We start from the raw sequence: 284,602 nt of genomic DNA on the forward strand, positions 1-284,602 counted from the left end.
TTTAATAGGTTTGCGGCGGTGGACAGAGTTTGTAAAAAATGAAGACAAGGTAGAAAAAGATTATTTTTCATTTTTTACTATTAGATTATTTTCAAAGTGATCATTTCAGTGAAATATGATTGACAAAAAATAAGATCTATAATTGAATCATTATAGAAAATAGAATAATATTGATAATAAAGAAATAAAAATCAATTATAGAATAACATATAATAATAATAATAATAATAATAATAACAACAACAACAACAACAACAACAACGACAACGACAACGACAACGACAACAACAACAACAGCAAAACCAACGACATCGACAACAACAACAACAACAACAAAAACGACAATGTGGATAGACTTTATGTTTACTTTTATATGTATAATGATACTGTTTGATCCTTGAATTAAAGTTAAGATTAACGTTGCGATTATGATTATCCTTTGTCTGACTAAATATATTTGAAGTATCAATTACAGTAGAATTTTTGAAAGATTCTTGGCTGTTAAACAAAAAACTGGTTCCTTTATATTTCGCTCAATTATCATAGAATCGTGAAACTGACTTTCACTTCAAATTTTGTCTGTTTCAGGAGTAACAAGTACCTGCAAAAATCATCCATCAGCCGGATATGTGCTGTCGGAGGGTTTTTCATTAGCATTCCCGTCTTTCTAACTGGTAAGAACCAATTCCTTCAATTCTGTCAACTTTAACCTTTTGAAAGATACTAGTACATAAGTTATACGTTTAATTTTTCTTGAATTCAGGCATGAATCTAAAAGATACTGTGAACTATCTCTGAGTGTATGAAATCAGTTTAGAAATCCAATGGAAATAAAGTTAATTTTAACGCCGAATAGTCATTATTTTTCTTAGAAAAATAAAAAATGATCGTCTTTTAGAGAAGTTTTAACAGATTAATTTATAAAGAGCTGAAACAGAATATTCATGTCATGCATGAATACGGCTGGTGGATGGATCGAGATCTAATCTAAAGTTTACGTTGTGTCATGCTAGTTTACACAGCTATCATTCGCTCGATCGATCGTTAAGCTGTTGAACTCGATTCAAGACGGACATTTTGACTCTGTTCAGAAGAAAACTGCGTTTTAATAAATTTGACGGAATAGAAATTATGATAGACTACAATGTTTTTTTAATTATATCATAAAATTTATTTATTTTTTTTTAATGTCATGTTAGAAACTTCAAATACTGTCCAAAACTTCGAACGTAATCGTTTTAGAAATTTGTAAATTACTTAACGACCAAAAATATTGAATTCTCTATTGTCTGAAGATAGATTCTCTATAATTTAAGTAATTTATTCGTCGAGAATTGATATATAAAGACTTAAATAATAAATTAATTGAAAAATAATTTGCAACTAGTATTGAAAATTTCAATTAAAAGCATATGTATATAGTTTACGCTTCGAGAATTATATGTATTGAGAATATGTATTTGCGCTGATTCTTTGTCCCGCTTGTTATGGCATACGTGTTATAATGATCCTCTAACAATGCTTTCAGGTATGATATTGTATACATTCATCCAGTTTCATTCGACGCCGGCAATCGTTACGTCGGTTTTCATAGGCCTTGGCATCGTGTTTTGTGGATGCGCAATGGTCCATAACGTCTTCGTGTGGCAGAGGGTAAGAACATATCGCTATTAAAAAAGAAAACGAACACCTTCAAACACGTCTAAATCATCTTTTATGTGTATTTTACCCGGAAATCATTTTATCGTGAAATTTTGTTTTTCAGAGTTACCATAATTTATCTGGTAGAGTTCATAAAAATTTTTCTGAAATCAATTGCAAGCTTTTAGGAAACCAGGATTTTTCACATTTTTAAGAAGCGTTATAATTATATTGCGGATCTTTATACGTTCGTGCGAAATTGAAAAGTACGCAAATGGCGCAAAATGCATAAAATGCGCTAAAATATACGTATATAAGAAAACAAATCTCTATTAAAATTTTATTTCTTTGATTATGTTCGTAAAACTACAAACTTGTATAAAAATACGCATTCTAGTTATAAGTGTTAAAACATTCGATCTAGTCCTTATCACATTCATGAAAACCTCCATTTAACCATTCGTTGTATCAACAAACATTCATATGCAAAACTTACCACCTACCACATCCTCCGCGTATTAATATAATCCCCTTTTATAAATTATACACTTTAGAATGGACTGGTTGGGTCAGAGTCATATAAGCTTACAAGTTCTCGAGGAGTTCTACCGAAGTTACATTTACGTTTGCATAATTTCACCGAAAAAGATACTCTGTAGAATGACAGGTTCGTTTGTTTATGTGATCCGCGATCGCAACTATTTCAAGGGGATTTTATAAATAACCATACACACGATATTCAGTGTATTTTCGTATTCTCGTTTATTTTGGGGAGATTTGTAAAACTGTTGAACAAAATAATTGAGTAACGATTATATTTGCTGAGAAAAAGTCTTTTTCTCTGTACCCCTCCTTCTACTTCAAGCATGTAGTATAATAAGACAATAAGATTGACAATGGCTGAAAGTAATCCAAAAGAGTTTTCACCATGGTTATCGGTAACGAAAAAGATTTGAATCATCTTTAATACTTATTCGTAACTAGAATCATTTCAACTAAAATGTAAATTCTTATATTATAACTTTTTTAATTTGTTATGGCCCCTGACTACAACCTAACCTATCATTCTTATTTCGTAGGAGAAGACGAATGCCGTGAAGGCGTTAGCGCGCGAACAGTGCGAAGCGGCGGTACAGCTGCAGCGTCAGCAGCAGCTGCAACAGCACCAGAACCAGCCCCAGCTACAACAGCAACAACAACTACGTGGCCCGTTAACCATCCACCATGCTGGCTGCCCAACGAAAGTCGGGCCCGTGACGAACCAACTAAATACCAGCCACGCAACGCACGGCCGAGCTGCACAGTACCAACACTATCATCACCATCATCATCATCGACACGTGTCAATGTCCCCACCGCCCTTGTTGCTCTCATCGCCAGCTCCGATCGCGGCGACGCACAATCATCTGAACGTGAGCGGACACAGAAACGTGGTTACGCCACCGGATACACCAGCAGATAGATCGCCACCGAGTCCTGGAAATAAGCTAAATAGATCGCAGCATTTGCCACGGGAAGCAACCGGCAGCGTCAGTCCTGGTCTTCCGGCTGCCACATTGGATCTAAGTAGCGCAGCAACCACCAATAGTCCGCATGAATTGTCCACGTTAGTTTAGAAATTTGGTCCGAACATTATATCTTCACATAGGATTGGAGATTAATAGTTGATAGTTAATTTACACATCGATCTTTTTATTTGTAAATTGGGTCGTGGTTTAGAGTTGGTTTGTAAAAATTCGGTCCTAATTGTTAAATGATGAATATTGATTAAGAATAATAGGCATTGATGTACCAATCTTTTTTTAACTTATATACTTGAGCACACGCATTGGAGATTTCACTTTTATTCAGTGAAACAGCAACTTCATTACTCGCTTATTCAATACGGCAATTGCATATATTTCATGGACATTTTAACAATGTTTTGAATAATTTCTAACGGTACAATTGTGATGAAGTGAAAAAAATCGTGATAAGAAACAGAGAGAAAAGTTGCTCGTTAATGAATATTGACCAGAAATAAAGTAATTTCTAAAGAATATCCCGAAGACGTCGTAGATATTACGAAAGGAATGATTAATTTATACCCGCGTGTATCTTGCCATTACCATACTATTATTATTATTATTATTATTAATATTGTTAGTAGTACTCGATTACATTATTATTAATATTAATATTATTGCCTTATTATTATTAATGTTATGGAACCTCTAGTCCTAGGTTACTTTCGCTGCCACGAAAGGATAAGATTTTCGAATTTTTTACTATTACGTGTAATTCAAGTTTTCCTGTTGCGCATGCGCAGTAGAAAGAAAGTTAGCGGAACTCAAATCTCGAACTATAGAGAGTTGAAAAGTAGTAAAAGTAAAAAAGCACGAAGAACATTTGTATTTGTGCTGGATTAAGTTTGATAATTGAAAATTGAGTTTGATGATAACATTTTTTTCGTATTCGCTTTGGTAAATATTAGTTTTATTTAAAATTGAACAAAGCATTTTATGTTTTTCAAATACGGTACATAATCGTAATATCGAATTTTGTAAACTGATAGTAAGAAACTCTATAATTCGAGACTGGAACTTTGATCAAGTTCACATTGAACGTAAACTGACTTAATTTTGTTATTTAAGCGTGTATACTATACGTGTTTGTTCCTTCTTCTCTTGTGCGCAGGCTATAGCTTAATTACTTCCAATAAACGCAGTTATATCGAATCAATGACCGATACAAATTTAGATATTAGGATTATTTAAACAAGAGATTAAAAACTAAAAAGTATTGTTTTTATACTGCATATGTACATATGCAATATGAACGACAGTTTGTGTAATAATATGTACCCCTCTTCTTAGTTTACTTTTGTATATTTTGCGACATTTGATATTAATTTTATGAGCAACGTACTTACACTTTATCTTTGTAATTAAATGTGAAATGAAAGAAAAGAAATGACATGAGAAAAGGAAATTCGATGTACGAGTATATACGAATTGACGGAATTAAAATTTAACGCTATATTTAAATAGAAGACGTGAAATATCTTGTCATCTTAAAATAACTTCCTAATAATCATTCCTATTCTTTTACATAAAAACATTTTTCGACTGTAACTTAAGAAAAATGTCTGCTAACGTGAAACGTGCCAGAAAAAATTAACAACTTCCATTAAATTGGCAAATTTCTCATTAATATCGTAAAACTCGCGTTTACAAAGATCAGATCAGTGTACATAATATACAAAACAAATGCAGAATATATAAATATAGCACATACGTTCTGAATTATATTCGAATTGGGCAGGGTAACCAAGTGAAAATATGTAAATTTCACGATGTGTAATGTACACTTTATCGAACTTGTAAGTAGTGTAGAAATAGAATATTTTACACGTAACAAAATATACAAACGACAATACACAAGTTAAATTATTTGTTAGATCCATGTATAACAAGCATAGTACAAAAGTGTTTTAGCTTTATGTACTGGTAATTATGAGAAATACCAACTTAATAGATGTATTTGGTATGTACCTAGTTAAGAAAACAATAAATTATTCTGAACAGATAAAGCGTTTAGTAGCTTGTAAAGTATGAATTTTCGAAAACGTAAGTATTTTATATCTAAGTAGTTAAGAAACGCGAGCAAGGGAAATCAAACAAAGGAACAAAGTTTTTTTGTTTAAAAATATTTAATTTGTTGTTCTATTATCCGAGGTTAGAAGCGATAATGTACAAAATCTGAATAAATAAGATTCCTCAATATTATTGAATTTTAATTCTAGGGTAAAGTAATATATCCGCATATTTTATTTATATACAATATGTATAAATAATGATGTGATTTGACTAATTTTGTTGAAAGAATATTTGTACTTTTTACGTAAAACTTCAGTCTTTTACAAACTTTCTTGTAATTAATAAACCAGTAAAAACAATATTAATAAAATCTATTAAAATTATAAACAAACTCATAAGTTTTAATTTTAGTCCTTAAAGGTTGAAATATTTTGCCCCAATGTCGAGACACTTGTTTCAATCCAAAACATTACTATACTGAATCGATAATGTTGCATGTGCCACGAAAATGATGATAGTGTCAGATAACTTGTTGTGAAACGAAAAAGCATTGCATGTACATTTCTGTTGTTTTGTTGACCATGAGTTTGATGATCTTTTAAACTTGCCCACAGCTAAGAAATCAAACAGTATATCTAAACGAAATTAATTTCAAATTATTTTTTAGGTTCTAAGCTTTTATCTAATCTTTCAGAAGTTGCAAAATTTATTCCACAAGAGTCTTTTTTATCATAACCAAGTACACATCTTAAAACCATTTAAGTCTTCCTTAGTAATTTCTTCTTATCTCTAATAGTAACGAAAATAATTTAGATGAACGTTTTAAAATTGACACCCTGTATATTAAAAATAAAAGATATATTTTCTTCATAATTGGATAGGCTTTTTACAATGGCAATGTACAAATATCAAAATTGCAATTATACTATATAACATATGTATATATATAAGCTTCACATTTAAACACAAGATTCTTTATTATATTTTTTTAATACCAATATTTTAATAATTATAGCAAGGGTTTTTTAACAAGAGATGTATAACATTGTATACAAATTTTCAAAAACCTATAGATAATTTCAGTTATGCTCTTGCATCATTAATTGTTGATGGAACTCTTACCTCAATTCCATCTAGTTCCTTAGACATTACTATTTGACAGCCTAGCCGTGACCTAAAATTAAATATTATATAACTGAATATGTCAATAAATATATTTATTGCTATACAAATTAATACTAATACACAATAAGATTTCTATTTATCCATTTGAAAATCAACATTGTAAATATGCTAATTCCAACATAGATTCGTAATGATTATAGGGTCATAAATAAAAAACTATGAAAATTTATTATAATTTCAGTTTCGTAGTATTCAGAGATAGCGATTTGAAATTCTACATTGAGATGCAGATTTCGAAATACCCAATACTAACCTGTTTTTACATAAATTTACAAAGAAAAATTCACTTTATAAAATATTAAAAGGTAATAGAATTAATAATGTGAATGATTTGATACTGATTATTATGAACTCACGTATCTGTTAATTCATATGCTAAATCCAACATGTCTAATTCTTCATCTGTTGGTTTGTCAGGAAGTGCATCATAAACTTCTTTCGAAAATATTAAATGGCACGTACTACAAGTTAATGTTCCTTCACAAGCACCTATATCAATTATATTTTAATATTACAACATACTTATATAATAAAGTATCAAAAGTTAAAAATAATAAGAATATTAAACTCGATAAAAATGAAAATTTTCAAATATTTTCTACCTCAAAATTATTTATTTTAAATTAAGTAAATTATGCTTCTTTAAAACATACCATATCCATCTAAATCAATTTCATTATTTACTACTATGCCTAATATAGTATCTCCAACTTTCCCTTTTGCTTTGATTCTCTCTCTACTTGCTTTAACAAACGTTATATTTACTCTGAAAATAATATTTATGAAAGATAAAAATTATCTCAATATAATTATTTTCTTTATTTTTTGTGTTTCTTCAATTAATCTTCTCTTAATTATACCTTAATTATATGTATCACTTATGATAATAGAAATAATTTAAAAATAAGATATACTTGTCTTAATAATACATAAATAAAATTCGTATATCATATATTTATAACAGTGTTATATTTTTAGTTGTTCACTGTCAATGTTGTTCTTATTAATACTATGTTATTTTTCTAGATGTTATACTCCTACAAAGAGAAAAATTTCTTAGACATTATTATTAGCATTATTATTTTGACACCAATTTTATATTGGAAGGTAAGTACTGAAATTCTATTAAAAAAAGAAGGAAAGCACAAGAAAATTTGTATCACTTACTCTTGTTTTTCTGAAAGTGGTTGCGTGGTCGATATTCCTCTTGTTGCCTGCAAAAAGGGTAACGTTGTGTTGCTTGTATATTTTGAATAATTTGATGCAATACCGAGAATTGATCTCGAAAATTTTTGTAATTGATTTACTAACGCCATTCCACTGTCATAAATATCATGAGTATGGGACACCCTGACCGAACACCAGATAAGTATTGCGGAAAATATCAATTGTAGATCAATTGTACTTTGTACAGAAACTTTCACGGCATTCTTCGGCTGCTATACTGGGACGTTCCTTTACTGTGATAGGTTATAAAACGGTTCCTAACACAAGTGACGTATCTCTACCGGACACGTGCTCTTCGGGCCACACGTTTTATGATACAAGACCAGCAAAATGATCAATGTGTAATTTTACATATCTTACATTTTTTCCAAATGAAATATTGTTTTTATCAAACGTTTAAAACCTCAGGCAACATTTATTTCATCTGATTTCAGTTTTACAAATATATATCTATAATACATATCTGTATAAATTACGGTCTGGTTATATCAAACAGGGACCGACACTCGCTAGGGAAAACTGCCCAAAAATTGAATCGTAAAAACCAATATGAAAGACAATAAATTTCTCGTTCTGCGGAACAAATAGAAATGAGCAGAGTATCTTTATCTTTATCTGAGACATTCAAAGCGTATCACGCATACGCTAAACCTGAAGAAAACTTTCTTGTCTTCCATGTTCATTTTTCCCTTTCCATTTCCATATAGAAGAAACCATATAGAGGTTTCTTCTATATTTATTTATATGTTCGTGATTGATGCTATTGACAACATACAACTAAGGGGAAATACGAATAGTAATAAATAGATGTATAATTCATTATGCAATTTTATAGAATTAAATCTTATTTATCTTCAGATATAAAAACTATATTTACCAGCTGAAACACTAACGCATATGCAGTATAATATAATCTACTTAACAATCTCGTTTTAGTTATAATATGTGATTAATTCTTTTGCTATTTCGCTATAAACAGTTTTTTGTGCATACAATATTTTTTTATAGTATTCTAATATATTGTTAGATATTGTAAAGAAAGTAAAATACAGTTATTGAAGTCTGGGAACATTCAATGTTAACCTTGCTTCAAAAAATAATCTTTCGAATGAATGGGGAATAGATTTTTAGTATTATAGTTGGTATAATGTCATCATTGTTTACAATGTGTTAGAGTTAAAGAAATGAGACAAATTAATATTTCAGAAGCAAATTCAATATTTAAATGATGTTATTTTAAAATGGCAGATGATATGAATGTTCTTTTTATACGAGGAAATGGAAACGTATGTATGGTAATGGAAACGTAATGGTTTTAACATTATTTTAGTACAAGATCTTAGCATAATAGTAATTAACAGTATCCATTACCTTTTAGTCAATTTTTGAAAAATGACATATATGATAATTTGCAATAGTTTGATAATAAAATACTTGTATCGATATTAATAACGTATAATTTGCTATCTCAAAAGGATACAGACACAGCCAATGATAATGTTTGGGACGATAGTGCATTAATAGAAGCATATGATAAAGCAATAAATTTAGCAAAGGAAGAAGTTATCAAGCGAATGGGAATGGATGTTGGAAATTCTCAACCGAAAGAAAACCTACAAAATCTTAAGCAGCCTAAACACGCAAGTAAATTACACAAGGTTGTGATTTTGATAGAATATTACAAATTTGATACAGAATATTATTAAATATATTGATTAAGAAGCAAATTATTTTATTTTGCTATTTACTTATATTTATTTGTATACACATCTTTTCTCTATAGAAATGGATCATAGGAGCACCTTGTCGTGCAATATACTCAGAGGATGGAGAAATTTATGAAGCTATAATATCAAAAATTTACGAAAACAATGGCACGTGTGTTGTAAAATTTGTAGGTAATACCTTTAGCATGATGGTTATGTCAATTAAGAAATGTACTAAAAATACATATATATATGAAGTAAAGGCTTTCGCATAGTCTATCACAGTGTCATTCAGCAGGTTCTTAACTGGGCAGGAGTACCTGTCAATGTCTATGGGGAGACCCGTGGGATATAGGGTCATGAACCATAAACATGCATGTTACTTATTGTTCATTATTAGCTGCTTGGAATATAATTCTCCTCATTAGACGAGTGATTATTACTACATATATCAAGGCAAACATTTATACATATACATTTATGCACGGGAAATTCTAATACATTGCCTGTAAGGACAGTAACTGAATGTCACTCAGCCATTCTATTAAATGACAAAAATTTCTTTTACTCTGTGTTTAGGCTATGGTAATACAGAGAAAGTCGAGTTGAGTTCTCTTTTAGAATCAGAAGGTTTGCAAAGTCAAATAGCACAACAAAAGAAAGCTTTGGAAGAGAAATTCAATGAAGAGAACGACGAGACTTGTGAGACTAATTTTTCTACAAATGTAAATTCGAAAAAATATAATGTAGAAAAAATGGATTGTGAACATCACTTCATACCGGGACCATCTTTCAATTCGATGACTGATATAATGCCACCTGCACCTCCTTTACCACCACAATTAATGGCCAAGTAAGTACAATTTAAAAATTCTAATGGAATGCTGAATACTTCTAATATTAATAAGTAATTTGGAATAAGTTTAACATTTTATTTGGAAAAAAAAATACGAAATTTTAATAAAATGTACTAGATTACCAGATAATGATACAGACGCACTTTCAAGTATGTTGATGTCATGGTATATTAGTGGTTTTCACACAGGTAATTATTTCATATAAGTATTTTATTGTATATTAAATTTTCAATGGACTATGTTATTTCTTTTGTAGGTTATTATCATGGTTTGAAACAAGCAAGAAACAATCAAGAGAACAGGAAGAACTGTTGATTATATCAATTTTTTCAATAACAATATAACGATAATATAAGATATAATAAAATATAAAACTCATTGTATTTATTTACTTCAATTATTTGAAATAAAGAACAGCTTTATTTTCATATAAGACTTTATTTTTTTAAAAATAATTACTAAGATAAGAAAAACTAAAAAACATATTTTTGATAAAATACACTCACATATATATGTCGGGTTATCATTAGGATTTAAGGCGCGTAATGATCCTTCGTTTGAATTAGCCATTGTTTTACGAAACAGAGAATATATTTACGCGAATAAACAAGATTTTACAAAATATTATGAATAATGAGTTTAATAAATAATAAGATTAACAAACGATAAGTTTAACTAATAATTAGATTAAAGATTAATAAGTTTAACGAACAATAAGAGGAACGAATAATATGTCTTACGAATAATGAATTTAACGTATAATGAGATTAACGATCGATAGGTTTCACGAATAATGAATTTAATTAACGCTATTAACAATGTTCCGGGGTTCAAACGAATCCACGGTCAACGGGATAACTTTTTACTATGTGTAGAATAATTTTAAACACAGAATACAATTGCTGAGACACTCGGTAAATTGCTCGATGTATCACTTTCCAAGGCGATCACACGAATGAATATCTGATGAAAATCTTTTTCGCTATCCGACTGCATTTGTTTGTTATATGCTCGCTGGAAACATCGAGAAGGTTCCAATCGTTGTTGCTAGGCAATTTCTGTCAAAAGTTTGTTGTATACTCTTTGGAAACATCGAGAAAGATTCAAACGCCGTTACTAGGCAGTTTCTGTCTGGAGATTGATTCCTAATACAACGTGTGTCCCATTATATCGACATCTCTAAAGTACAATTCTATGTGATTTCTAGGGAGAACAATACAACCGATCCACACCTTCGTCAGGCAAAACGTTTATCCCGTGACCGTGGCTACGTTCGGCGACCAGTTGTCACCTCGAACTCACTTTCGCTTTCACAAATATCAAACAATTACAAATGACAATTGCTTAATTACAGTTATGATAAAATCTAGGCTAAAGCATTAGAAGGCTTCCTCAAAATTGCAAAGGGAAGGCTCCGGTTTTCCTTTCATCTCCGACATATATAATACAAGGATATAATACAACCGAACATTTTAAACTTAGCCTATAGCGTGTGCGCGCACACACACGCACACACACATGACACACACGACACACATGCACACACATGCGAATGATTTCTCGAACGATAATCCATTTATTTATATTTTTCAATATCTGTCATTACGATTGCGTATTTATTTGTTCCGCGTATCATATTTATCTATTTGCATAACTGTAGGTGACATTTTTTTTAACAATTTTGCTAATATTTCATAACTTTTTAATTCATATTTCAAAGTGGTAACAGGTGTTTCTTTCTTTTCAAGTCTCCTCCATATCGGGCTTATTTCTAGTAGCCACGCTTGCTTACAAAGCAATTTTATATCTGCACAAGAATATCTTTCAGTACATTTTACTATGTGGTTTACAATATCTGTATTTTCTAATAAGTGGTTGCTAAGGTATAATTTGAATATACCAAGTCGAGCAACTTCATTGGGTAATGATACGTATATTTGCTTTTCGAGACGCCTGAGTAAAGCTGCATCAATGCCCCTAATAACATATTTACAATAAATATTATCGTTCTATTATACTAATAATAATGAAGGAATACTTCAAACAACACAATAACATATTTGGAATTTGGAGAAATATTACGATATTTTCTACTTAGAAAACATTGAAATAACGTGATATACGTACCAAGGGGAATTAGTTGTAGCCAGAAGAACTACATTAGAATTCTCATTAGACACTAATCCATCCAATCTAGAAAGAAGTTCTGATCTGAATCTCTTTGCAGGTTCAGACAATATACAGTCTCCTTTATTTGTGGCGATCCAGTCAATCTCGTCGATAAAAATAATTGTAGGCGAATGACTATAGGCAAGTTCAAATAAAACCTGTTCAGTTTAACAAATGTATTATTCATTAAATATTATATTCGAAATTCCTTAAATTCATTGCCTCATCGCGAATATGATATCATTTCGTTTTCCAAACAACTATTCTATTTATATATAAATGACGAAAAATAAAAATTTTATACCTAGAATCTCTCCTTCATAGACAAAGGAACAAAGAAACTTACATAGACAAAGCAACTTACACGTATATACTTCTCGGAATCGCCTCTCCATTTGCTGACCAATCAGCTGGCAGTTATGTTAAAAAAGGTGCAATGGCATTCTGTCGCGACTGCCTTCGCTAACATCGTTTTCCCTGTTTTGTATATTTCTTGTAAACACGTACAGAAATGAAAAGAATACGAGTATCTTACCTGTACCAGGTGGGCCGTACAGCAAAATATCTTTCCATGGGGAAAACGGGCCATCAAAAGAGATAGGATACTTAAGGGGATACACAACGGCCTCCTTAACAGCGGTTTTACATTCTTCTAGGCCTATAACGTCATCCCAATGTACATTTAATTTGTTTACTACGATCTCCTGTGACGATACAAAGATATACAAAGATAAAATGGCGTCTTCTCTATATTAAGTAAGCGTTACGTAATTTGATATTTGAAGCGTTACCGAAATCACGTCATCGTCGATATACGTTGGACGATTTATCGACGGGAATTTTATCGTTTAAAAGCTTTACGATACGTATATTAATCGAAAATAACTTACGCATGAGACGTCCTCAGCAATCTTTCGTAATTCCGGATTATCTGAATAAAGCTTTTCAATGCATTTCAATATCTTCGATTGCATGGATTGTTCCATTGGGACGTTAAATAGCTCTTCTGATGAACGTCCATCACTCTCATTGGGGAATATTGACGTCACTGTCATTGCGAGATTAATATGATTCGTATTGTCATCAGTTATCTTCTGCTGTAGATTCGTCTCTTTCACAGGCTCACTTCTCGCTTGTTTACTAAAAGATTTGGCTTTTGTCTCAATACTTCTACAAACACTGGATCATATTGTAATACGATACGTTGAATTTGATACGTTGAATAGGATACGTTGAATACCGTTTAATATCGTTAAATAATTTAAATTCTTACGTTTTGCTTGCATTTGTCACTTCCCTCGTCATTTCCCTTCCAGTTATTTTCTTACACAATATGGGATATTTTTGAAATTTCATCTTGTAATAATTTTCATACTCTGCAACGATAATTTCCAAATCGATGTTGTCGCAGACCCGATGTTCGGGAGACAGACGAGCTTCCCGGAATAATACATCGCTAATGTCTATATACCTAAAAAAATGTAGTTTTTAATTAATTATAGTTTTTAACTGATTAAAAATATTTTTCGCAATGACTGAACACTATAAGATAACCATCAAACAACTGTTTTATCTCTAGGTAAGACGGGCAAAAGAATGTATTTACTATATAAATCCTCGAAGATAATTTCTTGTCTTCTGCTCTTTAATTTCCAATTTTTAGATGGATAAGAATAATTTGAATTTATATTTCATATATTTGTTTATAACTAGTTAATCTACATTATCGATTGAGTTATTCTTAACTACTGAATTACCAATGTCGAATTTTCAAATTTGGTTTCGCCTTCTCTTTCCACGATGTCCACTGATTTCTATTTCGATTGGTCATTGACACTATTCAAGAGAATTGGATCTAGGAATATATTTTAATTATAATATACTCACCCATTGTGTTCCAAATAATCACATACAAGGTATAATATGTTGCGATGACGTTCCGAAATACGACTCTCCTCCTAATATAATTATTTTTTCATTACAATAATATAAGTTTTTTCATGTAATTTTTTGTTACATTTGCGAATTCAACGAGTTACACATGATTTTTCATGAAACACGAACGTTAAAAATATTTGATACAGCCTAATTATAAAAATTGTTAGAAGCAAAAGTCATAGATACTATGTGCGAGTATCGCATGAAACGAACAGCTATTGAGAGAACTGCAGCAATATTACAAATCAAATAACAAAACACACACGTCTGTGACGTGGAAATTCTAAAATCTAAAATCTAAAATCTAAAATCTAAAATCTAAAATCTAAAATCTAAAATCTAAAATCTAAAATCTAAAATCTAAAATCTAAAATCTAAAATCTAAAATCTAAAATCTAAAATCTAAAATCTAAAATCTAAAATCTAAAATCTAAAATCTAAAATCTAAAATCTAAAATCTAAAATCTAAAATCTAAAATCTAAAATCTAAAATCTAAAATCTAAAATCTAGAATATTCCTTACCTTTTTTCGCAGATTATAAAATATCTTATTCATACTACCTTGCATCGATAAATCACCGTTCATAGTGACACTTTCAAATCGCCTATCGTTTCTCAATGGATACGAGAATTTCCGTTTATTACTTTAAAAACAACCCGTCCATTACGTTTCTCTTAAAAAATTCTTTCAACTCCGTTGAAAACCGTGCATCAAACAAGAGACAAACGATTTGTTGCCATGGAAATGTTTGGTTCACACATAAGCAACGCACAAATATAATGATAGAATAGCTGAGTGTGTGTACTGTATAGTAAGATGGATGCAACATGGAAATAGAAAGAGAACACCATGTATAGATACTTCCTGTCCTTGTTTAATCAGGCATGCACACTAGTGGACACTGACGCTGCTCGTATACCGCTGTTACATATTTCCTGTACAAGTGCGCGTCATTAGACAAGGACGGAACATCCTCTCTCTACTTCTCTATCGCGTTTTTAGTTCGCTCACGCGCTCTGTACTTATATCTATTACATTTCCACCATAAGCAGCGGCCGTGCAGTGACTTACAAAAGTTCCGAACGGTTCCATCCTGGGCGGACGGTTAATTGCGTTCGGTACTTCGAGACAGGAAGGTGAGTACAGAATCGCTCCTCTTAGTACTCTTATTAGAAGTGTTATCATCGAATATAAGTTTTTTCAATAAATTCTTATCGTTTTACAATCTTTCTAGAATACAATGACGTCAGCAATCGATCATTTTCGCGAATTTATTGTAAATTAATTGGGGGAATATCTGGAGTTCTTTATCGGTTTCGACTGTAAAATCAGCAACTATTCGAATTTTTCATTCATAATTGTGACGTTTTCGACTCTTCCGTTGCCAAGACCCCCTTGAGAGATTTTTGGCACGTTCCATCACCCTTGTTAAACGAGTGCACATTGGTGGATATATTGATTTTAAAAACCAATACGTGAACGAGGTTTATTATCTCACTGGAACAAAGAAATCCGTTTTATTCGCGAATTTTCCGTGTTTCTTCTTAATTTTCGTGAGTGTCTGGCGCGGAGCATTATTTGAATGAACTTTTCATCGTTCAGATTATATTTCGTTTAAAAAGATTGAAATTGATGTCGAGAAGAAATGAAACAAGGTGCTCGGGCATTCCATCGTTTCCCGGGGAAAGAGAAATATGAAAAAAACGGTCGTTCTTCCTTCTGCCATTTTCGTCCATTACCAAAATGGTATGACCCAAATGTCCCGGGCCGTGAATCAATCAAGCGAATTTTGAATAATTTTTGAATAATATCCAGTTAATAATTTGTGAAACAAATTAATTTCATTTTATTGTTGGAAACAAATTAGTTGGATTTTTCTTTCTTTAGCAGTTTTCGCCGGAGTTGACCTGACGTGCTACTTCAGTTTCCATCTTCGCTTCTCGAAACTTCCAACGTCCTTGGTGTTGGAGTCTCCTTGCCCAGGTGAGTACATAGCTTCTAGATACTCGTCGCTGTTCATCCTTACGAGCCTCTCGAGCTTTAGTTGTCAATTGTTATCGTTAAAGGAAGAGAAGCTCGCGACAGATGTTATCGAACAAATCGTTTCTTCTCGAAAAGTTCGAACTTGTTCGTTGCGTTTGAATATATATGGACGGACGCCATTTTTCATGACATCTTCATGATTTGTCATGTCGTGAGTATAGCTTCTGACTACCACATGTTTGTGATTTAACCACTTGTGAAATTTGACCACTATACCGTGATAGAAAAATATTTCCAATGAATTATAAATATTTTACATTGTGAATTATAAATATTTGTTACAAATTATATCGTACTTGAGGTGAAAATGAACCATATATCTGCTTATGGAATACGAGGTAGTAAATCATTCGAAACATAATAACGATTAATTAAGCACATATACAATAACGTTTACGAATGAATATTGCGAATTATTGTATGGCTTTAATGCGGTATTTAATGTTTTGATTGCGGTCTTTGAAATGGTATCATAGGTGCTGATATAATATCGCGCGAAAAAGGAAAGACCAGTGGTTAATATTGCAGGTGCACCAGTGCGTTGCGCTCGTCGGGGGTGGTTTTGACGCCGGTGCCGAGGAGAGACGCAGAACGTGTTCGATCGACCCGCGAACGTAGCCCGTGCTCATACTGCGACAGAGTTCGTTTCAGTTAGGCTCAGTCGCTGTTTGTCCGTCGACAGCGTATAGTCGCGTCGGCCTACGATTCCTTTTTTCTTCTTGTTTCTTGCGAACTCTCTCGCAACAGCCGTTCTATACGTACGCCGCCAGTATATCGCGTGATCATCGTTCCCGTTGCTTCCCTTACCCTCTCACGTCCTTCGAAGAAGACCACCCTTTGGTTTTTCCTTGTTTGGAGGGAATTCATCGCTCGGACACATGGACTGCGAAGCACGAGGGTTGATCGAGGCATCAGCGTGATGTACTTTTCAGGTTTCATATTTTCTCTATGATACTTTCTAAGGAGAATTTGAAAGATATACATTTTTAGGAAATAAAGGTTTTTATGGAGTCATCGATAGGTTAGAATTTAATTAACTCTCTTATAACAGGTATTCCAATTTTTTAATATATAAATTTAGTTTCCTCTATGGTGTTAGAGAACACAATGCGGGCATTTTATGATATAACGAATATATTCGTATATATTTTAGTTTATTCATTCGTCAAATTTCCCTAGTAGGCCGGCCTGCAGCTCACATGCAGCACTTAGTAAAAATTTGTTTTGTTAGAGGTTGGCCATTCTTCTTGCTATAAGAATATCGTGAAGTCATATCATATGATAAAGCACCTTCTGAAAGCTAGATGCTCGATAACGAGCCTAATGATTCTCGGTAGTTTGTAATGTCAAGCTTTGAATTGGCGAGATCGCTCTGCTGTCAAACGGCCGTCCAGCGGCGACCACATTCTTTAACCACGTTCAAGGGGTATATCACGCTACAGAAACCATCAAAGGGTTTGCAAGTTAGTTGCCTTTTAGAAGTGGGGCAGTTGGTTGTTACATGTAATCCGTAGTTGCTGGCTGTTCTCCTTAGTCGCCATACATCATAGAGACGACAGTTATAGTCGCCAGTTGTCCTTGCTAATGGTTGCTTGTTGTCGCTAGTTAGTTCTCGTTATCGTTATGTATTCCATCAATCACGCGAAATTTAACGTATGGGAATTTATTCTTCTTTATTCTTTCTGTAGGGAGATTTTTTAAGACGAGGAAAATATAGAATATTTTAAGACGACGGTAAGGTTTGAATTTAAGTAACTGTTTTATGATACAACAAAGTGGAAAGACGATTTAATTTTATAAAGTTTAGGGTAATTTTTTAAAAAACTTCGAATTTAAAAGATTCAAATAGATATCTTAAACGTAATTAAACCCTCCATATCGTAAGAAATTAAATGAAACTGCGCAACAAAGTTGATACATTTAATGTATTATTTTAAACATTTATTTAAAAACATTTATTTAAAATTTAAGTGTAGGCGTCGACGCGCGCGCGCCATTCGAAGCATTTGTCAGTTCGTTACATCTGCGGTAAAAGTTGTAACTACGAAGAAGCTTAACATATGGTGCGTCTCAAGACGACAGTAAAAAGTATTAAGAGATTTTTCGAGATTTTTTCTTTTAAGTTTCCAAGTACTTTTTCTATTTAACTTCTTTTTTTTTTTTGTTGCATTTTCTAACAATATTCGATAAATAGAGACGAAATATGACAGTTCTTAGTTCGGGGATTTATTGGTTCGAAAGTTACTTGAAAAGTGTTTCTGGAGTTCGTGCGGTTAATACTTTTAAACTTTTACCGAGTACGACTTATTCCGTATGGCTGGACAAATCTTTGTTGATACTGTAAGCGTAACTGTAAGCGTCCGGATATTGTCTTGTGGAGATAGAAAAATACACGAAGTATTGATTGAACTACATATTTTTTTAATTCTTTTTTAATTCTTTTAGTTCTTCATATATTGATAATAAAACGATATTCCGCTACTTTGAGCACAATATAGTAATGTTTAAATAAATAATAAAATTTACGCATTTCGTCTTCATGCGTCGATAAGAAAATGCAAAAAAAGTTAAAGAAAGATGATGCGCAGACGCGAAGTTTAGTCAGCAATAATATTTAAAACCTCTAAAATATATTGTACACATTTATTTGCAAATAAGCTCAATGAAATTGAACTGTAACTGTGTTTCCAATAATGTCTTCGATGTATTGCTCGCCATTATGTCGGATTAACAGCTCTAAGTGATCGACCTTAATCACTAAATGTCGGCCGTGATTCAGTGGTATAGCTTTACATATGACGGACATCGCAGGCGCTTGTAAGACGTCCATTGTGAAACGTTTCCAATAGCACCGTTTATGCACCGTTTATGTGATGGTGAAATCTGAATATATATATCGCTGAAATATATATCGCTTATCACTTGAGTCTGACACGATCGTTTTTAAATAGAATCACAATTTTTTATTCTTTACAAAATCAGTCTTTAAAGATTATGTGCAAATAAAATAGATAAATAGATAAATGGTTGTAGAAACTTATAAAACAGATATTACAAGTATATCTAAATAAATGATATATTTATAAATTGTAATATTTGATCTAAAGTTTAAATAAATAAAAGAGATACTCGTGACTTACAATAAACGTATTTTTTTTTTCAATTTTTAAACAAAGCAAAAGTGGATAACAATTTTTCAAAATGTAAAAATCAACACAATGGTTGGTTTCTTTAATTAATCAATAACGTTTAAAGTTAATTAATGTCCAGAGTGGTTTGTACATTTTGTATTTCGCCGTATTTCAACGTTCGATGTGTAAATAGAACTTGATGCCTGAAATATCGAAAAAATAATTAAATCCGATCGTTCCGTCGAATTTGCAAATTGTATACTCGTGTAAAATCGAGTGCGCTTGTGTATGCTGATACGAAAAGTGGTAGTATATTTTCGATTATCGTTATCACTTTTTGTGTGGAAAAATTAATTCCGTGAAATGGAAGTGCAATCAATACGGCTTATCACGAAATAATAGCACAACGACGGTACATATTGGTATTGACGTCAGCTTCACAAAATTTCTCGAGTATCGCGGTCGACTATTTGGGTTAAGAATTCATTTTCAAGGTTCTACAAGCACGAGTATCTTATGGATATGAAATTTTCAGTGTACATTTTAATAACCATATTCCATATTGCATGCTGCGGTCCAAGAAAAATCCGCAGTTAATATTCTGCTAATCCCTGCTGCTTTTAAAGACCATAAGTAGTCGTCCGTAAGGTTTAAAAGATTTCGAGTAGATTTGTATTACGTATTTTATCTTCTAATTTTTAAAGAGAGGATCGTGTTTAATTAATTGAAAATGACGAAACTGTAATGGGACATTATTATCAAATATTAAACGTGGTTCCATTGGGTACTTTTATGGTCTTTGCGAGATATATATGCATTATACGTTGCTATTGGCAACGCGTAGCGATGAACGATGGAGAGCAATACCTTCGTTATCTCGTCTCGGTTGTGTACATATCAGTAATGCACAGTACTCGTACTAAATATCTTACAAATTCCATACAGATTTTCAGATTAGTTTCGAATAATACCAACACGACCATGATAGTCACAGTACAGTATTAAATGGTGCCACTATGCATAATACACTCCTAAAATGTTTCTACAAATATATTTGTCCGAATATTTTTGTCAGCTACTATATCCTAACCACGATTTATTAAACAATATATAGATTTAAAAAAGAATATATAACGACATTACTTGTTTAGGCTAGATTGGTTTAACTTGTATAGTTTTAGTAACTGTGTAAGATCAAACAAGAACTTATCGTTAGTTTGGCGAGATTTGATTACACGAAGCAACATAATTGCTTTGAAACTCAGGACAGAAAACAATGTCAACCGGTAGACGCGTTTGTCTGGTGAACGTGTAACGCGTGAATAATAGATAGCGACAATCACGCGAACGCTAGTTACAGCTGACTTGGCTTACATTGTAGCATTCAAATTAGAGTATACGAGCCGTAAGCACTATTGAAAGTTCAAAGGCCGACTAGTGAGCTTCATCCTATCTCATTTTTTAATCAGGCGATGGATCGACGAATCGTATTGATTTCGAGGATTATTATAGTTCTGTGGAAATTTTAAAGCGCGGTTTGTCTAATCTTGTCTCGTTAGCTACAGACTCTTTGGCGAGCAGCCTGAAACTTGATCCAGTTTCGAGAAAATGAAAAATTCGTTTCTTCTCTTTGCTTCCCTGTTCCTTCTTTCCTCCTTTTTCCCTTTTTACATCGCGTTAAGACCCGTTAAATAATATTGACTGCCGTGGACGCTGGCTGAGAAGTGCACTTTATAACTAGCTTTAAAATCACTGACGTCGATGAGGACAAAGGTAAGTTAGAGGGTCATTTATCTGAGCTGGTGTTATTCGACCTGAACTCTGCAGCTTTTCACAGTTTCTTTCGTTTTTCTTTTAAGAGCAGAGATGTTAACTGGTCTCTTGTTACGTGTAAGAAAGTACGTGTATGTACTAAAGCTTATTTATCACCAATTGGTTGCTCAAAGTCGAGATATACATACCTATATTATATTAATACGTTACAGAAGATTACGCGTTAGTTAGCTTATGAGAATTTATAGTGTGTCACAGATCACAAAAGCAGAATGACTACTTTTTCATAAACGATATATGTATATGAATTGAAAGTTTAACTATTACGTCACATACTTCTCTCGATAAACGTCGTCGAGTGCATATTGTTAAAGAATATTAGCCATTTGAATTCAATAGTTTCGAAGATACTAATGCTTCTGTGAAGTTTTTGCAGGCTGTTAATTTTTTATTCAGATACTACAAATTTTAAATAACTTCGATTAGAAATAAAAATCACATTACATTAACGCGTAGAATGTAACGTAACGTAGATAATGTAAATATAAATTATATTACAAGGAAACAATACGGTAATTGTAGGTAATGTGAAACATTCTGGTTAAAATTGCATCCTTTGAAGGCTAGGACACACAGTACTTACGAAGTAGATTAAGTAGCAAATGGGGTACTTAAGAAAATTCATGTTGTCATTGTTTAATAAACATCTTCAGCTAATAGCTTTCTGCAAAAGCTGGTTTAAGTTATGCTAGCTTATTCCTTATTAATTGCAATTATATTGTTCGTATCTCCTAGAGGATTAACAATCCATTTTTATAATGGATAATAAAAGTAAATTCCTATTAGGTTGTCCCAAGTTTCTTTCGCTTTATAAAGAAATGACAGTTATGTTATTCTATATTATTTTATATTAAATTGGAAAAGTGCTAAAATATTTGATAAAAATGTTAAGAAATTCTGATATTGATTTAAGCGTATCGATTTATCTGCTCTTCATATTTGATCAAACAGAAATTGTTAATTATGATTTCCACTTAAAAGCGGATTGCATATTATGAGGATAAATTATCAAATTCATCTCTAATATACACATTAGAGAATCATTCATAGCCGTAATCCTGTTTACCGCTAACATTCCTGGTACTCAATCATTCATTAGGAGACTGCTCTAGCCGCACAGAATACACCTGTAAATAATTAATCGCCATTAATATTCCATCGACTTTTGAAAATCCCTCATGTGATCTATTTCATGCGATGAGAATATGTATAAATTGAGATTGCGATCGACCATCCTCAGTCGGATAAATCGAGTGATTCAAATTATAACACAAAAAAAAGTTAAAACTAGTTACATTATCTTTTTCAATTTTTATGTATTATTTGGCGGAAGAAACTTTGGTAATTAGTAAGTAAAGTTCACCTCCTTAATGTTAATGATTTTAATATGTTATTAAGCTCAAAGTTCTAAGGAATTTTCTATATATATATACATATACATAACTGTGTGCGTATATATATAATATACGTATAACAGCCAAAGTTCAGCTCTCAAGTGTACGCAAAACTTTTATGTTCATTTTACGCTATACCAGTATGTTTCATGAATTTGTTTGCTAACAGTATCGAAACAAATAACAAGCAGAGGACGAGCTATTCATGAATTGTTTTGCCAGCGTGTACGCTCCCAATATTTTCTATTTGAGAAAACATACTTGTTGCTATTGCAACTACAAATATTTTTACAGTCGACGCTTTTGCCGTGAATCATTGGCTAACATGTAAAATCGAGAAAAAACATGGTTTATTGTGATGGAAATGTGGAAAACCGCAAAACCGATATAGAAGGGAAAATAAAGGAAAGGAAGGTAGGGATAAGTAGAAGCTTGGGGCCAAGTTTAATTCACTGAAACCGAGCTGCTTGTATTATCACAAAACAAAATTGCCAGTACGTCATTTCCGTACTCTCGTCCTCGCGAAAATGGTTTTGCTCGTGAAGAAAAAAACGAAGAGACAGGGAAGAGAGGAAAAAGCAAACGGAGAGCGCTTTTAAAAAGCTGGCGAACCGTGTGTTACCACAACGAGACACGCGGTGCTATTTGTCGCTTTAAATTGTGTCGCAACTCGTTTTTGAGATCTTTGCCAGGGACGCGTTAAAACACGCTGCAAATATATTTCTGGCTTTTCTGGGGTTTAACTGAAATATGACAAATAACGTTGTAAAACATATGTACTTATGACTTACAGAGTAATTGAGTGTACAAAATATAATAGCCAGCGATTTAGGGCTTTAAAAGATCAAAAGAAAAGAAAAGAAAAGAAAAGAAAAGAAAAGAAAAGAAAAGAAAAGAAAAGAAAAGAAGAAAGATAATATGTTGCGGCAGTTTAAGTCGATCTAAGAAAATAGATAACGGGAGGGGGGGGGGGGGAGGGCAAAGCTAGTTAATCTGGAAAGAATCCAAGCGTCAATTTCAAGCATTTACAGAGAATCAAGCGGGCTGGTTAAGGTCGTGAGTTGAGCAATTATCCCGCGTTAGGTTCAATCAGGTTAGTCCCACGCGAAATTGATCCAACCATGCGAAAACGAGTGTATTCTGATTTCTGTTGCAGATACTTCTGGATTGGGGTTAGGTTGTTTCCGCTTGTCATCGAAATTTTTTACCAACAATGAACATGTACGTGAAAGCAATCATAATTGCGGCAATCATAATAGTGTCGGTTCTTCTTTATATTTTTCAGTTTGTAAAGATTGGTAAGTTGATACTGATTAATTATGCGATCGAAATCCTATATAATGGCTACAAAAAATATTTGCATCATTATTCTCGTTTCCTAATGAATCGCTGTTTTAATCAAGTTTTATATTGCATCAAATTTCTGTAGTTACACGAAAGTACTAAATTATAGAAAACTTGATATACACGGATTTAATTAATTGATAAATTAGCCAATATATAGGCATTATTATTTATTATATTATATATTATAGGCATTATATATTAGTAATGTATATATACACTTTTGAATTTTAGCCTTCTTAGCCTTCTATTCTTATATCCTTTAAACGTCATTTCAAGCTACAAGCTACTTTAACTCAAATAGCTCGATTTCAAGTTCTAACGTATACTGTAAAGCACACTTGCGAAGTGAAACAGTAAACACGATATGAAAACTCTCTCCCCAGTAAGAAATCGAATATCCAATTTCAATCGTGCTTCATCGATGAAGCATCAATGCTACGTAAAAGCATCGTGGCAGCCGCAATGCGGATCCGTTGAACAAAAATTTCCTGGCACGATCGTTTTCGTAACGCTATTAGCCGTTTCAGTATCAGGGATGTTTTAAAAATCCGTATCGGATTGTACCATGAAGCGCAATAGCGCTTCGTTTATTTATTTACGAGAAGTGCCGATCAACTCGATTGCACTGCTTTTTTTTTTTGTCGAAACATACCGTTCAACGCGTTCACGCTTCACTTCATCAGCTATATCAGAAACGTTACACTAAAGAGTCAAAAGGTTGCCAAATATTCGTGCTTTACCTTTTGTTTGTGTGACGTTCTGTAATTGGTTTTCCAATTCAAGAGGTAATTTATACATTAGTTTTTTCTTTATTTGGTTTACGATTATTTGAAAGAAAAGTAATTACGAGAGGAAACTCTGATAGACTAGCGGCAAGCTACGTTCGGAACCGAGCGCGTTGTGAATTGACAATCGTAACCAAACATCGCGACACAGTTCACCACACTACGCGTACAGCATGATCACGCTGAGTGGCGTTGAAACGGTTAACGTAACTGCGCGTACGACCGTCGAATGGCAAAGATATTCAAGCTGAGAATCGTTTTCAGATGCTACAAACAACAGCTGTGTTAACTTTCAAGGAGAAACCATTCGACATAATCTTACGTTTGAGCCGGGACTTTCGATTTGCAGTTTCTGCATCTGCTATAATTCGAGGCTGAGGTGGTGCCACTTGATCGTATGCGACCCGCCCGTAGTGAGTATATGCTCATTACTTAAACACTTAACACAACCAGAGAGAAACTAAGGCACACCGTTAACGCTTGCACGCTGGTCGTTAAAGCACATGCTACGCGAACAGGGTACACAGCGATTCATCTAACTTGCCTTGAATTACTTTTACAAAGAGAAACATGGACAGAAATAATTTTTTGTTACGAGTCGTTTAATTTATTCGTTCGTTAGAACGATTGGTCTGACAAATTCAAAGTCTTGTTCCGTATAAATATTTTTAAACAAGCACGTCATAAGCTTTGTATATTTTTTTTATCGCAACGAAACTGTTCAGAGAAATGTTGAAATTATTAATTACAAAAGAAGGCATTTACGTTGTAAAAATGTTAGCGAAAACATTTGTGAAAAAGTTACTTTGTTATAAATTCTACAAAAAGAAATATTGAAAATCACGCGCCATTTATTCAGTTGCACGTATGAAAAGTATTTTGCATTCGCGCAAAAAAGTCCCTTAAGGATACATATTTTATAATAATTGGAGTGTCAAAGTTATTACGCGGATTGGCGTACACGTGCCTTTTAATGAAACTAGGTTATTCATTTGTTATTCGTTCCTAACTTTCAACTTTATGATTTTTGCGGAATAAAATTTTATATTCCGGTTCAGTTTATAAATGATTCATTTTGAATTTAATAAAATTAGAGTTACAGCAGTGCAATTTAATAAAGAACAAACAATCATTTGTACTTTATTAAAATGTTCTTTTAGCGTCTCGTTTTAATATTTCTCTAATAATATTTTGTTAACCGTTATATTTAAATGAAGGTTTTCAAAGCAGAGACGTACTTTAACGTAGGAAATGGACGTACATTTATAATGAGAATTCAGAAGCAAAAATATTTCATACAAAAATAAATATTCCCCATGTAAATAGGTGTAAATAGCTACGTTATGACTTTTATATGTATCTAACGTTTTTCCATGCAAGCTAACGTATATTTGCTTCTTCGCTTCTTCGCTTCTGAGTAGTAAAACCTGGCATTCATGCGGCTGATAGGTAGTTACGCGCTGACAACGAAAAACATAAAATGAATAAAAAGCATGAGCCATCCTATAAAAAAAATAAAGCTGCTTTTATCTTTCATTATATATTCGTCAGAATATTGTTAATAAATATTTAAGTTCAGATTTCAGCTTAAATAAATGCATAGGATTGGACATTTATTTATATATGTATCTGTGAACGCTTTTTGACATAACATTTTTATAACGACTAAAATGACATATTCCGATATTAAATTAATTTGATGAGAATAAAAACTGAATTTTTTAAACGAGATTTTGTATGAAGTTACATTTATTGGGAAAAATTCATTCTTTTATAATATGATAAAACGAGACTCATAGTCTGTATAAATCATTTCATGGAATATTATGTGTATGTACATGTGTTCTACGCTTTTATTATAAAAATGCTAAATGAACATAACGATCAAATGCATCGACAAATGCATTGAACATATCGATTGTTATTTTGAAAAATTGATTATCTTTTATTTGTTTCGAACTACAAATTGATTGAGACGAATCCCTTGCGAGCATGTAAATATAGCGTCGAATTAACAGGTCAATTACTTGAGGTTGGAACTGAAAGAAAGAGAAAGATGGAGGAGGTCTTGCCTTTGAATGCTGGACACTTCTAAAGCCCACAGTTCGCTGAAATTGCCAGAGAATTCAATTAAATGGCAAATTAAACCATTGAACTGAATCTGTTTCCAATCGTGAGCTTGGAGGTTCTACCCTTTGAATTTTTAAACCAGTCACCCTTCTTTTGTACGTATGGTAACGAATATAATTCATAAACTAATGAAGTGTGTAATTCAATTGAAAGCTCTTTTCACTGAATCCAGTTTAGACTAAGAAAAATGATATAATAACGAAATTATCAATTTACAATTTATAGAGCGTATACTTTATTCGAAAGTGAAGTTTATTACTGCAAATATTAGTTGGCTATTTATAGCCTGTTTGAAAAGGTGATTTAATTTCGATTGATTTTCGATAAGTTTTTGTTGGTTTACTCAGGTTAATTAATCTCCAATAAAATAGAAATACCAATCCGGTAGTATAATTGCTTTCTTGCTTATTACCTTTTTACTAATTAGCGATGCACGATTCCAGACCAGTAAATATTTTTCCATCGGGAGAAGTCAGGTCGAGAGATGCAAGATTTATACGCTCGTTCTGTCAGTTATCCCAGTGTCTGTTACGCGATAGAAAATGAACGAACTGAATAATAAATGCATTATCGGCATGAAGATTGCTTGATGTAGGCCACCGCTTTTTTTTCTATCCTTCCGATACCATTTTTCTTTTTTTTCTTTTTTTTTTCTTTTTTTCTTTTTTTTTCTTTTTTTTCTTTTTTTTTTTTTTTTTTTTTGCGAAACACTTTGCTAGTCGTGAGAAGCAGCAATTCGGTAATACGAGCGGTAATACGAGCGGTAATACGAGACAAAGCGATTCAGAACTCGAATTCATTTGTTGGAACGACGCCATGGGCAAAAGTAGATAATGGAAAACTTTCTTCCAAAGACCATTTGATAGCGCCGACGTAATCAAGAGTGTGACGATATTGCCAGAGACGTTTCTGCAAATAGAAGACTAACTTATTTACGAATTGCCGTAACACGATTGCCGCTGGTAGTATGGTTAGTAATCGCTTTATTGAATTTTCGCTTGATGTGACATCGTCGAGAGTTTCTAGCGAAATTCTTCTCCCTGTAAAACTATGTTTCTACAGCAATGGCTGTAATTTTCGAGTTACCGTTTGCGAAGAAATCTTTTTCTTTGTTACGTGTAATAGATTATTTTTAAGTTTTAAGTTTTAAATTACATTGGTAACCTTCTATAATTTATTACTCGAAGGTGGTAATTTTTTCTTAAATAGTTTGTTTTTCCTATAATTTATTATAATATATTTTACTACAGAATCCTCAAAAACATGATGTATGTATATATATCCTGAAATATTATCAGTCTATTGTCAAGTTATAGAACATTATGGAAATTGCCAATTAAAGTCATAAAAAACAAAAAATAAGGAAGTTCGTTAAAATATGTGATTTTCCAATCAAGATATAGAATTTATTCGAGTAATATAGATTACGGTAGAGATGGTGACGGTAACAATGAGTGGACTGATTCTTCGTGCGAAAACAAATTGGAAGCGCAGAGCGATGTATTGTTTCAGCGAATATCGATTTTAAAGCACGGTTTTAAAGTACGTGTGCGTTTGACTAGGTGTGTTAATTAATATTGCTGTCTGATTTTCGATATGTAAATACAATATCTACATATCTTTAAACTTATGATAATTGAACTAACAATTATTTTAAATTTAAATTAAACATGATAATTGAACTAACAATTTTTTTAAATTTAAATTAATATTTATCCTTTTAAATGCAACAATTTTTTTTAATAATAACTTCACGCGTAAGTCAGCTGCGCACATATTTGATCGTTCTTTAAAGCTTGAATCTCTGCGAAGAGAAAAAATCTTTCAACCAACAAGAACTGGTTCTACGTTTTCTATCCATTTCCTTCCAGATAAATCTCTCTATCTAAAATCCTTATTTCCGTATTTCCTTGAAAAGGTTAAAGTCGTTTTGTATAAAATCCAACGTAGAGAAGAAGGAAGATCCGCAAAAGATTCTTTCAGCTTTCCCTATGTTTGAGCTCGAATCAAAGCAATCCTATTCCCAATAGGGTGACTATGCGTTTAACTTCTCATAGAATCTCTCTGATTCCGTGTGATACCTTCGGTGTTTTTGAAGTATGTAATTGATGTCGTAACGTCGACGCTTTGCAGTGCGAATTCAATTTTGAGTTGCAATTTCCCTGTTTGCGTGGCAAAAGCATAAAATCGATAAACACGTTTTCTTTGCTGATGGCGCACTGTAAATATAAATATTTGAATAAATATCGCGAATTTCATGTTGCTAAAAGATTTATACTATTTATTCGTAAATAACTGTTGGATATGTTTAAGTTGAAACCACTGCATTAGGTCTTTTTTCTTGTTTAAAATTATTTGTATTGGTAAATTGAATGAAAGTTCTAACATGTAATTTGTTCTTCTTTTATAAATAGTTTACAGAGGATAAAGCGTGGGTAACTCACGACTGTCGCGATCATGACACTATACATACCTATGTATAGCACGTATACTAAGCTAACTAAAATAGCAAGTCAGAGAAATGGAAACTTAGGAAAATCTAAAGGAAGATAAAACGTTCGAGCCTTGCCAGGAATATAAGATGCTAAGTAATCTTCCTAAGTAATCTCCTCCAGCTTTTTCTAGTTTGATCAATAATTATTAGTACATGTTAGGAAAATAAATAGAATTTTTGTTCTCAAGCGAGGTATAATTTAAATTTTGTATGTACACAAAAATGTTAAATGTCTGTAATAAACATGGTATAATCAATTTTTTTACATAAAATTATATTGTATAGGCTATTGTTATTTAAACATTTTAAATTGGATGAAGGAAAAAAATGACGCAAATAAAACGTAGGACATTTTAATTAAAGAGATTAATATAGAGATTTATCTACTTAACTGTGATTAAATCATCTCCACTTAACGCTCTACCTCTTCTATTAATTATGCTTCGTTAAACTATGATTACAGAGGATGGGTTTTTTGATAAAATGACATTCTGACAAATATATATAGATCGATATATATATAGATATAGATAGACAAATATATAGATTCTTACAACAGTAGTTATGAATGAACAGTAGTTATTGTATCAATTCCGTTCTTCAGAAGCTTCATTTGTGAAAAGACAATTCGCCAGAATATGGATTCACTGTAGTTATAGCTATAGGATTTCAATCTAGTTGACAGACTTGCTTTACGTAGAGAATATCTGTCTCTTGTTCTACCTTATCGCGATTCTCTCCTCATCTTATACGCTTTGTCGAGCAAAGTAATATTGGCATATATCTCGGCTCTGGTTACAATCATTAGTTTCCGCCTAAACGGTTAGAATCACATAGCTCGCGCTCTACTCTCGTTTATTCAACATTCAGGCCATATGGTCGCATGCGACGAGTTTTATGTTAATTCCGACCGATTACAATACCTTTCTTTCGTTTACAAGGAACGACGAGACTGGCAGTTGCGTGATTTCCAATGCAAAGGCCGCGATATCTGCACGATAACCTAACCTCAACCGATTTTGTTGTACTATTCTTATGTGGACTTCGTTTGTACCACTTTCGTAACAAAAATAGAATACGTAGAACATAGCATTCCGTTATGCGATATTGTCGATTCCTAACATCCGAAAAATCAGAGATAATTTTTTCCCTACAGTTGTACATTTGTGTGAAAAATTACGAACGTAAAGTTGTTTGGTGCATGCACAGTCCTCCCCTCCCCTGCATTTGCGTGGACATGCTAGAAAGATTCACTTTTCCACGGTGAAACTGTATGAAATGTATTATAATTTCATTTTTACAAAGGTCGAACATCCTACTATGCATAAATTTAATATTAATATAAGCAGGTTTCGTGTTAAGTATTACATCTGACGTATAAGCACACGTGTGTACGAGCCTTGGTTTTAAATGTCTTATAGTAGACACCGAAAAGATTATTCAGTTGGATATCTGACTCAACATCAATATTTTACTAGGAGATAACATGTTAAGAACACGTTGGTGGATGGCATGGGAGATGATGAATGAAGACATACTTCTGTGAGATACATAAAATAGTAGTCAGAACGTATTTTGGCGCTTGGGGACAGCAACAGCTGGTGATACTGTCATACACCTCCATTTATAAACTTTCGAAAATCGATGTGACCTTCAAACTTTAGTGTATTCTGTTTCACAGCACAAAATGTTTCCGAAACGTACGTTTATTGTTACAATGAACTTGACTAATGGCTCTGAAATACTATCCTTGAAAAAACAATGGGGGAATTGGAGCAAAAAAAAGAAGGAAATAAACAAAGACCTTGTTGGTTCGTAAAAATAAAATATGCTACAGGAAAAACTTTTTCCAACGGATTGAGATGCGACGAGCTTTAAAAGCTATGACGCGAATCGAGCGTTTGTTTACAAGAGCGCATTTTCGGTGGATATATAGATATACATGTATATGTGACGAAATATACTAAAGCAATATTGACCCTTTGTCGCTGAAAGTATCAAACTACAAAACTTCCTTTCAAATTTTCAGAATAAGGAAATCAGGATCATGATAAATAATTGGAACATAATTAAAAATAATATATCTTCTCTATAAGATAATGAATACATTGGTTCATTTAATTTTTATGGATATTCAAACGCTTCTGTGAAATAAAACGTCAAGATTATAGAGTATAAAATTCATAGCTATGAAATAACTAAAACTCTGATGTATTATTAAAAATATACGTTAGGTTGTATGTAGTGATACATACAAAGATTACATGTACAAACCCATAATTAACACAATGCTACCGCAACCATTCTGCAATCTACCTTGCCCAAAACACTCTTCCAGTCACCTCCAAACTCTTCAATTCTCTCCACCTAATCACCCACAAACCATTCACAAACATGCAATTCTCGACAAAAGAAGAACTTATCGTCAGTTGTCCTTAACATCTCGTTCATTCATTTGGTCCCTATCCCCCTATTTCCTCCCACCGTGATGATCGCACTACATTTTTCCACATTTTCTACATTTTTCTCTATTCTATTCTCTGGATGACCTGAATTCTCGAGCAGTCGAGTGACGATTGATCTGTACAATTGATCGATTTCTTTTTACTACAGCCATGCAGAATATTTCGTCTTGGAAAAGAATGTTGTGATTTCGAATGCCTGGATCACATAAAGAACATTACCGGAAGTGGTAAAATTTATGTCCTTGATTATGATGAATCCTCCAGCTCCTCGACTCAGCGACAAACGCTACTCTGGGTGATGAGCGTAATGGTGCTATTGCGGCTAGTTTAATTTTTCAACAAGGATCCAGATGGCGCCGTTGACGGAATTCTTTCGCTATAAACGTCAACGATCAACATCAGCCATCAGGCAATTTCATATTTGTGACTTATTTCTTCTGTGTTATTTCTTCTAATTTTATTGTTAGTTCTTCAATTTGTATTCCAAAAGATTGAACTCTTTTTACGTGCGTGTGTGTTTTTCTTTTTTTTGTAGCTCGTCGAGTTGCAATTCTAATTTTTGCACTTCCTCCTTCATGTCCTCTATGTGTTTCTCGAACTCTTGTGTCGTCCTGTCTTTGTCGGAACATTCTACTTGAAGATCAGCGAGTTGATGCTCGGGATCGTAATTCAATTTTTGGTCGTTAGCAGTAATAAGCTCACGTAACTTCACTTTTGAACTTGATCTTGTTTGGTCTTGATTGTGTTTTCGTGGTGCTTGTGGTGTTCTAAAAGTAATCGTCACGTTACTTGCATTTTTAGTGCACATTGATACACTGCACTCTGCAGTTCTCCTATTTTCAAACTTGCTTCATTTAAGGTAACTTTATGAATTTCCGATTGATGCTTTAACATTTGATGTAAGCCTTCTATTGCTGTTTCACGTTCTTTCAACTGTTCATTAAATTCGTTGTTTAGCATATCCACTCGAGAAATTCCGAGTTCTTGAGCATCGTTTCTTCTTTTAGAAATTTGGCTTATTTTCTCTCGCCTGCTGCTACATGTTGCTGTCATTTTATCAACTTCTTTCTTCTTTTTTTTTCTTTTTTTTTTTTTCTTGAACTTAAAATCTTGATTTAAGGTTTGTGTTTCACTATATGATTTATTATTATTAACTAGTTCAACATTATTTTCAGTAGATTTTTTTTTCGCGTGATTTTTATACTTATTTAAATAGTTTTACACGAGCAAATGCATCGTACGTCAGATATACCATTTTTAATAAATTGTCGCCTTTACAACTCGAGTTACCTCTGAACGAGTCGCATGATTGATCAATAAGCCATGAGTAATTATGCAAATTCAGTTTTTTTTTCATCTATCTATCTGAATATTATAACAAAGACTTTACATTGAATATTTTATTAAAATTGTAAGTTTTTCATAAACGCTTCAAAATCCACAGTCTATTGATCAACTCCTCTATCCTTTCTCTTTCTCCTCACTAAAATAGATAAATTCCTAATGTAGTTTGTGGATAATATTTTTTTTTTTTTTTTTTTTTTTTTTTTCTAAAGCAAATCACATTTATCATCTGATATATTTTTTGAAATAATTTCTGTCTGTACATTTTCTTCTTTTCCCTTACTCCTCTTTCTCTTTCTAATGAATTCTTTTTATTCCGTAAAATAGTTTTTGTATATTCAATTTTGTTAAGTGCAATCCTTATTTCTGATAACTTACTTTTATTAGATAATTCTTGTGAATCTTCTACTACATCTTCCATATCATTTTGAGTGCGGCTTCTACCTTCAGTAAATTTAATATCTTGAACCGTATCATTAATTTCAATAGCTCTTTCGGTATCAAGTTTTTTTTTTTTTTTTTTTTATTTATTTGTTGAAATTACAATCAATTCTCGCGTTGGGAATTTTCAGTAATTTTTCTGGCGTGGCGCAGTGACATGGCTGTTTATTTACAATAAGTTAATACTTATTATAGATAGGTATAATTTATAAGTATTATAAGTTCGGTATCAAGTAAATCGCACTTATTATTTAATATACCTTTTGAATTGACTTCTGTCTCTGTAGTTTCTTCTTCTGTATCTTCTTCGAGTTTTCTTCGTTCTTCTAATCCACCCTTCTCATTTTCTAGGATCTTCCTTGTTGTTACGCCGCCTAAAACATCTGCACGCCAGCCCGCGCCAGCTCGCACCACCGGACAACAACCAGCCTGCGTAACGTCACTTCGACTCTCAATAAACCTAAGGACCCACCATAACTTTCACTTCCCTGTAGTGTTTCGCCATGTGTCTTCAATCCGTTTGTCTTGAAGAATTTCTAAAGCTTAAAAATATTCTCGAAACACAGTCGGTTTTTAGAGAGGTCCTTGGGTTTATTAGACGTACTTAAAACACGGAGAAAGCGGGTATGCACCCATTAGGAAAATCCGAATAGCCCTCTAATAAAACAAGCTATGTTTTCCTCACGCACACAGTCATCTATCCACCACGATGGTAGGAGACTTCCTACTCATCCCTTCGAGCAGTAGTGCAGGTCATGACCAATCGACACCGCGGTTCGTTACCCTCACTTTTCCTAACGAAAGTGGGGACAACGAATCCGCGTTCTTTAGGCACAGGGGCACACCCACACCGAACTTTTCTTCTGTATTAGAAAAAGAGCGACAGTCAGTCTAAAAACTAACGCCTAACGCGGCAGTCTGCACATAGCGCGAGAGTCGCATACTTTACGAAAATCTTTTGTCGGTTCTCGGTGTTGTCGAACATACATCTTCTCTCCTAAATATATTATAGTGCTAAGTACATTAATACATTAATCTCCATTATAAGAGCCCTGCTCTAGCGTACATATCTATCACATCTTCGTGCGACAAGTTGTTAACTATTTATTTCTCTACGTCAGTGTAATCTGTAAAGTGTTGGAAATATATAATTTATAATTCAGTGAATCACAGTGTTATACAAACTCAATCACCCCTATTATCTCAACGGAAATCAGGGGATCGATCAATTCGTGGTGTCGATTGATATAATCGTACGACCCCCGTTGACGTCTCTCCTCGCGGTTACGTCTCCCCGCAATTGGTCGGAATTTACACTTGTATTTTCATCTTCTTTAACTTCGACTTTATCCGATCTCCTAGGTCTGCCTCTATGTTTCGCTTCATCAGTTGCTATTACACCCGTTACTGCATTATCATTTTCTACAGATTTATACCTATCGCTATCACTAGCTGTGTTCGTTAAAAGAACTTGCCTTCGTTGACAAACTTATCAGTTGTTTCGTTTTCACTATCTGAAATTGATTTTTGTTTAACACCTCTTTTTTCTTCTTTGGCAAATTTATTTTCTACATTTTCCGATGCCTTTTGTTTATTAATTATTTCAGACTTGTCTTCGATTAATTTCGTCTTTAAAGCGCTTCGCAAAATTTTATTTGTGTTTGATTGTCTGGTTTGATTATAAACAATTTCTTCAAATTTTGGCGAAGTAGCAGGCTTTGCAGCAACATTATAACGACTGCTCCGTTTACTACTATCTAACATAGATGGAGATGGATTCTTGTCATCTTTATTCTCTAAAGACTTCTCTTGTGTATTAGCATCTAAATTTCTCGACATAAGATCTGCTGAAGTTTTTTATTCTGTAGTGTCACACGCATTTTTCGCTGTCATCATTTGGTCTTCTTCTATAAGCAAATGTTCATTATTGTAAGCATTATCTCTTGCTTTTTGTATGGATTCTAATGATATATTTTGTTCAACGTTGTCTATTGATTTTGTATCATTTTCAGCAGTTGATTTACTAACTGCTTCTAATTCCTTCGTTTCAATTTGGTTTTCTTTATTTGTATCGCCGTCCAAAATATTTCTCATTGAAATATTATCCTTCTTGTTATGATCTTTTTCTGCTTCTCCTAAACTTTTACTTTTTTTGTCGAACCGTTCTTGTAAATTTTGAGTATCTTGTGACGAAGATGGTGACAAATCATTATACAATACTGCAATATCTTCTTTCCTTCGTTTCACAGACTCTTTCTGGTATTCTGTTGAGCTATTGACATCAAACATTAAGTCTGTTTTAATGAAAATATAATCCTGTGAAGCGGTGTCAATTGATACTTTCTTTTCATAAGAATTTTCTACATTAGACTGCAATTCTTTTGAAAATTCTTTCAAAACCATTTCTTCATTTCCTACAGTAACGTCTGTTTTCTCCAAGCTTTTGTTCAAATTATTAGAAACTAAACTACCCTGATAACTCCGACTAGTCGCTGCTTTAATAGTCTCCTTTAACAGTTTTCTTAACTTGATTTCGTTCTGCTTCTGCATAGCGTCTAGTATGGCCCGAATACTTGGATCCACACCAGTAGCCATAGCCAAGCCGGTGAAAATTATCCTTTGTTCCGTGGTATATATAGGGTAAAACGAATGGTAGACCGCAGCATAGTGGTTTCCAACGATCCACACTTGTTCTAATTCCTCACTCAACGTCTTTCGTGTCCATTGACGTAGAAAAAAGTAAGTTATTGTAATATCGGAATATATTAAAGGTGTAATTTTGTCCGATTAATTATAATTTATTAATAATGGATTGAAAATACAGATATTACAGACAGAAAATACAGACAGAGAAACGATGTTTGATTAACAGGAAAACTAAATGCAACGCTCGTATTTACATCAAATAACTTGACAACTATTTGGTAACTCTCTCTCTCTCACTAGCAACTCTAACACTCGACAACACTCGCAACTCAATTCTAACGACTCTATGCTTCGACGTCTCGATCAACTCTGAACCTCGCCAATGCATTCCTGCTCGGTCCTGCACGCACACACACGCACACACACACGCACACGCACGCACGCACGCACACACGCATACACACACACACACGCATACACACACACACACACGCACACACACACGCGCGCGCGCGCGCGCACACACACACACACACACACTTTTCGGCTCACATACTCTGGCCTCTCGATTGCCACTCCTTGAAATATGAAACCGTACTTCTGTTTTGACGCTGCTTATCTTTTCTCGCGTCACTGTTACTAGGCGCTCTTGGATGTAAACAAACCACAAAAAGACGGCGTACACGGTGTTTTCTAATTTCAGCCGATCTCCAATCAAAGCTATTCTACGATATTACATTATCGTATAATAATAAGCTTTTAATCGTTTAATAATAACTCGTCAAGTAGAAATTCCACACGAAGCATTGTGAAGAATAATACTTGAAGAAGATCTATGTTCTTACGAGATTGGCTGTCTACAAGAACTTTGTTGGATAGATTGTATCGTTTGACGAAAATTTTATTGTTGAAAGTTAAGAAAGTTGGAAAGAAAACCCACGCTGTCTCGAAGATGTCTTGTTTTTCAGATGCTGTAAATTGACAAATAACTAGATATTAGTATTGACATTATTTGATGTCATATCTGACCTTAAAGTATAAATAAAATCAATCTAGGAATTAATGAAATTTCAAACATTTTTTCTAAGAAAACAGAAGTTTCGTTCCTCCTAATGAGTATCACATGATGCAATAGAAAAATAATTTGACATTGAAAATCGTGTCAAGATCAATTTCGAAGCTATAAAATCGTCTTAAAAAAACGCTGTGATAAAAAATTTTTTGACACCTTGTACAAAGGTGTATATCAACGTAAGTGTACCTGTATGTCTATATTCGAGATTATTTATCTATTCAAGATAGCAAAGTAAAAATACTATATAGAGGATTTAATTAATGTGTGGATCAACGTATGTATCACTATATGTAACAATAATATTGACTGTATATGTACGTGTGTAATAAAAGATTTCCGGTTTACAATGTTTACGATACTGATATAAAAATACCATATAGAGGATTTAATTAACGTGTATATCTACGTATATATCATTATATGTAACAGTAACATTATGTGCATATGCGTATAATATTGGTTAAATGTTAAATGTTAAATGTTAATATTGGTTAAATGCGTTAAAGTGAAATGTTATTTACCTATTCAAGATAGCAAAGTAAACATACCATATAGAGGATTTACTACTGTTAACACTCGGTATTCTCGTATTCAAAGTATTTAACCAAATAATTTGGGAATCCAGCGGACGAGCTTGTATTTAATATGATTATATTTAATATAACAACTTTACTCAATATACGCGTAGCATTTTAAATGTCATGAGGGTTGCAGCGGACTCAATTTTAATGTACCTCGATATCTTAGCTTCTTATAATATCCTAATAAAATGTTATTTATCGATTACAATTGTCCTGTCGTATTTTATAGTGTTTGCTTTATAAATGTGAACTTTATTCAAAAAGAGTTCATCGATGATTATCCATTACAGGTTGTTAATAAACCTGAATTATGCACAAAGGAATTGCCGTTAATAACTTAAGATTCTCTGCCCGTCGTACAGGGTACATATAGTAATTATTCTCGACGATCGTAACGTTTAAGTCCAATTCGAGCTTATAGTCCCATGCGAGTTAAACAACGACAATAGTTTGAATTTCTATTTGTTCGTTTGTCGTCTGTTTATACCCGGAGCACCTGCTGTAAACCAATACAAAATTTATTAGATCTATAAATAACACATATAAAACTTATTAATTTATAATTAATATAAAATAGGAGAGCACGAAACTTCCTATTTTATGGATATGTTAAATCTTTGTAAAAAATACCATATCATTAGTATCATTTTAATCGTTCTAAAGGATTTAGCCGCATAAAGCTGTGACCCTTGGAAGAATCGATGTTCACGCGTGACAAATTGAAATTGTGCGAAGGTTCCGGTACGAACATCACAAGCCGAACATCGATACCAGGGGCACAGGCACATGTTCTGGGTTCATTATATATTTATAAAGGGCTGACGATTCAGTGGATGGTCCGGGTAAATTTAAATTGTAAATGAACGCATTGCTGGTTTCAAGTAAAAGCCTGGATAAGAGCGGATATGGTATGAGAGTCTGTCGTGGAAAGGGGAACAGGCCGCTTTTATTTGTAAAGTTTGAATCTCCTCGATATTGAAGATGTTGAAGCTGCAAGTATGTATTTCATTTTAATCCATTCGAGACCGAGATTTAATTGTAAAACGATACCTAGGTGTCGGTACGATCTGAATGTTTAGTTAGAATGATTCTGTGTTTTACTCTCTCCAGGGTATCCTTTTCATACTTTGATTTTAAATCGATGACAATCTTAAATAGTATGCCTCATATTTTTAAAATATAAAATTATATACTATGTTATTCTATAATGTATTATGTACAGTTATATATATATATATATATATATATATATATATATTATATTATATTATATTATATTATTTATTATATATATATTATATTATTATATATATATAATAATTCTATATTGAAAAAAATATGAAATTAACATGATATATACATTACTACATAAGTTATATATAAAATATGTATATTATACCCTTGCCTACTGACTGATATGAATTTCTTTCGGTCTCGAATGCGTTAAAAGAGAGCGCAAAGAAGTCGAAATTACTTATTGTAATTAGTAAAACGACCTGAGAGGCAGACAGATACAAGAAAGAAGGAATATTATATTAGCGGCATTATCATGTTTTTGCTCTCTTTAAGTCTTTCATCGAGACAGACAATCTACAGGTATTAATCGACCAATTTCTCCAAGCTGATAACTTCGAATTGATGTTTATATATAAGAAGTGTTATGTGTTAATCTGTCTAAATGTTTAAAAGGTGTTATAAATTAAATGTTGTTAAACGATACGTAATTGCCTTTTGATCGTAAATTTTACTATCAAGGGGTCTTTTATGTATGCGTAATCATTGTGAATTATAACAATTTATGTGATCGATATTAAAGGTGTTTAAAAGCATATTATTATTATATATTATTATTCTATTCTCCTATATTATTATCCTATATTATTATAGCATTCCTATATTATTATAATATCCAATTACATGTTGATACACAAGATATACAGATTATTATTTATAACGTTTTGGTTTTCTTAATTGAGTCATTCATTTAGTACAAATGATAAGAAATTAGTAATAATTCACAAAAAAAGGATATTGTAGTAGAAATATTATAAAAAAACATTTTCTGTTTTAGTGTAGAGTTACTCCTTCTTACAGACAGTGTCGTACAAATCTGTACGTCTCTGAGAAAATGTAGGTATCTGAGCCCTTACTTCCTCAACAACTTTTAGATCTGTTAGAAAAAAGAAACATACGAAGTAATAAGTAATGCTTACTAATAAATTCAACAAATACAGAGGAAGATGGCTAAATCGATAAATTAACGAGACTAAAAATTAATTACATCATGGATCTCTCGCTTTTAATTTTAAGCTGTAAATTACCGATATCGGTGACTGCCATATTCTCTTGAGTTTCCAAATCGTAAAGAATCTCTCCCCAGGGATTGGTCAACTGTGTATGCCCCCATGCGACGTAACTTGCTGAAGGAACACGAGCCGGTGATATGCAAGCAACGTATAATTGATTATCATTCGCTCTGGAACGCTGAAGTAATGACCAGTGCAGTGGTCCAGTGGTCATATTGAATGCCGCTGGATATATCAGCATTTGGCAACCTAACCCAGAGAAGCAGGAAATATGAAGCCACCGAATACCAATTAACTTCGTAGTTGCACGGTTCACATTCCATCATTTCTGAATATGCGAGGACAGTCCTCTTATTGTGCTTTTAATTCTTTTATTTGTTTCATTTTCAGCAAATATACTGGTTTTTTAAATTAAGCTTCTTTTTATACAGATATTTAATTTTTTGCTAGTTAAGTATTGATCGATTAAGTTACTGTACCTTTGTTCCGATAAATGCGTGCCATTTCCTCGAATCTAATATCATAGCATATGCCAATACCTATTTTGCAGCCCTTCACATCGAACGTCGTTAGGGAGTTACCAGGACTGAGTGAATCACTCTCTCGAAAAGTAATCTTATTAGGAATGTCGATGTCGAATAGATGTACCTAATAACATAAAAATGTAGTCGCTAATTCTATTGCTGCAACTTTTGTAATTTAATATCAAAGTTACCAACTCCTAAACTTTAATTATTTTTTATTTAATAACTGACAGCGTTTTTATCACTTTCTTTTATTAAAAAATCTTATCATTTAATAATGTTTAAAAAGGAGAAAAAATAAGTATTTTCGTATGTGAAAAATTTATATTACACATTACAACAAAAATGGGCGTTTTCCGTATCATAACGTATTTTATAGTCACTTTCTTCACCCCAATATTTTCAAATTCAAAGCCATAAAGGAATATATTACTTACCTTTCGGTGTTTTGCTATCAAAGTTCCATCGGGACCCCAAATAGTACAGGTATTGTACAATTTATCGCCCTCTATTTCAGGCATCGTACCACCAACTACATAGATGTTGTTTTCTTTAGCTGCATTCGATAAAGCAACGCTCGTTTCACCATCAGGAATACTCTCGGCGTATTTTGGAAAGTACTCTGCATTGCAATATTTCAATTAATGAAAAATAACTGTCTTTTGTTCCAACCATAAATTAAATTGAAATTTTTGTCAGTTTTTTATTTTTTAAATTATTAAAATAACTAAGTTTTATATTTCGACTTAATTAAATATGCAATTACTTAGCTAATAGTGTATATAATAAATTGTTTCTACAGGTTCAAAATGAAAAATGAATATTTGGAAATATTTAATTACGACAATGCTATTTGTGTTAGCATCAGTGGCTTGTTACTCAACGACTTTGCTAGTACTTTTTGAAACATAAAGTTAGTTTTCAATTAACACTTATACTAGAGGCGGAATTATAAATGCAAAATAATTGATAATACCAATTTATAAGTACCTAATTATTAGTATCTTAAAAAATATATTTATACAAAAATCACGATAATCATGAAAATGGGGAAATCCTATATTCTCGACTCAATTCACAATCTTTATGGAAGTATAAACGGTAAGGTAATTTGTCTACTTTTACTTTTTTCTATATAGTTGTTACACACATGGTAAATTATTGAAAAAAAAACAAATTATTACGTATTCCATATGGTGAATTAAAGCATTCAGGAAGAGCTATAATATCAGCATTGTGCTCTTTTGCGCTAGAAATGTAGGAAACTGCCCGCTCTACATTTTTGCGTTTTACTTCATTTACTTCAAGTTGTACCAACGCCAAGCGAAATGCTAAAATGTTGGAAAAGTTAAATACATTCGGTTATATATTACCCATACTTTTTATCTATAAATACTTTTTACATAGTGAATACTTACTCGACATCGTTCGCACTACTTGTTTAGCGATGTTTGTAAGTATCATAATGTTGAGGTTATGTATGGTACTGAGTTCGCTGTGGAGTGCCGAAGCGTGCAGACGTGTCTCTAGTGCCCAGCGTAGTTCGAAAACAACACGTGTTGCCCAACTGTCGAAAGAGAACGCAGCTAAGTGTCCCTTACCCTCTAGGGAGAAGAAAATCCCACGCACCTAACCCCAACCCGAATACTAGCCTCACAGCCTCACGACTAGTTGTTCATTCCGAATTAACTAGCTCGATGATGGCCCAGCAACCGCGACCAGGCTCTCCGGAGCAGACTCGCAGCTACCCCGCGCTACCCCCCCACCCCCGTGGCAGAAGTGTAGCAGAACTCTCCGCACTAACGACGCTAACACTACAAAGAAAAGGAAAATTGAACCAGCAACGCAAATAAACACACACAACAGGTTCGCCGTACTGGAATCCTCAAACGACGCCATGGAAATCGCAGAACCGCCACCAAACCAACATTCACAGAGAATCCCCCCTCCCCCACCAATATTTGTAGACGACGTCATTGACATACAGACAATGACCAAGTCCCTAGAGAGAGATATCAGCAAGGAGGAATATAACCTTAAGATAAGCAACAACAAGGTGAAAATACTACCGACGAACCCAGAAGCTTACAGAAAACTCACCAAGACACTCAGGACCCTGAACGCCAACTTCCACACCTACCAACTCAAACAGGAAAGGCCTTTCCGGGTGGTCCTACGAAACATACACCACTCAGCAGACATAGACGAACTAAAATACGAACTCTCAAAACTTGGCCACGAAGTCATCAACGTAAGTAACATAAGGCATAGAGTCTCGAAAGATCCGTTATCCTTATTCTTCCTAGACATTAAACAAAAACCGAATAATAAGGAAATATACAGCGTCAGTCGCCTAATGAACGCGATAGTAAAGATCGAGCCACCGCTCGTGAAAAAAGAAATAGTGCAGTGCAAAAGGTGCCAAAGGTACGGTCATACGCAGAAATACTGCAACCATACCTTCCGCTGCGTTAAATGCGCAGGCTCTCACTCCACTGACCAGTGCGCCAAATCACCGGAAACCCCAGCGAAATGCATCCACTGCCAAGGGGACCACCCTGCCAACTACAAAGGCTGCCCAGCATATAAAACACTATACACGAACAGGTACCCTAAGCTCAGAGCAAAAGAGGTATCCAACCAAACAACCAGCCCGCCGAAATTCTCGACTACCCCAACCCCCTCAACCAACCAAACACCCAGTCCTACCAATTTCATCTCCACCTCAACCTCCTATGCCCAAGCATTACAAGGCATCCAAAATAACCCGAACAGCCAAAGGAACCTTCCCCAAAACAGTGTCCCCAACCCACCAAACGCAGACAACTCCTCAAGGCTCGAAAAGCTAATAGAGAAACAATCGGAGCAAATAAATCACTTGCTATCGCTACTAACACTCATCGTGGAAAAATTAGCACGCCCCGACTCAAAATAAAACCAAGGCGCATAGCTCTCTGGAACGCCAACGGTCTAGCGCAACACAAACGTGAACTAGAACTCTTCTTAAAACACCAGCAAATCGACGTAATGCTCGTATCGGAAACCCACTTCACCGACAAGAGCTACCTGAAAATAAATGGTTACAAATTCTACCATACTCAACACCCCAGCGGAAAGGCCCACGGTGGCACCGGAATAATAATCAAAGCAAGTATTAAGCACTACGAACTCCCACCATTCCAGAAAGACTACCTCCAAGCAACAAACGTAGCAATAGAAGACTGTCATGGCTCAATCACCACCTCAGCAGTATACTGCCCTCCCAGACACTCCATCGCCAAAGAAGACTTTGATAACTTCCTGGACACCCTGGGCAACAGATTCATAGTTGGAGGAGACTATAACGCCAAGCACATCCAATGGGGCAGCAGACTGGTTACAGCAAGAGGCAAAAACCTCTTAAACAGCATAATAAACAACAACCTCAACTACCTCACCACATACGAACCCACATACTGGCCCACTGACACCAACAAAATACCCGACCTTCTCGACTTCTTCATAGCTAAAAATATCCCATCAAGACACGTCCAGATCAACTCCTCGGCTGATCTCTCCTCTGATCATTCTCCCGTGATAGCAACAGTCAGTTCAACAATCATCGAGAATACACCTAATGGCTCCATTCACAACCAACACACCAACTGGCAGCTCTTCAGAGAAGTCTTTACTCACTCAACCTCAGCCTTCACCCCACTAAAAACAAAGGAAGATATCGAAGCAGCCACGGAATACTTAAACACGAGCATAATAAACGCAATCCGCCTCTCCACACCGACAAAGCCAACCAACAGCAAACAAGAATATCCACAATTCATATTAAAAAAAATAGCAGAAAAACGTAGACTAAGAAGAGTATGGCAGACCCACAGAACACCGGAGGACAAACGAAAACTTAACAACGCAACTAGAAAGCTAACCAGAACCTTAACAAACTATAAAAACGACTGCTTCCATAAATACCTCGCCAGCTTATCGCCCACAGCCGACACCAACTACTCACTATGGAAGGCCTCCAGGAAACTCACACGCCCCCCACAAATAATCCCACCTATCCGCCGTCCGCAAGGTGGATGGGCGCGAAGCCCTATCGAAAAAGCCGACCTGTTTGCAAAACACTTGACAAAAGTATTCAAACCCCATTCCCCCCAAGCCGCCGCGGACGTTACTGAATACCTACACACCCCCTTCCAAATGTCCCCTCCTATCGAACCCTTCTCCTCTGCTGAGACTATAGAAACAATCAGTCGCCTAAACCCCAAGAAAGCAGCAGGACACGACCTAATAGGCAATAGAGCAATCAAGGAACTTCCCACAAAAGGGATAGCACTCATCACATCGATTTTTAATGCTATCCTTCGCCTGGAACACTATCCTAAGGCTTGGAAAATCTCATTGATTACCCTCATCCCTAAACCCGGTAAACCGATACACGAAACCTGCTCCTATCGCCCAATCAGTCTTTTACCTACCCTGTCCAAACTATTCGAGAAGATGCTCACGAACCGACTCCTTCCAATCCTAGAGAACTTGAAAACACTCCCAGATCACCAATTCGGCTTCCGAAAACATCATTCTACAGTAGAGCAAATCCACCGCTTAACTCATACGATCAGCCAAACACTTGAAAAGAAAGAATATTGCTCAGCGGTTTTCCTAGACATCCAACAGGCATTCGATAAAGTATGGCATGAAGGGCTACTATACAAACTTAAAAAGATCCTACCCCACCCCTACTTCTCCATCCTAAAATCATACCTAACCAATAGACAATTCATGGTTAAATACCTAGACGCCACTTCCGCAACATTCCCAATAGAAGCCGGCATACCCCAAGGTAGTGTCCTCGGTCCCCTACTGTACTCCATCTACACTGCCGACCTACCTATATCAGACGATATAACAATAGCGACATTTGCAGACGACACAGCGCTATTAGCTTCCCACGCAGACCCGGTAATAGCCTCATCCACTCTCCAGCGAAGTCTCGACTCCATGGAAAAGTGGTTTCACAAATGGGGCTTCAAAGTCAACGAAAAGAAATCCTCACATGTAACCTTCACGCTCCGAAAACAAACCTGCCCCCAGGTCACCATCAACAATGCAACAGTTCCTAGCAGGGACACAGTCCGATACCTGGGCATGACCCTGGACAGGAGACTAACGTGGAAGACACACATCACAGATAAAAGGAAGCAACTAAAGGACAAACTAAAAAAACTCTATTGGCTCACGGGCCGACGCTCCAAACTAAATTTACAGAATAAAATTACCCTTTACAAGACCGTAATAAAACCTGTCTGGACCTACGGAATCCAACTATGGGGAACAGCAAGTAACTCCAACATCGAAATACTGCAACGCTTCCAATCGAAAACGCTAAGATCCCTAATTGACGCACCTTGGTATGTAACCAATGAAACAATACACCGCGACCTCAAGATACCCACCGTCAAAGAGGAAATAGCAAAATATAGCAACAGATACAGCAAAAGAATCAACAAACACCGAAACCCCCTAATCACTGGACTACTCGATACGACGGACCAGATTCGCAGGCTGAAGAGGCACTACCCGCTAGACCTAAACGTTAGATTCATTTAATTATCCAAATCAAGCATATGCACTTACTTATAATACTTATTGATCATAAATTATAACTATCTATAATAAGTATTAACTTATTGTAAATAAACAGCCATGTCACTGCGCCACGCCAGAAAAATTATTGAAAATTCTCAACGCGAGAATTGATTGTAATTTCAACAAATAAATAAAAAAAAAAAAAAAAAAAAAAAAAAAAAATGTATGGTACTACTCAATATCAACATTACGTAAGCAATACGCAGGGATTTTTAATAATTCTTGGTAAAGTTTAGGACATTAATTTTGATGTAATTGTAAACATTATTTGTTCACAATTTGTTCATTTACTTTGCAACAAAAAGAACGCATCTGCAAGCGTGTTAATCGGATAACGACGAACTTCATTTCGCAAACACCGACACGTGAAACATTTTGAAGTTACGTGGACGCGAGAGTAATTGGTTCCCTTAAATTACTCAATTTCCATTTCTTTCGCCATGTATATTCGAGTATTGCATTTGAATTGCAGAGCAGTCGAAAGTAGAGGAGCACCTCGCCGATATATAGACAGGAACATGAATTTTTTTTCATAGGGCGAATATTTTTTCCATTGAATTATTAAACCGAGTCAAATTTTCAAACTCAACCACTTAATTTAATCGTTTTACATAAAACATTTCAATCTTTTTTCTTCTAAATACTTTACCTATATTTCATCTGGCTGAATATTCCATATTTTTAAAGCTTGTTGATAATTACAAATACGTAATTATCATTCTGAAGCTAGAAATTTGAAATAAAATTGCTCTGCACTTAAGGAAATAATTCAACGTTTTATGTATAGCTGTTAAAATGATATAATAAGTTTCAGTAAAATAGCTTCACTAAAATTTGTGGTTTTTTTCCTTTTCTATTTCTTTTTTTTTTTTTTGGTTTTATGTGTTCAAGGGCGAACGTTCCCTCTCATTTCTTGTATTTTTATGAGGAATTTAGCCTTTTTACACCACGAGAGCCTCAACGTTTTCATTTTCACGCCTTCGCTACGCTCGTTAAACACGTTCTAATGAGATCATGTGCTGATATTGCGAGTTTTATTATTTTCGCACAATAATTTATCATTTTAGATTTCAAATATTACATTCATACATTTTTTGTTGTAAATTTCTTCCTCTATTTAAACAATTTACCATTGTTGCTACAATAAATCAATTAATTAAATTAATTGATCAGTTTAAACTTAAAATATCATTTCATAAGTTTTCGTCACTTGAATCTAAAAACAACAGAAAACGGATCATATTCAACGATCACAAAACGATAATAGGACATTGTGTTTCTTCTGAAGGGCATGAAATTGTCAGGAGATTATGCCATAAATGAAATTGGAAGCTGGCTGGTCAAAGGGATTAAACTCGGTTAAACTCAATTGTGCTATATTGCACAAAGACTTGAGAACTGCTACCAAATATCTACTAGCTTAAAGGTGTGCTGATTACACCTTACAAATTGTAATTATATTTCAAATACAATCTCCTAAGTAATAAGTAAATTAAATTAATACTTTACCTAGAATCTGTGATACATTAATATAACAAAAATACATTTCTTAAATTATTCATTAATTTGCAATGTAATTAGAATATTATCTTTATTTTCTGGTGTCTTTATTATTCTTAAAAGATACGCTGCTTGTTTGCAAATTTAACACTACGTATGCTATTAATAAATCATTTTATATTTAATTTTGCAACCTTCAATCATTGTTAAAATTGATTGATAATACCGTTGGTTAATAGAAATTTGAAAATGCTCTCGTTTCCACTCGATTAAAAGGTAATTGCACAAACTGTCACAGTGTTGACTACAAATCACGTGTGTCGTTCTATTAAATTTATACACAATAGTATTTATTCTCGTTTTAATTTAAAATGAAATGTGTTATTGTATTTTCTTTTTTTTATTTATTTGTTGAGATTACAATCAATTCTCGCGTTGAGAATTTTCAGTAATTTTTCTGGCGTGGCGCAGTGACATGGCTGTTTATTTACAATAAGTTAATACTTATTATAGATAGGTATAATTTATAAGTAATATAAGTAAGTGCATATGCTTAATTTGGATAATTAAATGAATCTAACGTTTAGGTCTAGCGGGTAGTGCCTCTTCAGCCTGCGAATCTGGTCCGTCGTATCGAGTAGTCCAGTGATTAGGGGGTTTCGGTGTTTGTTGATTCTTTTGCTATATCTGTCGCTATATTTTGCTATTTCCTCTTTGACGGTGGGTATCTTGAGGTCGCGGTGTATTGTTTCATTGGTTACATACCAAGGTGCGTCAATTAGGGATCTTAGAGTTTTCGATTGAAAGCGTTGGAGTATTTCAATGTTGGAGTTACTTGCTGTTCCCCATAGTTGGATTCCGTAGGTCCAGACAGGTTTTATTACGGTCTTGTAGAGGGTAATTTTATTCTGTATATTTAGTTTGGAGCGTCGGCCCGTGAGCCAATAGAGTTTTTTTAGTTTGTCCTTTAGTTGCTTCCTTTTATCTGAGATGTGTGTCTTCCACGTTAGTCTCCTGTCCAGGGTCATGCCCAGGTATCGGACTGTGTCCCTGCTAGGAACTGTTGCATTGTTGATGGTGACCTGGGGGCAGGTTTGTTTTCGGAGCGTGAAGGTTACATGTGAGGATTTCTTTTCGTTGACTTTGAAGCCCCATTTGTGAAACCACTTTTCCATGGAGTCGAGACTTCGCTGGAGAGTGGATGAGGCTATTACCGGGTCTGCGTGGGTAGCCAATAGCGCTGTGTCGTCTGCAAATGTCGCTATTGTTGTATCGTTTGATATAGGTAGGTCGGCAGTATAGATGGAGTACAGTAGGGGTCCGAGGACACTACCTTGGGGTATGCCGGCTTCTATTAGGAATGTTGCGGAAGTGGCGTCTAGGCATTTAACCATGAATTGTCTATTGGTTAGGTAAGATTTTAGGATGGAGTAGTAGGGGTGGGGTAGGATCTTTTTAAGTTTGTATAGTAGCCCTTCATGCCATACTTTATCGAATGCCTGTTGGATGTCTGGGAAAACCGCTGAGCAATATTTTTTCTTTTCGAGTGTTTGGCTGATCGTATGAGTTAAGCGGTGGATTTGCTCTACTGTAGAATGATGTTTTCGGAAGCCGAATTGGTGATCTGGGAGTGTTTTCAAGTTCTCTAGGATTGGAAGGAGTCGGTTCGTGAGCATCTTCTCGAATAGTTTGGACAGGGTAGGTAAAAGACTGATTGGGCGATAGGAGCAGGTTTCGTGTATCGGTTTACCGGGTTTAGGGATGAGGGTAATCAATGAGATTTTCCAAGCCTTAGGATAGTGTTCCAGGCGAAGGATAGCATTAAAAATCGATGTGATGAGTGCTATCCCTTTTGTGGGAAGTTCCTTGATTGCTCTATTGCCTATTAGGTCGTGTCCTGCTGCTTTCTTGGGGTTTAGGCGACTGATTGTTTCTATAGTCTCTGCAGAGGAGAAGGGTTCGATAGGAGGGGACATTTGGAAGGGGGTGTGCAGGTATTCAGTAACGTCCGCGGCGGCTTGGGGGGAATGGGGTTTGAATACTTTTGACAAGTGTTTTGCAAACAGGTCGGCTTTTTCTATAGGGCTTCGCGCCCATCCACCTTGCGGACGGCGGATAGGTGGGATTATTTGTGGGGGGCGTGTGAGTTTCCTGGAGGCCTTCCATAGTGAGTAGTTGGCGTCGGCTGTGGGGGATAAGCTGGCGAGGTATTTATGGAAACAGTCGTTTTTATAGTTTCTTAAGGTTCTGGATAGCTTTCTAGTTGCGTTGTTAAGTTTGCGTTTGTCCTCCGGTGTTCTATGGGTCTGCCATACTCTTCTTAGTCTACGTTTTTCTGCTATTTTTTTTTTAGTATGTATTGGGGATATTCTTGTTTGCTGTTAGATGGCTTTGTCGGTGTGGAGAGGCGGATTGCGTTTATTATGCTCGTGTTTAAGTATTCCGTGGCTGCTTCGATATCTTCCTTTGTTTTTAGTGGGGTGAAGGCTCTGAGGTCGAGTGTGTAAAGACTTCTCTGAAGAGCTGCCAGTTGGTGTGTTGGTTGTGAATGGAGCCATTAGGTGTATTCTCGATGATTGTTGAACTGACTGTTGCTATCACGGGAGAATGATCAGAGGAGAGATCAGCCGAGGAGTTGATCTGGACGTGTCTTGATGGGATATTTTTAGTTATGAAGAAGTCGAGAAGGTCGGGTATTTTGTTGGTGTCAGTGGGCCAGTATGTGGGTTCGTATGTGGTGAGGTAGTTGAGGTTGTTGTTTATTATGCTGTTTAAGAGGTTTTTGCCTCTTGCTGTAACCAGTCTGCTGCCCCATTGGATGTGCTTGGCGTTATAGTCTCCTCCAACTATGAATCTATTGCCCAGGGTGTCCAGGAAGTTATCAAAGTCTTCTTTGGCGATGGAGTGTCTGGGAGGGCAGTATACTGCTGAGGTGGTGATTGAGCCATGACAGTCTTCTATTGCTACGTTTGTTGCTTGGAGGTAGTCTTTCTGGATTGATGGAAGTTCGTAGTGCTTAATACTTGCTTTGATTATTATTCCGGTGCCACCCTGGGCCTTTCCGCTGGGGTGTTGGGTATGGTAGAATTTGTAACCATTTATTTTCAGGTAGCTCTCGTCGGTGAAGTGGGTTTCCGATACGAGCATTACGTCGATTTGCTGGTGTTTTAAGAAGAGTTCTAGTTCAAGTTTGTGTTGCGCTAGACCGTTGGCGTTCCAAAGAGCTATGCGCCTTGGTTTTATTTTGCGTCGGGGCGTATTAATTTATCCATGATGAGTGTTAGTAGCGATAGCAAATTATTTATTTGCTCTGATTGTTTCTCTATTAGCTTTTCAAGCCTAGAGGAGTTGTCTGTGTTAGGTGAGTTGGGGACACTGTTTTGGGGAAGATTCCTTTGGCTCTTCGGGTTATTTTGGATGTCTTGTACTGCTTGGGCATAGGAGGTTGAGGTGGAGATGAATTTGGTAGGACTGGGTGTTTGGTTGGTTGAGGGGATTGGGGTAGTCGTGAATTTCGGCGGGCTGGGTGTTTGGTTGGTTACCCCTTTTGCTCTGAGCTTAGGGTATGTACGTTTAAAAAGATATCGTATCCTGCAACCGTGAAAACATCAAACAAGACGCAAACATTTTTTAATTTATTTGGAAGGAAAACAAACTGTGTTCTTTATATCGTTGTATATAGTACGTTGTATATTTTACCGTGGTTCTGTAGGAGAGTAAAAGATTTCTATGTAGTCATGGCGGTTGAACCAAGCGAGTGTCACAGAGCCATAAATTTGCGATAGGAAATCCAAGGGGATCTAACGAACATCCCGCAGACCATCGAAACGACAACGTAGAGAGTGTTCCAGTGTCAGAAAACAGTAACAGCATGGCGATCTCTGACCTGGGCTTGGGCGACACCCCCGGCGACACCCCCTCTATAAGAGCCAAACCTATAGTATATAAACCTTGCTAAAATCAGCTCTCGACAGTCTCTGTTTTAACACTCTGAACCGGCACTCTGTTGGATTCGTACAATAAATTTTACTACTGTGTCTAAAGTTCAATTCGTTACCTTATTTGTGAAACGGTCGAACTGCGACGCAAGGAATCACCGGTGATCTGTCAGTTTCGTGATTTCTTGTGTCTCCTACGTGACAAGAGCGCCATCTGACCACTATCTTGAATATACAAAGCGGGACATTTAAATGGCAACCATACAGTACCTCTATCATTTTTGATTTTATAGAAAAAATTTTCCGTATAAAGTTAATTGCAATAATTAAAAGTATATTATAATATAGATATACATATTTACATAATTATTCTGTGTGTATCAAAACTATTTTATTTATATATGTCTGGTTATCGTTAGAATTTAGGGCGCGTAACAGATCTTCTTTTGAATTAGACATCGTTTTGTACAACAAAGATTATATTTACAGGTACAAAAATGACTTTTACAAAGTTTAACGAACAACCGTGGTGTTTAAACACGCAAGATGCAATTGATAATGTTCTTGGGTTCGATAACGAATCCACGGTCAAGGATAACTCTTTACTAAGCGTAGAATACTTTTAAGCACAAAATACTATTGCTGGGACGCTCGGTATAAACTGCTCGATGTGTAACTTTCCAAGGCGATCGCACGAATCGCACGCCAGACTGATGAAAACTTTCCACTCTTTACAATTGCGTTCGTTTGTTTTATACTCATTAGAAGCATCGAGAAAGTTCCAATCGCCGTTGCTAGGCAGTTTATGCCTGGAGTTTCATTATTAATAAAACGTGTGTCCCATTATATTGGCACCTCCGAGGTAAAATCACACGTGGCTAGGCCCGTTCTTGAGGCCGTATGTCAGCACAACCACATTTCCAGGGAGAACCATACAACCAATCCACACCTCCGTCAGGTAAAACGTCCATCTCCTGACCGTGGCTACGTTCGGCGATCAGTTGTGTCGCCTCGAGCCCAATCTCACTATCACAAACCTCGAACAATTACAATCAGATTGAATGACAACAATTGCTTAATTACTGCTGATAGAATCTAGGCTAAAGTATTAGAGGATTTTCCCAAAATTTCAAAGGAAAGGCTCCGGTTTCCTTTCATCTCCGACATATAAATAGTTAGATATATCATGTGTAATGTTAGTAAGTTTGTCATTGAGTGTTTTTCTCTTTTCCTAAAAATAAGGAAATCGCTTTCAGATGGATGGAAGCCTAAAATAAAAAAATTAACATTCAAAATGGTATTCGCGGTCATAATATATGAGTATTTGTTTGTTCTATGTATTTGTAATGGTTCAATTAATTACATTTCTGTAGCTCGTATAAGCTCTATACATTTCTCCATGCTGAAAATACAAAGAAAAATCAGCTTATTTAGCAAATTGTCAATTATTGATATTAATATATGCTACTAGTACTATTGTATATTATATAATATAATATATTCACTCTATCTAAAATTTCTTTTTCACCAGTGAAAACAGTCCCAATACAATTACAACTAATGTAATTAACACATCGATAGAAAGTGATGCAGATACATCTTCTGAGCAATCTAGCCCAGAATCACAAAAATTTACTCTAATTAATTTTGTGTAATGTGTAGTAAAGTATCTACTTTAAATAAATAAAGATATTTATTCTAAAGAAATTAGGGCGTTATAAAATTTGACATTTTCACAACGTTTTCATACTATTATAACCTATCAATAAACAGAAAAAAAAAGTTTTCTTAATAATTTGTATTTTTTTCAAATGTCAAACGAAAGATACAAACGATTTAAACGAATAACTGAAGAAAAGGAGTAAAGAAAACAAAACGCTGAAATAAAATTAAATCGATTAGAAAGAGGAACATCTCAAATTACAAAACATAATCAAAGAAAATGTACGTAATATTTTGAAAAGGATATTCATTCAAAAACAAATAGATGTTCTAATAGATTTTTTTTTATTTATTTGTTAAAATTACAATCAATTCTCGCATTGAGAGTTTTCAGTAATGTTCTAATAAATGATAAAAAAAAAAGAGTCAAGTAGAGTGTGGCAACCATGTGTACTGCCATAATATTGAGCACCGTGAGTCCAGAAGCCTATCACGTTTTGAGAAAGAATCATTATCCATTTCCAGCTTTATCAACGCTTAGAAAATGGGCTATTCAGATGATAGTTCACCAAGGCATTCTATCCAACGTTTTATTTCTCATGAAACGAAAAGCATCAGTTGTTTCAGCCACGTATACATTTCTCAGAGGATGGAAATACACAAAAGGAACACACAAATTCGCAAAACTGTGAGACTTGTTATTCTCGGAGGTCTGTTAGATAATTAAAAGATAATTATTTTCTATCATTACGATAAATTTCTGGTCAAGGATAGAGTAAACGACGTCATATTTCAATTGTACAAAGCATTGCTGCATTGTTGTCGCATTTACCTGTGATTTGCACCAACTAATAGTAAAGTTTTAAATGAATCAGTGCCTGGGCAGAGAAATTCCAAAAGCCTTGTTCCGTACATTCATCTGGTAACGATGTATAATTGTTACGCCACAGGCTGTATTTCTAACCGTCGCTCGCGGTCCTACAGAGTCGCAGGCAGATCGTCTTATCTGCCCTACGGAACATATACAATGTATCTACGAGCGCATAGTTGTCACCAAGCAGCGAGATCTATAAACGTCAATTTTGGTCCGTTACTTTTCCACATAAGAAGGTGGCATACGTGATCATAGGCGCGAACGGTGGCGTGACTCGAACGTAGTGGGTGTCACGTAATTTTTAGGGTTGGTTGGTGAAAATAAAATATAGTTAAGTCGTAACACAACTATTAACTTTGTTTTAATCAACCTTTATTGTGAATTCAGCAATCACAATGTAACACGCACTGAATTAACATAAATCACAATTCACTCCAACCACGTTATGTAAGACTTAGTTACAACAATACATTAAGTACGCGACTTATAAGGGTAGAGACCGATATAGATATGTTGACTATTCTAAGGATACAGAATAAGTGAAGTTTTACTGACGATACTGTGTCTGAGGAAAGCGAGGGGTGGGTGTGTCTAAGGACACGGGACTATCGGATTTGTTGATGACAATTTTGGTTAAGGAAGTGAGGGCAGTAGACACCGTCTCCGATTGGATAATAAGACGATTGGTGGACCAGGAAGGGTTTTAGCCGCCCTCGCGAGAAAGTTGCTAACGGAACATACCAGATGTGGAGAAAACCAACTTTCTAAGCTAACACGTGGTAGACAATAAACGTAAAGGGAAATCTAAGACAGGAAATACTCGCTTGGTTCGAAGGACCTTAACTATGAAAATGCCAAGGCCCCTGGTGGGCACTTAAGACTATTGAGGGTGCGCGCCAAGGATATGCAGACATCTGGGTGCCATCCTGTCCGTGGTGTATGGCCTGGTCTCTGATATGAATTGACGTTACATACCCCCCTTCTTAGATTGATTTTGGTCCTCCAAAATCTCAGTGTTTCTGCGGATTATGTCTAGGTCAATTGGCTTTTCTGGTAAGATTGCTGTTTGCGTGTTGGCTAAGTATATTATAGTTATGAAGGCCGTATTAGGTTGTTGGGCGAAACCATTTTGAATCGCTCTGGGCGGTGTGGACGTGAAATTTGCTACTGGTCGTGGTCGATTATCGGGGCGAATGGTCCGTTGCTTGCGGGTTCTGTACTCATGAAAGTATCTTTCGATTTCGATGGCGCGTTTCTCGGCTTCAATAAAATTCTGCGGCGGAGTGGTCAGTAGCATTTGTGCTATTTCTTATTTTAATCCGCGAACAAAGTCCGTTATCGAGTCTTTCAAGATTCTGTCGCTCACGGCGCGTCTGTTCATTTCATCTGGGTATTCATTAGTAATGCTGTGCTGTAACTCATTGTATGCTTGTCTAAACCGAGTAATATAGCTCTGTACGCCTTCATTAAACCCTTGTCTAGTGTCTCGTAATTGATCCTGGTTTTCACGGACCGAGGTTCGAGTCGCTAAGTTCTGTCGTAGTGCTTGGTATAAATGTGCGTATTCTGAGATGTGCACACTACGTATTGCCATAGCTGCTTTTCCCGAAATTCTCTCAGTCTTAATCATTCTTAGCAGTAAGTACTGTTCGCTACACATTACCCTCATCTCTTCGACTTCTCTAACGAATTCTTCCACTCCTATATCATTTTCGCCGTTAAGTTGTGATATACATCTTATTACATCTGCAGCTTTAAGCTCTGGTTGCGTAGAACGTTGAAGGAACGCTCTGCCCTCGGGTGATTGGGGTGGCTGAGGCATTGGAGGGGGTTCTCGGAAGACTGATTGATCCGTAGTGGTGGGGTTTATTTCATCTATAGTTATCAGGGAGCTGGCTTCTGATCCATTTCTCATTTGCATGCTTGCTAACTTATCGTTTATTCGTGCGATCTCTGCTTCGAGTCGGTTAAATCTTTGCGTGGAAGTCTCGCGTTCCTTCTGCCATGCGTCTAACATAGCCCTAACCGTTGGGTCTATCCCACTACTAGTTGAAGCGGCGTCGACCATTTCGGTATTACTTTCTTGTGGCGTTGCCATTGTTATACTACTTGTACTGTCTGTGCTATTTGGCAAAAGAGTTCAGCGTTCGCTCACCTTGATCGTTTAGCCCGTAGGAAAGGTTCCGTTGCGGTGTTCCTTTGTCGAAACGTCAGAGGTGTCTGCTCTGTTGCAGTGGTCCGTTGATCCTCAATCTTCGAAGTTGACCGTAGCCCGAAATGCGTAATTTCGTTTTCTCGAAGCTGATGGATCCTGGCACGGATCGCCAAAATGTCACGTAATTTTTAGGGGTGGTTGGTGAAAATAAAATATAGTTGAGTCGTAACACAACTATTAACTTTGTTTTAATCAACCTTTATTATGAATTCAGCAATCACAATGTAACACGCACTGAATTAACATAAATCACAATTCACTCCAATCACGTTATGTAAGACTTAGTTACAACAATACATTAAGTACGCGACTTATAAGGGTAGAGACCGATATAGATATGTTGACTATTCTAAGGATACAGAATAAGTGAAGTCTTACTGACGATACTGTGTCTGAGGAAAGCTAGGGGTGGGGGTGTCTAAGGACACGGGACGAAATTTACGACAGGAAATACTCGCTTGGTCCGAAGGACCTTAACTATAAAAATGCCAAGGCCCCTGGTAGGCACTTAAGACTATTGAGGGTGCGCGCCAAGGATATGCAGACATCTGGGTGCCATCCTGTCCGTGGTGTATGGCCTGGTCTCTGATATGAATTGACGTTACACTGCCGTCGTCCTACTTTAATTAGTGTCGAGTGGTGGTATTTGTTGTCGAGTGCCGCCACACGCTTATAGGCGGCGTCCGCGAGATGGCCTGTGGGTACGAGCGTCGTTTATTGGCAACATCCACGAAATTAGCAGGGTCTCAGTCCGATACCTGGGCACGATCCTGGACGGGAGACTAACGTGGAAGAAACACATCTCAGATAAAACGAAGCAACTAAAGGACAAACTAAAAAAATTCTATTGGCTCACGGGCCGACGCTCCAAACTAAACATACAGAATAAAATTACCCTCTACAAGACAGTAATAAAACCTGTCTGGACCTACGGAATCCAACTATGGGGAACAGCAAGTAACTCCAACATCGAAATACTACAACGATTCCAATCGAAAACGCTAAGATCCCTAATTGACACACCTTGGTATGTTACCAACGAAACCATCCATCGCGACCTCAAGATACCTACAGTCAAAGAGGAAACAGCAAAATACAGCGACAGATATAGCAAAAGAGTCAACAAACACCGAAACCCCCTAATCACTGGACTACTTGACACGACGGACCAGATTCGCAGGCTAAAGAGGCACTACCCGCTAGACCTAAACGCTAGATTCATTTAGTTATCCAAATTAAGCATATGCACTTACTTATAATACTTATAAGTTATACTTATCTATAATAAGCATTAACTTATTATAAATAAACAGCCATGTCACTGCGCCACGCCAGAAAAATTACTGAAAATTCTCAACGCGAGAATTGATTGTAATTTCAACAAATAAATAAAAAAAAAAAAAACATTCAAGAAATGACCTGTGGGTACGAGCGCTGCATATAGATAGCGACCACGCGACGAATCCTAGGCTCGACGCCCCATATATCGGGCATACACCAATGCCATCTGTAGTGTCGTTATCGGCAGAACATTCTCTGTTGATTTTATTTGTCGTGTCAAATACCGAGTCTGGGTCCGAGTCGTCCTCGTTGCGGGGGCTTGGGACAGGTAAGGATTCCTCACTGAAGCTATCCATATTTTCTTTTACACTGAAGTTATTTTTATTGACACACACGAAATTGTTACAGAGTTGACACAAACTCACAATGACCACACACTCGCGATGCTAGTGACAATGGTCTTAGGTTCGATAACGAGTCAGCGGACAACGGGACGGTAATCGTACGCACTCGCAAAAATCTAAGTCGGATTCTGTATTGATATTCACTGGCCGTAAGGCGTTAGTCTCTTTTTGTCGGTGAGGTCGCAAGAGAGAATGTCTTTCCGTCCCGGTGATACCCCAGAGGAAAACTATGACGGGGTGTGTCTAAGGACACGAGATCATCGGATTCGTCGGGGATATCACACGTTCGGAAAGTAAGGGAAATTGACGTTGCTGCTAATTGGCCAATCTCCATATCGGTAGTTAGAAAAGGATGCTAGCCGCCCTTGAGAGAGGGTTGCTAGTGGGAGACGTCGTTCGTGGAAAAACAGGTCTCTCCTGTCTTCCTGTAACTGGGACAAAGACTGTGTATCTGTTGAGGGATTCTAGGTAACTAGATATTAGTGTTTATAACGGTCCTCGGGCTAGCCGATCACGTACTGCAGAGAGGCGTTGACATCTGGTAAACATCCTGCCCGGAGAATAGGATCTGCGTGTGGCGAGCTACGGGACAGAAACCGTTGGAATGTTTACTGCCACGTGCCGCTACAAATCTTTCTTTTAAGGAGAGCTATAGGGTTACTCAATGCCTTTGTTAGACGGAGAGTTCGTCCCGTTGACCGCGGCTACGTTCGGCGACTAATTGTCGCCTTGAGCCCAAGCTCATTGTCACAAGTTTCAAACAAATACAATTGGGTAGAATGACGGCAAATCGTTTAATTACAACTGTAGATTTTAATTACAATGTTTTTATGGATTTTCCTGAGGTTTCAGAGGGAAGGCACCGGTGTCCTCTTATCTCCGACATATATATTTACGCGGAGGAAATTCGCACGGACACCAGGCCGCTTCTGGGGAAAGCGGCGTGGTAGTGTCGGACTCCAACCGACTAAAACCTTCACGATGACCGTCCCGGCTGTGATCGAGAGAGGCCCGGGAACCGGTGCGAGCGACACAACAGCCCCCCCGCCCCCCGCGCTCGCTGATGGATCGGTATGTGGCCATATCACATTGCGCCTCCTCGCCGGAGCAACCGTGCCCGGTTCCCCTATCAGACTGCTTGGCGGCCCCGAGGCGCTGAGCTGCCAGCTCCAAAGCCCGAACCTCACCGGGGAGCGCGGCGAGCCCGGCGCGCTTCGCCAACGCCACATGGAGTTCCCAGGCGATCACCCATCCAAATCTCGGTAATATCTGACATTCGGTCATGTTACACTAGCTAGAAAAATTTACCGATTGTCCAGCTGGACAAATTGTAAAATACAAATTATGATTTAATAACGATTATGTGAATATGAAAAGTAGATTCTTTTTCTTTCCTGGAGATCTCCTTCCTTCTGTGGCGGCACGGGCCACGGAACTTTTCAACGGCTCCGGAGGCAAAGCGCGACGCCGCCAAAGCGCAACACCGACGTGCCCAATGTACCATCGATATCTTCACACTCTTTCCGCCGAATTCTCGGAAGAGCATACACGTGCCAGCACTGGCGGCACATCTAATGAATGCACGCTAGTGGGGGATATCGATGGGCTACGAAGGGAAGAATCCGCGCGATCCGAAACAAAAAGCAGAGTCAGTCTGTCTCGCGCCATTAAATGTGTAACTTCTCGGGACCTTTTGCATAGCAACGCGTCGAACGAACTCGCGGTGTCTATCGTTATTTGTTAGTTGTTACCTGTCGTCTGTTAAGTGTAATTGTTAGTTGTTAATTGTTAACTCTGATTGTTGATTAGTTCTAATAAAACTATTGTTCGTTAAAAACACCAAGAGTAGTTCCTTACGCACCTATCACCAAACTCCTCACTTCTTTCATTTCGGGATTCATGCGCGACTCACGTTCAAAACATATCAATGATATGCTATATATGTATATACTTTAAACAAAAGCGAAAGAGGAAATAAGCAACTAGCTAACTAAAGCGAAAAGATAGGAAAAGCGAAACATCTTCGAAAAAGCTGAATTTTGCGTTGAATTTGAACGTCCAACGAGGACTGGGAAAATGTTGCATTGGTCAACGTATTATTAATTTTCTTTATTACCTTTATTCGCAAAGAACTTAAATTATAAGATCAATATGACAATGATTGAAATACCACAGTAAAAATTAAATATTGTTATGGATCCAATATTGGTTGTTATTTTTGAACATCTGCTGATTATGATTTTCATCATTTTTAAATAGGCAAATATGAAGATTATAATACATCTTCCACTTACAGAAACTGTTCTAAATTTCTCTAACCATCCTTAAGTTTCATTGTTCTGTGAATTTTTATACGTCATCAAGAACGGTCTTTCCGGAGCAGGACACAGAAATTTTTTAAATAGCGAAGTGAAAGCGCCACTCTTGTTACCAACTGGTTCCAACAAATTGTTCCACAGAGTATTCGCATCTTGGGAAACACAAAACATTTCTGATTATCAACGTAACAATCATTAAATAATTGTATAGTTTCATCTGTTATACTCACATAATGCATGTAGTTTTTGACTCCAATGAAAGCAATCAGCGTTAAGATATGAGAGGTCGGTAAATCCATCCTCGGCAAGAGGTATTTTTGCATCTTCCAGAGTCGGTAAAATTACTACGGTGAAGTCATTTCTATGAAATTCTGGACAATTAGCGACTTCTTCGTCAATTTCTTGCCACCTAAAAAAATGAAACAAACTAGCATATCCTTCATATGCATATTAAAATATATATCAAACGGTACTTGAAATGTGTTAGGGAAATAATATCGCATAAACGTGAAATAATAAAAATAAGCTGATTGCGGTGCGAAATGTCGCACCTTTGCTAGTTACCAAGATTTCGCATTTTTTCAGTATCTGTATATCACATTTTGGCTTCGTAACTACACTGCGTGATCATTTGGATTATCATAGTAACTAAAATTTCGTAATTTTTTACAAATTATGTGGAATAATCCATTGCCAAAATTAACGATTTCCGATACACGATATGGTAATGGAAAGATGTAACACTTTTTCAAGATAATTAGGGTAAATGCCGCATTCCTAATCGGGATAGACGCCATTGATTTAGTAAAGGCTAGAGATGAATTTAAACTGTTTCGCACTGAAGGAGAATTGTCGATGATTCATTTACGGAGAAAAAGAAGGAGGAAAGTTGGGGTATTTACACCATATCGATAATTTTCCGATAATTTTTGAGTTCACGCGTCATTCGAGTGAGGGTCTCGCCGATTTTTGTGATAAGAGAAACGAAATGTTAGAGGTTCTGCGTAACACCAAGCTTCCGGTTGATCAGTGGGGGGACCTTGTCATGTTTATTGCTACGCGTAAACTCGATCGGCAAACTCGCGCGGGTCACGAGATCTCACTAGGCGCGTCCTGCGCGTATTTCATTCTGTCTACTCGAAAATTTAATGAGACGATTTTCGAGTTGCTGTTATGGATTTGAATGAGTAAGCAGATTTGATGTCTAACCTATGATTTTATTACAAGGATGCCATAATCTTCTTCTCTACGACTTGTACGAGGTAAGTTGCGGATCTACATTCGTTCGTGTAAAAAACAAAGCGCAATTCTTTTGCTCTCGATTTTCATCTTATTTTAGCTTTAATAATCTGTACCGAAACTTACCTGCGGTATCAGACGAGTATCGATACGTTTATGGTGTTTCAAGTACAGAAACTAATACCTTTACCTTACAAACAATACCTAAACAATAAAAAACCTAACAATAACTAATACCTTTGCCTTTGATATTAATCGATAACAGGTTGAAATTCATAGATCGCTGACGATAACATCGATACCGCATCGATCACATCACTACATATGTGTTATAGAAATACGAACTCGTCGTCTGAATACACACTCATAATATACACTATAAATATACTTATCAGTGTTTTTTCATCCAAAGTCGAGCCCGACATTGCCCGAGTCGTCAATAAGATCTTAATGTGAATTGAATTCAAAGATGATCAATCTATACCGTTCTCTAATAACTCTTTTCAATAAAGTTATTCACCAACATATAACGAGAATGAAATACGCTTAAATATAAAATAAAAGTTAAGGTAATTGGGCACAAAAGCGGCTGCTCCTCCGATTTTGATGATATTTAACTATAATGTAAAACTCATCATTCAAAACAACATTATGCTATAAACATTATACCATTACCCGACTTTAGTTTCCGAGATATTTGCAAAAATCTGCGGCTAATGCTACATTAAATCTTATCTATACATGCACGTCCATGGCAACGTATGCGTCAGAGTGGTGCGATCGCTTATCCACTGTTTCTATAAACACATCATAGCTGGTGTGAAACGATCTGTATAGCGGATGAACTCCTGGAAAAGCGAAAAAGTTTGACAAAATACAGGACGAAGGCAATGCTAGTCCATGTCGACGGCTAATAGCCTCACGCGTTCTGCGGTTCCATTATACTGAGCGACAGGTGAGACACTGGGTAACACTGAGTACCATTGCCGTCACCGCGTGTTTTGTCAAACTTCTTCGCATTTACATTAAAAACAAAACATGATTTTCTGGCTTTATTGAAGCTGTCCTTAGCAAAAATGTTTGTTCTATCGCGTGCTAGTGTTAGATTCTCTTGTAGACCTTTAATTTTTGAAATAAGTTGGAAAATCTAAGCAAAAAAATGACACGTTCTAAGCGTTCTTCTCGCTTTAATCATTATTTACACATATTTAAATGTCTATAATACAATAACAGTACATATCATTTTATTCAAGAGAGCCCACAGTATTTTTTGTCCAAAACACATCTCGATAGCTACTAATGTAAAAAAACAAAGCAATCGCGAAGTTGCGAATTTGAATTTTTCTTACATTTTTTCTCAAAATTGAGTTTTTCAAAAACTGTGCGTTCTAGTAAAAAATGGTTGACCAATTCGTATTTGCTCAAAAGTGTGTACATGAATCACTTGTTGAAGGTTGCAAAACTAAATGCGTGTTCAAGAGCGCAATCCGTATTGAATGTAGATCGGTCTTTCAATTAGACCGTCGTTAAAGTCTGATGGCAGTCAGCCTCCTCACGGTGCGACGACTGGATTGCTCAGTATTGATACTTTTCTATAATAGGGTTCGGCTTTGTATAATTTTTGACAACCGCTGATATATGTAAGACTTGTGCGTTCAAAATGTTTTTTTACGTTTTCGAGGTAGTTAGAATAGTAGTTAGGTAAGATAAGTATTAAACAGTTCGCCCGTTATAGAGATTATTTGCAGGTCGCAGCGATGTGTTTATAGACACACAACAGTAAATGTGTGGTCACACCATGCCTTATAAGTCAGATTCAACATAGTAGTAGCAGCAGCTTTCTCTAAATATTTCGGAAACTAAGTGAGTTTACCCCCTATAGGAAAAATGTTGAGTTTCACAACATACTCAAGCTTCATTAAAATGGGAATAGTAGCCCCTTTTATGTATAATTACTAAGATTAAATATAAAGTATGATATAACAAAATCCTTATAAATTGCATATGTAAATACAAAATATCTAAAATGCTTCATAAATTCAGTAAATTATACAAACCTCTCCATTATTTTATAATATTCCGGTCTTTGATTTCGAAATTGTAAAGCAAACAAACATGAGCATTCAATCATGGATGACAAATAGCACAGGAATGGCTCTCTTCCTTGGTGTGCAGCAACCAGTTCCTTTAAGTGAGGTGGTGGTATAAGAGCAACAAAAGTTCTTGGTAAATTGTCTCTTAATATTCTAAGAGTATGAATTAAATCTATTTTGTGATCATTTAACATAGACCATGGAGATGTTGCACACGTATTAATGCAAAAATCATTACTTCCAATCATCAACGAAATCAACTGGAAAACATAAAAATGTAGATACTATTGCTTAAACGATTAAATATTAAATGAAATTATAAATTTTGATTAAAGAAAGAAAAAATTTGTCCAATTTCATACTGGCATTTATATATATGTATATAATTATTTTGTCTACGAACATACGAACCTTCCAATGTTTGTTGATATCTATCCTCGGGTCATCTTTTATTTTATTGACCAGATATGTCGCCATGAAAGTCATATCTTTAGACATAGCTCCAGCTTCGGCGACGTTTAACTGCGCAGCTGGATCAGTACTTATAGCGTCCCCAAGTGAATATCCTATTAATTTAGGATTGAATTCCTGCATATAGAAAAATCGGACTATGAAAGATTTCAGTATTCGCATTTATGGCGATAACACAAATCATGTGCGTAAACAATGCAGATGTAAAAAAAGAACATACTTTAAGAATATTAGGGAGAGTCAGGTACTCTCGCCAAGTTCCTTGACCGCCGATACTACCCACTATGCCTCTATTTTCAATGTTCACTTCGAACGTATAAATCGAAGTAACTCCAGCGCCGATTGTCAAGGAATCACCCATTGCAGCAATGACATCTATGTCTCCTGGTTTTAAATGGTGAACCGACTCGGGAACTTTTGGAGACCTGCCGGCTAAACAAATTAAAGTAAATACATTAGAATACATATGAACTTCAAAAGATAAGCATCAATTTTACTATTCTTAAACTACAGTGTGGTGAGGAACTTGTAATGTTACATATGTATCTTAAAAAATGATATTAATAGGACAAAACTATGAATGAACTCAAAATCACATTGAAATTCTTGTATCCACTACAAGTTGTAGTTTGCTGCCACAGAAATTTACTGATTGTCTCTAGGATAAATTGTAAAAATTATTGGAAATAAAAGAAATCTGCGATTTAAAATGAATAATGATTTTAAGGAATAAATACGACGATGTGATATTTACAAGTGATACCATGAAGTATTTGATAACAATAATCATAAATTTGGTTAACTACCTGTAACGTTGCAAGGAAAAGGGACGTGTATTGGAATTTCCTTTTGAAAATTATTTTTATTCCGTAGTTGAGACATTCGATCCTCATTTGTTGTGCCTACAAAATAGTCATTTTAAAACAACTTACAAAAATACTTCATCTGTGATGTAACGTTACACGCGATATGTTAAAACTCCGATCAAGTAATTACAACGAATGATTTCAAAACTTCTACAAACGTTATCGGATTCGTTCTAAATTTTAGATATACAGATGTGTAATCTTGGTACTTGTACCTTATAGTAATAAGAGCATTGTTTTCATTTCTTAAATTTAACGTGCATATTTTAATTGTCTAGAGTTTTAATAGTATGTGAAAACTTTCGTGAGCTACTGTATATTTTCAAGATTTATGCTATAAAGTAAAGGCGTTCAGTGGCGAGGTATCAACTTTTCCCGCGCACCCCGTCCCTAACCTAACTAAAACCCAATTTGCATCTGAAATCACAATCAGGTTGCTGCCTCTTATACTTGTATAACAAGGCCGACCAGTATTTTAAGAACAAATGGAAATGGTATACGGACACCTTTTGATTTCACTTGTACCTAACAGCTCGTCACTTTTAATACACTTCAGGACTGCTGTTTAGTTTCGTTACGAATTTCGAAATAAGTACTGTTTGCAAAATTCTTCATCTCAAGAACCAGAAGAGGGTACCACAGAATTCATAGCGCATGTTACTTGAAAATATAATCTCTAGAATATTTATATGTTAAAAGAAAAATTATCCGTGCTGTGCAAGCTTTTGTCTACTTTTACCGAAAAAAATTTCGTCAACTTATCATTTTATCGCGAAAATATATATATTCACAATGAAACATTAGTCTATGAAAAATAAGATTCACAATAATTCAATTTTCCTCCAAAAAGCATCTCTCTAACCAAAAGAAAATGATATTACTGCATAAAGACGTAACACGAAATAAACTAAAACAGACGTACCGTAGGATTGCGTTAACCAATTACGATATCCACGGTAGATGAAATTAAGAATCGACGTATCCAAGGCAGTTCTTTGCGACATGGTCAGCACGCATAATTCCAATACAAAGTACAGATACAGCTTCTTCATCGTAAGTTTTGTTGCACAATCAAATGGTCACTTTTAAGTTTCCACAGTGATATTTTATTTTTGTTGATTACAAAGACAAAAAAATATAAATTCTTGTGATGACTGCTAACTGTTGCGCGTATTATCGAGGGCCTCGATAGCGTCGCATCCAGTCTTAGCTGTTGCTAGTTAGCGATCGTTACAAACACTGTTCGCACTCGTAAAAGATTTGAATCTGTTATGTTACATGATCATAATGTGAGATAAAATATATACTTTAATTCAGATACTCCTATCTCAATTATTTTTCTTGCTTATGTATTTGCATTTACGTTGTCAACAAGGTCAGGAAAATTAATAAGTACGGATAGGCAAAGCCTGGGCAAATTTATTTACATATTATATAACATGTATAGACTACCGTTATTTCTTATTGTACTTTAAGCATACTATAAAAATTGTATAACAAAAAAAAAGATTTGAAAGAAAAATTTTTCTCAAGAAAAATGTTACAGATGTTGCTTTCCTTGACTGCATACGTTAAATATGATAAATTCAAGTTAAAATATCTGCTAAATTAATATAGTTTTGGATAAAAATAGGTTAATACTCTTTTATAGAGAATGCCGAACTGGATTAACGTATTAAAAGGCATATGATTTTATTTGAAAAACCAAAACTGACTTTTGCATTTTCTCTAAATCTTATTACCACATTTTTTAGTCCTTTAAATCCTAGAATCCTTATGCGAAACATTTTCCCGTATTCTCTGAAAGGAAAATAATTAAATGAACGGAGTTAATACGGAAGATGTTAGTTTTTAGTTCGTTACTGGTTGCTAATTACATGTTTATTCGTTGATTGCTTTGCCGAGAATTTTTTTATTTTTTTAACGTAACTTATTTTCTAAAAGGGAACGTCATCATTAGACTAATTTATAATAGAAAAATATAATTTTATCATCAATCATTACAGGGTATGGTTTTACGTGAAAAATAATCATTTACGTACACTATTCGCATATAACAAATATTACAAATATAATTATTACTAAAATTGACTTATGTGCAGCGATTTTCCATGGACTCCAAATCTCTACAGGACAATTACGGACACAGTATTACTCTAAATCAAACATCAAGCATACCATTCGTTATGAGCTAACAATTTATGTCTATTTAACAAGTCAATGGAAAGAATAAGATATCATAAAAGTCATTGCATCTACAAAGAGTCTACAGCTCTGCTTTCTGCCGAAAATAGCATCTACGTGATCCAATTTCAACGCTTAATTTTCTATTTAAATATTCTCAATATTCTCTACCTATACCATGAGTTTGCACTGCTTGCGATTTAATTATTTAATGTAATTGTATTTTAAATGTGTTTTAGAGGCATTAAATGTTTTGTTAAACTGGTTAGTTAAATTAATACAAAGTGTCTAAAATTCATTTACATGTTTATTTATCGTTACAATTTCGTGTCATTTATTTTCATTTAATGCAAAAATTAGGAATATTCATTAATCTTTAATACAATTTATCATCGGTACGCGACTAATTAATTTTATCACGGTTACAGAAAAGAGTATCCTCGTATATACAGACACTCTTATAAAATTCAAATTATACTTAATAAAATTTGCAATTCAGATAGTTCACGCGACAGCGCTCGACGTGGCCTAGACCTTCGTAATTTAGACATAGACGAGGTTATGTCATGACGAAACCGCAAAAACCCATCTCGACGTAATAGGTAAACGTGCCAAGGTAAACTATACAAATGAGGATTGAGAACACAGACTGTAAGAATTCAAAACCAGCGAAGAAATATGTCGCATAAATGTACTTGTATTTGGTGACATCATATAGCTATCCCCGGTAAAAGAACGTTGTTGTTTTGTACAACTACAGTGGCGTGATTATTACAATCACATTGCAGATATTAATTCTTGGTACCAATTTTCAATCTCCGAACTCGTCACGAATATAGGGCAGAAGGACGATACAGAGTTTATCGACCTATTAAATAATTTACGATTTGGCGACATAGCAATTCCTCAATAAGAAATACTATGCGAGCGAAGCAGAATTCCTCTATTCTGAGAGTTTGTAGTTGGTGCAGCATTAAGAATATTCCCGACAGCAAAATTAATGGACGAAAATGATACAAAAATGAGATAGCATAATCACATTGTATATACATTACTTAGTAAGACGAGTTTCGCTAGGTATGGAAAAAAATCATCCAAGAATGTTACTTCTGCAAATGTAAATAAATGCAGCGGAATCTTGCATACAATAGCATTAACTGAGAGATTACGAATTATGTTACGACGAAACATGTCAATTCTGGTGGTTTGATGAACGGCGCAACGGGAATGGTAAAAAAATTTACATCGTCAACACTTTGAAGAAATGAGCTGGAAGACGGGGATTTCCCGGACTGAGTGCTTATAAAATTTAACGACGAATCCATTGAAAGCAAATTCAAAGACATCGATGGCTAGATTCCGATATCTCTAATAGTGCAACATTTCAGGCGATGAAAGGTTATGAAATTAACGTTAAACGCAGAATGTTATCCCTTATCCTAAGCTGTAGTGACTGTACATAAATTACGAGAAACTACACCAAACAGGGCTGTAATTGGTGTTGGCAAAAAGAATTTTTCAAACGACCAAATCTACTTTGCTCTAAGTCGTGTTAAAACGTTAGACGGCCTAGCTACATCTGATTTAAAGCCTAAGACATTTATTAATGAATCCTATGACGAAAAGGTATTTGCAGAAATGCAAAGATTATCAGGACTTTCTTCGCCAAAAAAACAGCTGAAGCCTACTTTCTACGACCAATATGTCAAGAAACGACCCAAATATCTTTGAAACGAGGAGTTAGTAATAAAATATACGAAACAAGTCAGCATTGAATGGCAAACCTATATTTAGAACCGGGCGATGTACTCTCCCAATGAAAATTTTGTAAAACAACCGCCCAATTTCATCACTTCCAGCAACTAGTTTGTGAGAAACGGTGGGATACAACCGAATGAAACGACGAATAAGACAGTTCATTTGCAATAACGATAAGAATAAAGAAATTGAACAAATTTCACAAGAGAGACCAATCATTAGACTATCTCTACAAGATGCAGGATGTTTTATCCCAACAGGTTGATCCTGCACAGAGCGATCGATACGCATATATAAAAATGGTCATGACTGCTTGACTGACTACTTGACAATAATCATGCGTGAAAAATTCTTTAATGGGATCAACGGAAGACATACCCTACGCGAAGCATCTTAATATCAGTTCAACGATTGCAGAGCAATCACTGAAAAATTAACGCAAAAAGATTATATCACGAGACCAACAGGAGAATATGCTCTATGAGATGCAACAGGAACCGTTTTGGTTCATCAAGCCGTTCCATGGAAATCGATAGACATACACGAAATCGGTATATCATTCATCGGTGAAATTAATGTTTTAAAACAGAACATAGTTTAGAATAAACAAATCGGAAAAGTTTTCTTAACAAGATTAACGAAAGAGTATATCCTACAAGATGCACGAAAAAAAAGGAAAGAAAAAGATATACTCACTGAATTAGAAGTCCCCTCTCTCGAAGTCGATATAATATAAATATCACTTAATCGGATAAAGGTTTATCCCAATTAAAATATTTGTAATTGTTATATTTATATATTATAACTATATTATAATTATATCATGTTGCAGATAAAGGAACATGTTTAATATACTGAATATAAAGTATTTTTTTCACACTTTCTTGTACACTTCTTTTTATATTGGCCTTTACAATGAACTTTCTTTCAAACGTTAAATATAAAATTTTGTTATTCTTTGGTAATTTTATCATTAACGCATAACTGAACAATCTCTCCACGGATACAGAAGAAGACATTGGTGTGTTATATCAAAGAAAATATACGTCGAATCAATGGATAATCCTTTAACATATGCAAATCACGACTTTCGTGGAAGAAAATTTTGTGATTTCTAATTCTGTATTAATAGAAACTCAATTATAGATTTCAGATTGTGACGATCCAAAGTCGAAAAGGTCATCATGTGTGGTATCAATATCCTCTGACGGTCCCTAAGGAACATAAAAAGGAGAAGACAAGTTACGTAAAAAATAATACTGCATACGTTATCGCAATAATAATAAGGAAATTATTTTATCTATACGTACTTGTCAGCAACAACCGTTTCAAGTTCTGCATGTAATTGTGGATGGTGACTCGTTTCGATGTAATTCGGCCATCGAGATTTGAATTATAAAAACGAGAACGCTATAACTGCAGTTTACTTAGCCTCAATCGTGGCAAAATAAAGAGATGATACCAATCTTGTATAGGAACTCTTCAATAATCCTTTAACTAATGGCGTACAGAACTTGTATTACCTTTTATTAATGTTTCTAACCTTTTTCTAAACACAAAACCGAAAACGCAATGCCATAATGTGGCCCTTTTTCTCTCTGGATGACATCTAAAACTTTTACTAGTGGTGTTTGCAACGAGATCGCATAGGAAATTCCATCTTGCTATTCCCGTTCTGTTCAAAGTATAACTTTATGTATTTTGCATAATTTCGGCAAATTTAGGACGTGCGGTACATTTCCGTAATGCATTGCATTTGGACATAACGTTGTTGTTAATTAAGTTGTTAATCACATTTTTCACACATTACCGTCACGCAATCAATTGTAGTACATAGACTTAAAGACATGTGTGCATGTGTAAAATGTTGTGATAAACACGGTCTGATATCCAAGGTGAAAGATGCATCGTCTTCAACATCAGTTAGATAATTTTCATCTTCATGATTCCTGATGCAGATGTTGCCGATAATCTCTCAATGTATTTATCACATTGAAAAGTATCTACACCAATGCTAAATGATATGCTAAACAAACGAAATGCATTTACGGAGCTACCAGCATTGTCTATAATTACTGTCTGTATCATACTAGAACAGTGGCAACACTTGGCAACATTGTATACCGCTGAAGCAAAGTGCCTAATGAACCATCTATATCCCAGCGGTCCTTCCGCCGAACGTTGGAGAAGAACGCGCGGCAACGGTCTCGAACGCCTAACAAACGCGTGGATAGTGGGGATATTGAGGGGCGACAAAAAGAAAAGATTCGAATCCGATCGACGGTTAGGTCTGAACCAGGAAGTGAAAAGGTCGCGTTGTAACCACGCAGCGAGACTGAGTAGCGAAACCGAGAGCGATACGCGACGCGATCAAAAGAAGACACTTGTTAATAAATATGTCGGAGATGAAAGAACACCGGAGCCTTTGGAATTTTGGATAATCCCGCAACATTGTAACCTAGAGTCTACTATAGCTGTAATTGAACAATTGTAGTTATTCAATCCGATTGTAATTGTTCGAGAGTTGTGATAATGAGCTTGGGCTCGAGGCGACAGTCAGTCGCCGAACGTAGCCGCGGTCACGGGATGAACGCTTTGTCTAACAAAGGTATGGAGTAATTCTATAGCTCTCCTTAAAAGAAATATTCGTGGCGACACGCGACAGTAAATATTCCAACGGTTTCTGTCCCGTGGCTCGCCACACGCAGACCCTATTCTTCGAGTAAGATGATTGTCAGATGTCGATGCGTCTCCGCAGTACATGTTCGGCTAGCCCGAGGGCCCGTTATAAATCTTAAGGTTTAGTTAACTAAAGTCCTTCAAACAGACAAACAGTCTTTGTCCCAACTACGGGAAGATAGGGGAGACATATTTTTCAACGAGCGGCGTCTCCCACTAGCAACTTTCCCTCGAGGGCGGCTAGCATCTTTTTCTAACCACCGATATGGAGATTGACCAATTAGCAGCAACGCCAATTTCCCTTACTTTCTGAACGAAGGCTTTTCTCGACGAATCCGATGATCTCGTGTCCTTAGACACACCCCATTATAGTTTTCCTCTGTGGCATGATCGGGACGGGAAAGGCATTCTCGCTCGCGATCTCATTGATGAAAGGAGTAATTCTTTACGATCAGTGAATATTACGCGTCCGACTTAGATTTTGTGAGTACGTTCATCTATCATCTCGTCGACCGCGGATTCGTTATTGAACCTAGGATCATTGTCATTAGTTTCTCGAGTACCTAACTACCGCGGTTACTTGTCCGGTTCTATAATAATCGTATTTGCACTAGTCAATGTCTTCTCTATTGCATAACGACAACGTGTAACCCAAACGAAGATTCGTTTCACGCTCCTAACCCTAATTCTAATGTAAACCCGACATCAGAAGTGGGATCAGTGCCGGTTATAACAGTGCAAGAGCTTACGACCATCGTGCGCGAGTTAATTCCGTCGCTAGTGCAAAAATCGAGTGTGGAACCTAACAATTTTTCGACTCCGCTGCCTGGTGCGCAGCTACCAATCTGATTATGGAGAAAGATCCTTTACAAAGCAGTGCCCTGAATATAATTTCAATACCGAGTGTCGAATTGACTTCTACGTAGTGGAGGCGCTAACTGGTGGATCAAGCCATCCGGGTGAGTCGTTTCCATTTTACCCCGATTTCGGAGCCGAGTGTTCGCTAATTAAAGAATCCGTAGTCTTGAGAATTTCTGGCAAAAGAACGATTGATATAGTAATAATGCGAGGAATAAGAAATATTGGTACTAAACGTATCGCTCAAATCTTGTCCGTTGCAGGTGTCGGTGGTTAGAGATAAACCTTTCATGTTCTCGCTGATAGTTATTTAACAATACGATATCGCGATTACTCGTTAAATTTTAAGCCAAGATTTTGACGTAATATTACACAAAATAGCCTCGCTATGTGTAAAACAAAAATAATTAATGCCTGTAATAAAACCGCTGAAAACGAGATCGATGTTAATGAAGTTGACAATGAGGTACGTGGTAGCGATAAAAGTCGATTAATCTTTCTTTTCGAAAATTCAGAGATTCATCCGTTACGGGTTCCCTACGTACTCGTACAAAAAATACAGGCCAGTTAGAAGTACAATTAATTGATCCTAACATCGCCGTACAAGGAGTCCTAATAGACTTCGCGAGCGCAGAATAGTACGTGATAGAACAAGCGACTTAATTACAGCCAAAAATCATAAAGCCTAGTAATTCACCGTTCGCGAGCCCTGTGTTACTCGTAAAGACGAACAATGGTTCAGATAGATGATAGGTAGATTTTCGAGAACTAAATAAATATACGGTCGCGGATCGGTATCCTTTACCCCTCATTGCGGATCAAGTCGCGAGATTGCAAAAGCGAGATATTTTATTATTCTGGACATGGCCGGTGGGTTTCTCCAAATCCCAATTCATCCTAATTCTAGGAAGTATACAGCATTGATTACTCTCGATGAACAATTTGGATAATAAGTTGTTGTTTTCTTCGAATTCTTTTGTGCCTTTGTTCGATCCATTCGATGTCCTTTATTTGCATAACATAAGTGCGTGCGCGTTTAATGTTTCTTCCGGAAGTCATTTTCGGGACGGCGATACTATGCTGACCCCGTCGAAAATGGGGATTCTTATACTTTCGGACAACCCTAATAATTGTGCAGCTCATACTTGCCTAAATATTCTAATATTTGTGTTCTTCCTTGCTACAATTTTGTAAACCATTAAAGCGTTTAGTACGGAAATCCTCAGGAGTAGTCGCGTGCCAAGTCTTCTGTAGCATTTGACCCTTTTTAATTGCGGTGACATAAGAAATCATTTGGTCGGAGTGATCTGTACTACACTTTCCTTCGTTCCATTCAGCAGCGGCTGCTGATTTCGAGGTTGCGAACAAACGAAACGAGAGATCATTCTTGAGATTCCTTTGAAAACACGTATAACAGCCAACATGCCATTCTTACGTTGTCGTCTATTTGGATGATCCCCTAATTATTGCCGACTCGATAGATCAAGCTCTAAAAGTATTGCACACCGTACTAGATACCCTTGTAAAAGCCGGATTCTCCTTTAACTTTTCAAAATGTTCTTTTCTAAAGGCATCGGTACTCTATTTGGAATATGTAATTTACGACGGAGAAGTTCGTTCCAATCCGGGTAAAATGCACGCCTTGAGTTCTTTACCTGCGTCAACGACCGTCACACAGCTCAGGCAGTTCATAGGTTTAGCCCTTTATTTCCGAAAATTCGTCCCTAAATTTTCACGGGTAATGAAACCCTTGTATGCGCTTACTTCCGATAATAAAAACATGACTTGGACAGATAGGCATGGAAAAATAAGGCAAAAGGTAATTTCCGCCCTGACCGACGCGCCGGTGTTAATGGTATTTGACCCGAACTATCCGATAGAACTTCGTATCGACGCTAGTTCGGATGGATATGAGGTTATTTTAATGCACAAGATTGAAGGTAAAAAGTAGAGTAATAGAATATTACAGTATAAGAAGTAACCCTGCGGAATCTAGGTATCATTCCTACGAACTAGAAACGTTAGCAGTTGTGAACGCCGTCAAGCATTTCCGTCATTATCTCCACGGACGAGAATTTCTTGTCGTCTCCGATTGTAATCCTTTAAAGGCATCCAGTAGTAAGGTAAATTTAAATGACAGGGTTTACAGGTGGTGGGCTTACTTACAAACTTTTAATTTGACATTCTGTACCGGGAAGGTAAACGAATGGCCCACGTAAATTTTGTCTCGCGAAATCCCGTAGACTTGGATCACCTTACGATCAACGAAGTCATAGAGAAGGAAATCAATCTGACCGAAATCTCCGAAGACTAGCTATTAGTGGAATAACGTCGCGACTCCCAAATTTCTGGGATCGTCAATAAATTACAGAACGAAGAGCTCGCGGAAGACGTCGCGAATACGTATGAGTTACGGTCCGGTACCCTTCATCGTAAAATACAGAGAAAAGGCAGAACTCTCTGCTTGTCCATTGTCCCCAGAGGTTTTAGATGATCTGTTATTAACCATGTGCAACAGTCAATTATGCACTTAGGTTGGGATAAAACGCTTGAGAAACTGTGCGAGTGTTACTGGTTCGAAGGAATGGCGGAGTATGTTCGCCAATTCGTAGAGAACTGTCACGCTTGTCAAGTTTCGAAGGCCAGTTCAGGTAAAATACAAGCTGAATTACATCCTATACCTAAGACCAGCATACCTTGGCATACAGTTCACGTGGACATAACGGGCAAACTAAGCGGTAAAAGTGGTTCGAAAGAGTATGTCATTGTTTTGGTCGACGTCTTCACTAAATTCGCATATCTGCATCATACTCGTAAAGTAGATTTCCTTAGTACCGTTAAAGCACTTAAGTACTATATTTTTATTCGGCAGTCCCTGCCGGATAATAGCTGATCAGGGAAGATGTTTTACGGGCAAAGAATTTCCAGACTTTTGTCAAGATAAATACATTAAACTCCATTTAATTGCGACCGGAGCTAGTAGGGCCAACGGACAGGTAGAGCGTATTATGAGTACGCTAAAAAAACGCAACAATAGAAACCAACTGGCTGTCCTGGCAAGACGCCATCGGGGAAATACAACTGGCCTTAAATTGTACCACCAACCGCGTGACTAAGTCAAGCCCGTTGGAACTACTAATCGGTAAAACAGCGAGACCCTACGGCTTATCCCTACCCGACAATATCGAAGAAAGAGAAGTAAATATCTCCCATATAAGACAGCAGGCGATAAAGAATATAGAAGCAAGCGCCAAATACGATAAGGACAGGTTCGACAAAAACAAAGCTAAAATAGTTAGGTTCAACCTTGGCGATTTCGTGTTACGTAAAAACGAGGAAAGAAACCAGACGAAGTTAGATCCGAAATTCAGGGGTCCATTCGTAATAGCCGAGATTTTGGAAGGAGATAGATATACCCTAAAAACCTTAGACGGCAAACGATCATATAAGGACAGACACGACAGACTGAGAAAAATGCCAGAAGGTTGCGTCCCTGCTGAGTTAGACGTCTGCGGTGATGACAACGGCGGTGATAATAACGATGCAAGTACACTGACCTCAGAGGATCATTAACACTGCGTTGTGGTCATAGTAATACACCGAGTGGTTTTATGTGCTTTTTGTTGTAACCCGTTGAGTAGGTTGATGTGCTTTTGTTGTAACCCGTTCAGTGGGTTGATATGCTTTTTGTTGTAACCCGTTGAGTGGGTTGATGTGCTTTTTGTTGTAACCCGTTGAGTGGGTTGATATGCTTTTTGTTGTAACCCGTTGAGTGGGTTGATGTGCTTTTGGTTGTAACCCGTTGAGTGGGTTGATATGCTTTTTGTTGTAACCCGTTGAGTGGGTTGATATGCTTTTTGTTGTAACCCGTTGAGTGGGGTTACGTGCTTTTTGTTGTAACCCGCTGAGTGGGTTTATGTGCTTTCTGGGTGTAATGCACCCAACGTGGCAATATGATCCAACAAACTGAGGTTCACCAGTGTACGAAATCGAAAATGATCTGTTGTGTCATTACGGTCTGACTGGCGACTCACAGAACGCACCTAACACTTTGAATACAAATTATAACATTACAAATTCCTATTCTCTTTTATTTTTCTGTTGTCAAACCTCCGAACGAAACTTTGTTGTTGCACTGGACCCTTGACTTACTTGGACATTTAGTTAAATCGTAAATAATGTCAGTTGAATCTAATGTAAGAAAACACGATATTTTAGTTACACACAAGGACGTGTGATAGTCAGGAAGGCCGTGTCGGAGATGAAAGAACACCGGAGCCTTTGGAATTTTGGATAATCCCGCAACATTGTAACCTAGAGTCTACTATAGCTATAATTGAACAATTGTAGTTATTCAATCCGATTGTAATTGTTCGAGAGTTGTGATAATGAGCTTGGGCTCGAGGCGACAGTCAGTCGCAGAACGTAGCCGTGGTCACGGGATGAACGCTTTGTCTAACAAAGGCGGAGTAATTCTATAGCTCTCCTTAAAAGAAATATTCGTGGCGACACGCGACAGTAAACATTCCAACGGTTTCTGTCCCGTGGCTCGCCACACGCAGACCCTATTCTTCGAGTAAGATGATTGTCAGATGTCGATGCGTCTCCGCAGTACATGTTCGGCTAGCCCGAGGGCCCGTTATAAATCTTAAGGTTTAGTTAACTAAAGTCCTTCAAACAGACAAACAGTCTTTGTCCCAACTACGGGAAGATAGGGGAGACATATTTTTCAACGAGCGGCGTCTCCCACTAGCAACTTTCCCTCGAGGGCGGCTAGCATCTTTTTCTAACCACCGATATGGAGATTGACCAATTAGCAGCAACGCCGATTTCCCTTACTTTCTGAACGAAGGCTTTTCTCGACGAATCCGATGATCTCGTGTCCTTAGACACACCCCATTATAGTTTTCCTCTGTGGCATCATCGGGACGGGAAAGGCATTCTCGCTCGCGATCTCATTGATGAAAGGAGTAATTCTTTACGATCAGTGAATATTACGCGTCCGACTTAGATTTTGTGAGTACGTTCATCTATCATCCCGTCGACCGCGGATTCGTTATTGAACCTAGGATCATTGTCATTAGTTTCTCGAGTACCTAACTACCGCGGTTACTTGTCCGGTTCTATAATAATCGTATTTGCACTAGTCAATGTCTTCTCTATTGCATAACGACAACGTGTAACCCAAACGAAGATTCGTTTCACGCCCCTAACCCTAATTCTAATGTAAACCCGACAAATATATTGTTGATCTAAACACCAAGTGATTATTTGACGCGCTACACCCAATATCATCTCAGAACTTTAATCGAATTCTAAGTGAATTTGACGAAGAATATCAGCAATCTTATTAAAACTGTGTACGCCTTTGAACTTCATACATGCCAAAGCTGCTGGCTGCCGCTCGAATGCAATTCAACCTAAGCAACGTACAATGACACCGAGGAAACTCCTTCTTCTATTAGACCACGCATTGGCTGTAATGCATACATACCGTATTTCATGTAATTGTTGCTTTAACTGAGTAACCGTGTTCAGATACATCTCACTTCGTTCGACCATTCGCGAAGAGACGCGATCGCGAGGAAGCGCGCCAACGGGAATCGTAAATTCCCGTTTCGATTATGGAATCGATGCCATGAAATGATCGATCCTCTATTTCGGTCAGGATGATGGAGGTGGTTGAATTGATTATAACACTAAGGTAACAGGTTACAATTCAAGGCTTTATTCCAACAACTTGTAGACATAGGCAGTGACGCTCGTATGTGCGTATAGATATAAGTTAAACAGATGACTGATTTAAAGATGCAAAACCTGTGCTGAGATGTTGACTGATCTAACGATGAGAAACCAGTGCTGATGTGTTGACCGATCTGTAGATGATAAACCAGTGAAGTTCGGTGACGATGCTGTCGCAAAGGAAAACTCTTGCTGGGTGTTGGTCGCCCCACCACTGGTCGCTTATGGGTAAAAATCTCGGGAAAAATGGGAAAGCCCCGTTTCCCTACTTTTTTACCTGATGGAGCAATAACCATGAGGAACCTCTTGACTTGAAGGTGTTTTATACCAATTAACGGGCTTAAGCGTAAAATCGAAAAGCTTAGATTTATGACAGTTCCTTATGATTATTGCGGTCCGACTAATTATATTTGCGCAGCTAGTGGCCGCATCGACCGAGGAATGGATTCCGTGTTACGCAAAGAGTCATCGGACTTAACAGTAGCATATCGCTGTATTTGGTCTTATTTTGATCAAAATTTCACAAGTACGTTAGTGAAAATTTAATTTCAAAAAATTCTAAACAGTAAAAAGATTTCTCTGTTTCATTAGTATTGTCTCGTCCAATGTCTTGATGATTCTTGACTGAAATTCGTGATCTAAATTCCGCAATTAGATAGTAAACTAGAAGTAGAAACGATTCTATTCCTAAAGCTAGTGACAATGAAGTGTTACACGTGGCGAACGTAGAAAAGAATAATGCGATTGAAAAGGAAAGAGAAACAGGGACTGAGAGTCGAAGTATTCGGCGACGTATAAAATATGAAGCTGCGTAATAAGCTGAGACCTTCTTCAGCTGAAAAATCAAATTTTCTTATTTTTAATATCCAATGAATAGAACTTTTACCAACTGTTTGTTAGATGTTTCCGATTAAAATGGCAAAAAGCATGATACAATCCGTAGCATATTTGCTTATGCTGAATGTTATTAAATGCATATTGGTAAATCAATATAATTCGTATTGCACTGTGTTTAGTCTCATTTTAATCAAAAAGATTTTACAAATACGTTGGTAGAAGCTTAATTTAGAAAAAATTGAAAAGAAAACATACGTTATCTCGATAATATCTGACATGAAGTAAAATGCTACAACTGCAATGGAAAGCACCCAGCTAGCTACAAGGGCTGTGTAGTCAGAAAACAATTGCAACGTAAGCTGTTTCCGCCGCTTCGAAACAGGACGCACAACAACTTTTACGGGCAACAGGATAGCACAGAAACTGAGACAACAACAAATTTACAGCATGTAATGAATAATAACCACAGTAACACCAACACCGTTGGTAGCCGAAGCTACGCGGAAGTAGTCAACCAATCGCCACTCTTAGACAACCAAAATCAGAACAATAACAACAACGACACTACAGAAATCAAGGAACTGCTGAAATAATCCATAAAAAACACGGAAATGCTAACAAAAATGATAAGCGAACAAAACAAAGTCATGTTACAACATCTTAGAGACATGCTAAGCAAAAATGAAACACGGACACGATGAAAATAGCAGCCTGGAACTTAAACGGCCTACATCAACGGGCCCTAGAAACTAAAACATTCCTGTATAACAACAATATAGACATATTACTTGTTTCAGAAACACACTTCACTCCAAAAAGCTACATAAAAATACCATACTACACCCCTGGTACTATGATACCAAACACCCCTCAGGAAAAGCACACGGAGAAAAGAATTAAAGAATTAAGAACTATTCTCAGGAAAAGAATTAAATACAAAAAAAAAAAGATGTGCGGAAGAGACCCATAGGAGCAGAACTAGAGCCATACAAAAGATTAACGGACAATATGAAAATTTATGCTACTTGAATCGCGAACACAAGATTTACATTACTGTACCTAGAACGTGACTGTATGTAGATTCATCTAAGACGTATAAAGCAACATTAGATGTATCACTATAGCGTGTTACGCTTCTTTTAAAAAATCTATTTAAAAATGATGTGTTCGTTTTATTTAATACTATTTAAAATTGGAGTAAATAGTCTGGATGGTGCAAAAGCAATCGCAAAGCTTAGAATCTTGCTGCGACTGTAAAACTATGTCATACAGAAAATATAATTCTAAGGAACTACGTACAAGAAGGAAGAAATGTAAAAAAGCAACTTTCCTTTCATTCGTTATACAGAAATATACTGTATTGATACACACAAATTGCTCGTTCCTTTAACTGAATGACAAGGCTATAATACATCTTCCACTTACAGAAATTGTTCAAAATTTCTCTAACCATCCTTAAGTTTCGTTGTTCTGTGAATTTTCATACGTCATCAAGAACGGTCTTTCCGAAGTAGGACACAGAAATTTTTCAAATAACGGAGTGAGAACCCTACTCTTGTTCCCAACTGGTTCCAACAAATTGTTCCACAAATTATTCGCATCTTGGGAAATACAAAACATTTCTGATTATCAACGTAACACTCATTAAATAATTATATAGTTTCATCTGTTATACTCACATAGTGCATTTAATTTTTGACTCCAATGAAAGCAATCAACATTGAGATATGACAAATCGGAAAATCCATCCTCGGCAAGAGGTAATTTTGCATGTTCCAAAGTCGGTAAAATTACTACGGTGAAGTCATTTCTATGAAATTCTGGATAATTAGCGACTTCTTCGTCAATCTCTTGCCACCTAAAAAATGAAACAAATTTGCATATTCTTCATATGCATTTTAAAATAGATATCAAACGGTACTTGAAATGTGTTAGGGAAATAATATCGCATAAACGTGAAATAATAAAAATAAGCTGATTGCGGTGCGAAATGTCGCACCTTTGCTAGTTACCAAGATTTCGCATTTTTTCAGTATCTGTATATCACATTTTGGCTTCGTAACTACACTGCGTGATCATTTGGATTATCATAGTAACTAAAATTTCGTAATTTTTTACAAATTATGTGGAATAATCCACTGCCAAAATTAACGATTTCCGATACACGGTATGGTAATGGAAAGGTGTAACACTTTTTCAAGATAATTAGGGTAAATGCCGCATTCCTAATAGGGATAGACGCCATATTGATTTAGTAAAGGCTAGAGGTGAATTTAAACTGTTTCGCACTGAAGGAGAATTGTCGATGATTCATTTACGGAAAAAAAGAAGGAGGAAAGTTGGGGTATTTACACCATATGGATAATTTTCCAATAATTTTTGTGTTCACGCGTCATTCGAGTGAGGGTCTCGCCGATTTTTGTGATAAGAGAAACGAAATGTTAGAGGTTCTGCGTAACACCAAGCTTCCGGTTGATCAGTGGGGGGACCTTGTCATGTTTATTGCTACGCGTAAACTCGATCGGCAAACTCGCGCGGGTCACGAGATCTCACTAGGCGCATCCTGCGCGTATTTCATTCTGTCTACTCGAAAATTTAATGAGACGATTTTCGAGTTGCTGTTATGGATTTGAATGAGTAAGCAGATTTGATGTCTAACCTATGATTTTATTACAAGGATGCCATAATCTTCTTCTCTACGACTTGTACGAGGTAAGTTGCGGATCTACATTCGTTCGTGTAAAAAACAAAGCGCAATTCTTTTGCTCTCGATTTTCATCTTATTTTAGCTTTAATAATCTGTACCGAAACTTACCTGCGGTATCAGACGAGTATCGATACGTTTATGGTGTTTCAAGTACAGAAACTAATACCTTTACCTTACAAACAATACCTAAACAATAAAAAACCTAACAATAACTAATACCTTTGCCTTTGATATTAATCGATAACAGGTTGAAATTCATAGATCGCTGACGATAACATCGATACCGCATCGATCACATCACTACATATGTGTTATAGAAATACGAACTCGTCGTCTGAATACACACTCATAATATACACTATAAATATACTTATCAGTGTTTTTTCATCCAAAGTCGAGCCCGACATTGCCCGAGTCGTCAATAAGATCTTAATGTGAATTGAATTCAAAGATGATCAATCTATACCGTTCTCTAATAACTCTTTTCAATAAAGTTATTCACCAACATATAACGAGAATGAAATACGCTTAAATATAAAATAAAAGTTAAGGTAATTGGGCACAAAAGCGGCTGCTCCTCCGATTTTGATGATATTTAACTATAATGTAAAACTCATCATTCAAAACAACATTATGCTATAAACATTATACCATTACCCGACTTTAGTTTCCGAGATATTTGCAAAAATCTGCGGCTAATGCTACATTAAATCTTATCTATACATGCACGTCCATGGCAACGTATGCGTCAGAGTGGTGCGATCGCTTATCCACTGTTTCTATAAACACATCATAGCTGGTGTGAAACGATCTGTATAGCGGATGAACTCCTGGAAAAGCGAAAAAGTTTGACAAAATACAGGACGAAGGCAATGCTAGTCCATGTCGACGGCTAATAGCCTCACGCGTTCTGCGGTTCCATTATACTGAGCGACAGGTGAGACACTGGGTAACACTGAGTACCATTGCCGTCACCGCGTGTTTTGTCAAACTTCTTCGCATTTACATTAAAAACAAAACATGATTTTCTGGCTTTATTGAAGCTGTCCTTAGCAAAAATGTTTGTTCTATCGCGTGCTAGTGTTAGATTCTCTTGTAGACCTTTAATTTTTGAAATAAGTTGGAAAATCTAAGCAAAAAAATGACACGTTCTAAGCGTTCTTCTCGCTTTAATCATTATTTACACATATTTAAATGTCTATAATACAATAACAGTACATATCATTTTATTCAAGAGAGCCCACAGTATTTTTTGTCCAAAACACATCTCGATAGCTACTAATGTAAAAAAACAAAGCAATCGCGAAGTTGCGAATTTGAATTTTTCTTACATTTTTTCTCAAAATTGAGTTTTTCAAAAACTGTGCGTTCTAGTAAAAAATGGTTGACCAATTCGTATTTGCTCAAAAGTGTGTACATGAATCACTTGTTGAAGGTTGCAAAACTAAATGCGTGTTCAAGAGCGCAATCCGTATTGAATGTAGATCGGTCTTTCAATTAGACCGTCGTTAAAGTCTGATGGCAGTCAGCCTCCTCACGGTGCGACGACTGGATTGCTCAGTATTGATACTTTTCTATAATAGGGTTCGGCTTTGTATAATTTTTGACAACCGCTGATATATGTAAGACTTGTGCGTTCAAAATGTTTTTTTACGTTTTCGAGGTAGTTAGAATAGTAGTTAGGTAGGATAAGTATTAAACAGTTCGCCCGTTATAGAGATTATTTGCAGGTCGCAGCGATGTGTTTATAGACACACAACAGTAAATGTGTGGTCACACCATGCCTTATAAGTCAGATTCAACATAGTAGTAGCAGCAGCTTTCTCTAAATATTTCGGAAACTAAGTGAGTTTACCCCCTATAGGAAAAATGTTGAGTTTCACAACATACTCAAGCTTCATTAAAATGGGAATAGTAGCCCCTTTTATGTATAATTACTAAGATTAAATATAAAGTATGATATAACAAAATCCTTATAAATTGCATATGTAAATACAAAATATCTAAAATGCTTCATAAATTCAGTAAATTATACAAACCTCTCCATTATTTTATAATATTCCAGTCTTTGATTTCTAAATTGTAAAGCAAACAAACATGGGCATCCAACTATGGATGACACATAGCACCGCAATGACTCTCTTCCTTTGTGTGCAGTAACCAGTTCCTTTAAGTGAGGTGGTGGTATAAGAGCAACAAAAGTTCTTGGTAAGTTGTCTCTTAATATTCTAAGAGTATTAATTAAATCCATTTTGTGATCATTTAACATAGTCCATGGAGAAGTTACACACGTATTAGAGCAAAAATCATTACTTCCAATCATCAACGAAATCAACTGTAAAACATAAAAATGTAGATACTATTGCGTAAACGATTAAATATTAAATGCAATTATAATTTTTAATTAAAGAAAGAAAAAGTTGTCCAATTTCATACTGGCATCTAATCTTTTTAATTGCAGTTATAATTTTTAATTACATTTGAAGTGTGTTTTTAGTAAATAAAAGGTAATGTAATTAACTCTTAAAAATAGCTCACCAGAACTGCATAGAAATACTTTTCTAATTATAATGTCAATAATTTCATTATGACCTTTCTTCCTTAGTAATGAATATATAAAGGCCTTGAGTAATTTCTATTTGAATATTTGAATACAAATAGTAAATGTAACATTGCTAATAATAGTAGATTATATTTAGTAACGCAAGAAATAACGTTGCTAATAATTTAGATTTTATGTTAATTTATAATCTACTAATCGGTTGTTAATTTCAATGATCATATGCATATGAAAACACCACTTCCCATATAGTAAATATGTATTGTATATAATTACTTTGTCTACCAACATACGAACCTTCCAATGTTTGTTTATATCTACTTTCGGGTCATGTTTTATTTTATTGACCAGATATGTCGCCATGAAAGTTATATCATTAGACATAGCTCCGCCTTCAGCGACGTTTAACTGCGCAGCTGGATTAGTGCTTATAGCGTCCCCAAGTGAATAACCTACTAATTTAGGATTGAATTCCTGCGTATAGAAAGATCGGACTATGAAAGATTTCAGTATTCGCATTTGTGGTATGCGTAAACAATGCAGATGTAAGAAATGAACAAACTTTAAGAATATTGGGGAGAGTCAGGTACTGTCGCCAAGTTCCTTGACCGCCGATACTGCCTGCTATGCCTCTATCTTCAATGTTCGCTTCCGCTATAGTAAACGAAGTAACTCCAGCGCCGATTGTCAAAGAATCGCCCATTGCAGCAATGACATCTATGTCTCCTGGTCTTAAATGGTGAACCGACTCGGGAACTTTCGAAGACCTGCCAGCTAAACAAATTAAAGTAAAGACATTAGAATACATATGAACTTCAAAAAATAAGCATCAATTTTAATATTCTTAAATTACAGTAGGGTGAAGAGCCTGTAATGTTACATATCTATCTTAAAAAATGATATTAATAGGACAAGACTATGAATGAACTCAAAATCACATTGAAATTCTTGTAGCCACTACAAATTGTGAAGAACAGCGTTCTTCACTGTAGTTTGCTGCCACAGAAATTTACCAATTGTTCCCTAAGACAAATTGTAAAAATTACAGGAAATAAAAAAAATCTGTGGTTTAAATTGAGTAATAATTTTAAAGAATAAATATCATAATATAATATTTACGAGTGATTTCATAAAATATTTGACAACAATAACCATAAATTTTGTTAACTACCTGTTACGCTGCAAGGAAAAGAGACGTCTATTGAAACTTCATCTTGAAATTTATTTTTATTCCGTAATTTAGACACTCGTTCCTCATTTCTTGTACCTGCAATATAGTCCTTTTAAAATATTTTACAAAAATACTTCATCTGTGATATAACGTTGCACGCGATATGTCAAAATTCCGATCAAATAATGCAAAAGGTATATCGAAATCTCAACCGCTCGCCTATCAGAGAAAGTTCAATCCATGTGAATTAGTGTCAGCGTCAGGGTAACCATTTCTAATATTGTGTAAATTAGAAAGAAAAATAAATGGGTTATGGGTTGGGTCAGAGTAGTGGAATAATGCTATCGTGAAATAATTTTCGGCGAATCTATTGCTATACGAAATGTTGCACTATGTCTCACCTGTCTGTTCGTCATGTACATACTTGATAGCGACAATGCACCTTCTCACCGTTACAAATACAGATAGCCCGCCGCTATTTAGTCTTACGATAATTTCTGACTGGACCGAAGACTCTGTAAGAACCTCGGTAGGGTGCTTGAGCTAATATTTGGACAGCCGATGCTAGGCGAATCGAAGTAACTGAACTATGAGGTATCGATGGCAAGACTGTTTCGGGAAATATGTAAAACAGTTTGACGAAGGATAAGTTGATAGACAAATAAATCAATGGCAAGCGATCCGACACTGTATTGTCAAAGAATAAAGAATAGAGCGCAGGGATATTGTTTAAAGGATCTGGCCACTGTGTGGGAAAGGCAGTGATGCTTTTTGCTAAGCGGATTGTCAGAAACCGGACGGCACTTAACTCAGAATTTTGTAGTCACAAAGTACTGATAAATCGAATTCGCGATACGTTTACAAAATCGTATGAAAGAAAAATTAAGTCATGCCTAATATTAGGATATTAATCCAATCCAATCTATAACCCACTGATTTTTACAGATTTTTATTTATGTTAAAGACGATTAACGTCAATGAGATAAATTTAGGTTGAGTTTGTGGCGACACTCGGCAACAATGTATATCGCCTAATGAGTCATCAATGTCCCAACAGTCCTTTCGCCGAATGTTGGAGAAGAAGGCGTGCGTGGCAAAGGTCGCGGACGCCTAACAAACGCGTGGATAGTGGGGATATTGAGGGGCGACAATTCATAACAATTCATGAAATCAAATTTTAATTATTTCTGCATTAATCAAATTTATTCCAATTTATTTTTTCTCATCCATAATCTATTTTACTCCAAAATTTATTATTATGCTATTTAAAAATAATACATTTATTGCTTTATACACAAACTTAAATTTTTCTATTAAAAATTATTTGGATGTTCATCAATTTTTAACTCATTATTTTCCATTTTCATTTTACATACAAATAAAAATTTATTTATTCTATTAATATTTATTTATTTATTTATATTTTCAACCAATATATTTTTTTGAATTTTTTAATGTAAGTGATCCAAATTTTAGAAATTTTTCATCATATTCATATTATTTAATAATTATTTTATTATTTATATATTCATCGTTCCCATTATATACAGCATTTATATTTAAACGAGAATTTATTTATAATTTAAACTTAAACTTTAGAAATAATTTAATTATTTTATTATTATTATCAAGAATAATTATATTATGAAACTATTTTATTCTACTTAAATACCTTATCTTAAAATTTAAATTGAATAAAGTGATAACAAATATTGAAATTTTTTATATAAGAACTTTTATTTCAATTATAACTCTTTTTTATTCTTTTATATTTATATTATTTAATTTAATTTAATATAAATTTTATACTTAATCTTTAAATTTGCAATTTAATATTTTATTTTAAACTATATTATTAAATTAAATTTAATTATAAATTAATAGTGTTAAAAAATTTTTAATTTTCATTGATAAATTTACAATTTATTTCTTTTTCAGACATAATACTTGTTTTATTTTAAATTCATTAATTTATTTAATTATGTGAATTACATTATTTAATACAATTTAATTCATAATAATAATAATAATAATAAATTCAATATATTTATATATATATGTCGGAGATGAAGGGACACCGGAGCCTCTCCCCCCTGAAACCTCAGGAAAATCCGTACAATTGTAATTAAAATTTACAGTGGTAATTAAACAATTTGCCGTCATTCTACCCAATCATACTTGTTTGCGATTTGCGATAATAAACTTGGGCTCAAGGCGACCATCCGTCGCCGAACGTAGCCACGGTCAACGGGACGGGCGCTCCGTCTAACAAAGGTGTGGAGTGATGTTATGACCCTCATTAAGAGAAATACCCATAGAGGTACCTGACAGTAAAACATGCCAACGGTTCCTTCGGACAATGAATACCTGATGTTGAGGCACGTACACAGCACAAGTCCAGTTAGCCCGAGGACCCGCTATAAAACCTGGATTTTTTCGGCAATTAAGATTTTTGCAAACGGACAGGCAGCCTTTGTCCGAAATTGATCAATCGACAGCGACGTCAATCCGAGGATCTTTCCTCGGTGGCGTCGTTGGGACGAAAATTCATTCTTTACTGAGATCTCATCGAAGAAGGAAGTAGCGCCTTAGATCAGTACACGTTTGAGTTAGAGCAAGTCTATCTATCTTCCCGTTGACCGTGGATTCGTTATCGAGCCTAAGACCAACGTCACGAGTTTCGCGAGTGCCCAACCACCGCTGTTGATTGTCGCGTCGGTAGTGTTCATTCTCGTGTTAGTAGACCGTACACGTGTGACACCGCAACGATGGCCAATTTCAAGGAAGATCTACCAAACGCCCACAATCCTCCTTGTGATCCTTCTCCGACATATAAATATTAAGATTTTAAGTTAATTAAAAACTACTAATCTTCCAAATTAAATATATAATATCAAATTTATAAATCTTAATAAAAAGATGATTAATATCTACTAATGATAAAAATATTGGAATAATATACCTTATTTTTGCTATATGATCAGGAATAATTGGGTCATCAATAAGATTATTAATTCGAATAGAATTATGTCATCCTGGTATATGAATTAATAATGATCAAATTTATAATTCATTAGTTACAAGTCATGCATTGTTAATAATTTTTATTATAGTTATACCATTCATAATTGGAGGATTTGGTAATTACTTAATTCTTTTAATACTAGGATCACCTGATATAGCTTTTCCACGAATAAATAATATTAGATTTTGACTACTTCCTCCATCTCTTCTAATATTACTTTTAAGAAATTTATTTACACCAAATGTTAGTACAGGATGAACTGTATATCCTCCTCTATCATCTTATACAGGGTGATTGGTAAGTGGTGGTACAAGCGGAAAGGGGGTGATTCTACGCGAAAAAAGAAGTCGAAAATATAGAATAAAATTTAAAAAAAATTTCTTTTTTAATTTTTTCATCGAGACAACGATCTGCAGTGAGATCCGTTATAACGTACCGCACGCGTACCGAGCGAAAATTCAAAGTCAATTTTCTCTAAAATAAAGCCTCAAACGAAAAATTTTTATTCTATATTTTCGACTTCTTTTTTCGCGTAGAATCACCCCCTTTCCGCTTGTACCACCAGTTACCAACCACCCTGTATATATAAACTTTAAATTTATTTTTTTTTTTAATATTTAAAAATTGATTTAATTTCCCTAATATTTTCAATATTATGCTCTAAACTGTAAGCCATTTAAATTAAATAAATTTATTTAATATTTTATTTATAAATTTATTTTATTTATTTATTTATTTAATTATAAATAATATATATATAAATACAACTATAATTAAATCATTATTATTAATATCAATAAATAAATATATATTAACAATAAATAAGAAATTTTATATCGGTAATGTGTTTCTAATAAATAACAAATCATGAAATCAAATAACATCGAGTCCTAACTGGACAGCGAGATTGATAAACGAAACCGAGAGCGATACGCGACGCGATCAAAAGAAGACACTGGTTAATAAATATATTGTTGACCTAAGCACCGAGTGATTATTTAATACACTACACCCAATATCACCTCAAGTTACATAAAGATACCGCAATAAATTAAGCCAGAACGAGCAGTAGTGGGAAATGAATTTAATTAAAATTCCTTCCTAATATCTCGGGAACGAAGGCCGTGCGGTGGCTACATGACTATAGGAGAAAGTTGATCAGAAAGTTGACCTTGACAACATATTCCAAATTTATTGAAAGATGTGCCCTTCTCAATGTAATGACCGAAGAGCTTTAAACAAACAAACGATAGATTGCATCTGTTCAACAGTTACAATCGAAACCTGCCCTCAGGTCACCATCAACAATGCAACAGTTCCTAGCAGGGACTCAGACCGATACCTGGGCATGACCCTGGACAGGAGACTAACGTGGAAAAAACACATCTCAGATAAAACGAAGCAACTAAAGGACAAACTAAAAAAATTCTATTGGCTCACGGGCCGACGCTCCAAACTAAACATACAGAATAAAATTACCCTCTACAAGACCGTAATAAAACCTGTCTGGACCTACGGAATCCAACTATGGGGAACAGCAAGTAACTCCAACATTGAAATACTCCAACGCTTCCAATCGAAAACGCTAAGATCCTTAATAGACGCGCCTTGGTATGTTACCAACGAAACAATCCATCGCGACCTCAAGATACCCACAGTCAAAGAGGAAGTAGCAAAATATAGCGACAGATATAGCAAAAGAGTCAACAAACACCGAAACCCCCTAATCACTGGATTACTTGATACGACGGACCAGATTCGCAGGCTGAAGAGGCACTACCCGCTAGACCTAAACGCTAGATTCATTTAGTTATCCAAATTAGGCATATTCACTTACTTATAATACCTATAAATTATACTTATCTATAATAAGAATCAACTTATTATAAATAAACAGCCATGTCACTGCGCCACGCCAGAAAAATTACTGAAAATTCTCAACGCGAGAATTGATTGTAATTTCAACAAATAAATAAAAAAAAAAAAGAAAAAAGGTTGCATCTGTTTCTTTTTTTCTTCGTCACCCCTCAATATCCCCACTATCCGCGACCGTTGCCACACGCGCCTTCTTCTAGAACATTCGGCGAAAGGACCGTTGGGATATCGATGACTCATTAGGCACTTCGACAATATACATTGTCGCCGAGTGCCGCCACATCTTTATCTCCATCATCAGTCCATCGGGCTTGAAGTGTGCCGGTCGTGACAAGCACGTGTTGTCACAATCGCACATAAAAAATTGGATATATGTATTGATTTTTTATTAATACACAAATTATATGTTCATAACCGGTGAAAATATGGCGATGCGTGTGGTTCGCGATAAAAATAATACTAATAAAATTTATGTTTATTTGCTATAGATGATGTACTGATCTACAATATTGATTCTGTAATATTTCGTTATCAAATTATTACTGAAGCATAGAAAATAAATTAAAAATATACAAAACAAAATAAAAATATCCAATTGAATGGCACGCACATAATACAAACAAGGCAAGCTAAATACCTAGGTCTCCACTTAGACACACAACTTACATGGAAACAACATACTAAATCAATTATAGGCAAAATACGAATAAAAAGAAGACAGATAAACTGGATAATTAGTCGAAACTCCAAACTTGAGCATGGAAAATAAACTAAAAAACGATAATAAAACCAATCTGGACGTATGGAATACCACTATGGGGGACAGCGGCAATGAGTTATATAAACAAAATAGAAACAAAATGGAACAATAGTAAACGTCCCATGGTACGTTAGAAACGAGGACATACCTGGGAATACCAACGGTCAAAGAGGAAATTAGCAGATACGCAGAATAATCACACCCAAACCGGCTAGCTGAGGAAACGATCAACACCTCAAACATGGAAAGAAGACTGAAAAGGAAACTCCCAGCAGACCTCACAAAGGACACAATTTAACAAACACGAAGATGGTATCCCGCTGGGGATAGCCATTCACATGATAATCAAACAGCTAAAAAATTCTACCAAATGTCCAAATTGGACAAATTGTGAATGAAATGAATTAAATAAAAAAAAAAAAAACAAAATTACTACTGATGGCCGGTAAGAACGATACTAATGTACAGGAATAATTAAGGTTTTGTAAGCTACACAAAAAGTTATGTAACCTGTCTTAATTGAATTCATACATAATGATAAATATGTCTGTATAAAAAAAAGTTATAAATTGTAAAGAAAAATTCATGAAATATTCACATTAAAGTTGTGTTATTTATTATACCGACTTTGGAAAAAAAGGAGGTGTCTTAATTTAAGTAAATAATTGCAATATAATATAGCATAATGGATATGAAAATAAGCAATAAAGTTTATGAAGGGTGATGTTGATGAAACCGGTAAGAATTATTCTTTCTTCCGTGGTATATATCGACAATAGGTAAGATTTAATAGAAATGTCATCGTCCCTTAATCACAGTTTTAAATTTAATGATAATTGTTTGCTAGTTCGATTTCTACTGTTATTTAACGAGCAGAGGAACTAGAATTTCATTCAACCGTTTGTCACAAGATTAGATCCCGCAGAATATTTAATTATTTTATGTAGTTTTCACACTTTTTGATGAAATGTTCAATTTTACTATCATCTAATATTTTTCTACCGTACATGGTATTATTTGCGAACAGATCAATAAATCTTATGAAGTTTAGAAGAATCAACAATATGACGGCAGACAAATGAAACCAAACTATGTTCTTATCAGGTGTGTATTACTATAGTAACGTCACTACCGATCAATTGTATTAAACATTATATCGCTCTGACGACTTGACAGGCTGTTGCTAATAAATTTCTGTTTTATAGTTGCATAAATAGTTACTATTATTCGATCGTTCGGCAAAAGGGTAAAAGTTGATAAAAACACTTAAAAAAGCACGGACCGTTTTTTTTTTTTTGGCATATATCTTAGGCGATTTATTTTTAAGTAGGAAACGTTTTCAACTTTGATGTTATCTCTTGTGATTCTTGAAATACGCGATTTTGAAGTATTATAAACATAGTTTTCTTAGAAAGAGAAATTTAATCTCGATGACCTTAACCTTGGCATGCGGTAGTTCACGAAAGAATTCGAATTAAAATGTACACGTTAAAGATAAGATCTGAAAATGATATTATAACTACCATAAGATACAAGTATCAGGACTTTATATCTAAAGTTTCGTTCGAATCTGGTAACGTTTGTAAAAGTTATGAAACGTTCATAGAAATGAATAGGCAGAATGATACATAAATAGTACTGCAACAAAATTCCACATAAACATTCTTACTGACGCACTTGGCAATTGTTTGTGTGACTTTTTATTTCACTCATTAAATTACAATAATTTGTCCTTCTCTACTAATTAGTTTCCTTGGTCTGCCTGTTGGATGTGTCTGTGACTGTTTCTTCGATTTCTGACTTTGTGATAATATAACATATCATAGGTAACATATCTATCTCAGATTCTAGCGATCTGCTGTTATAATTTTCATCTTTATGTCCTTTTCATATCAATTTCCTTTCGAATATCTATATTTCTGATTATTTGGCACTTATTATCATTACAGAGATTAATATTATTCACAGCGAAGCACAAAACTCACTGCGCAATTTAATTCTACATCAACTGTGTCTGCCAACGTTTTCTTGCCACTTTGTATACGAAAGTATTGTTTAACATCGCTTAACATCTAAACGTTCGATTACTTTTGCGACCCTGTTTCTGTACATCCTTGCAATGAAAGATTTCATAATTTCTACAAACGTTATCGGATTTGTTCCAAATTTTAAATATACAGATAATCTTGGTACTTGTATCTTATAGTAACAAGAGCATTGTTTTCACTTCTTAAATTTAACGTGCGTATTTTAATTGTCTAGAGTTTTAATAGTACGTGAAAACTTTCATGAGCTACTGTATATTTTCAAGATTTTTATTATAAAGTAAATACGTTCGGCGACGGGGGGTAACAACACCACCCCTTGCAACCCGTCGCTAATCTAACTAAAACCCAATTTCCATCTGAAATCACAATCAGGTTGCTGCCTCTTATACTCGTAGAACAAGACTGACCAGTATTTTAAGAACAAATGGAAATGCTATACAGACATCTTTAGATTTCACATTTACCTAACAGTTCGTCACTTTTAATACACTTCAGGACTGCTGTTTAGTTTCGTTACGAATTTCGAAATAAGTACTGTTTACAAAATTCCCCATCTCAAGAACCAGAAGAGGGTGCCACAGAATTCATAGCGCATGTTACTTGAAAATATAATCTCTACAATATTTATATGTTAAAAGAAAAATGATCCGTGCTGTGCAAGTTTTTGTCTACTTTTACCGAAAAGAATTTCGACAACTTATCATTTTATCACAAAAATATATATATTCGCAATAAAACATTAGTATATGAAAAATAAGATACACAATATTTCAATTCCTCCAAAAAGCATCTCTCTAACCAAAAGAAAGTGATATTATTGCATAAAGACGTAACACGAAATAAACTAAAACAGACGTACCGTAGGATTGCGTTAACCAATTACGATATCCACGGTAGATGAAATTAAGAATCGACGTATCCAAGGCAGTTCTTTGCGACATGGTCAGCACGCATAATTCCAATACAAAGTACAGATACAGCTTCTTCATCGTAAGTTTTGTTGCACAATCAAATGGTCACTTTTAAGTTTCCACAGTGATATTTTATTTTTGTTGATTACAAAGACAAAAAAATATAAATTCTTGTGATGACTGCTAACTGTTGCGCGTATTATCGAGGGCCTCGATAGCGTCGCATCCAGTCTTAGCTGTTGCTAGTTAGCGATCGTTACAAACACTGTTCGCACTCGTAAAAGATTTGAAACTGCTGTGATACATGATCATAATAAGAGACAAAATATATACTTTGATTCAGATACTTCCATCTCAATTATCATTTTTTACATATTTATTAGCATTTACATGGTCAACAAGGTCAAGAAAACTAATGAATACGAATAGGCAACGCTTACGCAATGTATTCTCGACCAATCGCGGGGAGACACAATCGCGAGGAGAGACCTCAACGGGAGTCGTAAATTCCTGTTACGATTATAATAATCGACACCACGAATTGATCGATCCCCTGATTTTGGTTAAGATAATAGGGGCGATTCAGTTAGTATAACACTGTGATTCACGGAATTATAAATTATATATTTCCAACACTTAAGTTACACTGTTGAGTAGATATAAATCGTAGATAACAACTTGTCGCACGAATATAAGATAGATATACACAATAGAGCAAGGCTCTTATAATTGAACTTAGTATGTTAGTGGACGTAGCACTAGAGGATACTTAATAGAGGAGGTGAATGTTCGACAATACCGAGAACCGACTTAGTTGATGTGAGTTATACTCCTCTAGCGTTATGCTTAGACTTAGACGTTAGGCGTTAAATTGTGTACTTAGTTGTTGACTTTTCTAGCGGTGTAGAAGAAGTAAAGTAGAGTGACGGTGCTGTGTCGGAGGAAAGCTATCGATGGGTGTGTCTAGCGCACGGGACCATCGGATTTGTTCATGACATTTTTGGTCAGGAAAGTGAGGGCAGTATACATTGCTTCTGATTGGATAAACGAAGGTTGGTGGACTAGGACTTTCCCGTGTCAAGCCGTAGTAGATAATACTCTTAAAAGAAGCGATTTAGAAAAAAGATGTTTGTTGGGTCTGAAGGACCTTAGCTAGAAAATTTCCTAGATTTACGATGGGTCCTTAAGACTATTGAGGGTACGCAGCAAGGATGAGCGGAAATCTGGTTCCCGTCTGGCCCGCGGTGTATGGCCTGGTCTAGGTAGAGGGTCGCCCGACGTAACACGCAATATGATTTACATATTGTATAATGTGTATATACTACTGTTATTTCTAATTGTACTTTAAGCATACTATAGAAATTGTATAACAAGAAAAATATCTGAAAAAATTTTTTCCCAAGAAAAATATTACCGACTTTCAAATGCGTTCAAAATTGAAAAATAACTTTTATTGTATTTACACAAATTAAGTGCGCTAAAGATATGAAATAACTTCTATTTTCAGAAAAAAAGGAAGCACCTTAATTTGACATGTATTTTTCCTTTTCCCTTATGCATGTCCGCCGATTTCTTTGAAATGACTTGACTAAACGGAACTTTATTCATCGTATAGGGAATGTTCTCCCTTTGGTCCAGTTAGAAAATTTTTTTGCATTTGTGTTTTGTAAATTATTTTTCTTTGTAAAAATTCAATTTTTACGTATCTTTGTCGGTTACTAAAGAATAAATTAAGCTATCGGAATAAAATCTTATGCATCTTCTGGGACTACTATTCTTATCGCAAAGTTCATTGTTAACTATTACAATTGTAATTTGTTTTTACCAATTTCATTTACATATGTTTAGTAATTGCTCCGCAATTATTAGACGGATATCGAGGTGACACCAAAACAGCAGCCTGACCTATAACGAAAAATGATTGCCTAAGAAATATCAGGTGAACCATAAACAATGTTGCGAGAAAGCCTAATTGCCGACAGGCCAAAAGGGTCTGGAAACTTCAACGGGCCGAGCGGCCCATCCCATGTCCTTGATCCGCCAGTCGAATAGTTATATGAAAGAAGGCCATGGCCACAGACGGTTATGAAACACGTACGTGGTGGGGCTATGAGAAAAGATAAAAAGATGCAAATTTTGTCATTACCACTTAATCAATCAGTAGTTAGCCAACCCAATATTTGTCGATCGCTTCGATTCTCAGTTCCTCCTTCCCTTTTACTCGCATTGTCGATATCGACGAGGCAACAATGCAACAATAAAACTTTTTGTTAAAGTAATAATATATAACGTTTTATTAAATACAAAATTTATATATAACAGAATAACTGTTTTATATGTAAGATAATAGCTTAAAATATTAATGAACACCGCTATATTCTCTTATACATCTCAAACAAGAATGAATTAGTTTTATTACATATTCATACTGTACAGCCTTCTTCATGGAAATTGAGAAAGCATTTGACAAAGTGAATCATGAAAGCCTCTTGCAAACAATCAAAAGATACTTCCCGGAACAAATTTACCACTTACTCAAATCATACCTGGGCAATAGAACCTTTGTAGTAAAAATAAAGAATGTATATTCTAAAGTAAAAGACATCAAGACAGGGGTACTACAAGAAAGCGTCTCAGGCCCAATATTATACACATTATACACGGCCGACATACCAACCTCTACCAACAGCAAAATACTGACATTCGCGGACGACACAGCTGTACTAATCAGACACACTAATCCAGAAACAGCAGCCACATTACTACAAGAGCACATCACAAAAATTTGAGGTGTTGTTGGATGCAAGTGCCCAAGAAATACCCTCGAAGTTCAACAATAAAGTTTATTTAACAATTAACAGTCAACAATCAACAATCAATAATCATGCTTCTCGAATGCATTTGCTTTGCTGTTACACTAGACCCTTCGCACTTCACTGTTCGAAACGGAATGGATCTTCTGTTCAAAACCTGACGAATTATTTCTTTGTTACCCCCCGATATCCCCACTACGCACGCGCTTGTTAGACGTCCGCGACCGTTGCCGCGAATGCATTCTTCTGAATATTCGACGCTAGGACTGTAGGGATATGGATGGTACATTAGGAATATCGGCCTTACACTTTGATGGTATAGCGCTTTGTGTCGCGAAGCCGTCGGAAAGTTCCGTCGTCGAATGCCGCCATAAATAGAAAAATGACTACAAGATAAAGAAATAAAAGCAAAGCTCAATAAATGCAACCATATTACATTTACATTAAGAAAACGGAAACCATCAAATATCCAATTGAATGGCACATAATACAAACAAGGCAAACTAAATATCTAGGACTCCACTTAGACACACAACTTACATGGAAACAACATACTAAATCAATTATAGGCAAAATACGAATAAAAAGAAGACAGATGAACTAGCTAATTAGTCGAAACTCCAAACTTGAGCATGGAAAATAAACTAAAAAAAGGTAATAAAACCAATTTGGACGTACGGAATACCGCTATGGTGGATAGCAGCAATGAGCCACATAAATAAACTAGAGTCGCTAGAATCGAAGATACTGAGAACAATAGCCAACGCCCCATGGTATGTCAGAAACGAGGATATACGCAAAGACTTAAGGGGGGGGGGGGGGGGGGGGGGGGTAAGGTTTAAAAATTTTTTTTGGCATTTTCTTTTATTTTTTTTAATTGAATGCATAACATCTTACGAATATTGTGTCAAAATTTCAAGTCGATTGAAGCAAAATTGACGAAGTTACGAATATTTTTATACATGTCGAATGATATTACCTACCCGACCCGAGCGTGCTATTGTTACATCGCAGACAATTTTTTTTCTATATAATACCTAATCTTACCCCCAGATCTATTTATAGTACTTAACGACTTAAGTACAAACCTCCTTATACCTGTACTGTATATTTTGTCAGTGTAGAGTAAAAAATTTAGTGTAGGAGTAAATATTCCATTTTCATTAAGTTTTGTGTTAAATTATTACTAAAATGCCTAAAAAAGTTACTAGATCTGATAGACAATCAACTGGTTCGAGATTATATCGACCTAGAAAAATTGTACCTCCGCATAAACGTAAATACGAAGGCACTTCAACAAGTAGCGCGTCAACGAAAAAAATAAAAATGACCGTTGAAGATCAAGTTACGAAGGATCGTGAAAAATATTGTAGGATAATTTACTTTTTATTAGTTTTTTCAACAATTGCTACGCTAGTGAAGAGGTAAGCCGATAAAATTTGCTTATGAACGTTGTATACCAAATTTTTTAGTGTTCAAAACTTTAAAGCGTTTTCCCCACAACTCACGTTTTCAAAGTCGGTGCCCCCGATTACTTCAAAACTACTCCACTGATCCTTTTGAAATTTTGAAGACTATTTCTGTACATAATTGTTTTTATTTTAAAATAACAAATTAGCCGCAAATTTTCGCACAAAATCGCGTTTTTCCCTTCAAAGTGTTCCAAAAAAGTGGAAAATCGAAATTTCGAAAAAACCTTCGCAGCGTTACCTGGGAAAAACTGTTACCTAACGAATGAACTTGAACTGTTTGATTTCTGATGATCCAGCACCAAGTTCTGAGGGGCACCGCAATTATACTTTTTTCCGAGACACGTCCGAATAATTGCTGCCATTGCCGTATTTTTTAATATTTCTCCGTGAAAATTTTATACAATATTCTTCGAATGTCATACTTTAATGTACTATTGGTTTTAAAAAAGAAATTTTAATTGTATCGTCAGAAAAAATTCACAAAAACATGTCTTTTTTTGTACGAATTAACCTTACCCCTCCCTTAAACACACCAATGATCAAAGAAGAGATCGGCAGGTACGCAGAAAAATCTATAGGATGACCGAGGTGCTCACAGGACATGGCGTGTTCGGCGAGTACCTAAGGAAAATCGAACGGGTGACGACGGACATCTACCACCACTGCGGGGAGTGCAGGGACACGGCGCAGCACACTCTGGAGCTTTGTTCGGCGTGGAAGCTGTCCTGCTATACCCTGCAGCATGTCATAGGCGAAAGATTGTCCCCTTCGGCGATTGTAGAAGCGATGTTGAGCGAGCCACAGGAATACGAAGCTGTCCGCCTCTTCTGCGAGCGAGTTATGCTTGCAAAGGAACGAACAGAAAGGGAGAGAAAGACAAACTCTCACCGTTGTAGGATAAGACGATGGAGGAGGATGGCAGTCAGGCGGCCTAGAGCCGCTTCATCACCGTCCCAACGGACCACGACTAGAAGGGGGGAGGAGGATAGCGCTAGAGGCAATGGCCCCCCCTAACGCCAAATTCAACAGTCAGAGAATTATTAGGACTGGCTCGAACAACAGGACGCGGGAAGAGGGTGCAACAGAAGATAATTCATAAGAGGTACCTGGAGCACTCCTGTCAAACGCGTAGGATGGTCATCGTGGAGTTTTAGTCGGTAGGAGTCCGACTCCTCCACTACTCTGCTGTTACCGATTATTAGCAGCAGCGGAGTGTCCATGAGGATTTCTCCACGTGCGAAAAAGAAGGGTACGGAGAAAAATACAAGGAAAGAACGGCAATACATCCAAACCAGCTGGCTGCTGAAGCGAGCAAAACTCTCATAGAAAGTAGACCAAAAAGAAAACACCCCACTGAAAGAAATAAAATAGTCAAATTCGAAGATGGTATCCCGCTGAGGGTAGGCATCCACATGTTATGAGGTGGTTGTTGATGAAGGTGCCCACAAGAAATACTCTTGATGTTCAACAAAAAAGGTTATTAAACTATTAACCATCAGCAGTCAACAAACCGTAGGGATATACATTAGACATATCGGCCTTACGCTTTGAAGGTATAGCGCTTTGTGTCGCGAAGCCGTTGCAACGTTCCGTGGTCGAGTGCCGCCACAGTTATTTAGCAATTAAGTTAGAAAAATTTATCGCCTGGGTCTCCGTGTGGCGTTGGCGAAACGCGCTGGGCCCGCCGCCTCCCTCCCCCCCTTCCCCCCCTGTGGGGTTCGAGCTTGGGCGCTTGGCGGCCCAGCGCCTCGGGGCCGCCAAGTAGTCCGGTAGGGGAACCGGACTGCCTGGCACGGCGGCTCCGGCGACGAGGCGCGGTGTGACAATGGTCACACACAGCTCCAACAGCGGTGGTATTAGGCGCGTGGGGGAGGCCCCGTGCGACGCTCACAGCGGTTCCCGGGCCTCTCGATCGCAGCCGGGAGGGTTATCGTGGAGGTTTTAGTCGGTTGGAGTCCGACACTACCACGCCGCTTTTCTCAGAAGCGGCCTGGCGTCCGTGCGGATTTCCTCCACGTAAAATATAAAAAAAAAGTTAGAAAAGTTTACCAAATGTCCAGCTGGACAAACTGTAAAATGCAAATTAAATAATAGAAAAGGAAAAAAATTCTAGCGGTGGTTTCCCGCTGGTTCCGTCAGAGTTCGACGGTTCAAGGTCATAGTAACAGCTCGCCGCATTGTCAAGACAATCAACGACGATCGGTTATTATTTTTCGTCTCGCAGCCACCGTTGGCATTTTCAAATTCGAACACCGAGGTAGTTTCAGCCGCTAAATTTTCAAAAATCTAGTTTCTTCAATGAGATGAGATGACAGTAGGCAGTGCTATAAATTGATGAGCCGCTGTCAGCTCGCGCACTTACAATCGCGAGGTCGCTGTGTACATACAAACCTGCCGTTAAGTACTATCTTTGGTGCGATGACGTAAATCTAGCCTAAAAACTTTTTAATTGTATGCGCTCGGCTTTTAATTAGCATAGGTTATTTTTAAATGAACTCTGGTCCCACATGCTGGACCGCGCGCCTATATTTTACCAAGTGTATTGTATAGCGATTACCTGCTTTGTATATTCTTTTCATCGGTTGTTATCTGTTCTTTGTGTCCATTTTCCTGTAATGTCTGTTTCTTTATTTCTAATCCCTGTGAACTCTGTGTAGGGCATTAATCTTGAGTGATGATTGCTTCGAAAATTCTGCTATTACGATTAAATTTTAATTTTGGTAGCTAAATGCATTAAAGATAGTTATGCGTAAAAGAGGCTAAGCGTTCAACGTCGATCAAATTTAAATATGTTGTGAAAATCATTATGAAGAACACTTTTTTTATGCACACGTCGCTCGACCTTAGTTTCCGAGATATAGGAAACGTAGAAAAACAGAGACTGAATATCGAAACATTCAGTAAATATTAATTAAATGCCCGCGATAACCTGAGTTCTTTAATTAAAAGATCAAACTTTCTTATTTTTTATTCGTGATGGTTGAAACTTTTACCAATATATATTTTTCCTCCTTATATTTTTATGATTAAAATGACACCAAAGACGATATAATTTGAAACATATTAGCTTACATAATAAATAATAATTAAATACATATCAATAAGTAACTATAATTCAAATTATATCATGTTTGGTCTCATATTAATCAGAAATGTCACACAAATACGTTAGTAGGAGTTTCATTTTTAAAAAGTCAACAATAAAAAAAAGTTTTGCTTTTGTATTAGTACTTCAGTACATTGTGACATCTGTCATTAACATCAGTATCTGACATTGGAGCATGTTACGCTACTCGATCGCGGCGGGATTTCGAGTTTTCCTGTGCGTCATAGAGCTAGCCCCCCCCCTCCCTCGGAATGCAGATAATAACACAGCAATTACCAAATGTCTCCTGTACTTGCAACAAATTACTACTACTGATACTATATCGAATCCTGTCTATACTTGCACGTTCATGGCAACGTTTGCGTCGGCATAGTGCAACCGCTTATCTATTGTTTCTATAAACACATCGCGATCGCCGGAAAACTGTCTGTATAACAAGTTAATTCGTCCACAAGGTACTTCAAAAAGATAGACTAGAAATACTTTTTAAAGGGCAATGATTGCAGTTAGGAATAAGAAGTTATCAAATGTGGATTAGTTCAAAAGTCGTGGAGAGATACTTTGTTTGAATACGCAAAGCTCATGTTACGTAGGAGACACAAGAAATCGCGAAATTAACAGATCACCGGTGATCTGCTCGCGTCTTAGTTCGAACGTTTCACAAGTAAGGTAAAAAATTTGAACTTCAGATATGGTAGTAAAATTTATTGCACGAATACAACAGAGTGACGGTTCAGAGTGTTATAACAAAAAAAGTGCTGAGTGCTGATTTGGGAGGGTTCTTATACTAAGGTTTGGTCCCTCTGAAGGAATTATCGTCGGGTGTATATCAGACACGGCTATTCTGTTACTATTTGGTTATTGTTTCGATGGTGTGGCATGCAGGATGTTTTGTCTGCCCTGTTACTGTTTCTGAGCGTGTGACACTCACAGAGGTTGACGCCCGCTATTTCAATCTACATAAGCCTAAACCTTGTTACAAGAAAATGAAAATATTTATTATCTGTATTGGATATGGATTATTTTTTTTACAATTCGACTGTCTTAGTGAACAAAATGATATTAATGTCCGGTGATAGCCAACTTCCTCACGACAGCCGGATTGGTCAGTATTTTTCATTTTTCTTTTGTTTACCATTTAATAGCGGCTGTCAACACATGTCAGATCTATGCGTCTAAAAGATCCTTTTTCCATTTTCAAAGTAGTTTCAGGTTAGTAAAAGAAAGAAAAAAATATTGAAATGTTTGTGCGCTATAGGAGTTGTTTGCAGGCTGCAGCGATGTGTTTTTAGAAGCAATAGTTAAGTAGACGTAGAATGCGAACACGTACGTTGCCATGGGCATGCATATATGGGCAAGGTTCAATGTGATAGTAGCAACAATCTTTTGCAAATATCTCGAAAACTAAGGCCGAGCGACGGTTATGTATAGGGAACAGTTCAGAATGTTGAACTTTTCAACAAATTTAGATTTCACTAAAATCTGACGTACAGCCTCATTTATGAATAATTACAGAATATCATTGTATCCTAAAAATTCTTCTAATTAATTTGCGTAAGCAATACCATACGTCATTCTTCATTTTATATTTCATTATTTATTATATGTTATTATTTATTATAATTCAACAATATCAAAAATATATTCTCAGCCGGGGAACCATTTCCATACTTTACTTTACTACGTATCGCATAATAATTGTGGCATAAATTATCGATACTTATACCAATTTATACTTACAGGTATAGGATAAATTATTCCGTTCTAGACTCAATTATGTTTTTGTCTTCCTTATTAACATCATAAATGTTAGTAATGAAAGAAGGTAATATAGATATTTATATCATTAATTTGCGCATACACATATCATGTAGCTAACATTAGATCACATTTATATTTATACATGTATTACTTTTTATATTTTATCAATTACATTGCAATTTACATTTATGTCATAGAAGTATAGTAGCATTCCGTGTAGAAATCTAAGTACTAAGTAAGTTTGTGTTACAATAGAATTAAATTCTAATTTTATTAAAGGACACATACATTGTACTTGCAACGCTTTGAGATGGATGCAAGCCTAGAATGAAAAAATTAACTTTCAAAATGGTATTCACGGTCATAATATATGAGTGTTTATTTGTTCTATGTATAAGTATTAGTAATGGTTCAATTAATTACATTCCTGTAGCTCGTGTAGGCTCTATACATTTCTCCATGCTGAAAATACAAAGAAAAATCATTTTATTTAGCAAATTTGTCAATTATTGATATTAATTATTGAATTATTGCTACTAGTACTGCATTCATTCTATCTAAAATTTCTTTTTTCACCAGTGAAAACAGTCCCAATACAATTACAACTAATGTAATTAACACATCGATAGAAAGTGAGTGATACATCTTCTGAGCAATCTACCCGAGAATCACAAAGGTTTATTCTAATAAGGTGTAACAGGTGTAACTCTTGGGGGGGGGGGGGGGGGGGGGGTAAGGTTAATTCATACAAAAAAAGACATGTTTTTGTGAATTTTTTCTGACGATACAATTAAAATTTCTTTTTTAAAACCAATAGTACATTAAAGTATGACATTAGAAGAATATTGTATAAAATTTTCACGGAGAAATATTAAAAAATACAGCAATGGCAGCAATTATTTGGACGTGTCTCGGAAAAAAGTATAATTGCGGTGCCCCTCAGAACTTGGTGCTGGATCATCAGAAATCAAAAAGTTCAAGTTCATTCGTTAGGCAATAGTTTTCCCCTATTAAACTACTACTGTAGTATCGGGTGAAGGGCCTAGGAAACGTCGAGCTAACTACAGACAATGTCGGGAGAGCCGAGGCGCTGTCGGCTCCATCAATGCATTACCGGGTCCTTCAGGTAAATAGCTTTACCGAAAAGACCTACGTGACCCTGGCTACGAGCGTCTGTAGAACACGTGTGCGGTGGGCCCAGGAAAAGACAATAGAGTGCTAAAACGGCCAGAGAGTCAGTCGAGGAGCAGAGTGCGAGTCGAGGAGCCGAGTGCGAGTTGAGCGGAAGCAGAGTTTGCGAGTGGCGTTGCCGAGAGAGTGTTGATTGCGTTTTGTAAAAGTCGAGTCGTTATCCAGTTATTTAGTTGCGCTGTTTTCTGTACGTTTGGTGTGAATAGTTCAGGTTGAACAACAATCGTCTTTTTCTGTCCGATTAACATCTCTAGTGTCCATTCCTTCTAAATACATTATATCACGATATTACACTACTGTACTACTTCTGTACATAAACTACTTCTGTACATAATTTGCGAGGTAACGCTGCGAAGGTTTTTTCGAAATTTCGATTTTCCACTTTTTTGGAACACTTTGAAGGGAAAAAACGCGATTTTGTGCGAAAATTTGTTATCTTAAAATAAAAATAATTAACAAATTTGAAAAAACTCTACAGCGTTACCTCGCAAATTATGTACAGAAGTAGTTTTCAAAATTTCAAAAGGATCGGTGCAGTAGTTTTGAAGTAATTGGGGGCATTGTGAATTGTGGGGAAAACGCTTTAAAGTTTTGAACACTAAAAAATCTGGTATACAACGTTCATAAGCAAATTTTATCGGCTTACCTCTTCACTAGCGTAGCAATTGTTGAAAAAACTAATAAAAAGTAAATTATCCTACAATATTTTTCACGATCCTTCGTAACTTGATCTTCAACGGTCATTTTTATTTTCTTCGTTGACGCGCTACTTGTTGAAGTGCCTTCGTATTTACGTTTATGCGGAGGTACAATTTTTCTAGGTCGATATAATCTCGAACCAGTTGATTGTCTATCAGATCTAGTAACTTTTTTAGGCATTTTAGTAATAATTTAACACAAAACTTAATGAAAATGGAATATTTACTCCTACACTAAATTTTTTACTCTACACTGACAAAATATACAGTACAGGTATAAGGAGGTTTGTACTTAAGTCGTTAAGTACTATAAATAGATCTGGGGGTAAGATTAGGTATTATATAGAAAAAAAAATTGTCTGCGATGTAACAATAGCACGCTCGGGTCGGGTAGGTAATATCATCCGACATGTATAAAAATATTCGTAACTTCGTCAATTTTGCTTCAATCGACTTGAAATTTTGACACAATATTCGTAAGATGTTATGCATTCAATTAAAAAAAATAAAAAAAAATGCCAAAAAAATTTTAAAACCTTACCCCCCCCCCCCTTAAGCTACTGCTGCTTTCTTCTCATTTATGAGCCATGGAAAAAAAATAGAACTACGGGCGCCGGGATTCGAACCCGGGTCACGAACGTTCGTAACCTAAGGTACTACCCACTGCACCTGTTATTCTCAGATAATTGTCTCAGATGAAAAGAAAAAATAAAATATAAAAAAATAAGTCTCAGATAAGTCTGTTAGATAATTGAAAGCTAATTACTTTCTATCATTGCAACAAATCTCTCATCAAGGATAAAGTAAATGTAAAACGTGATATTCCAATTGTACGAGGCATTGCTACATTGCTGTTGCATTCACCTGCGACTTAGACCAACTATCATAGACCAAATATTTGGTATTGTACCAAAGCTATCCGATAGCTAAACGAACCGATATTTATCCCGTTGAATAGCTCTTTGAAGTTTTTGCTAAAATTAGGAAATGCTGGCCAATGCAGGGAGGATACATTTTTCTTATTAGATTACAAATAAATCACGTTTTGTTATGTAAAATTAGAAGATATAAATAGACGAGCAACGACAAGAAAACGAAAGAATTGATTGCAATTCTTGTATTATCTATTACTATCTTAGTATTGACTAAGCTCAATATCCGGATGTATTTCTTAAAAGCGCAAAAAGTGTAATGGTTTGAATCTTTTCTCAATTTGTAATTAGTTAATAAGATAGAGTTACTTGTTTGGAAATTTATTTCGTTAAAATTTAAGGTAATATTGGGTGTAGTTCGTTAAATAATCACTCGGTGTTTAGGTCCACAATATATTTATTAATAAGTGCCTTCTTTTCACCGCGTATCGCTCTCGGTTTCGCTAGTCAATCTCGCTGCGCGGTTACAACACGACTTTCTCACTTCCTGGTTCGAACTCGACTGTCGATCAGATTCGATTCCTTTCTTTCTCTCGCCCTTCAATATCCCCACTATCCACGCGTTTGTTGCCACTGTCACGTCCGGCACACTTCAAGCCCGATGGAATGATGATGGAGATAAAGATGTGGCGGCACTCGGCGAAAATGTACATCGTCGAAGTGCCTAATGAGTCATCGATATCCCAACGGTCCTTCCGCCGAATGTTCTGGAAGAAGGCGTGCGTGGCAACGGTCGCGGATAGTGGGGATATTGAGGGGTGACGAAGAAAAAAAGAAACAGATGCAATCGAAAGTCAAATTGTAAGAGCTTCATCTTGGAAAGTCACGACTGAAGTTCAGAGCCAAATCGTAATTAGCGTAAACCAAGTGTTTAAAAATAAATTCTCTTTTTATTTTTTTATATTTTATTTTTTCTTTTCATCTGAGATTTTCTTTTTTTTTTATTTTACGTGACACCACGCACGCCTTCTTCTCGAACATTCGACGGAAAGACCGTTGGGATATTGATGGCTCATTAGGCATTTTGCTTCGGCGATATACATTGTTGTCGAGTGTCGCCACAAGTTTGTGTTCATTTGTAAATTATTCGTTGGTTATCAAGTTTGTTTAATGTAAATTTACAAGCACGAGCACAGTGTTTCATTATTTCACGGCAGTGTTGGTCAGAAGTTTATTTACATACGAAATAATAAATAAGTATACAATTTCACTTATAATAAGGGTAAAATTTTGTGTTTAAATAAAAGTCATTTAAACGATTGCAGAAATACATTGTTTCTTATTCTTCCCCATTTGCAAATTTTCTATTATTTGGGTTAAATTGGCAGACAAATAATAAACTTTCTTCTTGATTTTTAAAAACGAACAGTAAGCCTAAGGAATGCTTTAAGGAACACTTGTAATAAAAGATATTTGTTTAGTCTGAAGGACCTTAACTATGAAAATGTCAAGATTAGTCTATCCTTAAGACTATTGAGGCTACAAAGTAAAGGTTTTTTTTTTTTTTTTAATTATTTACATTTTACAATTTGTCCAGTAGGACATACAAAGTAAAGGTGTGTGGACATCTGGTGGCAATCTTAGCCGTTGAAAGGGGTCTAGGTAGAAAATCACCGAACGTAACATAATAAATAGACAGAAATAAATTGTTAATAACTACAAAAACAATTTTACTGTTTAGTTGGCTCTGTAATATTGATCGCTTCACGAACAAATGTGAAATAAAAGATTTTTTGTCAAGAAAGTATGACCGATTTGAAAGCGCCAAAAATTATGAAATAATTTTCATCCTATTTGCATTTTATTTAGGCACGTATGCAATAAAGTTTATATTAACCATTTATTTACGAAATAACATACTAAACACATCGCAACTTTCTCCAAAGTGGTGCAAAATTAAAAATACTACAAATATATTGCCTATTTCCATTTCTAATTTAATATTAATAACTGTAACGATTGTAGCGTGAGTTAACGACAATCTTGCTGCTATCGCCGGCCACTTAATAGCATTTTGTATATTATGGCTTGCAGCAGAAATGAAAAAATTAATTCAAGCGCAATACAGACGCACAATTGCAATTATAATTTACTGGAGTGGCGAAGACATTTTTTTCTGAATATCTGAATAGCCAGAAAATTAATTACGGATAAAAAACACCTATCTAACGCTTTTTCTTATTACTAGGTCTTTCAGGGTCGTTGTTAGGCAACACAGAGATTGTACAGGTTCTACGGGAAGATGTATCCGAGGTCACTCGTTTGGGACGTTGATAGCCTTGTTCTCCTTGGCCAGTTCCATCAGCTTCTCCAGAGAAAACTGGCGCGCTCTACCTCCTTGTATTTCACCGTTTGCTAACATCTTAAAAAGAAAATAATGCTTCACTAAGAATTGGATGGATGGAGAATTGATTGATGGAAATAGAGATCACGATCCATCAGTTAAGAATTCCGATTTTAGAAATTACAATTAAAAGTGGCTCAGTTATTTGCTTACGTCTGGTATTTTCACCATCTGGTCTATCCGATGTTCTGAACACCGTCGAATTAGCATAAGGATCACAGTCGATCAGAGAAAATATCGTCAAGATCTCATCTCACGCAAAATGTAGTCTACCGACACGGCCAGTGCCTCCAGGTTCACCAGTTTCACGATTTGGTCCAGCGATTTCTTCACTTTACACTCCAAAGATACGATAGTCCTTGATTGCTTCATTTTCGTGTCTCGTGTTTGCCATTTGAACAGCGGCATCGTGTCCTATAAAATTCTAATATTTCTTGGATTAAATTGAATATGTATATGTATATATCAATATGCTTACTTGCTCAATGGCACGCCACGTGCTTTCATAATTCATCGTGATGAATTACATCGTGTTCCAAGGTACATCTAATAGAAAGTTTGGAATTTTCTTCGTCCATTCACGCGGATGTATCAGCGGTTACCTGCCCAGTCAATTTTTTTACACTAGTGTAGAAAAATGATATAGAGCTAGTAGGTTTGATAACGGTATGATTGTTACAATATCGTTTGAAGCTCCGTCAATCTATGTTTATGCAATCACTATTTGTCACTAACTGACTTCGTTACAACGGTTCTTTTTTTAAATACGCTGAAAATACTCTATGACAACGTTGACAACACACACCCGATATCCCCCAAACAATCCGTCCACTATACTACACTATATTCCTACACTAGTTACGTATTGTGGCTATTGCATGATTCCATTTGATCGACGACTATCAGTATGAGGATAGACGGAATTTTGTTATAGCTACCTGAAAGAAAATCGTCGTCTACGTGGCAGAATACTCCTAATCTATATATTAGCTTGTCCGAAAAATGTCTTTCTTTCGAAAACATGCTTTTTTACAACAATGCACCTTCATACAGACGTGAAGCCAAGTCTGTGAAATGTCACGTTACGTACGTCGTACGTAATTCGACAAAATAATATAAAGCAAAAAACACTGTACGTCTATCTTCTCCTCATAAAACGAAAGAAACTTAACCTAATATTAGGTTGCCCGGAAAATGTCTTTCTTTCGCAAACGTGTTGTCTACGACAATGCACATTCATACAGACGTGAAGCCTAACAATAAGGAAATCTACAATATCAGTCGCCTAATGAACGCGATAGTAAAATTCGAACCACCGCTTGTGAAAAAGAAATAGTGCAATGCAAGAGATGCCAAAGGTACGGTCATACGCAGAAATACTACAACCATACTTTCCGCTGCGTTAAATGTGCAGGCACTCACTCCACTGACCAGTGCGCTAAATCATCGGGATCCCCAGCGAAATGCATCCACTGTCAAGGTGACCATCCTGCCAACTATAAAGGCTGATCAGCCTATAAAACTCTATACACAAACAGGTACCCTAAACTCAGAGCAAAAGAGGTAACCAACCAAACACCCAGCCCGCCGAAATTCACGACTACCCCAATCCCCTCAACCAACCAAACACCCAGTCCTACCAAATTCATTACCACCTCAACCTCCTATGCCCAAGCAGTACAAGGCATCCAAAATAATCCGAATAGCCAAAGGGATCTTTCTAAAAATAGCGTCCCCAATTCACCTAACACAGACAACGTCTCTAGGCGTGAAAAGCTAATAGAGAAACGAATCGGAGCAAATAAATAATTTACTATCGCTACTAACACTCATCATGGATAAATTAATACGCCCCGACGCAAAATAAAAATAAGGCGCATAGCTCTTTGGAATGCCAACGGTCTAGCGCAACACAAATTTGAACTCTTCCTAAAACACCAGCAAATCAACGTAATGCTGGTATCGGAAACCCACTTCACCGACAAAAACGAGTTCTGCTCGAGCAGTCGAGCTATGCGGACGTGAAATCTAGTGACTCCGACATTGTGCGACAAGAGTAGAGCAACAGAACCAATCAAGGATGGAAAAAATACCATCGATAGGAATACTAAACAAAGGAGAAACATACGCTATAAACAGGGCAGTAGACCAACAGAGCCCAAATAAAACGACAAGTGAAGTACAGGACTGCTCAAATACAAAAGAAACAGAGATGGAAATAATACAAAAAGACGACGTAAAGAGCAATACCAACAAGGATCTACCACAACATAACGAAAGCTGGAAGACTGTAACTCCCAGCAAAAAAAGAAAAATAAACACAAACACAAACGATAGGAGGACCACAGAAACAGAAAGACAACAATGGCTACAAGAAATTCCTACACAAAACTCCTTCAGCTCACTGACAGAAGAGATGGACACAGACCCTACAGAAAAACCAAGAACACACACTCCCAAGCCACCACCAATCTACATAGACGCTAAAATAATAGACCCCCTCATTGATCTGCTAAACAGCACGGCAGGAAAAGAAAACTATACTATCAAACAGCTCAAACTGGATCAGGTGAAAATACAAACTAATAACCCAGAAATCCACAGGAAAGTAACAAAAGCGCTAAAGGGAAAAAACGCTGGGTATCACACTTACCAACCCAAATCCGACAAAAGCTACAAAGCAGTAATCAGAGGTCTACACCCTAAAACAAATACAAACAAAATATGCGAGGAATTGGCCAAGATCGGACATCAGGTAAGAACGATCAACAATATAACCAGATTTGACACTAAGCAACCACTACCGCTATTCCTAATAGAGCTAGAACCTAAAAGTAACAACAAAGAAATATTTGCAATTAAAAAAATCTCAAAACAATAATCACAGTTGAGCCACCCAGACATAAAAAAGACATACCACAATGCTTGCGGTGTCAACAATATGGACACACAAAAAACTACTGCAACAGAAACCCGGCGTGGGTCAAATGCGCAGGAAAGCACCTAACAGTAAACTGCCCACACACGGGGAAAATAAATGACGTAAAATGTCACAATTGCGGTGGAAATCACCCAGCCGGCTACAAAGGCTGCGTAGTCAGAAAACAACTACAAAGCAAACTTTTCCCGCCGATTCGAAACAGGACACGCAACAATTTCCACACGCAACAGGACAACACAGAATCTATGTCAACACCAAATACACAGCATGTAATGAACAATAACCACACTAACATCAACACCGTTAGAAATCGAAGCTACGCGCAAGTAGTCAACCGGTCGTCACCCTTAGACAGTCAAGAACAGAACAACCACAGCAACGGTACAGAAATCAAAGAGTTAATAAAACATTCCATAAAAAACACCGAAATACTCATAAAAATTATAAGCGAACAAAACGAACTCCTCAGACAGCAAACAGCAGATAACAGTCGTGTTACAATTACTTACTAACATGATGGGCAAAAAATAAAAATAGACACGCTTAAAATAGCAGCCTGGAACTCTAATGGCCTACAACAAAGGACCCTAGAAACTAAAACATTCCTGTATCGCAATAACATCGATATACTACTCGTTTCAGAAACACACCTCACAATAAAAAGCTATATAAAAATACCGCACTACACCATATACGACACCAAGCATCCCTCAGGGAAAGCACATGGAGGGACGGCAGTAGTAATAAAAAACGACATTAAACATCGCCTACACAGCCAGGTCAGTAAGGAACATATACAAGCACCCACCGTTACTGTACAGACTAGCAGCAACCAACTGCAGTTGTCAGCAGTATACGTACCGCCGCGACACAAAATTACATCGCAAATGTGGGAAGAGTACTTTCCACACTTAGGTGACAAGTGCAGCTGGAGACTATAACTCAAAGCACACACTATGGGCATCAAGAATCATCACACCTCGAGGCAGAACCTTGGAAAAATACATTAGAAATAATAACCTCAATATATTATCCACAGGAAGACCGACATACTGGCCGACAGACCTGAGCAAAATACCTGACCTGCTAGATTTTGCAGTTACAAAGGGACTAAACGCAAATAAACTAAACATAGCACCCAGCCTCGAGCTTACCTCCGACCATACGCTCATAATAATTACATACGGAAACAAACCATTACAGCAGCACAGAGACGCGATGCAATAAAACCACTAAATGGCAAATATTCAAAGAAATAATAGAGAGCAAAATCAGCTGCAACATCTCACTGAAAACACCTGAAAACATCGATCAAGCAGTAACAACATTCACAGAAACTATCCAAGAAGCAGCAAGGGCAACCACTATACCTGAAACAACCAACAGACAAACAAAAACAGTTCCACTAGACATCCTCAAAAGAATTAGAGAAAAAAGAAAAGCGAAAGCAAAATGGCAAAGACACAGAACAAAAGAAAACAAAAAACACCTAAACAAACTCGCAAAAGAAATAAAAAAACAAAATAAAAGAGCACAACAACAACGAGTTCACAAAGTTCATCGAGTCACTATCTCCTCACGAAAACTACAACTACTCCCTATGGAAAGCCACATAAAAAATAAAGAAGACAATAAAAATGGTACCAGCAATCAGAAGAGCAGATAACACATGGGCAAGAAGCAACGAAGAGCAAGCTGAAGAATTTTCCAACCACCTATGCAACACATTTACCCCACATAACATCAACAACAGCAACCACAATAGTCATACGGACGAGGATGCGCTAACCACTAGTACACCAACTGACAATCACTACACCATACCCGAAGTAACAGCACAAGAAATCAGAAACATAATTGAGAAAACAAAAAATAATAAAGCACCAGGAATCAGCTTAATTAACGGCAAAATCTTGAAAAACCTTCCGCCAAAAGCGATAAGACAAATCACAATAATAGTTAACGCAATACTAAGAATACAATACTTTCCAAAAACTTGGAAACTGGCACAAATCATAATGATACCCAAACCAGGCAAGGACCTACACGAGATCAAATCCTACCGACCAATCTCATTACTTCCGGTGTTCTCTAAGATACTAGAGAAAGTAATTTACGACCGAATAAAATCTATAACACAAACGAATCAACTAATACCGGATCACCAATTCGGATTCAGAAACAAACACTCCATAACAGAACAAACGCACAGACTCGTCAATGAAATCATACAGGAGCTGCAAACAAAACAATACTGCACGGCACTCTTTATGGACATCGAAAAAGCATTCGATAAAATAAACCACACTAGCCTACTCCAATCAATCAGGAAACAGTTCCCGGAGCAGATATACCAATTAATCAAATCATACTTAAGCAGCAGCACCTTCATAGTAAAAATCAAAGACATATACTCTGAAGTTAAAGAAATCAAGGCAGGAGTTCCGCAAGGAAGCGTCCTAGAATAAAAAGAAGACTAAAAAGGAAACACCCAACAGATCTCACAAAGGACATAACCTAACAAACACGTACTATCAGAGATGATTAAAGAAATAAATCAATCAAATTCGAAGATGGTATCCCACAGGGGGTAGCCACCCACATGTTATAATACTATATCACTAAGCTATAATATTTTACCAAATGTCCCACTGGACAAATTGTAAAATCAAAATAAATAAATAAAAAAAAAAAAAAAAGAAAAAAACCTTCTTTGCCAACGAAGATATAATTAAAACAGAAATTAAAGCGGAGCTGGTTAAAATCTGATAAGTTTTGATTCACGTTGAGGCACGCTAATTTTCTGAAGGAAACCTTGGTTCTTTCATACCAGGAAGTTCGGTTTCATATTTTTATACAGCGTTGATAAACGATAGCTTCTCGTATAAGAGCGACGAGGATAGACGATAATTTTTTCTTTGCTTCGCTGTTGACACTTACAAATTACAGACGATAGTAATTGGTCAATGAATGTTGGGAAATTCTGTGAAGATGAAATACTCAAATTATACTTATATGGAGAAAGGTGCAGCAAAATGGCGCCTATATAACTCAAGAAACACATGTAAGAAACGAACATAAAATGAAATATTAATCGAAACGAGCTGTTCAATTCAATTCCTGAATTGAGACAATTCAGATCCTGTTGTTGTTTTGCTTCGGAGTATCAAGACCGTTAGGTCACAAGTATTGCAAGGAGTAACGAACTCCGAGTAAAACAATGTCGCCGCTACTTACAGCCGTCAAACGCAGTCGAGTTATAAATAAACAGTAGAAATAAACAGACGCAATCACGAGCGATGGAGTTCATCGAACAGAGTCGAAGCATTTTGACGCATAAACAAGCATCGCAGTGATCTACGAAGTTTCTCTGAGTGTCTAACGAGCATTTATTCCGTGGCTTAAAATTGTACCAGCGGACTCGCAATTTATCCGTAATTAATTATTCAATTGAAAATATATTTAACGGATTGTCTTCGTTATTTCGCTACATCAGAAACAGACTTATCCTCCACAGAACTTACCAGGCGACCCAGTATACCGTCTGTTTGTGAAGAGCTGTCGATTTCGAATAGGACAGAATTTTTGATAAGATATATTCGAAGGATGTGTTGGAAGGAGACGTCAATTTCTCCCTTGAAAATATGGAGAATAAAAGCCACGAGGAGATTAGAATTTAGCTCGAGAATAAATCAAATCGCAGCTTAGCTTGTAATACAAATAATTGTTCACAGCAGCGGCTGAATGCCTTTTGTACTTTAAATTTGAATAGAAATGAAATAAAATAAAAAAAGGTATTTCAATACTTAACGACCTCATAACGAGATTGCAACGTAAAAATTGTTGGTGGCAGAAAGTAGAATTCCCACATCTCACGAGAATTCTCTGGCCGGCTAGCGATCCAACGGCAACTTCACGATTACTGTTTCTCTTGGGGACGGGCCGACGTTCACCAGACATCCTGCCCGCCTCAATATAATCCGCTGGGCGACACGATGTCTCAGCAATTGGTCCACTAGGTCGCGCACGCCTGGCAGACGGGCCTTTCTGGCAAACATCTTCGCAAACTTTCGTGGCATCAACCGAATCGAACTGAGTAGATCTGATGCTTTTCTATCCTTCAGTCGGTTAAAAAGACGTTGTAACCTATTGCGTTTTGTTGCAAAAGAATGTCTCTGTCTCAAAAACTAGTATTTTCGAAATGTGTTAGCACAGCGATGAGCATATCTGGTGTTAGATTTTTGACCTTCGGATGGCACGCCATGGGCTGCGCAAACATCTCCCAACTGAGCGTTTTACATTCTTTAAAACGAAAGATGAAATCTTTGGAAAAGGGAATATAATAAAATATCTGCTTCTAAAGCGTGTAGGCCAAATAATAGGGAATTTTTGTTTTCAGATTTATTCTTTTAGATGTTTTTCTCAGATTAGATTTGGTCGATTTGGAAAATCATTTATCATGAGGAGAGGGGGAGGCTGATTGAAAAAGGTTTGATATAACAAAAAGGAATTATGCGTATCCCAATAAATATATTTTAGATAACAATTAGGCACCCTTGACTATAATAATTAGAATTTAGGATCTAACTTTTTAATAACGGATGTAACCTTTTTAATAGCTAACATCAAATCATCGTCTGTAATTTCGAAAGAAAATACAAACCTGATAAGTGAATCGGTCAATCCCAAACACTTGACGACAACGTGTTCGTTCTCGGCATCATCAAATTCTAGCAAACAATGAATGAACTTCGTTGTGTCAATGGTATCAGATTCGATGTTCAGGAAAACAATATTTGTCTGTACAGTACTCAAATCAATCGAAAATATAGACGACTGGATTTCATTTAGCGCAGATGCAAAAGCGTAAGCCCTTCTATGATCGTGAACTAATTTGGGGATATTTTCAAGAGCTACAAGCCCAGCTGCAGCAAGAATACCAACTTGTCTCATGTCCCCACCAAGTACTTTCCTGATTCTCCTTGCACTAGTGATAAAATCTTTAGTTCCACACAGAAGAGAACCTACAGGAGCACCTGAATTAAAATAAATATGTTTTAAATTAAAAATAGCTTTACGATTTTGTTTATAATTCAAATTTTGCTTATCTTAATGCAATAATATATAATATAATTTCATTATAATATGATATAATATAATATAATATAACCTCAATTTTCGTTTGTGATATGTGATGTATTTCATGGAAACGCGTTTTATACTACACTACATATAGTGATTTGATTTATTTAACACTTTGAATGCCATGCCAGTTTTACAAGAGTTTGGCCGTGGCGCCACGATGAATATTTTATTATCCGATACATATAATGCTGAAATATTACCTACAAGAGGTATGTTATGATGTATAATCATCATTAATGTAGTATCGTGGACGAAAAGCCTAAGAGATATCGGGCGAACTATAAACAATGTCGCGAGAAAGTCGAAGTACCGACAGGCCCAACGATGTATCGTCGGTCCTTCGATCGAATAGTTATGCCGAAAAGGCCTACATGACTCTGGCCACGAGCGGTTGCGGAGCACGTGCGTGGTGGGTCTAAGAAAATAGACAAAGGGACGCTAAGGGAAAAAGACGAATTAACAATGAGTGTTGGTCGAGAAGCAGAGTTTGCGAGTGGCGTTGCCGAGAAAGTGTTGATTGCATTTTGTGAAAGTCGAGTCGTTATCTAATTATTTAGTTGTGCTGTTTTCTGTACGTTTGGTGTGAATAGTTCAGGTTGAACAACAATTAACATCCGATTAACATCTGTATCATCCATTCCTTGTAAATATATTATATCACGATACTACATTAATGAATTTATCTCACTGAACCCACTGCGTCGACATCTCGCGACCACGGCCGTTCGAGGGTGGACCACCAGGCCCCCGGACGCGTTTCCACGCCTGGCGATGGTACAGGAGACAGGAGAAGAACAACAGGAGGACAACAGGAGGACAACCGGAGGACAGCAGGATGGAGACCGCGGAGGAGTCTCCGAGGAGGGTGACGAGACGTTCGCTGAGAGCCGCGGACAGGTCGGAGTGCGTCTTTCTCGCACCGGCCATGTTGGACGATGGCACGTCACCGATGGCGGGGGGATCGCGGGCGCGAGAGAGGTCCGACGACGAGGAGTCGGTCGCCTCGATCACCTCGCGCTCGGCTTCGGCGGCATCCAGGGGGAAGAAGAGGAGAATAGCAGTCACAACCCCGGAGGTGTCCGAAGAGTTAGAGGCGCAGATGAGGACGAGCTCCCCGGCGGACATCAGCGCGGGCCTGACGATGCACGCGTCCGAGATAATGCACGTTGCGACAACGTCGTCAAACCTCAAGGGGACCTACATCAGATCCCTGAAGAACGCGGCGAGTTACATCACCACCGCCTGGAACACGGAATCCTCGAGGAGGACGAGGCCAGCGCGAGACACCGACAACGTAGACACGAGACTGTCCGTGCTGGAAGAGGAGAACGCAGCCCTCCGCCAGGAACTGAGGAGACTGGCTGCTCGCGACCACGAGTGCCCGCGATGCACCGACGCGACGCCCGAATACGACCGTCCTCCGCGGGAAGGCAGAAACGACAGGACGCGTCTAGACGCCCTGGAAAGAGTAGTCCGAGAACTAGGACCCTCCATTCTCAGGACCGTAGAGGAACGATTCGGGGGCACACGATGGCAACACACTCCCGAAGCACGACCACAATAGTAAGTGTATAGCACAATAGTAAGTGTATAATAAATGGATTTCCCTATTTGGGAAAAGATGAGAAGAGAGAAAATTCAATTCCATTTGGAGAATTCGTTGCTCTGAAGCTGATGGAACCATTCAGGATGTGGAAGGAACCTAACAACAGATAATTTTTTTACGAGTGCATCACTGGCTACAAAGCTACTCGCAAAAAAAACTACAATCGTTGGAACAATCCGTGAAAATAAACGGGAACTGCCAAAGATAGTCAAAGATCGAAAGGACAAAATGTTTTCAAGCAAATGTTATATTTCGAATCAAATTTCCTTTGCGGTGTATAAATGCAAACCAACAAAAAAAGTGTTTATGCTGAATTCCATGCATAAAGCGATAGAAATTGAAAAAAAGCAATAAACGTATACCGGAAACGATTAGATTTTATAATGATACAAAATTTGGAATGGAAGTTGTAAACCAGATGGCAAGGAAACACATCGTGAAGTCAAAATCTTGTAGGTGGCCCCTCCAAGTATTTTTTAACATTTTGGACCTACCTGGAATAAATGCCTGGATTTTGTATAAAGAAACAACAGGTGAAAATATTTCAAGACAGGAAGTTTTATTCCAATTAGCTACAGAGCTCGCTGTTGAGTATACAGAATCGTGGGAAGAAAATCATGCTATAAAACTATCAACAAGTTCAGATACATTATCACGAAAAACTTGACAAGTGAGAAATTGTAAAGGTTACAAAACTACGAAAATCTGTCCAACATGCGGGAAATATGTATGTGACAAATGTACATTTGATAATAAGATAATTTGTTAAAAAATGCAGCGAAGTTGAATAAGATATCTCTATATAAATTAAAGTGTAATTTTATTTAAGCCTAGAATTGAAATTAATTAAAAGTAAATTTGGACGAAATTTCCTGACAGATCATCATTTTATATAGGAATAGGTAATACGAAATGTTGGTAGGTTTAGTGTTAACATGTCAATGTAAAAAGAAGGTAATCGTAGGAGCATTACGAAGCATTGATTGAAAACGAAAACAGTAAAATAACTTCATTACACTTCACAGATTTTCCATCTTTCAAACAATTAAAATCTCTTTACCGGGTTCCTATTCTTAGATCAGTCGCCTCCTTAATCAATATAAAGTTGTCAGAGTAAAATGTAATTAGTACGTGTTAATTCAGTGCATACCCAAGTATGACTATTAAGTGCATAATACACTGTAATAAAAAGAAAGTTAATAGTTCTGTTACGTCTCAAACTTCCTGTTTTCCCTATAATCTGAGTTGTGACTTGTGAATTTACGTGACACTGCCGTCGTCCGGTAATAGTTGCTGTCCAATGCATCCACCGGTAGAATCGCGATGAGATTGAGCAAAAATGAGACGAGTGAATGGAAAGGGTTCATGCACGATGCAAACATGTAGATGTATCGAACTCGATGACTTGTGCATATTATGCAGAAGTAAGTTACCAAACAAAAGCTGAACCCGCAGTCCGACGACGAAAAAAGGGCTAGGACTATAAATCGCTGAAGAACTGATGAACGCCATGAAAAGGATTGACTCAAGGAAAGAAGATAGCGTCATCTGGTGACCCTGATATACTACGAAGGTCCTAGCGGAGCAGCGACCCAGACAGCACTATCCAATAAAATCAATAGATCTGGAAATCTTCCGGCCGTATGGAAGGTGGCAAGGGTGGTCTACTAGCGGAACCGGGAAAGAATCCGTTACTTCCGTCATCCTACAGACCCATTAGTATCTTACCAGCATTGAGCAAGATGTGGAAACACACCTTTATGATGCCCATCGAAAGGAACAGGGAGAGACGTATCTAGCGACTCCTACCATGTGGAACAGTTTGGATACAGAGAAAAGAGGAGCACGATTGAGACGTCCTTGGTAGAGTTTTGTTGGATTGCGGATTCATGTTGGAAACGGAGCCTGATGTGCGTTCTTGTCGCCTAGGACGTCTGAAACGCCTTCTACACTTTAAGATGAAAGAAGATTATATAAGTAATCGATGCATTTTATTACATGACTACCTTCGGACAGAAGAATTTTAGCTTATTGCGGCGACAGTATAGTCAGAACACATATACACACAGGAGTCCCAAAGGGATCGATCGTACAGGGTCCATTGCTGCTGAATAACTTTTACGACGGCCTGCACCATATAAAGGACTTGGACGGCATAGCTTTCGATGACTTGGCCGTAGTTATTACGATGAGAAAGCTGCAAGACATCGATGATAGGATTTGGGAAGCCACGAAGGTCATCACAGAATGGTGCGCGGACACGGGCCCTTATCGGGCCCAAGGTAATACTGAAATTATACTGTTGACAGGGAAGCGCGTCCCGAGAATGATGAAATAATTTGACGACGCCAAACCAAAAGCGCAGTGAAATATTCTGATATTTCATTGGACAACGCTAGGACGTATCCTCTTCATTCCGGGCAGGTGTGCGGCAAGGCAGAGGCGTTCGTTAGGGTCATTAGAAACCTGTTGTCGAACGTAAACGGTCCCAACAGCTCCATTGGGATGCTGTACTATAGGTGGTATGGAGATGGGAGTCGGTGGTACTTTACGCTGCACCAATATGGGCATCTGCGCTGAGCTATCAAGAAAATAGCTAACATAAAGTGACACACGCGGTCCTATGCGTGGTGACCGACAGTATGCCCATACCTATTAAGGCCAGGCTGCGGGAGAAAAAATAACCATTTAAGGGGGGGGTAAGGTTAATTCGAACAAAAAAAGGCATGTATTTGCGAATTTTTTCTGACGATACAATTAAAATTTCTTTTTTAAAACCAATAGCACATTAAAATGTGCCATACGAGGAATATTGTGTAAAATTTTCACGGAGAAATATTAAAAAATACGGCAATGGCAGCAATTATTCGGACATGTCTCGGAAAAAAGTATAATTGCGGTGCCCCTCAGAACTTGGTGCAGGATTATCAGAAGTCAAAAAGTTAAAGTTCATTCGTTAGGCAATAGTTTTCCCCAGCTAACGCTGCGAAGATTTTTTCGAAATTTCAATCTGTCACTTTTTTGGAACACTTTGAAGGGAAAAACGCGATTTTGTGCGAAAATTTGCGGCTAATTTGTTATTTTAAAATAAAAATAATTAACAAATTTGAAAAACCTCTACAGCGTTACCTTGTAAGTCATGTATAGAAATAGTCTTCAAAATTTCAAAAGGATCAGTGGAGTAGTTTTGAAGTAATCGGGGGCACCAACTTTGAAAACGTGAGTTGTGGGGAAAACGCTTTAAAGTTTTGAACACTAAAAAATTTGGTATACAACGTTCATAAGCAAATTTTATCGGCTTACCTCTTCACTAGTGTAGCAATTGTTGAAAAAACTAATAAAAAGTAAATTATCCTACAATATTTTTCACGATCCTTCGTAACTTGATCTTAAACGGTCATTTTTATTTTTTTCGTTGACGCGCTACTTGTTGAAGTGCCTCCGTATTTACGTTTATGCGGAGGTACAATTTTTCTAGGTCGATATAATCTCGAACCAGTTGATTGTCCATCAGATCTAGTAACTTTTTTAGGCATTTTAGTAATAATTTAACACAAAACGTAATGAAAATGGAATATTTACTCCTACACTAAATTTTTTACTCTACACTGACAAAATGTACAGTACAGGTATAAGGAGATTTGTACTTAAGTCGTTAAGTACTATAAATAGATCTGGGTGTAAGATGAGGTATTATATAGAGAAAAAAATGTCTGCGAAGTAACAATAGCATGCTCGGGTCGGGTAGGTAATATCATCCGACATGTATAAAAATACTCGTAACTTCGTCAATTTTGCTCCAATCGACTTGAAATTATGGCACAGGATTTTTAAGATGTTATGCATTCAATTAAAAAAAAAAATAAAAAAGAATGCAAAAAAGATTTTTAAACCTTACCCCCCCCCCCCCCCCCCTTAAGAAGAGTTTTGCCGCGCACAGGAGACAATATACACAGGGTAAATAAGAAGAATATCTGATCGAAGTCGGCTGTGTTAACTTTAATCAAGAGGCGGGGAATTGGTGGAGAACTGAATGTGCCTTATATAAAATTTCATTTAAATTAACTTCTGTCAAATTTGCACGTCGTTATTCTTGTATTATCTACTGTTGATAAATGATAAATATGCATATGCACACAGTTCGTACATTGTTCGAACGACTTCTCACCCCATTTATAAGGGATTAATGTATGTTCTAGAAATTAATACAAAGCATTCGTAATGCATGCGTTAAAATTAAGGGGAATTAGTAAGTAATTCGTAATAATGTAATGAAGTTAGAATTATAAATAAACACAAGATTGGTATCTGTAAAAAATTCAATGTAGTTCATGTTGGAATATATTCAATTTTCTATACGTGTCAATCTTGCGTTTATAAGAAAGACCAACACCTTGAGTTGGAAGTAATGTAAATTTACAATCAGTATATTTCTACGTTATATCCATGCGAAGAGGTAATAGCTCGCCGCTATTTAGCCTTACAATAATTTATCACTGAGCGTGCGTGTATAAATGTTTGGAAAGTCCATATCAGACTCGAAGTCGCTGAGCTGAAGTAGAAGAAGTTGGAGAGACCGTGGGGAACCGCAAGGGTCGGTCTTAGAACCAGTCTTCTGGAACCTCACGTACGACGTTGTGTTTTGGACAACAAATCGCGCGCAACTGACATGTTACGCAGACGACACGTTGGTGCTGGTCTGAGGCTTGATGTGGGGACCGACTATTTGTTTCCCGAAGGCAACGGTGGCCTGTGTGGATGCCTTCATCATGGGATTAGGAGTGGAGGTGTCCCTTGAGAAGACCGAAACCCTGTGGTTCTTATTGCAGAGCAGATGACGGGAAGACTCCAGCGGGGTACTGTCTGAGGTTCGAGTTAGGTTGAGTCTGAGCCTGGAATATCAGATGCAATATCTGGCTACCATCCTCGACAGCCACTGGGCCTTCTGTGTCCACTGCGACTGTCGAGAACACGGCGAACGCCTTAGGATGTTTGCTTCCTCGGATTGACGAGGCCGGAGGTAGGGGGCACCGGTTGTACGGCGGGGTGGTGCGGTCGAAGTTCCTTTACGGGGCTTCGATCTAAGCAGTGAACTTAACGAATAGTCTTCATATCCTGACTGCGTACCCTCAATATTCTTAAGGAGTCACCATAAATCTTAGCATTTTGATGGTTAAAGTCCTTCAGACCAAAAACAAGCATCTTTCATTTCGAGTGTTATTTCAGGTGTCTCTATTACGAAAAGATAGGGAAAAGTTAGTTTTCTCAAGTTTGGTATCTTCCGTTAGCAACTTTCTCTCAAGGGCGGTTAGCACCCTTCCTCACCCACCAACCTAGAAAATTAGCCAATTGACAGCGAAGTCTATTTCCTTTACTCTCCTAATGAAAATTTGTCCTTAACAAATCAGTTTTATTCCTTTCTTTAGACCCACTCATCAGCCTTTTTTCCGCCACAATATCGTCACTGAACTTGACTGATTTTCCATCTTAGATCAGTCGCCTCCTTAATTTAGATAAAGTTGTCAGAGTAAAGTAATTTGTACGTGTCAGCTCAGTGTATACTCTATTGTGACTATTAGGTGGATAATAATGTGCAACAAAAAGAAAGTTGATAATTGTGTTTCGGCTCAACCTTCTTGTTTTTATATAATCTGAGTTGTGACGTGATTTTATGTGACAGCAGCGGCGGTGCTGGCGGGGTTTCCCCCGTTCGTGCTGTCCTGCGGTGTCATGAGTCTGTTGGGTGCGGTTGACCCTGCAGGTACCGACGTTAGAGTCCGGGCGCGACAGAACCTGCCAGAAAGTTGTTGGGTAAGCCCCAATAAGACAGCGGCCGCGTACGGACATAGAGTTGTCGAGATTATCCTGCCAAACTGGGCGTTTAGTTGCACTTCGTGCCATCGAAGAGAGAGGATTGTCATAGTGCTAGGCGGGGGTGAGGGAAGGCTCGTGAGTATGTTCTCGCGGTTCCAGGGCCGCTCCTGGTGATTCTCACTTGGAACGAGTTGGAGAGCGGACGTATTGACGGCTTGCTTCCGCTAGCTGTGTGTATGTACGAGGACGTAGGAGTGTTTGAGTTTCGGTGTGATTCTAATAGGTTGTAATGGGTTAATGTGACGGGAAGTGTAGACTATGGAACCAGATAATCACAGTCGGAGAACGCTCTACTTCCATTTTATTATTACTTTAATCTTCATTTTTTCAGAATTTCTTGCCTGCAATCACCATACACTTGTATGTGTCTTATCTGTAGCGGCACGCGAGCAGGACAATTCAAATCCTGTTATGGTTTTGTTTCGGAGTATCATGACCGTTAGGTCACAGGTATTGCAAGGAGTAACGAACTCCGAGCAAAACAATGTCGCCGCTACTTTCAACCGTCAAACGCAGTCGAGTTCAAACTTTCCAACTGTACCCCGACCATTATAAATAAACAAACGAAATGACGAGCGACAGAGTGCAGCGATCGCAGCATAAGCATACCGACGCATCATGCGTGTATACGGAGTCTCTTGACACGCGTATTTATTTCGTAAACTTATTATACCTGGACTTGTGCTTTGTGTCAAAGTATTATCTGTAATAAATTGCTCACAAACATACAGACAGTAATTCGTGATATTTGACAAGATACATCTTCTACATTACTTCTACATAAGTGCATTTCAACACGGAGTATGCGAACCGGCTCAAGGAACGGATGGAGAAGGTCAGGTCGCATCAGGCTACGTGTCATGGCGAAAGAAAAATCTTCGTTTTTAAGGAATTGGAAACGTCGCCTTATGTTTTCTTGCGTCATGACGCCATAGGAGGCCCTTTACAGCCTCAGTTCGACGGACCGTACAAGGTCATAAAACACCTAGAGAAAAATTATATTATCAGAATAAACGATCGCGACGTAAAGGTTTCCATAGATCGTTTAAAACCGGCGTTCGGCGTCCCAGATAATATTGAAGAAAAGACCGCCGAACCGCGGGATATACTTACTCCGGTGAAGCAACAGAATGCGCACGAGGAAAACAGCGCAGACAACGACAAAACATAAAAAAGAAGTACAAGAAATAGGTATGTTACGCGGTATGGACGTAGAGTTCGTTTTCCAGACCGGTTCCAAGCAGGTCTTAATATGTCGGATTCAGTTTCTCGGAGATAACGTGTATTTATTCCGTGACAGTGTATTGTACCAGGACTTGCAATTTGTGCGGAACTAATTCTCACATACAAAATATATTTCACGAATTGCATACGACAATAATTCGTCTATATCATTTCGCGATACTGGAATAGACCTATCCTCCACATTGGTGACCCCGACGCGATCGAAGATAGCGAAGCAAAACGTTACACTTATAGCTCCGCAACCAATCCGCGTGTCTCCGATGAAGCCGCAGAAGATATCATTTTGGTTCTCCTTATTGGAGATACAGCTCGAGGTAGCGGAAGTCAAGAAAGAGACAGATAAAGCCACCATTCTGCTCGGGTGCCTCGAACCAGAGTACTTGGAGCGACTGGATAATGTTGATTTGGATTCCTCGGTCGGCAGTCAGTATGACCGGTTAAGGGAGGAGCTGATACGGAGTCTGGCAGAATCCGACAGCGAAAAGGTAAAGAAGCTAGTAAAAAAAGAGCTGATGGATAACAGTAGGCCATCTCAATTGTACCATGATCTGAGGAAGCTGGCCAGTCCCTTGGCCTCGAAGAAGTTCATCCTTACTCTATGGAAAAACCGGAACCCGTATCGCGACATATGGGGCTATCACCTTGTCCCTCGATCTGACCTTGCGTCGAGATTTTAAGTGGCGTTTTCTGATAGTCGACGTGAAAACGCTCATCATCGGTGTCGACTTTTTGGGCCATTACGGGTTACTCGTCGACCCGCGAAACAGGCGACTCCTGGACAAGACTACCCAGCTGTTTACAAGGGGATCCGCAGCTGAGACCGACGTAGGATCCATTAGGACCATCGACAAGGAATCCCCGTACCATCGATTATTAACAGAATTTCCGGCGTTAACTCGACCATCCGTCTTCAGGCGAAGTACGATAAAGCACGGAGTGCAGCATCATATCTGCACGATACCTGGAACCCCCGTCCACGCGAAACCACGCCGCCTAGCCTCCGATCGACTCAAGCAGGCAAAGGCGGAATTCGAAATTCAATTCCTTGGCTATACCGTTACCGCGGAGGGAATAAAAGTTCTGGCTGAACGCGTTGGAGCGATTATGAAAGTACCGCGTCCCACTACTATTAAAGAACTACGAAGATACCTCGGCATGATTAACTTTTATCGACGTTTCATACCGAGGGTCGCGCAAATACTGCAACCGCTCAACGATTTGTTAAAAGGCACTACGAAATACAATGCGACTATTGAGAGATTCGAGCAATCCGAAAAGAGCTTCCACGAGTCGAAGCGCGCCTTAGTTAACGCGACAATGTTAGCGCACTTGACTCCTGGCGCGCCCGTTAGCCTCGTGGTCGATGCTTCCGATTACGCAATAGGAGCGGTACTCCAATAACGCGTCAATGATACCTGGCAGCCTTTAGGTTTCATGACGAAATCCTTATCCCTCGCGCAACGAAAGCAGAGCGCGTATGACCGTGAATTACTCGCGATGTACACGGCGGTAAAGCGACTCAAACACACTGTTGAAGGGAGAGATTTCGCGATTTACACGGATCATACACACCCCTGATATATGCGTTTGAGCAAAATCCTGTCAAATGTTCGCCAAGACAATTCCGTCAGCTCGACTATGTGGGATAATTTACGACAAATATCCGACATATTAAGGGAATTGATAATACGATAGCCGATACCGTATCACGAATGGAGGCGATCGGGAAATCCGTCGATCACCAAACATTAGCAGAAGCGCAAGCGGATACCGCAGAGCCACATCAAATTATTAAGTCAGGCTCTAGTGAGCTGAAATTGAAAAAAATACAATTTCCCGATCAGGACGTCGGAATTTATTGTGATCTTACAAACGAAACCCCGCGACCGTATGTACCGGAGCCGTTGCGTCGCACTGTATTTCAGTCGTTGCATGGTCTTTTCCATCCTGGAATACGTGCTACGCAGAAATTGGTGACAACACGTTTCGTGTGGTCGTCCACCAATAAAGATTATCGAAATTGGACGCGACGGTGTATACCATGTCAACGCTGCAAAGTCACCAGGTACGTATCCTCGCAGGTCGGAACGTTCAAAACGGTAGCGGGCCCGTTCGAGCATATACACTTAGACAATTTCGTCATGCCATATTCACAAGGGTATCGATATTGCCTAACGTGTATCGATCGTTTCACGCGTTGGCCCGAAGCTATTCCCATTGTCGACATGGAAGCGGCAACCGTTGCTTCGGCCCTCCTTAATACTTGGATAGCACGTTTTAGCGTACCTTTAAGAATCACGACCAACCAAGGACGCCAATTTGAATCACGGTTGGTCGAAGAGTTGTGCCAGTTGCTCGGCGCCAAGCATATACGCACGACCGCCTATCATCCCGCGACCAACGGGATGGTAGAGCGGCTACACAGACAGTTAAAAGCGGCGATAAAGTGCCACGGCACGAGCAACTGGGTCGAGGTTCTGCCAATAGTATTGTTAGGCATCCGAACCGCGATAAAGCATAAAGACTTAAACGCAACGGCCGCCGAAATGATCTACGGCACCGACATACGATTGCCGGCGGAATTTTTCAGCGCAACTAAGCAGCAAGCCAATACGGAGTATGCGAAACGGCTTAAAGAACAGATGGGGAAGGTCAGACCACATCCGGCTACGCGTCATGGCGAAAGAAAGATCTTCGTTTTTAAGGAATTAGAATCGTCGCCATATGTTTTCTTGCGTCATGACACCATAGGAAGCAATTTACAGCCTCAGTTCGACGGACCGTACAAGGTTATCAAACGCCTCGAAAAAATCATATTATTAGAATAAACGATCGCGACGTAACGGTTTCCATAGATCGTCTAAAACCGGCATTCGGTGTCCCAGACGATATTGAAGAAAAGACCGCCGAACCTCGCGCTATACTTATTCCGGTGAAGCAAGCGAATGCGCACGATGAAAACAGCGCAGACAGTGGCAAAACAACGCCAAAAAGCACTAGTAATAGGTATGTTACGAGGTATGGACATAGAGTTCGTTTTCCCGACCGGTTCCAGGCAGGTCTCGACTAGACGCCTTAATATGTCGGATAGGTGTAAAGATAGTAAGATAACGACGACAAGACAAACTTCGTAGATATCCTAAAAAAATTTTAACGTAAACGTTATCACTGGAAGGGAGGTAATGTAGCGGCACGCGAGCAGGACAATTCAAATCCTGTTATTGTTTTGTTTCGGAGTATCATGACCGTTAGGTCACGGCTATTGCAAGGAGTAATGAACTCCGAACAAAACAATGTCACCGCTACTTTCAACCGTCAAACGCAGTCGAGTTCAAATTTTCCGACTGTCCCCAGACCAGTATAAGTAAACAGACGAAATCACGAGCGTGAAGTTCATCGATCGCTGCAGAAGCATTATATCGTACCAGGACTTGTAATTTGTGCTGAACTAATTTTCATATACGAAATATATATAACAAATTGCATACGACAGCAGTTTGTCCATTTTATTTCGCGATATTTGAATAGACCTATCCTCCACATATCGACTCAACCGGACCTCGCAGTTTTTAACCATAAAATGCCTTAAAGTCTCAAAGCATAGTCTGTCGATGTTCATCGGTTACATCACATGAGATACCGAGAAACAAGAGATAGTGTTATATTCAACACAATCATTCGATAACTGATGACTGAGTGAAAGGAATGCAACAGCGTCGTTCAACAAGAAGAAGGACAATTCCGAGGTTAGTGAGAAGTCACAAGGAACGTAATGAAACAACTGTAAGGGAGATGGCACAAGCGGCGAGTGGGTCGACTGATGATTTAATTCATCACGAGAGCTCGATTGAAAGCTTGAATCTTTAAAGGGGATCTTACAAATCCCTACAGCGAAGAACACCATCCCACGAGCAAGAATATGTACATTTGCACTGCATAGACAGTACTTCGAAATGAAGAAGAGACAGTGCTAGATCTATACATAAAAAGTGTAGCTGACGTTATAAGACGATACGATATGTAACGAGAAACGTAAATGTACAACAACCCGTTAACATATCCATGTAAAAAGAAGTAATCGTAGCAGCATTATGAAGCATTGATGGAAAACGAAAACAGTAAAATAACTTCACCTAATCGCAATAATTAAGAATACCAAATACAAGTGAGGTGAGGGGCAGGTGGTAATAGGGCTACTGCTGTAGATGGCTCTGAGAGGTACTGCTGCTTTTTCTTCTAACTTAAGAATCGTGGAAAGAAAAATGGGACTACGTGGGCCCACTCCCGCGAAATAACATTTACAAAGGCCTGGACCATGTAAAGGGTTTGGACGCCGTAGCTACCGATGACTTGGCCCGAGTTATTGCGATCAGAAAGCTGCAAGACATCGGCGATAGGGTTGGGGAAGCCACGAAGGTCATCACAGAATGGTGCGTGGACACGGGCCTTCATCTGGCACCAGATAAGACTGAAATGATACTGTTGACGGGGAAGCACGTCTCGAAAATGCTAAAATTGATAGGACGGAAAAACAAACCAAAAGTACAGTGAAATATTTTGATGTTTGATATGATGACGAGGAAGCACGTCCCGAAAATACTGAAATTTATTAGACGGAAAAACAAACCAAAAGTACAGTGAAATATTTTGATGTTTGATATGATAACGAGGAAGCACGTCCCGAAAATACTGAAATTTATTAAACGGAAAAACAAACCAAAAGTACAGTGAAATATTTTGATGTTTGATATGATGACGAGGAAGTACGTCCCGAAAATACTGAAATTTATTAAACGGAAAAACAAACCAAAAGTACAGTGAAATATTTTGATGTTTCATCGGACAACGCTAGGACGTATTCTCCTCATTCCGAACAGGTGTGCGGCAAGGCAGAGGCGTTCGTTAGCGCCATTAGAAACCTGTTGTCGAACGTAAACGGTCCGAACAGCTCCATTAGGATGCTGTACTATGGGTAGTATGGAGATGGGAGTCGGTGGTACTTTACGCTGCACCAATATGGGCATCTGCGCTGAGCTATCAAGAAAATAGCTAAGATAAAGTGACACACGCGGTCCTATGCGTGGTGACCGGCAGTATGCCCATACCTATTAAGGCCACGCTGCGGGAGAAAAAATAATCATTTAAGAAGAGTTTTGCCGCGCTCAGGAATACACACAGGATAAACAAGAAGAATATCTGATCGAGGTCGGCCGGTCAACTTTAATCAAGAGGCGGGGAATCGGAGGAGGATTGAATGTGCCTTCTATAAAATTTCATCCAAATTTACTTTTGTCAAATTTACACGTCGTTATTATTGCATTATCTGCTGTTGATAAATGATAAGTATGCATATGCACACAGTTCGTATATTGTTCTAACGACTTCTCACCCCATTTTTAAGGGGTTAATGTATGCTCTAGAAATTAATACAAAGCATTCGTAATGCATGCGTTAAAATTAAGGGGAATTAGTAAGTAATTCGTAATAATGTAATGAAGTTAGAATTATAAATAAACACAAGATTGGTATCTGTAAAAAATTCAATGTAGTTCATGTTGGAATATATTCAATTTCCTATACGTGTCAATCTTGCGTTTATAAGAAAGAGCAACACCTTGAATTGGAAGTAATGTAAATCTACAATCAGTATATTTCTATGTTGTATCCATGCGAAAAAGCAATGTCTTAGTGGCAACGCATTTTCGTAATGTTATTATGGCGAATAGCTTGCCGCTATTTAGCCTTACAATAATTTATCACTGAGCGTGCGTGTATGAATGTTTGGAAAGTCGGTATCAGACTCGAAGTCGCTAAGCTGAAGTAGAAGAAGTTGGAGAGACCGTGGAGAACCGCAAGGGTCGGTCTTAGAACCAGTCTTCTGGAGCCTCACGTACGACGTTGTATTTTGGACAACAAATCGCGCCCGGAATCGACACTGACGTGACTAGCAAACGACACGTTGGTGCTGGTCTGAGGCTTGATGTGGGGACGGACTATCTGTCACCCGGAAGCGACGGTAGCCTGTTTGGTTGTCTTCATTATGGGATTGGGATTGGAGGTGTCCCTTGAGAAGACCGAAGCCCTGAGGTTCTTGTTTCAGGGCAGATGACGGGACGCCTCCAGCGGGGTACTGTCTGAGGCTGGGGTTAGGTTGGGCCTGAATCAGTAATGTCAGATGAAATATCTGGTTCTCATCCTCGACAGCTATTGGGCCTTCCGTGACCACTTCGTGCGTCTGGTACCGTATATCGAGAACACAGCGAATGCCTTAGGATGTTTGCTGCCACGGATTGGCGAACCCGGAGGCTGGGGGCGCCGGTTGTATGCCGGGATGGTGCGGTTAAACTTCCTTTACGGGGCTCCGATCTGAGTGGTGGACTAGAAGACCAACCGCCGCAGCCTCCTGCTGTGCAGGAAGTTGCATGGGACGATAGTGACGTGATTTTATGTGACAGCAGCGGCGGTGCTGGCGGGGTTTCCCCCGTTCGAGCTGCCCTGCGGTGTCATGAGTCTGTTGGGTGCGGTTGACCCTGCAGGTACCAACGTTAGAGTCCAGGCGCCACAGAACCTGCTAGAAAGTTGGTGGGTAAGGCCCGATAAATCTACTGCAACCTGTTAACCTATCAATGTAAAAAGAAGTAATCGTGGGAGCATTATGAAGCATTGATGGAAAACGAAAACAGTAAAATAACTTCACTTAATCGGAACAATTAAGAATATCAAATACAAGCAACGAAGGAAACGCGATGCTCTATAATCGTGTAAGCTGAAGGAATTGCCTGCGGTATCTACCACTACATTGATTTCAACGTCACAAACACCTACTCTTGGAAGGATTCAATGAATAATGAACTAATGAAATATAAAGTAGACTAAATTTCGTGCTGTGTACTGTCGTTGAGTTTTTGTTTAAGTAAAGTTCAACATTGTTACAATACGCATTGTTAAGTATTCTTCTTTTAGTCTAAACGTCTTGGCGTATCGTGGAGCCTCGACAAAATATCCCTGATGAACAAGGCGTTTGAGAGAGTGATAATGAAAAAGATTGAACGGAAGGTGGAAGGTAGAATTAATGATGCTCAACGTGGATTTCATCGCGATAGTTCGACTGAGAATTCATGGATAAGAGCAAAAGGCTACCTTCGTCTGAGTGAATGCAAGTATGCATTGGGGATTTTTCTTGACTTCAGGAAGACGTTGGCAACCTGGAATTGCCTAGGGTGATTGAGAAATTGAATGAAATAAGGTGCGACGAGATTGCTCTGTGAAAAAGCTACTCTCAGCAGAGGACCTCATGTATGATCAGAATGAGAGGGGCTGTTTGGAAAAAGGTAGAGTGTGGATATCCTCAAGAGTCCATCTGTCATCCATTCATCTGAAACCTGATGATGGATAGGCTACCGTGGAAGATGGAGGACAGCAGGTGGACATACGTTGAAGATTATGCTCAATAACTGACACTCGCTCCTTGGAATCGCATGTGACATAACAAATGATAGTTGCTGTCGAGTGCCGCCACAAGTAGAATCCCGATGAGATTGAGCGAAAATGAGACGAGTGAATGGAAAGGGTTCATGCACGATGCATACATGTAGGTGTCTCGGACTCAATGACTTATGTATACTATGCAGAAGTAGGTTACCACACGAAAGCTAATCTCGCAGACCGACGATGAAGAAAGGGCTAGGACTATAAATCACTGAAGAAGAACTGATGAATGCCATGAGAAGGATTGACTTGAGGAAAACGGTTAGCGTCATCTGGTGACCCTGATACACTACGAAGATCCTAGCGGAGCAGCAACCCAGGCAGCACTATCCAATAAAATCAATAGATCTGGAAATCTTCCGGCCGTATGGAAGGTGGCAAGGGTGGTCTACTAGCGGAACCGGGAAAGAATCCGTTACTTCCGTCATCCTACAGACCCATTAGTATCTTACCAGCATTGTGCAAGATGTGAAAACACACCTTTATGATGCCCATCGAAAGGAAGGGGGCGTCTCTGGAGACTCCTTCCATGTGGAGCAGTTTGGATACAGAGAAAAGAGGAGCACGATTGAGACGTCCTTGGTAGAGTTTTGTTGGATTGGGGATTCATGTAGGAAACGGAGCCTGATGTGCGTTCTTGACGCCATGGACGTCAGAAACGCCTTCAACACTTTAAGATGAAAAAAGATTATATAAGTAATCGATGCATTTTATTACATGACTACCTTCGGACAGAAGAATTTTAGCTTACTGCGGCGACAGTATAGTCAGAACACATATACACACAGGAGTCCCAAAGGGATCGACCGTGAGCCCACTGCTGCTGAATAACTTTTACGACGGCCTGCACCATATAAAGAACTTGGACGGCATAGCTTTCGATGACTTGGCCGTAGTTATTACGACGAGAAAGCTGCAAGACATCGATGATAGGATTTGGGAAGCCGCGAAGGTCATCACAGAATGGTGCGCAGACACGGGCCCTTATCGGGCCCAAGGTAATACTGAAATTATACTGTTGACAGGGAAGCGCGTCCCGAAAATGTGCCTTTAGGTTTATTTTTCCGTTCCTTCAATTTCAGCATTAATACAGTGAAATATTTGGATGTTTTATTGGTCAACGCTAGGAAGTACTCTCCTCATATGGTGCAGGTGTGTGGCAAGGTAAGGGCGTTCGTTGGCCCCATTAGAAACCTGTTACCGAACGTAAACGGACGTAAACGTAAACTCCATTAGGAAGTTGCATTATGGAGTATGAGAGTCGGTGGTGTTTTACGCTGCACCAATATGTGCATCTGCGCTGAGCTATCAAGACAATAGCTAAGATAAAGTGTCACACGCGGCCCTATGTGTTGTGACGGGCAGTATGCCCATATCTATTAAGGCCAGGCTGCGGGAGAAAAAATAATCATTTAAGAAGAGTTTTGACGCGCTCAGGAGACAATACACACAGGATAAACAAGAAGAATATCTGATCGAGGTCGGCCGGTCAACTTTAATCAAGAGGCGGGGAATCGGAGGAGGATTGAATGTGCCTTCTATAAAATTTCATCCAAATTTACTTTTGTCAAATTTACACGTCGTTATTATTGCATTATCTGCTGTTGATAAACGATAAGTATGTATGTGCACACAGTTCGTATATTGTTCGAACGACTTCTCACCCCATTTTTAAGGGGTTAATGTATGCTCTAGAAATTAATACAAAGCATTCATAATGCATGCGTTAAAATTAAGGGGAATTAGTAAGTAATTCGTAATAATGTAATGAAGTTAGAATTATAAATAAACACAAGATTGGTATCTGTAAAAAATTCAATGTAGTTCATGTTGGAATATATTCAATTTTCTATACGTGTCAATCTTGCGTTTATAAGAAAGACCAGCACCTTGAATTGGAAGTAATGTAAATCTACAATCAGTATATTTCTATGTTGTATCCATGCGAAAAAGCAATGTCTTAGTGGCAACGCATTTTCGTAATGTTATTATGGCGAATAGCTTGCCGCTATTTAGCCTTACAATAATTTATCACTGAGCGTGCGTGTATGAATGTTTGGAAAGTCGATATCAGACTCGAAGTCGCCGAGCTGAAGATACCGACAATATGACTGTTCAAGGATACGTGAAATATTGCATTGTTCGGAAAGTAATTTCGTTTCTTCCGTCTGGATGTCGCTAGTCATATCTTTAAGCAGCCAACTTCGTCCTAACCTATAAAATCATTACACGTTTTCACAAATAATACTTCAAACTTCATTTAAAAACAGTATTGATTTTGCGTGTGCCAAGTCGTTTTTGTTTGTTTCGTTGTATTAAAAATGGAAAACCAAAGTGAGCGTTTTCATCGTGTGCTCTTCATTACCGTAAAGACGTAAATGCAGTGCCAATAAGAAAATGCAGAAATTAAAAGGTAATTTCGTCGTTACAAATGTGCCACGTTCTGAAAGGCCGGTTGAGGCTGGTAAAGACCGAATAAATTGTTATAACATTGTGTGCACTATTCTTAAATTGTTAGGTTTTATCGTTCATTTTTCTACTAATTTTAAATACATTGCTGCTATTGAGTCATTGTATTTTTAGCTAGTTCCTTTAATTATAGTATATAATATAGTCAATTAGAGTATGCTTCTCAATTGTTAATGGCTTTCTCAATTGTTAAAACACAACCTGATGATTGAGGGAGTGCAGCATAAATTTCTTAGAAAAATAGCTTTTCGCTTAAACAACTTTATGCTATCTATGCAACTATAAACCATTGTTAAATATGCTTAATTTGATCTCATTACTTGAACGCAGAATTGTCAATGGTCTTCCTTTTTTATTTCAAATTATAAATAGCAAAGTCCCATCTTCTGCAATTATTATAACTAATTTATTTGTATTTTCGTTCAGAAACTTTTAGAAAAAGTCACATATTTTATGCCCACTGCCGTAAAATCTAAATATAGTTCAAATGATCCAATTAATCGAATATTGAAACTAGCCAATACATTTACGAATAAGATCGATTTATTCTGTAATTTACTTATTTTGTGTCAAGACATCTTTATATAGAGCTTTACGTGCTGTTTCAGTCGTGTTTTTAATTATAGAACTTTTATAATTGCATTAAATTTAGCTTTTGTATTGTATATTATGTAACTATTAGTGCTCCTTGTTTCATTTTTCTTTTTGTCGCTCCTATCTTTGTTTACTTGAATACCAACTGAGAATAAGCGTCTAATCCATTTTGGTCAAAACTGAATTAACGACATAGTACGGTTCTGCAGTTGCAGTTTGTTCCAGTACATTCTGCAGTTTGGTAATTTGACAAAATATGATGAAAACGCATGTAAAAAGGAAAGAGAAGAGAGTTAAACAAGAGTACTTAATCAATTTGTAAAAAGCCTCATACGTTTACAATGCTTGGAAAGAAAATATGCGAAATAATTTATCTCATTTGACATATGCGAAATAATTCAACTCACTGAACATAGATCGCGTGCGTGCATCAAATATGATGCATATGCATGTGATCATACATGTACAGTGCACAGAACAGTGAACGTGTTAATACACTGAAAGCAGAAATTAACCCCAAAAACCGATAATGTTTTCATGGTTATAACATATTAATTTATTATTCTACTTTATTTTTATCTGATTAATTATCCATAGTTAATACATTTTAATATGTTAATTGTCCAAGTTATAAAATATTCATTTTTTGCTTCACCTCAAACTTGAAAATAATTTCGTTTTTACTTTACTTTCCCCTGCAATTTAATTAGCGGAGCTATCACAATTCTGCGATTACAATCCGAAATCTCACTGATATAATACTTTATCAATGACTAATATGGATGAGTCATCGTACAATGGGGACAGATATGAAGTGACTCATCTGATGGAGCCTCGGACTCGATTGGATTGGTGGCCGTTTTGTTTTTTTCGTGGAGGAAACCTTCATAGACGCTCTGCGCCCTCCGGGAAGAGGGCGCTGGGTAGTGCCGGCCCTAGAAATGCTCATTAGCATGTCTAGAAATGTCAGATCTTTTCACCTCTATAGCGTATAATTATATACAAATATCTCCCGCGCAGAACAGGGTAATTAAGTTACGAAAAAATGTCACGCGAAACCGCGTTATATGAAACGAAAAATTAATGGAAAAACGGTGGTTAAATTATAGCAGTTAAGAAAAGTACATATGCTGTTTTTTTCGTAATTAACAGAAATATGTTGATTAAAATAATCGATAATTAATTTAAATTATTCGATATTAATATTATTCGCGTTACAAAAATGTCACCAACTTTTTATCTGAAAAGATTGAAGTTGCTACTACCCCACAGCGAAAAAATGATCGAGAGCAAACGATTGATGCCCCAAGAGTTAAAAACGGATACAAAATTTCGATGTTGAAAAATTCCACACGGAAATCTGAAGCGACACATCACGCTGGTCGATTAAGAAATATCGAATGACAAGACTCGCGCATAAAAATTCTTGCTACGTTGCTTTGTGTATGGATTTCTCCAATTTCACCAATTCGTTGTACGGGACTTCCCCAATTCTCACGCTGTTTTAGAACGAATTCGTGTTATATATATGTGCCCTACGACCTGGGAGTATTACACGTTTGAGTCCGCTTGTTGAGCGAGTATATCTAACATCCCGTTGACCGTGGATTCGTTATCGATCCCTGGGGCCATTGTCACTAGTGTCGCGAGTGTGTGACCGCTGTGGGTTTGCGTCAACTTTGTAATCTTTTTATTTGTGTCAATAAAAATCACTCCCGTGCTGTAAGAAAATGGATAGCTTCAGTGAAGAATCATTGCCTATCCCAAGCCCTCACAGTGATAGCGACTCGAGCCCGGACTCGAATCGTGACTCGACATATATATCGCGTACATATAATCCTTTGAAAAATAAATCTCCCAAAGAAGAAGTGGCAGAAGGTATGTTTCTTGCAAATTGTAGAAAATACAGAAGCGTAAAATTAACGATATCGTAGGGTTGAGAAAGGTGTGCAGATTCAAATAGCACACGTTTTGTTCGATTAACATTAAGAGCAAATTAAGATTATGAGTAAACGCGTTTTTACTTCGTCCAAAGAAAATATACATCATTAAATACCAGAACTGAACAATTGAGGAACCACTGGCCCAAATTTGCTTTTTTGCAATGCTAATTGGTCCATAGTTGTTAAGATAATATAGATATACTTTCTTAAGTTATGTTAGTTTTTGTAAAAAAAAAAAAAAATAAGAAAGTAAAATATATCTAAAAAATGTAATCGTATTCCAATCAATTTATGTGAGACATAATTAACATTCAAATTGTTAAAGGATGTTAAATGAAATATGTGAGAAAAGAGAATTGTTGTTAAAGGAACACATAGAAAATATCGTTCTAAACATAGAAATAGTAAAAGAATATATACCTAGGCCTTTGCTGAGACAGAATGTTACTGAATCGAAGCCCGAAACAATTTCCTTCCCGGATATTCCTGATCCCACGCTTGCATTCCATAGCCTGGATCCGTCCATGTGCAACTTCAAGTTATGTTCTTTGCACAGTGATACTAATTCCTTAATCCAGCTTAGAGGAACAATTTTTCCATTAATTGTATTTTCCACAATTACCAGCTTAGAAATGGGCTCGTAATTTCTGTCATGGCGCAGCTTTGATCGCAGTTCAGAAAGATCGAAAGTGCCATCGTCATTGTTACGTAACGATCTAAGACTCACTCCTCCGATTTGAACAGCGCCGCATTGTTCGTGTAACAAAATATGAACAGAATCGCCACAATATGCCTCACATCCACGATCGTTGCAATGGTTCATTACTGAAAATTTAGAAAATAATCAAACAAGTTTTCTTGAAAATTAACATGCAAAGTAAGATTTAAATAAATATGCAACTCTCGAGGCCTAGAACATTACGATAAGTCTAACATTTTGTTTGCTTACAAATTTTCGGTGAAGGATAAAGATATTTGTAGAGACCTTTCAGCAACATCTTGACTCTGTGTTTATATCCTTTTTTTCCTTATATAAAATTTCAAAATAGTGGAATGGTGGCAAATGTGATTGGATTTTGCAAAGTAGAAAGTTTTTATGCCAACTTATACAAAAATAGATTATCTTCGACCGTAGGTACGGTTTTCCGATAATTTTGGAAAATAAGAACATTGAAGGTGCCGTTAAGGACAAGATCTGACTTTCACTGACAAAAGTTAACTTTAAACATTTATAAAAATTCAATTGATTCGGATGTCAACAAAATCGTACGCTACGTTGTAGATAATGTTACAGCGGCCCATGGCCGTAGAGGAAGTTCCAGGGTTGAAGCACATGTGTTGGTCACGTAGCCCGCAAAACGACGTCCTAGGTGTGACCACAACCATATTCAAATCCACGTCATTCCACACTACCTAACAGCGGACCGTTAGGTTTTGACTTGACCTCTGCATATGGCCTAACATTACATTTTAGGATCCGTCCCTTCCCCTCAACGCCTACAAATTCAACCTATAAAAGATGCAAGCATTCGACCAAGAACAGTCTTTTTAGTCTTGAGTCTAATCTTGTGAACAGTTTGGCCGTGATTTGAACTTCATTGTAATATGGTACTTAATAAAAGCCCAGGAAATTATAAAAACACGGTCAAGATAAGTTTATCGTAAATTTTACGTGACATTTTGCTGATCACTGCCCGGACTGCGAAAAGTACTCGTTAGGAAAACGAGATATCCTACGTACGTAGAAAAGGATTCAACTTGGGTTTCGGGTCATCCTCAACGACAAACTCACAACCAGGTAAAGTTTGATTCTTTTGTTCAATATAGACGTTCTAGCTTTGACAGCAAAGACTCAGACGAAGTAGCAATTTTCGAAAGAAAATGTCTAAAGTATCAACAAGTGAAAACAGGGAAATTAGTCTAAAGCAGGTATTAGAAGCGATATAGAAACAAACGAAATTCACGCGAGAACTACCGCCAAAATTCTATAACGAATTCAAATACTAACCAAACAAACAAGCGAAGAGAAAGCCTCGCTAAAGAAATCGAACTACTAAGAAAAACAGTTGCCGAACTAAAGCTAGCTATAGAAAGCCAAGAAACAATTATGACCAAAGATTTTGAATTTGTAACTAACACCACAAAAAAAAATCGCGAAATCAAGAAATAGGGATCGTGTACCTGTAGCAAGCGCAGCCGAAACGATATTTGACCTTGATGCGAATATCAAGACTACAATGAACCGCGATACCAGACTATGTTATCAGCAAAAGATGGCAATTAAGTACATTCCAGTTTTAAACCGTGACGATGAGTTTGGATTAGAAAAGCACATGGCCCGGGCCACGTGGCCCGCGAAACGACGTCCTAGGACAGGACGTAAAAGAATAAATCCTAGGACTCAGTAAAAAAAACCCATGTGCCTTAGAAAGGAAAATTTATCGTTTTATCGCCTACGGATTTTTCCATCCCCACCTCGGATGAAAACTCTCTGTTCCGAGGACCTTGGCATCCTATAAAAAGGGGAATGAGGAACAGCAGGCTTCGATAGTCGGTTTTAGCCCGTCATAGTTGATAGTATATAACAGTTTACAGTAGTTGTTGGTAACTACATTTTTGATTCATCAGGAAGATAGACATAGCGTGTTTGTATCACTTCTGTGTCATGCTCATCCGATCTCAACGCACGTCCGTTACGATCTAAAACGACGCACAATTAACGCCAAAATAAACATTGTTATAGCTCTACACCGGAGTAATTTGATATCACCCAACACGTCCTTACCACCTCAAATTGATGGCCCCGACGTGATCTGAGCGAAAGAGATGAAGGTGTTTGGGTCACATAGACGCCGTATCTGCATATTAAAAATCTACATCATTAGAAACGCTAACAAGGAAGTGCGTGCAACGAACGCCACTGACGGCGAAGATATAGTTAATCAAATCTTCCGCGTACCTCCACTAGAGCCGCAAAAAATATTACTGTGGTTCGTCTAGTCGGAAGGTCAAGCGCTTGAACGCTTCTGATGCGCGCCAACTCGAACTGATCTTCCGACCGGGCAATGCGAAATTTAATACCCTCGCCGCGAACATCGGGTATCAATACGTAAATCTAGTCGGGAACATAGTAGTAAAACCGCGGGCGACAGGACGATATGAGAAGCTGAAAAGTGAAGTAATCAAAAAACTGGCCAATTCGCACAGCACGAGAGATGAGACACCGGAAACCGCCCCGGTTCTAGAAGGACTTGAAGAAACTGATCGCCCCGTCAATATCGAATGACCTCATCCTGATACTGTGGAAAAACCGTGGAACAGAGATAATTGTACAAAGTGTTCAATTACGAAAAACGTAGAAAACCTTCACTAGGCGAAACACCTTTTCGACTCCAAACGCAGTATTGGGCCGAAATACCCAAAGCATATCGATGCGACGCCACGAAAAGAAAACCTAACGCAACAAGGCTGTACAAAGCTTGTCATCAACACAGGCAATTTACCAAATAGACAAATTGTAAAGTATAAATTAAATAATAAAAATGAAAACACAGGCAAAGCCGCCGCTCTTTCTGGCACAACCACGTGACGAAGAAGAACTTCGTGCGAATCTGGACGTCGCTAATTTGAAGCCCATAATGAAGTTGACACCCTGAACTATCAAGATTCATCCGTGAGCCTGAAAAAAACGGACCTATACTATAGGACACTTTTGAGGATTTGAGGCATTGAAAAGATCGGAACGCCATCTACATCACGGCAAAGAAGGTGGGCAGTCAATTGTAGCGAGAATGACTTCGCCCACAAGGGTGCGTGTACCCATCGAGGAATGCAGGACAATGATTCGTTAAGGACGTGTGAATTCAGTTGTACACTTTGAACAAAGTGTAGAGGTACACGGAACAAAACCTCGTGGAAACATATGCAGGAGCATAAAAGGACAAGATTGGAATTCGCACGAGATAGCATGTTTCAGCGTAAGAAATGGAAAAGGTCCATCTAGGCAGATTTAACTATCACTGATACGACATACGCGCAGATAGAATATCAATAGACACAATATCATAAATGGAAATTTCGATGGAAGAAGTTTGATATTATGAGTAGCATTTAGTTGTTTCTTAAAAACACCAATTTGTAACATTTCTACATGAATGCATTCGGAACAATACGCAGACTTATTAGAAGATTACTTCATTACATTTGTCAAAGAAACTCAGAAAGGAAAAGCCATTTATCGACATAACGCGACAATTCACACTTCAAAAAATGACAGTCCCGTGAATTTGACAAAAGCATTTACGATTTATCACCAGTAATGCACGATAAGCAATATTAGAAAGTGCTTGCTATGGGAAGGTGATCGGATAGGCAATAAGAATTGAATGGAGCAAAATCGAGACCAAAAGATTATAGAATTTAATTTATAGTATGGAGAATCGAATATTCAAAGTGATTAAACGTAATGGTAGAACTACATGTTCTTAATATTATAATTTCTACGTTTTTCGTGATAATTTAATATATTATTCCTCCACAAATTCCGCAACTATGCGGATGAAATTGACACCTTGCACTCTGAACTGCACAATGAACAAATTGGACAGTTAATTCCAACGAGTATGACTTCGCTCCTAAGGCACGTTTATCAGATAATGGAGATCTTCGTGCGGGAGCTGTGTACACCTAAAATCGCCTGGGAGCTAACCTCCTCTCCTCCAAGATAGATGAATCTGCCGATAATCAGCCATCCCCTGAACGAACTTGACTGTAAGCATACAACATGCAAAAAAATACAGAATCGCGGATGCCACGGAATAGCCGCACACCGTGGAAGTGTATGTGCAAATCGCCCACACTGATAACCATGTTAACCTTCATCTAGTGTCATCGAGTAATGTGTCACCACAATACAGTCACAGCAGGTATTCCACCTATCAAAATTGAAACAGCACGATCTTTCCTCGTTCGGACTGAACTCCTTTCTTACCGAGCACTTGATGTCCCGCTAATACGCTTCGAGCAGTGTCTCTTGTGTCAATATTCTCACAGAAATGACGTTTAATTTCTTATATATTTTATGCCTAGGTATAGATCGTACGAAGGCTTGAAATGAGCTAGCTCGCTCTTCATGAGCTAGCAAGCAGAAAGGCATGGCAGAGAATCTACCGATTTTCTGACACATAATCTCACGCCATTGAGGCAGGAGTGACTATGAGCAAACAAAATGTAGAGGTGCACTGCGTCGCTGATACATCGGAATAGCCGCATACCGCGATAATATACGTGCAGATCGTCGACAGCTATAACCATGTTAACCTCCATCTGGTGCTATCCAATGAAAAAATTGGGTCGCTGAATGTCGTCACCGCTACCGCGGTTAGAGCTGTACGATCTTCCCACTTTCAGGCTGAACTGTTATCCTCGTGTACAGCTGATGCTACGACAATACACTTGGAACATAATTTTCAGCATCAACATACTCACAGAAATGACGTTTAATTTCTTATCTATTTTATGCCTAGGTATAGATCGTACGAAGGCTTGAAATGAGCTAGCTCTCTCTTCGTGAGCTAGCAAGCAGAAAGGCATGGCGGAGAATCTACCGATTTTCTGACACATAATCTCACGCCATTGAGGCAGGAGTGACTATGAGCAAACAAAATGTAGAGGTGGACAGCTTTGCAGATGCGTTTCCATAGCCGCGGTAATGTATGTGCGAATCGCCACGCCAATAGTTGCTTCAAATGTAATTACCAAACACGTGGAGTCTTCCAGTGGTGGGAAATATATGAAAGAAGTGTGCTATTGTGTTTATTGAGAATGCATCTCAAAAATGTATGAACTCATGTGAAAATGACGGAATATGGCTGAGAGTTGAGACGAATGTTACGTGTACATAGAGGTCTATACAGGCTTATCCACACAACTCGAAACCCGCGCTGGTGAGAACATATGACCTACCATATACTACCACAATCAAACGTTGCTGGCCAACTATGAGCTGTTGCTAGAAATATAGAGCGAGGACATAAAGCAGTTTGATAGTCACCGAATGTTTTACATTGTACGTTACAAGACTGAGAAGACGATGACTGAGAAGGCCAGCTTCGGATTTTCGTGCAACGACTTCATGTTCCTGCGTGCTCCCGAAGCTTCGAAGGAAACAAGCGCAGCCAATTATTCTGTTTCTACATGTAACTTCATTTCCCTTTCTTGAGGTTAGGCCCGCCTAAATGTAATTACTATGTAACTTTTTCTTTATTTAAAATTGTATTCAACTGCCAGTTATCAACGAATTACAATAAAATTGTGCATAATACATAAAAAAATTCTCTTTTTCTATATTTGGTAATTTTCATTTCTAAGGCATTGAATGTTATTTTCTACGTCGTACTTCAAAATGTATAAACGATAACTTTTTGCAAATTGATCGCTATTAGCTGATTTCTATTATCGCTTTGTTGTGAATGCTTCGAATGTAAGAATGAGAAACAAGCAAGACAATTGAAACGAAACAAGACAGACCAGTTTGAAAAAGTAGAAATTAATTTGGCAATACTGCTTTAATTTAGCACTTGCATAGCAATGAATAGCCTGAATCCTATGAGCGTAGTAATAAGCATATGTGTTATACTGTTACCATTCTCATGTTCTCGCGAGCGCGGGTTCAAGATTTTGCGTAAGTTAAGTGGATGACCTTGTATATTGACATTAAGTTGTAATATTATAGCATTAATAAGATATTAAGTAATATATAGAAAAAGTGTCCGAGTTGATTTACCCCGTCACCCTTTCCCACAAAAAACACAGTTAAAATGCACACCAGTCCTCTTTGGGAATGTTAGGGAGAATCATCAAGTTCGCTGGTGTTGGCAACCGTGGTTGTAACGGTGTGCGCTGAAGTGAACGAAAATTGTAATAGTTGCAGGTCTGGAACCTTACGAACACTAAAATCTCTTTGTTGTGGAACAGTTTGTATAAGCAAAGCTTCGTGTCTTCTGATGTCATCTATAGAAAGGTTGCTTGTAGGCTGCGGTCATTTCGTATATTCTATAAGAAGGATGTTATTTACTTAGTTTCGTCTGAACCTCTATGCGACAGACATTCAAGAGAATCGGTATTGTCATTGCTATAATATCGTATTTGTTAACCCTTTACGGACGGGACAATTTGAAGTCGTACTGTGGGGCACTCTGAGATGTCAAATTGTAGACATATGTACATGCACAAATTCTCAACAGAATAAATAAAAGGACACACATGTGAATCTTTTAGTTCTATCAGTTGTTTCCACCGAACGCATATATGAATTCCTCGGCCAAATTGATGGTTTACGCGGTAGTCCGCAAAGGGTTAAATATATACAGTGATATTTAAAATAATTCCTGTGAAACGTAAATATCACAAGACAAAACCTTAACATCAAAAGGACAAGCAAAAATTGCAGCATATCGCGGTGAAGACTTTATCTATCTGAGACATCTCTACATCTACTAATTTATTTATTTAAGAATGCCGGAATAGTAAAAACTATACAGGTGGTAATATTAATTCCACAAGACAGGATCGTTCAGCTGAACTATATAAGGATTAGTGAAGTTTACCCTTACAGTAATAAAAGAGCAAACCATAAAAATGTTTACCCTGGTTTCCATCGTCGATATGACAACAAACAAACATATCTTGATAGATTCAGACATAATTCTTTTTTAAATGAAGCTTGAAATATCAAGTATCAAAGCGTATAACGATTTTATAGACGTGTCATGACTTGTTCAATAACTTTAGCATGAAGATCGCTGCTTAAAGATACGACTAACGACATCTAAATCAAAAAATAACAAAAGTACTTTCCGAACAACCCAATAAGTGGAAATGGTCGATTATTGAGCGCAAATTAAAAAGAATGTGGAAGAGGAAATGTGAATTTGGAATGCAACTCCCCAATCCTTCGCTCGTTTAAAAAAATTAGCAATAGCTATATTATCAATTTTTTTCTCTACATATGTTTGTGTAGAAGTTCAGTATAGAAACACGTGATTAATAGAAAGGCAATTATATTTAGTTAGTTACTCGTTATAATTATGTGTTGGAACAGCCAAGTAGCGAATTTGATAAAATACATAGTACATTAATTGCCATCAAAAAAAGCTTTGAATAGAATCTAAAAATTTTTAAATCGTAAAAATATTACGAAGTTTAGATGCGAATATTTGTCGAATTGAAGCGAAATTGGAACAAAATGAGAATAAACTACTGGATTTAAGCAATGGTTTAGTACATCGTAATGCAACTGAGAAAATATTGTTTTATGTTTCGTCAACGACGGAAAATGTTATATGCGCAAGCCATGAAGAGATTCGCTTATCAAGAGATTAATAAGACAATGGAATATATAAGTCAAGTATATCGGTTTCCATTTACGAAAGATAAAATACAGAAGAATATTTCAAATTGTCTCAAATGCATAACATTTACAACCATGGCGAATCAGGTTAAGAGATAGATATCTCTTTGGTGTACTTCATATCGATTATTGTGGACCGCTGCAACGAATGAAACATCCTCAAAAATATATATTAGAACATCTTTTTATAAATAGAAAAATTACTGGAAACAAAAGTTCGGTGTATTAGAGACTGTTAATTGATATTTCCGTTACATACGTTTGCTTATTAATCGAAATAATTAAATCAAAACGTCGCTGATATTTGAGCGGCGTAGAAACGCGCGTTTCTTAGCCGCCATCTTTGTGACGTCATAGCTCTGTCTCTCCGATGCACAGTGACTTACGAAGATATTCGAACTTCAAAATAGAATAACTGTATTAAAATTAAAATTGGTGCAAACGACTCAAGCTATTTTGACACGTTAGCTGGATCAGTTGGCTAAATGACATGTAAAAAATAATTTTGAAGAAAATGCAACTGATCAGAATCGTCAAGAAAGAAGTAAAGGTCAGTTCTTCCAACTTCGTTCAATTTCACTGAAATCGTTTAACGTTGCTATGAGCCACGAAAGTTGAAAGTGATGAAAATAACAGTTTTCTACGATTTTCTATTTTTTCGTGTCTGTTGTCTGTTTCTGCATCAAATTTCAATGAAATTTTCAGCATGTGTATACCTGGTATAACTTAAAAACATGTTGTTTAAATTTTCATTACAGGCCCAGATAAAAATGTTATAAAACATAAACTTTACCATTTTCTTCGCGATTCCGACCAGCTATAATTAATGCGAAATTTTTTCTACACAATGTCAATAAGTCCTTCTAACTTCTCAAAAAAAGTCAAAATCGCCTGGTCCAGTTTTATAAAAATTATTCTGTTCTGAAGTGTGAATTCCTACGTGATCCACTGTAGATACACGATCGTATTTTGATGTGAACGCGTCGGTTATCGGGTTTATATAGCGAGTTAAGAAAAAGTATGTAGCGCCCTTGCAGACTTGTGACGTCACGTGAACTTCGTGTACATTCGGTGCGCGGTCGGAAACATTCGACTTCTTTCATTTCGAACTGCTCATAACACTTTTATTACTAATATTTAAAAAAAGGAGACGTGTCTATTATTTTTGTTTCCAGAATTCATTTACATAATTAGTAAAAAAATGTTCAAATATCGAATTACTCAAATCAGTGTTGCATCGTCGTTATCATTACCAATTCTTGGAATCATAAAGATTATTACTTTAAAAATTGAACTTTCGTAAAATTAACCGTACGTAATTTTCGTACGTAGTGAATAAAATATGACAAGATCGTTCAGCGATCAAAGAATCGATTTTATGTCAAAGTTAATGCATAACTGATTGAACGGAACTACTCAACACCAAACATGTGTTATTTTTCCCTTATCAGCTTCAAACAAATGGAGAGGTCGCCTAAGGTTACAGCATTAACTAAAACATTACATTAGTGAAAAACAGATGGATTGTGACGAATTCAGGTAATTATCGATATCTCAGCCACTTCACCGATCTTGATGATTTATGATTTCGTTATCCATCGAGCATGCTTTTTATTACACATATAATCGCCACTCGGTCTTAGTTTTTGAGAAAAAACTATCGATGTTACTACAATGAATTCTGCCCATAACACTGTTGTGTTAAAACAAATGCAACAAGTTTGCCACGTGTTCTGTTAAACTATATCGCTTTTACATCAAAATCAAAACATAATTTTCTAGTTTTTCTCGGTATTTCTCAATAAAACTGTCTGCTGTATCGCGTATTATGGTTTTTACTATAGTTTTTGAAACAAACTGGCAGCAACTCGATAGCTGCTACAGTAAAAATCAAAAAACATCTCGAAAGCTGAAAATTTCACATCTTTTTTCAAACTGATTTTTTCAAAAACTGTAGGTTCTAGGAAAGGACGGTTGGCAGATTCGTGCTTAACTCGTAAAATGTTTAGCTCTACAAGAATCGCTCATTGAAAGTTGCAAAATTCTGTACGTGTATGTAACTATGAAATTACATACGAATAAAATTATAGATGAACAGATTATAATTTATTTAGATATTTTCAAGCAAAGAGTTTGAAGAAAACATAGTAAGATAATATGGGCACGTATACTTTATTAAGTAGTAACACAAATTTTTAAAAAATCAATACAATATTGTATGACATACTTTGAAGCAAGGGACTACGCGGAGTCCAACGTCACAACTTTAACATTCGTAGCGTGACCTTCGCCTTATATCGTTTTTTGTGCGTATAACATAATTTCTCAACGTTTTCTTTTTTTTTTTTCTTTTTGTGCATTTATTGTTTTACAAAAAGACAGGAAATGTCTTCCAGCAAAGTTGGCCTGCGATAGATTTATGCCGATTGTTAAAATCGTTATTTTTCTCTCTATACTTCTTTACGATTTCCTTAATTAATTGAAGCTAAAATGTTTTCTTTTTTTTTGTACAAACAAAACGCATTCTGAATGACTGCATCAAGTAGATGGAAAAAATATTTTGTGTACTGCTATATCTACGACGTAATGAATAGGGACAGATTATCTGCCGCACCCATGTTTGCAATATAATTTACTGTGCAAGACGATTTTTGGATAACCTCTTTCGTTCACTAATTTAGTCTTCTTGTATTTATAAAATCCGCAGAGGGACAAGTGAACGGCATATACACTTTGCGTTTGTCTTGCCATTTGACTGCGAACATATTTGGCGAAGATCGAAATACATTTCACATCCAATTAATTTTTCACTCGTGATAGGAATACCTTTCCTCTGACAATTTACCACATGGGGTTTTTTTGGAGATAAGTGCTGGTTGGTAAAGCCAGGTTGGTATACCAAATATCAACAAAGTGTGGCATTTTCCTAATGCTAAATATCATTCTAATAATGGAATTACAATTTCGCCTGATTTTCCCAGAGGCTTCTCATTTATTTTTGTTTCTTGTATACACAAGAAAACGTAATACGCATCCACTTTTACAGTCACACGGTATAAAAGATTTGATGCCAAATCTATTACTCCGTTTGGATGGAATATACTGTTTGAATGATAATCTCGCCTTATGTAATGATAAACCTTCATTTATGCATAAGTTACTAAATGGGCTAAAATAATTTTCAAATGAAAAACGAAACTTACTACAGAATTCTCTTGCTTCTACTAGCCAATCAGAATTAGCTGTCGTAATTTCGTTAAAATAAAGCATTCGTAACAAAAAAAGGATATCTATCTCTATTCATTATGCGTCCGAAAATATCAGTACGCAAAAATTTAACCTTTGTTCGATATTCGGAATAATGTAACTCTTTTATTGGCGACGTAAGTGACTTGATTGCAAAAAAGCAATACATCTCACTCAGAGTTGTTTCTCCTTCGTGAGGTTTTACAAAAGAGCACATAGAATTTTCCCTTTTGTATTTACAATACCGATTTGTTTATTCCACAATAAACGATATTAATACTTCAGAAATAGAATAGTTCAAAGTAATCGTAACGGAGTAGCAAATCGACTAATTTGTATTTTCATCCCAGAATTAATCGAGTTAAATCTACGTATTTGAACTCAGTATCTTTCTTTGCAATTTTCTTACACGTTTCCTATCGTTTATATTTTTGTTCGACGCCTTTCTAAATCCTGAGTCCACTTCGAGACCATCACTAATTGCTCCCTGCTTTCTGTTTTGTATTGATATACTCAAGAATTTAGAGGTTAAGAATTCTACAAAATTATAAATATACGAAGCGGAATGTTAAAAAGGTTATCGACTAATGGTACACATAACAAAATAAAAAAGTAACAGTACTCATAACTGGTGTCTTCAAAAGTAAATACTGTATGGCCTGTTGACATCTCTGGCAGAAGTACTTTTTTACATTCGCTTATATACCGTTAAGAAACGTGTATTGAGCGAAAAAATGCGAAACTAAACAAATAACGGTCGTGCGATAATTTACACATATCTACAGACAGGGTGAGCCACTGTAGTGACGTCTCGTTCAAAAAGATGCCATAAGCGAAAGTCACTATATAGATTGTCGAAAAGATCATCTACACGAAAGGCACTACAGTGGCATTAATAGCTAAGAGATTAATCCAAACCTATTTATTATCTTTCGTTCATAATTTATATAAGTTTGGATATTTTGTCTAATGTTAACCAATACTCCAGCACATGCGCTGTCACAGACGCACCATTACAAGCAGAATTCGGAATTTTATAGCAATACTGACAACTTTTTCTCAATATCTCGGAAACTAATGCCGAACGGTGGTTACACGAATAGGGAAAAGTTGTTGGTAATATAGATTTCTACAACATATTCGAAAATCGTCGATATCGATGAGGTGCATGAGGTAACGATAACTACTAGAATTCATAACCTCTGCGTCGTTAGCCTACGTACGCGTGTTTAAATTGAAATAATCTTAAATATGAAATGCTTTTCGGAACTAAAGCATATCTAGTAATATAATTCAAGGGTCTTACAACAACTTATTATTATGAGGACTATAGAATCAACTTGAAATGGAAACTAAGCTATACGGAAAAAATAGTTAGAGATAACCTAATTCGATTAAAAATTTACTTACAACTAAATCGATGATTTAGTATATATCCTAAACAAACAGAATACGCCGAGATTAAATAAAAATACTACCACCAAACGACAAAGGTTCTTTACAAAATAATCAAAATCAATTCCAATAATACCGCCCAAATTTTGAAGAACGGAAAGTTAACAGCCTATCACGCCAGTTTTCTGAAACCCTTTGTTTTAGGCGACAATAACGAGTAATAGACATTATTAACACAAAGATAATAGATTCCGGTTTGTCCTAATGACATTCGTCTCAACCATCCTTAACCATGCTCATAAAATTATCGAATCCTGTTGCAAAATCTCCCGCTTAAACAATCAAGTAGGATTACATCACAACCAATTAGGCAACGCGAAACTGGAAATTCTACTAACCTACCTCGATCTCACCATCGCAGGCGAAAAACTCGACCGATTATCCAAATGCCACTCAAGATCCGTAAATATGTGTACACACAAGATCGAACATGCGGTATACGGTAACAACGTCTATTTTGGTCAGAGCTGTCTTCGAAATATACAGTCACGCATCTGAACGTTCTCACGCAACTGTGAATAGAATCAAACTTATCAAATACAAGACAGCCACATAAATCGAACAAGGGAAATAAAATAAATAAAAGAGGGCGCGTTTGACGGCGCATCGTACGTTTTGCTTTGGTTATTCCCCCGATACCGAAGACGCTAAATTTCATAAGAAGACGATCGACTCGACTCTCTTCAAAGATAGGAATGTTCAAATACCAATGAGACAACAAATTGCAATCACTAAAGATGCAATTCAAAATTTTAGCTCGCCCATCCGTAGTCTTTGCGAGAGGACGAGGATAAACTTAAGGAAAATATAGAAGCGTGTAATAGTCTTACAAACTCCATTACTGTTACTAACTACCTGAACGAAATCTTCAAACGATATCTTATCTCCGAAGAAGTATTGCCCCTGTCACAGATATTCTCGGAACCAGATAAATACTGTTAATTATATCTTCCATTACTTTGACAAGACTCGCTTCGAACACGCAGATAGTATTTTCCCGAATCCTTTTCAACGACTTAACCGATATCGTTCTCCAGGAGGGGGCTGAGTTGGTCCATTCCATTATCATATTCCGGCATGCACAAATACGATTAAATTGTATAAATTAAACAATCGCCTATAACAACAATGTCCTAATATTCAGCATCGAAATCCCGTTAGTTGAGACCACAATTCAAACTATGCGAAATATTGCCCTTTTCTCTTCGTTTCCCTAAATACCCGCTTCTACATCTAACTCGGTCGTCCTTACATTCTACTGAGTACCAGTAAGGTCTAGGAAAAATAGCTAGAGAATCTGGAGGAAGAAGGCGTAGTGAGTGGATGAAGCGTTGGAAACTGACGTGGCTAGACCAAAAAAATAGCATAGTTGATTAGTAATGTCCTAACTATAAGTATGGTAGAATTAAAACACGGATTGGGATTAGGTGAAGGCAATAAAAGATAGAGGTAGAGATAATGTTTGGTTAATACAGGTTTAGGGTAGGAAATATTATATGTGTGTTTGAGTTATGGCAGTATGTGTACATAGGTTTGAGTCATGGTTGCATATGTATATATTTATTTGTAATATCGTGTGTGATGTGTGTGTGAGAACGGGGCATTCTAATCCTGTTGACACATTGATGAATTCACTGTCTGCTTCGTGGGGCGGCGCTGGGTCACATTAACCTGTCGACACGACTGCAATTTTTCAACCTTGACCTCAATTTATACGACATTTAAGAAAGTTATATGATTCCTGTTGGGTTCATTGAATTCCGTGGACTTCAACTAATACATTAATACACAATAGTTTGTCAATATCAATTTGCATATATCTATAAATGTTAAGTAAAGCTGACGGGACCAGCTTTGGTCCTAATTCTGTACTCTTTCCGAATTTTCTCAAAAAGTAGAGATGTGACGTGAATTCTGACCATCGCACGTAATTCTGTGTACATTTTTCTATAAAAAAACGTTCATTGCGCGAATCAAAAAATTTTTCAATTCCGTACAGGAATAAACAATAGTCATGCATGTCTGTCGAAGAACAACGGCGCGCGTAAGGAACATGAACAACGAAAATAGCGTTAGGTTACGCAAAATGGACTGACAAAAGGCCAGCATGTATGCTAGCTAGTTCCAAAAATCATAGGTGTGTTATTGTTCACGGGAAAAATAGTAAATTAAAGCCAGACACTGTTTTTTTTATAATAATGCTAAAAAGGGGGGGGTTGATCTGTCCGATCAAACGTCATCCTATTATAGTTGTTTGCGCAGAACCATAAAATGGTATAAAAAAATTGTAATAGAATTAATATGTGGGACTTGCCTCATAAATGCGTGGCAATGGTACATAGAAAATGGGATGCTAAAAGTATACAAATTTTAAAATTTCGGAGAAATTATTTATCACCTTTTAAATATAGTGAATCCCCACAAAGAAAAAATGCCAAGTGACAATGAAGTACTGCCAAAAAAACGATCACATTTTCTGCAGTCATACCAAGGGCCTGCGAGCAAAACGAAACGGCGGTGTAAAGAAAGTTGTAAACGCATTTGTAGAATAAAAGGTAGAGAGTATACTGTGAAAGGAATCAAAAAATATATTGTAATCATTGTAAGAGCCAGCCGGTACTCCGCCTAACTTGTTTTAAAAAATTGTATGAAGAAAGGAAGTTATGTAGTTATATTAAGTTTATAATATTGAATTGTTATGTTTTTACTATTGTATGTCTGCTTATAATGATGAGATAAAATAATATAGACAGACACGTGTGACCTGCCGATGGGTCGCACCGGCGTCAACATGTTAAGAAAACCAATAGATACATATTTACTACTGAGGTCTATTATGCACTGTCTTAAAATCTCAAGGTGTCCGACAGTCGATAACAGCGAACACATACATTTAAAGAAGCTATAATTTCGGATATTACGAGACGTTTCAAACTTGAGTGAACAGTAAAAGAAATAATTCGTACAAAAGTCAAACGTTTTCTCCAAAACTCGAATATAATAAACGCAATACACACAGTAAATGTAAGGAAGACGCACGAAAAATCTGCTCTTGAATTTTTATATGACGAAATCAGCGATAAGAATAACGTTTATATTCAAAAAGAAACATATATGACCGAGCCACAGTAACGCTTTGACTTAATTAAATTAAGTTGAATGATGGAAGACTAGCGCAAACAAATACCCAGTAATTTCCGAACTTGCGAATATTTTCATGTGCTGAAAATATTGTAACAAAAAAAATAAACCATTTACTTGCACAAAATGATAATATTTTAGCTTCCTTATCTCGAAGCAGGAAATTAATAAATTAAACTTTATTAACCAAAACCATAATGTTTCTTATTTTTACCTGCAAACCAAAAAATGAAATCTCATAAACAATTTACATATCTAAATATTTTGATATTTAATTATAAAATAAAACATAAAGTATGTGTTAATACACGTGAAACTATACATTTCGATACGTGTATTCGTGAACCTCAGTACATGTACAGCTACATGTATAGATATGATCCGTGCGCTCCTGTATTTTAATACACGTGTACCCGTGTATTGAGAAGTACATGGATTAAAACGCGGATATATTAATTACACGTGTACGCGTATATTTTAGATACACGTGAAATCGTATCAAAACCGTCCAATTCTTCGATCCATACGATCCTGGAATCCAACAAGGATAATAAATATTTTGAAATTTCCGTATGTATAATGCATGGGTATAAATGTGAGGATAATCTATGTATAAGTTTCATTCAAATTGGGAAACGCACATCTAAAATAGAATGATTTATTGCAATTAGTAGCAGAACATCAATCGCAAAAGTGTTGAAAATCTGTATAGGATCTTCATAATAATTTCGTTTCGGTGGGTCAGAGAACGTAAACAAAGGTTGGCTAGTTTACAGACAGCTAGTCTGCAAGAAATACTGCGTAGAATTCACGCTGTAGTTTCCCCAAGATCGAGTGCCCATATAATGAAATTTTAGAAGAAATTGGAAGCGAATAAAACAGAAAGAGAATTATTAGTATAGTGGTACGAGGAAAAAAAATCTACAAGCGAAACTGCAAAGCTCCTAGAGAGGAACATTTCTACAATTTATTATATTCTAGGGAAGAAGGTCGTCCTGGATGATATATATGAATAATTTGCGAAATTCAGAGGTACGAGAATAATACAGAATAATAATAATAATAATACGAGAAGTACGATAAAGAAGTACATACAGAATTGTATCGGAGATTATTAAGAAAACGCGATTTAAATGTACGACTTGCGAAAAAAAGACCGTTTATTAATAATGTTATGTAATGCTGGAAAAAATCGCTAACCTGGAAACACCTTATACCACAGTATCGGCACATTTTTAACCTAGTTCCAAAGCACTGGAGTTAGTAGCGTTCCGCAAGGCTAGCAAAACACCAACTCTGTTACCAGCTGTTGTCCCAAAAACAGATAGCGAACGTTGATATAAAGTTACCACTAGTGAGGTCGCCAGGAGTTCGTTGGTTCGTAAATGCGATAATTCGTTCGTTCATTCATCCGTACCAAGTTTGTTAAGAATACACATTCGAAAACCCAAGTTCTTAACATTTGTTTTCGAAATTCTGAACCACTTTGACCAGAACGGACTCTGTCTCTAAGAAATGTCGTAGATTTCTTACGAAGAATCTTCACATTTTTCAAACTACCTCTGCTGAGAAGCCGCGGCATAACAGTAAGAAGAATAAAATATTACATTTAGAATATGCTAATGAATCTACTAACAAAGATAATCCTCACTGGAATACGGTATTTTTCTCCACAGTATCTGTTGTTGTATGAAAATAAATTTGACATTTTTGAAAGTTACGTTCGTAAATCTGTATAGAGGAATGAAATACAGAATTAAATTCAAAGAATCTATGTGCCACGGTAAAATATGGTGGTAGATCAGCGATGGCATCGGATTACATGGCAGGCGAATAACGTTGGAAATCTCGTATCAATCGATGGGGTTTTGAATAAGATGAAATATTTGAAAACTTTGGAAGAAAGTTTGAAGGACAATGCGAATAAATATTCAGAGCCACAGAAACATTAGAGAATGATCAAGAACTCGTGGCTTTTTGCAGTAACGTTTTTAAAATGAAAAATATAAAACAAAAACAAATATTTGCCAATGTAAAAAAAATTAGTTAAAGCTTTATTATGCCTACCTCATTTATCAGCAGCCACCAGCATCCAGCAATAAAAATAAATAAAACTAAAATAAAAGATCAGTTACAAAATCCGTCGATGAATGGAGTTCCTTTGACAAAAGGAAAATTCACACATTCATCGGCTACACACTTTATTATTTCTAAGAAATTAATTCATTTGGCAAAATCTGTTAAAAATAATGAAGTGTGATGGTTGATTTCAGTGATTTTCTTATGAGTGAGAACCTGTATATATGTAAATAACAATAACTGAAAATTTAAATTTTCTGAATAACTGAAAATTTACTTTTGCTGTATTTTAAAAACTAAAATGAAATTAAAGATCAAATTAATACATATTAAGTGTTAAAATTATAATTATCATTTCTGCTATGAGGATGAACAGCTATAGCTTTTCAATTCATAGATGACTACTTACTTATAATAAAGTGTGCTTTGACAGTTTTCTTTTCGTATTTTCCATACATTTTAGGATATTCAGATGCTTCCAGGAAAAAATCACGTTATACGTAAGTTTTCCAACCCGAATACTCATATACTCGACTATCCGACAAGTAAGTTATTTATCCGAGTTTTAAATTAATTTACTAAATAATAGTAAATAGTAGATAATAGTAAATAAAATTAATCGGATAATTAAATTGAGTACTCGGGTTAATTCGCATATTTTGTAACACAAAAGCTAACATGTTCGTAACATTAACATGAAAATATTGATTATTCGTGAAACAATGATGATATTTCTTTATTTTTTATTTCCTTGAAACCGTACTTTTACCAATGTATATATTAGATTTTTTCAAAATGATAACAATCTTTAAATTTCTAATTCTTTAATTATTGCTACTATGGCATTATGTAAGTAAGTTTATATCATTAAATAAGAAAATATGCTCTTTAATTACATTGTGTTTGGTCTTGTTTTAATCAGAAAAGCTTCATAATTACATTGGTCAAAGTTTTATTCAATAAAACTTGGAAATAAACAAGTTCCGTTGTTGGAAACATTGCTTAGCCGACATGTTTCTTTTCATCAAGCCCATTCCCGAACATTTTTCTCTTTTACTCGCGCTGTATTTTTCTGAGCCCACCAAAACGGCGAACCGTATTTATGCAATTTATGCAATCATACACGATAATCGATTTTTACAACCCCGATTTTCTATCGATTATGCAAAAAATACTGTATTTATGTTTCACTGTAAGAACTTCGACTTTAAAATAGAAATATGTCGATATGAAATACGAGAGAAAGTAAATAAGATGCTACATGATACAGCGACTTCTTCGCAAAATAAAACAAATTTAAGAGAAACAGCTTTAGATTTTATATAGTTACACACATTAATAATGGACACCATACTATTTTTGTAATTATTGCCGTGTGTAAGCGGGAATGATTCAAATATTATATTGTTTATTTTACGAAAGAATAAACTATTGTAGATTAAAAATATATAAACTATTCCAATCTAACAATAACATTTAATTATATATTACTTTTTAAACAATAAAAATTGTCACATTTTCATGTTACATTAATGTTTGTATTGTATGTTGTGTAATCTAGTAGTCCTCAGAAAAAGGTAAAGTGCAAAATAGATTTGTTTTATATACAAACTGCTACAATATAACTCTATCTCAATACAAAGCTATATTTCAGTGCTAATATTCAAAATCTGACACGCTACGAAAAGTACAGAATAGCAGTTTTAATAATAGACAACTTGTTATTTTTCATAGAGAAAAAAGTAAAAGTTATTATGAAATTGCACAATTAGAGCCATCACAAAGAGGTAAGAGATATAAAGAAGAAGACCGTACTGAAGTTAAGAAATAGAAAGAAACAAATCGAATTTTTTATGAAGAGGTGGTAAGAAGAATAATATGGAGAGTTAAATAAAATTCGCATTGTAGCGAAACACAATTGGCCTCAGAAATTTGTCATGGAATTAGGAAAAAGAGTCAGTGCTGAAACAGCACGCGGAATAATCAGATGCAATAGCTTAAATTGTCGTGTAGCAAGAAAAATATGGGGCGGATTTCGAACGCCGGTGTGGCTGAACTGGTGTTTATCCAACATATATTAGATAAGAATAAATATTTAGACCTTCTAAAAAACAATCTGCTAAAAAGTACAAACAATATGAGAATACAAAGTACTTTCAAATTTTATGAGGACAACGATATAAAACATAAAGCGAGAATAGTACAGGAATATTTGTTATACAATTGTCCTAAAGTTTTACATCCACCTCTGTAATCTCCGGACTTGAATCCCATAGAGAATCTATGGGTTTCATTAGACCAGAGGAGAAGCTAGAGAATTTCCAATAAATTCAAAATTTGAATTGCGAACGAGACTAAAAGAAGAATGGGCAACTAGTTCTTCAGAATATCTACAAAAAATTATTTTTAATATGCCCAAATTGTTACTTCAGGTCGTTAAACAAAACGGGCATGCGATAAAATATTAATATCTTAATTTTTCGTAACGTGATCATTGGTAAGCCAACTTTCACTCATCCTTTTTATCAAATACAATATTAATAGCAACCACGCCACCAACAAGATAACCGGTATGTACTTAAGAAAACACATAAGTAGCTGGTGATGATGAAGAAAACAATCTAATGTTGAGATAAAGCAAATTTAATTCCTAAATCCTGTGTATTGCTATTTAGCACATAATAGGAATTCGCTTTATATAGGAGTCTAGTGTATAATATCTAAATTTCCTCTTACAGGCAGCAATAATTATAAATTTTTAATACCTATAATTTTAGATACCTATAATTTTAAAGATAGAAATAATTATAAAGATAGTATAGTAATATGAGTAACTGTATGTCGATATGAAATACGGTAAGAAGTAAATAAAATGCTACATGATACAGCGGTTTCTTCGCGAAATGAAACAAATTTAAGAGAAACAGCTTTAGATTTTGTTACTCAACACTTAACACAGAATACTGAAGATACATCACTTACCGAGTTGGAGATAAATCAGGAATTGGACATAATCTTGACCACGTAAATTGGTAGCAATCGTGACGAAGTAATAACTTTCAAAATTTTCGCAATTAGCCAGAAAGCTTCTAGTTTCTATGTATTCCGGTAACTTCGGCGAGTGCCAATTTTTTACACCAGAAAATATTATAAACGGGAAAAAATCGTGCTCGTTACCGGGAAATATCAACAAAACTATGAAATTAGAAATAATGGTGAATCGAGCAAGACTTACGATTCAAAGTTAAGGTATTATAGAATACAAAAGAATGAAGGCGAACACGCACTTAAATCCTCTTAAGTAAATTTGCGAAAACCGAGTAATTTGCCGAAAGGCTGAGTAATTTAACAATGACGCAGCCGAACGCGGCTCGTCGATTTATACTGCGTGCATCTGTGATTGTTTTGAACACAGAGGTCAAAACCGTTTGAACGGCTAATGTACAGAAGGTTAACGGCGGACATAGAAGCGTAAACAATTAGCAGCCGCCGTTGTTCGCTATGATAGAGAGACGCCCCGTAGAAGAACAATGGCCGTGCGAAGTTTGCCGATTGGGCGATAACACCGCAGTCAACAAAGCCGAAAATTGCCGAACGAAGCCGTTGGCTACCACCAGTATATTAGAAAAACAAACGCAAGAAAAAAAACGAAAACAAAAGAACTGAGGCAAAAACCCCGATATAGTTCTTATATGTAAATTCTTCGAAAATTAGAACGCCTTAACAATTCTTGTCCTAAACAATAAAGTCGAAAATCTAATAGACAAAGAAAGTTCTGATAATTATGCATTACTTTGCTATATAAAACCTGTATTAAACGCAATGCGAAAATTAACCAAATTTTTTTAAAATTTATCAGTTCGACCTGAAATCCTGTTAATACTTCAACAACCACACGTTTCGCGTAGATCTTATTGCCAATCGTCGGCATTTTTCGCTTAGTATATCATTATTATTATTATATTTATTAGTATAATTATGACACTTTTTAAGAAAATTGCATTGAATGCATCATCATTATTGAATTTTTGCCGTGTTGCCCTAATTTATTTTGTGCACTTATGCATATATGAGTTTATTTATTTATGTTCTGATTGATCCATACAGTTACAGATATTATAATCATTTTCTGACTATTCGTTATTACTAGAACATTAGACTCGCAAACTGCCGCTTCTCAGTGCATTTAGAAATCATTTCACTTCAATAGAACACTTTCGAATATAGGAATCATTTGTCTAAGGTGTAAGTATCAATTAAACAAACTAAAAGGATAAAAAACCTGGGGTCACGAAAAGGTAACAGCGACCAACAACAGATGACACAGCGAAGTCACGTATACGGGACAGCGGCCGTCAAACATTTCAAAACATGTTAAAAATGGTAAGACAAAAAGGAAGAAAAAAATTTAAGACTAATTTTAAATGTAAGAACTCGTTGGAATACATTTGCATCAACTATAAATAGATTTTCAAAATTAATTGATTGCATAAATAAAAAATTAATCGATCTTCGTTTGCAATGTTTTGCCAAAAATTACATTACTGTTCTTATTATATTAACTGTAATTATATTGTATGTAGAATCATATATTAATTGTTCTAGAGCCAACAGTGTTAACAGTTCAGGAACTAAGTAAAGAAAGTGCTAATTTAATGACTACAGAAGGAACAATTCTATGTTTTCAGTAAACTAAAATACATAAATACTAAACTGCCACTAAATTTATTAGAAGTAGTAAAAAGTGAAATTGAGAAACGGAGAAATAAAAACATTTTATCATTCTTTGTATTTTTACATTGGTGATTATATCTCCATACAAATGAATTTTGAGTTATTCATCCAAACATGTAGTGAAAAATTGTGCAAAACAGCTATTTAAAAGATTGTTCATTGAGAAAGAAAGAAATGAAGATCAAATTGTTAATTGTGAATCAGAATCAGAGAGTGAAATAAAAACAGATGAAATAAAAGAATATGAAAACTTACAAAACAGCATCAAAAGTTAAAATGAATTAAAACAAATCAAATGCAGAAGATTCGATATAGACAAAGAGTTTTAAAGTGTTGAAGGAAAGGAAGGAAAGAGAAGTAACAATATGGATATTTTATGCAATGCTTTATTGACTATATAGACCAATATCAATATCTTGCAAAAGAGTTTTTCTGTTTTAGGAAACACTATTACAAAAATTTGCAGCCGATTGAGTATTAAGACGTTATTAAGACACTGGTCTTCCTAAAGAATCATTTTACCAAACAAAGTTAAAACCAAGACATTTAAAAATTATGAAGTTATGGATGCATACTACATCATAGAAGTTTTTCTTTTTTAGTAACAAAAACTAAAATTTTATCAAACTCAAGCTCAAAAATGCATACTTTTTTAAAAGGAGGCAAGAGAGCAGGGAAAATCACCAATGTCATTCTCTTCTTCATTGCAAAAGGCAATATGCTTCTATCAAAATTTCGGTAAGTGGAAATCTTCATAGAAGATTTAAATTCTTCCCTTAAGATTAGGATTACCAAGGTTTTACTGTACTAACAAAAAATACAAATATATTTAGGATGTTAGTGATACCGGAGTACCTGAATAAAGAAGTTAGGAGCGAAAGGCCAAAGTTAATAGCGCAGATTAGATGTGGAAACATAGAGAAATGGAACAAATAACGGTAAGACAATAATAAGAAATAATTTGTAGAAAAAGGAAAGAATGAATGGACGAGATATTTGTAACATTGCAAAAAGTATTATAAACCAACTCCTTTCTTGGCTTTGAAGCCGAAATAAAAAAAATATATTATATTCAAATAAAACTGTTCAAATAAAACAACTGATCTTTCACCTTAACTGCAGAAACTCATGTATGATTCATTACATACAGCATTAATTTCTAAATACATCGCATATAAAAACCTATATATTAACAGCATTCTTTTTGAGAATATGTTAATGTTTTTTCTGACTTTTATTATGAAAGATGTTTCACACAAAAGGTGAAGTTTGAGATTGAAAATTTATTTATAATTATTAAATTGCAAAAAATTGTAATCAGTAATTTTAAAAGCATATTTTTGTTAAAAGTATGTTTCTATGATTCATATTTTGAACCTTATAGGGAAAAATGCAAGGCAATACTTTTTATTTATGTGCTTCCTATCTTTCATACACTAAATTTGACAAAATCACAGTTAAGATATTTTTCAAATTAGTAGTAATAATTAAACTATAATCTTGATGTAATTATAAGAATCATGGAACGATTTAAGATTTTAACTGATAATTCTTACATACAGAAGCTATATTTTTTGTCCATGTTGATGATGTCCTAATTGCTTCTTAAGTAGTATTTGCATACCTTTCTGAATCATCAAATAACCAAAAAATTTTACCACTAATTTACAAAATAGCATTTAATTGTGTTGATCACTATTTTATACATTCTCAAGCATATGCAAAAGTCTCAAGCAACATTTTTGTCTGTTTTAAATATTCTTCTGATAAAGCAATGTAAGCGATATACACACGCATTAAATTTAACAACCTAAGGTTAAAATATCTGGTAAACTAATAACTTTTCGATACAAATAGGCTAATACTTTCGTATAGGAAATGACAAGCTGCATATATTAGTGCATTAAAAAAATGCATAATACCATTTAATACGTTGACTCTGCCACGACACCCGTATTCGGGTGTCAGCAAAGTTGTTTTCTTCAAATTCTTTTGTGTCTTTGTTCGGTCCATTCGACGTCTTTTATTTGCATAACATAGTTTGCATGCGCGTCAAATGCTTCTTCCAGAATCATTTTTCCGAACGATATTATGCTGACTCCGTCAAAGACAAGGATTTTTTGTATTTTCAGACAACCCTAATAATTTTGCAACTAACAATTGTCTAAATATTCTAATATTTATATGTTTTCTTGTTGCAATTTTGTAAACCGTCAAAGCGTTTACAACAGAAATTCCCAGAAAGCATTAAATGCCAAGTTTTCTGTACCATTTGATTTTCCTTTTCTAATTGTGGTGGCATAAGAAACCATTTGGTCGGAACAATTTATACCACACTTTCCTTCATTATATTCAACAACAGCTAGTGGTTTTAATATTGCGAACAAATGAAACGAAAGATCATTCTTGAGACCACCACTTGAGCGATTCGCATTACTAAAATATCGATGGGAGCACCTAGCAGAGAACGCTTGGTACTGCTGTACGCGTGGCCTGACGGAGATTTCTTTGAAAACACGCGTGGCAATCAACGTGTTAAAAAATCAAAGTTGTTCTTTATAGGTCCTTAATGCGTCCATCTACAAAAAATCTAATAGTACCAGAATATGTACTCTTCGAAACCATTCAACATCTATCCAAACATTTATCGCTGAAAATAGTGACAATCACGTAAATCGAAGTGGTAATATCTGGTGAATCACCCTGTATATTCAGCCTGTATATATCACACCATCTTGATCACCGACTAAGAACAACTAGACTTACAGTGGCTCATGTAACAATATTCGAACAAGCCTTAAAATAGAATAATCGCTTTAAAATTGGTCTGAACGACTTGAATTTTTCGAAAAGTTCGAAACATTAGATTATTAGATGACATGCAAAAAAATATTGAAAATATTGCAATTGGCATAACTGTCTCGTCCTCAACAAACTTAATCTTCGAATCAACGATGTTTAAGTATTAATCCAATAGCACGTAATTACGTATCGTGCCTTTTTTGTTCACACTATCTGCTTTGACTATGTTTTACTATGAAAAAATTGCATTTCTGAGTCACTACAAACGGCTGTTGATTCATGCTTCATTGCCTTGAATGCTTTACTCGAAGCTTATCGGGTTTCTCATATCATCTTATACTTTATGAAAATATATGCTATCTAGTATAATTTATGGGTTGATCAATACGTGAGTACTCATCAAACCTATTTATATTGCCTCATATATTTTTTCTAAATTAACTATTATATTTATTATGTATCTTTTTGTATTTCTATTATGTTTGTAGTTTTATTTGTATTATAAATATTGCACTTATATTCTATGAAAAATTAACATGAATAAAAGGATAAAGATTCCAATTTCTCTTAAACTCGATTATATATATTAATCAAATATTTAACAACAAAATATTGAGAACGAATTTGGTCATAAGGTAAAAACTGTTTTCCTAAGAAGAACTCTCAAAGTATAGTTTTAACATTTTGATAGAACTGCACAGTAGTATTGATTGAAAAACATTAATTATATCTAGTTTTAGGAATAGATGATAAATAGTTTAAGAGTAAAGTTTCTCCATTTATCTTCTGAAATATAAATCTTTCCCTAAGAACTGTTGTGAGATCAAGTATTACAATGATATCTCATTATTAGAGTTTTTCAAATACTTGTAACAATTATTTGTAATTAACTTCTGCATATTACAATTTAAAAAGTTGTAGTAATCTTCTAATTAATTCTAATTAAGATTCATAATTAAAAAATATACGTTTGGAATAAAAAATTACATATGTATCTAATTACAATATTTCTGATAAAATCTCTAATAAAATAAAAGAAATCTTTACTTATTGTTTATTTATTATCTTTATTATAATTATAAGTATCTTTATTATAATATGTTTATTATATATGTAATTGTCATGAATTATATAACTGATACTAATACCATGTTGTAAAATAAAAAGTGATGATTTTTATATATCAATATGAAAATAGAAAGATTATTTGAATAGTCTTGGAAATATATCATACGTAGCTTAAAAGTAGTGTAAAATATAATGCTTTTTTTGAAAAGAAAAAGTATAATATACAATCCTAGCCCTTTTCTCTTTTCTTCATTCTACCAATATAGCTACATACCAACACCTTTATAAGATATAAATAAAGCATCTTGTATGAAAACAAAAGTATTCATTGCAATTAAAGATAAAAACATTCTTGAAGAAATTACAATTAGATTAAAGTTTAATTAGGCTGTTAATTAAGTGGAGGAAATAATAGATACAACACAGAGACTGAGATGAGTATATAATCTAAATATTAATTTGCATAGAAAATAGTAAGAAATATAGTAGACAATTATTACTATCAACATGATTATAATATACATGCAATGTGTATGTATGTGATATATATTTACCAAAATTAATTTGTTAGCTACTGTTATTAAAGAGAATATTTATGTTGCAATATAAGGAATTCTTTAATTGCTAAACATTGTAGATTCTAACACAGCATGTAGAACATAAATTTCTATTCCTTATATTTGTAAGGTATAAATTATATCTAAAGTTTATACTTAAATTATAATTTTAGCCTTTTATAATACTATATTACTATATAAAAATCAAATAAAATTTCAAACATTCCCAGTGTTTACATGCATATTATATGCATCCATGATCTATAGCTCCATATTCAATGATATACCTATCATTTAAAGAGTTGGAAATATTTATATTTTTACAAATAATCATTAAATATAAAATTGATTTTCTTTATGTTAGATACTTAAGAAAGTACAATTAGATACCACTCAATGTTTCTTATTTATTAATAAAGTTTAAATCTACATTAAAGACATAACAATTTGAATTAACAGTATTGTTTATGAATTAATATCCTTTTAAGCTAAGTAATGAAATTAATAAAACTTGTACTACTTTGAATAAAAGTACAACTTAATGTGCATATAATCTGCTATACCTACTTGCAATTAAATTTGCCATAGTTCCAGAGCATACAAATAATGCATCTTCCATTCCAACCATTTTGGCAGCTGTTTCTTGTAATACTGAAAACCAAAAACTTCTTTACAAAACCTATTTACTGTTAATAATATTGTATGTAATAATTATATTGTTGATATTAATAATTATATCATGTAGGCAAAAAAGTTTATGCCACTTTTAGGTTTATCTCTATTAATTAAAATGGCATAAACTTTCTTGGTTATTTAATGTATTATCTTACAGTTACTTTACAAAGCAATTAAAATATTTAATTTATAAATAAAAAATCATATATATGTGTGTGTATGTGTTAATACTAAACATAATATTTCAGAACAACATTTTCATACCTTTCACTGTTGGATCTTCCTGAAAAGCATCATCACCAACTTCAGCACTGGATAGTGCTTCTCTCATCTTTTGGGTTGGTTTTGTTAAAGTATCACTCCGAAGATCAACAACTACTACCTGGAAAAGATTTGATTATTATATTTTATTAAACAGAAAATTAAAAGAATCGTAGGTTGTTCTTTAGGAGACCAAAAATTATTGACCTCTTTGTCTGCAATCTTATAGTTCTCAATGCATGGAATCTGAAAATGCAAGTCTTAAATTGCAGAATCCACTAGATCAAAAATTATAACTAAAAACTTTTTAGGGTATTTGTTGTAATTAAATTCGCGAAGAATTATTTTGTATTAACGTAACTGGCCGCAATAGTTAGAAAATAGATACTATCGCAAATCATAATCAACCTCACTTACCTATAAATTCCATGGTGTGATTGACTATTCTATATGGAATAAAGAGTAATAAAAAATAAAACAAGAAAAATTTCAAAATGACAGGAAAAAGAAATTAAACCAGATGAAACGTAACAATACAAAAAGAAAAAGTGAATACTTTGGACACATTTAAAAACTATTATGCGCTTGCCTTGAGTCATGTCAGAGCAAAAAACCAAACATATTCAAAATACGTGTAGCCAAACACATATGATTTAACTCAACCATGTTCACTCAGTGCCTTCATAGATTTCACTCATTGGAGAAAACAGATATATAGCTCAATATAGCATCAAAATAACGTTTAAAATAGCCTAAAATACTTAGCTTTATAGACTCCTAGCTTTTGGACCACTTTATTCCATAATTTTAAATCTACATTTCAGTAGATTCTATGCATCAAAAACTATAGGATTGCATATAAAAGAAATCAATAATTTTTGATCCCCTAAAGTTTGGTTCAATTTTATATACATACTTATTCTTACCTTATCTTTGTCATAAGTTTCATATGAATAACCTTTATCATAATACATGTTTCAACTATAAAATTATATACTTTTTCAAATAGATATATATTGCTGTGTAAATTATTATATTGAAGAAATTTTATAAGTTAACACAATTTAATTGCAAATTGCAAATTAGATATGAAAGAAAATTAAATTTACAACAAAAAATACAGAATGATAAAAACCACTATGATATCCTTACTTTAACGTATTACATCTATCGTTGATATTATTAATATCGTTTTATACTAGCCAAAAATTTGATCGTGCACGTTTCACGTTCTATTACACAATGTTTCTGCGTAGAATACTTTATTACACTTTTGGCACTTTACCTTCCTGCTAGAAAAGTTAAAGAATATTTATCACAAGATTACATATTGCATTATGTAAAACATAAAATTAAATATGTTTATTTTTATGACTTCATGAATTCATTTATATTTGACTATTACCGATAACGTTACCCTGAACGCACACAGGCGATATTTTATCGTGCGATCCCATTCCGATCGTGCCTTCCTTTGTATTCCTATTAACATACAAAAAAAAATTAATAAGGAATATTCTACAGTTGCTCCGACCAGACAAGGCAGCAACTATAAACAAAATGTAATTCCTACGGTTGCAACTATTAGTCGCCAACTAGTGACAATCGAGAGTCATCAGTCTGACCAATAGTTGCAGCCGTAGTAATCTCATTTTGTTTACGTTTACTCCCTTGTCTCGTTAGATAAATTATAGGAACTTTTAAATTTAAAAAGTATTATATACCTGTGTTTAATAAACAAATTTTGTTTATTTGTTTATAGTTTCTTTAAATTTATACAAATTATTTGTGTATATATGTATATAATTTATAAACAAAACATGCAAGAAGTCTATCTATTGCAATAAATAAAGTTAGTTACATAATTTATTAATTTAATATATTTCTTCATAAGTCACTTTATAAAGTAGAAATAAAAAGAATATTTACTGTTAATATATTAAAGAAGACTATAAAGAAAAGAAATTCAATCTTAAAAATCGTCATCTCTTTAAATTATTTTTGCTATTAAATATTAAAAATATATGTAAATCATATATCTTTGAAAAATATCTAATTACGGTCTAAATTTCATGGAAAGTAAATAATTTTTCAAAGAATTTTAATAAATTTACATTTTACGTACATATATATATAGGCGTATATAAAAAATGTCAAAAATATATCTACATAATTTTAAATGAACAAGATTCCTTTATACTAAATACGTATAATAGAAAATCCCTAACAATTAAATCAATTATCAACTGATTCTATTAAAATATTACATTGTTTTACTGTAACTTTCGAATAGAAATTTTATATGTAAAAAACAATGTATTGTTTCACCATTATTATTTTTATATTAAATACGGATCTTACATAAAAAGTAAAATATCATTTAATTTGGAAAACACTGTAAATTAATATATAATATGATATAATTAGACGTCTTTATGTTGTAAACTTAAGAAATAAAAATATAATTTAAATAACAAACGAATAGAGAAATTTCTATAAAAACATTTTGGGAATAATTAAATTGTGTATCATCGATATATTTATATTTCATTTCAATTGCGCTACTATGAGTTGTCGGTTAAGAATTGTCAGGTGTATATTTAAAATCAGGACATAGAAAAGAATGAAATAAGGATACCTCACCTATGGTCTAAACCAATACTCTTTTTCATGGTATACGAAATATTTCTGATTGGTTGCTGCGTTAATATATTTACCTGCTAACCAATCAATTTTCTATTGAGACGCGTCATATAGCGACATGAGCGCTACTACGCAGCCTACCTTGAAAACAGAACCCCACCATCATTTTATGGTAAGGAGAAAAGAAGATGGCCGCGAGGAGCGAGAAAGAAAACAATCTCGAAGAGCGTTAAAGGTGGTAGAAGAACACGGTGCCTCGAAGGAGAACGAACTACGAATCGTCCAAAACTCTCCAACTTCAGATTGTCTTAACCACCACTAGACAATAGACACTCGAAAAGTACGGGAAAACGAGTGTTGAATAGTTACATGTGTGTCCTTGTTACGAAGAGGTCAGTCTGTCGAGGATCGTCCTTGGAATCGCTCGTCCCTGAAGCCGGCTCGAGGAGCTAGTGATCTCGAAAACAAAAATGGCGGACGTCGACTCGAGGGTGGATCATTCGGATCCCGAATTGCGGTTCCTTTCCGTTGACAGGAATAATTTCAATGATCCTGCAACTCAGGCGGAATGGACGCAGAAAAAGTTGGTTTGGGTGCCTCACGAAACTCAGGGTTTCGTTGCAGCCGGGATAAAGGGTGAACGGGGTGATGAGGTCGAAGTGGAGATTGCCGAAACTGGAAAACGGGTCCTTGTCGCGAAAGATGATATTCAGAAGATGAATCCACCGAAATTTGATAAAGTTGAAGACATGGCTGAATTAACGTGCCTAAATGAAGCTTCGGTACTGCATAACCTCAAAGACAGATACTACTCCGGCCTCATTTACGTGAGTTTGATAGATTTTATCTTTTTCCATTACTAATACTGTCAAATAAAAGCCAATGATTCATTTTTTGATTAGTTTTCTTGAGGGGAATATAACAAATAGATCATAAAAGATTGATGATAAGCCTTAGTGATAAAGTTTTCTTTCTCATCCTTTTATTTCAAATGGAGCAGAAATTAAGATCAATTACAAAGAAACCAATTCTATAATTATTGATAACATTAATTTTTTACTATTAAACTACTGTGTACTAATTGTAGAGTTACTATAAATGCTATATTTATTTTTTTGCATGCAGTCTGTCAGCGTATAAACGCTTTTAGTAAAATTTTATTTTACCATTATGCAATCTTTATTTGTTTACAAATTATTTATTTAATTTATAAATATATATTTGTTGTTTATAACAATAATATAAAAAGTATAATTATTCTGAATTATATGGTAAGTAACATTCTTTCCAAATGCAAATATGCTTATAATTAATTCTTTATGATTTGTTTCTGATATTAATTAATTTTTATATTTCTTTTTATAAATATCTTATCAATCTACTTGTTCATTAGATTAATATCAATGGGAAAAAAGAAAAATTAATTGTATCAGATATCAAAATTAAGTTATCATTATCTTGATAGTATTCAGTAGATTTTATTTAAATTAAAAAAGTATTTCTTTTTTTATCACTTAGATGGAAAATTATATTGTAAACAAAGAACTGAGCATATATATATATATATACATATGTACACACATATACATGCATACAAAGTATAAAGTTAGCATAATACTTTTAAATTTAAACTAGAAGTGATTTTTGTAAGATTTTTCTGCTTTGATTTAAAAAGATTGAACTGGAATGTACAGCTAAGGCAAATAATAAGAATGCATAATTTTCATTTTGTTTTATATAAGTATATAAATAAATTATAAATATTAATATATTTCACAAACACACACACAAATTTGTGTATGGATTATTGGACAGAAATTTGTAAGACTATGGCCTGTGCAACAGTCATATACATTTAGCATTATCTGATATAAATAACAATCATATTAATTTATGTATTTTCATATGCATAAATTGGGGTTTTTTAATATTAATTCTGTAATTAATTTTAAGGTGTGGCCCAAACTTTTTATGTCATTTATACAGTTGGATATATAGTACTTTATGTCTAAAGTAATTCTAGTCTTCCTTTTGTTTAAATATTATAATATTCTTATATATATGCAAATATTTAGTATATAATATAGGTTGTATGCATTGAACTATAATGAAATATTACCTGGAAACAGTATACTGAATTAATAATATGCAGTCTATACTAAAAATTGTGATTATTTTAATATAAATCATGTAATGCCATTATATGTATACTAATACTACCATAAACAGTTATACAAATATTAATTATATAATTATCAAAATATCAAAATTTAATTTCTTTATACCAAATATTTATTTTTTTACAATATTTTTGTCTTTCGAATTCGAAAAATATCTTTAACAAATATTTATAAGCTATAAATGGCTAAAGCTTCTTTTAATTATGTTTTTGCTATCTAATTTAGTTAGTACAAATCAGTTAACAAATTTCTTGCATGAACCGGAAGAATACGGAAAGTAAATCAATCCAAACATTCATTTTGATTGAAAGTTAACGCGAGCAATTGTTATTATCAAATTTTAATGTTACATTCGATTGTTTTGTTTTTTTGTTGTTGTATTACGAGCTAAACATCCAAAATAAATCAAAAGGATTTGTAAACGTAACACTGACCTAACCCAAGGCTCTCGCTGAATTTGATTATCTCACAGTGTTGTGATCAAGCTTTTTCTCGTACGTTTCTAACAATAAACAAAAGTATTCTATTTCTGAGATTACTCTCATTGAACCGTTGCATTTACTTTTCTCTCATATTTCCTACTCAAAATAATAAACATATATGAATTAACATTACTATTTTAGAAAAACTTAATTGTAAAGGAACACATGATATAAAAACAGAATAATTAAAAAATGGTATTAAGCTGATAATTATCTCCGTCGAAAATCTTTAAACATTATTTCTTTATTCGTAATTAAGTAGTAAATTGAAATGTTTTATAAATATTCCGCTGTATAAATGATTGCATAATTTACTTTTCAAGAGAGTGAACTTTACCGAAAAGTATTTGTGTGAGAATATTTAACACAATAAAATCTTTTATGAAAGTAAATCAGAAGAAATTATAAACAGTATAATTAAAGATACATTTACTTATTTAATAACTTATTATCGTTTTCTGGTAAAACATACCGTCGTTTCGTACATTATATCATTTATAATATAAAATGGACGATATTCTAATACATAAAAAATTAGAAGAATAATCGTTTTATTTTACATTGAATTTTATCCATATATGATTAACGTTTATTGAACCAGTGTAAATAATATTTCTTTATTTACTGTCATTATCAAATTATTAATATGGAAGAAAAAATAATCCCTATACGTGGTTTTATTCATTTTGGTATTATATAGAAATAAAGAATAAACTCAGTAAAATTGGAAAACAATAATTTAATCGACATAGAGAGAGCTATAGGATCTCGAAACTTCAAAGAAGGCTGGAACTCCAATGTTAATAGATAGCACAACTGTAGTTCATTCTTGACTCTTATCTGAAGCTGATAACAGCCATACCTCATTTCCACGTACGTGTGGCACATTGACTCACCGTAATTTTTAGCATACTTTGAAGGTTGCGTTCAAAATTTTGTGAAACCAAGTTGTAAAATCAAAACAAGAAAAATGTGGACCGATTCATACAAATTAATAGATAATATGATCTTTTAATTTTATGTTACGAATGTTTTCGCTTGCTAAGATGTAACATTAATTACTTGTCATTCGCGGTATTGACAAATAGGAAATTTTCGAATAATTAGAACAAAAAAATGAAGCAAAAGACAAGAAACATTTTGCGTTTTATATTTCAATAAAAATTCGGCAAGTAAATTTCAAAAATTGTTTCCCCATAGATGACATAGACGTAAACGTATGAAAATTGTAGGCATTTTCGCTCAAATTTTCTCTTCGTTAATAATTCGATAAACAGTTCAACGGAATCGTAACTGAAGATCGTGCTGGCTTTTATCGGTCGATATTAATTAAAAGAATTGCGGTTTTTATTGGGCCTTACGATATAGAAATATCTGCTTACGTATGGCAAGCATTCTAGGACACGAGAGAATGACGTCATGCATGTGCCTCGTACGTGCTGATTTTTCTTCTTTCAATCCGCGGTATATTACATTCCGTGCAACGTTCCGAAAATCATCAAAATCTTTCAGCTCACAATCGATCGTAATCGTCGTACTGCTACTAAAACAAGAAATTCTATTCCTTGCGCAATAAATAAAATCTGTTATCAACATCTATGGTATATTATAAGAATTCGAATGAATCCATATATCAAACTGAGCCGTAATTTCGTCTGGTTCTTAAATACTTGTTAGTGCTATTGCAAACATTCGTTCGCTGTTGGAACGTTCGATCCTGTTTATATGTGCTTTGGTTATATTTTCATGCAATTGCCATAAAAGGATAGTAAATTGAAGTATACCGTGATAAAAGCTATTAACATAGGACCGAGCGAGAAAGGAAATTTATATATGAAGCATTGGCGTTTCTTCTCTATCGAATTTAGGAAAGGAGAAAAGAGAAAGAGAACGATCAGGGAGGAGTCCTTATAAGGACGAGTGTCCTTAACCTGCTTCCTCGCGGTACCGTAAACGTCCCGATGTAATATACCAGTGACGAGTTAAAGAGGAAAAGAGAAAGAGCCAGTTTCGCTGAAGATTTCGTGCCTTTTATAGTCAAGACGCAGTTTCGGTCTTCTTAGGAAAGAAACCGAACTCTGATGAAACCGTACAGATTCCGGGATTGATTAAACATGTCGCTTCGTCATATACCCTTGTCCTCCTCTCTTCCTTCTCCTCCTCCTCCTCCTCCTCTTTCTCCTTCTCCTTCTCCTTCTCCTTCTCTTCCTCCTGCTCTTTCTCCTTCTTCTTTTTTATGACCGCGCTCCTTTATATCTTTCTTTCCCTCTCTCTGATTTTCGTCTGTTTCCCTCTTCTTTTTCACTCTCTTCTACTCGAATATAAATCGGAAAGTCATACCAAAAAAATGCCTACGTGTCTACTAATTCGGGGCGTATTGAAAACCGGGATACTTTATTTTCATACAGACAACTTTGTATAATGGAAGTTCGTATAATGTAACATTAAATTGATTTTTATTTTATTTCACGTGAACAGTATCGTTTCTTCTATTTTCTTTCTTTTTTATTTTTTATTTTTATCTGAACTTTAACTCCAATTCTTTCTTCTATTCTGAACTCTAACGGGTTTAAAGCGAAGAATGGTTGGAAATATTGTTTTGAAATATGTACGAGTCTGATTTTAATACCCGATTTTCGTACGACTGGGTATGAAACATATTATGTATTGTTATTATGCGTCATTATAATTATAAGCATAAATGCTTATTGTGCGTTACAGTTCTGCGAAGCTTTAGGAAATAGAAAGTACATGATATGTTCGTCGATGATTCTGATAGTAAAAGTGACACGTAACAGCGAAAATATAATAAATACGTTTCTTTTTCTCGTGGCAATCTGTATACGCGTATAATAGCATCGTGTCGTGATCTTGATGCGTGTGTCTAAAACTCGTGATAAATTGTGCAGAAAACGGCGCACTTTAATATGCTTCAATTACTACAGATTTCTGCACGCGCAACCAATTTTAATAGTCAACAACTTGAGAGCTTGATGACTATTAATTATATGAAAACACAGCACTATTATGTTTTCTTATATGCATCAACAAAATGAATGCAGAATTATTTCCATGATATATGCCTTTTGTATTTTTATAAACATGTTCGTTTACAAATATCGTAATAATTATAATTAAATAATATATATACCGCGCATGAAAGAGCATAACAAAGAACATTCCCTTTTTATTAGTCGTGCAATTATCGTGATTTTTTCAGTCTTCATATTTGTTTGGTTTTTTGCTCTTTATTTTCTTTTTTGTCAAATTTTTTTTATTAAAAACGAGAAAAGTAAAAAAGTCAGCTATTAAACGAAAGACAAAGTGAAACAGCGTGATCACCTTGTGCTGCTTCAAAGAAGATCAATGTGAATGATTCATTTCTTCTGAATTGATATGAAAACTGATGTTAGCTTTATCCTACGTCACCAAGTCAAGAAAGACATGCAATTTTCCTTTAGAGGGAGTTAGAGTCAGTGGTTGTTAGTGAGCGATAACCAGGAATGTTAGGCAGGTCGACGACACGACACTCTCAAAGACCGGTTTTGGAGACCTTCGAGGAGAGAGTTCTGTTTAAAAAAAAAAGGGAACAAAATAGCCGTGGATCCTTACTTTGCATTGAGACTTTGTTCATCTTTCTTTAGTTTAGATTCATCTGTCTTGAAAAAAAGGGAAGACTAAATGTTTTTCTGCAATTGACCTTAACGAACAATATAAATATGAAGGTGCAACTTGTAGACTGCGAAATTGTTATAAAAAATGTGAAGACTAGAAAGTAGTGAATTTATGACGATACAATTTCAACAATAAAGAAGAGGATAATAAATTTTAATGTACAATGTTTTATGCGCGAAAAGCTTTACATTTGTTGAACAGAATTAAGGATTGCTAACGTTCTAACGAAGTGGATGTTATTATTAACATTGCTCTTGCTATTAATTCATTAATGTCCGATGAACGTTTTACTTTCAACATTTAATGAATAAATAATGATGAGACAAAGTCTAGGTTGTTATAATACAGATATATTATATATTTAAATATCATAAAATATTTAAAAAAAGGATATGCCTTTCTTTATTATGATTTTAAACATTTGGAATCATTTTTTTCTTCCTTCTTCAATAGAAAAATTTAAATTGGAAATCTGTAGAATTTAAATTAAAAATTTATTTTAATACAATGTATTGACAATGTATATGTTCTTAGCTCAAACTTCTTAATTTCTTTTCTCGAAAATCTTTCAAGCCTGCGATTTTTATTATATGATTTTTTGTCTGACTCATATTACATAACAATACGATTGTTTGTATCGATTATTAGGTCATCGTCTCATTATTTCAGTGAATGTACCGCAAATCCACCGCCATCCTCTTATCAACGATACTAAAACAGAGCAAAGTTATTTAACCTCTTATCGAACAACTACCGGTACTATTATATCGTAAAATGAGTTGTTGCAACATTTTCGTTAACATAGACTTCATTCGAATATATTTCTTACGCTCTATGTAGCTCTATTATACGACAGTAATGGAAAAATGAACCGGCAACATATAGAAAGTTACAATTTTAAGTCTGGCTACAAAAATCTCCAAGATTCTTTCCTACTTGACATTTTTTCATGATTACACATCGGTATGAACTTGTGGAAAGTGTAAACCGACCCGCTTGCTCATCTTTCCCGAATGGTGACGCATACCTTCAGCTTCTCGTTCCGTTTAACTTGTAAATTATTCATCAAAAGGAAACTATTACCAAATACATGAACGTACTGCAAAATGTGGCTTATAATTCAGCCCTTTATCGAATACTGTTGAAAACGACAACGTGAGTTCGTGCTCGCCATTCGCATGCAGATGCGTTAGTTACAAGAAATAGTAACTAGAAGATAGTTCTAGTTACAATCGATAGATTTAATCGATAGGTTTAAGATGGTCTTTTGTTTTTATCCCTAGTCCATGTAAGAATGTTCAATAAAGGATTTTTTGGCTCAGAACGGAGTGGTAGATTTATCCAAGGAATAAAATAATAATTATTGTGATCCTATCTCTGAATATAGAAATAACAACAAATACGAGTCACATTTTCCGCTACACTAGCCTGCTCAGATTTTTCAACAAAATATATGTAAATCGATCTTCCGTTCGTTTATCTGCTTACATAGTATAGCCGTTTATCAATTTATGGGGTTATTGATGGTTAAAGTACAACACGTGCGTAGCAAATCGCTTCAAGTTTGTACGCTACGTAAGTTCTATAAGTGTCTGGCGCATGAATTACATGCATTGTAATTGAACGCTTAAGCAGTTGTTGAAACAAAAGAGCTAATATTTGATGAAAATTAGACTGAGACGTCGATATCATTGGATTAGTGGAATTCTTCTGATATTGATTATACGTTAGCCTGCGGTATAACTGCGATTTATATATTACGTTTGTTACGTGAATTATTAACGCCAGTGGAATCTATTGATTAGCTCATTGCGTGTGATTTTCTCGTTAATTGATAATCGAATTCCAAATAAACTTTAACGCGATACTATTCTCGTTAAACTAGTTGCAACTGGTTTCTTCCCCTCGCGCTATTTTATTTTTACGTTTCGTCGATTTCTCGATCGTCAGTTTCTTTCGTCTGATACGTTAAACAAAAAATCACAATAGCGATTTTGTCCATTTTTTGTATAAATAACGACTAAACACTGCTGTTTAAAAGGCGTGAGAAATATTTTCGCGCAGGGAGAATATTCTCACGATAAACGACGCACAGAAAAAGTACTGAAGCTCTTAATTTCCATTGTATATTTTAGATCACGTTAAAAACTTGAAAGAGAAAAAAAGAAATATTCTTTTTTATAGTATATTCTCTAAGTAATAATTTATATGTGCCTGCTTGTTAACCTTGAACTCGTTACGTGAAAAATGCAAGAGAAATGCTACTCGCTTGGAATTATACAGAAATGTCTGGCTGAGGGAGGAACAGTATAACTGCAGTTTCATTTTATAATTCACCAACGCACCAAATCACTTTTACCTTAAACCATCGCGTTAAATGTGATGTATAAAGAAATTTCTTACGCGAATTACACAGCAGAAAGTATTACTCATTGGTAGCTTTTATTTACAAATTTAACCGATTAAATTTTTGTCCAGCTTCGTTTCTATCGATATAGTACACTCAATAGCCTAGTTTCTTACGTACGTAATACAAATACGTACTACAAAAATATAACTCTCGTAGAAAACGTTAAAAAGTTTTCATTGGAATTATAAATATATTATTTTAAATTTTATAAATTCCTTTAGGCTGTAAAAAAAAAAAGACAAAAATCAATTATTCAGTTACAAATTGCACTCATGCTGCTGTCTGTAGCTTTTGTCTGTGAAATATATTGTTGGAACGGTGCTATTCGATTTTCAAGATATTCGAGGTAGAAATCAACGTGATTGAAATTCGTTTTCTATGATTCGTAGCCAGGCCACTCATCGATTCGTTGGTATGATTGCAGACATACTCAGGACTATTCTGCGTGGTGGTAAATCCATACAAGAGGCTGCCAATTTACACGGAAAAGATAATGGAGAGGTATAAGGGTATCAAGAGACACGAGGTCCCACCTCATGTTTTTGCTATTACGGACACTGCATATCGTTCTATGCTTCAAGGTAATTAGTTTTCTTATTTGACCAGTCATCCATTAATTTATTTGGTCATTAAGCGTTATCGAGACATCTGGTTGTTTGATATTTCATTTAGTCTTCTATTTAATTGTTTGTAATTAATCGGTAATTCTATATTATTTTATGATCTTTTAAATGTTTTTACTGGCCAACTCGTAAAATAAAATGTATGTAATTGATTATGCTTTGTTATTGAATTTGAAGGTAAGGCGTATTTGTGTATTATTACTTCGAAATACCAGATCTTTTGTACGTATTTTTGTTTATAGATCGCGAAGACCAGTCCATTCTATGCACCGGTGAATCCGGCGCTGGTAAAACTGAGAACACGAAAAAAGTAATTCAATACCTGGCATACGTCGCTGCTTCGAAACCAAAATCAAATGCGGTAAGTTAATAACTAAATATCTCGATGTTTGGTGAGATTCGATGTGAAAAGAATTTTTCAGCACTTAAAATATTCCAGTAAAGAAAAGGAATCATTGACAAGATAAAATAAATAACTGTATATATGTTGTATACTGATAGAAGGGATACATTCTTCTCTGTACACTGATCTTTTTTTATTATGTTTATGTAGAATAAACGAAACCTATTGCAATGTACAGCATTTCAATGTTAGCATTAAGATGTTAGATATTTTTGTTGCTGTAAGAATATATACTGTTTTGTTGGTGATAAAAGGGAATAGGTATTGGAGGGAAATCGTTTACAGATACTCGTTTAGTTCGCAACTCTCATAAATTATTCGATTCTTCTTTAATGAAATTATATATTTCCTCTTTTTTACATCCTTAAAAATTTAAAGAACTTCAGTGCGTAATATCGAGCAAAATATTGTAGCCTTAATTTTATATTAATTAAATTATACGTCATAAGTATAAACTGATATGTTTTTCCTACTAGGATTATTTTTTATTTAGTTGAGTTTGTACAAAAATATTAGTGATTATGAAAACTCTCAAAAAGATATTTCAAAGTACATATTATCGCTCATGTTATTATATTTTATATCTTAGATTATATATTTTTGTCTTCAATGATATCTTTATAGTCTTAGAAGAAACAGATATGTTTATATCTATCATTCTAAATAACTTCTTGTAATTTAAGAATTGATAAACTGATAGACTTGTGAATCTTTTTGTTACGTTTAAATACTATTTCATTCAACAAACAACATAATCTTTACTTTTTAGTGTCTTTTTCGCAATTTTAATTGATGTGTAATAGATGTTATGAATTATTCATTAATAATATACATGTATACACATTTAACTTTATGACATCACAATCGACAATACACTTGATATTACAAAGTCAATCTGCTTATTTTTTTTATTTAATCTTTAATATCGTGGATAGTGAAAATTGTTTTATAAGCTTATTGGGATTTATGTCATATCTTTATATGATGTTTACATCTTATTTAGAAATAGATAGTAATATAATCAAATTCTTTATATCAATTGAAAAGTATGAAATGTTCCATGAAAGAGAGTTTATTGAGATAAAAGATTTCACATATATATATATATAAGTAGTATGTAATTATTATTTTATAAACATATTGTTTACTGTGTATATGATATAAATATTCTCACATTTATTTTCATTGAAACTAATTATCGAGAACATGCAAATACATTGTTATATCTTTTCTTTTAAAACAAAAATCATAATGTTAAAATTAGTTATAAAAGATATATCAATAGCAAATGATTACAAATAATCGATTGTCCATGTCAGTTGTTTGCTCCATTCAGTACTTGTAATTATAAAATTTATATCATGTATGGAACTCTTATCTTGGTTTTATAGGTGAATATTTCAGTAATAATTTTACTTTCAGTTTCATAATTCGAATATATATACTGGAATAATGATTCTATATTAGATAGACGGTTTATTTTGAAATTTGTTATACAATTGTTTGGATTATATAGGAAAGTAGCTGACTTCCATATATTCCAATGAATGTTTTTCAAAAGGACTCAAATTTAGAAAGAGTTTATTTACATAGTAATTGAGAGCATTGTAAATTTCACCCGGTGCATGAAAGTTTCTGTAAATACTCTTCCTTTTCTTTTTTCGTGCATGATGCTTCGTAAATTTCATACGAATATAAACAAATACGTAATGCACATATCAAACCAAATTATACAAAAGGAAATTTATATAATACAAAAATAATATTTACATATATATAGAAGTTTGAAATCTCTCAGCTCAATTAAATTATTATTAAGCAATTGAAATAAAAATTATATGAATCCATGTGTTAATAAATAGGTGAAGATTTTCTCAATTATTCAAAAAATTGTTATTTATCTCAAACATTTATTTTAAAATAATATAAAAAGTTATTTTAAAATTGACCTTTAATGATGAATTATTGAATTTTTCCAGTAAATAAAAATGTAAATATCAAAAATTTTGTCGATAAAATTTTCTCCAATAATCGTATTTTGTACATTTTTTTAATATTAAAAAATATCAACGTAATCGTAATAATCTTAGAATTTTGTGCAAATTAATACATGTACGATATCGTGAACAATGACACAGGAAGGAAATTCAGCCTCAGTTTCCGCAGTTGTAGTAGATAAAATTTGACTACGAAGATAAAATATACCGAACTTCCTAAAGCAAGGAAAGCACTGTGATATTTTGGTATATGGAGAGATATATTTTTAGTACTCTCGATTAAATTGGAAGTTATCTTTATTGAAAAACTGATTAATGAATTGTAGAAAATAAAACATTGACCAGTCTGATTACATAATGTAAACAACTTTCATAAACAATATTTGCTCAGAGATATGTTTCGTTCAAAATAATCTTACATATAATAAGAATGTATTATATATAGTACTAAGAATTCAGTATATACATAGTTGTATTTACATACTAATAATTGTATAATCAAACGAACGTGATTTACTGAAAATGTCGTCAACGTGTTGTTACACGTGATATAGTAAAGAAAAAAAAAAAAAAAAAAAAAAAAAGAAAACGAAACAAAGGACAAATACGTACAGTAAATGTTGATTGTGCAAGGGTTACGTGAACTATTTAAAAACTCGATCATCGAATACTATACGACTGTTTTGCGATCGCGATAGATAATGATAGGCCATCGTAGATCACTGGCTCTCGAAGGATCTTTCCTTTTTCAGTGAAACGATCCACTTATCGGCCTAACTCGGCTTTGACTCATTCTCGTCGGACTGTTCTGAGTCACCGTATGCTTCGAAACTTGTGTTCTTATATAGGAAAAAACTATCGTCGTTCCCTTTTCACGTGTTTCATAATTCGACATTAACAACGGCACGAATCTCGTTTAAACTGCAAAATCATTAAGAAGGAGTCCCGAGAGCTTTTATAATGCGTGACACGCCACAGTCAGAATATTTAGTTGAAGAATTGAATATCCTCGTTTAACGTAAATTATGTTCAAAATAGCTTGTGTATGGCGTTTAGATGGAAACATTATCTTTCTACGAACGTAGAAAAAAAAATCCACGTTATACTTGTTGTGAATCAAACTCGAGTTACCTTCAATGACACGTATCAAACAAGTAATTACAAATGGAAACAGGATTTTTCCTTCTTTCTTTTTTTTTTCTTTTTTGCGTAGTCTTACTCGTGACGAACTTTCAAATATTTTGAATTTTACTCGGATTTCACTGATTCACTCCGAGCGATTCTGGATATACATTTGCTGGTGTTTCAGTTGTTTGAGTTTGCCAAAACTTCGAATGAAAATTAGATTCGTGAACTAAGGCTCGTGAATTTAATTTTATAAATTCTTTCATTCCCGGTGCTGACTTTCGGCGGCTACAACATACCTAGACACCAAGTCCGGCATTAATCATAGTAAGTCAACAACAAAATGATCAACATTCCGCTCACGCGATATATACGCTACTGTCTGCCTTCTTTATATTTCCTTCTTATTTTTCTTTTTGCTTTCTGTTTTGTAATATCTATTTGTTTTTAGCTTTGGTTAACACTAACAGTTTGTATTCCCAGGTTTTGGAAGTTTTGTTCCCATTACTTTGTTAACTTCTTCGTATATTCTATGCACGTAAAAATATATGTATGTTATTGCGTCTTCGTTTCATCTATCGGGTATTTTTGATACTTATTTCTACCTAATGATATATGTAAATTAACTATATTTAATATTACCAATCTTAATAGAAACGTAATCTGGCTTGTTCTCTCTTTCACCTTCTCTTCCCTTTCGTCCTTCTCTCCTCCTTCGTATTTTATTCTACGTACTAATAAAGTGGATAGTTAATTAAAAATTAATTTCAAAATATTGTCTTTAACACGATAGCTTTTTAGTCGATTAAGAAACAAAGTATTTCGAAGTTCTAACATGTTCTTCTTACTCTTTTTTTTCTTTTTTTTTTTTTACTGCTGCTCGCTGGATTCAGGGTTCCGGAAATGTTTCGGATAAATTTGCGGTAATTAACGTGAGAGTCGATTGATTAAATTATTTATTAATATATTCGCTGTCGTGTTTATGTATGTGTGTGCGTGTGCTGTATGCTTGCCACATATTTTACTTTGCGCTTAATCGTATGAAGTTTTAAATAACTTAACGATATTCTTTGTTTTATAATAATGGAAATGGTAAATATCGGAGATCAATGTTTTCTTTATATTAAACATTAAACACGATTATAACTAATTTAGCCATTTTATCAACTATTGCTTTGATTACATAGATTTTATAAATAGATAAATCAAGCTGAGAAATTAGCTTTATGCCATTTTTTCCTATTGATTGCTATATTTATTAAAATGTTCATATTGATTCTTAAGTTAAATAGAAACTTATAAATTCTGTTATTTAATTGAAAGGTGCCTGTAAAAAATACTGTAAGTGCCAAGATTGAAAAACTTGGATTTTTTATTGGAAAATATTCCACGTACCACTGAGAAAGCCATAGCATAGAATTTAGGTGCAATTTCCCTTACTAAATAATTATCCATAATGCTAGAAGATGGTGTCACAACGTCTCCTTTACAGAAAAATATATAGTGCCAGTAAACATTAGTTAATTGTTTCTTAGCTTTTGTCTATGCCATTTATCTAATTGAATCAAACATTGATTTTTCTTTATAACTAAAAAGTGGCACACATAGGTTTTCCTACAGATACGCTCTTCTTTTTCATAAATTTGGTCCACGTTAATACTTGTTTCTTACAAACATTGTATTTTTTCCAAGCACTCTTCAATTTAAGATAATATACAACGTTCTGTATCCTTTAGATACAATGGGTAATGAATTACGCTTTTACATTATTAATTGTTCTGAAATAATCATTATTATTTTGGTTGTTTGGTGATTTAGACAAGACAATTATTAGCTAATTAGCAACATGTATAGTTGTAGTGAAACAAACTATGATATAATATTTCTTTAAAAAATATCTGTTTATATCATAATTCTTGTTGCATTTTATGCATTGCTTATGTTTTATTTATCGCAATTATTTTGAAAATTTCCTAAAGTAGACATAAATGAATTTATTGTTCTATTAAAAATTTATTGTATTTGCGCACGTTCTGTAAATTCTGTAAAATGATGTATTATTTATTTAAATATCACTAACTTATAAGAAGCGTTTATTGCTTATATAATAAAGTTATGACTACCTTTACAAATTATCTACAATTCTACAAGTGCTTTGAAAACATTTTTACATTTTACAGTTTTACTATTATTTGCAGATCCATTTGAAGGAAATGCTTTTTTTCTATTTCTATCAATGTCAGTTAACAGTAACTTTGTAGATTAGATACGTCTATATTTTATAACTTCTCCACCGAACTTTTAAAGTATTATGAAATGCGTTTGACAATATAAAATCAGAGAATACAATTTTGCTAAAAACAATACATAAACAGATACATACGTTGCGAGATAAATTAACAATTTTTATGTTTACTAATGTGATTAATTTTTGATGATAGGGTGAATTGGAACAGCAACTCTTACAAGCGAATCCAATTTTAGAAGCTTTTGGGAATGCTAAAACAGTGAAGAATGACAACTCATCCCGATTTGTAAGTTCAACAAATATTGCTCTTTTTCCTTATAACATTTTCTCAAAATTAATATTCGTCTTCAATTAAACCTTTTATGCGACAAAAACGTTTTTGTTTCTTCAGGTAAAATATTTACTTTAAGAAACATAATACACTATTAATTAATTATTTCTATAAATTGATTGCATATACTGTTCTAAAGTTACATAATAAAAAACAATTATTTTTATTACAAGTATTTTTTATAAGTACTTATTAACAGATATAATACAATGAAATTAATATTTTCTACTGTGATTCAGAAAATAGAAAAAATATACACACGTGTATATATATATATCATTTTTTTAATTTTATTATTAAATATATTACATAAATTATATTTTTTATTTGTTATTGTTGTTTTATTAATTATATACTTATATATTATATTAATTATAATATATATATTTTTTAAATAAGTGTCTAAAAGGAGAAAATATTAAGTAGTGCATTGTACCTAACAAACAATTTGCCTTAATGATAATTAATAATGTTAATAACTGACAATTTATGAAACAGGGTAAATTTATTCGAATAAACTTCGATGCCTCGGGTTACATTGCCGGTGCGAACATAGAGACTTATCTTCTGGAAAAGTCAAGAGCAATTCGACAAGCGAAAGATGAAAGAACCTTCCACATATTTTATCAACTCCTAGCGGGTGCCTCCGCTGATCAAAAAAGTAAGTCGAGATTTGTCATTGGTAATAAAAAAATCATTTACACTTTTCATAATTTTCCTTTTATGACACAAATTTCTTTCAGTTCTTTCGCTTTAATATGTTAACTGTAAAGATAAATGATATTTGAGGGAACAGCTTCATTTCCACGAATAACTTCGTAAATAGATTGCAAGAAGTATTTTAGAATTTATTGGTTTAATAACAATATGAGATTGAGATTCATGGAACTGATGATATATGTTATCAGTTCATTATCAGTTCAACTTGTCTTATATAGGTTTATTCTGTGCACGTTTATGCCGTGTAAAATGTTATTGACTCAGGCCAAGCCCATAGGACGTACTGTTTATTACTATTCGCAACGGAGAAGTGAATCGATATTCCTGCTTCGAGACACTGAACGTTTCCGCCCATTATGTGTTGTACTTGTTAGGGATATTTTGATCCATAGCCGAATCTATTCTCCGATTAAGCCCGTTCTTTCAGGATACGAACAAATTGAAACAACCTTCTTCATAGATGACTCAGCTGTGCTACCTGACTTGAAGTTCAATTATTCATGCGTGGAATGTCAGGCAACGAATCATTTTGGACGTCGTTTAATAACGTAACGCTATGATGAATGCATCAGTTTCTTCATTCGTCAAAATACAAATTTAGAACGTCCTTGTTCTCCATTTCCTGTTTAAATTTCTGTTTATGAAATGGCATATATAAATCTCTGTCTTAAAGGTTGGAAGAATATATTATCCCAAATGGAATTGATGCAATATGGAAGCCACGTATAAAATAGAACGGTTATGAAATTTAATTGTGTACGAGACAAAATGCAAATGGCTAAATTGTAGTAAAACCGAATTTACACTGTTTCACATTGGAGAACCACTGGCGATGATTCGTCCATAGAGAAAATGAAGGATTAAAGCCAGAGTATTTACACAACTTCACTGGATGAATGCTTCAGATGAAGACTCCAAATGAGCACTGTGGATAAATAATTAGTTCTATTGCATTAAGAGGCATTTTTAGCACACTAGGAGTAATGATATGCTTATTAGATATTTTCTACTTAGAATAACACCACAAAATAACTTGCAAAGTTTCATTTACCCTTAGCAAAACATTTTGTATAAGCAAATACCCATAATAATTATATTCACTAATTTGCAAAAAATCAAAATTCTGATTTATCCGCATTCGTTTCCATATTCATTTTGTACGATGTGTATCATAGAAATGCGAACTGATCGTTCGATTATGCATTCAACATGCGTTTATATGTACTTGTCAGTGGCGTTTCACTATGAGTGTATCATTCATTCTGTAAAGCTCAGCTGTACTCCGTTCACTGTGCACTTTGGAGCAACACTGCAGATGGAGGATGAAAATGACATATTTTGATGAATCATTTCTAGATTCTAATTCTAATTCTAGAATCTAATTTCTAGAAAAGGGAGAAATTGAAATAAAAAATTAATTTTGTAAATACAGATTTGAGTATATATTCAGGCTTTAAATTTTGATCTTTATTCGTTTACGAGTTCATCACGAGTTCAAGCACGAGTTAGCATAAGTTCAGAATAAATGCAATTATATGCAATTAAATATTTCATTCTCTATAAGTTCCAATAATACTGGATCTTGATTATACAAGATCATGGGACAAATAATTTGTCATGCTTATTGTTGTTAAAGAGCAAACTAAAGTATAGTAGAATTCCGTTTTTATGAACTTTATTTATTTCAACAAAATTGTAGTCAGTAGATTAAATACTCTTGTCAGTTTAGTGCACTTACTTGAGCATGAACTCTTTCTGTATGAGCAAAAAATCATAAGTAGAGAAAAGAATCAGTAGACTTCTATTATATCAATTTCAATGATATAAGTTATTCTGAGTGAATTCGAATTTTTGAGTTATTATATTCTGAGTTATTCAAAATGAATATATTTCAAAAAAAGGAAATACTAAATATTATCTATATTGTATGTTTCATTATAGTTAGAAAATAGTAGTTCATTAAGTTCATTAAAGATAATAAATAACAGTTATCTTTTCTTTCGTGCTCTACAATTATCCCTTTAATATATTTAAAAAAAGAACACAAAAATGATTCGATATTTAAAAAATTTCAGAGGAATTTATCTTGGAGGATCCGAAACACTATCCATTCCTTTCCAATGGCGCATTACCAGTTCCAGGAGTGGACGATTCAGCTGAGTTCTTCTCAACCGTGAAGTCCATGCATATCATGGGCATGACAAATGAAGATTTTTCTTCGATCTTTCGTATCGTGTCTGCGGTAATGTTATTTGGTTCTATGCAGTTCCGTCAAGAAAGGAACTCGGATCAAGCCACGTTACCGGACAATACTGTTGCTCAAAAAATTTCTCATTTACTCGGTTTAAGCGTAACAGAAATGACAAAAGCGTTTTTAAAACCAAGAATTAAAGTGGGTAGAGACTTCGTAACGAAAGCACAAACAAAAGAGCAAGTTGAATTTGCTGTAGAAGCAATTTCAAAAGCTTGCTATGAGAGAATGTTTAGGTGGCTTGTAAACCGAATCAACCGATCATTGGATCGGACAAAAAGACAAGGAGCAAGTTTTATCGGTATCTTAGATATGGCTGGTTTTGAAATATTCGAGTTGAACAGTTTCGAACAGTTATGCATTAATTATACTAACGAGAAGTTACAACAATTATTCAACCATACCATGTTTATTTTGGAACAAGAAGAATATCAAAGGGAAGGAATTGAATGGAAGTTTATAGATTTTGGATTAGATTTGCAACCAACTATTGATTTGATTGACAAACCGATGGGTATGTTCGAATTACTTAATGCTCCTTTTTAATGTAGCTTGTACATTTAATACATATCTACATTCCACATTTTCTTTCTGAAGTCACTCGGTCGAAGTAACATGCTAGTGAATTTAAATAATACATTGTATACATTTTAATATTACTTTTTCAGTGTTTTAAAATTGAATTACTTTTGTTTCTATTGGAAACTTTGTTATTTACAAATTATGTTTATTTATCGTCAATCCTTCTTCAATAACTTAAGCAAATTTTAATTCAAAACAGGCATCATGGCTTTACTGGATGAAGAATGTTGGTTCCCTAAAGCAACAGATAAAACATTTGTTGAAAAATTAGTAGGTGCACATAGTGTACATCCAAAATTCATGAAAACAGACTTCAGAGGTGTGGCAGATTTTGCTATCATACATTATGCTGGAAAAGTTGATTATTCAGCTGCCAAATGGTTAATGAAAAATATGGATCCTTTGAATGAAAATGTTGTTAGCCTTTTACAAAATTCACAAGATCCTTTCGTTTGTCATATTTGGAAAGACGCAGAAATTGTTGGAATGGCTCAGCAAGCATTAACTGATACACAATTTGGTGCAAGAACAAGAAAAGGCATGTTCAGAACAGTTTCTCAATTGTACAAGGAACAATTAGCAAAATTAATGGTTACTTTAAGAAACACAAATCCTAATTTTGTAAGATGCATCATACCAAATCATGAAAAGAAGGCTGGAAAAATTGATGCACCATTGGTACTAGATCAACTGAGATGTAATGGAGTTTTAGAAGGAATTCGAATTTGCCGACAAGGATTTCCAAATAGAATACCATTTCAAGAATTCAGACAAAGATACGAACTTCTAACACCGAATGCTATTCCTAAAGGGTTTATGGATGGAAAGAAAGCTTGTGAGAAAATGGTAAGTGTAATCTTGTTTATATATTGCATTTTTTACTACGAATAAATATCACAATAATAATAATGATGATGGAATGCAATATTCAATATTAATAAAATATTAAATTATAATAAATAATAAAATATTGATTATATTGATTTAAAATTTATATATACATATATAAATCAATAATATATATATATGTATTCATATACATAATATAATTTATTATTTGCTCTTAATTGTTCTAGAAATTTAAAACATATATGTATATGTAATTTCACAAAATCTATATTTCAGATTCAAGCTCTTGAACTTGACCCTAATCTTTATCGCGTTGGTCAATCAAAAATTTTCTTCCGTGCTGGAGTTTTGGCTCATCTTGAAGAAGAACGTGATTATAAAATTACTGACATAATTGTTAATTTCCAAGCATTCTGTCGTGGTTTTCTTGCTCGCAGAAATTATCAGAAACGTTTGCAACAGTTAAATGCTATTAGAATTATTCAAAGAAATTGTGCTGCTTACTTAAAACTTAGAAATTGGCAATGGTGGCGTTTGTATACGAAGGTGAAACCACTTCTGGAAGTGACAAAACAAGAGGAAAAATTGACTCAAAAAGAAGATGAATTGAAACAAGTACGGGACAAGTTAGAAATGCAATTACATTCTGCACAAGAATATGAACGAAAATATCAACAAGCTATGGAAGAAAAAACTATGTTAGCAGAACAATTACAAGCTGAAGTCGAATTATGTGCAGAAGCAGAAGAAATGCGAGCGAGATTAGCTGCCAGAAAGCAAGAACTAGAAGAGATTCTTCATGATTTGGAAACAAGAATTGAAGAGGAAGAAGAAAGAAGTGCTGGATTGACTCAAGAAAAAAAGAAATTGCAATTAAATATAAGTGATCTTGAAGAGCAGTTAGAGGAGGAGGAAGCTGCTAGACAGAAATTACAGTTAGAGAAAGTACAATGTGATGCAAAAATCAAAAAACTTGAGGAAGACCTTGCACTTTCTGAGGATACAAATCAAAAATTGTTGAAGGAGAAAAAGATCCTTGAAGAAAGAGCAAATGATTTATCTCAGACACTTGCTGAGGAAGAAGAAAAAGCGAAGCACTTATCTAAATTAAAAGCAAAACATGAAGCAACGATTGCAGATCTTGAAGAAAGGTTGTTGAAAGATCATCAACAAAGACAGGAAGTAGATAGATCAAAACGGAAAATAGAAACTGAAGTATCAGATTTGAAGGAACAACTTGCAGAAAGGAAGACACAGGTATAGTGATTTTTATAAGTTCTGTTTTCCTATTTTCTGTCAATAAAAGCACATTAGAAAAAAGTAAGAATAATTTTAGTCTGAAGTAAGAAATATATTTTTAAGTAAATGTATAAAACAATAGTAATAATATAAATTTTTATAGGTAGAAGAACTTCAACTGCAACTTGGTAAACGTGAAGAAGAATTAAATCAAGTAATGGCAAAAATGGATGAAGAAGGAGCAGCTAAAGCTCAAGCTCAAAAGGCACTTCGTGAATTAGAGTCTCAATTGGCCGAACTTCAAGAAGACTTAGAAGCTGAAAAGGCTGCTAGGGGAAAAGCAGAAAAACTAAAACGAGACTTAAATGAGGAATTAGAAGCATTGAAAAATGAATTATTAGATTCTTTAGATACAACTGCTGCACAGCAAGAATTAAGAAGCAAACGAGAACAGGAATTAGCAACATTAAAGAAGAATTTAGAAGAAGAAACATCAATACATGAAGCAACATTGGCGGATATGCGTCATAAGCACACGCAGGAATTGACTGCTTTGAACGAACAAATGGATGCATTGAAGAAGACTAAAGCTGTTTTAGAAAAAGCAAAGGGAACGTTGGAGGCTGAAAATGCTGATTTAGCTACAGAACTTAGATCTGTTGGTGCGAGCAGGCAAGAATCAGATAGAAGAAGAAAACAGGCTGAACAACAACTTGCTGAAGTAAATGCAAAACTTGCAGAAGTGGAAAGAAACAGGCAGGAACTGATAGAAAGAGTAACAAAATTACAACAAGAATCTGAAAGTATTATGCAACAATTAGAGGCAGCAGAGTTGAAAGCTTCTGCAGCCTTGAAAGCTTCAGCAACTTGCGAATCTCAATTTACAGAACTTCAGCAACAACTTGAAGAGGAAACAAGACAAAAATTAGCTTTAAGTTCAAAATTGAGAGCGTTAGAAAGTGAAAAGGAAAGTCTGCATGATCAATTAGAAGAAGAAGAGGAGGCAAAGAGATGCTTAGATAAACAGGTATGATTTCTAATTATTTAATTAACTGATGATTTAAAACTTTTTAAATGTAGGTGCACTTAACTAATTTTAATTGTAGTTACTTATTATAAAGTTCGTTATTTTCAATATCTGGGTGTTAATCAAAAAAATTTTGTATGCTTTTAAAAAATCACAAAAATGAAACCTTCATTTATCAGCTTTGTTTTTTAAAATAGGTTATGGGCTTAACTGTACAATTGGCTGAAGCAAAGAAAAGAGTTGAGGAAGAAACTGAAGCTGCTACAGCATTGGAAGAAGCAAGAAAACGGTGCATGAAAGACATTGAAGCACTTCAAAGACAAGTTGAAGAACTACAAGCTGCTAATGATAAATTAGACAAATCAAAGAAAAAGATTCAAGCAGAATTAGAAGATAGTATCATTGAGCTCGAAGCGCAAAGAGCAAAGGTGCTGGAATTGGAGAAGAAACAGAAAAATTTCGATAAGGTAACTGTGGGTGCAGTTTTGATTATTAACTGGAAAAATATAAAATTAAAATTCTTAATTTATATTTAATTTAATACTAATAATTCTTAGTTTATATACAGTACAATAAATTCCAATTTATTAGTTTTATTAGTTAGTATTAGCAAATAAATTCTTAATATTCATATTATACTGATTATTTGTTTCTATTATTAACGATATCTGAATAATTAGATATATTCTTGTTCTATTATTCTATAACTAATTTTTATTCTTTAATTCTATATTAATTTGCAATTAATAGAATTGTTACTTCTTTTTAATTATTAACGATAGTTTGGGGAACTTTCTGTGAGTTTTTCAATTATCATTATTAATGATTCATAATATTTAATGTAGAAAATTTGGTATCCAATAACAATATAAAAATTATTTACACTGAACTATTTTTTATTTTTACGCAATATTGAATATCTTATGGACCATTTATGCACAAATTTTTAATCGGATATAATTATTTGTATATATTATCTAGTAATTCTATTTATAATTACATATCATGATATAATTTATTATAACATTATATGGCTTCAAAAGTTCCACTTCCACAAAGATGTTTATTAAAGCACAATGTGTAATCGTCAGTATGATTTTTTGCACGCTTCTCACAGATTATTCACGGTCTATAAGATGTTAATTACCAGTAATATAAATATCATTCATTTTTACGTTACATTTAGATATAATAAACATTTAATAAGTTTCAAAAGTAATAGTAGAATTAGTATGATCAATTTTAAAACTTCTCTTTCTCTTAGTATTATTATTATTTTTAAGGTGCTGGCTGAAGAAAAAGCGGTCTCTGAACAGTATGCAGAGCAACGTGATGCTGCCGAACGTGAGGCCCGTGAAAAAGAAACTCGTGTCTTATCCTTAACTCGAGAACTTGACGAAATGAATGAGAAAGTTGAAGAACTCGAACGAATTCGTCGAGGTCTCCAATCAGAATTGGACGAACTCGTAAACAATCAAGGAACAGCAGACAAAAATGTGCATGAACTAGAAAAAGCAAAACGTGCTCTTGAATCACAATTAGCGGAGCAACGTTCTCAAGTAGAAGAGCTCGAGGATGAGTTACAATTTACGGAAGATGCTAAGTTGCGTCTAGAAGTAAATATGCAAGCTCTAAGAGCCCAATTCGAGCGAGACTTGCAAGCTAAAGAAGAACAAGCTGAAGAGAAACGAAGAGGATTGGTGAAACAATTGCGCGATCTTGAAGCGGAATTAGAGGATGAAAGAAAACAAAGAGCTGCCGCTATTGCACAACGTAAAAAAATGGAAGCAGACTATAAAGATATTGAACAGCAATTGGAAATGCATAATAAGGTAAAAGAAGATGCACTGAAACAATTGAAGAAACTTCAAGCCCAAATAAAAGATTGCACTAGAGAAACTGAGGAAGCTAGAGCTGCCAGAGATGAACTTGCAGCAAGTGCTAAAGAAACTGAGAGAAAGGTAAAGAGTTTAGAAGCAGACTTGATGCAATTAACTGAAGATTATGCCAGCAGTGAACGCGCTAGAAGAGCTGCTGAGAACGAAAGAGACGAATTACAGGAAGAACTCAATAATAACGCTAATAAGGGTACATTAATGTTGGATGAAAAACGTAGATTAGAAGCTAGAATAGCAACATTGGAAGAAGAGTTAGAAGAAGAGCAATCAAATGGTGAACTGCTAATGGATAGAGCTAGAAAAGCGCAAATAACTATAGAACAACTAACAAATGATTTAACGACTGAGAGATCAACTACACAGAAATTGGAATCGCACAAATTGTTATTAGAAAGGCAAAATAAGGAGTTGAAGGCGAAACTCACAGAATTAGAAACTGCTCAAAGAGCAAAGACCAAAGCTACCATTCAACAATTAGAATCAAAGATTAATAATCTTGATGAACAATTAGAAACTGAAGCAAAAGAAAGATTTGCACAGCAGAAGATTAATAGAAAATTGGAGAAAAAGCTAAAGGAATTAAGTTTACAGCTAGAAGACGAAAGGAGAAATTCAGATCAATATAAAGAACAAGCAGAAAAAGTGAATGCTAGAATGAAAGCTTTGAAGAGACAGCTTGACGAAGCTGAAGAAGAAATTAGCAGGCATAAAGCAATGAAAAGGAAAGCGCAAAGAGAAATGGATGATATGCTTGAATCTCAAGAAGAGCTAACCAGAGAGGTTGCAAATCTTAAAAATAAATTAAGGTAAGTTTTAGTCGTTCAATTTTTTAAATACTTATATCTTTCGTTTTATTCGTTTTATATTTATAATAGAATAGAATTTAAATAGAATGTGAGGTGTTTACTCTCTGGCATTCATATAAACGTGAAATCAAATATAAATAAATATATATCGATTATATAAAAACCGTTTGATATTTATAAACAATAGTCAATTCTCTGCACTTGTTGCAAAATTTTATTACATAATTTATTTCTTATGAGAAAGATAAATATGTCAAGATATTTAATAGACAAAAGGTTCTAATTCTTTGCCTTTTATTTAAATTACTGGAAATTGGTTTGAAAATAAGAAATGACTATACATATTAAAATATTTAGGCGTCGAGGGAAAAAGAATAGTTCATACCCCACGTGAAAAAAGCGGAATTTCTTCAAGTCTCAAGCATTCCTCGAGTCTTGGTTAGTCTATAAATTAAATTACTTTTAATATCGAATCATGTCATTTATACATATGCATATAGTTTAGATATATTTTTGAACTATAAAATATTCAATTATATAGAATATTTCTTGCAAATATTTCAAATAATTTTCTCCTTTGTCTTGTTACTTCCTTTTTTCTCCATTATACTATGTGAGTTGTGACTATTACTACTTTCCATTTATTTATTTTATTAATTGTATATTATTTTGTAGTGCATCCTTACTTCCTGACTATTTGATTAATTTTATTAACGATTCTTTTATCCCAAAATCTATTTTCCCTCTTAAAGATATATCACTAATCTTATACGTGTGTATTACATATATAATTTTAGTTACATTCTCATTAACTTTACTTATTCGTTTTCTGTTTCTTTATGTAATTTCAAACATCTTCAAACATACTAAGAGACTTTAAAATAGTTGTTTTAAAATGCTTATCATATAATTTGTTATTACTTTGTTAGTTTTGCGTATATAATTGGTTGACTGGGAAAAGGGTATACCAAGCATCTGTAGATTGAAAAACGACATTTAATTTTGATAATTTAAAAATCGTTTTGTTTATTTTTATGAAACTATTCATCGTCTTTCTTAGATAGCAGGGTATTTGATTAAAACTGTATGAAATGTCTGCACAGACGAGGTGGTCCTCCAATAAGCCTTAGTTCGACGCGTCTGAAACGCGGCTCTGTTCAAACCGGTGGATCCGGCGACGATTCGACGACACAGGATGAAAGCATCGATGGTGAGGAAACTGTCAACTGAACAAGAAAACACACCACTTATTGAACCCTCACAACGCAGGAAACTCATAAAAATATCCAGGTCCAAGAAGTGTGTGCAAGATCCGTTTCGATCAAAGTTAAGTTCGAATCGGAGAACTCCTTTGTATGAGTTCAGAAGTCGATTCCAGTGCACCCAACGATGCCATTACACGAGGGCGGCGGCTTTCTTCTGTACATAAGAAACCCGACAGGGCCGATTAAGTAGTATTTTATCTCCGTTTCTTCCGGAACTCCACAGAAAATGACGAATTTTCTCTGGTCAACTTGATATGAGCGAGTCTTTCTTATATATTTTATAACAAGCTTATTAACGTTTTTCAATGTTAATAAGCAAACAGCAAAAGAAGGTTGTACAAGTAAATTTAATCGAACTTTTTTTTCGATAAATTCAATGTGCAAAATATACGCTTACGAAATATGTATATTAATGCTATAATGCATTAACAGTACTTGAATGCCATACACACTTCATATTTGACATTCTTTCAATTATATCTTACAATGAAGATGTTCGTCATTTTTTTGGAAAATGCTACCACATAGTCGGGTAAGATTCAGACTAGAAATATATTATTGGGGCTGCATAATCGATAACGAATTAACACCGCATTTAGGCAGCATTAATATCTATTATAATTATATTATAGTTATTATTATTATTATTAATTATTATATTGCCGCAGTTTTTATTTTTATCGCGAAAAATATCGTAATATGTTACTTGTAATTATTTTTAATAATCAAGTCAATGGCGGACGATTCTAGCATCGTTCCGAAAGATGTGAGATTAATAGAATTTTCGAAAGGCTGAAACTTACTTTTTGTTAATCAAAGTGTTTAAAGAAACTGTTTTTTAAATAATATACTAACAGCATCGAATCAAACGAATAAAAAGTAAATTTAAAACTTCTGAAGAAAAATTGTTTTTATGTTTCACAGAAGTTTAAGGACAGTTCTAAAGGAAATTAAAGCAGATTGAAACGATCGAAAGCTAAAGAACGTCTAAGAAAACTTGCTTTTTTATGTCTAAATACCTTGCACAGAAAAAGATATCTTATTCGGATATCAAATTTCAAAGCGAAGAAAAGTAGTATTATTATTTTTAAGAAAAATTTTATTCTTTATGTTTCGGTCGAATGTGTTAATAATTGCTCTTCTTGATTTCTTTCAAATAATCATTGTATAGTCAATTTTTTTGTTTCCAACTCGTCTGACGGAACGAACTAGAAATCGACGATCGAGAGTTATCAATTGGTACTTAGGGTCGATCGTAGATCGAGAACTTTTTCGTTTCGTATTATTCAATTTTAAATGCATCGAAAAGTCGATGTATGTTTTCATATCATTGTTTTACCATCTGCATGAACTTATAAATATCATACTAATAAACGTCAATTTTTTACAGCTATATATACATATTAAACTTTTTCAAACAGTTTCGAAGGACTACTTTACTTCTACCGGTAATGTTTTTAGGTAGAAAAGCAATGTTCTAATGAATTTCTTTATGCATTTAAAATTGAATCGTCGAAAATCACAAAACAAAATTTAAAAAAGGAAGAAGAGAAAGCCAGCAATGTTTTTATATATGCATTTTTTATGACATGTGCATTTCTCATGCATTAGAAAAAACGCATTTTTAACCTCCTTTTGTAAAGATTTAAACAAAGAAAAGAATTTAAAGCAGGCAAACGACTTTATATGTACTTGCGATGTTCCCTGTTACCTTGAGATATTCATTATTTGATTACACAGATAAATATTCTTAAAGGTATTTACAACCCGGAATGAAAGATAAAAGGAGGTTAATGAGCGATCATATGTATTACACGTACATATGTATACGTATACAGAGTATCGTAAAGTATGGGGTATTTGGTAAACAAGTCTTATACCGAAAAAAATTATTATAAAAAAATTGAATGATACTACTTGATCAATTTATTTTCTACGGATTTACTTCATTCTTCAATTAAACATAAAAAAAAGCTTAATAGATATATATTTTTTGCGATAAAAGTACCTAATATATAACGTGTACTATCAATTTCGATATTGAAAACAACTAGATTACTTCGTAACCGATGCTGGAGCAAAAACAAAATATACTTTGTACAAAAATATTATTTCCTAAGTGCAACATACTTTATTGCATACTTTATATATATGTCCGGAATATTCTATTTTTTGATATGGCAAAGTGATTGGTGTCTGGACGAAACCGGCCTGTTTTTTACATTAAACAACTTTCTAGTGATTTTTTAGGCGGGCTTTTCAAATTCGCAATTGAACTGCCACTTCACACCATCGTGGACTATTTTCTCCACATAATGATGATGAATTAAATTTGAAAATCTTTTGATTAAATTAATAAACTTATACACATTTTCGACGAATTTACTTAATAAGAAATAAATTATAATTTCATACGTAAAAAGAATCATTGTATTCAATTATATCTATTGAATAGAAATGTCGACGATGTGTGAGTAGAATACAAAAATGAAATGTAAAAGGATACATATACATATTTGTACTTTTTTTAGGTCTGGAAACATAGGTGAAAGCTCTGAACCTCAGGATCTTTTATAAAGTATAGAAAGCTTGAATACCGAACACTGAAACGTCGACAACCTTTTCATCAAATGCATTTCTTTTTGATGGAAATTTGGATGATTGTAAAAAATATACATCTTTAATTGTGCAAAATCACACCACAATAATAATAATTATTATTTTTATTATAAATAATGAATAGAGATATAACAAATAAATAATGTAAAAGGAATTCAATCAACATAACAATTATACTAAAATATCTCCAATATAGCCATAATAAAAATTTTGTTAATTTTTCCTTTATTTCCTTTTTCAATTATTGAAATGAATTTACAATACTTAGTAAAAACAGAATTTTATTTCTTATTCTTAATATACTCATATATATATATACTAATATATATATATATATTCTAAAAATACCAAATTTTCTGATATTCCGTTATCAAAGATGTTTAAGTAATACATTCAACATTTTGAAAAGAATTAATATTTCAAGATGACTCTTATTATCTTATTTGTTTCTAATTTGAGTGTAAATTTAATATAGAATTAGTAGGAGAAATTATAATATGTATATACTTTTTAAATTGAAAATTTGTTTATATCAAATTATTTATCTAAGATAACAAATTATTAAAAAAATTTATATATAAAAATAAACTAAAAACTCAATAACATATTTTTTATAAACCATCCAAAATTTCTCTGAAGGAAAAGGAAATCTAGACCACCTAATGTTATCTGTGAACTGCTGTGAATTTGTGTAAATAAGCACAGAAAATAATTTTCAACTGTGGTGCATTTTATTTAAGCAATTAACTTTGGAATTGGAAATGTTATCTCTATTTAAGAGTATGAATCCCAATGGGGTTGAAACAGATAAGTATGGAAAAAATAAATTAACTGGAAGAGTAAAAAATGGGAGACAGCGATAATAGGATTTGACCAGCTAAATAATGAATCTTTTTGATACATTTTATATAGGTATAAATCAAATATTAATAACACTTAAGTATGTTAAAGAGAAAGCATAATAAATGCTGAAAACTGAGAATAATAAGAAAGTGTTATGGTCAGTGATTTTCAATCGGTTATTTAATTAATGATTGGTATATTATTTCTTTATAATTTTATATTATTATTAGCATCCTTTTAAAAAACTGTAATTTAAAAAATTAGTTGAATTTCAGAGAAATTTGTTGATATAAGAGCATCGAATATTTAATTATGTAATATATTTGTTATTATTGCTTAATACATTTTTTAAATTAACATACATGAAAGATATGAAAAGAATGTTATAAACACACAAATTTTTGAATAATAGAATTTTTTTAAGCTAGGAAACTAATTCTTTAAATTAATAGTTCTTTAAACTATTTACACATGATTTTGAAGTTTTATAATAATAGATGATTTTAATTTTGTGTAATATATAAAAAGCAAATGAGATTTATATATTATATATTAACATTATTGAGAAACGTTTGTTCCATTTAGTATCCATATTTTTACGAAGATGAAGACTTTTATAAGAAATATTCACCTTCGTTTGACTTTTTTTATTCAAATAAATATGTTAAATTATTTATATCAGATAGACAGCAGATGAAATAGTTTCAACGGTTTTAGATTAAATGATTTTGTTAAATTTTGTTTGCAAATTAATTAATACAATCTTATAAAATAGTTTCTAGTTATATGCCATATATTATTTTGAATATTGGCATTTTGAACATTATCCCATATAAACAATTTGTTTTGATAACATTTTCATGTAGTATGGAAGAACGCTGTATCTTCAAGTTGAAGAAAACATTAATGTTATTTTCATTCATTTTGTATCTCTTACAACTATAAAAATTATTGTACATTGAGATGCTAACTATAATTAATGTAAGTTCTTGTTTTTCTTCCTCTTTTTGAATACTTGTTATTTAAAAACTATATAGGAATTCATTCATATATATCTCATATCTGTATTATCTTTAACATAACAAAATTATTTGTACGAATTTGTATGAATAAATTAACATAACACACCTTTCATATTATCAAATATTAAGTTTGCATTAACGCTAAAAAAACGCAGATTGAACATCACTGAGCCAATGACATTGATGCTTCATTTTATTATTAAAGGTCAATTTCCCTGTAGTTCTTTCAGTTGCCGTACTAATCCTGGACTTGCTAAATCCAGAGGCGTTTTCTTTTGTTTATTCATCAGTGTTGTGGTAGCACCATTTTTCACTAACAACTTAGCTTCATCAACACGATTTTCCTCGCATGCTAAATGTAATGCAGTATTGCCATCAACATCTTTACTATCTAGAAAAAAAAGTTTCCTAGGTAAAATATATACATCATAGAACTAATATTTATAACTCATACAAATTATTATCTAATAATTCAAAAAATAAATTTAATTACATTTACTTAAAAACCACAACATCTAAATTGATATTCAGAGAAATGTAGAATAATAATCTTCATAATTGTTAAGAAATTAAGCTGTTGAAAGCTTACTATTTTTAGATGAAAACATCTATTTAAAGATTATTAGAAAATTAGATGAAATAGGTATTGATTAAACAAAGATTTTAATATAAAAATCTACCGATATCTAAATTTCGTCCATATTCTATGAGAAGTTTCACAATAGCAATATTGCCCTTAGATGCGGCTCTATGTAGTGGTGTAGCACCACGTTTGTCGGTAATATTAATATAAGCATCTTTTTCTAGTAATGCAACACAAATAGATTTCCAGTTTTTTGATGCCGCATATTGCAATGCTGAATGGCCTTCTTGAGTTTTGGCATTAACATTTGCACCTTCATTTAGTAAGGTATTAACAACTTTCTCACGACCAGCTGATGCTGCCAAAATTAATGGTGTCATATCCATCTAAACAACACAATTAAAATATTTAATTAATTTAACATGATGCAATTAAGGAGTAGATGATTCCTCATGTAAAAATGAGTTGATGCTAGGTGCTACCCTACAATATTTTTATAAGCCTTTGGACAACATTAGAACTTGAAAAACTAAAAATAAGTAGTAGTAAAAATAAGTAGTGTAGTTTTGAATAATATCTAGTTTTGAATGTTTCTAAACTATTACTTATGATATATTTGATATGAAATTGATTTTTTAGGTTTTCTTTTTGAAGTAAAATTACATTATCAATAGAGTTAGTAATTTATTCTAAATTGTTTATAAATACAAACAGGAACTAACAATAGTTAGATTAGATGAATAAAGAAAGCTGTATTTAACATATGTCAGCCTACCTTACAATTTTTTTTAAAGAGATAAGACGAATTTTATCTTATATTTTTAACTTTGCATGAAGAAACTTTTTTTTTAGTTATACTATAATTTCATGTATTTTCTATATAATACAAAATATTATATTCTATTATTACTATATTTTATGATATGAAGCGATATTTCATAAGTGAAATTATTGCTAAAATATTTGCTTACATTCCTAAATGTTAATTCAGACTAGATAATAATAATAGTCGCAAAATACTTATGTGGCAAATAATCTCTCATTTAAGGCCTAAGGTATAAAAGACAACAAATATTAGTCGTGCTTGTAGATTTTAAAGTATCAAATTTGCATCTGATGTCTCATGTATATACACATTGATATGTAGCATAAATTTTAATCTTTCAAATTGTATTCAGAGATCTTCTTATAATATCTTTTGAGTTATAAAATGAATCTTGCTATTAATTAAAATCTAAATAATCTAAATTCAAATAATGCCTAAAATATGTCCTCATCACAAAGGATTATATAAAAAGATAATATAAAGATCTAGAAATTGTATGACTGTTTTTATAAATATGTAATTACTTATTATTAACCATTTCATAGTGTATTACGTGAAAGATTCAGGCTAATTAAATGTAGTATTATACATTTCATGTCTTAAATATCATCATATATACATATGTACATAAAACAATTATTAATAGGTATTTATTTCTCATACTAAGTTGAAAATGTGCATTTTTTGTATCTGACATTAGAAAAGCAAGAAATCTTGATAATAAAAAAATAATTATTTTCTAAATCATTATCTCTTTGTACTTTTATTACATTATCAAAAGTTTAATATATAAAAATTTATTTCAAGGTATGCTATTCAAAACAGTGTTCTTCATAAATTTCAATTTAACAAAAAAAGTTACATATGGTAGACAAAATGTTGACTTCATAAATAAGTTCAATGACCTAAAATTTATATCTTCTTCTTATGAAATAACTGTGGTGTAAACAAATATTATTTTACAAAATAATACAAGATTAATATCTGTCGATTTTTGTTATTTTTCATAATAATATACATAATAATATACATGATCAATATCTGTTAATTTCTATCATTTTTCACTTTTCGAAAATACAATAACATGTATCATAAATTACAAATTATGTATAGTAGTTTAGATTTATATAAATTGCGTATCACTAAAATTCACAGAAAAGAAGAGATAAAGGCAATTATAAATATAAAACAAGAGTATAAGCTTCATTACTTAACAGTGTAAATATTAATTTTAAACGACCAAAATTTTATTTCATAGAAACATATTTTTTTGTTTATATCGTTTTTAACCGTTTGAGCTCCAAGCAGCGCGATCGCGCTGTTTAGATTTTGTGTCGAAGAGTCCCATGCTGACGGTATTTTGTATCTCATTGTTATCTTCTCCATACTTTTAATTGAACAAAACTTGAAATATTTATAAACTAATAGTACGCATATATAATAATATAGATAAGTAATAAATATGACGAGCGCTATTGTGCCGCTTGTTTCTTTTCGCAATCGATTAAGACAAACGCTATCGTGTTGTTCGGGATTTTTTCACTTTATTTTTTCAATGACCCCTAGGATTCAAACGGTTAAATATGTTTTTATGTAATAAATCATAACATTAACACTTTATATATAAAAATAATATATATATGTTATTATATATATTATATACTATATATTTATTGTATATACTAGGAAATAACATATTCAATGAAATTGAAAACAATATTTTAGTTCCTATAAGATATCATATGATATCAAATTTAAACGACTTTAAAATGCTTTTCACATAGTAAGTTTAAGAAATGCCTCAACAATTCAATAGTTTAGTTTAGTTTATTACATTTCTACTGAAAACAATTCAGTAGAAAATCTGCTTTAGGTAAATATTGCCTATTATATGTACTATTATATGTAACATACTAATAAGTAAATATATATCGTGGTTTATTTAGAAATAATAGATAGTTAAAATAAATGTTAGGTAACTCTGAATAAAACTAGTAAGATATAAGGAAGCATATTTTGCAGTTTACCATAAAATTATATGACAAATTACTTACTAATGGCTTATTTTACTTACATCATCAGTAGGATCTACCGGTACATCAAGAGATAATAAATATCTTACTAAGTCATCGTGTCCTCCAAGTGCTGCCCAATGTATTAACATTCGACTGTTCTGAAGAAATAAATTTGGCTAATAACATAACCTTAAAAAATATTTCATATAAACAACGATGCACTTACACCATCTTTAGCTGTTTTTAATCTTTCATTTTCATTTAATAAATTTTTAACGTCTGTGGTTTTGCCGCGGTAGGCCATATCATATACCGAATTTTCAGACATTTTTGCTGTTTTCTATCTAGCATGTAGCACACGACTGATGTTTATGTTTGATTTTAAGTATTAACAAAGAAGCAATGAGAGTCCTCCCATCCATTGCTTAGTTGTTTCACAATGTAGGTGCTGCACCATACAGCCAAGTGTTGTACCACATTAGTATGTATAAGAACCTATAAAATTAGGGTACAGACGAGATATGAGGGTAGACCAATCATGCAATATATTTTTTTGGCCCGAAATCCTGAAACTCTAGAGCCCTACTACCATTGACTAAAAATAGGATATTCTTGTATTGCTGTATGCTCATCTATGTTATTACCATATTCGTGTCACTCCCAACATTACCAACAGAATACAAAACAGATTGTACCGCTTACTGTAGTAAGGATTACAAATTGTCACATGAACGATACCCACTTTAAAAAGATAAAAATCTACGAAATAATTTGCAATCTAAGATTATTTGGAACAACAGTAAGATACAGGCAAAGAGATAAGTAGGTTAAATTTCCAATTTTCTGATTGTTTTTAATTAGTTTCCACAATTAGTTAATTACTTTGTTTGCAATTAATTAACTAATCTCTTTCTCTTTGCTTGTTTTATTTCACAATAGTAGTTAGTTAATATAAGCTAGTATTAGATACAATGAAACATCAAAAAGGTAAAAGGAAACATTATAATTTAAACAAGTGCAATTTTTCTAATTCCAGTAATTGAAAACATCCAATAACACTCAATGTTTCAAAGAATGGAATTAGAACAAATCAATTACCAAATATATTAAATGTTATTCTAGATGTTTTACACAGCACAGGTTAGAAACTTAGAGCTATTGTTTCCAATCAAAATACAAGTAATTAAAGAATGACAAAAAGACGGGTTAATATTCAAAATCCTTATTTTATTAGAAATAAAAAAATTCACTTTTTATTCGATTATTTACATTTGCTTAAAACCGCCAAGAATAATTGTTATAGAATTTAGAACGAAATGAAGTTACAAGAGCATTTTACAAATTAACCGAAAAACAAAAAGCCAGGTGATTTTGATAAAATGAAATGTAAGCCCGAATTCCAAGTATTCAACAAAAGAGTTTCTTTTACTTTGTTCACTGCATGTTCAACTAATTGTATAAAACCGAGCATCATACCAGCTTTTTCGAAACCTTCAATAACTTGTTTGATAATTTAAATAGCAAATCTCCACGTGATGTATATCAACACAATTACGGAGTATGCCTAATGTTAGGTTATATAGTGGTTAGTAATGATATCTTCTGGATTAAAAACTCCGCCTCGTTTCTTAAGATTGCAAGAATTAGTAAATGTCATTGTAAGCTTTGCCATGATTTAAAAAAGAAAAATGTAATGTTTTTAATGATTTTGTTTCAATTCCTAGAATGCATGGTGACACATACCATCGGAATCCTTCTGTAGAAGCAGTGCGTCCCACCATCAGAAAAAATGGTGTTGAATTTGAATAGTAATTCTTATAACAATAATTGTCAACCTGATTGTGACACAACTTTATTAGAAGAGGATATAATTTTGTCCCAATTCATTACGTCCACATCAGACGATGTTCCATTAAATAAAATGGAAAAAGAGAACATTGACATCGAAAGTGAAAATATACAATTAGAAATTGACAATAAATTAGCAGTATTGTCGATGTCAACGTGCTCTTTAAAGATGTGCGTTATAGAATATCTCGTCGGATATATTGTCAAAAAAAGCACTGAGATATTTAAATAGTAATAAATATAACAATAAAAATTTATATAATAATAAATATAATAATAAACATCTAAATAATAATAAATCGGTGCTTTAATTATTTTGTTGGTAAAAGTAGAGAACATCCGCGTGATGAACAAACAGTAATAGCCCTTCGCGCATATGTTGTTAATGATGCGATTACTTTCGGACATTTATTAATGCCATCTAATAACTTTTATAACATTTTCAAATGTTACAAATGCTATATTCAATTATTTTTATCCGGCACTACGCAGTGAAACGTCTATTTTGGATAAATTATTTCGGATTGTATCTAAAGCTATAAATAAAATATATCTAAATTGATTTATCTAAAACGAATGTGCTGTACATCGGAAAGATATGGTCTATTTAACTCTACAAACAAAATTCGTAAGGATTCGGTTTGGTTAGGTCGGCAGCTGAGATGTTCTACAGGCATTATAGAGCAATTCTAGATTACGAAATTTATGAAATCTATAATATATCCTTCTCTATATACATATGCGTGGTTTTTTATGTGTCACGGTGAAATAAGTAACTATAACGCATGAAGAGTTTTAGACTGCTGATATTTATGCAAAATTATAGTTTTATAAAATTCTTCGTCTTTGTACTTCGTACATTCTTGAATATGTAGCATACTTTGCATATTTTTGTATATTTGTATTTATCATAATTGCAGAAATATCCGTAATCTAGTTTTTATGCCTAGTACCAACTTAGAAACAATTTCTAATACGTATTTCTAATAAGTATAAGTGTATATATTTACGTTTCGTTCAAATTTTAACTTTTTCAGGATTTACTAAATTGACTTTTATTTTACTCTTTGTTTTAGTTTCACTTTTTATATTTTCTTACACAGATTATGATAGCTGAATCTTATCGTCAGATGTAGCTACTAAATTTTAAAAAGGTTTAAGTTAGGATATGTATATATGTGTATGTAGATAAATTCATAAATCAGTGTTTTTATTTATACATTAATGTATGGATTATTATTATAGAAACATTGGATGTATTCTGGGATTATTAAGCCGTTTTTTATGCCTGTTAACATTATTACATTATTCAGCACATATATATGGTATATGTATTTATATATGTATATATATACATATCTGAATATGTGGTAATAGAACTAAAATGAAAGGAAGGCATTAAAATGAATAAAAATGTCCTCTTTCTATATTAATAACAAGCATAGCTACTTATTCACGCATCAATCCATTGATCTATTATCGTTTGAAATACAAGACTTTCTTTCCTTTTTTAAAAAAATATAATAAACAATTTCTTTTTCTTAAGCAACGAAGTTTAATTATTGCGCGATTATATTATTCTCATATTTGTCTATTTCATATAGAAAAGTATGAACTTCTTCGTCGAACCCTACAATGAAATAGGCTTTTGTAGCGTAGAACAACAGCGAATATACCTTGTTTGTGGTAGAATTAAATAGGTTATTGTATATGCTAGCGTAGAATTAAACAGGGCAGATTCCTAGCTTTATAAATTCTTATATATGCTAACGTGGAAGGCCTTCAACATTTAACCGCATGGTGCAGCACTAGTCCGGGAACAACTAAAGCGTGAGCACTCTCATTTCCTCTCTATCTCTACTATTGTTAATGTAGAAACACGTACATAATTAAAAACTTGGTGATTAATATACTCCTCTTCATTACCAGAAATTGTGAATTTTTATGTGGTTATTTCAATATATGAACTAAGTTTATTGCTATAAACATTTAACTTAAAAAATATCCTTTTGTAAAAATTACTGTAATGTGATAAATTTATGTATTTATCTTATTCGCTTGTGTATTTATACATGTTCCTACATAAAACTTGTAATTAAAATCTTTATTTATACTGTATCACAAACATTAAAGTATATAAAGCTTATTTCAATGGCAATACCTTCACCGGATCCAAAATATGTTTTCCGGGGTGATATGGATTGTGTGAATTGTATTCTTTTTCAAATGGCGCCTAATGTGGAAAATCTCTATGCAGGCACTGCTGAAGGCAATGTTCATATCTGGGATTTAAATGTAAATAAAATACTTTGATACTTTTCTCACACTTTATCAAATGACTTTCTAAATTTGCTATAGCTTGAAACAAGACAGATATAGATACTATGACATAAATGTATAGGTAATAGGATAAAGTTTCTCTGATATTTTTGTAATGCAGCTTCTTCGTGTTAAAGACAAACAGAGAACTGTACCAAATTAAATCAGAAGAAGATTCTTGTTTAAATTTGCAAAACTTAAGAAATGATACCTTGCTTGTACAACACAAATGTGGTTTAATGAAAATATATAAGAAAAGAGAAACTCAGTGGACTGCATATAAATCCATTAATATATATTGTCATTTTTGCAGGTATATATGTATACATAAAATATTAAATGTAATATTTTATGGAAAATTAGTTACATTTACTTGATATATATTCTACTTATTGTATAAAATAAATTATTCATAATATATCTGTAACAGGTTTAAAATATTTTCTGAAAATGAAATATTCGTGCCGGTTAAAGAATCCACTGTTGGAATATTGTCTTTAAATACTTTTAGTGTAGAATTGAAATTGAATTCTTGCAATTTCAAGAACTTGGGAGAAATAATGGCTATCAAACCATTAAAAAATGAAAAATTAGTTTTAGTTGCTTATGAAGCAGGAGAGTTAATCTTATGGGATGTTCGACAAAGTAAAGTATTAAGTTCTTTAACAGTAGAGACATGTCCAATGGCTTTAGACTTTGATACTACTTTATCAAAGGGTGCTATTGCTGGTCCTACTAATAATATACAGGTACAAATTAAGAAATAAGCATAAAATATATAAGTAATTGAATTGGAAATATATTTATTTTCATTGAACACTTTCATAAATAGAAGACTAACTAAGATTGATTTTTCTTATATTAATATAAATTTTACATTTTTAGATATTTAGTTTATCAGTTGATCATTTACTGCATAATAAGAACAAAATAACAATGACAAATCCTGGCACTTCTATAATTACAATTAGACCTGATGCTAAAATTATGGCAGTAGGAGGATGGGACAGTCGAATTAGACTATATTCTTGGAAAACTTTGAAACCATTAGCTGTTTTAAATCAACATAAGGATACTGTACATGATATTAGTTATTCTATAGAAAGAATAAAAGCATATGATAATAAATTTATAATGGCTACAGCTGCGAAAGATGGATACATAGCATTATGGGACATTTACAATTGAATCTTATCACAAAATGAAAAACTATTATTGTAAGTTAAACAAAAACATTTTCAAGTAATAAAAAAATCTAGTTTAATATATATAAAATTACTACTATTATTTGCTCATTGTAATGAGACTTACAGCCCAATACAATCTCCATTGCAGATGTATATTTAATAATAACATTTTAGGTCATCTCAAAGATTTATTTCGTTTCTTTATTGTGAAGCCCAAGAAAGACAGAGATAGAAAACTCTCCGAACCGCTCGGTATTGGACGGACTTGGAAAAAGTCAGGCGGTCTTGAGCCGATACTTACGACATACAAATTAGAGTAACCCTACCCTTCGGCTCTTTTCGTCTCGATCGAGATCGTTCAACTTTATTTAAGTCTGTCCGAGGTCGTAATTTTCTATACTCATACACACTCAGTAAATACAAAATTTCTTTAAACGATTTGGTTTGCTAGCTATCGCGGCTATTCCATAGAACTGATTGCGCGAAACAATTCCCGGTGTTACCTATGACTCGTACCAACGATGACACAATTATTAATAAGTAGCCGAAATAAGAAAAACACACAGCTTTTATATTTTTTACTTTTTTGTTATGAGATAGTTTCAGTTGGATTGTCGAAAATCTTATGAACAAAATGATACCTATAATGACTATATTTAAATTAATTTCTATTTTCCAATCAGCGGCATTTCGGGTGGACGTGAAAGTGGTATTTGAAAACAATGGCTGACTACAATACAGGAGAAGCAGGATTGACCGACAAGCAGGTGGCCCAGATGCGAACATCTGAGCTAAAAGACGAACTAAGAAGACGACGGCTGAGACTAGCGGGCAGAAAACGCGAGCTGGTAGAACGATTGCTTGCTGCGTTACGCGTAGAACGGGAACACGGTGCACGAGAAGACGATCCAGAGTATGACAACGACGACAATTCAGAAGAAGACGACGACGACGATGAGATTGGCGTGGTTGGGGACCGTTTGGACGTTAACGGCCCAGGAAAGCGCAATCTCAATAGTGAAGACGACGGAGTTCGGGTAACTCCAGTGTTAAGACGATCGAGGCAAGACGAGCCTAGGTGCATGCTGTTAACGTTCAGAGACGTAGAGGACTCGCTAGAGAAGTTCAGCGGGGACGGTCTGCCGAGTGTAAGTCGATGGATCGAGGACTTCGAAGAAATGGCAAAAGTGTGTGGGTGGTCAGACATCCACATGGTAGCTTTCGCTAAGAAACTGCTCACGGGCTCCGCTCAATCCGTCGTGAAGCGAGAACGATGCACGAAGTCCTGGATAAAGCTAAGGGAGGCGTTAAAAGATGAGTTCGAAGACACAGTAAGTGACCAACAGATACACCAGGAGTTAGCAAATAGAATGAGGAGACCAGATGAGAGTCTGCAACAGTACATGAACAGTATGCGTGAGATTGCGGGACAGGGAACAGTCGATATACCGTCGCAAATCAGCTATATCATTCAAGGCATCCCCGACGAGGTCGCGAACAAGGCCGTGTTGTATGGAGCCAAGAACATGCAACAACCGAAAGAACGCCTGAAGCAGTATGAAGCGATGAGGAGGGACATGAAGGCGAAGACAAAGTTTGGGGGACGCAAGGAGGATAAAGGAAAACGATCGGAAGTGCGAAGCCAGCCGAGGCCAACAGCGAGTGATAAGAGAAGATGTTTCAATTGTGGCAGTGCGGATCACTTAAGTGCTAAGTGTCCGGAGAAAGGAAAAGGTATGAAGTGTTTCAAATGCAACGAGTTTGGACATGTGGCGGCGAATTGTACAGCGCGACAAGTAAAGACTTACGTAATCTCAAGACCGGAGAGGAAAAAGTACTTGAAGGACGTGTCGATAGATGGCTGCAGGTTTGCCTCGTTAGTGGATACAGGTAGTGACCTCACGTTTATACGATCGGATGAGTATGCGAGGTTAGGATCACCACCTCTGGGAAACTGCAAACTTAGGTTTGATGGTTTTGGTTCCGCTGGCAATAGTACCTGGGGCGAGTTTACAAAGGTAATAACGGTCGACGGGTACGAATTTACTGTCACCCTGCATGTTGTCTCGAATGAGGTAATGACAAGACACAGTTTGCTGTTAGGTACTGATTTCTTAGACCAGCTAGAGTTGCGAGTCAAACGGGGCGAGGTGACCTTTTTACGACTCGACAGTCAGACTGACAGTCACGAGGACGCGCCGGATGTACTGAGGGTAAACGCGATAGAACAAACCGACGAGATAGACTTGTCGCATGTACGAGAACCTCATTACCGTGAAGCCATTCGCGATATCATTAAAGGGTATAGGCCGGAGAAGAAGCGAGACGTCGGGATAACCGCAAAAATAGTTCTGAAGAGCGACAAACCCGTAGCACGAAGACCGCGAAGACTGGCGCCGTCGGAAAGAAAGGAGGTAGACGATTTGATGGAAGCGTGGACAAACGAGGGCGTCAACAAACCATCAGACTCGGAGTATGCGAGTCCGATAGTGGTAGTCCGAAAGAAAGATGGCTCCATCAGGGTTTGCGTCGATTTTCGTGAGCTTAACGAACTCATTGAGTGTCCACATTTTCCGTTGCCTTTAATTGAAGACATTTTAGATGCGTTGCAGGGCGCCCAGCTTTTTACGACGATAGATCTAAAAAATGGGTTTTTCCACGTAAGTCTAGACAAAGATAGCCAGAAGTATACTTTTTTTGTTACGCCAACGGGGCAATACGAATTTCTGAAGTTGCCGTTCGGTCTGAAAATTTCCCCTATTGTCTTCCAAAAGTATATATCGAAGATTTACAAAGAACTGATGGATAAGGGTATTGTCATCGTGTACATGGACGATATCATTATCCTTGCAAAGAATTTAGAGGAGGCATGGGAACGCTTGCAGATGGTCGTAGAATTAACTAGGCAGTATGGGCTAGTCATAAATTGGAAGAGATGTCGTTTTATGCAGAGGGAAATCGAGTATTTGGGGCACATAGTCTCGGGAAACACCATAAAGCCGTCCGCTTATAAAACCAAGGCCGTTGCAAACTTTCCCAAGCCAACATCGGTTAGAAAAGTCCAAAGTTTCTTGGGACTTACGGGATATTTCCGAAAATTCATTAGAGGCTACGCGAAGATTGTCAAACCCTTAACCGACCTGTTGAAAAAGGAGATAGACTTCAGGTTCGGGGATCGGGAATCAGAAGCTTCCGAAACCTTGAAAGCAGCGCTTACCAGCGGGCCTGTGTTAACACTTTATAGAATAGGTTCAGAGACCGAGTTGCATACGGACGCGTCCGCAGAGGGTGACGGAACAATATTAATGCAACTAGATCTAAACGACGGTGAATTCCATCCGGTCTACTTTGCCAGTGGAAAAACAACTCCCGCGGAAGCGAAGTACACCAGCTACGAACTAGAGGTGCCAGCAATAGTAAAAGCGTTGAAAAGGTTCAGGGTATATCTGTTAAGTGTGCCGTTTACTATTGTTACGGATTGTCAAGCATTCGCCATGACGATGAGAAAGAAAGACTTGTGTGTGCGTGTGGCTAGATGGGCCTTGTTACTGGGAGAGTTTAAGTATCAGGTGTGTCATCGGCCGAGGAAAAGTATGCAGCACGTGGATGCTCTGAGTAGGAACCCTCTGCTGAGCAGTATGTATGTAACAGAGAGTGAAGACGGGCTGATTGCACGGTTGAGAAGGGCACAGAACAAGGACATTGAAGTCCGTAAGATTTTGGACGCCGCAACGTGCAGTCAGGCCGATGAGTATGTAATAAGAAACAATATGTTGTATAAGGAGTGTAAGGACGATGTGCTAATAGTAGTACCGAAGGCGATGCAGGTTCAAGTAGTCAGGCAAGCGTACGAGCGTGGGCATTTCGGGGTCACCAAAACAGAGGCTATGATCAAAAAGGACTCCTGGTTCAAGGGACTACGCGAAAAGGTCGAGCACGTGGTATCCAACTGTTTTAACTGTATCCTAGCCGAACGAAAATTAGGTAAGCAAGAGGGATATCTTAATCCGCTGGACAAAGGCGACACGCCGTTAGATACTTACCATATTGACCATGTGGGCCCCATGACAGCTACAAAGAAGAGATACGCGCACATCTTTGTAATAGTGGATGCGTTCACGAAGTTCACGTGGCTTTATCCTACTAGGTCTACTAATACCGCGGATGTTGTCGACCGACTGAAGAAGCAAGCGGCTATTTTTGGGAACCCACGACGAATCATCTCTGATCGGGGAACAGCGTTCACATCCAACGCTTTCCGAGAGTATTGCGAAGGAGAAAATATAAAGCATTTATTAATCACGACGGGGGCGCCGAGGGGGAACGGGCAGGTAGAGAGGGTAAACAGGACTCTCATACCCATTACTAACTAAACTGACTGCCCCTAAACTCGATGATTGATATAAACATATCGACCAGGTTCAGAAATACCTGAATTCCACCGTAAACAGAAGCACGGGGAAAACTCCTTTCCAGCTACTGGTCGGGGTCGAAATGCAAGTCAAGGAAGATGCGCAAGTTAGAAAGCCTGATTGACGAAGAGTGGGCCGCGAGGTTCGAAGAACAACGCCGCGAGCTACGTGAGGACGCGAAAAGGAAGATCGCCGCAACTCAAGAGGAGAATCGGCGAAATTACAATAAAAAAAGAAAGAGTGCGAAGCAATACCAAAGGGGGGACCTTGTCGCCATAAAGAGAACACAGTTCGGCGCAGGGTTAAAACTCGGGGGCAGATTTTTGGGTCCGTACCGGGTAGTGCGAGCCATGCGGAATGACCGCTACACCGTGGAGAAAGTAGGAGAGCATGAGGGACCCGCGCACACCTCGACGACTGCCGATTTCATGAAGCCTTGGGTCCTGAACGCCGAAGATGACGCATCCGACGATAGCGAGAATGAACACAACATCTAAGGGCAGATGTTACTGCAGGATGGCCGAGTGTAGTATCGGGGAGAAGGGCCTAAGAAACGTCGAGCTAACTGCAGACAATGTCGCGAGAGCCGAGGCGCTGTCGCCATCAATGCGTTATCGGGTCCTTCAAATAAATAGCTTCGCCGAAAAGACCTACGTGACCCTGGCTACGAGCGTCTGCGGAACACGTGTGCGGTGGGCCTAGCAAAAGACACAAGAATGCTACAACGGCCAGAGAGTTAGTCGAGAAGTAGAGTGCGAGTTGAGCGGACGCAGAGTGTGCATCGACGTGCGACGATATTGTAGTCGGTCCTCTTGTTGTTGAATATCACTTATTAAAATACATTAAACTTTGAGCCTACCATCATTACTTGTCCTTACTCTAAGAATCCATCAGTTACTACATAGATTTCCATTGTGCCCCTGTTTCTCCATCCATTACTTTATTCTTTTCTGTCCCGTCTACTAATCTCTTATTTATAACTTTTCCAGTATCTTTCCTATGCAATCCAGCGTCCATAACGGTCCAGCGTCTTCAGGAGCCCGTCATACACAAGGTTCCACAACAGCGGTCCTAAAACCGACCCCTGCGGAACCCCCGCGTACACGTTCCTCCTTACAACGCCATCCCGACAGTGTACGACAATCTTCCTCTCGACCAGGTAATCCCAAATCAGCTCCTGCAGTCTTCCTGGTAGCTGCATTCTTCTAATTTCCTCTCTTATCTTCCCCCAGCTCAGGGTATTGAAGGCGTTCTTCACGTCCAAGGCGACCAGAACGCACACCAGACCCTTCCTTCTACATTCCTCGGCAATCGCAACCGTCCTATCAAGGGCTTCCAGAGTTCCTCTCCTTCTCCTGAAGCCGTATTGATCCTTGTGGAAGGAATCCCTACCGATGCTCCTCTCAATAAGCATCTTAAGTGTGTGCTCCCAAACTTTGCTCAATGCCGGCAGTATGCTGATCGGTCTATACGACGATGAAATCAGCGGGTCTCTGGCTGGCTTGGGTATAAGGACAACCCTAGCCACCTTCCATACCGCCGGTATTCTTCCTGTATTATTTATTTCCGTCCGTTGTTCCGCGACTATTCTTATAATTCCTCCTGAAATCCCCTCCACGCCAACAGCTTTCCTGGGATCACACTTACCGACGGCTACCTTCAAATCTTTTTTGCCGATGTCCAGGTCCACTTCTCCGTCGGCTGTCCCAGGTGGGATCTGTAATTCTTGGTACATCTCCGGCCGCGATTCCTGTCTGGTGACGAAGAGGTTTTCCAGGATCCCTACGACCCTGTCCCTCCCAAGGGGCTCAGCTGGTATCGTCCGCATCATTTTTGCTCTCACTACTCGATACAGCCTACCTCACGGGTCCTGGTCCAGGGTAGCACAAAACCCCTTCGAACACTCATCTTTACTGCGTTCGTCTTCTTTAGATCCTCGGCACACGTACGTTCCAGGCTCTTCTGCAGCCGGTCGCCGCATGCCGTCTCGTCAATATTCAATAAATTAAAATTATTATCAAATTTATCTAAAAATCTATCCACGTCAATGTCTTTCGTCACAATTTAAAATTCCCTCCTACCGCCCGCTTGACATTATTTACAAACACGTGTAATAAATAATAATGGTTAAAGGCTGAGTACCAATCTAACACCGTACTCTTCCTCCAACTCAGCCTCATTGGTCGATTAACGCTTAAAATATCCGGGAAACTAGTCCTTCCATTTCTCATGAAGGAATAATTTTCCATCGTCTTAATCGGTATCAATTCATTTTTTGTAATCACTTCTAGTAGGTATGCTCTCCTGGACTCCGTCTTCTTGCCTCCCTATGCCGATGATTTGGCATTGAAGTCCCCAACCACCATCAACGCCGGAGCTCTTTTCCTACCGTTCTTCAATACTTCTTCGAGCTCCCTTACATAGGCATCAAAGTCGTGCCTATTCATGTTAGGGGAACAGTACCCACCGACGCAATATACATTCTCGATCCTGATTCCCACTATCCCTGACTTACTGATCAGGGTCTCGCTCACCGCATGCCTATCATTAAACAGGGTGACTCATATGGATGCATCCCCGCCCTCATCATTGAACCAGCAAGCTGCGGATCTCTGTCAAAGAATTTCGCGAAGAAACAAAAGAAGCCGGCTTAAAACGATGCTTTTGTCGCGTAAACTTGAGGGTTAGATGATAAAACAAGAAGGTTGAGCCGTAATACAACTATTAACTTTCTTTTTTTATTAAACTTTATTATGAATTCAATAATCACAATCACAGTTCACTCCAACAACTTTATACAGAACCTAGTTACACTGATGGGTATGTATAAATCAAGTACGCGACTGGTCTAAGGGTAGAAATCGGTAAAGATATGTTGACTATTCTAAAGATAGAGAATAAATGAAGTTTAGTGACGATGTTGTGGCGGAGGAAAGCTAGGGGTGGGTGTGTCTAAGGACACGGGACCGTCGGATTTGTTGATGACAATTTTGGTTAGGAAAGTGAGGATAGTAGACACCGCTTTCGATTGGATAATAAGAAAGTTGATGGACCAGGAAGGGTTTTAGCCGCCCTCGAGAGAAAATTGCTAACGGAAGATACCGAACGTGAGAAAAACCAACTTTCCCGTGTCAACCCGTAGTAAACAATAAATGTAAAGGGGCACTTAAAATAAAAGATACTTGTTTGGTCTGAAGGACCTTAACTATGAAAATGCCAAGACCCATGCTGGGTCCTTAAGACTATTGATAGTACGCGCCAAAGATGGCTACCATCTTGCCCGCGGTGTGTGGCATGGTCTCTAATGTGGACTGATGTTACACTTTCTTTTTAATAGAAACTTTATTTTAGACAGACTATCACGTGGCACGTGGACGTTGCAACAACGCAGCATAATTATAGTAATAATACATATATTATAATCATAATTATTTGATAATAATATATTGATCGACGACATTGTCATAGATAGCAAATCGATACTCTAGAGTTGGACCTATGCAGATGCGATGTACGTGTCACGTAAAGTTGGTACTTGGGTTGTAGTAAGAAGGCTGAGTCGTATCCCAACTACTAATTTTCCTTTATAAAACTTTATTATAAATGTTAACACATACAAAATAACACCGAACCGGAGAAAAGGGGTTGTATGAGTACAGCAACTAGAAGAAGAACAAGAACTGGGTAAAGTCTCGGTTTATATACGTTTTGGTTTTAGGATGTTGAGGGGCTAGGTGTAGGTTATGATGTGGAAAAGTGTCCATATCCTATCTCTGATGTGGACTAAGGTGCGTCACAGCCTTGGTGTATGCTATGATGATAAGGTGGTGATGTGTCCAAAAGTGTCCAAAGGTCGGCGGTCGATGTCTTATCACTGATGTAGGTTGAGATGTGATTGATGTCACATACGCAAGAATCGACGGGAGCGTCTAAATTTTCATATGCATCGTGCTGTCTAATTTACGGATGATTCTGGATAGTAATTTTTTAATATATTTAATATATTTCGTAAATTCATATATTTAATACTGTACACATAATTTTATAAAAATAGAAATATAGAATATATAAATATATTGGAATAATACTATAATTTATGAGATTTGTTTATTTGTATCCTTTTACGTTGTGAAAAGTATCTAATAAATTTTGGTTGTAAAATTTTGTCCTTCATAAAGACTGTTTTGTAAGACATCCATAAGATGTGTAAAATTTTGCGATTCCATTTGTTGAAACTTAATTTATCTATTGTTTCTATCTCACCTAAAATAAACATTGATATTTATGTACAGTTACTTACATAACCGATCAAACACTCTATCAAACAGAATAACGTTTTGGATATTGAACCAAACAACTTGAGCTTTTTTGAAAAATTAGGAGGAATAGTTTACTAGATGACGCGTAAAAAAAATTTTGAAAAAATTGCAATCGATCAGAATCACAAAGTACAAAGTAGAGGTTGCCCAAATAATTGTAATGAATATTTAAACTACAGATTTTTTAAATTTATGTCAATTGTACGTGTATACGTATGGGTGTTCGGGTGTAGTTGTAAAAATTTTAAGGGATGCTTCTTGAAGCTGAAATAAGATGAAAATCTAGAACAAAAAAAATTGCGTTATCAGGTTTGTTTTTTATTAGTTACTGACAATTAACAATTGGCCGAAATATCCCTGTACATGAGCAAACCTCCTTACACGAACGAAAGTAGGTTAACCTAAACAGCGGGATAACACAGGGATCCTTAAATCGAACGGTACATAGGCAGCAGCTTACCTTGTACAAATCATAGAGAAGAAAATTAAGACATTTAAAGGCGTAACCGTAATCGATTGCGATTATATATTTAACGTTTATATAGCTAACGTATGGTTTAAATTTCATTACAGGTTCAAATACAAAATTTGCAAAAAGAGATCTTTACTATTTTCTTCGCGATTCCGACCAATCGCATTGTTTTCAAAACTTTCTTCATACGTCATCTAGTAGACTATTCTTCCTAAATTTTCAAAAAAACTCAAGACATTTGTTCCAATTTTTAAAACCTTATTCTGTTTTATAGTGTTTGATCGATTATGTGAGTAACTATAGATAATAATATTTCTTAACATCGCATAATAATATATCTTACCTATTAAAGATGTTTTTATAATGTGTCTTGCAATTCGTTTATCAATATTTTGCATAACTAAAAGTATACCTTGGATATTTCTTGGCTCATTATCAAATAACTCTTTTATCAAAATGCAAGTATATTCTGCCTGTAATAAGCATGCTCGTTTTATGATTCTCATTATAGTGTTTTCAGAATTAATTGTTCTGTTCAAAATAAATTTTGATAATTTTAAACATGCTATATTACTTAACCGCTTTCTTAAATATCTGAAAAAAAATTTACAGTTAAAATCTCTATGAAATACTATAAAATATAGATATATTGTAATTATGTAGTAGTATACTTTTTATCATAATATTCATAATATATGTGTGTTTACACAATTACTTACACTAGAGGAGGTAGATCATCCTTTTTAGAAACTTTTATTGTATGACTAAAATTGGTATGTGAATGTTTATATTCTACTTCTAAAGTAGTACAATTAATTTCATAGCCAATGTAAGTAATATTGTCCACAGTTATGTTTCCATCACAAGTCACAACATTAGTACGAGTCTTTGATGGTTTAAAGTAACAATTATACTGTGGGATTCCTTCTTTTGTAAGTTGTAAAAATCTATTCCACAAAATAAAATGATTAATAAAATATATTTTTTTGAACTTTTTAATTATGAACTTATTAAGTGATTTTGTATCTTACTGTCTTGCAACACTTTCACTTTCAGTGACATATAAAATGTCATCCACATATTTTATAATTTTTCCAGTTGTTAAATATGTTGACATTGCTTTATGTAATATAAAATTATAATATATATCTGATAAAACTGATGATGTAATTGCACCTTGAACAACTCCTTTTGTTATAACATAAACCTCGTCATTTATTTTTACCTATAAATCAAAATATTATGTTTTGTAGCTTCAAACACCGATTTTAAATAGTATTTATAGTATTTTAATTACATAATTTTTATAAAATTTTGTTTTTCATACTCTTTGTTGAAAAATAACTTCTGAAATTTTTTCTAGTAGCCATTTTTTTTTTACTTGTTGCCATCTCATATTTGTATTTGAATATAATGTACCAGGTGCTAAAGGTAATAATAAATTTGGATCAGAGAAATATTGTTTATAACATACAATCTCCTCCACAAATTTTTTACTTTTAACTGCATAATACTTGAGTATCAAATTTTCAGGAAGATCTTTACAGAGTGTTTGTATAATGTTATATAATTCCTCTATAGTATAAAATAAAAATGTTAGCGCCTATTTGTAAATGTATTAAATATTTAAAATTGAGAATAATTATACCTTGTATTATAGAACCAAAAGCATTTGTTACATCACAAGACACAAAATATAAATGTGTTGTTCCTTCATTACGTTTATGTTGAACAATTGATTCCCATTCATTTCCAAAATTAGTGTTTCCATATATTGTAGTATGCAATTGTTTCAAAAATTTAAATATTAGATTCAAATGATTTGTCTCAGGATTCTTATGGTCAATGGTATAATATCTAGAACATAATTTTTTAATCAATTTTCTCTCTAGAATATGAAACGACATACTCATGTTTAAATACAATTTGATTACATACCTTGGTTTAACGTACTCTGGCTTAAATATCGGTCGCACATCAGAATTTTTAGGAATTAATACATATCTGCCTATTGGTGGCTTCCACCCCTTACAGTTAATATCAGGTTGCAAGGTATTTGAACGTTTTCCTTTCTTAATAAATTTCCTTTGAATGGAGTTCCAAGTTGAACGCATAATATATAATCTTTCATTATTTTTAGAAGCTAATGTCATATGAAAATAAGTGTACAATATCTTTAAAAGAAATCCGACAAAAAGCCATTTTACAAGTTTTGCTATAATGTACCATTGTGTCCTAGTAGTTTTAATATCTTGCAGCCATGTAATACTAGAGATCTAAAACATATATTTTAATACTGCAAATTCATTGAATGTAATTAATTTTGTTAAAAGGATGCTGTTACATACATCTAATTTTTTAATAAAAGGCGTCAAATTAAATGATTTAAAGCATGGTGTGTCCAATAAGTGAAACATAGCTAGTTTTATTTTTTTTAAATTCCGTAACTTTCCAAACAGGCCCAGAGGAATTATTTTAGAGAATATAAGATCAAAAAATAACTTCAATTGCTTCTTGTTAACCTGATATTCGCATTCTGACTTTACTTCACTAGATTCTTGTTTCTGAGTTAAATGCTTCAGAACACTAAAATAATGGAATTTTGTATGTCTCTTTTTAAATTGCTCTAAAATCGGAGAAACAAGTGGAATAGAATCTTCATAATCAGCAACGATATTATTTGTCATAGTTCTTTCTACAATAAACTGATATATTTCTTTTCCAGTTTCAGCCTTGTTGAAAAGACATTCTATCAGACTTGTATAACTTTTATAACTTGGTAAACATGAAGATGTATTATACAAAGAAATAGTTAATTCTTTCTTCATATACTGTAAATTATGATACACATTTTCTTTAGGAAACATTTTCCTTTTTTCTGTTTTAGTCTTAGTTCTTATTTGAGTTGAATCTAGAATAATAATTTATTACTATTGATCCATATTATGACATTTCTAACTTTTAATTATATTGGATTTACGTAAGTTTAGGTATACTTAATGACATAAATGACACAAAATTATCAAAGCTTATTTGAAATATCATAAATATAATATTTAGTATGTAATACATACGATTCTTTGCACTTCGTGTAGTAAAATGATCCATCGCTTGTATTTTATAATTAAAACGTCAGTATTGTTTACGTCAGTATTGTTTACGTCAGTAAACTGCCGATATTTCTTAATACAAGGGGAGCCCAAATATCAAACACTGGTATCAAGGTATACAAACTGCTTGATTAAAATTAAGAAAATCCCTACATGTATATGCGCATTAACTCCTCGCCGATGAGATACCGGCAACACGTGCTTGACATTACAGGCGAAGAGTAGAAAAGACAAGATAGGCAATAGTTCTTCGCCTGGAGGTCACTTGACGTCCTTACCATTTTTATGTCACATGCGACGTTATCGATTCGATATAGTAGCGGCTTGAATTAAAATTAAAGCTAAAGTCTTCTAAGACATTACAAATAAAATATGGAAGGGATATTCTATAATCGCAAAGGAAGTACTGAATTGTATACTTATATATACATACTACTCAGAAAATAGTAACACAATCTATAAATAACTTAAACAGACAATTTAAGGTCATGAAAAGAGAAAGAAAAGCAACTAACTTACATGCGTACACATTACATGATGTCTTCCGATATTTTACAATATCCCAGGGTGTCCCATGATGAGTGTTAATAACTTACTTGTTGCCTAATAGAAGAAAAAAGAATTTGAAATGATATGTTATAAAAGATTATATACATATGTCGGAGTTTACATTACAATTAGGGTTAGGGGCGTGAAACAAATCTTCATTTGTATTACGCATTGTCGTTATGCAATAGAGAAGATATTGACTAGTGCAAATACGATTATTACAGAATTTGACAAGTAACCATGGTAATTAGATATTCGAGAAGCTAATGACAATGATCCTAGGTTCAATAACGAATCCGCGGTCAACGGGATGATAGATGTACGTGCTCACAAACTCTAAGTCGGACTCTTTGTTAATAAGACGCGTAATATTCACCGATCGTAAGGCGTTACTCTTTTCATCAATGAGATCGCAAGAGAAGAAAGAATTTCCGTTCCGATGATGCCACAGAGGAAAACTATGATGGGATGTGTCTAAGGACACGAGATCAGCGGATTCGTCGAGGATAGCCCTCGTTCAGAAAGTGAGGGAAATTGACGTTGCTGTTAATTGGTCAATTTCCACGTTGGTGGTTAGAAAAAGATGCTAGCCGCCCTCGAGGGAAAGTTGCTAGTGGGAGACACCGTTTGTTGAAAAATAGGTCTCCTCTATCTTCCCGTAGTTGGGACAAAGACTGTTTGTCTGTTTGAAGGACTTTGGTTAACTAAATCTTAAGATTTGTTACGGGCCCTCTGGCTAGCTGAATATGTACTGCGGAGACGCATCGACATTTGGCAATCATCTTACTCGAAGAATAGGGTCTCCGTGTGGCGAGCCGCGGGACAGAAACCGTTAGAATGTTTACTGTCGCATGCAGCTACAAATATTTCTTTTAAGGAGAGTTATAGAATTACTTCATACCTTTGTTAGACAAAGCGTTCATCCCTTGACCGCGGCTACGTTTGGCGACTGACTGTCGCCTCGAGCCCAAGCTCATTATCACAAATCTCGAACAATTACAATCGGATTAAATAACTACAATTGTTTAATGACAGTTATAGTAGACTCTAGATTACAATGTTGCGAGATTATCCAAAATTCCAGAGGCTCCGGTGTTCTTTCATCTCCGACACATATATACCTTTTTAGGGGGCACGTTAGTGTGTAAGCGCCTGATGTAAGATGTAAACGCCTCTATCCACTAGAAACCCCTCCTCATTCTCCTCTTCATTGGTACTGTGTAAGCAACCCACTATCTCACGGCATTACTTCGGGTTGGTCTTATTATGCACCCTGTTCAATCTTTTCTTCTTCTTCTCCTTCTCTCGATCTCCTTCTCCTTGCTTTGCCTCGCCTTCATTATCTTATAACAGACATCTTGGAACTCCTTCCAATATTCCTCTTCGTTGGCAACCACTTCCACAATGGCAGTTGTTAGTGTCTCTCCTACTCTGTTTTCTATGGTACGTTCCATTAGGATTTATCCATCTAGGACATTTCAATAAGACATGCTCCGCGTTATTCCCCTCCTCATTACAGTCCCATCATCTTGAGTAGGTCTCCTTCCTAATAGTTTTCCTATATACATTAAATATACCATGCCCACTCAAGATCTGCATAGTATAATGGTCGATGGTCCTTTTACTATCCCTGAAGTTTACTATCCATCTTTTCCCCATCTGTTGTATGGCTCTTTTGTTACTTTTCATAGGCTAACTGTACCCCTGGCTTTCAGGCGTGTATTACACTGTTCTTGAGTCGGCATTGTGCCAGTGAGTACACACAGCGTTGCATGGGAGACTGTCCTATATGCGGTGAACGTTCTTATTAATGTTGATCTTTGGGCACTCTTCAAAATATTTTTATTTCTATGTATCGTTAGGGCTTTGGCCCATTCTGGTGCAGCGTACAGGAGCATCAGCCTAACCACAGACTCTTTCCAGATGTTGGATAAATCTTCTGCTATTGCCTACATGAACCCCTAGATATTTAATATCCTGTTTAGTTTTTAGTACTAACTCTCCGATATTGATCTCCATTCTTTTTTATATTCCGTTTCTTGTAAGGAGTATCACTTTCGTCTTCTCCTGAACCAGCTTTAATCCAGTATCGGAGCACTATCCACCCATCACTCTTATGGTTTCTTTTACTCTTTACTCAATCTCCTCCTGTTTTCTTACCACCATTATAAGTGCGAGATCATCGACGAAGGCTATCGCCATCAAGTCTTTATGTTTTTGTATTTGGCACAGCGTAAACCATATTTCACAGGATTGGTCCAAGGTTAGATCTCCGCGGAACTCCGGTATAGACCTTCTTTCTTATTTTCTCGTTCCTATTGTGAACTATAATCTCTCTATCTTTTAGATAGTTACCAAGAAGTGTCCTCATTTGCCTGGTCAGCCCTCTCTCCTCTGCCTCTCGCAGGATCTTATACCAACTAAGAGTGTTAAACGCATTTTTTATATCAAAGGCTAGCCTTGCGAGGAACTTCTTTTCCCGTTTTTCTCAAACGCGTATTCCTTGTTGACTCTAATTGGCACAATCCCATTTTTCCCCAGTTGACTGCGTTGAAGACTCCCGCGATCATTATCGCAGGATACCTTCTTCTTGCTACTCTAATTATGCTTTTCATCTCGTTTACATATACGTTAAATTGTTCCAGACTGACGTTCACGGTTAGGTTGAGGTTAGGTTATAACCTAATCTCTAACAGTATACATTAGGTTGTCTGAAAAGTGCCTTTCTTTTACAGACACGTCTTTTACAACGATGCATCTTTATACAAACATGAAATCTAATCTGTCGAACGTTGTGATCTTTATTTTGATAGAACAAAATGGATCATACGTAATTTGATAAAATAATATAAAACGGAAAATGTTGTGCATCCATTATTTCCTTATAAAACGGAAGAAACTTTTCGGACGACCTAATATCTCCAACTCTTATGCCAATCATACCATTCCTAACCTCCTTAGTCACCTCATCCGCGTGACTTCCGTTAAATAATGTGACCCAAAGCGAGGCATCACCTTTATCATCCTGCTGTACGTCTGCTGCCTATACGGTTCCGAGATGAACACAACGTCCCCCTACTTTCGCAGGTATACTCATATAGCAGTCTTATGCTAGCCTACATCTATTTAGATTTATCTGTAGAGCTTTTATCCTTTTGTATCTCCTATTAGTGATCTTATAAACGGGCAGGCCAACGAACCTGTCACGTGCCTTATATACGTACTTCCCTCCTTGGCACAAATTGCGCATCTCGGCTCGCTGGTGCAGGTCTGTGTCACGACGGGCATACTTCAAATCCGATGGACTGACGATGGAGATAAAGATGTGGCGGCGCTCGGCGACAATGTATATCGCTGAAGTGCCTAATGAACCATCAACATCCCAACGGTCCTTCCACCGAAGGTTCTAGAAGAAAGAGCACGTGGCAACGGTCGCGGACGCCTAGTAAATGCATGGACGGTGGGGATGTTGAGGGATGACAAAAGAAAATAATCGGATCCGATCGAAAGTCAAATTGTAAGAGTTTCAGTCTTGGAAAGTCACGCCTAGAGTTCAGAAGTGGATTGTAAAGTGGATTGTTGTTAGAAAAAAATAAAGTTTCTTTTTTTTATTTTTCACCTCAAATTTCTTTTTTTTATTTTGTTATTTTACGTAACATCTGCATCGTGTGCTTCCTGCTTCCGCATTTCCTGCATTGCTCTTTGCCGGGACTTATTACCGAGCATCTCGATGCGTTATGAGGTGCTATAGATGCCCTAACATATCGCATCTATAGCACCTCTGTATATTCGGCAGAATTCTGGCTGTAGCTATCGTCAGCGGCGTCCTCATTTTAATAACGGCATTCTTCTGAGCCCTGACCTTGCGCCTTTAGATTACCATTTATTTCGTTCTATGCAGAACTTCTTAAATGGTAAAGTTTTTAATGATGCTGACGATATAAAATCATATTTAATTCAGTTTTTTTGCTGGCAAAAATCAGAAGTTTTATGAACTTGGAATTATGAAATTGCCTGATAGATGGCAAAAGGTCATCGATAAAAACGGATAATATCTAATTGAATAAAGTTATATTTTTAAGCAAAAATTTTGAATTATCATTCCGTGGCGGCACACGCCACGGAACTTCCCAACGGTTTCGCGATACAAAGTGCTACGTCGTCAAAGCGCAACACCGACGTGCCCAATGTGCCATCGATATGCCTACGTTTCTTCCGCCGAATTCTCGGAAGAGCACACACGCGCCAGCCGTCGCGGTACATCTAATGAACGCATGCTAGTGGGGATATCGATGGGCAACGAAGGGAAGAATTCGTTCGATCTGGAACAAAAGGACGGTCTGTCTTGAGCCGTGAAATAAATAAGTCCTCAATGCCATTGCGTAACAAACGCACCGATTGAACTCTTAGTGTTCATTGTTAACTATTACCAGTTATTTGTTGATCGTATCTTTTAATTGTTATTTGTTGACTCTGTCTGTTAAATTGTTTGTTAAGGGGGGGGTAAGGTTTAAAAATTTTTTTTTATTTTTTTTAATTGAATGCATAACATCTTAAGAATATTGCGTCAAAATTTCAAGTTGATTGGAGCAAAATTGACGAAGTTACGAGTATTTTTATACATGTCGGATGATATTATCTACCCGACCCGAGCGTGCTATTGTTACTTCGCAGACAATTTTTTTTCTCTATATAATACCTAATCTTACACCTAGATCTATTTATAGTACTTAACGACTTAAGTACAAACCTCTTTATATCTGTACTGTATATTTTGTCAGTGTAGAGTAAAAAATTTAGTGTAGGAGTAAATATTCCATTTTCATTAAGTTTTGTGTTAAATTATTACTAAAATGCCTAAAAAAGTTACTAGATCTGATAGACAATCAACTGGTTCGAGATTATATCGACCTAGAAAAATTGTACCTCCGCATAAACGTAAATACGGAGGCACTTCAACAAGTAGCGCGTCAACTAAAAAAATAAAAATGACCGTTGAAGATCAAGTTACGAAGGATCGTGAAAAATATTATAGGATAATTTATTTTTTATTAGTCTTTTCAACAATTGCTACGCTAGTGAAGAGGTAAGCCGATAAAATTCGCTTATGAACATTTTATACCAAATTTTTTAGTGTTCAAAACTTTAAAGCGTTTTCCCCACAACTCACGTTTTCAAAGTCGGTGCCCCTGATAACTTCAAAACTGCTACACCGATACTTTTGAAATTTTGAACACTATTTCTGTACATAATTTACGAGGTAACGCTGCAGAGCTTTTTCAAATTTGTTAATTATTTTTATTTTACAATAACAAATTAGCCGCAAATTTTCGCACAAAATTGCGTTTTTCCCTTCAAAGTGTTACAAAAAAGTGAAAAATTGAAATTTCGAAAAACCCTTGCAGCGTTACCTGGGGAAAACTATTACCTAACGAATGAACTTTAACTTTTTGATTTCAGATGATCCAGCACCAAGTTCTGAGGGGCACCGCAATTATACTTTTTTCCAAGACACTTCCGAATAATTGCTGCCATTGCCGTATTTTTTAATATTTCTCCGTAAAAATTTTATACAATATTCTTCGAATGTCGTACTTTAATGTACTATTGATTTTAAAAAAGAGATTTTAACTGTGTCGTCACAAAAAATTCACAAAAGCATGCCTTTTTTTGTACGAATTAACCTTACTCCCCCTTAATATTGTTGTTCATTAAACATCAAGAGTAGTTCCTTAAACGCACTATCACCTACTAACCACCTCAATTTTTATTTGTATTAACTATAGTTGCCAACTCAATATGATATATGCCTGGTAATATATGTATAGAAATTTTGGACTGCAGGTTGTGCAATTCTTAAATTCATATCATTATTCAAATAGTAGTATTCAGAAATATTGATAGTTTTACCGCATTCTAAATATATAATAATATTTTGGAATATTAATATTTGGAACCGCGGTTCCAGTTAAATATATCAAAAATTGATACTATTTGTCGACAACATTCCTATACTGCTACGAAATCTTGTGTTTTATCTTAACTCAATACATTCTTTATGGATTATAGAATTTTGTATGAAAATAAGCGTCGAGAAAATGTAAACCATTAAGTGTATTTTGAGTTTCAAATCTTTTACAACATTTGAAATTTGATATAACTTACTTTGAAACTGATGGTGCTTTATTTCAATCAATGCGATCAGTTTCAAAGATTTTTTTGTAAAATTAATATCTTTATTGGTGTTGTTTTTTTTTTTTTTTTTAATAATAATTATGCTGTAGTGAATTCAAAACATAAATCTCAGAGTTGGAACACGTTATAATTGGAATATTAGTATTCAAGTACTTATAAATAGAATAAATATTATGTAACGCTATAATTAATCAATTAAAAGAAATATCATATAAATTAAATTGGCACCTATAGAATTATGGCTGTAGCTCAGAAGAAAACCGAAAGAAACAAATACATGTAGTATGTAACATAAGATATTTAACACTTTCCCGTACTTTAGCGAGTCAGACTCGCGATGAAGATTTTGGCTAAAACATGAATATCGCGAGTCTGACTCGCGACCAGATACTTGGGCCAAACATAAACATAACAAGTCGGGCTCGCGGACTGTTTTTTTCCCGTTACGATCGTGACTGAATGTTAGTTTCTGTTTACGAGCATCAGTATGGTCTGTTTTGTCGAACTAAATGGCGCGGGAGGACGTTAAAGAAAAAACAAACCTAATTAGGACCTAAACGAAAAATCTTTTGTAAGAAATGTAATAGTTTTAAATAAAGCTATACAACAAATTACATAATAACTATACAATAACTCTATAATAATTTGCAATATCAAAATAATCCAATTTGATATTGTTTAATTAATATTTCAAGTATTAATATTTTACAAAAAGTATATAAAAGTTTATCAATTAGGCTATAAACAGATAAAAAGCACTATAACTTTTAAAGGACAGGCTGCAAAAATAATAAATCGCAATTTTTTAGCGCAATTTAGTAACATCATTCAGTTTGCATGATATAAAAGTATATAAATAAAATATTAAACTACGACTATTATTAATTCCTGCTTTTTCTCATATTATAATAAATACGTGAAAAAAATAAATGTACTTCAATAGAAACCTTCAGGTTTATCGTTGACAGTGTCACGTAAAATAACAAAATAAAAAAGGAATTTGAGGTAAAAAATAAAAAAAGAAAACTTTATTTTTTTTCTAACATCAATACACTTTACAATCTACTTCCGAACTCTAGGCGTGATTTTCTAAGACTGACTCTTATGATTTTACTTTCGATCGGATCCGATTACTTTCTTTTGTCATCCCTCAACATCCCCACCGTCCATGCATTTGCTAGGCGTCCGCGATCGTTGCCACGTGCTCTTTCTTCTAGAACCTTCGGTGGAAGGACCGTTGGGATGTTGATGGTTCATTAGGCACTTCAGCGATATACATTGTCGCCGAGTGCTTTATCTCTATCGTCAGTCCGTCGGATTTGAAGTATGCCGGTCGTGACAACAGATACGTTAACTACAGAAAAATGAAAACAAAACATATATACAATAAATGTAATTATTTACATCTGCTAAAAGTTTCGAGTAATTTATTATCCGATGTTGAAGTGGGTCTCATTTCTAGGAAAACTCTACATCTTCCCTAAAAACGTTTAGTTTTTGGCACAATGATTCTCTTTACAGCGGCTTCTTTGGTTTCTATTATAGTGCCGCCGACATACAGACAATGTCGACGATAAAGCGCAAATGCCGACAAGCCGAAAGGGTCGGAAAACTTCAATAGGGCTAATGGCCATCAATATATTCCGGCACCGCAGCCGTTGATCGTCTGTTAGCCACCGGAAAGTCAAAAGTCGTTAATCGAGAGTTGTCATATCATACTACTGCATTAAGTTCATCCACTGTAATATATCCATCTATCATTAAATTATTATATAGGATAGAAACCACTGTAAATTCTAATTTCTAATATTTCTGTTAAGGAAATCCTATAATACATTCATCCGTGCGTTTGCCCTCTCTATTCTGAGATATAAAACCTCAACAATTTTTTAAGCTAAAGATACTGATAATAAGGCACTTGAACAAGTTGCTATTATTAAATGTCAGGATACTAAAGATATTACATCAAAGAATATTCCAGGCTCGTTTATAAAAAAATTAAAAGTTGTTCAGTTTGCTGATTAATAGCAAGAGACTAGTGAAGCCATTCAATTGCTTTACCTCAAAAAGAAAGAGAGAAACAGCGGGTGAATGTCTATGTCTATTTACTAGAAAAGAGGCTTAAGTAAAATTAAAATAGATGGCGAGAGATTTGTTGATTATATTAAAGATTTATCAAAAAAAAAAAAAAAAAAAAAAAAAAAAAAAAAAAAAAAAAAAAAAAAAAAAAAAAAAAAAAAAAAAAAAAAAAAAAAAAAAAAAAAAAAAAAATAGTCCAGCTAATTCAACTAGCAGATAAGGTGAACGTACACGTGAATCTCAAAGTGTGTAAATAAGTTGATTTTCATTTCTGAAGGCAGTCAAATTGTTAGACAGAAATATGGAGACATTTTTTATATACCACATACATATATAGTATATAAAAGTGTTTCCATTATTACCAAAGACAAAAACATCACATGAAGAATATAAGATATGCAGTTATATTACATAATATAGTTAAGATATAATTATGCATTATAAGAGATTTCGTAATAAACATCAAATGTCTATGAATATTCCGTAATGCATCCAATTTGCAAACATTGTAATTCTGAATGTCTTATTTGAGTTTCAAATGTAATTCGTATTAATCAAATATGGCGCGCTTTCCGCGTTAGTTTAATGTCCCTGAGCAATAGGCAAGAAGCGTACTGCGTGGAACGTGTTCACACCTGTTTGCGATAGCGTTCCTTTTGGAAAATAATACAGGTTATTGGGAAAAATGTGAAATAATATTATTATCGTAGAAAATTCGTGAAATTATAGCGAGATGTTAAAGATATTTTGATTTTTAATTTAAATAGAACTTCAGAGAATTTAGGTTAATGTTAAACAATGAAACGAGATCCGTTTAAATTGTTTGATATAAAAACATAACTAAATATATTCGAAATAAAAAGGAATGGTGAACCTTGTCTATCTTCACCTTCGTCTATCTTCTTAGTACTCTTAATAAATAAAAATTATTTGTAATTTTGTTATTAATGGCGTTAATACTACGAGTTATTTGTTAGGAATGTATATAGAATAAATAAATATTATGAGATAATATATATATAGAATAAATAAATATTATGAGATATTAATATAGAACACTAAATAAATATTATGAATCATATATTAGAAACAGTTGGATATTATGTTCGAAGCAAAAAATAAGAGTTAGACTGAACGCGGAAATACCTAGAGAAATTAAATACGTGTGAGCTAATATACCTTAGACGAACTAAATAAAAATAAAATATCGTAAAATTATTATAAATATAAAATTTAACGTTTTTTATCGAATTATATTTTATTAATGATCATATTTCGATGTATCAAAGAAAAGAAAAAGAAAGAAAAAATATAGCATTTAGATTATCAAGGGAAAAATTAAAAAATTGATCGCATGTACTTGGATGTCAAACAAAATTATCTTTACAGACATACAATCTGAAAAGAATAAGCGGTCTGAAATTATTGATTGATGAAAATAAATATTAAAAAAGAAGTTGCACCCGGCTATTGCTCAAAATTAAAACAATGAAAGAGACAAAATAATGTATTTTACTCACAAATATGAAACACACATTCAGATATTTTTATGTAATTGATATAATTACCACATTTATAGATAAGTAACGTTTAAAAATGCCATAATCGGACACTCGTGTTAATTAAAAATTGTGAGAATGATAATTAAACTTTGTGAATACTGTAGGTATCCGATTACAGCATTTTTAGACGTTACTTATCTATGATTGAACTTATTTTATACGAAAACTTAACTGCTGTTAATCAAATCTTTAAATATTCTAAAATGCAATGTAACACACACGTATATACCGTTAGTGTAACCGCGTAATTATATGTGACGTGTAACCAGAGGGGTATTTTTACAGCAGATTTTTATTTCTGGTAACATTACCACATTCGTTTGTGACTGTACCAATTTTACTAGTTAGATTGAATACAATTTCTACTGTAATTTTGCTGTAAATCGTAGAGGGCGTAAAATATACTCTGATTTGTTATACGATTAATATCTCAGAACATGAGGCATGAAGTCCCATAAAATGCAAGATCTATGCTCTATGCTCTGTGCTATAAGCTTATTCCTGTAACGAAGTATCACGGGCGCTTGATGAGGTTCGAAAATGTCAGCGGGCGCCACTAGAGTGGGACACCGGACGCGCTTCCTCTGCGGCCCAAAATTAGACGGAAAATCGTTGATTCTCGTTGATTTTCGGATGGGGACCGAAGGAACGCGATAGGAGGGGGGCACTAGAGATAATACACTTGTTTCAGTTGCGGACGCGCACTATGTCAGGCAGCCGCCGAACAGTGATGTGCTTTACCAGTGCTTAGTGTACATTATAATAGATTATTGAATGTCGTGTGAACTTCGGCTAAAAAGATGAAAGAAGTTACCTGAGGTACGTTTGAAGACATACACACACCATACAGCTACAGGTAAGAGCATTCTGATTTGCATTACGAAAAGTGGTCTTCTATAATGTTGTTGTTCCCTCTACTGATTTTGATTGTCAAGCTAATTCTTAGCGATTTTGGAACGTACGTGGCGACGGTATGCTCTCGCAAAAGACGAATATATGTACTTAGGACAAATTTACACTGTTTCACTTTGCCAGAACACAATAAATGATTCATTTATTGTGAAAAACGGTGCTTTTACCGTAGGATAGAACCTATTTCATTGTATGCTTCGACGAGGAAGTTCATGCTTTTCTATACAAGATAAACAAATATGAGAGAAACAAAATTCTGCAATAATTAAACTTAATTGCCTGAAAACAAGACATTGATTGCTTATTATACTGTATTTAAGAGAAGGAAGCCATTATCTTCCGTTTGAAATGATAATGGATTAGTGAAATGATGCAATTTATTCTCTATATATAATAGCTTTTTAGTTTTAATATTAAATTTACTTTCTCTGGAATAATATTTTTGTTATAATAAAACCTAAATTTCATTTTAAGAATAATTTCAATAGTTGATAAGCTGCGAATAATGTATGTGACGTGATGTAATTGTTTTGTCTTTTCAATTAGAAGAATTTTTGCACAGTTGCTAGATATTGCACAAGGATAAGTATAATCATGGAAAATTCATAAGCGCAATCAACATAACTCGAATTTTATAATAATAATGTGTTTGGTCTCATTTTCAGGAATTAATTGTATTGAAAAATAATATATTTTCGTATTCTTGTTTCTTTCATTTTTCTGTGGTATTTTTATATTTTACTATAATTGCATCTTAATAATGAGCCAATTTAATATCTTTATTATAATTATAATCTTTATTATAATTTTTCCTGGGCATCTTACGGGTATGATGCTTACGAATATATTTTATGTTTCTATGTTGTGTTTTCAGGGCTTCTACTGATAATTTTCTGTAATAGAAACTACTGAATTCGATACAATGTCCATTGAGATAATAATTTATGCATTGTTATCGGCATAATATATCAAGTATAATGTAATGCATATAAGCTGTTTGTTTTTTCGTTATTTCTCTTTATTCGATATTATTTATCCTTTTTCCAGATGATATAATTTTCAAATAATGCTGAGTTTAAATATCAGTTCGTAATTTATACTTATTATGGGTGAATTTATTGTAGGGTTATTAAAAGATCTGCGTCGGTATTCGCGTTATTTGTACATCTAAATCCTTGTTTTGGCATGCCGACTAGTAAGCTCATTTGTCCTCTAAACTATATTTGTATTCTTTTTTTTTGTTTTGACGAAGAATTTTTATGGTCGTTACGTCTTGTCAAGGTAACCTGAAGGGTATGCGAAGTATGTTCTCAAAACATTTTATCCAAGGGTAAAGAGACGATGGTCCGTATTTGTACATATTTTTTATCTTGTTAGCAACAGTAGCTTTATTTAATTCTTCGGCATGCCATCACAAATGTAACGTACTTTTTGAGGGTCAACATTGCTGAGAGTCAAATTTGATATTGACTGACCTCATTGGCCCTACATAATAAACACCCTTGAGCTGCTGGCATCTACGTTTTTTTTTCCTGTGGCTAGCACAGTTACCCACCTTACCACGGACAAATTTGTTCCGGGTTTGACGCGTACTACGAGCTCTAGACACCACTTAATACGTGATGACATATTGTCGAGATTCGGAAATGCCATGTCTGAGATAACCTGCAACCCCTCCTCATTTAACCTTTCAACCTTTAGTTCTATATCCTAAAAGATTGCGTATCGGGATAGCTTCAACTGGCACTAAGTTATTGGGTAATGGGGACCAGTTCCTGAATTTGTGTTCCTCGTTTTGAGCGAGTTTCTTCCATAAATTGACTGGTCGCATAGGGCGACACATAGCATACGTAGGCGTTGTACGTACAATACGTTGTTATATTCTTATTTTACTAATTCTGGTAATTCTTTAACAAATATAAGTTTGATTGGTCTATATAATAATGTAGAGATATTTCATATGTAAAGTATCTCATTTACTTAGATAATATTTTTATTATCATTGTTTATCGTATGTAGCGGAAGTATAGTGGATATAGACATAAATTCATCACTTGCAGAACTATCTGTGAACTTTTGCTTATACCTGAAGTTCTATTAAAGCTACACTTGACCAACAACAAGCCATTGTTAAATTTAATATCACTCGGCAAAAGAGATTGTTTATGTTTTTTGGTGGCATAGTAGACGGGAAAAGTTTAAGAATACAGCAAATTAACTGCGTTACGTAAAATTTCGTTTGCACGGGAGAAACGGTTTTAGTCGTAGGGCTTTTCACTCCATTTGCTAATTTAGTTGCAAAATTCAATTCTTTGACGAATCAAAGTTATTGGGAGCAAATTCAGAAAACTTAAGATACAATATTATTAACTCTATAGTACTCTATTTTAAATTTTTTGGATTTATTGCCACATTCTGCGAAAAGCTTTTGTTCATATTGCACCTTGCTTGGTCTAGCTTGTATTATGTTAAGATATATTATAGCAAATTTGCTTAATACAATTTTTGATGGAAACCATGTTGAATTTCGTCGTATCTTTTCTTAATTTTGGAATGAATAAAATTCGATGTTTCTTTAATATTCTTTTTAATTCGATCAAGAGACAGTCAAATTTAAGCTTTCTTCAATAAATGTTCGTATGGCAATAATTTTGTTTGTGGAACATTTCCATACTTCAAAGCATTGCCTATATGTACTAGAGTGACACTGGCTTACGATAATTACATTTAAAGGATAGAAAAAGATAGATAGATAAAAATAAATATATTTTTTTCAGTTTTTTTTTCAGTCATTTCGTCGATGTTTATTTCACAGTAATACTTACAACTTATAGATTAACAACTTATGTATTAAATGAAGAATATGATACCAAGCTTCCAAATATTGATAACCTAATGCTTGATGGATCATAAAAGTTATCTGATTAATAGTGTCCTTATATGTTTTCATTGATTCTTCGGTTTCACATATTTTACCGACACAATCTTGTAATAAAATTTTTATCGTGTACGAAAAACTAGATATAACTTCCGATTTGTCCGAAAGCCACAATTGCATGCATCTGTCTAAAATTCGTAATGGGTGGACTCGCTTAGCTGGTGAGATATTCGCGAAAAACGGCCGGTACCGCTACAGTGTATTTTTGCCCATAATTGCGCGTTCGTGGCAGCGTATGCGTCAGTATTGGTGATTGACAATTTATGTTTTTTTTTTATAACCATACGTACAAATTAAAAAATTAATATATAATACATGTATCAGAATGTACAATAACAGAGAATATTCAAAAATACTATATTATAAGTACTGTATAATAAATACGACAGAATAAATATAAATACTCTAGCAAAAATGAATTTAGGAAAAATAACGTGTTTGACTATTCTTCTAAAACTGAAGGGGATATTTGCGGTGAAAGCGATGAGAGATATCGTATCAGCAATTAAGAATAAAGAGATCGAATGTTTAGAGTAACATGCGCCTTATCGCTTCGTAAAAGCATGGGTGACAGCTTTAAAAGACTACGCCAAAGATCTCGACGCTGAGAACGCGAACGATTTCAATATATTCTTTTTCGATTTATGCAGATTTGTGCACTTAAATTTAACATTACTACAAAGTTTAATGTGCCACAAATTAATATACACAGAATTTCGGGGATACCTTTTAGTACCTTTCTTAAAATTCAATTCAAAGCTGATAAACATTTATGATAAACAATTGGGACAAATTGTTAATATTATACAAAAATTATTTATCAGTTTCAAAGGCATAATAATACTATACACAATTTATAAAAATCAAATGAAATACATAAATATTTATGTAATGGCACATGAAGTTCACCGAAAATTGCAATAAATTTCTAGCATCATTTTTTGTAACAAATTCGAAAATTCAGCAAAAATTACGAATAGTATTAAAATCTGTGTCCTTTTAAATAACATTTTGCGATGTAAGAATTTATGGATCATGCACTTCAGTTTTCTGAATTTTTGCCATTGTTCGAAATACTATGTGTCGATTGGCAACCAATACTGGTGCATATGCTGTCATAGACGCACGACTATACGCAGAAATACACTGCGGTGATACCTATAGCTTTTTGGCAATATCTCAGAAGCTAAGCGAGATTGACAGTTATATGTGCAGGAGAAAGTTGTTCAAAATATTGATTTTTGTAACATTCACAAATCATCGAAATTGGAGACGATGAAATGGCTCTACAAGTTCACCATATAGTATTACATTACCATAGACGTACATCTAGCATCTCCTAACGCAAACTTCACTAATTTTTATTTCTATTTTTTCTCCCACTTTCCCTCATACTCTGTCTTCCTTGTCTTCCCCTATTTCTCCTAGTTTTTAGTCATCCTGCACGTATATTACCTTGACCAAAACATTAAACATGTATATATAAATATACAGATTCATCTCTATGTAATCTTATACACTATATTCTCGGTTTTGTACGCGTTTTCCTCGTATCAAATCTTATCACAGACATATGTTCTTCCCCATACATCGGTCCAGCGCTTACATTTTAAACTTCTTTGTCTGTTTTATCTAGGAATTTTCTCGTTGACTATCTGCTTTGCTGTATCGCATACTGTTTCGTTGTTATTATTATTGCTAGGTCGTTGGCAAAGGCTTGGAATAGTCTGCAGCTCTTTCAACAAGCCGTTATAGACGATGTTCCAGAGGAATGGTCCGAAAATAGATCCCTGTGGGACTCTACCAAGTACACTTCTCTTTATTGTTCCACTTTTATTTTGTATAATTATTTTTCTATCTTCTAAATAGCAATTGAGAGGTACCCGGAGTCTTTTCTCTTTCTCCAGCCCCCTGGAGGTTCTTATTCCAACTAAGAGTACTAAACGCGTTTTTAATGTCGTTCGCTACGAGCACGCATATCATATTTTTTCTTCCACAAGTTTCCGCGAGCTCGTCGACCCGGCACGAAGCGTCGACAGTATTCTTTTTTCCTCTAAATTCATACTGATTGATTTGGAAGCGCTCGAGGCCTATACTCCTCTCGATCAGGGTCTTAAACGTGTCCTCCCAGACTTTACTGAATGCTGGGAGCACGTTGATGGGCCGAAATGAGAATGGGAGTGCAGGATATTTTCCCGGTTTCGGAATGAGAACCACCCTCGCCACTTTCCATATCGCTGACATCTTTCCTCGTCTGTTAACTGCGATTAATACTCTTAGTAATTTTTCCGTTCTTTCCTTTATGCTATTAATTTTATTACAGTCTCTGGTATGGTAGAGTGATACGGCCCCAGCCGTCCACTCCAGCTTTATTGGGATTTATCTTTTTAATAGCTACTAGCAGATCATCCTCCGTGATTAACTTATTATCTTCGCCGTTATCGCCGTTATATCCATCATTTGTTATTCTTATTCGCTCAGTTGGTTTCGTTTGAAAGAGTTTGTTTATTTATACTGGTCGGGGGAGAGTCGGAAAATTCAAACTCGTCTTCATTCAACATTGCGACATAGCGGCGACATTGTTTTGCCCAGAGTTTATTTGTCCTTACATTACTTGTAATCTAACGGTCTTGATACTCTGAGGCAAAACAACAACATGATTTGAAATGTCCTCTGACTCATATGCCGCTACAAACACATCAGGATCACCGAGGTCTTGTCGAGCTAATTTGTTCCTAACCTCGTAGATTCTCCCACGCCACCGCGCCCTGATGTGAATGAAAAAATCAAGGCACTTCTCTGAGCCTTACAGAGTCCTTAGCTTTACTTAGCGCATCCACCCACACTGGGGAGGCGTATAGCACGACCGACTCATACCTGGTAATACAGCATCCTACAGGCGTTGTAGGGGCCGTTTACATTCGGCAGGAGCCTTCTGGTGACCCCTACAATAGCATCCGCTCTAGCACAAACTAGCTCTATGTGGTCGAAAAAATTTTTTTTGGAGTCCAACATCACGCCTAGGTACTTGGCCTTCCTTGCCAAAGTTATGTTAAAACTTATGGAAATTCTCATTCTCGTCAATAGTAAGATTTCGGTTTTTTCTCTTGCTATCTGTAGACCCGAATTTACATACTAATTGATGATCGTCTGGATGTGGAGGTTCAGGGAGTCCTCCACACTTTCCTTTTTATTCAGGCTCACCATGATAGCAAGGTCGTACGCAAATGCAATAGCTCTCAAATTAACATAATCGTCGAAGCTGCCGAGGCTATCGTAAACTAAGTTCTATAGTAGCGGGCACATCATTGAGCCCTGAGGAACTCCAGCAGAGATTTTTCTTACGATCGGTCCACTCGGGTTGTCGAAAACTACGAAACGATCCTTCAGATAGTTCGCGAGAACCCTCGTCAATTTGTAAAAGAGACTCCTACGCCTCGCCTCCTCCAAAATGACCTCCCACCACAAGGTATTAAACATATTTTTAACATCAATGCACTTCATAACATAGACTAGGCCCTTTCTTCTGCAAGTATCGGCGAACTTGCAGACCTGCGATATGGCATCGATGATGCTCGTCCTACTTGTCCTTGTTGTCCTCTATTTCCTCTTCATCCGAAACGCCCGTGTCCTCTAATGAAAAGAGGTTCGCAATGATGCTTACGGCCTGTTTCCTCCCAAGATTCGCGTTCGGCTTACTCCTTCTCAGCCTAGCTATGACCTTCTTATATGGCAAACCCCACGGATCCCGGTCGAGAGTGGCCGTGATACCAAAACGGAACTTAACCTCAATCTTTTTTTTTTGTTTCTTTTGCGTAAGGAAGGAGAAATGCTATTACGCATACCCAGAGAGACCTGCGTCTCTGGGTTATGTAGGACTCGGCAGGTGACATCGCCATACCCACTAAAAACCCTTTGTTCTTCTTCTTCTAGTAGAAGTTTAACGACATGCTTACGATGATATGTAGTTTTGTATTGCCGTTATCATCCAGGTCAACATCATTAATGTTGTTTATCAGACAAAGTAACTATTTTATCTTGTTTAACTTAGCGTTGTCCGTTTTGTGTTCGCATACAACAGCGAATGAATAACTTTGCAATATTAATTTCGGATAGGTTGGATTGGCGACGCATTTTACTTTTAAGCTGAAAAGACTTCAGGCTTCGTTGTGCATGGTGGCGCCCTCTCTCTAGTGACTCCACAACTTGTAGATCATCTCTTTTTCTAGATAATCTATAGAATGTTCTGTCTTTAACGTTAGAATTTTACTATATGTTAAAAACAGCTATACCAGCCTATTTTTACTATATTTGCATACAAATCATTTACGGACATGTAAAGAAACCTGGATCCACAGATATCTATATATTAAGTAAAAGTAACATAACGTTACTATTCTATGTTGCAGTTATATTCTATATATAATAGTATTAAATAATACAATAATTTTACATTGTACGTTATAATTTCCCACTCAATAATTTTGTTACTGAACCCAATACGTGTCAAAGTCGAAGAAAGTAAGAAAGCAAGAAGGTTAGAATTGCTATGTGTTGATCGCTCAATTCTAAACTACCTGAAATATGAACTCCTTCTCCCTCTTTCTTGTCATGCTTTTACACACACGTCTTATGAACGCCCATATAAGATATACAGTTCACGGTTCCCATGGTTGATTTGAAACAAGTTCCTCTTTCTTTATTAAAGCGCAGTATACATATATAAAGTTATTCACTTAATTTGGAACCCAAGCTCACGAGAACATATGAGAATGACAACATTCTAATATGTACGCTTTCTAGTGCAAACAAACGTCGCTCGCCATCTATAAGCTGCTGTTAGAAGTATAAATAGACGAAGACACACAACAGTTCGATAGTTGCCGAAGGGCTTTAGCTATTACGTCACAACAAGGAGAAAACGATCGCTGAAAAAGCGAGCTTCGCGTCTTTTCGCCCAACGATTTCATGCACGAAGCTTCGAAATTCGTTTCTCTTCCCACATTTAGTTTAATTTTTTTTGTAATGACCAATATCGTGGATTGTGCTTACCTGAAATTTAATTACAATATAATATTTTTTAATTTAAAATCCCATTCAACTGCCAAAGTTATTTGAAATGTGAAAAAAGAATTACAATGAAATTGTTCGCATTCTTACAAAGCTCCAGAGTTAACATCAATTTATAGATACTTTGCGATAGTTGATTGTAGTACGAAGAGTAGATGTTATACCGTTCTCAACGTTCTCGCGAACGCGGGTGCCGAGTTAAGTGGATAACCATGTATTCAATCTCTATATTTACATGTATATGTGAATGTATATAAGAAAAATTTTGGATCGATCACTAGATTGCTAGATGCTAACGCTAGAACTATCATATCAGTAGTTACCTACTAGAACAACCTACATAGTTTTACAATTTTATAAATGCGTAAGCCATTTTTTAGCGATCATGGTCTCAGATGGATTAATAACACCAAAAATACACTCTATATAACATGCAATTCCTTTTGTATTCCCAGACTTCTGTAAGAATGCATTAAACCAATAAATATAAACCCTCGTTTGGCGAACATGATCCGAGATGGATTAACACTAGAACTACCGACGTTTGAGAGGTAGCTTTTTTTCGCGAAGAGGGGAAAATGTATTACGCATAGCCGACGACCCGCGTCGCCGGGTTATGTGGGACTCGGCTGATGGCAGTGCCATACCCACTAAAAGTCCCTCCTCTTCCAATCCTTCTTTGAGCGGAGGGTTTCGTCGGCACTGTTAAATAAAACATTATTTCGGCGGAACCCCATTCAACGCGTAAACTCCTTATCTATCAAATGATTGCATTTTTTCGGAGATAGTCAAAACATCATCTTTCCCTTCTTTGAGTCGCTCCACCTTTGGTCCTTTCTTGCGCCTGTCTCGCCTTCATTACTGCATCGATCTGGAACAGCGTCCAGGTATGGTCGTTGGCTGAAACCAATGCGATTATATTATCCACTGTACGAGCATCGTCCACAACATTCTCCAGAGTGCTACGCTGGACTGCCCATCTTGAACACCTCAGTAAGGCGTGCTAAGCATCATCCGGACACGCGTCGCAATCCCAACATTTTGTAGAGGATGAGGTAGTTCAAATATCAATATTATAGTCTGTGTCGTGAGCACTTTATTAAAGTGATGCCTTGTGTTTTACTCGGAGTTTGATTATTAATACAATATGTGTGTGCCCTACGATATTGATGCTCCGAGGCAAAACAACAATGAGATCTGAATTTATTAGCGAACTGCTACAATTTGTCGACGGTTTCCTTATTTATCCTAAGCCTATACGTGTTGAAGATACTATGTCCAGTCAACAGTTTCATGGTATAGTCATTGATATTTCTCTTCTTCTTTCTGAAGGTGGCTGCGTCCTCAATCAACCTCCTTGTCCAATTGTTCGCGTTGGATCAGCTCCACTCACTTCTCCACTCGTCCATCGCTTCCTCTTCGTTAAGATGGAGCTGATTCAAGAGCACTTCTGGATCGCTGAGGTCTGGTCGAACTAGTTTCTTCCTAACCTCGTAGATTCTTCCTCGCCACCGCGCCCTGATATGGATGGGCGTGGTCCCCGTCAACACGCACAACTCCGCATGTGAAACCGTCCTGTAGGCCGTAAAGGTACTTATCAAGGAACTCTTAGCTCGTCCATTTGGACCACACCAACTCCGGGATCCCATCGCTATTTTCCTCTGTTACGCCCTCGTTCGCGACGCCCATATCCTCGATTAGAAAGAGATTACCAATAATGTTCTCAGTCTGCCGCTTCCCCAGGCTCACATTCTGCTTGCTCCTTCTAAGCCTGACTATGACTCTTTTATAAGACAAGCCGCACGGATCATGGTCAGGGGTAGCTGTGAACTCGTTCTAGACCAGCCTCTTACTCGAATAGATAGCTGACTTGAGCTCTTTCTTGTTTTTCCTATAATCGACTCCCAGCTGAGCGGCACACTTCTTAGGTGGAAATACTTTCTTGAGTGAAGTTCCACTAGATTCTTCGATAATCCGCTGCAGATAGTCTTCTTGTTTTATCATCTCCCTCAACTGAGCTTCCAATAATTTATTTTTTTTGTCGTCAAAACTATTTCAAAACGTCACTACTTCAAATTTCCCTCTTTTCGCAGACTGGACAGGCAATTTGATCCCCCATTAATGGGACTAAAACTTTGTAATTCGTGTCCAGGGACGTTGCCAGATCATCACCGATGGTCCCCTCCGAAGCGGAAAAATCCGCCACGGCGCCCCCGGGACCGAGAGACGCCGCGTCCGAGGCTTCATTATTTCTACTATCGAATTTTAATCATAATTTGATAACGCACATTTTTTCCAATCAAAATCTAAATATTAGCCATTAGCTGTCCAAGTCGGCATAGATTTAATCCGGGAACAAGTTCCCTTAATTATGAATTCATCCAAAATTCACGGTGAAATCACCGTCGATCGGTAAGCCGACGTCTACTTTTAGTCCTCCGCTCTTGTTCGTCGTCGCACTCCGTTTAGCCATGCCAGCCGCATCTGGGAAACTATACCTCACGCTGATACGACATAACATGTTACCGGTGGTACCACTGGGAGGTAGGAGTGCGACTTGAGCAGACGAGACCGAGGCCTCGCCTGCTCCCGAGTAATTATGATTCTTCTATTGCTGGGGCAAGCCGTTTCACAACGTCATACCACCCAACCAACTCGCAGGATCACAACACGCAACTGGCCCAGCACAATGCGGCTCACCAAGCTCACGCATAGGCTAAGCCGCGACCCACTTTCCGGCGCATCCGACTAAGTCTCAGCGGCGTATCGTTTTCAGGCGAACGCGGCTAAGGAGCCACCCCATGTCTTGGATTTCGCATTGAAATCACGCGCAACGATCACTTCTTTGCATCTCCTCGCAGCTGTCCTGATGGGTATGTCGAGCTTCTCATGCCGACATACCCCCCCCCCCCCTCCTTTTCGAACAACGTATCTTCGCTGAGATATGGAGGTCATTAAGTATGGTTGCCCAAATAGATGCATCCCTCTTCGTATCTTTGTACCAAAAGGAGAGCTGTCAATTCGGTTCAGATATAATCACCGACGCGCCGCTCCCAGGCAAGCTGCTGCAACCTGGACAAACCTGCTCCTTTTCAAATTTATCTGCACTACTTTTAGGGTGCTCTCCCTCTAACTGCCCCTTTCTGTATTAATTTCCTGAGCGTAGGGCACGCTAACGACCCCGTAACATGATTAGTCTGAATCTCGGACTTCCTGCTACACAGCGTGCACTTCGAGTCGTTAACACAATTCGATATTGAGTGCCCCATCTCGCCACATTTCCGGCAACGCTCCTTGCCAGGACTGAACGAACACCTATTCGTCATGTGCCCAATCTCATGGCACCTATCGCATCTAATTACATTGGGAAGGGGTCCGCATATTGGCAATTGCAAGGCCTGTTCTTATTTTAATTCCACGGCAATCGCAGTCTGCGTGCCCGCGCTAAAGGTGCGCTAAAGTAAGGTACAAGAAGAAGGCCTTGGAATCGAAGAAGGAATTAGTGAAAGAAGGTATGGACTAAGTATAAATAAATAATAAATATAGTTTTTATGATCTCAGAACATGTAGTTCCTTTTGTAAGATAACAATAGATCAATGAATATAAAAACATTCTACTATTAGGTTTTTTTTAAAGACCAGTCATTTCGATTGGTTTTGGTAGAGATAGCTATCTCTCTAAAGTCGCTAAAGGTGCTGCCTTTATATGTTCTGGGATCATAAAAACTATATTTATTATTTATTTATACTTAGTCCATACCTTCTTTCACTAATTCATTCTTAGATTCCAAGGCCTTCTTCTCGTACCTTACTGCCCTTTTCAGTGCCTTTTCTTTAATTTTCTCTATCTGACATTCCTCTCTCATGTAGTTCTCTGATGTAGTTTGGCGTTATTGCGTCTAGGCCTAGCAGCCATCTCACGTATCTCCTTTTTACCCTGTCCAGTCTCTCCTCTATGTTCCATCACCACACCTGCGCTCCATACAGCGCTACACTCTACCAGTGCTCCAAACATCCTCATTCTCCTCTTGTAGTCTCTTTTAAATATCTTTTCTCCTACGATCCATGTCTTCTTCATCGCAATTGCTGCCCTCCTTTTCCAGCCTTGGATATGCTTCTCGTCGCTCCCGTTTTTTTGCAGTATGTACTCTAGATACCTAATCTCATCCACTTCTTCTAGTTCATGTTCCCCCCATCTCCATTTCATTTGCCTCCTCTTGTTCCTTCTCTTTTCAAACACTATTACTTTTGTCTTTTCGGTGCTCAGTTCCAGTTCCACATTCCTCTAGGAATGTCTTAAATCTCCTCATCATTTCCTTTAACTCCTCTTCTCTGTCCGCTATCAATACAATGTCATGCGCGTATGATAATGACCATACCTTCCTGTCTCCTACCACTATGCCTCCTACTTCCCCTTTCCTCATTTCCTCTCCCAGCCCTGCCACATAGATGTTAAATAGTGTCGGGCTCAGCGGGCACCCTTGTCTCACTCCCCTCACCGTCCAAAACTCTTCTGTGTAGTTGTTCCTGATCCTCACTACGTTCTTTGTCTCCTCGTATATCTCCGCTATCCTTCTGGTTAACTTCTCCTTCACCCCCATTCTCCTCATTATCTCTCCCAGTTTCTTCCTGTTAACCCTATCAAACGCTGGCTTCAGGTCCACGAAGCATACATATAGCTTCCCTCTTTCCCCGCTCAATTGTTTATCTATCATATGGTTCAGAACGTATATTGCGGCTATCACTCCTCTTCCTTTCCTAAACCCGAAATGACTCTCTGCCAGCTTGTCCTCGATTTCCACTTTCAGCCGCTCGTCTAGAATTCCTGCATAGATTTTGTATGCCGTGTCCATTAGCGTGACCCTTCTGTAGCTCTTTACTGCTCCCTTGTCCCCCCTCTTGTAAATCGGACATATTACGCCTTTTCTCCAGTTTTCAGGTATCCCCTCTCCATTCCATATTTGTCTTAGCATCTCCCATAACGCCTCCCCCATTTCCTTCGGCACATACTTCCATACCTCGTTTTCCAAGCCATTTCCCCCGCTGCTTTTTTCTCTTCCTAGTTTTTTATTTGGAATATCATATAACGCTAATATTAACAGGTTAATATATGTTCTCAAAGATTCAACAACTTCAATGTGATACAAGGTTACGTATGTGGAATGACAAACTACGAATGAGTACGACCTGAGACTCGCTTCATGTTGGCGATTGTGATGATGTATCTTCTGTCGATTGACTGTCTTCCACTTGGTGGTTCTGATGATTTGACTTCTGACTTCTGCTGTTCCCTGAACTGTGTTTTAACTCGAGTTGATGTTACCTCACTGTTCGCTCTTATGTTATTACGGAGGGTATGGGTGTGCCCTTTGAACGAAGAACGCGGATTCGTTGTTCACGCTTTTCATTAGAAAAGTGAGGGTAACGATTCGCGATGTCGATTGGTTATGAACCACGTTAATGAATGAAGAGATGATGAGGAAGCCTCCTACCAACGTGGCTCGTGGTTGACCTTGTTCATGGGAAAAATCAGCTTTGTCGTTATTCCGTTTCGTTATTCCGTTATTCGTTTTTTCCGTTAGGTAACCACCCGCTTTCTCCATAATTTTTGAGAGCGCCTAATAAATCTAAGGACTTTTCTAAGAAACAGTCATAAACCGAAAACATCTAGGATTAGAAAATCCATCAGGACAAGCAGATTAACTTTACCTAATACGTTTCGTTTACCTAATACGCGCTTTACATCCCACCAGTCTTATGACGTTATCACCTTATTGTCTCCTTCCTTATATTATTCCTTGTCTATCTCTTTCTTCTGATATATCTATCTCCGCTCTTATTCTCTCTATTATATTGCACTCCATTATATATTCTGTCTCTAAAACTATGACAACTTTTGGGCTTTTCGTGGCTGCTTCTATATCTTCGTCTGTTTTTAGAGATATTGAGACTGATGTTGAATGATTGAATACCCTAAAGAGCTGCCAGTTTGTGAGTTGGTTATGAATAAAGCCATTAAGTTGATTTTCGATAATTAGTGAGTTAATTGTTGCTATGACGGGTGAGTGATCTGAAAAGAGTTCCGCAGAAGAGTTGATTTGGATATATCTTGGCGAGATGTTTTTACTTATGAAGAATTCTAATAAGTCAGGTAGTTTGTTAGTGTCAATGGGCCAGTAAGTGGGTTCGTTTGTACTGAGGTAATTAAGTCTGTTGGCGTTAATGCATTTCAGAAGATTTTTACCTCTTACTGTGATAAGTCTGCTGCCCCATTGCGTATGTTTAGCGTTATAATATCCTCCAGCTACGAATCTATTTCCCAGGTCTACGAGGAATTTATCGAAGTCTTCTATCACTACGTTTGCAGCTTGAAGGTAGTCCTTCTGGAATGATGGAAGCTCATTATGTTTTATGTTGGTTTTGATGATAATTGCGGTAGGCCTTTCCACTGGGATGTTGGGTATGGTAAAAGTTATAACTATTTATTTTGAGGTAATTTTTATCGGTGAAATGAGTTTCAGATATAAGCATTACGTCAATTTTTTGTTGTTTTAGAAGGAGTTCTAGTTTGTATTTATGCTGAGCTAGACCGTTAGTATTCCAAAAAACTTTTATTTTATTTTATTTTTACGTCGGAGCGTGTTAGTTTGTCCACAATGATTGTAAGCAATGATAGCAAGTTATTAATTTGCTCTGTTTGTTTCGCAATTAATTTTTCATGCCTATTGAAGTTATCCATATTTTGTGAACTGGGAACATTGGTTTGTGATTGATCACTATAGGTTTTCGGTCTGTTTTAATTTCCTTGAACTGCCTGTGCATAGAAGATTGGAGGGGTAGTGAATTTTTGTGGACTAAGTGCTTGGTTGGTTAGGTCCTTAACTCTGGGTTTGGGGTACTTATTTTTATACAATGTCTTGTAGGCTGTGCAACCTTTATAGTTGGCAGGATGCTCTCCTTGACAGAGGATGCATTTCGCAGGAGTTTCTGAAGATTTATAGCACTGACCTGTGGGGTGAATACCTGCACACTTAACGCAGCGGTGATTGCGGTTGCAATATTTCTGCACGTGGCCGTACCTTTGGCATCTTTTACATTGTACTATCTCTTTTTTTACAGGAAGTGATTCAATTTTTACTACAGAATTCATTAAACGATTGGTATTATAGGCTTCTTTGTTATTTGGCTTTTGCTTTAAGTCAATGAAGAATAAAGATAGCGGATTTTTTGTGATTCTTTTCCTTATATTGGTAATGCTGGTTACTTCATGGCCACAATTGAAGAGTTCTAACTTCAGTTCATCTAAGTTAGCTGAGTAATGGATGTTGCGTAGTAGGACACGAATAGGTCCTTCTTCTATGAGTTGATATACGTGGAAGTTTGCGTTCAAGGTTTTTAGTAACTTTGTTAGTTTTCTATAGGAGTCTGGGTTTGTCGGCAGGATTTTGACTTTGTTGTTGCTGATTTTAAGGTTATAGTCTTCTTTGGAGGTCTCTTTCTATGGACTTGATCATCGTTTGTATGTCGATGACATCATCAACAAATATTGGTGGGGGGGCTTCTTTGTGTGTGTTGGTTTGGGTCTGTAGCGTCATTGATGTTGTTGTTCTGATTTCGGATATCTAGGCGTGTTGGTTGTTTGGTTACTTGCGTGTAGCTTCGGCTACCAAAGGTGTTGGTACTTTTTTGGCACTTTTGCCACGGAGGAAGTAGCGCGGAGCAATTGTGGATTTGCTCAGGAGAGCCTGGTCGTGATTCCTGGGCCATCATCGACCTAATTAATTCAATTTGAAGTAAATAGTCGAGAGGCTATGATTCGGATCAGAGATTAGGAGCGCTGGATTTTCCACTGGTTAGTTATGAAACACTTTCGACAGAGGGTTGTCACGTGTATTGTGAACATTCTTTTCCTTATATTGGTAATGCTGGTTACTTCATGGCCACAATTGAAGAGTTCTAACTTCAGTTCATCTAAGTTAGTTGAGTAATGGATGTTGCGTAGTAGGACACGAATAGGTCCTTCTTCTATGAGTTGATATACGTGGAAGTTTGCGTTCAAGGTTTTTAGTAACTTTGTTAGTTTTCTATAGGAGTCTGGGTTTGTCGGCAGGATTTTGACTTTGTTGTTGCTGATTTTAAGGTTATAGTCTTCTTTGGAGGTCTCTTTCTATGGACTTGATCATCGTTTGTATGTCGATGACATCATCAACAAATATTGGTGGGGGGCTTCTTTGTGTGTGTTGGTTTGGGTCTGTAGCGTCATTGATGTTGTTGTTCTGATTTTGCTTATGTAGGGGCGTTGATTGTTTGGTTACTTGCGTGTAGCTTCGGCTACCAAAGGTGTTGGTACTTTTTTGGCACTTTTGCCACGGAGGAAGTAGCGCGGAGCAATTGTGGATTTGCTCAGGAGAGCCTGGTCGTGATTCCTGGGCCATCATCGACCTAATTAATTCAATTTGAAGTAAATAGTCGAGAGGCTATGATTCGGATCAGAGATTAGGAGCGCTGGATTTTCCACTGGTTAGTTATGAAACACTTTCGACAGAGGGTTGTCACGTGTATTGTGAACATTCTTTTCCTTATATTGGTAATGCTGGTTACTTCATGGCCACAATTGAAGAGTTCTAACTTCAGTTCATCTAAGTTAGTTGAGTAATGGATGTTGCGTAGTAGGACACGAATAGGTCCTTCTTCTATGAGTTGATATACGTGGAAGTTTGCGTTCAAGGTTTTTAGTAACTTTGTTAGTTTTCTATAGGAGTCTGGGTTTGTCGGCAGGATTTTGACTTTGTTGTTGCTGATTTTAAGGTTATAGTCTTCTTTGGAGGTCTCTTTCTATGGACTTGATCATCGTTTGTATGTCGATGACATCATCAACAAATATTGGTGGGGGGCTTCTTTGTGTGTGTTGGTTTGGGTCTGTAGCGTCATTGATGTTGTTGTTCTGATTTTGCTTATGTAGGGGCGTTGATTGTTTGGTTACTTGCGTGTAGCTTCGGCTACCAAAGGTGTTGGTACTTTTTTGGCACTTTTGCCACGGAGGAAGTAGCGCGGAGCAATTGTGGATTTGCTCAGGAGAGCCTGGTCGTGATTCCTGGGCCATCATCGATCTAATTAATTCAATTTGAAGTAAATAGTCGAGAGGCTATGATTCGGATCAGAGATTAGGAGCGCTGGATTTTCCACTGGTTAGTTATGAAACACTTTCGACAGAGGGTTGTCACGTGTATTGTGAACATTCTTTTCCTTATATTGGTAATGCCGGTTACTTCATGGCCACAATTGAAGAGTTCTAACTTCAGTTCATCTAAGTTAGTTGAGTAATGGATGTTGCGTAGTAGGACACGAATAGGTCCTTCTTCTATGAGTTGATATACGTGGAAGTTTGCGTTCAAGGTTTTTAGTAACTTTGTTAGTTTTCTATAGGAGTCTGGGTTTGTCGGCAGGATTTTGACTTTGTTGTTGCTGATTTTAAGGTTATAGTCTTCTTTGGAGGTCTCTTTCTATGGACTTGATCATCGTTTGTATGTCGATGACATCATCAACAAATATTGGTGGGGGGGCTTCTTTGTGTGTATTGGTTTGGGTCTATAGCGTCATTGATGTTGTTGTTCTGATTTCGGATATCTAGGCGTGTTGGTTGTTTGGTTACTTGCGTGTAGCTTCGGCTACCAAAGGTGTTGGTACTTTTTTGGCACTTTTGCCACGGAGGAAGTAGCGCGGAGCAATTGTGGATTTGCTCAGGAGAGCCTGGTCGTGATTCCTGGGCCATCATCGACCTAATTAATTCAATTTGAAGTAAATAGTCGAGAGGCTATGATTCGGATCAGAGATTAGGAGCGCTGGATTTTCCACTGGTTAGTTATGAAACACTTTCGACAGAGGGTTGTCACGTGTATTGTGAACATCACTGAGCACTAAACATAAGTTTACATGCTTCGGCAGTCGACGGCAGACTTCGCGATCCTTGATTATGCATTTAAAATTTTAAACCTCCACAATATATTGTTTCCCTATTTATCCCATTATGTTTTAATTTTTTGCCTCATTTGTTTAGTTCCCTCTATGCCAATACTATATTAATTAATTTGACACGCACCCATCTCACCTAAACTCAACTTTTTTTTTTGCGAGGAGGGGAAAATGTATTATACATATCCGATGACCGCCCTGACAGTGCGCTATAATTCTCCTACCAGCCAGGTAGTCCCCGATCAGCTCCTGAAGTCGTCCCGGTAACCGTCTCCTTCGCGCTTCCTCCAGAATGCACTCCACCCTCAAGGTATTAAAAGCGTTCTTTACGTCAAGGGCGACCAGAACGCATACCAGACCCTTTCTTCTACAGTCTTCTGCAACCGCGACCGTCCTATTTAGGGCTTCAGGGCCCCCTCCTCCTCCTGAAGCCAAACTGGTCCTTGTGAAAGGGATCTCGCCCGATGCTCCTCTCGATGAGTATCTTCAGCGTGTGCTCCCAGACCTTGCTCAATGCCGGCAGTATACTGATCGGCCTGTAAGCCGATGACATTGTCAGGTCTCTATTGGGCTTGGGTATCAACACCACCCTAGCCACCTTCCATACTGCCGGTATCTTACAGTTGTTAACACTAGGAACACATTCGGTCTTCGTTCCGCCAACAATCTGATTAAAGCACCGGGGATCCCATCCACCCCTGCAGCCTTCCTGGGATCACATTTTCCGATGGCCGTCTTCAAATCTTCTTCGTCAATATATAAGTCCTCTTCTCCGTCGGGTACCGCAGGTGGGGCCGGTCCAATTCCATGCCTGACCGGTCGCAATTGCTGCCCGGTAACAAAGAGGTCGTCCAGGATACTCGCCACCCTGTCACTTCCAAGAGGCTTAGGTGGTGTCGACCGCATCAATCTACTCCTCACAACTCGATACGGCCTGCCCCACGGGTCCTGGTCTAAGGTGGCACAGAACCCCTTCCAGCACTCGTCCTTACTGCGTTCGATCGCCCTCTTCAGGCTCCTTCGTGCAGCCTTAAATTCGGCCACCAGGACTTCAGCATCTTCCTTGTGAGCCGCCACCGCTCGTTAGGCTTTTCTTCTGATCCTACACATTGCGCTCCTTAAGGTGGCTAGCTCGTTGTTCCACCAATAGTTGCCTCTTCTTTTCCCTCCCAACGGGAACTTCTTCCTGAGATCCTCGGCACACGTGAGCTCCAAGCTATTCTGTAGTCTTTCGCCGCATGCCGACTCGTCAATTTTTAAAACATGATCCGTATAAATAGTATCAAATTTATTTAAAAAGCTATCCGCGTCAATCTGCTTCGTCGAGTACACAAACGCCCCACCAACCGCCTGCTTGACACTGCTCGTAAACATATGCAGAATATAAAAATGATCAGAGGCTGACTACCAAGTCCAGGACAGCGCTCTTTCTCTAATTCAGCCTCATACGTCGATTAATACTCAATATATCCGGGAAACTAGTCCTTCCATTTCTCAGGAAGGAATACTTCCCCATCGTCCTAATCGGTAACAAATCGCACTTCGTGATCACGTTCAGCAGGCATATTCCCCTCCATTCGGTCTTATTGCCACCCCATACTCTAGCCTTAGCGTTAAAATTTTCGGCAGCCATTAGCGCCGATGCACTTTCCCTTCCCTCCTTCAAAACACAATCTAATTCCCTCAAAAAGGCACCAAAAACGTGCCTAGTCGTGTTCGGGGAACAATACCCACTGACACAAAACACGTCACAGACCCTGATTCCTTTTCTTGGCGAATATGGACGCATTCAGTTCTACTTTTAACTTGCTGCATCTATCGATCACTTCACTTTCAACAGCTAAGCTCTTATCAATCTTCGTTTACTGGTGCGATATTTTCACCATCCTAGCTTTGATATAGACAATACACAATGCGCCACATGAGATACAGTGCGGTAGGCTGTAGATGTAGATCTTTCTGTTCTTCTCATAGTTCACTGCATCAGCCCACACAGGCACACCATATGTCACTATGGATTGCTAAACACTGTAATAGGTCCTGGGTGCCAAACCAGACGGACCATTGATATTCGGCAGAAGTCTTCTGAGTGCTCCTATCCTGATGTCTGCTTTATTGCACACAGTGACGATGTCAAATTTCTTGTACGAGCCAATCGTGACACCAAGATACTTAATAACCTCCACCGTATCAATAACCAAGCCGCCCAAATTTAGGCCAATAACTCTGGCTACCCGCATACCAGTAATAAGAATTACGTCAGTCTTGTCTTTGTCCAGCATCAAGCTCACACTCGCGCACCAGTTACACACGGTTTTCATAATCTCGCCTTCTTTCCCACTCACACCTTCGTTCTTCTTCACAGCACATGTGTTTGCCAGGTTATCTGCAAACGCGATTGCCTTAAAAAGCAGTCTATTGTCCAGCCTTTCCAATAGTTGGTCATGGGCAATATTCTACAGGAATGGCCCTAGAACAGATCCTTGTGGTACACCTGCCGCAACCTCGTACTCCACCGTACCAAACTGATTGCTGGCGGTTATCCTTCTGTCCGTCAGATAATTTTCGACCAATCTGATAATCTTCCAAGGCAGCTTCAATTTGATCACCTGAGTAATTGCATCCACCGTGCTCCTTCTTTTCCTGAACCCGTATTGTCTCCTATGGAACGGGTCCACTCCCATACATCTTTCCATAACCTCCTTTAGGCACTTCTCCCATACATTTTCTCAATGTCCCCAGTGAGTACATACTGGTGAAGTCTGAATCTAAGAAGTATATCGAACAGATCGACGATCGACACGATCGACGAAACGAAACGACACAGAGTTTGGTTGTTGCGCTCAATGCTTTACTAGATTATCCTGTGGTGTGCTAAGTAATACCCACTATCGTCGGCGCTGTCGGTAATGATCCTTGACATGTGTCCCAAATCTTGGTAGTTTTGTAATACCGCTCGATATTGGGCTTCAAAGCGTTTGGAATTGACGGTTGAGTGATGCAAGTCGTTTCATCGCTAACACTTTGGAGGATCCAAGCGATGGGAGCTGGTCGTTAAATGGGAGGGCGATGATGTATCGTCCTTCGGTGGTGCATCGGACGTGAGCTCTGAAGTTTTCCTCATATCGTTGCCTTGCCTCTGAGATATGTTGAATCGGAGTTCCTTCCCATAACTGCGTGAGGTCTCTTTGTCCGTTATGGATGTGTGGAATGTATCATACTTGTCGTTGTTTAGTAAGTTGGACTCCTTCCGATTACCCAGCCGAATCCTGTTTATTGTAAACGCAGATCCGGCTCGTCTGATTGCGTCAGATTAATTTGTCCGACGCACATCGACGCAAGTGTTGCACCCGAACTTAATAAAACATCTATCGGCGCTTGCTATTTCTGGGTGTATCTAGTGCGTCGGGCGATCGATGTGCTGGCTAGGGGATAGTGGAATTTTTGCAATAGTGCGAGTTATTGATTCTTGTCTATTGCCGAGTTGAAGGTATTGTAGAATGTTCGAATTTCCCGTGGAATGCTGGCAGCCGCATTTCTGGCAAATGCATTTTCGCTTCGGGAAAATCGATGCTTTTAGATGTCAACGGGGTTGATGATCAATTTCCTTCCATGAGGACCTTTATTCGAGTGTCCAGGGATATGCAATGTCTTAACGCTTCTCGTTTCTGAGCGATGTCATCATCTTTGATTTCATCTAAGTCGTGTTGGAATGGTTTAAATCGTTCCCAACGGTCCTTAAGTTGGGATTGATCTCTTGTTTCGACCGTTCGCGGGGAGACGTGATCTCGAAGAAGCGCGCAAACGGCAGTCGTAAATTCTCGTTACGATTAACCAATCGTTGGCTATAACCATAGCCAACGTTAACAAATGAAGCTAGGAGTAAGTCTCCTGCCAACGTGGGTCGTGGGTGTCATTGTTTATGGGAAAAACCTGCTTTTCCCTTAGACAAATATTCTTTTCCCCTTAGGTAACTACTCGCTTTCTCTGTGATTTTTAAGAGCGAATAATAAACCTAAGGACTGTTTTAAGGACCAGCCATAGAAAATACTTGCAGGATTAAAGATTTCGTTAAAAAGACTCTGTTTATGGTGGTTCCCTAGGTTTATTGAGAATCTGAATAACGTTGCGTGGGCCTTTGACGGTCAGACAATGAAGGACGGCGCACGGACTGTCCCACGCGACGTAACACCTCTCTTCATTCGTCAATTTTAGGTTATAATAAATCCTGCCATTTTGAATGTCGTACAATTTTTTTTTTGCAAATAGACATTCGGTGAAAATGTTCGGTGAGAAGTAAAATGTTTATATGTAACAGACTTATGTTTACGTATTGCACATTCTATAACTGAAACAATTCGGAAGCTGTATCTATTTATTTATTTATTATAAAACTATACTGTACAAATCGCATTAAGCTCTAAATTTCCTTTTAACTAAATTTCTTCACACTTATTCTCGTACAAAATTTTGTAGAGGTTTATTTGAAGAGGTTGTAGACGCGTGAGAATTAATGACGAGATTACTTGTTGTTGCAACCGTCGAATGTATTTAAATCGATAAATTAATACACGATCGTAAACGTGAGTCATCGATGAGAAGTCTAAATCGCAGAATAGAATCGCGGAATAAATGCTCGCAAAGGCTTGTCGCGTAACTTGATAGACGCTCGTAAGATTGAAAATTGAAATTCGTCTCGATTCGATGGTTGCATGTAGCGGTGACGTTGTTTTTGCCCGGAGTTTATTTGTCATTATGTTTCTCATGCTTCAAGGCTAAGTCAATATCCTGAGATAAAGCAACAGTATGAGACGCTCTCGACTCGCATCATCCTTTGACTACCGTGCCGCTACATTTTTATTTTACATTTATTATACATTTTTATTATATTTACTTGAGCGTCGCTGTTTTTTTAAATTTTCGTAGTATATCCTGTGTCCAATAATTACAATGCTTAACCGAAACCTGCTTGTAACTGAGGTGGAATGGTGTAGTAGGTACTGAAGTACACTAGGTTATATTTAACCAATAACGTTTATTAAACCAGATAACAACAAATGACAATTAGCAGTTAACATCGGTTGATACTTAACGCCGATAAATAATAGCGTCGTTCGGTCGATTTCTCGATAATAGCGTGCCCGTTTTCTTCCGTCTTTCGCGTCTCGCGGCTCGTGGTCGAATGTGCTTATTTTTCCGACCGAACTGATTCTTTTCTTCGTTGCCCATCGATATCCCCACTGGCGTGCGTTCATTATAAGTGCCGCCGTGGCTGGCGGATGTATGCCCTTCCGAGAAATTCGGCGGAAGGAGCGTGAAGATATCGATGACGTCGTGTTGCGTTTTGATGGCGTAGCGTAGCGCTTTGTATCACGGAGCCGTTGGGAAGTTCCATAGTCCTCGTCGCCACAGTACCCCCTTACCAGTGATAACGCTACATAAATAAAAGAATATATGAATATTACAAAGCAGTGTGCACATTGGCCGGTTCTTAACACTTATCCGAAACCTGCCTGAAACCGATCGGGAAATCGGACTCTTCGCCCAGACCGCGTAACGTATCTATTCCGGGTATTTTCTCCGTTTGTCGTTTGGTTATTGGCGTTTGCCCCGCTTTCGTCGCGAACATTCGTTTGGTCTACCGGAATTAGCACGTTGCGAGTCTCGGCGGTCCTTTGTTCGATGTCTTCGGCAATGACAAACGCAGGCTTCAAGCGATCTATGGAAACCGTTAACGTCGCGATTATTTATTTTTACCGTATATGTCTTATCACCTCTCTGCATGACTTTATACGGTCCATCGTACGGTGGCTGTAATGGGTCCTCCAATCGCGTCATGGCGCACGAATACGTATGGCGACGTCTCTAATTCTGTGAAAACGAAAATTTTCTTTTCGCCGTGGCGAGTAACCGGGTGTGGTCTGACCCTCTCCATGCGTTCTCTCAGCCGGTTCGCGTATTCCGAGTTGGTCCGTTGACTAGTTGGCAAAAAGAATTCCGCCGGCAGACGTATGCCGGTGCCGTAAATCATTTCGGCCGCCGTTGCGTTTAGGTCCTCCTTTATCGCGGTTCTCATACCTAATAAGACGATCGGGTGAATTCCGGCCCAGTTGCTCGTGCGTGGCATTTGATCGCCGCCTTTAATTGTCTGTGTAAGCGTTCTTCCATTCCGTCAGTATTTGCCATCGTACAGCAGTTTCAATTCGCTGCGTTTAGAGTCTCAATATCACTATCACATTCATGTCTTCAATTTTCAATCACGTCGGGGTCACCAATTTGAGGTGGAATGGTGTAGTAGGTACTGAAGTACACTAGGTTATATTTAACCAATAACGTTTATTAAACCAGATAACAACAAATGACAATTAGCAGTTAACATCGGTTGATACTTAACGCCGATAAATAATAGCGTCGTTCGGTCGATTTCTCGATAATAGCGTGCCCGTTTTCTTCCGTCTTTCGCGTCTCGCGGCTCGTGGTCGAATGTGCTTATTTTTCCGACCGAACTGATTCTTTTCTTCGTTGCCCATCGATATCCCCACTGGCGTGCGTTCATTATAAGTGCCGCCGTGGCTGGCGGATGTATGCCCTTCCGAGAAATTCGGCGGAAGGAGCGTGAAGATATCGATGACGTCGTGTTGCGTTTTGATGGCGTAGCGTAGCGCTTTGTATCACGGAGCCGTTGGGAAGTTCCATAGTCCTCGTCGCCACAGTACCCCCTTACCAGTGATAACGCTACATAAATAAAAGAATATATGAATATTACAAAGCAGTGTGCACATTGGCCGGTTCTTAACACTTATCCGAAACCTGCCTGAAACCGATCGGGAATTCGGACTCTTCGCCCAGACCGCGTAACGTATCTATTCCGGGTATTTTCTCCGTTTGTCGTTTGGTTATTGGCGTTTGCCCCGCTTTCGTCGCGAACATTCGTTTGGTCTACCGGAATTAGCACGTTGCGAGTCTCGGCGGTCCTTTGTTCGAGGTCTTCGGCAATGACAAACGCAGGCTTCCAGCGATCTATGGAAACCGTTACGTCGCGATTATTTATTTTTACCGTATATGTCTTATCACCTCTCTGTATGACTTTATACGGTCCATCGTACGGTGGCTGTAATGGTCCTCCAATCGTGTCATGGCGCACGAATATGTATGGCGACGTCTCTAATTCTTTGAAAGCGAAAATTTTCTTTTCGCCATGGCGAGTAACCGGGTGTGGTCTGACCCTCTCCATGCGTTCTCTCAGCCGGTTCGCGTATTCCGAGTTGGCCCGTTGACTAGTTGGCAAAAAGAATTCCGCCGGCAGACGTATGCCGGTGCTGTAAATCATCTCGGCCGCCGTTGCGTTTAGGTCCTCCTTTATCGCGGTTCTCATACCTAATAAGACGATCGGGAGAATTCCGACCCAGTTGCTCGTGCGTGGCATTTGATCGCCGCCTTTAATTGTCTGTGTAGGCGTTCTACCATTCCGTCGGTATTTGCCATCGTACAGCAGTTTTAATTCGTGGCGTTTAGAGTCTCAATATCACTGTCACATTCACGTCATTAATTTTCAATCACGTCGGGGTCACCAATTTGAGGTGGAATGGTGTAATAGGTACTGAAGTACACTAGGTTATATTTAACCAATAACGTTTATTAAACCAGATAACAACAAATGACAATTAGCAGTTAACATCGGTTGATACTTAACGCCGATAAATAATAGCGTCGTTCGGTCGATTTCTCGATAATAGCGTACCCGTTTTCTTTCGTCTTTCTTGCCGTTGGAAAGTTCCATAGTCCTTGTCGCCACATAACCAATCCGGAAAACGGACTCTTCGCTCAGACCGCGTAACGTACCTATTGTTGGTGTTTCTTTCATTCTTTTGATTATTAATAATTGAACCGCTTTCGTTGCGGGCGTTTGTCTGTTCTACCGAAATAAGCACGTCGCGGATTTCGGCGGTTTTCGCTTCGAGGTCCTCTGGTACTACAAAGGCTGGTTTTAATCGGTATACGGAAACCATTACGTCACGATTGTTGACTCTAATTGTGTATGTTTCTTCGTCTCTTCGTGTTACTTTAAACGACCCGTCGTAAGGCGGCTGTAGAGGGCCTCTAATCGCGTCATATCTCCGACTCCAACTCGCTGAAAATGAATACTTTCTTTTTGCGGCGTCGTGTAACAAGCTGTGGCCTGACTTTTTCCATCCGTTCTTTTAACAGGTTCGCGAATTCCGAGTTGGCCCGCTGATTGGTTGGTAAAACAAATTGTGCCGGTAATTGTATGCCGATGCCGTAGATCATTTCGGCTGCCGTTGCGTTAAGGTCCTCCTTTATCGCGCTTCTAATGCCTAATAGTACAATTTGGCAAAATTTCAGGTCCGTTGCTCATGACGTGGCACTTGATTGTCGCTTTGAGCTGTCTATGTAAGCGCTCTACCACCCCATTAGACGCGAGGTGATAGACCGACGTGCGTAGATGGGTGACTCCGAGCAACCGGCATAACTCTTCGATTCGAATTGGCGTCCCTGGTCGGTTGTTATTTTTAAGGGAACACGGAAACGAAAGATCCAGGTCGAAAGCAGGGCCGAGGCAACAGTTTGCGCTTCCATGTTAGCGATAGGAATGACTTCAGGCCAACGCGAAAAACAATCGATACACGTGTTAGGCAATATCGATAGTCTTGCGAATATTGCATTACGATAATGTCTACGTGTATATGCTCGAATTGACCTTCTAATGTTTTAAACGTTCCGACTGGTGAAGATACGTGCCTGGCGACTTTTTATTACGTTGGCATTGTCGCGTCCACGTACGGCAATCTTTGTTTACAGACGGCTAGACAAAATGTGTGGTCACCAGTTTTTGCGTGGCTCGTATCCCCGGATGGGAGAGTCCGTGTAACGACCGTTGCGGCTTCGGTACGAACGGCCGCAATGTTCCGGTCGAAATGTCGCAATATATTTCCTCGTCGGAAAATCGAATTTTCTCAAGCCGCAGCGCGCGAGAGTCGGAGTTGGGGATTTGGCGCAGTTCATTGTCTCTTCCCTACGCTGTTGTTGCTAACGTTCTGTGATATACCGAGTTTTTGGCTGTCTTGATACGGGATAGCGTGTCGGCTACCTTGTTTTCTTTCACGTACCGGATGTCGGTTGTAAATTGTGCTACAAATTCCCTTTTATTTCTTTTACCATCGCCTCAAATCTTCTTTTCATCTTTTCTATTTTTTCCATCCATTACCTCAATTCCTTTCTCCCTGTCTACTGTCTCTTTTTCTGACAAGCTGTAACTATCCAATGTGTTTTTGAAATCTTCCCGATCTCCAGCGTTCCTTGGTCTTCCTCTGTTTAACGCCATCTTTTGTTTCCCTACTTTACTCTATGTTCCGCGCTTTTGCCTTCCTAACCTCTTCTCCGTCCTTGTGTCACCTACGCCCCGAACCAAACCAAAAGTCGTAAATTATGCTATATAATCTAAATAGCGAAATTATCTTTGCGAACTTTTTTCCAGTTTTTGTAGAAACGCGTAAATGAGGAGTTTGTGGTCAGTATAGATTCTGAAGTCTCTACCCTGAACGGCGTGTTGAAAACGTTTTACAGCGGTGTAGATCGCGAGCAGTTTGCGATCGTAGGCATTGTGCTTTTGTTGTGTGGGTATTACGGATTTTGCGGCAAACCCTAGCGGTTGTCATTTGTCATTCGTGCATTGCTGCAAAACGGCTCCTACTGCGTTGTCTTATGCGTCTATCGTATGGCTGACGGGCGCACCGGGTATCGGATGCGCTAGCATCGTGGCGTCCGCGAGAGCATGTTTAGATTCTTCGAAATTTCCACGTTTTTGGACCATTCAGTGAGCGCGTTGCCCTATCTTAAGAGGTTGAAAAATTCTTGCTGCCCCCGGTATGAAATGTTGGTAGAAGTTATCATACCGAGGTACCTGGGTAATTGTCTTACGTCCGCGGGCTCCGGGATGTTGATGATCGCTTCGACGCGTCCTTTTTTGGCACGACGTGCACAGGTGATTCTCACAGCTTTTCGATGATCTCATCATGCCTTGCTCAATCAGGAGCTCAAATTCCACTTTTACCTGCTTTTGAGCCTATCTGGTGCGAGGCGGCGGGGTTTGTTGTAAACTGACCGGCCTGTCGCGGTTTCGATGTGACGTACCACGCTGTATCGAGCCTTTTCTTTCCCGTAAGTCGGCGGACGAGTGAGGCCGGGAAATTCCGCCAGTAGTTGGTGATACTCTGAATCACCGCAGGTGGTTGTTATCGGTAGGACGTTGTCCGTGGCCGCGAATCCCTTCGAAGATATCTGGAACGTGTAGAAATCTAGAATCTAGAACATCTAGAAATCTGTTATTACGTGGGTCTACGAGGAACCGAAGTGACTTAGCAAAACCATGGCGATAATAGGTGTTAGAGTTTGGACGTCGGCCACAGTAAAATTTCACTTAAAGACACGCCGTAGGGACAAATTCCGATGGATCGCGACGGTCCCGTACGTTGCCATTCGTGTCCCGTTAGCCGCGAACAACTCGTACTCGCTTTTCTTTGCAACTCCGCGGATTTTGCTGCGTGGGTAGACGCTAATGTCGGCGCCGGCGTCTACCAGATACGAAACGCGCGTGTTTTCGCCGTCGTCGTTCGCCGCGTTTACGGACGGCTGGCCGCGTTTCCCAAATTCCAATTTCATGGTGAGTTGTATATTCTCACGCGTTCCCGAAACGTCGCGTGGTAGAAATAGAACCCATCTTGCCGCTGCGGGTCTCGGGATCTCGAACCGCGGCGGTATATTGTACGACAGCGTGATCGTGGTCGCGGTTATCGACGGTTATCCACGCACAACGCGTTCATTTGCGCTTGCATATGATTCATCTGCTCTCTTAACGCGCTGATGGCGGCGGCGGTCGAATCGCTCGTCCCGACGTTTTGTACAGGTGAATTGCTTATCACTGTTATCCGATCTGTGCTGACCGCGGCAATTTGTCCTGGGTCCGGGCGTTTGTCGTGGATGCTGTCGGCGATTCGGGTCAGTGTTTTGGGTTTCTTATCCTGCACGGAGGCCAGGACATGCTACACGTGAACTGGCAGCCGGCCTTCCCAGACGGTGAGAATAAAATCATCCGATGTTGCGAGGCTCCTCAAGTTCCAGTAAACTTGGGAGGATGTTCTGTCGCCTGTTTGCTCGTTTTCGTCGGGGGAGAGTCGGAAAATTGAAATTCGTCGTGATTCGACGGTTGCATGTAGCGGTGACGTTTTTCCCGGAGTTTTATTTATTAAACTTAGTCCCTGCCATTCGGCTTTGGACGACTTCCGGTTTACATACTTTCTTACATTACTACTTAAGTCACCTTATAGTACACTTATGCTACCTTGTAATACGACATATGTTACATTGCATTTCGTTATTTTGTCCTGACCCTTCTGCCTGTCGTTCTTTGGCCTTTGAATCTAGCTGTAATCTCTTCTCTTCTCCATTATCTCTTTCAGCATTGCTAGCCTCTCTCCTGTCTCCTTTAGTGTCTCTTCCAGTCCCTTTGATCCCCCTGTTACCTCACATTCTGCCAGTCTCATATCTTCCTCTCCTTTTCCCGGAGTTTATTGGTCATTATTATTTCACGCGTCAAGGCTAAGTCAATGTCCCCTCGTGTCGTCCTTTGACTCCTGTGCCGCTACAGGTTTATTGAGAGTCTGTCTAATTGTGCTTGGGCCTTGACGGTCAGACAATGAAGGATGTCGCACGGACCATTTCACGCGACGTAACACCATTTTTTAGCGATCATGGTCTCAGATGAATTAATAACAGCAAAAATGCACTGTCCTTCTGTATTGTCAAATTTTGTCAGAATGTATTAAATCAATAAATATAAACCCTACTTTGGCGAGCATGGTCCCAAATGTATTAATGTTACCAAAAATGCACTTCACATAACGTGGAATTGCTTTTGTATGTTGTGTTAAATCGATAAATATAAACAGTTTCGATTATTACCAATATTTTAAAGACCAATCATTTTGACTGCTCTTGGTAGAAATAGTTTAGTCTTAACTGTCAGTATTTCTAGTGTTAGCCGTTCACTCGGTTTAGACCACTACGTGTTCCGGAAATGGCTGAAGTAGCACGCAGAGATAGAAATCGGTTTGCTACACTCGGCTCCTGTCATTGCCTGTTAATTAGTCCAGGTTCGAAAATTCAGAAGAGTTTCAATTTCGTGTTCACTTTTTCTTACTGGTAGTCGACTACTCTGTAAGGATCGAAACTTGACCAGTGTTGACAGTGTTCGTGCTTGGCCAGACTTCCTAACTTCGTCCCGTTCGTCTTCTTCCTCCGCTTCTTCCTCTTCTTCTTCGCCTCCACCAATTTCCACTCTCCACCCTCCTGCTCCCTCGGGAGCGACGTCGTTTGGCCGGCGCGGGAATCGGCGGAGCGGTCCTTGCTCAGACGTGCTTCGGGGGTGTGTTGCCGTCGTGTACCCCCGAAACGCTCCTCTATGATCCTGAGAATGGTGGGTCCTAGCTCTCGGACTACCCTCTCCAGGGCATCTAGACGTGCCCTGTCGCTTCCGCCTTCCCGCGGAGGACGGTCGTACTCGGACGTCGCGCCGGTGCACCGCGGGCACTCGTGAGCGCGAGCAGCCAATCTCCTCAGTTCTTGGCGGAGGGCTGCGTTTTCCTCCTCCAGCACGGACAGCCTCGTGTCTACGTTGTCGTTGTCCCGCGCTGGCTTCGTCCTCCTCGAGGATTCCGTCTTCCAGGCGGCGGTGATATAGCTCGCCGCGTCCTTCAAGGATCTGATGTACGTCCCCTTGAGGTTGGACGACGTCGTCGCAACCCGCATGATCTCGGAGACTTGCATCGTCAGGCCCGCGCTGACGTCCGCGGCCGAACTCGTCCTTATCTGCGTCGCTAACTCTTCGGACACGTCGTGGTTGCTATCCTCTTCTTCTTACCTCTTACGACTCCTCGTCGTCGGACCTCGCTCGCGCCCGCGATCCCCCCCCCCGCCATCGGTGACGTGCCATCGTCCAACATCGCCGGTGCGAGAAAGACGCACTCCGACCTGTCCGCGGTTCTCAGCGAACGTCTCGTCACCCTCCTCGGAAATTCCTCCGCAGTCTCCATCCTGTTGTCCTCCGTCGCCTCGTCAGGCGCAGAAACACGTCCGGGGACCTGGCGGTCCACCCTCGAACGGCCGTGGTCGCGAGATGTCGACGCAGTGGGGCCCACTTCACCACCCACGACTGCGCCGGTACTGGGGTATCCCTCCCCTGCACCGTAAACTTTGTTACTCATGTTCTCTCTATCCATATTTTTCTTGGTTCGCCGAGGTCATCGACGAAGTCTCCGTCCTGGTGCCACTCACTCTTTTGCACCTTGCCCCGGTCAAAGCCGGTGCAGGGTGACAGGGAGCCCCGCGGTGAGGTGAGTGGTCTTGACAGGCATGGGCCCACCAACTTCTTCGAAATTCTCCGCACCGGATCGGCGAACTGACGGGTGCCAAGGGCACCGACCAGCCGCCACCTGACTATAAGAGAACATCAGATCCATCGGGGTTTCCCAGGGGATGGTCCTATGCCCCGGGAACCCAAGCCCGCCTCATGCTCCCCAAATGGCTTCGGCGCGTCTCCTCCTCTTTGTCAACACCTCACGGAGCGGTCACCCATCCTAGACCGCTCCGTGACCGCTGCTGCTTAACTTTCGTGATCGACCGGGAACGAGTGTTCCCACCGCGGCTAACGGGCGTTGACTGGCCAGACTTCCTAACTGGGCTAGACGTAACTAATTATCAAACTTGTAAAATTATGTTCTCATGCCATTTATTATCTATCTTGTTGAGTTTTTGTTTGACCAGAAGTTAACATTGTTACAATATGTGCCGAGAACAGTCTTCGTTTAGTTTGATCTCCTTACTTGGTGCGTTATTGGGTGCCCCAGACAGGGAAGATGCCGATATCTTACTTACTAAGGGGAAAATTGTTTGGAAAGTCGCGAGACACCTTTTCTAACCTAATGAATCAAAATGTCAGGGCACACGCAGCCGTATGTACAGCGATTAGTAAAATTAGTAAAATTGCGCCAAGCGTGATAATATACTACTGAATTGTTACTATTCACATAAACACATCGAGCAAGGATGCGACTTTTTCCACACCCACGACTTAGCCAACATCCACCGCATCGGCTTTCGCATCTAAAAACTAACAATAAACCACTTCGCGCAAGCTGCAAAGATGCATCCCCTCCCCTCCCCCGAAGCGTTTTTATACCTAGACGAAAGAAACTACCTCCAAGGCCAAAATAATATTCCAATAATATACTATATAAAAAGAAAAATAGGGATTAAAACAATACTCTACTAGAAAAACTTAAATGGACAGACCGTAGACACTAGGTGGGGATACAACATGGCCCTTTCCCAAAAAGACACTGAAGGCAATTACAGAAAAAACATAAAAAAATATTGGTTTAGACCGAAACCATAATAAAAAATAACAAGAGAAAGAACCACAAAACGGCAACGCTCAAATTTCCCTCCCTGTAAAATAGTGTAAATAATTCTACAGGTCACTCCCCCCTCCCCCCCTTCCACGATACAAAGTGAGAAGAGAAGCAGCAGTACCCCAGGACCTATCTCGACCTCTACACCAGCAATAGTACTATCACCCACAACTATTACACCTCACATCTATCCACAGGGAGGAGATAAATCGGCAAATGAAGCCATTGGAGAACGATATAATTTGCTTTTAAGTGTTGCTGCAACTCTAATCTTTTTCTGCAAGAACTGTTGATAGGTAGTTCTCAAGAAATGGAAAATAAGCAGTGGCGAATAGTCATCAAGAATAGGGCATTGAACAAAAACTTAGTAGCTGATGCATACCCATTACTAAGTATATTACAAATTACAAGGCGTAAAAACTAGCTATTAAACATTTGCAAGCAACAAAAGCATATTAAAATAGCGTGGTGCAGAAATTTTAAACCAATCAGGTAGTGGTAACCCTTTGCGCTTGAGAGGCGACTCTCAGTCGCCACGGCGTTTCATGCGGCAACTCGAATGGCGAGTGAGAAGTGACAGTCCCTGTTTATGTTAGATTTCGTCATCTATAATTCACGAGAGCGCAGTATTGTTTCATAAATAGGTTCCTTACCTCTTCGTTTTCTTTGTTAGGAAGTATGAAGCGTTACGCTTTAAAATTATGTTTATTATTCTATTGAAATTTACGTTAGTGCGGATTCGATAATCATGGTAGAAGTATTATACTTTAGAAGCCCTAAAAAATGGATTTCGGAAATGAAATTAGCTTAAATGGAAAGAAATTTGATTTTGAACTGTTTAGGAACGAAGTCGATTGTATTCGTGAAGGAATTATCGATGACCCCCACAAGATTCTAATCTAGATTGAATACCTTATGAAGAATCTAGCGAAGTACCACCGAGAATATAATTCATAGCCGGGGGAAAAACCGGCAGGACCACAGGTATCCTCAAATGTTGATCAGTTGTTGGTTTTTTTTAAAAGATATTTTTTATTGACGACCTAATAAAAGAAATAACAACATAAACAAACAATTATGCTGCAAGAAAAGATAGGGGGAGAACACTGTCATCATATTTGAGTTTGCAAACATGGTATAATGTCATGGAGAAAAAATTTTGGCCAAATTAAGAATACATTTTGGTGAATGCTTTGTAAATTATCATACAGAAAAAAAAGAACAAAGAAAGAAAAGCAGAAATTAATATTGCAAGATCATATTTTTAAAGATGCAAATATAGATAAATTATTATAACACAATGTTCTTTTATGTTTTAAGTTTTAAGACAAAGGCATTGTTTTTTTAAATATTGGCGTTTCTACTACTGCTCTTATGGTGCAATACAGTTGGATATTTGATTTTTTTACTTAACCTATCAAAATACACTGTTACGACCGTTCGCGGAGAGACGCGATCGCGAGGAAAGCGCGTCAGCGAGAGGCGTAAATTCTCGCTACGATTCGGATAATCGACGCCGCGAATTAGTCGTTTCCCTGTTTCGATTAAGATAACGGAGGTGGTTTAGATGATTGTCACGTTGTGCTGACAGGGTTAATATAAACTTGTATACTTAACAATATTTAATATTCTAATGAGCACATCACAAATTATATAATGATACATACAATGAGTTTGATACAGGAATGCGACCCGACTTTATGGTATTTCTCAATGTATTCGGTAGATTAAGCGACTTTAATTTTATTCGACAGAATCTCTCGATGCATAACGTTTGAATCCTCAAATGATACTGATTGCCTTTCGATTCTTTCTTTGTCTTCTCTGGAAGACTACCCCCACTACGCTCGGGTCACGCCACCGTTCGTGCCTATGATCACGTATGCCACCTTTGTGTAGATGAAATAACGGACCGAAGGCGAATCGACGTTCCTAGAACTCACTGCTTAATGGCAACTATGCGCTTGTCGCTACATTGTATATATTTCGCTAGTTCTATAAGACGACGATCTGTCTGCGACACTGTAGTACCACGAGCGACGGTTACGAATACGGTCTATGGTAAGCCTCGAGGCGTAACATACACAGTGCATAGTAGGCCTTTATTTCGTCTAAGGTAATAGGATACCAAGCGTCATCCACTTCCCGTTTTTTACGCTCGTCGTGCATTGTCTGATATGCGAAGCGATTTGTTTCCGTAACAAGTATTTCCCAAGTTTGTTTTCAAATATAATAGAAAATAGGTCTAATATTTTTATTTTAGAGTATTCGTCTTTATTTGCGAATCCACGTAGCTTTTTGCGCGGGTACACGCATAAGCCGGTGCCGATGTCCACGAGGAAAGAAATCCTCGAATTCCTGTCTGTCACGAAAATGCGGCGGGATTGTTGGTAATTATTTGGAAGTTTAACCTCATGAGCGATTTCAATGATTTCTGAATATGTTACCGATGACATGATTCTGAACAATCTTCCCTATACACGTTACCGCGGTTCAGCTTTAGTTTCCGAGATATTCGCAGAAAAACTGACAGAAACATTACAGCGAATTCTGCCTATGATTGTGCATCCGTGGCAGCCAGCCACCTCACGGCGACCAGATAAAATAACACCTAACCTGAACCCATATCAAATATAAAGAAAAGATAAGATTTCGTTATTTTTATTAAGTTTCATTTTATTTGCAGTATTTTTTTTATTGATCGATATTAGTTGTAGATCATGTAGCATTTCTAAAAGATTAATACACTAAGCTGATCTTATTGTTGCTTAAAGTTATCGTTTATATCTAACTTTTTACTAATATCGTATATATGCCATTTATATTCACCACAATCAGTTTTAGACTTCTATTCATTCAATACAATAAAATACAGGTTTATATTATAAATTACAATGTGCCTCCTGTTTCGACCGTTCTCGGGGAGACGCGATCTCGAAGTGCGCAAACGGCAGTCGTAAATTCACAGTACGATTCGAATAATTGTCGCCACGAGTCGTTCGATCCTTTATTTCGGTTCAGATAATAAGGGTGGTTGAATGAGTATAACGTTGATATTAACAGGTTATAATATATATATTTTCAACAATCCAATAACAATTCAATATTTGATACAATTGTGCGTATGTTGACTGCCAAACTACGAGTGAGTACGACCTGAGACTAGTTTTGTGTTGGCGACTGTGATGACTTGACTTTTTAGTCATTCTGTTACTTGAACTGTTTTTTAACTAACTGTTCTCTCTTATGTTATTACGGAGGAAATTTCGGTATGGGTGTGCCCTTTGAACGTAGAATGCGGATTCGTTATTCACACTTTTCATTAGGAAAGTGAGGGTAACGATACGCGATGCCCATTGGTTATAGCCAACGTTAACAAATGAAGCTAGGAGTAAGTGGGTGTCATTGTTTATGGGAAAAACTTGCTTTTTCGTTAGACAAATATTCTTTTCCCCTTAGGTAACTACCCGCTTTCTCTGTGATTTTTAAGAGCGAATAATAAACCTAAGGACTGTTTTAAGGACCAGCCATAAATAGAAAATACTTGCAGGATTAAAGATTTCGTTAAAAAGACTCTGTTTATGGTGGTTCCCTAGGTTTATTGAGAATCTGAATAACGTTGCGTGGGCCTTTGACGGTCAGACAATGAAGGACGGCGCACGGACTGTCCCACGCGACGTAACACCTCTCTTCATTTGTCAATTTTAGGTTATAATAAATCCTGCCATTTTGAATGTCGTACAATTTTTTTTTTGCAAATAGACATTCGGTGAAAATGTTCGGTGAAAAGTAAAATGTTTATATGTAACAGACTTATGTTTACGTATTGCACATTCTATAACTGAAACAATTCGGAAGCTGTATCTATTTATTTATTTATTATAAAACTATACTGTACAAATCGCATTAAGTTCTAAATTTCCTTTTAACTAAATTTCTTCACACTTATTCTCGTACAAAATTTCATAATCCATGAAAAATTTGGACTTTTCATGTACGTTGTTTATTTTTTTCTAATAAATTGCGTATTGTGTTATAATAAAACGGAACACTTTTTAGCAGTGTACGTATCTTATCGATAAGTAGTATTAAGTTGCGACGTGTTGAGTATGAGTAATAAATATATGTATTTATATATAATTAATATATAAATATGAGTAATAAAAAATGAAAGAGACGTTATGAGTAATTGAAATTGCGTTTTCGAATATTAATATCCCGAAATATTATTGCATATTTGGGATATGATACGAGTATAAATATTAATATTTCTGGATACTACTATTTGAAAAATAATTTCAATCTAAGAATTCTGCAACCTGCAATTCAGACAGATATATTCTATAGTATACAGGGTGGGCTATTTAACACAGGTCAAAGAAATTTCACGTTTTACTTCTTCCTTACTTTCTGTTTCACTTTAATTAAGTGAAAATAATTTTCAGAAACGTTTATAATTCTGCAAAAGGGGTTTACGAAAACTACAAGACGCTGAAATTTTCTTGAGTAAAATTTTGTCTCCGGATGAGATCACATTTACAAACTATGGAGCAATTAAGCGCTACAACATTCACTACTGGTCATAGTAAAATAATTGTTCCATATTTCGTTGATGGTACGCTAAATAGTCGTAAGTTGAAAAAAAAGGATGGAAGAATCTTAGAAGATGTATTGCCAGAATTATTAGAAGACATTACTCTGGAAATACGACAATCCACATGGTTTCAACCAACCAACCAAGTCACACAACTTATTGAACTTATTGAAGCAGGTATACCTCATAGCATCGTTGTGGGGCCAGTAATATACACGCTATACACTGAAGATATTACTACTGTTACTAAGCCTCCAATATTTGGATCTGCGGATGATAAACATACAACTTATTGAACTTTCGAATCTATTGTAGTAGGTATACCTCATAGCATCGTTGTGGGGCCAGTAATATGCACGCTAGACACTGAAGATATTACTACTATTCCTAACACCCCAATATTTGGATCTGCAGATGATACACATACAACTTACTGAACTTTTGAACCTATCGAAGCAGGTATACCTCATAGCATCGTTGTGGGGCCAGTAATATACACGCTATACACTGAAGATATTACTACTATTACCAAGACCCCAATATTTGGATCTGCAAATGATGCACATACAACTTACTGAACTTTTGAACCTATCGAAGCAGGTATATCTCATAGCATCGTTGTGGGGCCAGTAATATACACGCTATACACTGAAGATATTACTACTATTACCAAGACCCCAATATTTGGATCTGCAAATGATGCACATACAACTTGCTGAACTTTTGAACCTATCGAAGCAGGTATACCTCATAGCATCGTTGTGGGCCAGTAATATACACGCTATACACTGAAGATATTACTACTATTACCAAGACCCCAATATTTGGATCTGCAAATGATGCACATACAATTTACTGAACTTTTGAACCTATCGAAGCAGGTATACCTCATAGCATCGTTGTGGGGCCAGTAATATACACGCTATACACTGAAGATATTACTACTATTACCAAGACCCCAATATTTGGATCTGCAAATGATGCACATACAATTTACTGAACTTTTGAACCGATTGAAGCAGGTATACCTCATAGCATCGTTGTGGGGCCAGTAATATGCAGTAATATTACTACTGTTACTAAGACCCCAATATTTGGATCTGCAGATGATACTGGAATTATGGCCACGCACGAAAAGCCAAATATCGCAGGAAATTTTTTGCAGCAATAGCTGCTACAAAGTAAACAATGGTTAAGTGAATGGAGAATAAAAATGAACTTTGAGAGCTGTAACCACATTATATTTACATTGAAAAAAGGAACTCTTTCTCCTGTTGCTCTCAACAGTGCTGGGATACCTCAGACTAAAATTCTCTAGCGGAAACTCTGAGCTAAGTACAAGCAATAAGCTTCTTCTCTATAAAACGTTAATCAAGCCAATTCGAATCTACGGGATTGCATTATGGGTTACGGCTACTGAAAGCCATATAACACTGATGGGGAGCTGCAACCCGTCATTCTGATGACTATTGCCAACGCTCCTTGACACATGCAGAACGAGCAAATACGAAGCAATCTTATGATCGAAGCAGTAGAAGAAGAAGCAAAATATCTATACAACAGATACATGATAGGGCTTGGAAACTATCCTAGCAATGTAGCAAATAATCTACATCGAGAAAATCTTGTTAGAAGACTACGCTGGACGCATCCAAATGACCTCCTGTCTTCGGCATAAAGAGTATGTGCATTGGAGATGTGTCCTGAGCGAACATGTACGTGATAAATATTTCAAACACTTAAAATAATTTACCAAATGTCTTTCCTGAACAAATTGTAGTGCATTGGAGTTATTAAAAAAAAATGTATTCTTGTACAGTCGTGATTTTGAAGACTTGAACCAACAGTGAGTATATACATAACATGTTGCATGTAAATCTTCGAAGTATTGAAAAGTGTTCTGAGAGAATTTATTTTCTATTGCAGTTGATCTTGGCTAACTTTTTGCCTTGAAATACTCTACCAGGTTATGAATAAAAACCATATCGTTTCATTTAAAAAGGTGGAGTTGATCTTCACATCAACTTAACGGCTCCATCTATAGAAAAATTAGTAATATCAGATTACGAACCCTTCGATATCAAGTAAGTTCGGTCTAATGCATTTTCTTGTAACTTCAAAAACAAGTGAAATATTCAAGTGACCTGTTTTAAATGCCCCACTCTTTATATTACCCGGTATATTGTTAGAAAATAGATCTGTATATATCTGTATTATACGAGCTAGGAATGAAAGAGAGGGAGATAAAAGGAAAATACCATTAAATTATTGAATTAATGAATGTGCAATAAAACAAATTCGTTCTTGTTTGCGATGTATAAGAGAATAGAGCGGTGTACGTTAATAGTTAAAGTTATTCTGCTGCATATAAGATAGTTATTCTGTTACATATAAATTTTATATTTAATAAACCGTTATATATTATTACTTTAACATATACACGCTATACACTGAAGATATTAATTACTATCATTACTGAGGCCCCAATATTTGGATCTGCGGATGATACACATACAACTTGCTGAACTTTTGAACATATTGAAGCAGGTATACCTCATAGCATCGTTGTAGGGCCTTTAATATAAACGCTATACACTGAATATATTACTACTGTTACTAAGACCCCAATATTTGGATCTGCGGATGATAAACATACAACTTACTGAACTTTCGAACCTATTGAAGTAGGTATACCTCATAGCATCGTTGTGGGGCCAGTATAATATACACGCTATACACTGAAGATATTACTACTATTACTGAGGCCCGACTGTTAACCGAGTGAATAGTTTACATTCATCTTTCTTCGAGACGCCGCGACACGCGTACCACTTCCACACACTGATACCCACATACAAGTATCTCTACTACTCATTTAACCAGCACAGAAAATTATACATTTCTCAACACATGGATCTGTAGAAACAAATTTTTTAAATATGTAACGAAGGGCCTAGCGTCTGAAAATTTTTAGCCAGATTTGACGACATTTTAACGACGAATAAAGGACGATTTTAACATAATAGACGAAGGATACAAGGCGGCTTACTTTACTTACAACAGTATTTTGAAAGGAAGTGTGAGTGTACTCTAAGGCAGGTGGGCTGTACGGCGAAAAGGAAATGCTGCAATTACTGGTGGAATACGATTGCAGAATTAAGAGCACAGGCCCTTAAAGCGCAGAGGAAGGTAACAAGAGAGAGGAAAAGGGAGTGCAGTGGTATTGATGTTTTTAACGGTATAAAGGGATAAGAAGGCAGCTGAAGAAAGAAATCGCGGAAAGTAAAAGGAGAGCTTGGGTAGAGTTTTGCAAGATTTTAGAGAGTGACCCGTAGAGTAAACCATATCCTACGGTTATGAATAGATGCAAGAGTAGAGGGCCTGTGAATGACATGCCGATTAATACGGTCTTAGAAGGGGACACGATGGGGGATATCACCGGAAATCGTTTTCACGCCGAGAATATTACTCTAATGGAGGACGATGTAAAGGAAATATTAGGTAATAAAGAAGACTGTGGGAATAGATGGTGTACCTGGCGATATTGTTAAGTTGGTTGGCGCACATAGGATACAGCTTGTAACCGATGTGATGAAAAATATCACGAATATAGGACGGATTCCCAGACGCTGGAAAACAGCCAGAGTGATACTGCTTAGGAAGCCGTAGGTAAGGACCCCAGGCTTCCTAATGCTTACAGACCAATAAGCATACTCCAGATGCTGAGTAAGATATGGGAGAAATGGCTGAAAAAGATTATAGAGAGGTGTACGGGAGTGGACCCGTAGGAGGCAGTATGGATTTAGGAAGAAAGGGAGCATGGAGGATGGCCATTAATCAGGTGTTGAAGTTTGCGAATATGTGTAAGAAGAAAAGGCTGATCTGCATGATGGTCGCTTTGGACATTAAGAAAGCGTTTAACACCCTTAGTTGGGACAGCATCATTTAATGAAGTGGCCAGAAGAAAGTTGCCTTGGATGGTTAGAAGACTGGTGAACGACTGTTTGACAGAGAGGAGGATTATGGTTAGTAACCAGTTTGGTACGGTGGAGTACGAGATTTCGGCTGGTGTACCGCAGGGATCGGTTTTTGGGCCATTCTTGTGGAACTTGGTGTATGACCAGCTTCTGGAAAGACTGGACAATATGGTGTTGGACGACTTGACGATAACGTCTTGCGGTCAAGAAAAATGAGTGTGTGTTTGTTGCGCGAGTGTCGGTCTTGCGTTGTCCAGAGGCAAGACAGAGATATTGTTCATAACTGGTATGCGTGTGCCGCGAGTTATTGGAGTCAGTCTGGGTGACTCGGTTGCCAACTCGGTTGAAAGTATATAATATTTAGAAGTCACAATAGACACTGCTAGAATTTAATCTTGAAGTTAAGATTAATAATCTGTGGAAGACACAATGTTTATGTTGAAATAATATTGTGATATTTATTAAAAAAAATTACAGAACCAAATGTATTTAAAATATAAGTGAGTGTTATGGATTGTTGACAATTCGCTAGTTACTCTCAGACTGACTGTACGTAGTGACCCATGGCCCCTTAAAAGATTTTGAACGAAGAATAGGAGGACTTTGAAAAGGGCACGAAGACAGCCCTGTGTATCACGACTACGGTATATCGCACTTTTTCTCATGCGCTTTGCGTGTTGACGGGTAACTTACCAATTTAAATCAAAGTTAGGATGCGGAGAGAATCCTACGAGAAAACTAGGATCTCTAAAAGCACGGTTGTCGAAGGCGATGCGAGTCACAGTAGTAACACGTTAAAAAAAGAACTAGATGTAATTGGTAAGAAAGCCTATGAGGACTGGCAAAGTGAATGGGACAGTTACAATAAAAAATTAACACGGAAGGTACTCGCGGAAGCTGTTGTAAGATGACAGATTCCCTGTACGATCGTCGACGGTAAAGATCCAAACCATTGCAGTGCCTCGAAGCAGTTGTATCATCTCGCCGATGAACCGGGGACATGTATGTCCTGTCTCCGCCCCGAAATATGCTTTTTGCGAGCTGCTTGCTATTATATTTATATGCTGTAGTATTGTGATATAGTCATAAGAACAGAACTCTCTAGGAGTACGAATTACAATGTACATAGGAAGTGGAAATGTAAACAGGCCAGAAGAGACGTGACATACCAATGGACCACATGGCCCATCGATGTGTCCGCGGCCTGTAAGAAAAGTAATTACTTGGAAACGACGTATCGTGAACATCGTTGGTGGCTACGGAGCACGTATGTGTGGCGGGAATATAAAAACTGATGATAAATGGATGATAGACAGAGTCAGTTAGTTGCGAGTTAATTGGGAATTAGTCACGAGTCGTAAGTTGTCACTCAGTAGTTTACTAGTTATGACCAATTTAGTTATTTTATATGCATTATATTATTACTGAGGTGGTATGGTGATAGGTGCGTAAGGAACTACTCTTGGTGTTTTTAACGAACAATAGTTTATTTAGAACTAATCAACAATCAGAGTTACCAATTAACAATTAACAATTACTCTTAACAGACAACTGGTAACAACTAACAAATAACGATAGATACCGAGAGATCATTCGACGCATTGCTATGCAAATAGTACCGAGGAGTTACACATTTAATGGCGTAAGACAGACTGTTTGCCCTTTTGTTTCGGATCGCGCAGATTCTTCCCATCGTAGCCCATCGATATCCCCCACTAGCGTGCATTCATTAGATGTGCCGCCAGTGCTGGAACGTGTATGCTCTTCCGAGAATTCGGCGGAAAGAGTGTGAAGATATCGATGGTACATTGGACATGTCGGTGTTGCGCTTTGGCGGCGTCGCGCTTTGCATCCGGAGCCGTTGAAAAGTTCCGTGGCCCGTGCCGCCACATTACATTAAAAAGTAGCCCTAGGTTAAAAAATGATAGTTTGCTGTTGCAATCGTCATAAAAAAATCTATTCCATTATTTGAGTATTCCGAAACATTTAATCTTTAATAAGAAGCAATTGGAGCTATTTTTTGCGTCCACGTTCGGCAATCTTTATTTACGGACGGCCAGACGAAGCGCGTCGTCACTAATTTTTGCGTAGCACGCACGTTGTAATATCGCAATATAACTCGACGCCTTGATCGGGAAATTGTACCTTGTTCAAATGCAGCGCGCTCGAACCAGCGTTGATAATTTCCCGCATCTCGCTATCCTTCTCTTGCGCTGCAGCTAACGTATGATGATCTACTGATTTCCCGATCGCTTCGATGCGAGATAGAGTATCGGCTACGCTGTTCTTTATCCCTTTTATATGTCGGATATCCGTCGTAAACTGTCTTGACGAACACTTGTCGAGGTTCTGGTTGAACGCGTAAATTAGGGGTTTGTGATCTGTATATATCTCGAATTCTCTACCTTCGACGACGTGTCGGAAGCGTTTAACCGCGTAATACATCGCCAGCAATAGCGTAGTCGGGTGCGTTAACCGCGAGGCTAACGGGCGTGCCGGGAATCGGGTGCGCTAACATTGTCGCGTCGACTAAGGCGCGTTTCGAATCGCGGAAGCTTTTTTCGGCATGCTCGGACCACTCAGTAGACGCGTTGCGCTTCGTTGTGCTTTCCACTAAGTCGTTGAGTAGTCGAAGGATAAAAGTTAATCATACCGAGGTATCTTCGAAGTTCTTTAATAGTAGCAGGACGCGGTACTTTCATTATCGCTTGAACGCGTTCAGCCAGAGGTTTTATCCCCTCAATGATTACACTATACCCTATACTACACTATACACTATAACCGAGGAATTGAATTTCACGGACGCCGAATTCGCACTTCGCGATATTAATAGTGACCCCGTAATCGTTGAGGCATTTAAACAAAACCCGCAAATGTTCGCGGTGCTGCTCATCATTCTCGGAAGCTACGAGGAAATCGTCTATATGCGTACAATTTTGTTGCCCAAACATCATGTTGGTCGCTTCGAACAGACCGAACGCTGTTTTTATTGCTATTTTCTTTACGTCTTGCAGTGCAATTTGATGGTAAGCGCGAACGAGGTCGATTTTAGAAAAATGCGCTTACCATGCAAGTTCTGTGCGAAATCCTCCATGCGCGACGGTGTGTATCTGACCGGAATGGTGCGGGCGTTCAATGCCTGGTAGTCGCCACACGGTCGAATCCCTCCGTCCTTTTTGGAACGACGTGCAAGGGCGCTGCTCATGGGCTTCTCGATGGCTGCATCACACATTGTTCGATCACAACTTCTAACTATGCCTTAAACCTGTTTAAGTCGGACAGGTGCGAGTCGATTGAGTTTGTTGTAGACAGGCCGGCCTGGTGTGGTTTCGATGTGATGTACCACACCGTGCTGAGTTTTCTCTTGTCCGAAAGCCGGTGGGCGGGTTAGATTCGGAAATTCGACAAGGAGTCGGTGTTACGTCGACTCTCCGATGATTGTCTTAATCGACGCCGTCTGAGTCGTGGCCGTGTATTCTTCCGTCGACCGGTTCGAGGTAGAATCTGTGAGGCGTTTATTCCTCGCGTCCACCCACAATTCGTAATGACTGAGTCCATACCGATGATGGGTGTATCAACGTCCACTAGTATGAAACGCTATTTCATCGCTCGACGCAATGCCAAGTCGAGGGACACTAGGGTGGTGCCGTAGGTCGCGACGCCTGACCCGTTAGCCGCCAACATTCGTACGTATCTTTGTTCACGGACCCGTGTATTTTGTTGCGAGGAAATACACATACGTCGGCGCCGGTATCCACTAGGAAGGAGATTTTTGAGCTCCTGTCCCTCACAAATATGCGGCGGCATGCTAGGCCGTCGTCGCTTGCCGCGTTTACGGACAGCCAGTCTCGTTTCCCTGATTCCAGTTGTATGGTAAACGGCATTTCTTAGCGTGTGCTCGGAACGTCGTATGATAATGGCAAAGACCGGAGTTCTGTGAGTCTTCTCTCGGGCACGGTCTGTGCCGTCTCGTGTTTGGACGTTGATGGCGGCGCCGGTCGAGGCGCAGTGCCTCGATTTGTGTCTATATTCTGGAGAGCCTGTCGTCCGACGATTCTGGGGAGCAATCTCGCCGGTCTCGATAACGGCGACCTTCTGTCTTCTCAACGAATGTCTCGTAGATCCGGCCAGTCGCCCGCGTCAATTTTTCTACGTCGGTTTTATCCATCGCAACCAGGGCGTTGTCGAGGTATTCCGGGTGTCACTCCCTCCAGAACGTGAGGAGGAAATCGTCCGGCATGGAAGGGCCGGCTAGTCTCCTCAGATGCTGAGGGAATTAGGACGACTTTCGGTCGCCTATCTCTTCGGAGGTCAGCAGTCTGCGTGACCTCATGCCGGCTGTATCAGCCAACTCTCGAACGATCTCGTCTTTTAACTTTTCACATCGTTCCGCCTCTGTAATATTATGTATTAATATTATGTATTATTACGAAAAGTTTTTTGAGGAATGACCTGAGAGATTCTGCAAAGATGACATATTCAAGTTGCGTGAAAGATGGGGAGAGGTTTTGGAACAGAGTGGCACCCATATAATTCATCAAATGTATATCGAATCGAAATGTAAATTCGAGTGAACTTCTTCGGCGACCCAATGTTTTCAAAGACAAATATTGTCTTATTGTTATTATCTTTGCTATATCGAGAGACTAGAATTACAAAAAAGTTGTGAGGCTAAATGGTTGTGCAATAACATTGTCTGTAGGGAACGCGGTAACTTTAGTCTTAAATCTCATAACACGACTATTTATCATATCGAAATATGCCCACGCCTACAAATGGCAACGTTGTACAACTACCCGCCGCAAGTGTTTTCCTGGCACTGAAGAAACGGGGGATATAGCAAAGAACGAATCCATTTAGTAAGATGCTGAAATAACATGTTTTATTTAGCGATTATCGAATTATTTGTTTATGTATATCACTTGGATCAACTAAGCTTAACGAGAGCGACGTTGACATGACACGGCGACCATATTGTTGAGGCTGATCAGAGCATGCGCACTGCGTGGTGCCGTGGCGCTGCTTTGCGCTGCAAAGCAGCCAATTTAGTGGCCTGCGCTGATTGGCCTGTGGTAAACGTTCGCTAATTGGTCGGTGGGAAAGCTAGAAAAATGGCTGACACAGATGTTTGTAGATACAGCGGTACAGATAAATAACATGGCAATTGAGGTTAGTTCTTCCTGCATCATACTAGGACTAGGATATGAAGAAGGATTTTTATGATATTGCCACTAGGCGAGTCCCATATAAACCAAAAGCACAGGCTGGCGAAGAAAAAGAAAAAGAGGATCTACAAAATCAGAAACCTCTCGAGATCTCTGATAGGTAGAATTTATAAGAGAATTTTTAATTTTGTTTAAATTGATTTGAATTCAAGTTTGTTTCAAAAATTACTGCGAAACTGGGAAAAAATGGGAAGAGATACTCGAAGTATTTCGAGATACTTAGAAAGAGGTATTTCACAATGCAAAACTTTGAAGGAATCATTTCATAAAATACCATCTTTTCCCTTTCCTTTATTATATTTACATATGGCAGTTAGGACTCGTGAGAGCTTTAGATTAACCTTTCTTTTGGAATATAACAATAAAACTAATATACATTACGTTATATTCTTAATTTAAAAAACATAACATACTAGTCATAATGGACGTTCTTAATAAAAATAAATATTAATAATAATAATGTAGATTACAGTTTGTGTCACATACCATGTTTATCATATGGGGTCTGATAAACCTCACGTGACCAACCATGCGATTCTAAGGCACGTGATCAGTCAAAGATTGAGGCTGGTGTTTGAATACATAAAGTAACGCAGGTAAATGGCATCAAATATTTCACATTTTTATGAAATATTGATGTTCATTCGAAATACCGTATCATAAATAAGCATAATTTAGTTTAAGATTTAATTCATCTTTTACTTTCAGCCATTAGCGTTGGTTTAGCTCTTCATGTCGGCTTTTTTCCGTCCGATTTTTTTTTCGGGCAATAATCACAGGAATGAACATTTTGTAAACGTACATGAAGAAAAGAATTTGCTTGAAATTTTTAATTCGGAACTAGCATATTTTTGCGTAAAAAGAAAGTGGATCAGACCGTGGACAGGCAGAATCTTCACTCACAGCAACCTCCATACAGTGAAAATTAATGCACTTAATAGGCACTTCTAGTAGATACTTGGTATTATGTCGCATACAATTACTAATTGTAGCATCGTACATGATAGAGTTATGAGTTGTATTATAAATAACGTTATGAGCTGATTGGTTGCGATCGCGGTTGTATTACATAGTTAGAGCATTTATCAGCTAGTTCCATTGATTTCTGTATAAGGATAGATTTTTATCTCATAGTTATTTTAATGAGGTATCATGTTCAACAATTTTAAAAGTTATCACTATATTTTTTCAAGTTTAACCTAGAATATATTAAATCCAACTATGGTAGAGTTGCATATTCATATTGCAATTGTATTCTTCACAATTTCATAGTAAAATTTCACTTTAATTCCAACCACAACTAATGTTGAGATTTTTTAGATTATTTGGCTATTATTATTGTTACGACCGTTCGCGGAGAGACGCGGTCGCGAGGAAAACGCGTCAGCGAGAGGCGTAAATTCTCGCTACGATTCGGTGAATCGACGCCGCGAAGTAGTCGATCCCCTGTTTCGGTTAAGATAACAGAGGTGGTTAAATGAATATGACACAGTAGAGTAAGTTATATTTCACCGTTTATTCCAACAACTTATAACGAAGACAGTTACGCTGGTGCGTATGTACGAGATGAGTGAGTGACTGATCTGCGGGTGTGTATACCCGGTTAAAGGATGTTGACTGTTCGAAGGATGTAAAATCAGTACTGTCTTGGGAGACGATGCTGTCTCGGAGGAAAGCTAAGGATGGGTGTGTCTAGCGCACGGGACCATCGGATTTGTTGGTGCCGATGTTAGTTAAGAGAGTGAGGGAAATAGGCTTCGTTGTTAATTGGTTAAACGAAGGGTCTTAACCGCCACTCGAGAGAAAGTGGTTAGTGGGAGGAAAGTTGCAGCGTACGTGAGAAAAATTAACTTTCCCTAGTTAAGCCGTGGTAGACAATAGTCTTTGGAAATTCTTCGGAAACAGACGTTTGTTTGGTTTGAAGGACCTTTTCTAGGAAATCTATGAGATCTATGGAAGGTACTTGAAACTATGGAGGATACGCTGCGAGTATCCGAAGACATCTGGTTGCCATATTGCCCGCGGTGTCTGGCCTCGGCTAGGTAGAGTGTTACGCGACGTAACAATTATTATTGATTATTATTTTTGAGATTATTTGGCTGTATGTATATATTCTACTATATCAGTACTTTATTAATTTTAAATTGGATTTTATCATTGAATAAAAATTAATATGTATGAGAAATATACTTATTTTTACATAACTTTTGTTTCAATTATTGGCAAATCTTTTTTTTTTTTTTTTCAATCAATTCTCGCGTTGAGAATTTTCAGTAATTTTTCTGGCGTGACGCAGTGACATGGCTGTTTATTTACAATAAGTTAATACTTATTATAGATAGATATAATTTATAATCTATAAGTACTATAAGTAAGTGCATATGCTTAATTTGGATAATTAAATGAATCTAACGTTTAGGTCTAGCGGGTAGTGCCTCTTCAGCCTGCGAATCTGGTCTGTCGTATCGAGTAGTCCAGTGATTAGGGGGTTTCGGTGTTTGTTGATTCTTTTGCTGTATCTGTCGCTATATTTTGCTATTTCCTCTTTGACGGTGGGTATCTTGAGGTCGCGGTGTATTGTTTCATTGGTTACATACCAAGGTGCGTCAATTAGGGATCTTAGCGTTTTCGATTGAAAGCGTTGGAGTATTTCGATGTTGGAGTTACTTGCTGTTCCCCATAGTTGGATTCCGTAGGTACAGACAGGTTTTATTACGGTCTTGTAGAGGGTAATTTTATTCTGTAAATTTAGTTTGGAGCGTCGGCCCGTGAGCCAATAGAGTTTTTTTAGTTTGTCCTTTAGTTGCTTCCTTTTATCTGAGATGTGTGTCTTCCACGTTAGTCTCCTGTCCAGGGTCATGCCCAGGTATCGGACTGTGTCCCTGCTAGGAACTGTTGCATTGTTGATGGTGACCTGGGGGCAGGTTTGTTTTCGGAGCGTGAAGGTTACATGTGAGGATTTCTTTTCGTTGACTTTGAAGCCCCATTTGTGAAACCACTTTTCCATGGAGTCGAGACTTCGCTGGAGAGTGGATGAGGCTATTACCGGGTCTGCGTGGGAAGCTAATAGCGCTGTGTCGTCTGCAAATGTCGCTATTGTTATATCGTTTGATATAGGTAGGTCGGCAGTGTAGATGGAGTACAGTAGGAGTCCGAGGACACTACCTTGGGGTAATTGGCAAATCTTTACCATTTTATTTCACATTCTTTCTTTCGTTCTCTAAATCCACGCGAATATTGTTAAAATGAGCGTATTTTCGACCGATCGTGGGGAGACGCGATCGTGAGGAAGAGCGTCAATAGGAGTCGTAAATTCCCGTTACGATTCTAAGAATCGACCCCGCGAGTCGATCGATCCCCTGATTTCTATTAGGATAATAGGCATGGTTGTTGTGGTATAACGCTGCGATTAACATATATATATGTCGGGTTATCATTAGGATTTGAATCACGAAATGTTTCTTCATTTGAATTAGCCATTGTTTTACAAAACAGAGAATATATTTACACGAATAAACAAGGTTTTACAAAATATTATGAATAATGAATTTTGTAAATGATATGATTGATTAACAAATGATAAATTAAATTATTAATTATATTAAAGAATAATAAGTTTTATCGAACAATAAAAGGAACGAATAATATATCTTACGAATTACTAATTTAACGAATAATGAAAATTAACGATTGATAAATTTACAAATATTGAATTTAATTTACGCTATAAACAATGATCCGGGGTTCAAACGAATCCACGGCCAACAGGAATACTTTAAACAATTTTTATAACACAAAAATACGTTTGCTGAATCACTCGGTAAATTACTCGATGTATCACTTTCCAAGGCAATCACACGAATGAATATTTGATTAAAATCTTTTTCGTTATACGACTGCATTTGTTTGTTATATTCTCGCTGGAAACATCGAGAAGGTTCCAATCGTTGTTGCTAGGCAATATCTGTCAAAATTTTGTTGTATACTCTTTGGAAACATCGAGAAAGATCCAAACGCCGATACTAGGCAATTTCTGTCTTCATCAAGCAAAACGTTTATCCCGTGACCGTGGCTACGTTCAGCGACCAGTTGTCACCTCGAACCCACTTTCGCTTTTCACAAATGTCAAACAATTACAGATGACAATTACTTAATTACAATTATGATAAAATCTAGGCTAAAGCATTAGAAGGCTTCCTCAAAATTGCATAGGGAAGGCTCCGGTTTTCATTTCATCTCCGACATATATATATATATAATACCAACAACTTTGTACAATAACACAAGCTAGATACTGCTAGATATAGGTGACGAGGAAATGGATTGCTCTGACATTAGAGAATCCGAGTAGATATGCAGCCTGATCTGAAGACCGAGATTGAGTACGGGTAGTTATGTGGTCTTCGAAGGAGTCTTGATATGTAAGCGTATTCGGGTTGAACTGAACTCGTACTGGTAATATACTGTACTGGATGTCTCGTACTGAGAACTGGATATGTACTAATCTGGAAGTGAATTGTTTTCGTACTGTTTTAGAATTCGAACTGTCCGCTCTTATATACTTACGGAGGAAAGTTCGATATGTGTGTAAGTATTGAACGAAAGAAGCTGATTCGTTGTTCACACTTTTCGTTATGCAAAAATCCAGACATTTTTATTAGGTAAATGACCGATTTCTCCCATTATATAACTACCAGCTGTATAAAACTTTCTATAAACTATATACTTTCTATAAACCGAAAATATTTGCAGGATTAATGGTTTCTGCAAGCTAATAAGATTCAGGTATAGCGGGGCCTTAGGTTTGTTGAGGGTGTACATAATGGTCAGCAGACCCTTAGAGACCCAATACCGAAGGACGTCGCATGGTTCCAATCACGCGACGTAACAATGAGTAACGTAGATGGATTACATTTACAGTAATGCTATGATACTTGCCGGTCACGATGGTCCTCCTAATTACATGAAAATCATCGCTCACTGATGGAGGAGTTTCCCTCGAGAGGACCTGGTCTTAGTGCTCTCTTTAACATAACGCGAAACTCGACAGGTGAGTAGTGTAAGGTAAGACAATGTTAATATTATTTTTAATATTTGTGGAGTAAAAATTTTGTCAATGTTACAATGTTACAATGAGCTTTTTCTGATTAAAATCATTACCTATTATTGGTTTTATGCGGTCGTATATTATTTTCTCTAGTATTTTGAAAAACACAGAAAGTAGTGATATTGGTCTGTAAGATGTAGTTTGATGTGGGCCTTTGCCTGGTTTAGGTAACATTACGATCTGTGCCAGTTTCCATAGTTTAGGAAAGTATTGGATTCTTAGTATTGCATTGAATATTATTGTCATTAGCCTTATCGCTTTTGGCGAAAGATTTCTCAAGATTTTGCCACTGATTAGGTCGATTCCTGGTGCTTTATTATTTTTTTGTTTTCTCGATTATGTTTCTAATTTCTTGTGCTGTTGTTTTAGCTATGGTATAGTGTTTGTCAGTTGATGTTCTTCTCGTGGATATTATATTGAGGTTATTATTTCTAATGTATTTTTCCAAGGTTCTACCTCGAGATGTAGTGATACTTGATCCCCATAGTGTGTGCTTCGAATTATAGTCTCCCGCTGCGATATACTTGTCACCTAAGTGTTGAAAGTACTCTTTCCACATTGGTGTTGTCATTTTGTGTCGCGGTGGCACATATACTGCTGACAACTGGAAGTGGTTGCTGCTAGTTTGTAGTGTAACGGTGGTTGCTTGGGTATATTCCTTTCTTACATGGCTGTGTAAGTGATGTTTAATATTGTTTCTTATCATCACTGCGGTCCCTCCTTGTGATTTTGAGGGGTATTTGGTATCATGGTATAGTATGGTATTTTCATATGGCTGGTTGGGGCGAACTGCTTTCCTGAAACGAATAATATGTCTATATTGTTGTTATACAGGAATGTTATAGTTTCTAGGACCCGTTGTTGTAGGCCGTCTGAGTTCTAGGCTGCTATTTTTTTTTTTTTTTTTTTTTTAAGCTTAGCCGTTTTTATTTTTTGCTTAGCATGTTTGTAAGAAGTTGTAACATGACAGTGATTTGTTGCGTTTGCTGTTTGAGAACTGCGTTTTGTTCGCTTATCATTTTTATTAGCATTTCAGTGTTTTTGATAGATTCCTTAAGCAGTTCTTTGATTTCTGTAGTGTCTACTTGACTACTTGC

General features: G+C 36.2%; 13 protein-coding genes and 4 long non-coding RNA genes across 45 annotated transcripts; 8 read left to right on the forward strand and 9 right to left on the reverse strand.

Moving 5' to 3' along the window:
- The first annotated feature begins 23 nt into the window (after nt 1-23).
- LOC126874997 (dual specificity tyrosine-phosphorylation-regulated kinase 1A-like) lies at nt 24-5,405 on the forward strand. Its single transcript, XM_050637608.1, has 4 exons — nt 24-49; nt 589-674; nt 1,529-1,653; nt 2,721-5,405. Exons 1-4 carry the CDS (start codon nt 39-41, stop codon nt 3,255-3,257), a joined length of 759 nt encoding a protein of 252 aa, XP_050493565.1. The 5' UTR covers nt 24-38; the 3' UTR covers nt 3,258-5,405.
- A 653-nt stretch (nt 5,406-6,058) lies between these two features.
- On the reverse strand, nt 6,059-8,083 carry LOC126875006 (adrenodoxin-like protein 2, mitochondrial). Of its 2 annotated transcripts, none has more exons than XM_050637627.1 (4): nt 7,716-8,083; nt 7,572-7,618; nt 6,761-6,893; nt 6,059-6,393 (listed from the first exon to the last, which is right to left on the reverse strand). In XM_050637627.1, exons 1-4 carry the CDS (start codon nt 7,718-7,720, stop codon nt 6,303-6,305), a joined length of 276 nt encoding a protein of 91 aa, XP_050493584.1. In that variant the 5' UTR covers nt 7,721-8,083; the 3' UTR covers nt 6,059-6,302. The 2 variants fall into 2 exon arrangements, with proteins under 2 accessions (XP_050493584.1, XP_050493583.1); XM_050637626.1 differs by adding an exon at nt 7,058-7,170 and having other exon boundaries at nt 7,572-8,068.
- Nucleotides 8,084-8,452: 369 nt separating this feature from the next.
- On the forward strand, nt 8,453-10,627 carry LOC126874999 (survival motor neuron protein-like). Of its 5 annotated transcripts, XM_050637614.1 has the most exons (7): nt 8,457-8,769; nt 8,838-8,926; nt 9,107-9,289; nt 9,415-9,529; nt 9,917-10,190; nt 10,312-10,382; nt 10,451-10,627. In XM_050637614.1, the coding sequence occupies exons 2-7, from the start codon at nt 8,873-8,875 to the stop codon at nt 10,507-10,509; spliced, it is 756 nt and encodes a 251-aa protein (XP_050493571.1). In that variant the 5' UTR covers nt 8,457-8,769; nt 8,838-8,872; the 3' UTR covers nt 10,510-10,627. The 5 variants fall into 5 exon arrangements, with proteins under 5 accessions (XP_050493575.1, XP_050493571.1, XP_050493574.1 ...); XM_050637617.1 differs by having other exon boundaries at nt 8,457-8,937; XM_050637613.1 differs by having other exon boundaries at nt 8,457-8,926.
- On the reverse strand, nt 10,613-15,005 carry LOC126874994 (katanin p60 ATPase-containing subunit A-like 2). 4 transcript variants are annotated; one of them, XM_050637603.1, is made up of 8 exons: nt 14,825-15,005; nt 14,251-14,321; nt 13,637-13,834; nt 13,254-13,533; nt 12,899-13,067; nt 12,728-12,840; nt 12,322-12,521; nt 10,613-12,171 (listed from the first exon to the last, which is right to left on the reverse strand). In XM_050637603.1, exons 1-6 carry the CDS (start codon nt 14,885-14,887, stop codon nt 12,770-12,772), a joined length of 852 nt encoding a protein of 283 aa, XP_050493560.1. In that variant the 5' UTR covers nt 14,888-15,005; the 3' UTR covers nt 10,613-12,171; nt 12,322-12,521; nt 12,728-12,769. The 4 variants fall into 4 exon arrangements, with proteins under 4 accessions (XP_050493560.1, XP_050493558.1, XP_050493559.1 ...); XM_050637601.1 differs by having other exon boundaries at nt 13,254-13,542; XM_050637602.1 differs by having other exon boundaries at nt 12,710-12,840; nt 13,254-13,542.
- Nucleotides 15,006-27,357: 12,352 nt separating this feature from the next.
- Nucleotides 27,358-29,731, forward strand: LOC126875048 (uncharacterized). The gene is made up of 2 exons (XR_007693230.1): nt 27,358-28,233; nt 29,380-29,731. It is a non-coding gene; the product is annotated as an uncharacterized LOC126875048 (long non-coding RNA).
- A 10,090-nt stretch (nt 29,732-39,821) lies between these two features.
- Nucleotides 39,822-42,323, reverse strand: LOC126874993 (omega-amidase NIT2-like). Its single transcript, XM_050637600.1, has 6 exons — nt 42,260-42,323; nt 42,026-42,172; nt 41,279-41,463; nt 40,797-40,965; nt 40,333-40,566; nt 39,822-40,181 (listed from the first exon to the last, which is right to left on the reverse strand). Exons 1-6 carry the CDS (start codon nt 42,303-42,305, stop codon nt 40,090-40,092), a joined length of 873 nt encoding a protein of 290 aa, XP_050493557.1. The 5' UTR covers nt 42,306-42,323; the 3' UTR covers nt 39,822-40,089.
- A 16,630-nt stretch (nt 42,324-58,953) lies between these two features.
- Nucleotides 58,954-66,701, reverse strand: LOC126874986 (phospholipase B1, membrane-associated-like). 2 transcript variants are annotated; one of them, XM_050637585.1, is made up of 8 exons: nt 66,268-66,701; nt 65,286-65,381; nt 64,700-64,911; nt 64,420-64,596; nt 63,973-64,268; nt 60,907-61,085; nt 60,653-60,828; nt 58,954-59,677 (listed from the first exon to the last, which is right to left on the reverse strand). In XM_050637585.1, exons 1-7 carry the CDS (start codon nt 66,395-66,397, stop codon nt 60,683-60,685), a joined length of 1,236 nt encoding a protein of 411 aa, XP_050493542.1. In that variant the 5' UTR covers nt 66,398-66,701; the 3' UTR covers nt 58,954-59,677; nt 60,653-60,682. The 2 variants fall into 2 exon arrangements, with proteins under 2 accessions (XP_050493542.1, XP_050493543.1); XM_050637586.1 differs by lacking the exon at nt 58,954-59,677 and having other exon boundaries at nt 60,257-60,828; nt 66,268-66,397.
- Nucleotides 66,702-78,597: 11,896 nt separating this feature from the next.
- On the reverse strand, nt 78,598-97,236 carry LOC126875135 (phospholipase B1, membrane-associated-like). The gene is made up of 8 exons (XM_050637859.1): nt 97,134-97,236; nt 85,842-85,937; nt 85,233-85,444; nt 84,968-85,144; nt 84,150-84,445; nt 81,083-81,261; nt 80,829-81,004; nt 78,598-78,736 (listed from the first exon to the last, which is right to left on the reverse strand). Exons 1-7 carry the CDS (start codon nt 97,234-97,236, stop codon nt 80,859-80,861), a joined length of 1,209 nt encoding a protein of 402 aa, XP_050493816.1. The 3' UTR covers nt 78,598-78,736; nt 80,829-80,858.
- An 8,144-nt stretch (nt 97,237-105,380) lies between these two features.
- LOC126875045 (uncharacterized) lies at nt 105,381-122,343 on the forward strand. Its single transcript, XR_007693227.1, has 2 exons — nt 105,381-105,836; nt 122,160-122,343. It is a non-coding gene; the product is annotated as an uncharacterized LOC126875045 (long non-coding RNA).
- Nucleotides 116,229-168,085, reverse strand: LOC126874988 (L-allo-threonine aldolase). 5 transcript variants are annotated; one of them, XM_050637591.1, is made up of 7 exons: nt 167,916-168,085; nt 167,663-167,799; nt 167,437-167,491; nt 166,514-166,631; nt 166,142-166,225; nt 138,503-138,907; nt 116,229-116,754 (listed from the first exon to the last, which is right to left on the reverse strand). In XM_050637591.1, exons 3-7 carry the CDS (start codon nt 167,482-167,484, stop codon nt 116,288-116,290), a joined length of 1,122 nt encoding a protein of 373 aa, XP_050493548.1. In that variant the 5' UTR covers nt 167,485-167,491; nt 167,663-167,799; nt 167,916-168,085; the 3' UTR covers nt 116,229-116,287. The 5 variants fall into 5 exon arrangements, with proteins under 5 accessions (XP_050493548.1, XP_050493545.1, XP_050493546.1 ...); XM_050637588.1 differs by having other exon boundaries at nt 167,663-167,802; XM_050637589.1 differs by having other exon boundaries at nt 167,437-167,799; nt 167,928-168,085.
- Nucleotides 148,649-159,797, reverse strand: LOC126875041 (uncharacterized). The gene is made up of 3 exons (XR_007693223.1): nt 159,649-159,797; nt 159,396-159,525; nt 148,649-156,448 (listed from the first exon to the last, which is right to left on the reverse strand). It is a non-coding gene; the product is annotated as an uncharacterized LOC126875041 (long non-coding RNA).
- Nucleotides 159,945-166,638, forward strand: LOC126875022 (uncharacterized). 5 transcript variants are annotated; one of them, XR_007693190.1, is made up of 5 exons: nt 159,945-160,107; nt 160,657-160,796; nt 161,019-161,885; nt 161,981-164,337; nt 166,498-166,638. It is a non-coding gene; the product is annotated as an uncharacterized LOC126875022 (long non-coding RNA). The 5 variants fall into 5 exon arrangements; XR_007693191.1 differs by having other exon boundaries at nt 159,950-160,107; nt 160,641-160,796; XR_007693192.1 differs by lacking the exon at nt 159,945-160,107 and having other exon boundaries at nt 160,169-160,796; nt 160,997-161,885.
- A 1,221-nt stretch (nt 168,086-169,306) lies between the features above and the next one.
- Nucleotides 169,307-198,111, forward strand: LOC126874971 (myosin heavy chain, non-muscle). 10 transcript variants are annotated; one of them, XR_007693147.1, is made up of 17 exons: nt 169,307-169,980; nt 178,325-178,481; nt 178,766-178,884; nt 182,352-182,375; nt 182,942-182,980; nt 184,490-184,582; nt 185,126-185,288; nt 187,423-188,112; nt 188,380-189,026; nt 189,306-190,286; nt 190,432-191,295; nt 191,493-191,762; nt 192,078-192,092; nt 192,579-193,999; nt 194,357-194,437; nt 195,103-195,209; nt 195,269-198,111. XR_007693147.1 is itself a non-coding variant. In XM_050637526.1 (16 exons), exons 1-15 carry the CDS (start codon nt 169,624-169,626, stop codon nt 194,391-194,393), a joined length of 5,877 nt encoding a protein of 1,958 aa, XP_050493483.1. In that variant the 5' UTR covers nt 169,307-169,623; the 3' UTR covers nt 194,394-194,437; nt 195,103-195,251. The 10 variants fall into 10 exon arrangements, 9 of the variants coding, with proteins under 9 accessions (XP_050493483.1, XP_050493477.1, XP_050493475.1 ...); XM_050637526.1 differs by lacking the exon at nt 195,269-198,111 and having other exon boundaries at nt 195,103-195,251; XM_050637520.1 differs by lacking the exon at nt 194,357-194,437 and having other exon boundaries at nt 169,308-169,980.
- A 481-nt stretch (nt 198,112-198,592) lies between these two features.
- LOC126875000 (26S proteasome non-ATPase regulatory subunit 10-like) lies at nt 198,593-203,763 on the reverse strand. Its single transcript, XM_050637619.1, has 4 exons — nt 203,399-203,763; nt 203,232-203,330; nt 200,429-200,717; nt 198,593-200,139 (listed from the first exon to the last, which is right to left on the reverse strand). The coding sequence occupies exons 1-4, from the start codon at nt 203,498-203,500 to the stop codon at nt 199,955-199,957; spliced, it is 675 nt and encodes a 224-aa protein (XP_050493576.1). The 5' UTR covers nt 203,501-203,763; the 3' UTR covers nt 198,593-199,954.
- A 3,067-nt stretch (nt 203,764-206,830) lies between these two features.
- On the forward strand, nt 206,831-209,273 carry LOC126874991 (guanine nucleotide-binding protein subunit beta-like protein 1). Of its 3 annotated transcripts, XR_007693161.1 has the most exons (6): nt 206,832-207,315; nt 207,477-207,652; nt 207,770-208,088; nt 208,225-208,556; nt 208,701-208,909; nt 209,210-209,273. XR_007693161.1 is itself a non-coding variant. In XM_050637597.1 (5 exons), exons 1-4 carry the CDS (start codon nt 207,172-207,174, stop codon nt 208,525-208,527), a joined length of 942 nt encoding a protein of 313 aa, XP_050493554.1. In that variant the 5' UTR covers nt 206,831-207,171; the 3' UTR covers nt 208,528-208,556; nt 209,210-209,273. The 3 variants fall into 3 exon arrangements, 2 of the variants coding, with proteins under 2 accessions (XP_050493554.1, XP_050493553.1); XM_050637597.1 differs by lacking the exon at nt 208,701-208,909 and having other exon boundaries at nt 206,831-207,315; XM_050637596.1 differs by having other exon boundaries at nt 208,701-209,273.
- Nucleotides 209,249-212,899, forward strand: LOC126875136 (uncharacterized protein K02A2.6-like). Its single transcript, XM_050637860.1, has one exon. The coding sequence runs from the start codon at nt 209,249-209,251 to the stop codon at nt 212,897-212,899; it is 3,651 nt and encodes a 1,216-aa protein (XP_050493817.1).
- Nucleotides 212,900-216,940: 4,041 nt separating this feature from the next.
- Nucleotides 216,941-221,432, reverse strand: LOC126874976 (uncharacterized). Its single transcript, XM_050637537.1, has 9 exons — nt 220,804-221,432; nt 220,078-220,640; nt 219,668-220,005; nt 219,378-219,586; nt 219,057-219,304; nt 218,761-218,954; nt 218,449-218,676; nt 218,073-218,323; nt 216,941-217,201 (listed from the first exon to the last, which is right to left on the reverse strand). The coding sequence occupies exons 1-9, from the start codon at nt 220,835-220,837 to the stop codon at nt 217,026-217,028; spliced, it is 2,241 nt and encodes a 746-aa protein (XP_050493494.1). The 5' UTR covers nt 220,838-221,432; the 3' UTR covers nt 216,941-217,025.
- Between the last annotated feature and the right edge of the window lie 63,170 nt (nt 221,433-284,602).

Source organism: Bombus huntii, chromosome 17, assembly GCF_024542735.1.
Source record: "Bombus huntii isolate Logan2020A chromosome 17, iyBomHunt1.1, whole genome shotgun sequence".
Lineage (NCBI taxonomy): Eukaryota > Metazoa > Arthropoda > Insecta > Hymenoptera > Apidae > Bombus > Bombus huntii.

Coding starts and splice junctions, on each gene's coding strand:
- LOC126874997 (XM_050637608.1), top strand. Junction 675..1,528: donor CATTCCCGTCTTTCTAACTG/GTAAGAACCAAT, acceptor CAATGCTTTCAG/GTATGATATTGTATACATTC. Junction 1,654..2,720: donor ACGTCTTCGTGTGGCAGAGG/GTAAGAACATAT, acceptor CTTATTTCGTAG/GAGAAGACGAATGCCGTGAA.
- LOC126875006 (XM_050637626.1), bottom strand. CDS start 7,720: ATGGCGTTAGTAAATCAATTACAAAAATTTTCGAGATCAATTCTCGGT. Junction 7,171..7,571: donor CCACTTTCAGAAAAACAAGA/GTAAGTGATACA, acceptor TATTATTTTCAG/AGTAAATATAACGTTTGTTA. Junction 6,894..7,057: donor AATTGATTTAGATGGATATG/GTATGTTTTAAA, acceptor TAATTGATATAG/GTGCTTGTGAAGGAACATTA.
- LOC126874999 (XM_050637613.1), top strand. CDS start 8,873: ATGGCAGATGATATGAATGTTCTTTTTATACGAGGAAATGGAAACGTA. Junction 8,927..9,106: donor GAAATGGAAACGTATGTATG/GTAATGGAAACG, acceptor CTATCTCAAAAG/GATACAGACACAGCCAATGA. Junction 10,191..10,311: donor CCACCACAATTAATGGCCAA/GTAAGTACAATT, acceptor AAAATGTACTAG/ATTACCAGATAATGATACAG.
- LOC126874994 (XM_050637601.1), bottom strand. CDS start 14,887: ATGAACGGTGATTTATCGATGCAAGGTAGTATGAATAAGATATTTTAT. Junction 13,835..14,250: donor GATTATTTGGAACACAATGG/GTGAGTATATTA, acceptor ACATTTTTTTAG/GTATATAGACATTAGCGATG. Junction 13,543..13,636: donor GTGACAAATGCAAGCAAAAC/GTAAGAATTTAA, acceptor AATATGATCCAG/TGTTTGTAGAAGTATTGAGA.
- LOC126874993 (XM_050637600.1), bottom strand. CDS start 42,305: ATGATACTTACAAACATCGCTAAACAAGTAGTGCGAACGATGTCGA. Junction 40,966..41,278: donor TGATAGCAAAACACCGAAAG/GTAAGTAATATA, acceptor TTATGTTATTAG/GTACATCTATTCGACATCGA. Junction 40,567..40,796: donor ACGCATTTATCGGAACAAAG/GTACAGTAACTT, acceptor TCTCTGGGTTAG/GTTGCCAAATGCTGATATAT.
- LOC126874986 (XM_050637585.1), bottom strand. CDS start 66,397: ATGAAGAAGCTGTATCTGTACTTTGTATTGGAATTATGCGTGCTGACC. Junction 64,597..64,699: donor CTCTCCCTAATATTCTTAAA/GTATGTTCTTTT, acceptor TTCTATATGCAG/GAATTCAATCCTAAATTAAT. Junction 61,086..63,972: donor TATTATAAAATAATGGAGAG/GTTTGTATAATT, acceptor TCATTTTTTTAG/GTGGCAAGAAATTGACGAAG.
- LOC126875135 (XM_050637859.1), bottom strand. CDS start 97,236: ATGTGCTCTTGTAGTAATGTGGCTGCTGTTTCTGGATTAGTGTGTCTG. Junction 81,262..84,149: donor TATTATAAAATAATGGAGAG/GTTTGTATAATT, acceptor TTCATTTTTTAG/GTGGCAAGAGATTGACGAAG. Junction 81,005..81,082: donor TCAAAAATTAAATGCACTAT/GTGAGTATAACA, acceptor GTATTTCCCAAG/ATGCGAATAATTTGTGGAAC.
- LOC126874988 (XM_050637589.1), bottom strand. CDS start 167,484: ATGTATTATGATAAAGGTTATTCATATGAAACTTATGACAAAGATAAG. Junction 166,632..167,436: donor AAACTTATGACAAAGATAAG/GTAAGAATAAGT, acceptor AATCTTTTCCAG/GTAGTAGTTGTTGATCTTCG. Junction 138,908..166,141: donor TATGGCAAATTTAATTGCAA/GTAGGTATAGCA, acceptor CTAAATTTTCAG/TAATGAACCATTGCAACGAT.
- LOC126874971 (XM_050637518.1), top strand. CDS start 169,624: ATGGCGGACGTCGACTCGAGGGTGGATCATTCGGATCCCGAATTGCGG. Junction 169,981..178,324: donor ACTACTCCGGCCTCATTTAC/GTGAGTTTGATA, acceptor GTATGATTGCAG/ACATACTCAGGACTATTCTG. Junction 182,376..182,941: donor CAAGTCCGGCATTAATCATA/GTAAGTCAACAA, acceptor CGCTGGATTCAG/GGTTCCGGAAATGTTTCGGA.
- LOC126875000 (XM_050637619.1), bottom strand. CDS start 203,500: ATGTCTGAAAATTCGGTATATGATATGGCCTACCGCGGCAAAACCACA. Junction 203,331..203,398: donor TAAAAACAGCTAAAGATGGT/GTAAGTGCATCG, acceptor TTATTTCTTCAG/AACAGTCGAATGTTAATACA. Junction 200,718..203,231: donor CGGTAGATCCTACTGATGAT/GTAAGTAAAATA, acceptor TGTGTTGTTTAG/ATGGATATGACACCATTAAT.
- LOC126874991 (XM_050637597.1), top strand. CDS start 207,172: ATGGCAATACCTTCACCGGATCCAAAATATGTTTTCCGGGGTGATATG. Junction 207,316..207,476: donor TTCATATCTGGGATTTAAAT/GTAAATAAAATA, acceptor TTCGTGTTAAAG/ACAAACAGAGAACTGTACCA. Junction 207,653..207,769: donor ATATATTGTCATTTTTGCAG/GTATATATGTAT, acceptor TATCTGTAACAG/GTTTAAAATATTTTCTGAAA.
- LOC126875136 (XM_050637860.1), top strand. CDS start 209,249: ATGGCTGACTACAATACAGGAGAAGCAGGATTGACCGACAAGCAGGTG.
- LOC126874976 (XM_050637537.1), bottom strand. CDS start 220,837: ATGGATCATTTTACTACACGAAGTGCAAAGAATC. Junction 218,955..219,056: donor AAGTTATTTTTCAACAAAGA/GTATGAAAAACA, acceptor TTTGATTTATAG/GTAAAAATAAATGACGAGGT. Junction 218,324..218,448: donor GATGATCTACCTCCTCTAGT/GTAAGTAATTGT, acceptor ATTTTTTTTCAG/ATATTTAAGAAAGCGGTTAA.